We start from the raw sequence: 243,793 nt of genomic DNA on the forward strand, positions 1-243,793 counted from the left end.
CCTATATAATAAAACGCTAGCCGGCGCATGCGCACTCCAACTTTCGTGATCTGTAATCCCTGTTCCATGTTCAGTAGGTCCGCGGCCAAGCAGGAGTGCGCATGCGCGAGTCCCCAGCTCCTACCTACATTCGCAACACTGGCCGCCATTGCTGGACTCCCTGCTCTTCGGTAACTCAGCAGTGGATAGAAGACACCGCCGATCTCCATTCCTCCGGGGGGGGGGGGGGTCTGGGAGGAGAGGGATCGCGGCCACTCAGCGCCCCCACTGAAGAGCCCAGCAACTTTCACGCCACAGCAGTAGGGAACAAGTCGACGAATCCCCCCTCCCGCACCAACCGCTGCCGCTCCTGTTTGAAGCAGCCTGATGAGGTTCACGGCCGGCTGTAGCGAACCTCGCAGGCCGCTCTCCACATGAAGCACGTTCCCTCTGACGCAATCGCGTCAGAAGGAACATGCTATCATATGGAGAGCGGCCTGCGAGGTTCAATACAGCCGCCCATGAACCTAAGCAGGCCGCTTTGAACGGGAACAGGAGCGGCGACAGGAACCACTTCACTGCTGAGCCACAGCTGATGCCAAAAACCCCATCACAGAAGAGGAGGCGAAAAAAAGTGATCTCCATCCCAAATGAGGATCAGGAGCCGACTGGGAAAAGGCCGTCGAGGAAAAGGAGGAGTAGCAACAATTGGACAGCTTCAGTCCGAAGACTTTCATTAAAACGTCAAAAGGAGAAGGCAGAAAACTCGATTATCGATGAGGAAACTCAGCCCAAACGAGTGACACCAAAGCCCGATGAAATGGAGGTGACTGAGGAGGGGAAGCCAAAAAAGAAGGGCTATGGAGCAGCCAGAAAAGGGAGCTGTTTTGGTGGGAGGGTTGTGCTGAGTGCACGAAGCAGGCAGGCAGCCATTGCACAACAGGGGGAGAGGCATAGGGGGCTGCTTTGGGGGGATGGTTGTGCTGGGGGCCGACAGCAATCATGGGGGGAACAGAAGAGGGCCACGGAGCAGGCAGGCATGGCACAACAGGGGGCCAGAGGGATAGCGAAAGGGGGCTGCTTTGGGGGGAGGGGTGTGCTGGGGGTAGACAGCAATCAGGGAGGGGGAGGAACAGAAGGGGGGCCACGAAGCAGGCAGGCATGGCACAACAGGGGGCCATAGGGATAGCGAAAGGGGGCTATCATGGGGGGGAACAGAAGGGGGCCAAGAAGCAGGCAGGCATTGCACAACAGGGGGAGAGGGAAAGGAGGCTGCTTTGGCAAGCAGGGGGGCCAGGGAGACAGACAGCACAGACAGGGGACCAGGGAGAGACACAGACACAAAGAATGACAGAGAGACAGCGTCCAGGGAGAGAGAGAGAGAGACAAATAAAAAACAGACATACAGACATCTACTCTAGCACCCGTTATTGTAACGGGCTTAAACACTAGTAATTTATAAATTTTAATTGTGTATTTCCCATGCCAGCTACCTGGGTTTATAAATAATCTCTGTTCAAGTACAGAAGAAGTACAGAAGAATTGTACAATAGCTCAAAGCACTGTGAAATTTCAGTATCATAAAGTTCTGGACAGCAACATGTTAAAGGCCATTTTTATTGTACATTATTACAGCGGTAGATAGATACTGAGGATATCAGTACTATAACGGCTTGTGCAGCAATATCAGTGCAAGTCTGGATCTCTAATTAGGCCAGGGGTGTCCAACCTGCGGCCCGAGGGCCTCATGCGGCCCCATGAAGTATTTTGTGTGGCCCGGTCGAGGGCAATGCAGTATTTTCCTCTGCTGCCCCCGGGTGTTTACAGTCTTGCCAGCCCCCTCCTCTGTCTTGCTGCAGCATTTGCTTGACCCCCAAAAACATTTTTTTTGGCCAATGCGGCCCAGGGAAGTCAAAAGGTTGGACACCCCTGAATTGGGCAATATAGACAATGACCTAAGGCAACAGAAGTGAGAGGTCCTTCCCAATTTAACCTTACATCTCTTTCCTACAAATTGCTAAACCTTTTAAACTTGTGAGAGTTTGTAGCTCAGGGACATTTATAGGGGCCGTTTTGCCAAGTGCTTAAAATCTGCGGCCATGGGGTGTACATGTGTTTGGGGGCAGAGAGTAGGTGTGCCCTCTGCTAGTCAGTTAGCATGTGGCCACTGATACACACTAAGGCCCGGATTCTCTAAACGGCACAGTTGTCAGTGGCCACCTTAAAAGTGGCCGCTAATCATGTGGCAATCACATGATGGCGCCGTTTAGAGAATGACGCCTCCAGCAAAGATAGGCGCTATAAATGTAGGTCAGCATGATTCCAGCACTTTTTGCTTAGGTGCCAGTAGGCATTTTGTATGTTTACTTAAGGACTGTTTAAAATGGCATTTCCCTCTTATCTTAGGTGCCGGTAGGGCACCTACCGACAGTGGCGTACCAAGAGGGGGGGGGGCGGTCCGCCCTGGGTGCAAGCCCTGAAGGGGTGCTCCCGGCCTGAGGTCATTGGCATCCGGTCCCCCCCGACGTCCGGTTCTTCCCCTCTAGCCTCCCCGCACCATTTAGAATAGCGAAGCAGCCTGCAGCAAGATCGCGATGCCAGCGATCTTGCGCTGCTTCGTGCTGTTTCCTAAGCCGCGGTCTCGCCCCCTCCTCTGATGTCAGAGGAGGGGGCGGGTCCACGGCGGAGGAAACAGCACGAAGCAGCGCAAGATCGCTGGCATCGCGATCTTGCTGCAGGCTGCTTCGCTACTCTAAATGGTGCGGGGACGCCAGGGGGATGAGCGGTCCTTCGGGGTGGGTGGGTGAGGGGGGCAGCACTCCTTCGGGGTGGGGAGGGCAGGCAGGCCTTCAGGGGGAGATGCAGGCCTTAAAGGGGGGGGACAAGCCTTCATGGGGGGGAGACAAACCTTCATGGGGTGAGACAGGCTTTCGGGGGGGACAGGCAGGCAGGCCTTCAAGGGGGGATGCAGGCCTTCAAGGGGGGGTGCAGACCTTCAAGGGGGGGGACAGGCCTTTATGTAGGGGGACAGACCTTCAAGGGGGGGTGCAGGCCTTCAAGGGGGGGTGAAGGTCTTTAAGGGGGGCAGGCCTTCAAGGGGGGGACAGGCCTTCGGGGGGTGCATGCCTTCAAGGGTGGGGACAGGCCTTCAAGGGGGGGACAGGCCTACAAGGGGGTGGGACAGGCCTACAAGGGGGTGGGACAGGCCTACAAGGGGGTGGGACAGGCCTACAAGGGGGTGGGACAGGCCTTCAAGGGGGGACAGGCCTTCAAGGGGGGGACAGGCCTACAAGGGGGTGGGACAGGCCTACAAGGGGGTGGGACAGGCCTACAAGGGGGTGGGACAGGCCTTCAAGGGGGGGACAGGCCTACAAGGGGGTGTGACAGGCCTTCAAGGGGGTGCAGGCATTCAAGAGGGGGGGACAGGCCTTCAGGGGTGGGATGCAGACCTTTAAGGGGGGGACAGGGCTTTAGGGGGGGGGACCCTGGTGTAGAAGTACACGGAGGGAAGGGGGTGTTCAAAGAGATGTGCATATGCCAGACTTTGGGGGGGAAGAAATAATGGGTCTGAAAATAGAGGAGAGGGAGAGAGATGATGGACCATGGAATTTAGGGAGGGAAGGAACAGAAAGGGAGAGAAATTGGACACAAGGGATGGTGTGGAGGAGGGATAGAGTTACTGGATAGGAGGGTAATTGGGAAAATAAAGGGAGAGATGGTGGACCCTGGGGTGGTGGGGAAGGAGGGAGAGATGCTGGATGAAAGGGTAGTTAAGCAAAGGTGGATCTATGGAGGGAGATGAAAAAAAGGAAATATGCCAGACTTCCTGGGGAGGGAAGGGAAATGGAAGGGGAGGACAGAGATGGCAGATGGATGGTTAGCATGCAGAAAGAAGAAAGAAGGAGACCCTGGCAAGCAAGTTATCAGAAGAAAACCAGAGCCTTGGACCAACAAGATTTGAAAAATAATCAGACAACAAAAGGTAGAAAAATTAATTTTATTTTCTGTTTTGTGATTACAATATGTCAGATTTGAAATGTGTATCCTGCCAGAGCTGGTGTTAGACTGCAAACGTGAGCTAGGATTTAACAGAGAGAGGAAAAGTCCTTTTTGTTTCTTTATTTTATTTGCACCACAGCGCCAGTGTGGTTAGGAGAAGCCAAAGGGGGTGAAAAAGCTATAAAACCCACCAGGATTTTTGAAAAAATCACCCAACTGGGCAGGAAAATCGAATCGAAAAACCAATTCAATAGGCTGAATCGAAATTTTTTTTCCTGAATCGGGCAGTTTGCGCTACTGTCTCAGACTTTAGGACCTGGGATTGGGGAGAGATGGCATCCTCAGTACTTTATAATGCAAGTGAAATGAGGATTTGGTCAGACTTTTGAAGGGTCTGCAGAAGAAAAATATTGTATAGGCCGGGGACATGAGACAGCAGGAAATGGGAACTTTTCTTCCTTCTATTTTTGTGAATTGCAGGGCTGAGGATGTCAGAGAGTTCAGTTAAAATATATGCTTTATAAGAAAATATAATAATGTGTTTTGTAAAGTTTATAAGCATTGCTGGCCTACCCGGTGAGGTGTTCCTAGTGGTAATGATGGTGGTGGTGGTGGCAGTGTGTCAATGTATTGAGAGGAAGAGGTGATCTGGGAAATTCTCCTGAGCAAACTCCGGGGCCATTTCTACCCCCCAGTTAGTCCACTGCACTCAACTGCTTCACACACTGAGTGGGTCTTTGGGTATTGTGCCTAGGTAGTTGTTGGGATCTCTTCCAGTGGTTTGTCAGTATCTCCTTGTGGTCCAAGGAAGGAAACTTTGTTAACCTTAGCATTGACCTTTTGTAACAGTGCTGCTTGTGTGGCATTAGGCTATGTAGTGATCGAAAGAAAAAAACAGACCTTTGCACATTTTTGCACTATAGGTGGGTGTATGAGGAGATTCACATTTCCTGCACAGCTAAGTCCATGTGAAGTTCCCTTGTGCTGTATTTGACATCTAGCAAGGTCTCTGTTTGGAAAGAAAGATCTAAGCTTAAAAATGAAGTGGCCAGAAGTTATGGTAAAAGCAGATAGCTTAGCTGGTTTTAAGAAAGATTTGGACAAATTCCTGGAGGAAAAGTCCATAGTCTGTTATTAAGACATGGGGGAAGTGTCTGCTTGTCCTGGATCGGTAGCATGGAATGTTGCTACTCTTTGGGTTTTGACCAGGTATTAGTGTCCTGGATTGGCTACAATGAGAATGGGCTACTGGGCATGATGGACCATTGGTCTGATCCAGTTAGGCTATTCTTATGTTATGTTCTCATCTGTAGGGGCCTTTGTTTTCACTTCTTATTTTAATGTATTTTTTTTCGGGGAACTTATTAGTGTTTTTTTTATAATGGGAACAAAAATGGAAGAGAATTAATGTGTGTGGAATGGGGGGTAACTAATTTCTTCAGCTAAATAATTCAATCCACCTCAACCAGACATAGGAGAACTCACGCACCATTCACACACCCTCCAACCAAAAACGTCAAAAGAAAAAAACTGTTCGACAACCTCCTAGCCATTCGAGCTGCAACACTCGACCCCCCAACTCTACAACCTATTGACCTCGACCACAGACTACAAAACCTTCAAAAAAGAAATAAAAACCCTTCTATTCAAAAAACACATAAACCCGAACTAACACAATCAGAACTGTCCCAAGCATCACCTGCAACTACTCCAAATGTACTTCTGATGTCATGACAATTCAGACATAATTTATGTTATGTTATGTTTGGAATAATGGTTACATTTATGAGGTTCAATAAAAGAAAATTTTCACTCCCTGTTTCTATTCTGACCATTTATATCGTTTCATGGTTATTACAAAAAATATTTTTACATGGGGGTAGGGGGGTCTGTGTGTCAAAAAATGATGGGCCTGGGTGCCACATACCCTAGATACGCCACTGCCTACCGATGCCATTTATAGAATTTTCCCTGATTGATTAGTACAGGATTAATATGGTAAGCCTTTACTGCCTACAAAATAAGTAGTGGTATGGACTCACGCACAATGACCATATGCTAATTTCAAAATTAGCACATGGTCTTTAACAGGAAAAAAGAAATTATGGCCATTTTAGATCCATGCTATAAAGTGGCCTCAGCACACAGGCAATCCATGCACTGAAAATAGCGCAATCCACTTTTTATTGTGGCACACACGGAGGCCCTGCCAAGTGTACACCTGGCGTAATTTGTAGTCATACAACCACACTTTCGATCTGGTTTACAGCACAATATAACTAATCATGAAAAACCAATGGAATCTATGAAGAGAAGTCCTCGTGTTATTACAAACACAGGGTTCCAGAACAAAGGCCCACAACCAGTACTCCAACAACGCTTCTACTATGAAAATTATCAAGAGGAGGAAAAAGCCTCAGATCTCCCCCTCCACCAAACTGATGAACTCAAGTTATAAACAGGTGGAGATTTACCGGGGTAAAGTGAAATCACTGGCGTAAAAAACCTCCTTGGTAATTTTTCAATAAAGACAAAAGCCTTGTGCAATGCAAGTGGACTAAAATCCGCTTTGTATTGGAACCACTGTGTCTAGAAATAACTTTAGGAGCGAAATCCCACTGGAGAGACTGAGAGACACACCGCACATCGACGATGGCCAGCGTTTCGCTAATCATAAGCTACCTCAGGATGTAGAGCGGCGGTCAATCCTACAAAGCAAAAAAATACATATATCAAATACTTAACATCTGTAGGACAGCTGCTCAATCCCCTCTTCTCACAGTGAACAAACCGCTCAGACATATTCTCACATCGACTCCAAGATAAGACATGGCGGCTCCCCGAACACAGAGAGTGAAACATGCCCTGCTTTTTAAATCTCTGGGTTGCGGTCACGTGAACCTTTTAGCTATAGTCACATGACATCCACAACAATTCATCGGATGCCCCAGTTACCAGAATGAATCATGTTTGTATCATAGTACATGGTGCCATTCAGTTTTGAAGTTTAACCCTTTAGGTTCCTCAGTTTCCAAAACACAAATTCAGAATAATTCCCTTTGTAAAAGCATACGCTGACGGTTGCAATGACTTGTAGGAATATAGTCTACTGCACAACACCGCAGATCTTCAAACTTATGATTAAACTCTTGACAGTGAGCAACAATCGGAGCCTGTAGCTTACCAGTGTGGAGACAACTCTTATGTTCCGTCATGCGTGTTTTGAAGGGGCGTGACGTTTGGCCCACATAAATCTTCTTACACGGACATATTATTAAATATATTACGTGGTCAGTGAGACAAGTAGTGTGGAAGCGAATGGAATGCATTTTACCTGATGCTGGGTGTTTAAAGCAGCCTACTAGATCTAATGTTATGGCACAAACTTGGCACCTTTGACATCTCGAATGACTGCCTACAGAGTGACGATATTGTTGTTTCAAAGAACAACTGTCCGAAGGGCTTAGTAGTTCTTTAAGATTCTTTTGTCTAGAATAAGCCATACGGAGATGGCAATCGGAAAATGCAGGATCTTGTCCTAAAATGTCCCAATGATGACGCAAAGATCTAACCACACGTTTTATTGATGGCGAAAACTCCAATACACAAGTGATTGTTTGCACGTCCGGAGAACGTACTTTAGGTAGTAACAGTAAGCTCCGATCCACATATCTAGCCCGTTTACACGCTTTCTTCAAAATTTGAGGAGAATAGCCACGATTTAATAGACGCTGAGAAAGATCTTTACTTTGACGGCAAAACTCTCCAGAATCTGAGCAAATACATTTAAAGCGTAGAAACTGGGACGTGGGTAAGCTTTGTTTGAGTGGCAACGGATGGTTACTAGTAAAATCTAGAAATGTGTTTCTGTCGGTACTTTTACGGAAAACCGTAGTTTCCAACTTGGAACCCTGTTTACTGAGGAGAATGTACAAAAAGGAGATTTTAATAGGGTGAACATTAATGTCAAACTGTATATTGTTATGGCGGGCGTTGAGCCAATTGTAAAACTCAAAAAGAATCTCATAGGAACCGGTCCATGCCATAAAAATATCGTCTATGAACTGGAGCCATAATTTGATGTACATGCTGAATGGATTTGAAAAAAATCAATTGATTTTCAAAGTGTTGCATGAACAAATTGGCTACAGAGGGGGGTCATAGTGGCCCCCATCGCAACGCCCGAGACTTGCTGAAAAAACTTTTCACCATATCGAAAATAATTTCTTTGCATTGCCAAGGCTAATATTTGTTCAATAAAAGTAGTAGGTATCTTTCTTTCAAAGGCAGTGGCATTTAAATAATTGTTGATAATGGTGATGGCTTCAACCTGTGGAATCACAGTGTATAAAGATCTTACATCCAGTGTGACCAAAAATGTAACTGTGTGCCAATCGGTTATTTCTTCAAATCTGGACTGGAAATGTGCAGAATCTCTTAAATAGGAAAAACCCCTAGAGACTAACGGTTGGAGAAAATGATCAACAAAACATGATAAAGGCTCAAGAATAATTTTTAGTCACCCATATCCTTCTTTGCCTCTCATAAGAAGATGTGCATCTAGTTTGCTTTTGAATCCTAGGACGGTCAATTCCGCAATAAGCTCCTCTGGGAAGAGCATTCCAGGTGTCAACCACTCTCTGCGTGAAGCAGAACTTCCTGATATTTGCCCTGAACTTGTCCCCCCTTAGCTTCATTCCATGTTCTCTTGTCCGTGTCAAATTGGACAATGTAAATAATTTTTTCTGCTCTATTTTGTTCATTCCTTTCATTTTCCATTCATATTTTGAACCCTCCCTAGTCCTACCCAAAACATTCCCAGACTGCAGTGCCCATATCCTGTCTTTGTTATTGGGATTTGGATGCCCATGTAATATGGAAATCAAAATACCATAAGAACATAAGAAGTTGCCTCCACTGGGTCAGACCAGAGGTCTATCGCGCCCAGCGGTCCGCTCTTGCGGCGGCCCATCAGGCCTGTGAAATGGTCCCTGACTATTCCTATAACCTACCTCTACTTCTATCTGTACCCCTCAATCCCCTTATCCTTTAGAAACCTATCTAAACCTTCCTTGAACCCCTGTAGCGTGCTTTGGCCTATCACAACCTCTGGAAGCGCGTTCCATGTGTCCACCACCCTCTGGTTAAAAAAGAACTTCCTAGCGTTTGTTCTAAACCTGTCCAAAACAAGACTAGAGCTTCTAGGGGCCTTCTGTCTCCCCATTTTCATGTCACATCTCGGGCCCCCATCCCGCACCTCAAATTCTATTACCTTCCGTAGGTTTAGATTAGATTTAGATTCTACAATAACCACCATATTGTTCCTGAATGTAACTCACCTTGAGCTATTACTGAAAAAAAAGTATGAACTAAGTCCAAGTCAATAACTGTTTCTCATTCATAACATCTGTGGATTCTCTACAAACCTGGTTTGCTGTGAATTAATAGGACTGGTTTGGGGATCATTGGTGTAGTCCAAATGAGCACCCCAAACATAACCATTATGATTTCTAGTACAAAGGCCACACTTGCTCTTTAAACCTAGAAACAGGGGATAGAACCTTAAGGCTCATCTGTTCATGTACAGTTTTTCTTTTTTGCAATGCCAATTTTCACAGTTGATCTAAACTTTTTTTTTTTGTTGTTTTACTCTTTTGAGAGTTTGGCACAATTTATCCTTTTCTACCTTAATGCAATCTTCTTTCTCTAGGCTGGCAGGAGGAGAACAGTGCTTTCTATCTACATCTGTCCCCTTTTCTGTTGGATAGAACTGGAAGTCTGAAGAGTCATTCAGGCTTCATATTAATACTGGCAAAGAAAGGTGTAGATACATGTATGAAGAGCTTCTCCTCCTCCTGGTGGCTGAACAAAGGGACTAAAGCATTGTTGCTTTTTTTGGGGGGGTGGGGGTTGAAAATACTTTATAGAGAGGTGAGAAGATCATTCCAGGTAGGAGAGACAATGTAGGGTTTAGGGTGGAGGGGAGGGAAGACATGAGGGTTTATATAGGGAAGATGAGAGAAATGCATGATGGGAAATGAAAGGGGGGCCCAGCCTTGTACTGAGTGGTGATCATTACTAGACTGTCTATAATGTCTCATCTTCCTGCATGCTCCAGGTAGCTTTTTCTTAGACCTTTTACATTTTTCAGTCAAATATCTCCAAAATATCTTCCCATACATCAGCTTTTATTTTAACTGTTCTTTAACTTTTTGGTTAAAGTCACCTTTTATAGGCCAGAATGACTTAGAGTGAACCAAGCCCAGTGAGAATAAAGTTTGCATTTCAATATACTGGAGAATGCCTGAGGGAGTGGCCTAGTAAATTCTCCAGTGAATGAAACAAAAAGAATAGTATGTGTGAGAGAATGAGTAAGATGGGTGAGTCAATGAACTGTGTGTACATGTAGGTGGAAAGATTTCACTTAAAAGGGCATATTTGTGTCAAAGTTAAACGCGTGGTATCATGAAATGATGATAATGCCTAAAATCAATTACACTCTTCAGATGCTACCTTTTTATTTTAATGTTAGGGTTTATAGTAGGCTAGAAAAGATTCTCACGACTTTTCTTCGGAATAATAAACCACCATATATCGCCATCAAAAAACTAAAAGCCAATAAGTCAGCTGGAGGAGTCAATTTCCCTAGTTTTCTGGAATATCACACTGTGTATATTCTAAAACAATCTTATAGACATCATTTGTTCTTTTGGTTAGGTTAGGTGCCATTGACTTCTGTTCTGAGTCCTAGCGACTTGATAATTATATCAAGTTTTCATGGCAAAATACAGAAGTAGACTGCCGGGTCTTTCTTCTGCACAGTATAAATTCAATGTTGTCACTGTTGTTGCATCAAATCTGATCCTCCACCTATGACACTACCCATTTGCTGCTGCCCAGATGGGTGGTACATCATTCGTCTGACATCTCTGTTGAAACCTGTCCCTGCTGGGAGGTCTTGCTGGTAGTGAAACTACTGACAGCATATCTTTCAGCTTCACATATGCGCACAAGCCTCAGTGGCATGACAAGCCCATGTACCATGACTGGAGCATTTGTTCTTTATCCCTATGAAAAAGAATACCTAAATATTTTAAATGAGTAGACCATCTGAAATTAACAGTTCCTAGATCTGAATGAACAGCAGCATTACCAAAACACATAGGGGCAGATTCTGTAAAAGACGTCTAACTTTGGGCGTCCACAATGTGGACGTCCATCGACTTAGGTGTCCAAATAAAGTGGATAATAATCCCAATTAATAACTTTAACAAGCAATAATTGAAAGTTGGATGTCCAAAGGCTAGACACTATTCACAAAATAAGTGTCTACAATTTCATGGACACGTATTGGAAAAAGCTGCACCTAATGGGATAGGTGTGGGCATGGCATGGCATGGCTTCGATATAGACATTCATTTACAGAATTGCATCCTGCTCAGCATCCTAACGCAGCTACCTAATGCCTAACATGTAGGCGTTGCAAAAGCAGATCTACTTTTGAGTATGAGTTGGGCACCAGGTAGGCATGAGTTAGGTGGACCCAACTTAGGCGTCACTAAGGCGTGCTGCAGGCATACACATATAGGTGAACGGGGCTTCTATTTTTGGTGTTTAATGGCTGAGTGTGTTGCGCAGTGGTTAGAGCCAGGGCAGGATTAATTCTTTGAGGGCCCTTAGGCACACAAGTATACTGGACCCCCTGGCCCTGTCCCACTCCCTGCCCCACCCATACCCCATTCCTATTTATCTGTTTTCTTATTTACTTCTTTATTTCCACTTGTATTTCTTTCTTTCTTTTTAGATTCAAAACAAAGATTAGCATACCAGTGCACAGTTTTACTTCTATGCAACCCCCAAACATCTCTGAACAAATCCCCCTTCCTTCCCTTCCCACCTACTTATCCAGGACTTTAACTCTGAACCCTTTCCATATGTATATAAAAGTGTTCAAATATATTGTAAAGCAGTAATACTATCCAAAATATGTCTATATTTATAATCAAGTTTGCAACGACTCTCAACTGCCTCACTCTATGTCGCCCAACTGTAACCCATATGTATGTATAAACAACCAAATCTGTAACTCCTCTAGTACATTCCACTCCATGTATGTTGGGTTTTTTAAAATAAATCTTTATTAATTTTCAATATGAAAACAGTGCATTGAATTATACATACAATTGACTTCAAGACAGCACTTACAATCATAAGAACATAAGAAATGCCTCCACCGAATCAGACCATTGGTCCATCCAGTTCGGTGACCCGCACACGCTGAGGCCAATCCAGGTGTTCCCTGTTTACGTCCTAGGTGTTCCCTGATGAAGACCCTGTTTTCCCGTATCCCTCAATGTGATTTGCAAGCAGGTGTGCGTCCAACTTGCACTTGAATCCCATAATGGAGATTTCCGTCACCACCTCCTCCGGGAGTTCAAATAAATACTACAAAACATTCCCCCCCACCCAATTCAAGAACTAAACTCTTTCATTTGGTCAATTAATACAATAAAATATAATACCCCCTCCCTGGATGTACAAATCAAATAGGATAATCCAGCTACTCGGTGTTAACAAAATTTGTCAATGGATCCCACGTTAATTTAAATATCTTATTATTACAAGAAATTTCTGCATTCATTTTTTTCATATTTATAACATAAACATAAAGAATTCCACCAAAAGGAGAAATCAAGTCTATCCTAATTTTTAGTAACCATTTGCATGGCTATTTCAGTCATTATGGCAAATAGTCTGCTTTTATATCTATCTACCGTAATGGAGGTTTAGGTGACAACAATGTATCACAGATAACTAAGATAACGGAATCAAATACTCCAAAATCAAAATTAATTTGTCCCCATATTGATTTCCAAAAGATGAGTATCAAAGGACAATAAAACAACAAATGATCCAGTGTCCCTATTTCAAGATGACAGTGCCACCATCTATTAGATTTTGAACTGTCTAACTTCTGCAAACGAACTGAGGTCGAAAAAATTCTATGTAACAGAAAAAAAACCAAGTTTGTCTCATAGATGCTGACGCAGTACATCTCAGCCTCCAAGACAAAATCTGTGGCCATTGAGTGGCAGAAATCTGCTGCTTTATCTCAGTGTTCCAAATATCTTTTAGACTAGTTTTAGACTTCATGTTCAAATATTCAGATATTAATTTATACCACTTGGAAGCCTGATGCCCTAGCAAATCTGTCTGGAAGCATAGGCCCGGCAAGCTATACTTAAATTTTGCCAATCAGGGAACCCTTCTGAATGGCCTGCTTCAACTGCAACCACTTATATGCTTGAGACTTTGTAATATCGAATGATTCTTGCAGCTGTGAAAAATCAAGCATTTTTCCATTTGATAACACATCATCTAAAGCAGCGCTCTTCAACCACCGGTCCATGGACCAGTGCCGGTCCACAGAAATTTCCTGCCGGTCCATAGGTGCATCAGGCCCAAAATAGTGTTCTTCAACCGCCGGTTCGCGGTGCGATTGATGCAGCGTTATCTTCTGGCCGGCTCCCTCTTCCTGACTGACTCAGTGCACAAAGCCACGGGCAGCGGCTCCTACGCACGTCCTGCGCCTGAACTGGAAGCCTTCTCTCTGATGTCGCAACATCAGAGGGAAGGCTTCCAGATGGCCCACGACTTAGCTCAGTGTTCATCAACCGCCGGTCTGCAGACTGATGCCGGTCCACAAAAAGGTGTAAAAAGGTTGAAGAACACTGATCTAAAGTACGTATACCTGCCTGCAGCCAATGTTTCCAGAGGATCTTAGACTTGCCAATTTGAATCTTGGAGTTCAACCATAAGGAATGACACGTGGATTGTTGTACTGGTATAGATGTTAAATTGTTAATGAATTTTAATGTTTTACATGTGGCACAAAGAATACTATTGTCCTTATAAATCCTTGGCAGCTTGATACTCAAAATATGTCACAATCATAATGGGGACATGAGTTGATATTCTAATATCAGCCAGTCTGGAAGATGCTCCATGACTTCAGGAAGGATCCAATACATACCCTGCCGCATAATGAAAGCTTGATGATATCTATAGAAATTTGGAAAATTTATCCCCCCCTGCCGATTGTGGTTTTTGCAAAGATACTAAGGTTATTCTAGCAGATTTACCCAGCCAAATAAACTTTGTAAGTCAAATAAACTTTGTAAGCTCCTGATTGGTGAGGCCTGACTTTAGTACAGGGAGAGGTGGTCGGAGCATACAGCGAGTGATTTCCTTCACTCTCTGGCGCTCCGGCTGCCCTCTCCTGCCCGGTCATTCGTGGTCGGAAAATACCACGAATGACCGGGACCGCGAACCACTGACCGTGAATTAGCGGGGGAGCACTGTAATCTCGACCTGCATATGGGAATCTCTGTATCTCCTTTGCCTGCTGAATGGCCAGATTTCTTTTTTGAAAATCGGCCACTTAGACATCTTGGCTGCCAGGCCATCCTACTTTAAGACATTCAACTTTATTTGCCATTTTTGACCCTAAAACCATCCAAGTTCAAAATATTCTAATCCAGACCATTTGGACATGGGAGGGGCCAGCCTTGTATGGGACTGGCCACTTAGACATACCAATAGATCAGTGGGGCACCTTAGAGGGCATTGCTGTGAATTTCACTCCATGTATGTTAACTTGTAACAAAACAACAAGGCAAGCAGTCCATCAAAGAATCCAACGTGGAACAAAAGAAGATTGGCAGACAATAAGAAGATTCAAATCAAATTTATTCAAGGTGCTCCCAAGAACCATGTCCAATGCATTTCGCCAAAGAAGACTAGTCATCGCTAACAGAAAACCATGTCTTTCATATACACAGAACCACACTTACCCAATATGGAATAAGTAATCACAAACTAAAAATAGAAATATGTAGATAAAGGTTAAACTGACCAGCCAAGAAGCCAAACTGCATACAGTGAAACACCACAGAAACAATGACACATAACCCCCTAATACTCTGAAAAATATAAATATATCAGATATAAATTTGAAAAAACTGACAATCACCACTTTACAAATTAACAAATAGAAATAAAACAAAAATTGAAAATAAGAATATACCATTTTATTGGACTAATCCATTTTTCAATTAACTTTCAGAGGCCATAGCCTCCTTCTTCAGGTCAGTATAATATACTGCTTTTACATTATACTGTCCTAACATAAGAAAGGGGGTTTTGGTCTCTGAAAGTTAGTAAAAAAATGTATTAAAATTAGTCCAATAAAAAGATTATCTTATTTTCTGTTTATAAAAGTTTGATCAATACAACTACAATACTATTTTATTCTAAAACAAAAAAAAAATATTTTTTCTACCTTTTGTTTGTGCTTTAATTATCTCTTCTTCACTCTCTTCTTTCCAGCCATCATCTGTCCTCTCTTTCTTTCTTCCATGCAGCATCTGGCCTTTTCATCTAGGCTCTGCCCTCTCTCTCTGCCCCTTCCATCCACTGTCCACCCTCTCCCCGTTCCATATGGCATCTTCCCTTTTTCTATGCTCCTTTCATAAACTTTCTATCCTGTGCCCCTTCTCTCCTTTGACATGATTCATTTCAGCTCTGCCACATCTCCATTTTTCTCTGTCACCACCCCTCCCCTATGCTCTGGCATCTCTCTTTCCTTCTTTCCCACCCCACTGTCTGGCATCTCTGTCTCCTTCCCTGATTCCCTGGCATCTCTCTCCTTTCCTTTTCTTCCATCTCTCCCACCCCCTCCATGCTCTGACATCTCCTCTCCTTCCTTTCCCCTTTCCTTTTCCCTTGGTCTGGCATACCTGTCTCCTTCCCTTCATGCCCTGGCATCTCTCCCTCCCTCTCTTCCCTCCATGCCCTGGCATCTCCTTTCATTCCTTCCATTCTTTCTCTCCCTCCCTTCTTCTTCCTTCTCCCTCCAGTTGGGTGCAGCAATTCTCTCCACCTCTACTCCTTTTCCTCCTTCTGTCACCCCGTCCCCGGTCAGCAGTGGAGCCCCTAAGTGGTGCTCCAAGGCCTGGCATCACAAATGTTTTCAGGCAGCAGCATTCACAATTAATTGCTGTTGCCGGCTTCGGGACTTCTTTTCTGTCAGTCCTGCTTATTGCAAAACAGGAAGTAGGCAGGACCCAGCAGAGAGGAAGGCCTGAAGCCAGTAACAGCAGCAAATTGTAAACACTGCTACTGCCCGAAGAAGTTCATGATGCCAGGCCTTGGAGCACCTGGGGCAGACTGCTTCTCTCCCCCCCCCTCCCTTGGTATGCCAAAATGTTCCCAAATGCACTGACATGGCAGCCATTCTCATAAGCTGCCGGTGACTGTCTTGAAGTTTTCCCTCTACTGCAACTTCACGTTTCCGACAGGGCAGATTGCCGCAGAGAGAAAGCTTTGGGGTAGCTGCTGGCAGTTTGAGAGAATGGCTGCCATGTCGGGGCCCCTCTGAAAAGGAACATTTAGCTGTTTAATGAAGATCGGGAAGGTGAGGGGAAGTGAGGGAGTTAAAGAGAAGTTTGGGCTGCGGAACCCCCTGGATCTGTGGGGCCCAGTACAGCTGCCCTGTTTGCTCCCCCCTAATGCCAGCCCTGGGGCCCCCCTGACAATTTCAGGCTCTAGGCACATGCCTACTGGGCCTACCCTTTAATCCGGCCCTGGTTAGAGCTACAGCCTTAGCACCCTGAGGTTGTTGGTTCAAATCCCCCACTTCTCCTTGGGACCCTAGGCAACTGGAACAGAAGAGAAATATGATAAAAGGAGCCAAATGTAAATACCACATAGGTTATAAGTGGTATATAAATAATTAAAAGATAACTAAATAAAATATAATAGTGATGCTAGCATTTTACTGCATACAATTTTAATGTTAAAAAAAAAAACAAACTCCAGCATAAAATCGCTGTTCTAATGATATCATAACACTAACACACGATAATGTTATAGATGTTATTAGGATGTCTATGCAATGCCTAAAAGGCGATTTTGCAAAGGACGTCTAATAATATAGACGCGCTTAGGTTTGCTCAGCACTGCTGAGTGCGATTCTCTATAATGCGTGTATGCATTATAGAATTGTGCTCAGCACTGTGCTCTTGGATGTCTAAAGATGCCTTTTAGACATCCTTTACAGAATCTGCCCCATAGTCTCTGATTTATTCCAGTTTATTTGATATCCAGCAAAAGAAGAACATAAGAAGTTGCCTCCACTGGGTCAGACCAGAGGTCCATCGTGCCCAGCGGTCCGCTCCCGCGGCGGCCCATCAGGTCCATGACCTGGGAAGTGGTCCCTGACTATTCCTATAACCTACCTATACTTCTATCTGTAACCCTCAATCCCCTTTTCTTTTAGGAACCTATCTAGACCCTCCTTGAACCCCTGTATCATGCTCTGGCCTATCACAACCTCCGGGAGCGCGTTCCATGTGTCTACCACCCTCTGAGTGAAAACTACATGAAGTAAAACAGGAATAGAGAAATAAGGAATAATAATAATCTTATATTATTATATTACTATGTAAATGTGGATGTTAACCGAGCAATGGCAGTTATGAATGACAACTATCATTTCTAGGGTTAATAATCTCCAAAAGGACACACACAGAGGAGACATACGGCACTGAACAGTGACCCTGACCCCAAACACTGCCATGTACTTAGCCAAGCCCTTCCGTCTCAACTTGCAGAAGATTTTCTGAAACTTCAGGTAAGATTTTGGCAGCTTTAGTTTGATTCGGTTTAAACAAACATTTTCTTTGGAAAATTTCCGTCTAGACATTCTTGTCCTAAAAAAATAAAAGCAGGAGTGTCTCTACATGGCACTCCTGTTTTTAATTTTGGTGGAAATCCTGCATAACCCTTTGATGTTTTGGCTGCCCTAACACACCTTATCCCTTTCCATGCCAGCTATACGTGTTGATTTATAACAGCAAATTCAGCCAGAGGCCAGGAAAGAGAGATGTACATCTATACCAAGTACAGTCTGAATGGAAAAGCGTCCAAGTGGGGTTTTTTTTTCTTTGAAAAGTCAGTGATATCCTTTAAATGGTATTAGAAATATGTAGGCAGGCATACCTCAGATTGACATGATAGTGCTTGTCTCAATGAAATTACAAAGTGATGAACTGCCTTTAAATCATTTTTCACTGACGTATTCAAAGTTGTTGACAAAACAGTTTTAAAATGACAGGATTTCTTCCGCAAAGGTGAATTGTTCTAGAGAAAGGAAAGATGATGGGGGGAAAAATCAAAACCCCCTCCTTTACAAAACCGTGTTTGCATTTCTAGCGCCAGCCACGGCTATAACAGCTCGGATGCTCATAGGAATTCTAAGAGCGTCAGAGCTGTTACCATGGCGGCTTTTGTAAAGGAGGGGGGTAAATAAGCTGCACTTTTTCCTTTTGTTTCTCTACGTACAACATGTTCTACAGGTGAACATGAATGAATATGTCTGACTGTGCACGTGCATGTGCACATGCACACAAACACAGGGAGATTTATTTATTTATTTATTTATTTAAACATTGATTGAGTGCCTCCCCAGTGAGGTAAACTGTTTAAAACAGGTCAGGATTTCAGGATGTCCACTATGGATATGCACAAAAGCTATCTGCATACGATGGAGGCTGTGTATGCAAATAGATCTCATGAATATTCATTGGGGAAATCCTGAAAACCTGATTAGACTGAGGCTTTCAAGGACCGAGGTTAAACACTCCTGTGCTAAACATAAGTGCAATACATACCATTAACCTAGGTTAATATACTCACTGTTTGTGCTGAACTGTGCCACGTCTTGTTCTTTTTCTCGAGAGTCATCTTTAATATTTGCCATTTCTCCTTTTGATTTCTGTGTTGATGTGAAGAAGCAGAAATTCTGTATCACCACACAGCGTACCAAGAAGGGAGGGGGGGGGGTGCAGGACCGGATTTTCCTATAGGCTAACTAGGCTTCAGCCTAGAGCCTCAAGATCAAGAGGGGCCTACATTCAAATTGTTAGCAAAATTAAAATTACACTATTCTAAAAACAGTGAACACTAAAACACTGAATCGAAAATAAGGAGAAATTCTACACTTCGGGATCGGAACCGGCTCTGGCCGCAACGGGGCGCCGACTCAGCTTCTCCCTTTCTTTTTCTCGCGCTGGGAGGAGGATCGGGGAGGGAAAGACGTTAGTCCGGAAACAGCTGGGCAAAGCCCAGCCCCGCGGGGAGAGAGGCAAAACGTGAATCCGTCAGGACAGTGCGGCCCAGACTAGCATCGGAGGAGGGGTGGGGGGGGTTAATGGAAGGGGGATGGGAGGCAGGCGGGCATCAGAGGCGGGGTGAGGTGAGGAAGGACGCACTGGGGGCACTATGGACATAGGAAGGGGCAATGTTGTGTGTTATGTTTGATTAGTTATTGTTACAAGTACTATATATGGTGCTGAGAATAAATGTCCAAATAAGTGTTCTCGACTTTTTTTTATTTATTATCCGTGTCACATTTTTTTATAAAGGTTAGTACCAATAACAACATGTTTCATTTAACATATTGATATATATCACAGTAATGATGTATTTTATTATCTCTCATGTAATTTACAAACTTAAAAATGGGAGGTGAAAGGGCCTCATAAGTGGAATAGCCTAGGGCCTCTTTTCATCTAAATCCGGCCCTGGGGGGGGGGGGGCGGTCCGCCCCGGGTGCATGCTTCAAGGGGGTGCACAGCCGGCCACCCTCTCTATTCTACCGCTGCTGCTTTCCTTAACTAACAGCAGCAGCAGTAAACTTCAAATCAGGGGTGTCCGCGGCCCAGCTTGTGCTCCCTCCAGCGGGTGTTCAGTTTCTGGCCGGCTCCCCTGCAGCAGTTTTTCTGCTCAAAGACGCAGCCGTTGGCTTCTCGCGCGATCTACGGCTGCATCAGAAGCGTTCCTTCTGACGTCACGACACCAGAGAGAAGGCTTCCAATGCAGTCGCGGATCATGCGAGGTGTCAACGCCCGCGGCTTTGAATGGAAAACCAGCTGCAGCAAGGAACCGGCCAGAAATGCTGTTGCTGCACAGGGCAGAGAAGAGAAATGTTGCTGCTGCACAGGGAAGGGAAGGGGGAGAGGAATGATGCTGCTATACAGGGAAGTGGTGGGGAGAAATGCTGCTGCTGCACAGGGAAGGGAAGGGGGAGAAAGAAATGATGCTGCTATAGCACCCAATTGGGGAGACAGAGGAAAGGAGGGAGAAGGAAGACAAGGAAGAGGTACCAGAGATGCCAAGTCCATGGGAAGGAGGGAAAGGAAAGGAGATACCAGACCAAGGAGGGGGAGGGAGAGATGCCAGGGCTTGGGTGGAGGGGAGGGAAGGAGATGGATGCCAGACCAATGAGGGTGAAGGGAGAGATGGAAGGGGGAGGCATAAAGTTTCTGAAAGGGGAATAGAAGTATAGAAGATGCCCTATAGAAGGGGCAGAGAGAGGGTAGATGGTGGATGAAAGAAGGTGAGTGACAAGAAGATGAGGAAAACAGAAACCAGAGAAGATAAGGTAGAAAAAAAATTCTATTTATTTATTTTTTTTGCTTTAGGGGAGATGCATCGCTGTATCTGTGGTGTTGCATTGTATGCAGAGTCCAGCTTCTTGGTGGTTCAGTTTAACCTTTGTCTACATATTTATATTTTATCCCCCATTTTACAAAACTGTAGAGCATATTTTAGTGCCGGCCGTGGTGGTAACAGCTCTGATGCTCAGAATTTTTTGAGAGTCTGAGCTGTTAACACCATGGCTAAAAACCACACTACAGTTTTGTAAAAAATAGGGGGGGGGGGATTAGTTTGTGATTATATATTCCATACTAGGGGAAGGTATTTTCTTTGTTCTGTGTGTTCGAAAGACATGGTTTTCTGTTAGGATTGACTGTGCAGGACTGATCTGTACTAGTCTGGCTTGTTTAGTTTTACAATGGGTGAATTGATGTTGTACTGCTCACTGCAGTATGTAAAATGCTGTGTTTTCCTAGGTACTCATGTGTGACATGTGGATTGTTACTAAAAATCATGTTTTTCATATAGATAGGTGCGGTGTCAAAAAAAATGATGGGCCCTGGGTGTCACATATGCTAAGTACTATAAACAACACAGATATGTTGGAAATCAATGTATGTATGAACAACACTTCCAATCGAAGACAAATGTGGTCATAAGATGTTGTAGTAATGTAAATATACTGCAGAAGCTCTATGAAACCAGTGTCAATTCTTTATCACTCTAAAAGAAGGAAAAACGCCTCAGACAAGGCCCTCCCACCTCCACAAAAGTGGATCTTAAAGGTGGTAAAGCGGTAACCTCATAGGCAAAAACCTTCTTACAAAAGTGAGCAGTGGAATCAAAAACTGTGCTTCACAAATAACAAATGAAAGATAGAAGCAAAAAAGCCACTTATCTTAGAGCTGATCGGCACACCGACGGAGGCCAGCGTTTCACCGACAGGCTACATCAGGGTGTGACCCGACCGATCAGTCTGCAAAGAAAAGAAGAAAACATAGGAACTTAGCAGTTTCTCAGTAAGTTAACTTCTTACTATAACAGAGCAAAAACGTACCTAAACAAGAGCGAATATCAACGCTTCAAAAAGTCCAAAAAATGGCTCCCATGGGGCGGCTCTAGACTGTCGATTTTTAAATCTTCCCGGTGGGACACGTCACCAACCGGAAGTAAATGAAGGGATAACATAACAGCTGAGAAAAATCTGTCAAAAACAATCTTCTCACCTCCAGCTGAGCTGAAAGTGAAGATAAACAAAAGTTGTATGTATGAATTTTGTTTATTTAATTAATTATTCATTATTTTTCCTTTCGTTTTTCTTTTCTTTTGTTTTTCTTATGTTTTGGATTCGGATGTTATATTAAAGTCCTCGAATTCTAATGTAGCGCACTCCAATCCAGTCTCTGATTTAGCCCGACAGGCTCTTCACTGTTGAGCAAGTGAATCCAAAATTGCTCTGCTCGCAATAAACGAATGGGGCGATTGTTAACACCTTCTTCAATGTGATCTATGACAAAACAACGTAGATCTTCGAAAGTGTGATTTTGTTCCAAACAGTGTACTACCAGAGGAGCTTGCAACTTGTTGTTGTGTAGGCAACTCTTGTGCTCTGTAATACGCCTTCTAAAAGCCCGTGTAGTTTGTCCTACGTAGATCTTTAAACAAGGGCAAAAAATGATGTATACTACGAACGTTGTGGAACAAGACGTAAGATGTTTGAGCCTATAAATTTTTCTTGTGCCTGGATGTACAAAGTGATCAGCAAACTCTACAGTGATAGCACATGTTAAACACTTGCCACATTTAAAATGTCCTGTAGATTCAGTACTTGATCCTCTGATTTGAGATGAAACAAAACTAATATCAGCAGGACTTAGTAATTCCTTCAAATTTTTCTGTCTAGTGAATGCTATACGAAGATGAGTTTCAGTGTGTGTGGGATGTACTGCCAAAAAATCCCAATGTTTCCTCAAAATCTTAGTAATACCATTCACACTCGGGGAGTATTGTAAGACGCATGTGGCTATGTCATCTTCTGTTGTTTTGTCTCTAGGAAGGAACAAAAGGTCCCTATTTAAATATTTAGCTCGTTTGTAAGCTTTTCTGAGAGAAAGCTCACTTTTGTAAGAAGGTTTTTGCCTATGAGGTTACCGCTTTACCACCTTTAAGATCCACTTTTGTGGAGGTGGGAGGGCCTTGTCTGAGGCGTTTTTCCTTCTTTTAGAGTGATAAAGAATTGACACTGGTTTCATAGAGCTTCTGCAGTATATTTACATTACTACAACATCTTATGACCACATTTGTCTTCGATTGGAAGTGTTGTTCATACATATGCTAAGTACACCACTGTCACCACATCCTTTCCAAAATCCTTCAAAGTTATATACAGGCTGGCATTATATGGTTAGAACTGCAGATCTCCAAAAATACTTTGAGCAATAAAGACTGTGATAAGAATATAAGAATAGCCTTACTGGGTCAGACCAATGGTCCATGAAGCCCAGTAGCCCGTTCTCAAGGTGGCCAACCTGGCCAAAACCCAAAGAGTAGCAATATTCCATGCTACCGATCCAGGGCAAGCAGAAGCTTCCCCCATGTCTTAATAACAGACTATGGACTTTTCGACATGGAATTTGTCAAAACCTTTCTAGCTATGCTATTTGCTTTTATCACAACCTCTGGTAACGCGTTCCAGGCTTAACTATTCTTTGAGTGAAAAAATATTTTCTCCTATTGGTTTTAAAAGTATTTCCTTGTAACTTCATCGAGTGTCCCCTAGTCTTTGTAATTTTTGGCGGAGTGAAAAATCAATCCATTTGTACCCGTTTTACTCCACTCAGGATTTTGTAGTCTTCAAGCATATCTCCCCTCAGCCGTCTCTTTTCCAAGCAGAAGAGCCCTAACCTTTTTAGTCTTTTCTCATACGAGAGGAGTTCTATATCCTTTATCATCTTGGTCGCTCTTCTTTGAACCTTTTCTAGCACTGCTATATCTTTCTTGAGATAAGGAGACCAGAATTGAACGCAGTACTCCAGTTGAGGTCGTACCATGGAGCGATACAAAGGCATTCTTAGTCTTGTTAACCATCCTTTTCAAAATAATTCCTAGCATGTTATTTGTATTTTTGGCCAGCGCTGTACATTGGGCAGAAGGTTTAATTGTATTGTCTACAATGACACTCAGTAAGTTGTTGTGTACCCATAAAGAAGATGCAAAAGCATAGAACAGCAGACATGGCTTGCAACAAAAATATTTTTAAAAAACTTTGTCTACTGTCACTCCTATGTGAGTATGACATGAGGAAGGAATGGGTAACAAGACAAAGTCATTGTCGCTTTGTGCTAAACCAATGGCATAGCTTCCTGAAACATCCATGAAAATGTCCTTAACAATGGCAGAACTTCAAGAATGGCGCCATGAGATTAAAAGAGATATGAATGCAGTCTGGTTGAAACTCTCAATGCTGAGCACTAATTTAAAGGCCAATATTAGCAGAACTGAGCCACCAAATTGAAGAAATTGAAATGAAGGTTGATGAACAAGCTTAGGCATTGTCAGGGTTGGAAAACATATGAAATAATGAAATGACAGATAACAGAGCACATAAAGAAGGTGTAATCACCCTAATCCTATAATTCTCAGAGACTTTAATATATATTTCAATCTGCCTAATCACCCCAACACATCAGAGCTCCTAATTTTAATTTCAGATCTCCCTAACTCTACTACTCTAATTTCCTACTCATTCTGCCGGACATACCATTGACATGATACTTAGCCCAATAGCAATCAGCCATATCTTTCAAAAATTCCAAACTTACTCCCTCCCTTGGTCAGATCACGTTCTTATCAACCTTCAACTAAATTCTTTTACTCAACCATCTACCATTCCACAGAGCACTTATACTTCCAGAGATATCAACAAGATTACAGCCCCCGCCATCCAAAATTCTTTTAACTTGAACCTACAAGACTTCACTAATCTCACTATAGAAGAACAAGCTTCTCTCTGGAAAACTACAACACAATCTCTCATGGACTTTCTAACTCCCCCCCTGGAAGAAACATCCAGATTACAACCCAAAAAGAAACCATGGTACAATGAAAATCTCATCCTCCTCCGCCAACAACTCCGCTCCACCGAACATAAATGGCGACAACAATGGTCTAACAACTCCCTCCTTCAATACAAAGAAATGGCTACTCAATACAAAAACCGCTATACAATAAGCTAAAAATGAGTACTATTCAAAATACATAACTACAGCCCACAACTCCTCCGCACTCTTTAGTATAGTTAGATCCCTATCCCCTTATTCAAATAAGAAACCTCCTCCTCTACTTAAACAACCATCAGCATCAGAACTTGCAAATTTTTTTGACAAGAAAATTAAGAATATCAGATCGAACCTAGGACAATCCACACCTATACAATTCCCAGATCCTTCTGACCAGACTAATCTTTTATCTTTCAGCTCATTGTCTAACTTTAAACTTCCATCTTTAGCTGACATTCTTAAAGTTTTCCAATTGATAAATGCCCCTAATAACCCAACAGAAAGCATCCCTCCCTCAATTCTTAAAAAAATTATTTTCTATTTTCGGCCCGTTTATACTGGAAATGGTAACTAAAAGCGTGGAGGGGCATAATCAAAAAAAGCGTCTAAGTCCCCTTGTGGCCTAAGTCCTTAAACGTTCAACGCAGAAGCAGGGAAAGTGTCCATAACCAAAACAAACGTCCTTGTTTTGATTATGGCCTTCCTCTGCATAAACACCCAATCTCCACTACATCTATAAGTACACTTACACGACGTCTACACTTTTTAGTCATAATGAAACAAAAAAATGCCTAAGCCCCAAACGTCCAACAGAAGGGCTTTTAGGTGAAGGAGGAGCCAGTCCTTCGCCTAAAAGCTGGATTCTGTAACCGGTGTCTGTCAAAAACAACACCGGTTACAGAATTCACCCCCCCCCACAACCATCCAGGCAGAAGGGTGCCCAAGCCCTCCTGCCATGTCAAACCACGACCCCCCCCCTCCCGACAACATTGGGGCAAGAGGGAGCTCAAGCCCTCTTGCCCCGGCCAACCGCGGCACCCCCGACAATATCGGGCCAGGAGGGAGCCCAAGCCCTCCTGGCCCCGGCAACCCCCCCCCCCCCCCGTGACTGGCTTAGGCCAGGAGGGAGCCCAAACCCTCCTGGCCCCGGTGACCATCCCCCCGCGACTCATTCGGGCCCGGAGGGAGCCCAAGCCCTCTTGACCCCGGCGACCACCCCCCGTGACTCGCTCGGGCCAGGAGGGAGCCCAAGCCCTCCTGGCCCAGGTGACCCCCTACCCCCACCCAGCACTACATTACGGGCAGGAGGGATCCCAGGCCCTCCTGCCCTCGATGCAACCCCCCTCCCCCCAATGACCACCCCCCCAGAACCCCCAATCGCTCCCCCAGCTGACCCGTGACCCCCCGGCCGACCCCATGACCCCCCAACCCCACCCCCTTCCCCGTACCTATTTCCAGTTGGCCGGTTAGACGGGTGCCAAACCCGCCTGTCCGGCAGGCAGCCAACAGCAGAATGGGGCCGGATTGGCCAAGCCGTCCCAAAGCCCCACCCACAGGTGGGGCCTTAGGCGCCTGGGCCAATCAGAATAGGCCCGGGAGCCTTAGGTTCCACCGAAAATCTGTTCTTCTTGTCTCTCTTGACTTGTCCGCTGCTTTCGACACTGTCGATCATTATCTTCTTATTGATCGTCTTAGGAACTGCGGTATCACAGGTTCAGCCCTCTTATGGTTTATCTCTTACTTTAATGAATGAAACTTTAAAGTTCACTCAAAAGAGAAAACCTCACCTCCTATTTTTGAAACTTACGGCGTCCCCCCAAGGTTTTATCCTCTCTCCTTTACTATTTTTATTTCTCCTCTTCTCACCCTAGCTCAGTCCATCGTTTTTACTAATTTTGCATATGCAGACGACATTCAACTACTCCATCCTGTTGATTCTTCAAAAATAAACTAAATACAAGAAATTAATAATAAACTTGACAAAATCAGTGATTGGCTCCTCATAAATAAACTCTCCCTTAACATCAATAAATCCTATGGTATACTCTTCCCGATCAGGAACAACTAAACAATAACAGGAAAAATCTTCATTAAATCTTGCCCAGTAAAAATTGAACCAAAAATAAAACTGCTTGGAGTAACTATAGACAAAGATTTAATCTTTCACGACCAGATAAGCTCCGTTGTAAAAACCTACTTTTACAAACTTCGGCTTATCCGTTCGTTCACTTCAATTCTCAAAACTAATGCTATTATAACCCTCGTCCACTTACTGGTCATCTCTCATCTAGACTACTGTAAATCCCTATATAATGGACTTCCTCAAAAAGAACTACGTCGTTTGCAGTACATCCAAAATACAGCAATCAAACTTATCCATAAAGTAGGGAAATATGATCACGTTACTCCTCTTCTGAAAGAAGCCCACTGGTTACCCATCACGCACCGTATCACTTATAAAACCTTTATGCTGGTCTTTAAAATCAAACTCTCGCGTCTTCCATCTTTTTTCGACAAACTCATCATCCCTCTCTGCCCTTCTCGGACCCTTAGATCAGCAGATCAGAATTTACTGACCGTCCCTTCCATCAAAAACTTCTACTACACTGGGAAAACTAACTGCTCCATAGTTGCTCCAACTTTATGGAACGCCATGCCGCCTCAACAAATTCAAGACTAAACTAAAAACATTCTTATTTCAAAATGCATACAACTTTTAAATACCTCCTCTCCTAAAGCTAGCAAAATCATCTCAACCACTTTTACAAAGCGATCCCCATTCCTGATGTTATATCCCCCCTCCTCCCTTTTCTTTTAAATTTTGTTTTTAATAATGTAATTATTGACCCTCCCTTCCCCTTATTACCCTCAAGTTTATGTTAGTATTTGTTAATTATCTTTTTAATATTCACTCTTCCCCCTTATATAATTATTTTACCTTTTTTTAAAAAAAATTTTTAGCATTGTAAACCGGCCAGATACATGCTGATGGTCAGTATATTAAAGATAATAAAACTTGAATTTGAAACTTGAAACTTGACCCAGATTGTACTGTGTATTGTGTGTTTGAGACAGAAAATATGCAATGTCTGGAAAAAACATACTCCCTCCCCTTTTATGAATCTGCTTTAAAGTTTTATATCACCAGCTGCAGCGGTAAAAGCTCCAATGCTCGTGAAACGAAGTGAGAGATTAGAGAAACTGGGCCTCTTCTCCCTTAAAAAGAGGAGGCTGAGAGGGGACATGATCGAAACATTCAAGATAATGAAGGGAATAGACTTAGGGCTCCTTTTATCAAGCCATGCTAGCGGGGTTAACGTGCACGATGTTTCATCACGCGCTAACCCCCGCGCTGGCCAAAAACTACCACCTGCTCAAGAGGTGGTAGCGGCTAGTGCGACCGGTGGTTTAACACGCACTATTACACGCGTAAAACCACTAGCGCGGCTTGATAAAAGGAGCCCTTAGTAGATAGAGACAGATTGTTCACCCTCTCCAAGGTAGAGAGAACGAGAGGGCATTCTCTAAAGTTAAAAGGGGATAGATTCCGTACAAATGTAAGGAAGTTCTTCTTCACCCAGAGAGTGGTAGAAAACTGGAACTCTCTTCCGGAGTCTGTCATAAGGGAAAACACCCTCCAGGGATTCAAGACAAAGTTAGACAAGTTCCTACTGAACTGGAACATACGCAGGTAGGGCTGGTCTCAGCTAGGGCACTAGTCTTTGACCTAGGGGCCACCTCGAGAGCGGACTGCAGGCACGATGGACCACTGGTCTGACCCGGCAGCAGCAATTCTTATGTTCTTAAGAGCATCAGAACTTATACCACCGCAGCTGGTGATAAAAAATGCTAACATGACTTCATAAAAAGGAGGGGGGGATAGTTTCAAAATAAGTTGCAATTGTTTTGGAAAATACTTTAGTCCAATTTTTATACTCCCTTAGCAAGAACTTTGCACCATATACATTATTTTGTCCCAAAAATTTAATCACAACCTCATCTTCTTCTTGAATGCCAGTTTGCTAAAACAAGTCTTTATGCCAGGGATCATCCAATTTTTACAGCATCATGGTATATTTATTCTTACGTTATTTGAAAAATGTTGGGGGTCACGTTTTTTCTAGATATCATGTAGTAAATACTCTCATGGCTGGAGCATGGTTGAGCACTCTGCTGTAAAAATTGAGAGAGCCCATACATTGTTAATAGAAACATAGAAAATGACTGAATATAAAGATCATATACTGTATACAGTTTGCCCATCCATACCAACCACTATTGCTTTCTCCTTCTTAGAGATCCTACATGCTTGTCCCTTGCTTTCTTGAATTCCAATAGACTTTGGGATCCTTTTACTAAGGTGCGCTAGCGTTTTTAGTCCACGCCAAAATTACCGTGCGCTAAACCGTGTGGTATGCTTCTAGAATAACACCAGCTCAATGTCTAGCGCTCGTGGCAATTTAGTGTGCGCTATTCCGCACGTTAAGGCCCTAACGCAACGTAGTAAAAGGAGCCCTTTGTCACTACCACCTCCATTGGGAGGACATGCCCTGCTTCCACCATTCTTTCTGTAAAGAAATATTTCTTAGATTTCTTCTGAGTCTGTTGCCCTTCACCTTCATCCTATTCTCTCTCATTCAAGAACTTCCTTTCAATTGAGAAAACTCTTCTGTGCATTTATGCCACAGAGATATTTAAAATTTCCCTCTCCTGCCTTTCTTCCAAAGTATACATACTGAGATCTTTAAGTCTTACTCCATACACTTAGGACTAAATTCAATAGATGGGGCCCAAATTTGGGTGCCCAAGAAAATTTGCACAGAGTGCTATTCTATAAACAGTGCTCCGAGTTGCATGCCATTTATAGAATAGCGCTTAGAGTTGATTTCTGTGCCAAACTATGGACATAAGGATATACAGTACACCAAATGAAACTATATAAATCCTGTCATGTAAGTTAGGTACAGATCCGTCTAGCATTCAGTAATACTGTGTGCATCTTTAGTGAGCACCTCTGTCCAATGCTTTTTTTTTTTGTAGGAAAAAAGGTACTGGTACTCATACAATAATAATAATAACTTTATTCTTTTATACCGCCATAATCAAAAGTTCTAGGCAGTTTACATTAAAATGAGCTGGACAATCAGCGAAATACAATAATACACAAATATTTGTAAAATAGAATTTCTAATCTAATTTAATTTCCATCTTATATACCAGATCATTCCAGCAAGGACTCGAGCCGGTTAACAAAAATTTAAAAGAATATAATAGAAAACAATAATGAAGGTAATAGAAAAATTTTCAATAAATTAGATCAGTCCTCAGTTAAGAATCTCTGAAAGAGATAAGTTTTCAGATTTTTTCTAAAAAGTGATAGAGATAATGACGTTCTGATACTCGAGGAAAGATAGTTCCAAACTTTTACTATGGAATAGGATAAGGAATATGAGAATTTACCTAGGGTTTTAATCCCTTTAACAGAAGAGAAGAGCAATTTAAATGCAAGTGTATTCCTGGTAGTGTGAAACCGAAGAGAGTTAAATGATAGAGGTAATAAAGGCGAAAAAATTCCATGTAAAATTTTAACAATTATATTGGCACACTTAAATTGAATTTGCCAGTAAACAGGAAGCCAATGAAGTAACCTCAACAATGGAGAGGCATGATCATATTTATGTCTTCCAAAAATTAATTTGGCCGCAGTGTTCTGAATAAATTGTAGCCTCTTCAGATTAAATTTGGTTAATCTGATATACAGGGAATTTGCATAATCCAGATGTGCCAAAATACTCGCTTGACTCCTATCTCAAAGATTTTCTATCATCCTTTGGGAAAGAAAATATTGATTTACGATCAAGCTGAACCAGGGAGCGAAGCTCTAAATTTAAACTTAACTGATATTTTGGAAAAATCTGATTCTGAATTAGTTCAATCAGCTACTTTGTACAATTAGCTTGTTTGTTACAATGACTTTGTACAATTAGAGTGGTTGTTAAAGATGTTTTTTTAAAGCCAGAGAAAATTTTTTTATGACCTATAGAATTCAAATGTATCCAGATGTGTCCAGAGTAACACAAAAAAGGAAGCAATATCTATTACTGTTGAAGTCTTACAACTAGGAGCAACATTTGTTGTAAGGTTTCCCTGTAAGTGTTTGGTTAACTTCCAAGGAGATAGATATATCTTTTTTGAATCTTCGCAGTTATCTAGATTTCTTGTAACTAAAAGGCAGATTTTGACTAATACACCAGTCAATATTCAGAAATAAAGCTCCAATAGATAGATCAGGCTAACCCTCAGGATTCCTCATTTTCCTTTGTTTCTATAATTTAATTTGATTAATCCATATATATTAAGGTTTTCCTCTTCTATTGTTTGAGGACTAATTATGGCCTAGCCATATTATGATGTTATTTTTAATTTTTTTTAGGGAATTTCCTTTAATTTGTCTTGCTGACTATGTTAATTTCAGTTTATGATGTATTATTGGATCATGTTAAATTTGAAATTCAATAAATAAATAAAAAATGAAAAAATAATAATCGCTTGAACCAAAACCGCAAAATGATTTTGATGAAAAAAACCTTGAACTTTCCTCAACATCCATAAACTAAAATAGCACTTTTTAGATAAATTGTTAATTTGATTATTTAAAGATAAAGAAGAATCTAAAATAAAACCAAGGATTCTAGATGAAAATTCATTTGTTAAGGTGTCTCCTGATTTCAATGCTATAACCTTAGGTACATTGTGTAGTAAGGGACCAAACCATAGCAGTCTGGTTTTAGAAGCACTCAATTTCATACGGACTAAGGAAGCACATTCTTGAAGTCTAGAGACACTAGATTTAATATCTCCAGTCAAATTTGAAAGCAACTTCTAGTAATATAAAAATATCATCAGCGTATGTAAAGATAGATTCTAAAGGAGACAGAGTCAAATATTTTAGAGTTGTCATATATAAATTAAATAATTTCAATAATAAAACTCACTAAGTAATAAATTTATCGAACAAAGTGGTCTTAATTAATTTCTGAAAACTACAATAGGATAACATAGCTTGCTGAATACATTTACCTAACCAAGATTGTTGCCTATCAGCTTGAAATGCTAGGGTCCTATCTAAGAAGGTCTTCTATCTACACCCATTAATTTTTGGATAAGCAAATAAGTAGAAGCTTCTAGTTTCTCTTGATGGTCTATGCAACACAAAATGAGGAAAAAGGTAAGCTGGAGACAATCCCGATATCAGCTTAAAGCAGATACAGGAAAATGTGAATAATACTCTTGCCTCCAAAGGCAGCCAATGAAGTAAACGATAATATTGACTAATATGGTCGTTCTTTTTTAAACCAAAAACACTGCACAACAATTTTTTGGTTAAGTCTTGATTCCTGAAAAGTTTTTGGTGATTATGACAGGTACCAACTTGGTATGCTCAAATATGGTTTTGGTTTTACTGCATCACGTAAGAACTATGAGAAATAGACATTTTTATGTTTACTGACAATAAAATATATAGTCAAGTTTACGTTTCGCACAAGCGACTAAATGAAACAGAATTAAAAGTGTTTTGCTACCGAGTTTCTTTTATATTCAGTGTCTGGTGCATCACGTTGTAGCATCCAACAATAGTCGGCAAGCATTGACGGATTCCAATTGCCCTGGTATCGTTTCTCCATCGTAGCTATGTCTTGATGAAACCTTTCACCGTGCTCGTCACTCACAGCACCGAGATTTGCGGGGAAGAAGTCCAAGTGTGAATGGAGGAAATGAATCTTGAGTGACATATTGCACTTCATTCTCTTGTATGCTTTGAGAAGTTTGTCTACCAGCTGAATGTAGTTTGGGGCTCTGTAATTGCCCAGAAAATTGTCAACAACATCTTTCAAGGCTTTCCAGCCAATTTTTTCCGGCCCAACTAACAGATCTTCAAATCGCTTGTCACTCATAACATGTCTGATCTGGGGGCCAACAAAAATACCCTCTTTGATCTTGGCATCAGTTATTCTTGGGAACATCTGTCTTAAATAACGAAAACCTTCCCCTTCCTTGTTCATTGCTTTCACAAAATTCTTCATGAGTCCCAGTTTAATGTGAAGAGGAGGCAAAAATATCTTTGTCGGGTCAACAAGCGATTCATGTGCTACATTTTTCTGTCCTGGAACTAACTTTTTACGGAGTGGCCAGTTCTTTCTAGAATAGTGCGACTCTCTGTCTCGGCTGTCCCATTCGCAGATGAAACAGCAGTACTTTGTATAGCCAAGCTGCAGTCCTAGTAACAGAGCAACGACTTTGAGGTCTCCACAGATATTCCAGTTATACCTGGTATACTGGACATACTTTAGTAACATTTCCATATTCTCATATGTTTCTTTCATATGTGCTGCATAGCCAACAGGTACTGAAGGATAAACGTTGCCATTGTGCAACAGAACAGCTTTCAGGCTTAACATTGACGAATCAATGAAAAGACGCCACTCTTCCGGGTTGTGATCACAACCAAAGACCGAGAACAATCCTTCAATGTCACAACAGAAACAGAGACTGTCGACTTGTGCAAAAAATTTGGTTATATCATGATGCCGGTCTCGAAACACAGAAATTTTCGTACCTGGTGATAGCAAACACCATTCCTGCAGTCTCGAACCTAGCAGCTCAGCTTTTGCTTTTGACAGACCCAAATCTCTGACCAAATCGTTCAATTCGGACTGTGTTATCAGATGTGGATCGCCTGATGAGGATGGTTCAAAATCCGGGTCAATGTCACTGTTAGAACCCTGCACTGCAGTTTCTTCATCTGGTTCGTCTAAGGTCCAATCCTCTGGTGGTTTCGGAACTGGAAGACTGTCATCATGTGGCATGGGTCTCATTGCTGAAGGCAGATTAGGATATTCAATTGACTTCTTGTTTTTGGCAGAGAAACCAGACACATTAGTCAAACAGAAATAACAGTCCGTCACATGGTCTTTCTGTTCTCGCCATATCATCGGAACAGCAAATGGCATCGTCTTTCGAGTACCTCTGAGCCAGGCTCTCAGACTAACAGCACATGTCGCACAGCAAATGTGAGGCGCCCATTGCTTGTCTTGATCACCTATTTTGCAGCCAAAATACAGATGATAGGCTTTCTTTACAAGGGCAGTCATCGAACGTCTCTGAGGCGTAAGTGTATATTCCCCACAGATATAGCAGAATGTGTCGCGGCTGTTACGACACCGACGAGACATATTGCCCGACACCAAAACGTCTATAGCATCAAGCTTACTTACTGTTATATTGCTACAGCTACTATACTACTATACTTTACTATACTGATACTATATACACACACGGACTATCTATATTAACCAAATGAGCAGGATCGGTGTATGGAAGCCACCATTATAGCATGGTGAGACAGCGCAAGCTCGTTCAGACCTGCCCAGACATGCCCAGGATGTCATCTTCCATAAAACAGCTTCCAACCTGGCTAGATTTTATGCATGGACATACCCAGGCGGCACAAACCGTTGTTGATAAGACACTTATGGGAGAAAAAATTGTTTGCATCCAAATATAAGAAAAAATCACGACAAAATTGAAGATTTCTCTGAAATGGTACGTGATGGGTAATTTTTGATGTAATATTCATGATCAGCACCCAAAATTCTATAAGAAACACCCAGCAGTGTTCAGGAAGCAAAAACTTTGTTGTGCAGTGAAATCAATCGAACAGCTGTATTCTGAATTACAAGATCAACCTTAAGGGTGCAGCTACTATCTATGGCTCCACCCCCATAATAGCCATACTCTTACAGTAGCCACACCCAGTTTACCAGCCACGGAGCCTATAAAAAGTCATGACAAAAAATAGCACACCAGTCACTAGGTCCAACAAAACCAAAATAAATACATTTGGCTTGAACCGGGAAGCACTAACTCTGTTACAGTGGAAGAACATAGAGAGATGATCCATTCATGTAGCTGCTAAATTTAAGCATCTAGGATTGTCATCTTTTTGAAGGATGAAAACCCAACACTTGTCACCACCCTGTTCCAACAATATTTGCCCCTTGTTGATGTAGAGGCCATTTTCCCATAAAACATGTCATACATTTCACCTTAGGAACAGCATACATTCCTTCCATTGCTAGACATTTGTTTAAAGCAGATGGGTTTTTGTTTGCATCATGACTCTACATACACGATGTGAAGACCACTGGTGCTGAGCATCTTTTCCTGGTCTAATTTACCGACACCTAACACAAGACGCCTACTTTGCTGGTAGGTGTGGGTAGGTACCTCATTGTAGGCATTGGTAGGTGCCATGCAGAGTTCCACACGGAATTCATAATTAACAAATTTTAATTTTTTTTTTTTAGTTAGCTTTTAATGGCAAGATTAATTATGATGCCAATTAAGCAAATTAAACAATTTTGAGTTCTGCAAAGAACTCAGTAGGTGTCCCTGATCTAGACACCACTTATAAAATCAGGCCCAAAATGTCCACCCTCAGTTTTAAACACAGACCTTCAGTCCCTTTGAGAAGGTCTTAAGAGCCTTGTCAATCAATCCCTGTGAAGGACTGCCCCAGATCATCTGCAGCACTTCCTTGAGTTTGATGATTGTTTGCAGCTTTGCGTGGAGTTTGAGACAGGTCTCCAACATTGCTCCCCAGACAAAAGTGTACTTCACTGTGACATCATTTAACAGCAAGCTGGCACCCTGTTTGTTTAGTGGTTTTTTTCATAATAGTAGTTTTACATTTTGCATGTGTGAAAATCACTGTGGGGCATGCAAAAAAGTCTGCAATATCACCATATTTAAAGATAATCTCATTCCATTTGGCATATAAATGTAGATTGTAACAATAATAAGGCTGTAATATTTCACACTGAAATTCCACGTGGTTGTTGAGAAAACAGCAAAAAAAAAACAAAAAACCCAACAAAACACCCTTTAGGGAGTTACTTTCATTTGCCCCACCCTGTAGATTTCATACTTCAATTGTTCTTAATAAATGGAGGAAAAAAATCTAAATGTTTTGTCAATCCAGCCAAATAAGGTCAACTAATTGTTGGTCTCACTATGTGAATGCTATTAAACTAAAGTGGGCTTTTATAGATCTGCAAATTATATTATAAACAGTTAATAAATGACAATGGCAATGTTTTTTTTTTTTACTATGTACAAGAAGCACTACACGAATGCTTGCTGTGAGGGACATAAGCCAAACATGTGACTGGTAGCATTTTTGCATTGTAAAAGGCACTGCCAGTAATACATATTATAACATTAAATCACTGTTAATGATAAAAAAAAGAGAAATTAGAGCAAAGGGAATTTCTGCAAAGAAGTTTATTCACCCCTATAAATTATTAACAAATGGCTTTGTCCAAAGAGTCCTGTACACAGTGATTACCGTACTATTATATACTTGAGTAAGATGTTAGGGAGGGTTGGGAGGCCAGTGCTGTGATTGGATAAAATCCGCACAGTGCTTTAGAAATATTCTTTTAAAAAAAAATCTTGCCTGCTTCCTTTATTCTTAAAATTTGCATGGCCCATTCAAGCATTACTGTATATTCTAAAGTTTCAGCCATCTGGGAAATGTGATCTTCCTCTTTTTTTTTTTAAATTTGGAAACTAATCTTTATCTTGACAGGATTTCTTGAAAATGTAGAAAACCTCTTAAGTTGTAAGCATGATTCATGTTATGACATTTACAAAAGGTGTTTTGCTGAGCTGGTTATGAGTAAAAAGAGGATTAATTTGTCTTGAAAAGTGATTCATCCCTTAATTTACCTACTGCTTGCTCTTTGTCTGTTTCATATCTTGTGCAAGTTCTTCTAGAGCTCTTTGTTAGGAAAAACCCAAACATTAGATCATAAGTGCTAGTTTATATAAGCTTAAACGTATCCTTCAGGCAGAAACCTAGAGATTGCCAAACACACTGATGCTTGCCACTATCTGAATCTAATTTAAAATGTTCTGCACATTGTTTCTTTTAACTTAAATTACCTTGTATTTTTGAAATTCTTAACAACCTGCTTTAGCTGCCAAATTGAATTATGAACATTGCAATCACTAAGCAAATGATGTAAGCTTAAATATGTTTAATCTCTACAAAACGTCAGACCTTTTATTGCTTTCATTAAGCAATAGCAAAACTTGATTAAAACACAATTTTATTAAGAAATAACATAATACCTAAAATCAACTGAGAAAGGAAGCAACTCTTCATCCTTTTAAGACTTCATGACTATCTTTTTATTGTGTCGACATACATGATAATCATAGTATTGTATAAAAGAAAACTAGCCTATAGGTGGATACTGCTAGGTACATGCTGAGGTTTGAATATTTTTGGAGAGGGGCTTATGTGTATTTAAATGTTCAAACAGCCCAATACATGCAAAGGGCCTCATTCTATATAGGATGCCCAGTCTTAGCAGCCGCCTAGGCGGCTTTTGAGAATAGCACACGGGCGTCCTATATATGATTGCATTTGTCGAACCCCCCATGAAGACATGCCCCCTACCCGACACCCCAAAACCCATCCTGACCCTCTCCGTTACCTATTTCTTGCAGGCCAGCTGGAGGGATTCTTACTTCACAGAATGGCAAGCCTTCCCCTTCTCGGTGTATCCTGGGATGCACCAGGGAGGGATCTAAGCCTCCCTCCCAGTGTATTCTGGGAAGCACTGGGAATGGCCTGACTATGATTGGCCAGATTCCTTAGGCCACCCTCCATGAGAGTGGCCTAAGATATCTGGCCAATCGGAGTCAGGCCACTCCCAGTACATCCCAGAATGCACTGGGAGGGAGGCCTGGTTGGCCAGGTGCCTAAGGCCCCTCCTATGGGAAGGGCCTTAGGCACCTGGGACAATCAAGGCCTTAGGCCCCTCCCCAGTGCATCCCAGGATGTACCGGGAAGGGGAAGGCCTGCCATTCTGTGGAAGTGGGCCTGCCAGCCAGAGCGAGTAAGCAACCCTCAAGCCGACCTGCGAGAAATAAGTACAGGGGGGTCCAGATGGGCATGGGGGTGTTGAGGTGGGGGCATGTCTTCATAGGGGGTTCCAGCAGGAGGAAATATGTAGGTACTCTTCCTGCCGCAGACTGTGTTGGGAGGGTTCCAATTGTGGCAGGAGGAATTGGGCACTCCTCCTGCCACAGACATTTGGGGGGGGGGCTTTGGGGGTTCTGGCAGGAGGGAGTGGGCATCTCTGACTTTGCAGGGGAGATTGGTTCCCTGCTGCAGTCGCTAAACTGATTGCGGCAGGGAAATCCCCTTGCTGTGATCGGCTCAGTGGCCGCGTCTATTTGAAATGTACACCAGCATTTCGCTGGCCTACATTTCAGCTGCCTATCGCAGCCCTAGGGTGATGCCTAGGGCTGCCTAAGCTTGCCTAAGGCCACTTCTGGGAGAAACCACGCCTATGCCTAGCCTTGGGTGAGCTTAAGCAGCCCTATGCATCTCCCTAGGCTTGCGAAAATGCCTACCTCGGGCTGTTTAAAAAAAAAAAAGTCCCAATTGGCTGGTTAGACAGTGGTAGGATGCCTATCGCTGCCTACATTTATAGAATTTGGCTCAAAATATCTACATTTCAGGCTTTTGTGCATTCTGACATAACTGGAGCCTGTTTGCAAAAATATTTATAAATTCTGGGTCGTCTGTGTACTAGGTTTTCACATTTAGATATCCTTTTACTAAGCCACAGTAAGCACTAACACAGGATTACTGCAGGTTAAAAAGCACCACTGCATATCTTGTGGTAATTCTGGATTAAGCATGTAGTACCCATATGCTAAAAAATTAGCTAAACCAATTAGCCGATGAGCTCTTAAGGCCAGATTCTCTAAATGATATCCAAGTTAGGCACCATCAAACCCCTAGATCAGCAGTACTTAGTAACACCGAACTGAAATTTGCATGGAACTTTAGGAAGGCCATGAAAACCTTCCTCTTCACAAATCGAGCTCCATGAAAAGACCAAGCCTAAATGATCTCAGATAAACTCTTCAACTAGGCCATAGCGCTAAGTTCCTCACAAAACATGTTTACTTAGAGTTTCTCAGATGTTTATATCTGCTATAGCATGTATAAATTACCTAGTGTATCTCAGATATTCTCTATTTACCATAAATCGATCATTATACTACTAGCTCCCAAATATGTCTTTGTCCATATTTGTCTTGACTATACTGGGCTCTTTTGGGAGGATGGGCTAAATAAATAAATAAATGTATTTTAATTGAGCTTAATTGGCATTTTAATTGAAAATACCATTATAACTCAATTAAAAAATGGTTACAGAAACATTAAAGTTCCACATGAATTTCAGATAGGCATCACAAGACACTTGGCAATGCCTAAACCCAGGTTCCTAGCTGCACCTAATGATGCCTAACTGAAAAGTAGTATGGTCAGAAAAATCAGGAGAGACATCCCCACAACTCAAACATGACAAGAACAACAGTGGAGATGTTCTATGGTTCAAGTAGGCCAATTTTATTATTTCAAAAGTTCTGCCTAGTTAGTGCGATGGCTCTACACACACGTGTTTTGGCCTAACCAGCGTTCCTCAGGAGCCTTGGTCTTAATCTCTTTCTATTTTGAGGTTCTTACCATGCCCCCTTCAAAAAAATAATGTTTTGGGTTTTTTTTTTTTTAGCAAGCAGTTAGTTTTTAAGTACCTTCTTACTTCTCATTTATAATCTTAATGTATATTTTCTTCAAACCGCTTAGAACCTAACGGATGTAGCGGTATATAAGAAATAAATTACATTACATTACATTACATTACATTAGTGTGCACACATTTCAAAGTCATTGCATATTGCAGGATGCCTGAATACATCTTGCAGTACTCCAGTTTTAGCTGTGTACAGCACACATTAGCATCTAACACAGCTTTAGAAAAAACCCTCTCGGATATCAAGAGAGAAAAGGATGGTAACCATGAATGTATATCAAAGCAGTTCTTTTTTAAATTCTTTATTGATTTTCCAAACGTCAATAGTGCAAGACACTATATAACATATAATAAGTCAATAAAAGCATATTCATCTTACAAAAATACATGATCAACCATTTTATCCCACCCACCCACCCAATGATTAATCAATTAAACACAGAAACATAGATGTTTCCAATAACCTTTCCCTATTCAGAGTAATAAAATCCTCCCACCCCAGGTGTAAATACTCAAAAGTCAAAGCAGTTCTAACTGAAAAAGAGGCCAGAGCATTTTGAGACCTATATAGGGGGAAAAATAGTTACACAATTTTACCATACCGGAAACAAATATCAATTAGTTTGCATACCTGCTTACTTGTTCTGTCTAGGGTTGTGAAATGTTTTTTTCTCTCTTTCATTTTTTTTTTATTGTGAAATCCTTCTCTCAAAGAACATCAACATAGCCCATGAGTTTTATGGTAACACAGAACAGTTTGTTCAATCAGTGATGTAAACTGACAGTGATTGTAATGTAACCACACCACTGGTAAAACTAATAAGCAATGTCTTTTGTTTTGCAATGACAATGACTGGGAAGAAATGGCCCGTGATGAGAAAATTTTTTAGGATGACTTCTTTATATATATTTCAAAACTGCATTAACTCTGAGTTTAAGATATTGCTCAGTCTCTGGGTTTTTTTTTTTTTCTATTTTTTATGCATTAAAAGCTCAGAGACTATAGAAGTAACACGTCAATACATTCCAGCAATATTAACAGGCAAAAACTGAGTGCAGCTTGAGGAAAAGTGAGCGTGGAGGGGCATAATCAAAAGAAATGTCTAAGTCCCCTTTTGGCCTATGTCCCTAGACACAGAAAGTAGGAATCAGGGAAATGTCCATTCTCAAAAAAAAGTCCAAAATTAGTTGTTGTTTTTTTAGAATGGCCTACCTCTACGTTCAGCAGTTTAATCGTCCAGACCACCACTGCGTCTATCCTTAAAACACATTCCCAACCAAAAAATTGACCAAGTCCCAAACATCCAAACCAAGACCTTTTAAGTGAAGGAGGGGCCAGTCCTTCGCCTAAAAGCAGGATTCTCTAACCAGCGTCTTGTCATAAACAACGCCAGTTACAGAATCCTGGAACTGTACCATCCCCCCCACGATCGCGGCAGGAGAGATGCCCAATCTCTCCAGCTGACCAGAAAGCCCCCCCTGTGATTACCAGCAGGAGGGAGCCCAAGCCCTCCTGCCGACCCGAACCCCCCCACACCGCTCACCAGCAGGAGGAAGCCTAAGCCCTCTTCCCAACACAAACCCCGAATGGCCCCCCCGCAACGCTCACTGGCAGGAGGGAGCCCAAGCCCTCCTGCCGGACAACCTCCCCCCACTGAACCCCCTTCCCTACGACCAAACCCCCGAACCCCTCTGGCCCCCCCACTAACCTTAATCGATGGCCGGCCAAATGGGTCCTCCCTCCATCCGTCCAGCAGGCCCGCCTTTCTCCGAATGGTGATACAAAGATGATTCCACCACTCATAAAAGTTAAGTTTAGAATTATCCTTCCAATTACAGATAATATGATGAATAGCTAAAGCAATCATAATGTCAAACATTTTCACAAATGATGATGGTATTGAGATATCTGGGTTTGAAGAGCGCAGTATGATGGATTTATATGACAAAGGTAACTTACTATTCATGTGAATTATAGAGAGAATTCTGGACCAAATGCCCGACCAATATAATTGTAGGTTAGGACATACAAAGAGGAGATACAAGAGAGTCCCAGGTTGCTGATGGCAAGACCAACAAAGCTCTGAAGAAGATGAATGTAACAATTTAGCAATTTTAGTAGGAGTCCAATAGGTCCTATGTAAGGCAAAATATATAGATTGACAAATCGATGCCGACATAATGGGGCTTGCTGAAAATAACCAAAAGGAATTCCAGTTAATTTCTCCAGGATTTACTGACCAAATATCATCAAAGGAGATTCCTTTCTCTCCATCAATTTCTCTTAAAATTTTATAAAGTTTTGACGCTCTTTTATTACCTAACATTAGAGATAATGTAAACTTAGAAAAATTGGAGCAACCAGATGCCTCTCTATATAGAGACATGAGGAATTAAGATATTCATTTGCCATTAATGAATATCTAAGCCAGGATAATCCAAAGTATGCTTCAGTTCATTCACCGAAAATAATTTACCATGGTTAATTGAGAAAGAGCCCAAATACTCTTTGATTGGCAAACTACCTTAATATCAGACAAAATGTGAGAATCAAAGATGCTGCTGAATCACAAAGGAACATGCTCCCTCTCAACGAGAACCCTATTAAAAGCTTTGTAAAATGAAGAAATGTTTAGATCAGAGGATTTGAGTGATCTTAAAGTTACATTAAATGGATATTTATCCATAAATGGTAGAAATGTATAGATTTTGGAAAAATTAGCATTTTTCAAATACTAACCATCTAGCAGCATTCCAGTTATCAAAATCCTTAAACCTCAATAATCCCCGGGCAACCCTGAATGATAAGTGATACCTTTTAAAATCTGTCAGATTTAATCCACCCCTTGATTTAGGCAGTTTTAGTTTGTGAATCACAATCCTAGAAAGCTGTGTCTTCCAAAGAAATGTATTAATTAGGCTATCCACTCTCTTTTGTAGATAAATTGGAAATGGAAATGGTATCATGCTGAAAATGTAATTGAGTTTAGGAGCTAGCACCATTTTAATAGTCTCAGCTCTACCCCATCAGGAAAGAAAAAGGGGAGACCAGGATTCTAAAATAGAGGTCGTTAGTTCTATAATAACTCTAGAATTTAGAGACATTGTTTTATCAACCGTGGAACTATACTAAACCATGTCGAGCTCCATTCTCATGGAGATGATGCGGTATATAAACTTAAGGTTTAGATTAGATTAGATTAGATATGCCCAGATACTTGATCTTATCAGATTCCCATTTAAAGGGGAAATGAGAAATATGATGTTTTAATACATAAGAGGTTAAGGGCAAGAGTGCTGATTTACTCCAGTTAATATTATAACTAGAGAAAATTGAAAATTCACTAATACAAGTTAAAAAGTGAGATATTGAGTCTACAGAGGTATATACAATTATAACATCTGCGTAGACTGAAAGTTCAAAAGAGGAATCATTAATGGATATACCTCTAATAGCATGATTTTCCCTATTAGCAATTGCTAAGGGTTCTAGAGATAAATTAAACAAAAGAGGAGAGAACATAAGAAAATAAGAACATAAGAATTGCCGCTGCTGGGTCAGACCAGTGGTCCATCCTGCCCAGCAGTACGCTCACGCGGCGGCCCCAAGGTCAAGACCAGTGCTCCAAATGAGTCCAGTCTCACCAGTTTAGCATGAACTTGTCCAACTTTGTCTTGAAACCCTGGAGGGTGTTTCCCCCTATAACAGCCTCCGGAAGAGCGTTCCAGTTTTCCATCTCTTGGTGGAGAAGAACTTCCTTACATTTGTACGGAATCTATCCCTTTTTAACTTTAGAGAGTGCCCTTTTGTTCTCTCTACCCTTGGAGAGGGTGAACAGTTTGTCTTTCTCTACTAAGTCTATTCCCTTCAGTATTTTGAATGTTTCGATCATGTCCCCTCGCAGTCTCCTCTTTTCAAGGGAGAAGAGGCCCAGTTTCTCCAATCTCTCACTGTACGCAACTCCTCCAGCCCCTTAACCATTTTAGTCGCCCTTCTCTGGACCCTTTCGAGTAGTACAATATCCTTCTTCATGTACGCGACCAGTGATGGACGCAGTACTCCAGGTGAATTCTAATTGACATCAATTATAGCCTATCATTGCTCATTCATACCAATTATCTGTTCATCATTAAATTAAGTTATACACACATCTGATCTTATTTTATAACTTGAGTGTGCAGCTTTCTAGAATTAGGGGGTTTGGCCCAGATTCTATAAACAGTGCCTTAAGTTAGGTACCAGCAGGTGCCCTACTGGTGCCTATTTTAAAATTGAAAATGCTGTTAAAAAATGAAAAAAAAAAAAAGCTTTTAAAAGAAAAAAATATAGGCACCTAAAAAATCTTGCCTACAGAGGTGTTTTATTGTTAATCGAAAGCTTCAGAGCGATTGACATGAGCTTCTGTAATGGTGTTACAATACTTGAGGTGCAATTCAAGTGAAAGGCCTTGGAAACCCTGGCATGCATTTCCAGCACCTACTGTTCCCAAAGGTGCAATTCTATAAACCGCACCATCACATGATTGACACTTAATCAGCGGCCAGTTTTAAGGCAGCCACCACCAATGGCGCCATATATAGAATCCAGGCCTTTGTGACTTTGGGAGGTCACTTTATCTCCAAATCTCAAGTACCCACTTACATTGTAAGATCTTTTGGTGAGGAACACCTGTCGCTTCTATCTCTTCAATATCACCAAAATTTGCCCCTTCATCTTTGAGAACACTACCCGGACCCTTGTCCATGCTCTCGTAATCTCACACACAGATTACTGCAATCTATTTCTAACTGGTCTCCCGCAGTGTCGCCTCTCCCCCTTGCAATCTGTGCAAAACTCTACTGCATGACTCATCTTCTGCCAACCTCACTACGCTCATGTCACCCCTGCTTAAGTTACTTCACTGGCTCTCTATCTGCCATCACATACAGTTCAAGATCTTATTGCTGACCTACAAGTATGTTCATTCTGCTGCCCCTCAATATCTCTCTTCGCTTCTCTCTTCTTATACACCACCCAGAGAACTCCGTTCTTCAGTTAAGTCACTCTTAGTGTTACCCTTCTCCTCCACTGCCAATTCCAGACTTTGTTCATTTCATCTAGCTGCCCCCTATGTCTGGAATAAATTACCCGAGTTTGTCCGTCAAGCCCCTTCCCTTGTTTAAAAGCAAACTGAAAACCCACCTTTTTGATATAGCCTTCAATCCTTAACCCTACTCCTCTGCCCTCCAACCCAACCAGCTGAAACCATTCCCCTTAACTGTATCCATGACATCCTGTTTGTCTATCTATGATTGTAAGCTCTTTTGAGCAGGGACTTCTTTCTTCTTCTTTGTGACTCTATGTAGCACTGCATGCGTCTGGTAGTGCTATAGAAATAATTAATAGTAGTACCTGAAACTTATCACCACTGTTTTCATCCGGTAGCAGTACAAAAATGGTATTATTAGAAGACATGTCTAAGTTCAATAATGTCAAGTGTAATTCAGTTCATGCAGCAGTTTACAAAGCTTAAAACCGTGGAGGTTCTTGTAGGGATAAATTGGCATCCATTTGAAAAAACATGTCATCGTGAAATAATTGAACGTTCAGAAAAAAAAAAATGTTGGAGCTGGTTAGAATTAGAAAAAAGGATTTGGTATTTAGGTCATGTTATGGCAGATGGCATTTTTATGAGTTCTTTGGAAGTAGGAACAAAATGTGGTCTTTTATATCTGCAAAATTATAAATGACTTCATTTTTTGACATTGTGTATTAGCAAGCAATAATCAATTACTGTATCTTGGCTGCAGGCTGAGATGGAATGTTTACACTTCTGTTTAAAGATCATGTGAACCTCTCATGTAGTTTGAATTTATTATTGACTTATAGACCAAGAGTGCTTGGGGACAAAGTAAGGGAGAGCGACTACTATTTCGTGTTAAATCCCCAATTATGGTCACGATTCTGCCATGATTACTGTTGCATCAGCAATGCAAACTTTGTATTTTTAGCGCATTGTGCAGTTTGGATGCCAAGTACTATTGCTAGTTATGAAGCCTAATTTTGCAAGGTAAAAAAAAAAAAAAAGAATGTCTATGTCAGTGTCTGTACATTAATAAAGGGGGTCTTTTACTAAGGCGCGCAAGATGAATTAGCACGTGCTAAATATTAGCGCACGCTAAATGCTAATGCGTCCATAGAATATATAGCATTTAGCGTGCGCTATATCAGCTAGTGCGCCTTAGTATAAGACCTCCAAATAGCAGAGTATTTTACAAAAAATTTTATAAGACCATAAGAAATGCATAAATAGTTAGTTGTTCATAGAGTAGGAATAACCATTTCACAAAGAAAAAGCAGCATCGCTTGGTGCTTTGAGCTTGTAAATAGCAGCTCTTAAATACATATATGGTTTATTTTGGAACCTACAGTTGCAACTGCTATCACCTACATGAGTAAGTGCCTGATTTCACCAAATTGAGCCTCGGTGGAGAACCAATTAAGCAGATGATCTCTAGAGAACGACATGGGGAAAAATTTTTCCCTGTCCCCGTGGGAGCTCATTATCCCGACCCATCCCGTGAGTTCTTTTTCTGTCCCTGCCCCATTCCTGCAAGCTCCATCCTCATCTGTACAAGCCTCAAACATTTAAAAATCATAAGTATCCGAGGCTTGTGTGGTTAAGGCGGAGCTTACAGGAATGGGGAAGGGACAGCAACAGTGACAAAACTCACGGGGACGGGGAAATTGAGTTCCTGCGGGGACAGGAACAAATTTGTTCCCATGTCATTCTCTTGACGGACACGATCTGATGAGGACCAGTCAATATGGCTTCAGCAGAGGAAGATCTTGCTTGACGAACTTGCTACACTTCTTCGAGGGAGTAAACAGGCACAGAGACAAGGGTGACCCGGTCGACATTGTATATCTGGATTTGGCTGGCGGATAGGAAAAAGAGAGTGGGAATAAATGGATAATACTTGGAATGGAAAAGCGTCACGAGTGGAGTACCACAGGGTTCAGTGCTTGGACCCGTGCTCTTCAACATATTTTTAAACGATCTGGAAATTGGTACGATGAGTGAGGTGATTAAATTTGCAGACGATATGAAGTTATTCAGAGTAGTGAAGACACGGGAGGATTGCAAACATCTGTAACGTGACATAAACACGCTTGAGAAATGAGCCGCGACATGGCAGATTAGGTTCAACGCGGATAAGTGTTAGGTGATGCATGTCGGTAACAAAAATCTTATACACAAATACAGGATGTCCGGGACGGTACTTGGAGAGACCCCCCAGGAAAGAGACTTATGAGTACTGGTCGACAAATTGATAAAGCCGTCCGTGCAGTGTGCGGCAGCGGCGAAAAGGGCAAACAGAATGCTTTCATAATTAAGAAGGGGATCACGAACAGATCGGAGAAGGTTATCATGCCGCTAAACTGGGCCATGGTGCTCCCTCACTTTGAATACTGCATCCAGCACTGGTCATCGTACATGAAGAAAGACACGGTACTACTCAAAAGGGTCCAGAGAAGAGCGACTAAAATGGTAAAGGGGCTGGAGGAGTTGCCATAAAGCGAGAGATTAGAGAAACTGGTCCTCTACTCCCTTGAAAAGAGGAGACTGAGGGGCGACATGAACGAAACATTCAAGATACTGAAGGGAATAGACTTAGTAGATAAAGACAGGTTGTTCACCCTCTCCAAGGTAGGGAGAACGAGAAGGCACTCATTAAAGTTAAAAAGGGATAGATTCCGTACAAACGTAAGGAAGTTCTTCTTCACCCAGAGAGTGGTGGAAAACTGGAATGCTCTTCTGGAGGCTGTTATAGGGGAAAACACCCTCCAGGGATTCAAGCCAAAGTTAGATAAGTTCCTGCTGAACTGAAACGTATGCAGGTAGGGCTGGTCTCAGGGCACTGGTCTTTGGCCTGGGGGCTGCCGTGGGAGCGGACTGCTGGGCATGATGGACCACTGGTCTGACCCAGCAGCGACAACTTCTTATGTTCTTAATGGACTTTTCATTTTTGGATTTTTGAGGTGGCTTTAAACAAGAAAGATGGGACTTGATATACCAGCTTTCTGTGGATACAATCAAAGCAATTTATATATGATATACAGGCACTTATTTTGTATCTGGGGCAATATAGGGTTAAGTAACTTGCCCAGACTCACAAGTTGCTGCAGTGGGAATCAGAATCTTAGCCTAGTATACCAAACATTAGGCTACTCCTCCACTGGGCACTTTGTAAATGAAGCCATTCCATGGGTGTGACATGCACTGTGGTTATATGACCTAACAACCTCAACATCTCCCAAGCTGCGACCTTCTGGCTGCTACAAACCTGATGAGTGATGTACACTGTACACTAATTCAGAATGCTGCAGCACGACTGATAGAAGGCTGCAAGAGGCGCGACCACATCACACCCTTCCTGCACTGGTAACCAATACCTTACAGGGCTAAATTTAAAGCTCTCTGTTTGATTTTCAAGCTTCTCAGACAAAATGGGCCAGAATACTTAAAGAATAAGCTAGCCCTTTATACACTGTGTGCTACTCACACGAAGAAAAAAGGGACAGCAAGGCCAGGAAAAAAAATCACCTAAAAACATACAATAGAGATAAGAAAGACACATCAGAAGAGCTCTGTGGAGAAAACAAAACTGAGCTAGGTGGGCAAGGTGGGCAAGAAGGCACATGCGCATTAGTGGCTGGGCCTGCTAAAGGTTTCCAGAAGCCAAAGGAACTCTGGACAGCATCTAACCAGGGGCTCCACTGGTGACATTGCATTACCTTTCAATCTTATAGCCCACAAAAGCCATCATAAGAACATAAGAATTGCCACTGCTGGGTCAGACCAGTGGTCCATCATGCCAAGCAGTCCGCTCACGCGGCGGCCCTTAGATCAAAGACCAGTGCCCTAATTGAGACCAGCCCTACCTGCGTACGTTCCGGTTTAGCAGGAACTTGTCTAACTTTGTCTTGAATCCCTGGAGGGTGTTTTCCCCTATAACAGCCTCTGGAAGAGCGTTCCAGTTTTCCACCATTCTCTGGGTGAAGAAGAACTTCCTTACGTTTGTACGGAATCTAAACCCTTTTAACTTCAGAGAGTGCCCTCTCGTTCTCCCTACCTTGGAGAGGATGAACAATCTGTCTTTATCTACTAAGTCTATTCCCTTCAGTATCTTGAATGTTTCGATCATGTCCCCTCTTAGTTTCCTCTTTTCAAGGGAGAAGAGGCCAGTTTCTCTAATCTCTTGCTGTACGGCAAGCTCAGTGCAAGTAACAGATAAGCAAACCAGAGCATTCTCTAGCGATTTGCAATAGTTAATATAGCCTGAAACAAACCAACATAGTTCAATGAGAAAATCATTGATTTAAGTTTGCAAAAAACTTTTTAAACAAAAATTTCTTCAACAGCTTTCTAAACTGGCAGTAATGAATTGCTTGCCTAATATATCCCCCTTTTAACAAAGCTGCACTAGCGGCTGCTGCTGCTGTAACTGTCCCGAAGCCCATAGAGATTTAAAGGGCTTTGGGGCTTTAGCTGTGCGGCAGCCACTAGCGTGACTTTGTAACAGGAGGGAATCTGCTATAATAAAACCCTTAGCGTGCATGTGCACTTCAAACTCTGTGCCTCCTGTGACATTTCCGCTCCCCGAGACGGTCATGTCCGAGTGAAACCCCAGCCTAAACCCTGTGCCCGAGACCAGGGAGTGACCGAGAATGATCAGGCAGGGGATACCGAAAGCAGAGCTGCCTATCCTGAGCCATCTGAACCTGATCAGGACCCAGAATACAAGTTAGCTCCACGGCCCAGTAAAAACCCCAGCTACACTAAGAGGTTTAATCAGGCTCCCAGTGGTATTCTGCCCAGCAACCTGGGGGGGAGCCCAAGAGCACGGAAGCTAGGCACACACACACCTAGTACAGGGTGTGGCCCAAAGTCTCTTAAGCAGCTCTCCAAGGCAGTAAGACAGGCTGCACACGAGGACCTGGCAGAGAAGGTTCTCCGGGCCAGGCAAAGGCCAGACCTCGCTCAGGAACCCATGGAGTGTGAGGATTCCATTGCTCAGGAGCCAACCGAGCAACTGGGTATTCCAGAAAATATGGACACGGATGAATGGACAATGCCTGAAGCTGACATCGAGGAAGCCATGGAGGTGAGCTTGGCAGCTTCTCACTAAGTACTGCAGGTACGGAGCTGTATAAGAATATAGTGGTGAAGATTGATAGAAAACTATTTTTGTTTGGTGTGTAAAGCCAAGCTCAGAGCAGTGCTGCACCAGCTTGATTACGTTGCTGCACTCCAGCTGTTCCAAAGCCCAGAGAAACTGAAGAAAGTTTTCTGGCTTGTGAAGCAGTTTCCCTGTTAGCTATCTAAGTTCCAAGGACTCACAGAATTGGGGTAGGAGCCCCGAAGATCTGAGGGTTGGGATTCAGTGGGAGCTTGTTAAAAGCTAAGTAATAAAAGGGGAACCAGCAATTCTGTGACCCAACAGTGGGAAAGACTGAAAACTGATTATTGCTGGAATAACAAGAGCCTGCAGTAAGGCTTTATTTTTTTTTCTTTTCACGATTAAAGTTTGCTTTACAATGTGAAATGTAAATGCCTGGTGAAGAATCCGGATTTTTGGATTGAAAGTCCAGGACTCAAGAGGATTTTTGAGAACTTCATATGAGACTAGTTTTGTGTGCTCTTACAGAGACTGTGGCAGTGGCGTACCTAGGATATGTGGCACCCGGGGCCCATCATTTTTTGACACCCCCCCCCCATGTAAAAAAATATTTTTTGTAATGACCATGAAACGGAATAAATGGTCAGAATAGAAACAGGCAGTGAAAATTTTCTTATATTCCAAACATAACATAACATAAATTATGTCTGAATTGTCATGACATCAGAAGTACATATGGAGTAGTTGCAGGTGATGCTTGGGACAGTTCTGATTGTGTTAGTTGGTTTTATGTGTTTTTTGAATAGAAGGGTTTTTATTTCTTTTTGAAGGTTTTGCAGTATGTGGTCGATGTCAATTGATTGTAGGGTTGGGGGTCGAGTGTTGCAGCTCGAATGGCTAGGAGGTTGTCGAACAGTTTTTTTCCTTTTGACGTTTTTGGTTGGAGGGTGTGTGAATGGTGCGTGAGTTCTCCTATGTCTGTTTGAAGTGGATTGAATTATTTAGCTGAAGAAATTAGTTACCCCCTCATCCCACACACATTAATTCTCTTCCATTTTTGTTCCCATTATAAAAAACACTGATAAGTTCCCAGAAAAAAAATACATTAAAATAAGAAGTGAAAACAAAGGCCCCTACAGATGAGAACATAACATAAGAATAGCCTAACTGGGTCAGACCAATGGTCCATCATGCCCAGTAGCCCATTCTCATGGTAGCCAATCCAGGACACTAATACCTGGTCAAAACCCAAAGAGTAGCAACATTCCATGCTACCGATCCAGGGCAAGCAGACACTTCCCCCATGTCTTAATAACAGATTATGGACTTTTCCTCCAGGAATTTGTCCAAATCTTTCTTAAAACCAGCTACACTATCTGCTTTTACCATAACTTCTGGCCACTTCATTTTTAAGTTTAGATCTTTCCTTTCAAACAGAGGCCTTGCTAGATGTCAAATACAGCACAAGGTAACTTCACATGGACTTAGCTGTGCAGGAAATGTGAATCTCCTCATACACCCACCATATAGTGCAAAAATGTGCAAAGGTCTGTTTTTTTCTTTCGATAACTACATAGCCTAATGCCACACAAGCAGCACTGTTACAAACATATTCTGTAGGTCAATGCTAAGGATAACAAAGTTTCCTTCCTTGGACCAGAAGGAGATACTGATAAACCACTGGAAGAGATCCCAACACAACACCCAAAGACCCACTCAGTGTGTGAACCAGTTGAGTGGAGTGGACTAACTGGGGGGTGGAAATGGGCCCGGAGTTTGCTCAGCAGAATTTCCCAGACCACCTCTTCCTCTCAACACATTGACACGCAGCCACCACCAGCACTAGAAACACCTCACTGGGTAGGCCAGCGATGCTATAAACTTTATAAAACATATTATTATATTTTCTTATAAAGCACATATTTTAACTGAACTCTCTGACATCCTCAGCCTTTCCATTCACAAAAATAGAAGGAAGAAAAGTTCCCATTTCCTGCTGTTTCATGTCCCCGGCCTATACAATATTTTTTTTCTGCAGACCCTTCAAAAGTCTGACCAAATCCTCGTTTCACTTGCATTATAAAGTACTGAGGATGCCATCTCTCCTCAATCCCAGGTCCTAAAGTCTAAGACAGTAGCGCAAACTAATGCTGCCAGATTCAGGAAAAAAAATTTCGATTCGATTCAGCCTATTGAATTGGTTTTTCAATTCGATTTTCCTGCCCAGTTGGGTGATTTTTTTCAAAACTCCTGGTGGGTTTTATAGCTTTTTCACCCCCTTTGGCTTCTCCTAACCACACTGGCGCTGTGGTGTAAATAAAATAAAGAAACAAAAAGGACTTTTCCTCTCTCTGTTAAATCCTAGCTCACGTTTGCAGTCCAACACCAGCTCTGTCAGGGTACACATTTCAAATCTGACATATTATAATCACAAAACAGAAAATAAAATTAATTTTTCTAACTTTTGTTGTCTGGTTATATTTCAAATCTTGTTGGTCCAAGGCTCTGGTTTTCTTCTGATAACTTGCTTGCCAGGGTCTCTTTCTTTCTTCTTTCTGCGTGCTAACCATCCATCTCTGTCCTCCCTTTCCATTTCCCTTCCCTCTCCAGGAAGTCTGGTATCTTTCCTTTTTTTCATCTCCCTCCACAGATCCACCTTTTCTTAACTACCCTTTCATCCGGCATCTCTCCCTCCTTCCCCACCACCCCAGAGTCCACCATCTCTCCCTTTCTTTTCCCAATTACCCTCCTATCCAGTATCTCTATCCCTCCTCCACACCATCCCTTGTGTCCAATTTCTCTCCCTTTCAGTTCCTTCCCTCACTAAATCCCATGGTCCATCATTTCTCTCCCTCTCCTCTATTTTCAGACCCATTATTTCTTCATCCCCCCCCAAAGTTTGGCATATGCACGTCTCTTTGAACACCCCCTTCCCTCCGTGTACTTCTAAACCAGGGTCCCCCCCAAAGGCCTGTCCCCCCTTGAAGGCCTGTCCCTCCCCCTTGTAGGCCTGTCCCCCCCCCTTGAAGACCTGCCTGCCTGTCCCCCCCTTGAAGGCCTGTCCCCCCCCTTGAAGGTCTGCACCCCCCCGAAGGCCTGCACCCCCCTTAAGGCCTGTCCCACCCCCTTGTAGGCCTGTCCCCCCCCTTGTAGGCCTGTCCCCCCCTTGAAGGCCTGCCTGCCTGTCCCCCCTTGAAGGCCTGTCCCCCCCTTGAAGGCCTGTCCCCCCCCTTGAAGGCCTGTCACCCCCCCCCGAAGTCCTGCACCCCCCTGAAGGCCTGTCCACCCCCTTGTAGGCCTGCCCACCCCCTTGTAGGCCTGTCCCCCCTTGTAGACCTGTCCCCCCTTGAAGGCCTGCCTGCCCTCCCCTTGAAGGCCTGTCCCTCCCCCTTGAAGGTCTGCACCCCCCCGAAGGCCTGTCCCCCCCTTGAAGGCCTGCCTGCCTGTCACCCCCCTCCCCCTTGAATGCCTGCCTGCCTGCCCACCAGCCCCACCCCGAAGGACCGCTCGCCCCCCTGGCCTCCCCGCACCACCTATGAAGCAGCACTACCTATGCTCCCAGCCTTGCCGTTCAGTCCCCACCACCACCACCACCCCCGAAGGACCGCTCGCCCCCCTGACCTTCCTGCACCACCTATGAAGCAGCCGCAGCAGGATCGCGACGTCAGCTATCCCTGCGCTGCGTTCCCGCCCCTCCTCTGACGTCAGAGGAGGGGCGGGAATGCGGCGCAGGAAGCAGCACCCAAGCAGCTCAGGGATAGCTGACCTTGCGATCCTGCTGCTTGCTGCTTCACAGGTGGTGCAGGAAGGTCAGTGGGGCGAGCGGTCCTTCGGGGGTGTGGGGGGACTGAACGGCAAGGCCGGGAGCACCCCTTCAGGGCTGGCACCCGGGGCGGACCGCCCCTCCCGCCCCCCCCTTGGTACGCCACTGGACTGTGGTTCAGTGCAGGGTGAAGCACTAGAACCTGGATTGTGAACTTACCTAACATAAACCCTTTTGTTCTTTCACTGAACTGTTTGGAAGATAAAAATCTGTTTTGTTTTGTTTTCCCTCTTTGGGGAAAAGGAAGCTTGTATGCTAGTGCTTCTTTATTTGATTTTTGGTTTTTCTAATCATTGTGTTTTGGATACAAATTAAACTTTGGACATTGTTTTGGATTTGACTTGGCTCGCTGTACTTTATTGTAGCACCAGTGAGGTCTTCCACTTTGGGAGCCACGCCAGGGTCATGCTGCCGCCTGTCGGGGGTCATTCCCTTGCTTTTAGAGACCCCGGCAGGTGACACTCCGTGCCGCCACATGTGCAGTACAGTAGAACCGCCCAGCATGGAAATGGGGCCGCAGTGGAGAGAAGACGCAGAAAGTAACCGCAGAGCAGAGAAGCATCCGCTGAGGTGGCCCTAGGGTGTGAAAGTAACAGCATTATATGCCAGGAAAGAGAGAAGCTGAGAGGGCCAGAAGCAAAATCTCGCTCCCTCAATGGAGGGGACAGAAAAGGGAAAGATGGTAAAAGGAGGAGGACGAGGAGGAGCTGGATTCAGGGGGAGAGAGTGGGAGAAGGGAGAGATGTTGGAGTCAAGTGAGGAAAGGAGGGAGAGAGAGAGAGACTCAGGGATGAGGGAGGTGTCAGGATTTGGGAGATGGATGAGAAGGACAAAGGGGCTACAAGGGGGACAGGGAGAGATGGTAGGGGATAGGGAGAGATAGACTTCAGGGAGAATGGAGGGGGCAAGAGAGAGAGAGATGGCCTTTGGGAAAGACGGAGGGGTCAGGAAAGGGAAAGATGGCAAAAGTGGTGAAACAGGGTCAGAGAGAGATGGTAGGGGGGGAAGGGGGAAAGGGAGAAATGGAAATGGTAGGACCGCTACTGCTTTGGGACACTGAGGGAGGAGGGGTTGGTACGTCAGGACCACTGCTGCCACCTCAGGTAAGTAATGGGGGTCCAGTAGGCCAGATGGAGGGACATGGATGGGGTCAGGGTCAGGGTAGTCTAGCACCCGTTACAAATGTAACGGACTAAAACACTAGTAGAATATAAGAACATAAGAATTGCCATTCTGGGACAGACTGAAGGTCAATCAAGCCCAGTATCCTGTTTCCAACAGTGGCCAACCCAGGTCCCAAGTACCTAGCTAGATCCCAAGTAGTAAAACAGATTTTATGTTGCTTATCCTAGGAATAAGCAGTGGATTTCCCCAAGCCATCTCAATAACGGCCTATGGATTTCTCTTGTAGGAAAGTATCTAAACCTTTTTTAAACCTTGCTAAGGTAACAGATTCCAACATGATGCTGCCTGATATGGCACAGAAGCCTTAAACGGTCACCCACATGTGGGAACTATAATCCTGCTTTGTCTTCAGAACATATATATTCCTGATGTTAGCTTGCAAAGCAAACTAACCCCCTCTTTTACAAAGGTGTGCTATGCATTTTATCGCGCGGTAAATATTGTGTTCTAAACACGTGCTAAACACTAACACATGCATGTTATCCTATGGATGCATTAGCTGTTAGCACATGCATTGATTCAGCGTGCACTAAATCCGTGCTAAAACAGTTAGTGCACCTTAGTAAAAGAGGCCCTAAGTTGCATTTTCTTCTACATGCATTGAAAGAGCAGTAAATAAATCTAAGGAAATGTTTAGAATTACTTTGGCTTTATTTGGGGAAAGCCCCAGTGAAATAGAAAGTGGTGACAGAGGTTTGGAATGTTGAGCTGATGTTTTTCATGGAAAGACTGAAGATATGAGAACAGGATTAGAACAACACGAGAGGGGGTGAAGGAGGAGATGCAGATGCATGTGGGGAGTGGAAGTGATAGATTAGGAGAGAGAATAAGGAAAATGAAAATAATGAACTCTTTTGTGAGTAGATTAAATAGCTTCCAATTGTTCTTTCTAGGAAATGGAATGATTGCATAGCATGAACTGGATCCATTTCCTGATAAGACTACAAAAATGTGATGAGGTAGTGTTGTGTTAATTTGTGCAAGTCATTATGGACAATACATCTTTATGTAATATAGTCAATATATCCTGTATTATTTAAAAGAAATCAGTTGCTATTCCGCCCATAAGGAAGGAAATCTGAATCTCTTATATGTATTGTCTATCTCCTCATCTCCAATATTCCTTCCCTGGCATACAAAAAGATTGGAAAAAAGTAACTTGCTGGGTAGCAGGGAATATTTTGCAGGGCTGGACAATCACGGTCCTCGAGCGCCACAACCCAGTCGGGATTTCAAGATTTCCATGATGAATATACACGAGATTAATTTGCATGGATTGCTTCCATTGCATGCAAATCAGTCTCATGCATATTCATTGTGGAAATCTTGAAAACCCGACTGGGTTGTGGCCCTCGAGGGCCATGATTGCCCACCCCTGATTTCGAGGATGCCATTAAATTAGACTCTAGTCAGATAGGCTTCTAGTCAGTCAGTATTTAGTGATGGATGATTATGAGTTAAAAGTAAAGGGGAGAAATATATAGATGCTGATAAAGACAAGGTTGAATTGCTCAACAAATATTTATGTTCTGTGTTCACAGCTTAAGCACCAGGAGCGGGACCACAGAAGACAAATGTAAATAGGGCTGGAGATGTGATAGACCCTGATCATAAAAGATATCATCACCGATTGTTATCATATCAAGCAGTCATTCAGGATTTGGATTTTCGTCAGCTTTTTTTTTTTCTACCTCCATATCCTACATGAATTTTAGGAAATTATTTTTTTTAGTTCAAAGATTTTATTGATTTTAATATATAGCAAGAACAGGAATAAGCTATACAAAGCAAGAAATTATTAAAAACTTACTCATATAAAAAAAATTTTGTAATATCTTTCATATGTGAAGTTTTATATAGATTAACTTTTGTAGCTCGCCATTAATGTTCAGCTCTTTTTAAATTTGTTAACCGTAACATAATCAGTTTGAAAGATGCTAGTTTGGAGCTATATATTTAATTGATCAATGAATTAAAATGCATTGAGTTAATTACATAAAAGGCAATCCCATAACTGTGTGCATGCAGTTATTTGCCTTGAACAAATAAGTGCATTATATGCTGTTCTATAAGGTAGCCCATAAGTACTGTAGTGTATAACTGCATGAGGGCGTATATGGGTGGGGCATAAGCGTGTCTCCAACATATATGTGAAACTTACAGAATAATATTTTACATGTTTTTCATGGTGTACTTGGGTGCACCCGTTAAAAAATTGGTATTCAGTGTACTGCATCTGTGTCTAACTGGAGGTGCCAAATTATGGAATTGCCCTGTTAATAAATGGGCCCCACTGCGATAATAAGTCTTGCTATACTTGATTAAATCACATTAATGTACTTCAACAGGTGGTAGTTGTTAAGGGAATAATGCATGATATTTGCATCTTAATATGTAAATATCATGCATTACTGTGGGAAACATTAACTTTATTTATTTAAAAAAATTCTTCACTGCTTTAAAGCCGTGCGGTTTACAACATAAGAACATAAGAATAGCCTTACTGGGTCAGACCAATTGTCCATCAAGCCCAGTAGCCTGTTCTCATGGTGGCCAATCAAGGTCACTAATACCTGGCCAAAACCCAAGGAGTAGCAATATTCCATGCTACTGATACAGGGCAAACAGAGGCTTCCCCATGTCTGTCTCAATAACGGACTATGGTCTTTTCCTCCAGGAAATTATCCAAACCTTTCGTAAAACCAGTTACGCCAGGGGTGCCCACACTTTTTTGGCTTGTGAGCTGCTTTTAAAATGACCAAATCAAAATGATCTACCAACAATAAAATTTTTAAAAACACAAAGCACACTGTATGCAGAAAAAAATGTTAATTATTATTTGTATTCGGGGAGTTTTTCAGAGGTCAAGGCAGATGACTTTAAAATATGCAATGTCACCTCAGTAACAACTATACAAAAATAGACAAATATACCCCCCTCCCCTTTTACTAAACCGCAATAATGGTTTTTAGTGCAGGAAGCTGCGCTGAATGCCCTGCGCTGCTCTTGATGCTCATAGGCTCCCTGCGCTAAAAATCACTAATGCTGTTTAGTAAAAGGGGGCCATAGTGCAAAATATAGTCAGCAGATATAAATTCTCAAAATGGACACATTTTGATCACTAGATTAAAAAAATCATTTTTCCTAACTTTTTGTCTGGTGATTTCATGAGTCTCTGGTTGCACTTCCTTCTTCTGTAGAGCCAATAGTACTTTCTTTCTCTCTCCCCCTGCCCCCCCCCCTCTTTATTTCTGCTTTTCTTTCTCTCTCCCCCTGGCCCCCCCTTTATTTCTGGCTTTCTTTCTCTCTCCCCCTGCCCCCCAAGCCATCGTGCCAGTTTCTCCACCCCTGATTCTTTCCCTACCCCACCCCCAAGCCACCAACTTGATTTCTCCCTGCTGCTTCCCCAAGCCAGGCCTGGCGCGTACAAGCGCTGGGCCCACAAGACTTCACCGCCGACGTCAATTCTAATGTCAGGGGAGGAAGTTCCAGGCCAGCCAGGCAATTGGCTGGCCCAGAACTTCCTCTCCGATGTCAGAATTGACGTCGGGGGTGAAGTTTTGTAAGTCTGGCGCTTGTACGCGCCAGGCCTGGCTTGGGGAAGCAGCAGGGAAAAAAAGATCGCAAAGGCAATGCGATTGACTCGAGTTGCCTTTGTGATCTACTGGTCGATCTCGATCGACCATTTGGGCACCCCTGAGCTACGCTATTCGCAAAATGTTCCAAAGCTTAACTATTCTCTGAGTGAAAAAATATTTCCTCCTATTGGTTTTAAAAGTATTTCCCTATAACTTCATCGAGTGTCCCCTAGTCTTTGTAATTTTTGACGGAGTGAAAAATTGATCCACTTGTACACAATCATGTACACACACATAATCAGTAAAACATTTTTTACTTAATCCTCCCAACTCTTCTAACTATTCCTAAAACTAGCACATAGCTAATAAAACTTAGATAAAATAGATGATCAAAATCTAAAACATCACAACCTAGTAAAAAGCTTTCACAAACAAATATGTTTCTAGTTGCTTCCTGGAGGACATCTCATCTTTGCATAGTCTCAAATATACCAGTAAAGAGCTCCATTTCAGAGGATCCGCCACAGAAATGGCAGTTGTTTGCGTCTTATTGAGAGGCAAAACATGTAAATGCCTGCAAAACACCTCACTGTTATGCACATTGAATAACACAGTTTGAATTGAACTTTATAAACTGTATTTTTCCCAGAAAAATAATGCTAGCTCAAAGCTTGTATTATTTTTCCTCCCCAGAACATAAGATTGAACATATGGCTTGATGCTCCAGAAAGTTTTTTCAAAGGGCCTGGTGGTAAATACTAGACTTGTGTACCATCCCAACCCCCAAAAGATATGAGAGAACCCCCCCCCCCATTACCACCTAATTCCCTACCTTCCAAAGTCATTATAGACCCCACTGCCATTGCATCTCCAATCCCACCTCCCTGAAGGCATTGGAGACCCCCATCATTACATTACCACACCCTGATGGCATTATTTACCCCCCTCCCCCTGGAGGATTTGCTGGCATCCAAGATAACCAAGTCAAGCTCCTTTTAGGTGATGACCCGGTATAGAAATTCAAGTTTTAGATTAGATTAGAATTCATCATAATTTGTGTTCTTCATATACTACAGTAATCACTAATCTGTGGTACTGAAATATTGCACCTTTTACAAAGGTGCGCTAAGCTTTTTAGCGCGCGCTAAATATTAACGTGCGCTAAACACGCGCTAAATGCTAATGTACGCATGTTATCCTATGGATGCGTTAGCAGTTAGCACACGTGTTGATTTAGCGCACGCTAAATCCACGCTAAAACGCTTAGCGTGCCTTTGTAAAAGAGGGCCTTAGTGTCACTTGGGGTAAAGAAATCTGCGGTGAAATGTCAGCTTTTACCACAGCTTAATAACATCCCTTCTAATACGTTAGCACATATAAGTACATGAAGCCAAAATTATAGTTACTCAGCATTAAGCTGTTCTGCAATAGATATCCTAAACTCTATTGTACTGCATATACCCCTTTTTTCACTAAGGCGCCCTAGCTATTTTAGCGCACGTTAATTATTAGCGCGCTAAACACTAACACGTCCGTAGAATATGATGGACGTGTTAGTGTTTAGGATGCGCTAAATCAGCTAGAGCGCCTTAGTAAAAGGACCCCACTGTTTGAAGGGAAATAAAGAGAAATAAAAAGTTTCAATCTGAAGCATATCAAATATTTGTTGTTTTTCATTCTCACTTGCTTTCCCTTCCTCCCCCCCTCCCTCTAAAGCTGGCTCACAAAATAATGGCTGCCTCTTGAACTACAGTCCTATGACTTATTGAAGATGAAAGAGTCAAAGAACAGATAAAAAGCAGACAAATGTGGACGAGAAGAAACTCCATTTTGAATTTGTTGGCGTTCTCCTCTGTCTACTAGATATAAAAATAATACACTGACCCTAGACATTGAATTCATGACTCTTTATGGTAACATGTAATACCTTCTGCTCATATTTCTGATGATGTGTTACTATAATACCTTCTCCTGTTCACTATGAGTTTGACTTTGGCCAAATTCATTTCAAGCTCTGAAGGGGAAATAGTGAAATAAAAAACCATAACAGTGGTGGATAGGAAAAGAAATATGCGTGAGGAATTTGGCACAAAACATTTGTCAGTCATTGAGGAATAGAAAAAGATTCTCTACTAGCACCCTCAACTAAATAATAACCATAATAATAATAGTAAATAATCTGTTCCCTATGAAACAAAAAATTGACTTCATTTAGCATTAACTAATATTAATAATATAAAAATTTAAATTAACTCTGCTCACAGATATGCCCAAGTACCCAATATACCCAAAAGCAGGGTGAGGCAAAAAAAAAAAAAAAGTAACCCCTAGAGGGTTTTGTTTTTTTGCTGTTTTCATAGCAATTGCTTGGAATTTTAATGTGAAATTTTATAGCTTTATTTGATTTTACCATCTACTGCACATTGTGCTTAGTGGAACAAGATTAGTACAGTGAGAGATTAGAGAAACTGGGCCTCTTCTCCCTTGAAAAGAGGAAACTGAGAGGGGACATGATCGAAACATTCAAGATAATGAAGGGAATAGACTTGGTAGATAAAGACAGGTTGTTCACCCTCTCCAAGGTAGAGAGAACGAGAGGGCACTCTCTAAAGCTAAAAAGGGATAGATTCCGTACAAACATAAGGAAGGCTGTTATAGGGGAAAACACTCTCCAGGGATTCAAGACAAAGTTAGATAAGTTCCTGCTGAACCAGAACATACGCAGGTAAGGCTATTCTCAGTTATGGCACTAGTTTTTGACCTAAGGGCCGCCGCGTGAGCGGACTCCTGGGCACGATGGACCACTAGTCTGACCCAGCAGCAGCAATTCTTATGTTCTTATCTTTAAAACATGGTAAAGTTACAGACCTTTTATCCTGATCACCTAGCAATTTTTGCACGTTCAAAAATGTTTGCACTGTAAAATTATCATAAGTTGAATAAAGGGGTACTACTTTATTTATTTATTTTTGTATTTTATATAGCCTAAGGGGCTCATAATCGAAAGAGAAAAATGTCCAAAAACCGGCCTAACTTGGATGAACATTTGGATGAACACTTGGATGAACATTTCTCAAAAACGTCCAAGCGCCGATAATCAAACCGGGTTTTGGACGTATTTCTAAACGACTTAGGCCCTCATAGTGCCGCTCAACTTCCAAAGCTAAACGGGGCATTTTGGGAGGCGTGTCGAGGGCGGGAGTTGGGCGAGACGTGGGCTGGCTTAGACTTAGTCGTACAGCATGTATAACCAAAAATGATTCAGCCCACAATCAACAGAACTTGGACGTTGTGACTTAGACCATTTGAAACATGGTCTAAGTCACAAAAACCCACCCAAACTCACCAGATATGCACTGAAAACACATAAAACACATAAAACAGACCACTACACACTACCCCAGTGGTCACCGACCCCCCCCCCCCATAAAAATTTTAATCACAACTTTAAAATTCAGCCTCCAGACCATCATCACCTGGCCACCTGGCATAGGAAAGCCTAGTCGTCTAGCACAGAGGCAGCTTAAGTCATCTTGGGAGTGGGTTAGGGACCCATAGAGAGGAGGACCCATGCCCATAAGCCCCTGTAATCACTGCATTGATACTTAAACATGTACACTGCCCTATACACCCACAAAACCCTTTTGTAATGGCATATAAGTGGCTCCTGCAGTCATAAGGGCTATTGGGATGGTAGAGAAGTGGGTCTAGGGGATTCTGGAGGTGGTTTGGGGGGCTCATCGTCGCCTGTAAGGGAGCTATAGGGAGGAGAAGCTATGGCACACTGTTTGTGAGGTTCACAGTAGTGCCCTGTAGGGTACCCCACTATTTAGGTGCCGTCTGGGTGTTCTGTCCATCACTTTGCAGGCCCCTTCCACATCCAATAGGGCTTGTTCTAGACGTTTTGGACTTGGACGGACAGTTGGACGAAAATGTGCTTTAAAGATCAACGTTTTAGCGGCTTGGATGATCAGATCTTCAGGACGTATAATTGGACGATTTTCGAAAGTTAAAAGACATTGGACGTCTCTTTCAAAAATGGGACTTAGGCTCTTTTTGACTTTGGACGACTTGAGAAATGGACGTAAATGGACTTAGACGCCCCTCTAAGTGGTTCACATTCAGGTACTCAGGCATTTCTCCCTATCTGTCCTAATGGGCTCACACTCTATCTAATGCATTTGGGGCAATGGGGGATTAAGTATCTTGCCAAGGGTCACAAGAAGCAGCGTGGGTTTGAACTCACAACTTCAGGGTGCTAAGGCTGTAGCTCTAACCACTGTGTCATAGTGACATATGCCTAGATTCACTAAGGGCATGGATCGGATCGGATCGGATCCGCATCTGGGGGGGCTGATTCACGAATCGCCCTCATGCAAATGAGGTTGATCAGAATCACACTCTCAACCGCCTGCCTGGATCGCTCTATAGCGATCCCAATGCATGTTCAGACCATCTGTAGATGGTCTGTGCATGCACTGGCCCTCCGTGCCCGGCAGAGCTAAATTTTATTTTTTTAAAGTTTTTTAAACTTTTTTTGCGAGCCCTTGGTTTTAAACCACTTTAAACCTGTGGGTTAAAACCACGGGCTTGCACAATGGGGAAGGAAAGGAGAGTCGGGGAGAATTGGGCAGGAGATTCAGGGCAGAGCAAGGCGGCAGGAGAATTGCGGCTTCAGGGCAGAGAGCAGGAGATTTTGGGCAGAGCAGGGTACAGGAGAATCACGGCTTTGGGTCAGAGAGCAGGAGATTCAGGGCAGAGCAGGACATGCAGTCGGAAACCACTGAACAACTGGTCCCAGCAGTCGCTTGTTTGCCTGTTGGCCAACACAGTCGGTGTTGCCTTTTTTTTTTTTTTTTTGGGAATCGCTGCCTGCCTACATTTGAATGCCGTTCCCCCTCATTTGCAAGCCAGATCAGAGGATGATCGGGGCAGAGGTTAGTGAATCGGGTTGGAGGGAAATCGGGTCGTAAAGGGGTCACTAAGTGGTCAGACTTGATCATAGAAACATAGAAACATAGAAATAGACGGCAGATAAGGGCCACGGCCCATCCAGTCTGCCCACCGCAATGACCCTTAACCACCTAACTCGGTGAATAGATCCCACGTGTCTATCCCATTTGGCCTTAAAATCAGGCACGCTGCTGGCCTCAGTGACCTGAAGTGGAAGATTGTTCCAGCGGTCAACCACTCTTTCAGTGAAAAAGAATTTCCTGGTGTCACTGTGCAGTTTCCCTCCCCTGATTTTCCACGGGTGCCCTCTGGTTGCCGTGGGACCCTTGAGAAGGAAGATATCTTCTTCCACTTCAATGCGACCCGTGAGATACTTGAACGTCTCGATCATGTCTCCCCTCTCTCTGCGCTCCTCGAGTGAGTAGAGCTGTAACTTATCCAGCCTTTCCTCGTACGGGAGATCCTTGAGACCCACGATCATCCGGGTGGCCATTCTCTGGACCGATTCTAGTCTCAGCACATCTTTTCGGTAATGCGGCCTCCAAAATTGCACACAGTACTCCAGGTGTGGTCTCACCATGAATCTATACAATGGCATAATGACTTCAGGCTTACGGCTGACGAAACTCCTGCGTATGCAACCTATGATTTGCCTTGCTTTGGAGGAAGCTTGCTCCACTTGATTGGCAGCCTTCATGTCCTCACTGACGATCACCCCTAAGTCACGTTCTGCTTCAGTTCTTGTTAGGATCTCGCCATTTAGGGTGTAAGTCTTGCATGGATTTTGGCTGCCCAGGTGCATGACTTTGCATTTTTTGGCATTGAAGCTGAGTTGCCAGGACCTAGACCAGCGCTCCAGTAGTAGTAGGTCGTGCATTATGTTGTCGGGCATTGAATTTTTGTCTGTTGTACTCTTGGCCACTACATTGCTTAGTTTGGCGTCATCAGCGAATAATGTTATTTTACCTCGGAGCCCTTCTGCCAAGTCTCTTATGTAGATGTTGAACAGGATCGGGCCCAGGACGGAGCCCTGTGGCACTCCACTGATCACCTCCGTCGTTTTGGAGGGGGTGCCATTCACCACTACCCTCTGAAGCCTACCCTCAAGCCAGTTCCCAATCCATTTCGTCAACGTGTCGCCCAATCCTATAGAACTCATCTTGCTCAGCAACCTGCGAGATGAGTTCTATAGGATTGGGCGACACGTTGACGAAATGGATTGGGAACTGGCTTGAGGGTAGGCTTCAGAGGGTAGTGGTGAATGGCGATCGGTGGGCTTAGTAAATCTAGCCCATAGACTTTTATCTGAGGAGCAATATTGGAGACCTGTCACAAGCTTCACCCAAAGCTACACACAATTGCCAGACTCATGGAAGCACTACATAAGGATTGATAGACAAGGCTTTTAAGAACTTTCCAAAGTGACTAAAAGCCTCTATTAAAGCTGGGGGTGAACACTAGTGCTGCCCAATTCAGGAAAAAAAATTTTGATTCGATTCAACCTATTGAATCAATTTTTTGATTCGATTTGATTTTCCTGCCCAATTGGGTGTTTTTTTCCAAACATCCTAGTGGGTTTATTTTATAGCCTCTTCACCCCCTTTGCCCTCTTCTACCCACACTGGTCCTGTGGTGTAAACAAAATAAACAAACAAAAAATACTTTTCCTCTTTCTGTTAAATCCTAGCTTACGTTCGCGGTCTAACACCAACTCTGGAAGGATACACATTTCAAATCTGACATATTGTAATCACAAAACAGAAAATAAAATTATTTTTCCTACCTTTTGTTGTCTGGTCATTTTTCAAATCATGTTGGTCCCATGTTGGTCTGGTTGTCTTCTGATCAGGCTCTCCTTCTTTCTTCTTTCTCCGTGCTAATCATCCATCTTCCATCTCTGTCCTCCCCTTCTGTTTCCCTTTCCTTCCCCGGAAGTCTGGCATCTTTCCTTTTGTTCATCTCCATCCCCTTGCAGCTGCAGCAATGGACTGTACCATCCACAGATCCACCATCTCTCCTTTTCTCAACTGTCCTTTCATCCAGCATCTCTCTTATGTGTCCCTGTCCCTATTCTCCTCTCCAGTACTGTCCACTTTGTGTCCCTCTTCCTGTGCTCCCTCCATCTTATCTCTCCCCATATCCAGCTTCTTCTTTCTCTCTTCCTTAACTCCTGTATCCCCTTCCACAGGTACAGGCTTTCTCCTATTAGCTTTCCTGCCATCCTGCACCCTGCCCACCTACTTTGGAGTAGTATTTGTCCCTCTTGTACCCTTCTCCTTGTGGTCTTGCATTTCTCTCTTCCTCTTTCCATTAGTCCAGCACCTCTCCTCTGCTTTCCTCCCCTTCATTTTGGTTTGGTCTCTCTCTTCCCTTCACCCCAGGTCTGGCATCTCCCCTCTCCTCTCTTACTCCTTTCTCCTCCTCCCTCTGCACAGGCCTGCCTCCCCACCACGAAGGCCTGCTCCCCTTGTGTAGACCTGCCCTCCCTCCGCCAAGGCCTGCCCCCCCCACTGTGAAGGCCTGCTCCCCCCCAGCTTCCCCGTGTTTACCATAAGCTAATACGGCAGCATGCAGGATCGCTGATGCTATAGCAATCCATGCAGCTGCCGTCATCCTCAGCGGCACGTTTCCTCTGCCGTGATCTTGGCCCTTATGTCAGATGAGGGGCAGGACCGTAGCAGAAAGAACGTCCCGCTGAGGACGACGGGCAGCTTCAAGGATCGCTATAGCACCAGCGATCCTGCAGACTGCTGTATTAGCTTAAGCCGGTAAGAGCGAGGAAGCTGGGGAAACATTCAGGCCTTTCCGACTGACCCTCCCCTTCAAGCAGGAGCGGCAGCGGACGGCCAGCAAGAGGCAGCGCTACTGCTCCTGCTTTAGGAAGGTACGGGGGGAAAGGGTCTGCCATCGAATCAGGAGGCTGATTTTTCTTAAAATTGAATCGATTCAAATCGTGAATCGGGCAGCACTAGTGAACACTCTTAGCATTCATAGTGACTGAAATTCTGATACATAGTTAATTGAATTGTTTAAATGACTTTGTTTTACTGTATTTTAGATCAAACATTTTCAAGCACAAAAATTGCTAGGTAGTAATGCTTTAATGTTAGTAACATGAACATAACTTAAGATAATTAGATGATTTCTAGTAGTATGAGAAAGGATTCCTTTTATCAAGCAACAGCAGAGCCTTTTAATACAAGCCAGTGAGGTAAATGATCCGATGCTCATAAGAATTGAATGAGCGTTGCAGAATTTACCTCACCAGCCTGTGGTAAAACGCTCTACTGCTGCTTTATAAAAGAATCGCTAAGTATGAAAAATTTCTAGTTGAAATTCAGAGCAGTTGCTGAGAAAATGGCAAAAAATTAAGAACATAAGCAATGTCTCCACTGGGTCAGATCCCAAGGTCCATTGTGCCCAGCAGTACGCTCACGCGGCGGCCCAACAGGTCCAGGACCTGTGCAGTAGCACTCTATCTATACCCCTCTATCCCTTTTTCCAGCAGGAAATTGTCCAATCCTTTCTTGAACTCCAGTACCGTACTCTGTCCTATTACGTCCTCTGGAAGCGCATTCCAGGTGTCCACCACACGCTGGGTAAAGAAAAACTTCCTAGCATTCGTTCTGAATCTGTCTCCTTCCAACTTTTCTGAATGCCCTCTTGTTCTTTTATGTTTTGAAAGTTTGAAGAATCTGTCCCTCTCTACTCTCTCTATGCCTTTCATGATCTTGTAGGTCTCTATCATGTCTCCTCTGAGTCTCCGCTTTTCCAGGAAGAAGAGCCCCAATCTCCCCAATCTTTCAGTGTATGAAAGGTTTTCCATGCCTTTAATCATTCGTGTCGCTCTCCTCTGGACTCTCTCAAGTATAGCCATATCCTTCTTAAGGTACGGTGACCAATACTGAACACAGTACTCCACGTGCGGGCGCACCATTGCCCGATACAACGGCAGGATGACTTCTCTCGTTCTGGTCGTAATACCCTTCTTAATAATACCCAACATTCTGTTTGCTTTCTTCGCGGCTGCTGCGCATTGTGCTGTTGACTTCATTGTTGTGTCCACCAGTACACCCAAATCTCTTTCAAGGTTACTTCCCTCTAATACTAATCCCCCCATTTGGTAGCTGAACATCGGGTTCTTTCTCCCTATATGCATGACCTTGCATTTCCCTACATTGAAGTCCATCTGCCATTTATTCGCCCACTCCTCCAGTTTGTTTAGGTCCCTTTGTAGGTCCTCACACTCTTCCGCATGTCTAACCCTTCTACAGAGTTTAGTGTCATCCGCAAATTTGATAACTTCACACTTCGTCCCTGTTTCTAGGTCATTGATAAATACATTGAACAGCAGCGGTCCGAGTGCAGACCCCTGCGGAACTCCGCTCGTGACCTTCCTCCAGCCCGAGTAGTGACCCTTCACTCCAACCCTCTGCCTTCTGCCTGCCAACCAGTGTTTGACCCATCTGTGCACGTCCCCTTCCACCCCGTGGTTCCACAGCTTCCTAATTAGCCACTCATGGGGTACCTTGTCAAAGGCCTTTTTGAACATAAGAATTGCCATACTAGAACAGACCGAAGACCCATCAAGCCCAGTATCCTGTTTCCAACAGTGGCCAACCCAGATCCTAAGTACCTATCTAGATCCCAAGTAGATGTTATGCTGCTTATCCTAGGAATAAGCAGTGGATTTCCCCAAGCCATTTCAATAATGGCCTATGGACTTTACTAATTCTGTACTTTACTTTTTTTTTTTTTTTTTTTTTTGGGGGGGGGTGGTAATTTTAAATTTAGGTTTGTTTTATTTCAGGCCCTCTTTTACTAAGGTGTGCTAAATGATTAGCGCACGCTAATCGATTTAGCGCATGCTAAATGCTAACGCTTGCATGTTAGTCTTTGGACGCGTTAGCATTTAGCGTGTGCTGATTTGATTAGCGCATGCTAATTGATTAGCGCACCTTAGTAAAAGAGGGGGTAAGTTTAATGTTAACTTCATGCTGTGTTTCAGTAAGAACAATTATAGATTCTGTATCTGTGGCTCTAGTCAGATATCCAGTAATACAAATTAGCTTCAAGTTACGCATACTGAACAAAAGATAGGATGAGCGAGCGAAAGAGGGAGGTGGTGGAAGAGACCCCCCCCCCCCCACACACACACACACACTCATGCAGGCTTTTCAAACATCACTTTCAATGCTAATTTGCTATGAGGAGGGGAAGAAAAAAGTAGGCAAGAATGAAGTGCCATGGATTGCTGAACTGTTACCAGCACACACATTTTCAGCAACATTTTCAAATAACATGGAAACAAATATTCCAATGTAAGCTGCACCTTCAAAACTATATAATCCCATTCATTTTAAACAGTAAAATGTGAACACCGACACCACATACATTCTACATACTTTACATATTCTAAGCAGGTACTTTTGCTTTCCTTACTGGGCTCATAATCTTGTTTTTTCGTTGTTGTTCCTGGTATAATGGAGTGTTAAGTGACCTGTGCAGAGTTGCACAGTGCTGTAATGATAACTAAATCTAGTTCCCCAAGTCCTTAGCCCTGACCATTAGGCTATGCCTACATTTTAACAACTGGCCTGACACTGGTTGTAAGGTAACTCTTTGATTGTTTTGCCTTCAGCAGAGTGAAACCAAGTGATTGAATTCTGTTGCTTAACCTGCAATTTGCTTGGTTATGAACTTTGTGCTAGATTGTATAAATGATGTCTAACTCTGTAGGCGCCAAGAAAAGCAGCACCTACTGCACGTCAATCAAGGTTAGGCATCATTTGTAGAATCGGAGCTAGCGTCGCCTAAATTGACTTAGGTGCAGGCATTAGGTCAGGGTTTTCTTGGCCTAAAATACCGACGCCTAAGCCAATATAGGTGCCTACATGTAAAACCATACCCAAGATCTACCGGCAATCCACCCTTTTGGGGTAGGCGCCTTGGTGTAGGCATCTACCTGAAAGTTGTAGGCACCTACTGAGTTAGACTCCTACAAATTATTTAAGGTTTTTAATGGCATTTTCAATTATCAGCACCAATTAAGCCAAATTAAAATATTAAGTTAGGTGCTTAGATTGGCTAGGTGCATCAATCAAGGTGCCTAAGTGTAGTGTCTTTCATAGAACCAAGGCCTTTCTGTTCTAGTTCCTTTCTGACTGCTTTGTTTACCAGTTTCTATGTGGAACAATGTAAAAAAGCACTACTGAAGTCCAGACAGGCCATATCTACTGCTCCGTCCAATCTACTTCTTTTGTTATCTGACCAACAAATTCAATGAGATATGTTTGACAACATATCCTATTTGTGAACTCATATTGTCTCCATAGTTCTGTACTTGCTTCAAGTTGCTGCACTGTTCTTTTTTTTTTTTATATATAATGTTGTCAGCTTCTGTGAATTAGATCGACAGGTCTATAGTTATTGTGTCTTCCTCATTCCAGATTTGTGAAGTAAGATTATATCTACTCTTCTCTAGTACTTTGAAATGTCTCCAGTCTCTAAAGACAAATTGAACTCTTGTAGCTGTGAAAGGTGCAAGAAGCACTATTATTTCTTAAGCTCTGATGGTATTTTGGAGTGTATTGCATTAATCCCATGTGACACAAAATTATTCACAGCCAAAAGCAGCAGAGAATTTTCAGAGGGTTTTGTGTGAGACTAGGAGACTGGCTAATAAAATTTAGGGGTGTAATTCTCAATGTGGGCTGCAATTTAGGGACATAGTTATCAAGCTGGGCTAACTGTTAAGGTCTGTTATTTTACCACTAATTCATACACAGATACCACAGGGGCTGTGGCCTCCCCCAAAATTGGCATTGCCCCAGCCCCCTTCCCTCCCCCCTCCCTCCCTCAGCTGAGCCTCACAGACTGTGGACCAGGATTGAGGCTGTCTTCTTCAGCTTCCCCCTCAGCGTCCTCTGGATTCCCCCCTTTAAAGCTAATTAGGTTGCCTGCAAAGTGAACCTAGCAGGCTGCCATCAGTCTCCACAGCACATTCCTTCTGCCGTGGTTCCGCCCCTGATGTCAGAGGAGGGGGCGGGACCGCGGCCGAGGGAACGTGCTGCGGAGACTGATGGCAGCCTGCTAGGTTCGTTCTACAGGTTGCCATAATTAGCTTTAAATGTTGGCAGTGGCAGTGGCGGTCACAGCATGGGAAGCAGCAGAGGTAAGGCCCCGCACATCGCGAGGGCTTCGGTGGGATGGGGATTGCCAGAGACGCTGGATCTGGACACCAGGGGCGGGGACAGAAAAGGACTTTGAAGAGAGATGGGAAAGCAGACTTGAACGGAAGACAGGGCAGATGCTGGACTAGAGGGGTTAGAGAGAGGAAACACCCTGAACCGAGGAGAGAGCTGCTAGGCCCTGGTGAGGGGGAAGACAAAGAGAGTGAGAGAGACAGAAAGACCAGGATCAAAAGTGGGAGGACTCAAAATGTTAGCAGAAGGAAGACAGAGAGAGGGAAAAACCTGAAACAAAGGGGAGGCAGAAGAGAGGGGGCAGATGTTGGACTTGGGGGTGTATAGAGGGAAGAGAGAGAAAGAGACTGCAGAGAGGTGGAAAGATTCTAGACAAGGGAGGGAGGAAGGAAGGAGAGAGAGAGAAGCAGAGAAAGACCTTTGTAAAAGGAGCCCTTAGTTTGTGTTCCCGTATTTGCATAGGGGTTATCTGTGTTCTGATAGGAATGAATGTTGAGAAGCATATGTACAGTGTGCTTTGTGTAGTTTAATTTTGTGGTTAACCATTTTGTATTGTTAATAATATTATGTGTATATATTGTATTGTTAATAATATTATGTGTATATATATGAAAAATGAATGGAAAAATGGTTATGGGGCGAAGCTTGTGGGGCCCCCAAACAAAAAAAGCGTTCCGCTGCCTATGGTCCCTGGTGTAATCAAACTATGAACATTGTGCATTGCTCTGGTTGCTCCATTTAAAAAATTATATACAGAGCCCAACGGCCAAAATGAACAGCCATTTTCTAAAACAAACTGTCCAAAATATGAACACCAAAACAAAAGGCACAAAAAACATCTGTCTGGCAAAATTTGTACAAAAAATGACCACACAAATGTCTCTGTAGAGCACAGGAGCAGCCTAGTGGTCAGTGCAACTGGCACCTTTTTTACTCTTTAGGATCTTGCCGGGTACTTGTGACCTGTGTTGGCCTCTTTTGGAAACAGGATACTGGGCCTGTTAGACCTTTGGTCTGTCCCAGTATGACAACTCTTATGTTCTTATGACCCAGGTACAAATACCACCTTATTTCCTTTATATGTTACTGTGAGTCCTCCAGGATCGGATAAAAACCTTCTATACCTTAAGCTACACCACTACAATGATCATCACACTTGCCATTGCCTTATAAATTCAGGTACAATAAGTATTTCTTTGTTTCAGGAGGGCTCACATATTTGTACAGAATAGAGTGAAACGGTAATTGCTACCACGGTAATATCATGGTTAGCACAGTGAGGGAGTCAGTAACCACTGGGAGATGAAGGAAGGGTCATGCCTTCATCCCTTTAGTGGTCAGCTGTTCAGTCAAGGCTCCTTTTTGTACCCTAGACATGATTGAAACAGATCTAGATAAAAAGTTCCTCTTTGTTGCCTTGGAGTTTCTTCCCATTCTATTATTGCTAAAAGATGTCCTAATTTGAGCTCACACTAGTCCTTCAACCTGCCCCCTTGGAGAACTGCAGGTTAAATGTCCAAATTCTGCCTTTCAAAACGCATTTGGATGTTTTCAGCCAATGAATGCTTTTTGGCCATGTAGAGACTTTCATCTGCTTTGAAAATGATCATCATAATCTGCAGTTGCTGGTGCATCTCGTGAAAATGTAGGATTTGCTCATGAAGCCACATAGGAATTCTGGTCTGTGAATACAGGCAACACTTTAGAAATAAGTCCTATAAACGGAAACAATAAAGTAATCTACAAGTAATCTTTTTCCTTACTCTCTATGGATAAAAGTCCACATGCATTCACTACAAACATTACTTACACTTCTTCCAACTTCTTCCTCTAAAAAAGAGCAAAGACAAATAGGGAAAGGGAAATGATACTTGGAGATTACATCATTATTTATTTATTTAAGCATTTATATACCACTTATAGTCTAAGAGGTTTACTAAGGCGCACTTACTGATTTAGAAACATAGAAACATAGAAACATAGAAAAAAGCGGCAGAAAAGGGCTATAGCCTACCAAGTCTGCCCATTCCAAGTATCCCTCCCCCCTGAGTTTACTCCCTTAACGATCCCACATGAGTATCCCATTTTCTCTTAAAATCCGTCACGCTGCTGGCCTCTATCACCTGGAGTGGGAGTCTGTTCCAATGATCCACCACTCTTTCGGTGAATAAGTACTTCCTGGAGTCGCCATGAAACTTCCCTCCCCTGACTTTCAGTGGATGCCCTCTGGTGTTCGAGGGTCCCATGAGCCAGAAGATATCCTCTTCTGTCTCGATGCGTCCCGTGATGTACTTATACGTTTCAATCATATCTCCCCGTTCTCTTCTTTCCTCAAGTGAGTACAGCCGCAATTTCTTTAGTCTTTCTTCATACGTGAGATCCCTGAGCCCCAAGACCATCCTGGTGACCGTTCGCTGCATGCTAAATGCTAAGGCGCCCATAGAATATAATGGGTGCCTTAGCATTTAGTGTGCACTAAATCTTTAGCGTGCACTAAATCGGTTAGCGGGCCTTAATAAAAGGACCCCTATATTTGAGTACAATTTGCAGTGAATTCTTCATGCCTTATTCAATGCAGGCATAAACTTTGTATTTCACACTCTCGTATTATGCACACCAGCCACATTTATTTTTTTTTTTTGTAACTGATTATTTAAGAGTAAGAAACATCATGCAGTTCACAAGCTGTGAAGCGTAGTTGTTTCTTCAAGCCCTCTCTCAACAATACTGATCGCTTACATAGTAGATGTTATAACATTAGACCCCAGTCCCCTCCCTCAATCATCACCCATATCCAGATAAACCCCACCCCTCCCCCGTCCCTCCAACCTGAGCATTCACAGTTAAGATAGCTTCACAACATAAACTCTTTGCAAAAAAACAAGAAGCAGCATGCTCCATATTCTCCGCTATCGGAGAAAGAAGCTACATTCAACCAAGTTGTAACAGATCCAGATATGGACATTCCAACTCAATATAACGTTTCCACACCTCCTGATACTTATGCCACACTTCGGTGTGTACTGCCGTAAGGCGATAGCGAATGCATATCCAGTCCAAATGGCATTGTACATGTCTTATATCTGGCAGTTCCTGCCTTCTCCAGTGTTGGGCTGTCACCATGCAAGCAGCTGTAAAAGCCAGTCTCATTAATATGTCTTTTGAGTCTTCAAGTTCTTTCAATCTGGCCCCCAATAGAGCCATTTCTATAGTAATATTCATGGATCCATTCCAATCAGTTAGTTGTTGTACATAGTTAAAAACTGGTTTCCAGAAATTCTGCACATACAGTATGTTTAAAAGGTGCTAACTACCCAGTAGCCTCTCCAGTATTGTGCATTCCCCTATACAGTATGTCCCATTATCACAGAAGTCTTATACCAATGTACTAACATCTTAATTGCATTTTCTAAAATCTGAGGAGCTATGAAAAGTTTGTGGGCAAATATCCCCCCATTTATCCTCAGGGAGGGAATAATCAATATCAATACCAGGTGGACTTTATAGTCTATCACCCTGAAATATCAAAGAAGAGACAAGTTAATTTAATCATGTATTTGTAATGGGTATAACTAATAGGCAGACTGGATGGAATGTTCAGATCTTTATCTGCCATCATTTACTGTGTTACTATGTTTTTTTTCAGGGAGAGAGGAGATATGATAGAGATGTTTAAATACCTACATAATATAAATGCGCATGAGTTGAGTCTCTTTCATTTGAAAGGAAACTCTGGAATGAGAGGGCATAGGATGAAGTTAAGATATGATAGGCTCAGGAGTAATTTAGGGAAATACTTTTTTACAGAAAGGTAGATGCGTGGAACAGTCTCCCGGTAGAGGCAGTGGAGACAGAGACTGTGTCTGATTGCAAGAAAGCCTACGATAGTCACATGGGATTTCATAGAGAGAGGAAGAGATAATGGTTACTGTGGATGGGCAGACTGGATGGGCCATTTGACTTTTATCTGCCATCATGTTTCTATGTTTCTAAGCTCTGTAGATTCATGTAAAACCCTATACACTATAGAAAGGAAACCTCTGCTAATATTTTAACCTAATAATTGTTCAAATTTGTTTTTTTTTTCCAAATATTTAAAGAAGCCCCCTTGTTGTAGATCAAAGCTAGAAAAGAGTGACCAAGATGATAAAGGGGATGGAACTCCTCTCATATAAGGAAAGACTAAAAAAGGTTAGGGCTCTTCAGCTTAGAAAAGAGTCAGCTGAGGGGAGATATAATTGAAGTCTACAAAATCCTGAGTGGAAAAGAAAAAGTTCAAGTGGATTGATTTTTCACTCCATCAAAAGTTACAAAGACTAGGGGACACTCGATGAAGTTACAGGGAAATACTTTTAAAACCAATAGGAGGAATTTTTTTTTTCACTCAGAGAATAGTTAAGCTCTGAAATGCATTGCCAGAGGTTGTGGTAAGAGCAGTTAACGTAGCTGGTTTTAAGAAAGGTTTGGACAATTTTCTGGAGGAAAAGTCCATAGTCTGTTATTGAGAAAGACATGGGGGAAGCCACTGCTTGTCTTGGATCGGTAGAATGGAATGTTGCTACTCCTTGGGTTTTGGCCAGGTATTAGGGACCTGGATTGGCCACCGGGCTTGATAGACTGTTGGTCTGACCCAGTAAGGCTATTACTATGTTATGTTCTTATTCTGGCAGTCAGGGAATGCAAGAATACCACCTCCCTCTATTTCCTGCCCAAAGTACCTTAAATTTAAGGCCTCCCACTATTTAGATCCCTCAATCAAAAGTACTGTATATCCCAGTGGTGAAAAGTGAATGTCTCTCATCCACTTTAATATTTAGATTTCACTCCCTTCCAAATCTTTAATGTAGCCTGTATAAATGAATTCTCCAAGCCAGGGTATGAATCTCTCCCAAGGTCAAATCCATACACGGTAGATATCCTAGCCTCTGCATTCCCATAGGTAGTGGCCCTTCTCCTTGCTCCACCACTACCCATTGCTTAGGTATCTCCAAATGCCACTCAGCCATCACTTGTGTTATGCTGCTTGAACCTAAACACTTTCTCCCATGCTACACATAGAATCTCCCTCTCCAAATAAAATTAAAAAGCTTTCTATGCTATTTTACAGATTTTGCTGCTGTAATTTCGATGGGTAATGCCTGAAAAAGATATAAAAGCAAAGAAGAACCATCATTAGAACGGCTTCCATCCTACCACACCAGGAGATATATAATTTATCTTACCTCTCTAAATCTTTTACCACTGAAATCATTACAGGTTCAAAGTTGTGCTTAAATTAACTGCCAAACCACACCTATTTGTACCCCTAGGTAATGTATAAGTCATAAGAATATAATAATAACCTTACTGGGTCAGACCAATGGTCCACCAAGCCCAGTAGCCCGTTCTCATGGTGGCCAATACAGGTTACTAGTACCTGGCCAAAACCCAAGGAGTAGCAATATTCCATGCTACCGTTCTAGGGCAAGCAGTGACTTCCCCTATGTCGTTCTCAATAACAGACTATGGACTTTTCCTCCAGGAACTTGTCCAAACCTTTCTTAAAACCAGCTACGCTATCCGCTCTTAGCACAACCTCTGGCAATGCGTTCCAGAGCTTAATTATTCTCTGAGTGAAAAATATTTCCTCCTATTGGTTTTAAAAGTATTTCTCTGTAAGTTTATCAAGTCCCCCAAGTATTTCTCTGTAAGTTTATCAAGTCCTCCAAGTCCCCCTAGTCTTTGTAATTTTTGACGGAGTGAAAAATCGATCCACTTGTAACTGTTCTACTCCAGTCAGGATTTTGTAGACTTCAATCATATCTCCCCTCAGCTGTCTCTTTTCCAAGCTGAAGAGCCCTAACTGGTTTTAGTCTTTCCTCATACGAGAGGAGTTCCATCCCCTTTATCATCTTGGTCGCTCTTCTTTGAACCTTTTCTAGTGCCACTATATCTTTCTTGAGATAAGGAGACCAGAATTGAACAAAATACTGCAAGTGAGGTCGCACCATGGAGCGATACAGAGGCATTATAACATTCATAGTCTTGTTAATCATCCCTTTTTTAATAATTCCTAACATCCTGTTTGCTTTCTTGGCTGCCGCTGCACATTGGGCAGAAGGTTTCATCGTATTCTCTATGATGAGACCCAGATCCTTTTCTTGGGCGCTAATCCCCAAGGTGGACCCTAGCATCTGGTAACTATGATTCAGGTTATGCTTCCTAATGTGCATCACTTTGTATTTGTCCACATTAAATTTCATCTGCCATTTGGACACCCAGTCTTCCAATTTCCTAATGTCCGCGTGCAATTTTTCACAGTCTGCATGCATTTTAACAACTTTGAACAGTTTAGTGTCATCTGCAAATTTAATCACCTCACTTGTCGTTTCAATCTCCAGATAATTTATAAATAAGTTAAATAGCTCCAGTCCCAGTACAGACCCCTGCGGCACCCACTGTTTATTCTCCTCCATTGAGAAAAATGACCATTTAACCCTACCCTTTGTTTTCTATCCAATAACCAATTCCTAATCCACAACTGAACTTTGCCACCTATCCCATGACACTTCAATTTTCTCAGGAGCCTCTCGTGAGGAACTCTCTCAAAAGCTTTCTGCACAGTATTTTAGCTCTTGTACTGTATCTGCTGTATTTCTGTCTTGGACATACTGTATTTGCTTTAAACCCCTGATAGGGAACCATACTGAATAATCTGATCCTGCAGGACCCCTAATGCCTTTTCTGTCCCCTATATGATGATCAAAATATCATCAGCAAACAAGGAAAGTTTATATTCTGTACTTAAAATGTTCAAGATGGTATTTCCATATTCTGCCAAATCCCTTGAGCCAACTGTTCAATAACTAATGCAAACAGCAAAGGTGAAATGGGCTACCCCTGTCGTGTTCCCCTCCACGGCTCAAAAGAAGATAAATACACTCCATTTACTTTCACACAGGCCAATGGTAAATTGGACAGGGAGATCCAATAAATCTCGGACCTATACCAGCTATTTGCAACACATGTTCCATAAATCTCCAGTGCACACGGTCAAATGCATTTTCAGCGTCAACCACTACCACTACCCAAGAAGACCAACTAGTTTTAGCTACCCACATTATCATATTTAAGACCCGCTGAATTCCATCTGATGCCTGTCTACCTCCTATAAAATCAACTTGGAACTGATAGAGTAACAAAGGCATTATGCTAGTTAATATATGAGCCAATATCCTAGTTATAATCCACATGTCTAGGCCAGTGATAGGCAATTCCGGTCCTCGAGAGCCGGAGCCAGGTCAGGTTTTCATGATATCCACAATAAATATGCATGAGATAGATTTGCATCTCAAGGATGCAGTGCATGCAAATCCATCTCATACATATTCAGTGTGGATATCTTGAAAACCTGACCTGGCTCCGGCTCTCGAGGACCAGAATTGCCTATTCCTGGTCTAGGCCTAACAGCGGAATGGAGTGTTACCCATCGCACTGAGTGGTAGCCTTCCCTAGCTTTGGAAATATGGTAATGCCTGCCAGTCTCATGAAAAAGGGGAGATGTTCCCCTGTCTTTAAGCAGTTATACAGTCGAACCATCAAAGGAATAAGCAAAAAACAGAATTTTTTATATTAACAAAAAAGAACAATGTACCCATCCAGTACCTGAGACTTACCAAATTTCATTACTGTGATGGCTATGTTCCCCTTATCTGCTGTAATATCACTATAATTGTTCTATAGCCTCTTTTGCTATCTTGGGCAACTTAAGTTTGTCTAAAAAATGATGAGTCTTAGTAGATGATGACTGATGCTCTAGGGCACAGGTGTCACAGTCGATCCTCGAGGGCCGCAATCCAGTCGGGTTTTCAGGATTTCCCCAATGAATATGCATGAGATCTATTAGCATACAATGAAAGCAGTGCATGCAAATAGATTTCATGCATATTCATTGGGGAAATCCTGAAAACCCGACTGGATTGCGGCCCTTGAGGACCGACTTTGACACCCCTGCTCTAGAGTGTAAAGTTCTGCACAGAACTCACAAAATCATTTTTGGATATCCCCATCCTCTGTAAGTACTTTCTCCACGTTGACTTTGATGGATACTATATTAGATATAATAATTTGAATTTTCAGTCTGTGAACTAGCAATTTATCTGCCCTAAATTACCAGTCTCAAAAAATGTTTTTTCAGACAATCGAATTTAAATATAATCTCTTCATCCCAAATAGAGCCCAGAGCTGATTGGATTTCCTGGATCCTCCTCTGTAAATCGGCTCCTTCTTGCCCCATTTTATGTTGATCCATCTTTTCCTAAAGTTCCTATCTTAAATCTTTCTCTTTCTTTATCCTCTGTTGTTTCTAGTCTGTTGCTGTGACTATAACCTCAATACAGCTTTCAGACTCTCCCATACAGTTGAAGCTGAATATTCCTCAGGGTTATTGTGGGACATAAATTCCTGTATAATCCCCTCTATTTTCTTAAGTATTGGTTTCCAATAAAATATGGTGTCAGGCAAGGATGCATCTTGTCACGTTAACTGTTCAACCTTTACGGTGAAGCCATTTTCAGAAAAGCAAATTTGGAAGAAGAACTTGGTTTCAAAGTTGATGGCCAAAATATAAATAGCCAGCACTATGCAGATGATGCAATGCTCATCACCAGGAGCAAAGAAGACATGCTGTATCTATTGAGAAAAGTCAAAGTCAAAAGTCCTAACATGGAACTAGAACTGAATATAAACAAGACAGATCATGAATACGGAAAAATGATGAAGATTTTGAGTTTGAAGGTGAGAGAATAAAAGTTTTGGAGGATTTTAATTTCCTAGGCTCTTTCATAAACAAATAAACAACTAGCCAAATAGCACTTGGTCACTCTTCAATGAAGGCACTTGACAAAGTATTCAAAGTGAAGGAAATAGCATTCCAAATGAAGATCAGACTTGGCCATGCACTCACTTTTCAGTGGTCAATTACAGATGTGAAAGCTAGACACTACAGAAAGAAGACAAAAAGAAGATTGACTCATATGAGCTTTGGTGCTGGAAAATGATTTTATGTGTGCCTAGGTCACCAGAAGAACTAACAAATAGATTCTGGAAGAGATCAAACTGGCTATATCACTCAAAGCACAAAAGATGAAGTTACGACTGTCTTATTTTGGTCACACCATCAGCAGAGAAAGATCATTGGAGAAGGACATCTGTTTGGGAAGATAGAAGGAACCAGGTGAAGAGGGCGACCTGCAGTCAGATGGCTGGACACATTGAAAACAATCATTGGGATGATGCTAGAGGACCTTACTGGACTAGCATAAAACCAATATCTTTTAAAATCTGTAATTCATCAAGTTGCTAGGAATCTAAAACAAATCGATGGTACCTAACATATCTAGGTTCTTGAGCAAACTATCATTAAGCCTCAATATCAATTGCCTAATCTCTGTGTTTCCCCCCCCCAACATAAATCTACCCAGATTGGTGTGTGATCGGACTAGGTAATAGGTTCAATTTCCACTCTTTGAATCTTCCCTCCCCAATCATGATCTAAGCAAAAAAAAAAAAAAAAATCTGTCCGATTCATGCACTAGAGAGTAATAAGTTTAATCTTTTTCTTCCAAACTGTTGAGGTCTCCAACTATCCATTAGATTAAGGACATCCATAAATTTGTGTAGTTTTCTTCTATCCACCTTGAAATGCTTTGCTCTGCCTCCTGAAGAATCCCAGCGAGGTTCAAAGGTTAGGCTAAAATCCCTTGCTACTAAGGGCTCCTTTTACTAAGCTGTGTTAGGGCATTAACACGTGGAATTGTACACGCTACAATGCCGCGCACGCTAGGCGCTAACGCCAGCATCGAGCTGGCATTAGTTCTAGCCACGTAGCACGGGGTTAGCATGCGCTAATCTGCTGCATGCGCTAAAAACGCTAGCGCACCTTAGTAAAAGGAGCCCTAAGAGTAAATCCTCTTTCACTGCTAAAATCTTCTCCATAAGTCCCTCTAAAATGTCACCTTGTCAGTTGTTAAGTGCATAAACATTTACCAGAGTCACTTGTGACCTATTCACATATACTGCCCCCTTCATCTCTTCATTCCCCATCAGTACAAATTTTGAGATCTTTTTCAAACAAAATTCCTACCCCTGCTTTCTTCTTAATCTTATTAGAAGCCCAGAATCCATAGAGATAATCCCTATGTCTGAATAACTTCTCTGAGGGTTTCTTGTATGAAGCAAATAACTCCCTGTAAATGTTTAAGTTCCTGCAACAACAGTTGCCTCTTTCTAGGCATACCTTTCACATTAATACAACAATGTATACAGTTCACAGAGTAGTGACTTTTTTGTTCAGTTATTATATACCTTAAAAGTAAAAATTTGACAAAAATTCCTTTACAATTGATAAAGGAATTTTTGAATAAGAAGCTTCCACGTTTTCCTAATTGACCTCAATGCACTCGACTTCTCAGCAGCAATCCACTCATATTTGGCAGTGATATATACTAAATTCCACCAGGTATATACTCCACTGCAGAACTATCTTTCCAGTGCTGAAGAATGACTTTAATTGCTGCATTAATAGTATGTGGAGTAATTTCATCTGATCTTCTGCCAAGTTTAAATGAAGACCATGATGACCAAATCTAATAATTTGTAGGGTTAGAGGTTCATTGAGGCGAAGAAGAGAGCAAATAGTGCCCCAAACATGACTCCAAAACACTTGTACCTAACACTCCGAACACTCCGAACCAGACATCAAACATGAAGCTCTCCCTGCATACACACAAACTAGCCACCCTCCTGATAATCCTCCTCATCTCTAGCTGGAAAACAACAGCATACAACTTACCCACCACAACCTCAACCGCCAGTACAACCAACTTCCAAATTCCCAACAGAAGAATACTCACATCAAGAAACCCGAACCACCACACCAGCACTCAACAACCCATCAATGTTATCTGGAGAAGAAGATCAACACCTCCGAAAACAAAATCTCACCCAACTCCCACAACACTCATATACCCGGAAACAACTTACATTCCCCAGACCAACACGACCTCCCTTACTTGTGCCTATGTTAACATCAGATCTCTAGGACCCAAAACAGAAAACATAAAAAATTGGCTAAAAACAGAAAAACTTGACTGCCTATTCCTCACTGAAACCTGGTTAACCTCAGACACAGACCCTAGAATAAAAGAAGTATGCCCGCCAGGATACAAAATAACAGTAACCTGCAGAGAGAAAAAAAGAGGAGGAGGACTAGCAATAATATTCAAGAACTCCCTAACTCTAAACATTCTTGAGAAAACATCCACTCCACAAATGGATTTCCTAGCGTGTCAACTCACAAACCCAACACTAAAAAACTCTCTAAACTGCTTGCTATGCTACATAACACCAGGAAACTGGACCACAGTGAGACCTGAATTCGAAAACTTCATCTACCTAAACTCACTAACAGCTGAATATAACCTCATCCTAGGAGACCTAAACCTACACCTAGAAGACACAACCTCCACACCAACAAATAACTGTCTATCCTTCCTCAATGCCTTATCCTTCCAGATCCTAAACCCACAAACCACCCATGAAAAAGGTCATCAACTGGACATTGCTGCATTCATGTCTCACCAACCATCCAATCCAGCAATCCAAACTCCTAACGGAACATGGTCCCCATCCCTATGGTCAGACCACTACATTTATAACTTCAACATCAATTGGACCAAGACCAAACACACACCTCAATCAAAAAAAACCACTTATACCTCACGCAAACATATCGACCCAACCATTTTCTGGTCAAATGTAGACGAAACTATCCAAGACTGCGACCCAAAAAACTTCATCTCCCACTGGAAAAATGTATCCACCAACATCCTTGATGATCTGGCACCCCTACAAACCAAAACCAGAACCAGCAGGAAATCAGACCAATGGTTTGATAATGAATTACTCCAACTCAAAAGACAGTGTAGAAGATTAGAAAGAAAATGGAGAAAAAAGAACCAAGATCAAACAAAAACCGACTGGAAAAAAATCAACAAACAATACAAAAAGCTACTAAAAGATAAGAGGAAAAGCTACTATACTAATCTCATAGGCACGGAAACCCAAGATTCCAAAAAAATATTCCAAATCCTGAAAGAATTAACAGACACCAAACCATACACTACCACCACGAACACACCTCCACCATCACCCACCCTCTTAGCAGAACACTTCAAGAACAAAATCACCAACACCAGAGCCACACTCATCCTTAACCCATCCCATCAAAATCCAACCACAATCCACCCTACAGGAAAAGAGGCAATCGCAGCAGACAGAATTTGGACTCAATTCCCTAACATACAATGGTCAGAATTCAACAAATTCTACAAAAAATACAGCCATGCCTCCTGTGACCTCAACCATTGCCCCTCATATCTCCTTACCACCTCTAGTGTAAAATTCCGCACCATAACTCTACAATGGATCCAAATCACGCTCACAGAAGGCACATTCCCTGCTGACCTCAGCGAAATTGTCATCACCCCAATCCAAAAAGACCCAAAAGCACCACAAAACCTCCCATCTAACTTTAGACCTATAGCCTCAATTCCGCTATATGTCAAAATTATAGAAGGCCTAGTAGCCAAACTCCTCACCAATTACATAGAGGACCATAACCTACTCCACCCCATGCAATCAGGCTTCAGAACAAACTTCAGCACAGAGACACTACTAGGCTCCCTTATGGATACCGTCAGACAACAACTTAGTACAGGGAAAAAAATGCTACTCATTCAACTGGACCTATCGGCGGCATTCGACCTAGTAGACCACAACATCCTCCTACAGATCCTAGATGCAATAGGCATCTCAGACAAAGTATACTCCTGGTTTGAAGGATTCCTAAAACTCAGAACCTACAGTGTAAAATCAAACAAAGAAAAGTCAGAATCCTGGTCAAACCCCTGCGGCGTACCACAAGGATCTCCACTATCCCCTACCCTCTTCAATCTCTACACTGCTTCTCTAGGAACGCATCTGGATAATCTAGGCATAACCTCCTATAGTTATGCGGATGACATCACCATCCTCGTCCCATACGATCATTCTAAACCTACCATGACAGACAAACTTCACCAAACACTTGAAGCAGTCACAACCTGGATGGAAAATCACAAACTAAAACTCAACCAAGACAAAACCAAATTCATACTCCTAGAAACTGGCAAGATCCAAACCACAACCAGCCTAGACATAAACACAACCAAATACCCCATCCAAACCACCATAAAACTACTAGGCATGACCATAGACAGATGCTGCACAATGCAAACGCAAATAAATAAAACAATTCAAAAATCATTCGCAATCATGAGAAACCTGAGACAAGTCCGAAAATTCTTTGAAAGAACACAATTCCAACTTATAGTACAATCCCTAATACTAGGTATATTGGACTACTGTAACATACTCTTCCTTCCATGTCCTGCAACCACGATAAGACAACTCCAAACAATCCAAAATACAGCTTTGAGACTCATCTACTCATTGAAAAAACATGACCACATCACTGAAGCCTTCGTCAACTCACACTGGCTCCCAATCCAAGAAAGAATCCAATTCAAATTCTACTGCATATTATTTAAAACCCTACACGGAGACAGCCCATCATACCTGAACAATCGCCTCATTCAAGCACCCAGTACCAGACACAGAAAAACGCACTCCCCATTCATACCCCCCCCAATCAAAGAAGTAAAAAGAACAAAACTACACGACGGCCTCCTGGCCACCCAAGCCGCAAGACTGGACAACCAGATCTCCAACCTTCTGATGACCACCCCAGACTATAGGACGTTCAGAAAAGAAATAAAAACCACACTATTCAAGAAATTCCTGAAACAGCAATAACAACACGACCTCTAAATGCTCCTAAGATCTACAACTTACCTCTCTAGCAAATCAATGTAACTCTGTCTTTTTTAAATTAACCTTTTGTAATCCGCCTTGAACCGCAAGGTAATGGCGGAATAGAAATCCCTAATGTAATGTAATGTAATGTAATGTACCTGTACACAGTAGTAAAGTAAGTGGGAAAGAGTGCCTGTTTCTCGATGGCAGGATCAGTAATTATGTGAATTAAAATTAGCATCCTTAAGCTTAGATAATTTATATGGATTCCATATAGGTTTATGTAGAATAAAAACATTGACTGTATTAAAGCCACTGATTTAACTTATTTGTGTATTAAGGATCAAATTTGTCCCCAATCTTCCACCTGAAATTCTTTCTTAAATTCAAATTATCATGTCAGTTCCATACCACTAGGATGTGTAAACAAAGTATTTTTCAGAACTTTGTAGCAACGAGATACAGCTCCTTTTTCCAAATTAATCATTCTAACAAAGGACAACAGATCTGGATCCGATGTGCTGAGTGAAATAGTTTTAACATAGGCTGACAAACAATGTTGGAGTTGAACCCATCTATAGCACTAAGTGGGGGGTAAGTGATACTTGAACTGTAATTCCTGAAAATTATACCATTTGTTATCATTCTTGTCAAGGAGTGAGATCTCGGTCTCAGGTCTCATTCTCTCCCCAGAATTCTGGTCATCTGAAGTTAACAGATTCTGGTAAAGATTTTGCACCATCTCAACAAGATCTTTATGGACCTCAATATCTGGGATACCTCTTATCCAAACATTTTGTCTCTGGAATCTATTTTCTAAGTCCTCTACGCTGGTCATCAGGTCAATTGATCTTGCTGCATACTGTTCAGGGAAGAATGCATTGTGGAAACCAGTTCCTCTTGATATTCCAATCCTTTTTTCTGCTTCTTCAATTCATTACACCAGTTCTGCCACCTCTCTCTTAATTTCATGCACTGCCTCCTTAATTTTTCCCTTCACTGCTTGAAACTCACTTTTAAAATCCATAGCCCATTTCTTGAGATCAGCCTTTGTCAGAGGGCCTGCATCATCGATATTCTGTGGGCGGGGAATCCTGCAGGGATAAGACTCCTCCTCGAACGCTGTATCATCCAGGTCCAAAACTACTGCCATGGAGCTTTCTCGCACACAGTGTGGACCTTTCCCAGTGCGCGCATCGACCCGCGATGTTCCTCAAGCCACTTCTTCAATGGCATATTTCAATCTGGATAATTCTCTGAAAGTATTTTAGCAGTAATGGCATAATTTGATGGAACAAAGCTCGAGATCTGAAGAGATTATCTGCCAATCGGGCTAGAGCCCTCTCCTTACTGCTCCATGTTGCTTGATAATGTCACCAGAAGTCCCAGTCAAATTTATAAAGGACACTGCAGGAAGATCCTCCATGAAAATGAAAATTATTTCCAAGTTTATTTAAAATTTGATAAAATCACTTTTTCAGAATATCAGAGCGATGTACAATAAAATATGGGAGACAAACAATTTGTTAAGAAAACACTGGCTCACTTCAGACAAGAGGAAATTAATGGGAGGAACTACAATCAATATAGGAAAGAGAGCGAAGAAGGAATATAACACAGGGGTATTACATCGATAGTGCCTTGCCTGTGTTGAGTGTCGATGTCAAGCTAAACTTGGGATGGTAATTATTCAAAGGCATCTCTGAATAGATGGCTTTTTCATTTCCCTTTGAACTTGTCAAGGGTTTTTTCCTCCCTTTCCTGGGCTGGTAATAAATTCCAAATTTGAGGGACTGTAACTGAGAAAAGGATGTTATGCCTAATGTTAGCATCCTCTACAAACACAAATGAAGAAGGAAGTTTGGGAATGGATGCATGCATGTAGCAAAATTAGTCCTTGCTTACTTTGAGAATGCAATTAAAAGCATTTTTGGAGCACGTTTTTGAAGATACTGTTGTATGTTTATGCAGCCTGATTGATTGATACTGTTTTGTCAATAATGATATTATTTATTTATGTCTTTGTATTGTATTTTGTCAGTGTTATATGCACTACTAGACCAAATTCCTTGAATGTAACTATCCTTGCTGAATTTTTGGTTCATACTGTCTGTGGGATGTGTTGGTGGTGCTGCTTGCTGGTGAGCACTGTTGTATTGTGTTTTGGCGCCCTCTTCTGGCTGATTCCTTTCTAAGGCATTGGGACTCACTGGAAAGCAGACATAAAACCCTTGGAAAACTCTCCCGATGCTTTCCATCTCTGGCTGGTACTAATTCTAAGCAGATTTAGTGATAAAAATAAATCTTGCTAGTTTTGCATTAGGTGCTACTACAGTGTATAGCCAGAGACATGTTTTCTAATAGATTCACAACAAAGACCAAACATTTGCTGTTATGAAGAGAAAGCAGGATGGTTAATGTTAACAGTGTGAAGTGCTTACAGGAAGTGCTTTTGATATGTTGAGACATTTGTATACAGTAAGAAAACCTCCTACAGTTAAAAAGAGCTGACTCATAGGCAAATTATAAACAGACTGGATTATGACAAAAACACAGCAGCAATCATGAAAGTAAGTAGGAAATTAGAACAGGTGCAGGCCTGTTCCCACTTTCCAAATTAAATATAGGGGTGGACTGTTTGCATGGAACATAGGGACAGCTAGTCTTTAACCCTGTAATATTCTGAACAAATAACGGTTCATATTTGAGAAGGTGTCTGGCTAACTTTGGAGGTTAGTTCATCAGCACTAAAGTTTGGCTAAGTTATGACTATTTTTTTTTGGTAAAAGGGATTCTATGTGTTAAAACATGGAAAAATGCTGACAAATGCAAAAAAGGCTACAATGTTAGCATTGTATAAATTTATGTAGGAAGCAGAATTTGTGAAAAAATTCACATAAATATTTGGATTATGTAGAAAAAAAATTCAACCTTGGTAATTACATACAAGTGTAGAAAAATGAAAGCATATAAAGACCATATGACCTCTCCAATCTGCCCATGAATGTCATCTACTATCCCTTCCTCTCCCTTAGAGATCTTAAGGCAGATATTCAGCACTATTTAGCTGGCTGGGAACAGCTCCAGGCCAGCTAAATAGCACATAGCCAGCTATCCACGATATTTAGCGGGGAATAGATGATCAGGTATGCTCCCCCAGTGGAGGTGAACCAGCGCAGTCTGTATCCAAATTTCAAATTAAAGAGATCCCCACATGCTGCCTGCCAATGACCCGGAAGCCTCTGTGTGACTTCCTGTTTCTCTGACTGGGCAGAAGATGGTAGAGGGGAGGCTTTCGGATCAGTGACAGGCAGCATGTGGGAATCACTGCCGCTGCTGGGGACCTATACAACTTGAAAAGAACACAGGACCTCCAGCACAGTAGCCAGAACTTTCAAGGTAGAACCATAGAACCATAGAAACATGATGGCAGATAAAGGCCAAATGACCCATCTCGTCTGCCCATCCGCAGTAACCATTATCTCTTTCTCTCTCCAAGAGATCCAACATGCCTATCCCAGGCCCTCTTGAATTCAGACACAGTCTCTGGCTATACCACCTCTTCTGGGAGACTGTTCCATGCATCTACCACCCTTTCAGTGAAAAAGTATTTCCATAGATTACTCTGGTGCTTATCGCCTCTTAACTTCATCCTATGCAGAGTTTCCTTTCAAATGAAAGAAACTCGACTCAAGCGCATTTACATTACATAGGTATTTAAATGTCTCTATCATAGCTCCCCCCTCCCACCTTTCCTCCAAAGTATACAGATTGAGATCTTTAAGTCTGTCCCCATACACCTTATGATGAAGACCATGTATCATTTTAGTAGCCTTCCTCTGGTTTGACTCCATCCTTTTTATTTTTATTTTTTGAAGGTGCAGCCTCCAGAATTGTACACAATATTCTAAATGAGGTCTCACCAAAGTCTTATACAGGGGCATCAATACCTCCTTTTTCCTACTGACCATACCTCTCCCTTTGCAAGTTAGCATCCTTCTAGCTTTCACCATCGCCTTCTCAACCTGTTTGGCCACCTTAAAATCATCACATACAATCACACCCAAGTCCCGCTCTTCTGTCGTGCACATAAGTTCTTCACTCTCTAAACTACCGTTCCCTCAGGTTTTTGCAGCCTAAATGCATGACCTTGCATTTCTTAGCATTAAATTTTAGCTGCCAAATTTCAGACCATTCTTCAAGCTTTGCCAGGTATTTCTTCATGTTATTCACACCACCCTGGGTGTCTACTCTATTGCAAATTTTGGTATCATCCGCAAAGAGGCAAATCGTACCTGGCAGCCCTCAGCAATGTCATTTATAAAAATGTTCTAAACAACAGGCCAAAGAACAGAACCTTGAGGCACACCACTGGTAAAATCCCTTTCCTCAGAGCAATCTCTATTGATCATTACCCTCTATTGCCTTCCATTCATCCAGTTCTTGACCCAGCCCGTCACTTTGGGACCCATCCCGAGGACACTCAGTTTATTTATTAGACATCTGTGTGGAACACTGTCAAAGGCTTTGCTAAAATCTAAATATACCACATCTAGCACACTCCCTCTATCCAATTCTCTGGTAACCCAGTCAAAGAAATTGATCAGCTTTGTATGACAAGACCTACCTCTAGTGAATCCGTGTTGCCTCCAGTTCTGTAATCCACCGGATTCCAGAAACTTCACTATTCTCTGTTTTAAAAATGTTTCCATTACCACAGAAGTCAGATTTACCAGCCTGTAATTCCCTACTTCTTCCTTACTTCCACTTTTGTGGAGAAGTACCGCATCCACCCTTCTCCAGTCCTTCGGTACCACTTGTCTGCTAAATGGAGTTCTCTGGGAGATTATAGGGTGTAATAAGAGAAGAGCGATACTGAGGAGCTGCAGAGCGAATACACTTGAACTTCAGTAAGAGGAATTTGAATTGTATGCAGAGACAGACAGGGAACCAGTGACGTGACCTGAAGAGAGGAGTAATGTGCTTATAAGGACCTTAGCGGAATACAAGGCACACAGCAGCATTTTGAACAGATTGTAGGATATTCAATGTCAGCCCACTGTCATTTGAATTTTGGGTGGAAGGGATATAGGCCTAGATTCACTAAACTCACCGATTTGGATCGTTGTTGGGTGATTCTTGGCCAAAGCTCTCCGAGTGACCGATTCACTGCAGATTCTTCATGCAAATGATCTGATCAGACGCACGCCCACAAGCAATCCCATGGATGGCTGTAGAGCGATCGAGATGCATGCGCGTATTATCCTTGTTGGTTGTAGATGTGATTTGCACATGTGCTTGCTCTTCGCACAAGTGAGGTCAAAATTAAGGGAGAGGGGTGGCTGTAGTTTACTTGCTGGCCCTATGAGTGGACATTTTAAAAGGAATCATTTCAATAAGTGCTGCCAGATTATGGAACAGAACACACTTTGTGCAGCCAGATTATGGAACAGAACATGCTTTAAACCCGCGGGTTAAAACCACGGGCTGCACTGCGCTTTTTGCAGAATAAAAAAGGAGTTTGTATGCATATGTACAGTTTTATTTTTATTTTATTTTGATGGTTGTTTTGTAACCTCGATACTGGGATTTCAGTGCGACAGAGAGCAGGAGAGTCGGCAAGGACAGTAAGTGACTGGTCCTCAGCAGTTGCTTCATTTTGGATCGCAAGCCCAATTGGTGTTTTTTCTTCTGCAGAAGGTTAATGAATCGGGTCGGGGTCGGGAAATGATTGCAAACTGGTCGGGACACGATCGGTGAGTTTTGTAAATCCAGCCCAAAATCCTTTCAGCACCCTGGAAAGTTCAGTTGTATAAGGGATTAGACTCCAGTACATCCAAAGTACTGCACTCAGTGGAGTTGTGGAGAATGTTTGATGGAGTTTTGTCTTTGGGAGGTGATGCACTTTTCTCTGTCTTGCACCTTCCATGAGGGTGCTATTTTTAAGAGGGAATTTAGATTTTTGTAGACCAGGGTATTACATGATTTTGTGCTTTACACCGTACTAAAGATATTTTGAAAAAGTATATCTGGCTAAAGTGAAGAAAAGAGGAGTGGCTGCCCAAAGGCGATAAACAATGATATGATACCAGGATCAAGGACATATCCAGTGACACAGAAAGGATACACAACATTACAGGAGACTAAATCAACTAAATCACCATATGAATATCAATTAATTAATTAAGATTGTAAACAGAGATGTAGATATATTTTAAAGCACTATACTAAGATTCTTTCCAGGGGATCCCCTGATAAAGAGGATAGTGAAACGAGTCCTCATTGAGATTGTGGAAGACACAAGTTTAGTGCCATTTAAATGCTCCTGCCATTTAGAGTTTATTCAATGTATTTTTTTCAGGTTGTTTTTTTTTTAAACTTATGATTAACTTGACCCTGTTTAAGTGGTGCAAGGACAGCAGGCATCTATGATTAAGGGGTGTCTGAGGTCTTTATTCTCTGTATTTAAATTGTGTTTGCAATATTAATTAATTAATTCAACGAAGTGTATCTATGGATGTTTGATCTGTTGGATAAAGTTTTTCCTGTTTTTGAAGTATCACAGAAAGGAAGGAAACAGCAGAAAATGTATTTGTGTTTATTGAAAGTGGAGCTGTGTCTAGTCAATATTCAGCCCAAGGCATTTAACATTTTTTTTTTGTTATAAAGCTCTGATTGCCATGGACAGAATTAGACCCATATCCAGGCACTGGCATTGAATATTCAGGGTCAACTGAGACAACAGTGGACTTCAGAGTTGATGTGGATCCTGGCTGATATTCCATACCTACGATCCCCCTTCTAACCTCCCCCCCAACATGGTAATAACCCCATACCAACCCTCCAGGTGAGCTCCTAACCCTCTTCCCTTGATGTGGCAAGACCCTCCCTCCAGTAGTTTCACAAGACTGCTGCGAGTGGTCATCATGGCAGCCATTTCTAGAGCCAACCATTAGGGGGTGTACTCCTGCCTTCATCACCCCCACTGGATCACCAGGGACTTTAGGTATGCCTGAGAGGTCTATCATGAGTGGGGAGAAGTGAGTATGGATCTGGAGGAGGGGACTGGGAAGGGTGTCTGGGAAGGGGTAGGGGGCTGAATGTTTCTCGGGTGGAGGGAGGGATGGGGTTCAAAAAGGGGGCTGTGTGCTTCCAGAAATGTGGGACAGAGGGAGCGGGTAACAAATTTAGGGGTCAAAAGGTGCAAGTTGCTTGTCAAGAAAGTACAAAATCTTTATTTACCACAGATCTCACAAGAAAGACAGCAGTACTTCGTAGTTGCCTATAGATGGTAGCATTCACTTAGAATAAGCAGCTTTTTCTAAGTGGATGCTGCAGCTGCTTGTTCTAAGACTAAGTGAATGCTGCCATCTGTATGTGACTGCAAAGTACTGCTTGAATTCTTCAGAGATTTTTATGCGCTTAGTTTTATCTCGTTTGCCCCTGATGCAGCCCTTTGGATGAAATGCGGCCCATGTTGGGCTTTTTATTGTGAGATCTCCAGTGGTGAATAAATATCTTGTGCCTTCATGACATGTGAGAGTGTGGCACAGTGCTTAGAGCTACAGCCTTAGCACCCTGAGGTTGTGGGTTCAAACCCTGCACTGATCCTTGTGACCCTGCGCAAGTCACTTAATCCTCCACTCCACTGCCCTTGTGACCACTGGGACAGACAGGGAAAATGCTTGAAGTACCTCTATGTAAACCGCTTTGAGTGTGGTTGTAAAATTACAAAAAGATGGTATACAAGTCCCAATCCCTTTCCTTTCAACCCCTTTTGCAGTCTGGTACCACTGGTACCTCTGTTTCCTACTCCTAGTGGGGCCTCACCAATGACCTGTACAGGGGCATCAGAACCTGCTTTCTTCTGCTGGTTATGCCTCTCTCTCTGTACAGCTCAGCATCCTTGTCACACTATTTCATCATCTTCAGATCCTCAGACACTATCACCCCAAGGTCCCTCGCCCCATCTGTGCATATCGGCCTCTCACCTTGTAGCACATTTGGCTCCATCAGATTTCTACTCCTCTAATGCATCACTCTGCATTTCTTTGTATTAAATTTTAGTTGCCAAACATTAAACCATCCTTCTAACTTTTGCAGATCCTTTTTCATGTTTTCCTTTCCACTCCCTCTGGGGTGTTCACTCTGTTACAAATCTTGGTATCATCCAGAAAAAGGCAAACCTTACCTTCTGATCCTTTGACAATTTTGTTCACAAACATATTGAACATAATTGGCTCCAGCACCAATCCATTAACCATCAACCTCTAGCATCTGTCTGTCAACCAGTTTCTTATCTAACTTCAGCTTATCAAGTTTATTCAAGAGCCTCCTATGAGGAATATCAAAGGCTTTGCCGAAATCTAAGTAAATTACATCTAGCGCACATCATCGATCCAATTCTCTGGTCACCCAAAGAATTCAATCAGATTTCTTTGGCACAATTTTCCTTTAGTAAAACCATCTTGTAACCCACTATCCTTTCCTTCAGCAATGTTGAAGTGAGGCTTACTGGCCTGAGGTTTTCTGCTTCATCTCTGTGGCCCCTTTTGTGAAAAGGACCCACATCTGCTCTTCTGCACTCCCACAGAAACATGTGTCGAGTCATCATCCACAATTGTTTAATAGAGTGTCTCCTCTGCTGTGTTTTGTTGGCTTTTGTTTTATGGAAACTTTTGGCTTCTGTTTTTGATTGATTTATAAAATAGGCACCAAGAATCAGCCTCAATTGTATATAAATTCTCACATACAAATTTACACCTGCTCTAAGATGAAAATGAGGTTGTTTTCTCAAACTTTATAAAATACACGTGTATGTCACTACTTTGTATCTGAACTGCACAAAAGACACCCCTAAAACAACTTACACATAAAGCAGGCATAAGTACACGAGATCTTTTTCAAGCATACACATTTATACATGTGTCCAGAGCCATTCAATTTATATACACAAAAAAGGAGAAAACAATGACCCTACATGCAAAAGAAAACACAATAGAAACAAGCAGGGCCAAGAGGATGACTCTTCGTCCTGGGTGCAGTGTCCAAAACTGAGGTTTATTATATCATATAGAACCCAACACAGTACCATGTTTCAGCAAAAAAAAAAAAAAAATCTTTCCTCATAGATACAAGGTCAGACACAATGACCTGATTCTATAAATCTTGCTCTCTTAACTTTTTGTGGGGACCCTTGAAAAAGCATGATGGTGCAAAACATGTCGGGTCAACCTCTCCCGGGTCATATCAGCTGTTAAGATAGGTGGCTATGAAAGGAGTCTTTAAAAATATAAATATTTATTTATGAAATAAAAGGTATAAAAAGGTATAAAAAGAAAAATAATTATTAAAAATGATGAAGGTCCACATAATTCTTCATGCTATAAGATTATAACAGCGGTGGGGCTGAGGCCAAAATATAGTTATAAAGAAAAATATATTTGGAGTGTTTTGAAGATTGGCTGATTCTATAAATCAGTAGGCACCATTAAAAATATCACCTACCACATGTCAATCAAATTAAGGTTTTGTGGACTCCTGCGAAGCTATCAAGGATAGCTGTATTAAAAGGGAAGTTATGCTGGACATGCATGGGAGATTTGGGAACTTTGGAATACATGTTATTTAAGTGTCCTTTTGTAACTACATTCTGGAGTAAAGTATGGTCAGCGTTTTCATCTATACTCTCCTTATCAGAACCTTTAACTTATCAAATAATCATATTGGGAGAATTTGGTCTAACATCTAGAGCTCTTTTTACTAAGCTGCGTTAAGGCATTAACATGCGAAATAGCGTGCGCTATAATGCTGCACGCGCTAGACGCTAACACCAGCATTGAGCTGGCGTTAGTTCTAACTGCGCGCTAAAATCCTGTGTGCGCTAAAAACGCTAGCATACCTTAGTAAAAGGAGCCCCTAGTATTGATAGTTATAAAGCACAACTACTGAAGAATTTATTGATGATATCTGTTAAAACAATTTTATATAACTGGAAAGGCTTTTCTACATAAAACTATAATATCTGGTGGAATTTGCTGTGCTTATATAGTAAATATGAGAAAATTTATGCTATAAAGAGTGGCAATTTGAGGAAATTTAAGAAAATATGGGAATGCTTATTAAACTTTAGTGAGTAAAAGTGGATATTATGTTTGATGCTATCTTTAGTATTGTGTGACATCTTAGGACTATTATGTAAGGTAATGGGTTTTTTTGTTACATTATTATATTGTGTTTATTGTGTTTAAGTATTTTAAAGAGTCAATAAAAATATATATGAAAAAAAAAAAAAAAATTACGGCACCATTTATAGAATCACGTCCAGTGGCTCCTAAATGAATATATCTACCTGAGACCACTTGTTTTTGATATTTATAAAAGACTGATTTGACCCTATATATTTTCTGATTTTTTTACTTTGCTGTGCTAGATTTTGAAGTTTTTTGCTCCTTTTTTTTTTTGCTATTTGTAACCTGGATATGACAAGTACCGGATCAAAATATAGCCATCCATCTTTTTAGATTTGGACATCCCTTCTCCTTCTCTAGTCCCCCCAAACCACACGCAGACCAAATCCCCTTGTCATATGGACACACTACAGTGCTAGATGTCCATATCCTGTCTTTGTAAAATTGGGATTTGGACACACATGTAATGCGGGCATCTAAATGCCAGTTTTTGGATTTCCAAAACAACAATAGAGCTTCTAAAATAATCGCCATGATATCATAATAGAAAAATTTAAACCATGTTAAGGTTTCAGGAGCAATATCATTGTTTTAGATCTTAAACTAAAATCTGCATTTCCTTTTTAGATCATGCCATCACAGACTTTCCCAGTACTGAAGTGGGGTTAGAACTTTAAAGGGAAATTCTATAATCTAGGTGTACAAACATATAGAATACTAGCACTTATATGCAGAAGTGTACACTCACCTTCAAAAGTGCCAGCAGGATGCCTAAGCGCTGTTCTGTAATGGCTTACATAAGTGAGACAGCACATAGCTACAAGGGGACATATGCATGGCCAAGGCAAGGCAAAGTCTCCTAGTTACACGTATAACTTACAGAATACTGTAAGTTATGTGCATCCTTGCCACATTCATGTGCCCACATTTATGCAGCGGCATTCTGGACCATCATTTATATGCCAGTCAAGGACCTAGCTTATCTAATTTGTGGCATTGGAAAGTCTGACTATATTTCACCTTGGCTAAAAAAACTTCATTGGCTGCCTGTGAAGTTTTGTATAATCTTTAAGGTCATCCATCAGGGCATCCTTTCGTACCTGAAACAGACAATGGCACTTTACCAACCACTCAGAAATTTGTGGACAATAAACAATAATTACATTCAGAGAAACAGATACATAAAGCAAACGGTTGCATGTCATCAATAACATCCTCATTAAGTCTCACTGGGCAATCAATAAAATGCTTCTACAAACAAGGTAGTCTTTAGTGTCTTCTTGAATTTTTGAAAATCAAAGAGAGCTTTCAATGGTCCAGTTAAGTTATTCTATAGTGTCACCCCTGCCAAAGAAAGAGCATTTTTTCTTATGCTTTCATAATGCAGCTTTGAAAAATCTGTTAATCTTAAGTTTTGTTGCCTGTTTGTATAGAATTACTGTACATGTCCGTATTTTATGAATGTATTTTGTAAACCACCTAGGAATAGGTGGTTAAGAATTTTTTTAAAATAAATACTAGGTTTTGCTAGTATTCTAGAACAGGACCTGGGGACCAGGTTCTACTATAGAACAGGCTTTTACCATTTGTCTTCAGGATGCCTAAATGGAGGTACCCAGTTGTAGAACTGTTCCTTTAATGGGCTAAATGGAGAAAGCAAAATCAACAAAGAGAGGCACTGGAGATGTCACCTCCAACCTGTGGACACTGAGCCTTTATTTGCAGTTTGTATCAAAGTTTCATAACAAGTCTTAAAACATGTAAGGTTCCAAAAAACAAACAACGAAGTCCCGACTAGGATCCGAGTTTCGGCGATCCCATCGCCTTCCTCAGGGGACAATTTCGTACTTGCAAAGCTCTGTAAACTGTGCGTGCAAGTACGAAAATGTCCCCTGAGGAAGACGATGGTATCGCCAAAACTCGGATCCTAGTTGGGACTTCATTGTTTGTTTTTTGGAACCTTACTTGTTTTAAGACTTGTTATAAAACTTTAATACAAACTGCAAATAAAGGCTGTATCCACAGATTGGACGTGACATCTCCAGTGCCTCTCTTTGTTAATTTTACTTTGCCTCAAGGCCTGGTACCTTCTTTTCCTTTCCCCCTAAATGGAGAAAGAAAATGATAACGTAATTCAACTGTAATCAGGTCATGAATAGAAATGCTGTTATGTTATCATTGAAATATTCTTAATATATTCTGTTTTGTTAAAAAAAAGCATATACTGTGGTACCTCGGTTTACAAGTGCACCAGTTTGCGAGTGTTTTGCAAGATGAGCAAAACATTCGCAAACTTGGTGCCTCGTAAACAGAGCTTGCCTCGCTGTACGAGCACCCCCCCTCCCCCGCGATCCGGCATCCCCCCCAGTGATCTGGCATCCCCCCTCCACCGCAATCCTACTTGCCCCCCCCGAGCAGTCAATGACACCCTTTGCCCGACTTGGCACCAGTGCCGGTGCACGAAGATCCTCCCTGTTCTGGCGCGGCCTGGGCTGGGCAGTGCATCGGAGATCCTCCTTCTTCTGGTCTGGGCTGGGCTGGACTGGCTTTGAGCATTTGCGCATGCTCAAAGCCTTCTGGTCTTGCTCTCTCAGAGATTGAGAGCGAGACCAGAAGGCTTTGAGCATGCGCAAATGCTCAAAGCCAGTCCAGCCCAGCCCAGACCAGAAGAAGGAGGATCTCCGACGCACCACCCAGCCCAGGCCGCGCCTGCGGAAACTTGCTTTGATATACGAGCAATTTGGTTTACGAGCATGCTTCTGGAACGAATTATGCTCGTAAACCAAGGTTCCACTGTACTAACTTTTATATGATTCAGAGTGGGTGGAAGTGTGTGGTGCAGTGGTTAGAGCTACAGCCTTGGCACCCTGAGGTTGTGGGTTCAAATCCCACACTGCTCCTTGTGACCCTGGGCAAATCATTTAATCCCCATTGTCCCAGTACATTAGTTAGAGTGGGAGCCCACCAAGACCATTAGGGAAAAATGCTTGAATACCTGAATAATTTTTAATCCACATAGAATTGTAGGATATGCAGAATATAAATTATTATTATTATTTTAATTTATAAGGCATACAGCTGATGAATTTGAAGATATGGAGTGAAGGTATCGCATCACAAGTTTCAGAATGTCAGACAGACTCTCTCTTTCTCTCTCTCCTCCCCCCCCCCCCTCAGGATATGTTCCTTGCCATTAGCAGCAAAATTAAATCGAAGCTACACGAAAGATCAGTCTTTGCCACCAAGATTTAAACAACAGACTACCTACATTTTATGTGCTTGTATTTTTGACCCAAATCTGATGCATTTCATGAATTTTGATGACTGAAAGAGTGTTCACAGGAACCGTGCCATAGAATGGCCAATGCCTTGGAGGGTAACTCAGTTTCCATATCTCTACGGTTTGACAACACGCTGCTTTCCAGTTCTGAAAACTTCTCTGGAGAAAGAACATGTGATCTCAGTGTGTGGACCTCCATAACAGAAGATGCTTGTTGCCTTTACTGAGGTTGCAGCTTGCTAGAATTTATCACAGGGGACTGTTCTCATGTAGTGTGCACAGATTATTATTTCTAGACTTTTTGAACAAATAAACTAGGACTGCATTTGAATTAATATTTGTAATCATGATCAATCACCCATTGAAGGTATTTATTTATTTATTTTTCACTGAACAAGCTACTTTACCCTTCATTGCCCCATGTACAAAATAAGTACCTGTATATAATATGTAAATTGCTTGATTGTAACCATAGAAAGGCAGTATATCAAATCCCATCACCTTTACCCTCCTTCCAAAGTTTTCCCTCTGGCCTGTCCTACCTTCTCTGACATCACTTCCTGTTTCTGCATGGGTGAGTCAGGTCAAAGGGAAAGCTTCAAACCAGGTTGCAAGCAGAGAACCAACAGAAGACCATCTTTAAGACAGACTAGCAAGTGAGGGTGAAGTTGAATTACGGATGGAGACAAAGATGCTGGATTATGCTAAAAACAGAGAATGGGAGTGTAAGAGAGCAGAAGAGATGTTTGGAGACAGGAGACAGTGCAATGAACTCACAGCCCAAAAATAAACATAAAATTGTTTAAGCTGTGTGAGCATATCCAGGAAATATCGGCACAACTGAAAATTGTTTCTTCTTTGTCTAATTTAAATAGACTCTTACTTGTATGTTCAAGCTCAAAGACATGTCCTTGTCTTATATCACTGTTATGTTTTTTATGGAACATATTAAGTAAAAATGTCTGGAAGGTAAACAGGATATATTGTTACAATATGAAAAGAAGTATTGCAAAATCCTTTCTACACATTTTAATGGTTCTCTCTTGAATAAAGGATGAATGAACTTGCCCTATTCTGTTCTATTATGAGGAACTGTGTGTGTTTCTGTTAAGCCTCTGGAAGTAGAAGGCAGGGTTTCCTAATTTTCATCCACAAGTTCTATAATTATTATTAAGAGTGTGTTCTCCAGACCTGCTAGCAGCAACTCTTGCTTCATGAAGGCATCCAAATATACACAATGAACCACTGCAAATAAAAAAGCACTGACCAGCAGTTTTTCTTCTGAAGACAATAGAAATTATAAACATTTTCCCCCATAAAAAATATAAAAGTTTCAAGAAAAGTTCAAAAGTAATATCAGCTGTCTAAGCACTCGGTGAGGTGTCAACTTAACAGGTTCCAGATGCAGGTCAATTTAGCACTGTATTCTCTCCATTTTCTTCCTCATTCTTCATCAATTTTTCATATTTCCTCTTAAAAAATCCAAACTACAAAGAGCAAAGTAATTGGTTAACAGACATTGAATAGGCTGTGTTACTTTTACTTTCTGCAAATGATTGTGTTTCTTGGGATATAGAGTTAGATCTGAAGTTTGCTCAGTCCTACATATCATAGATAATCGTATGTGTATTTAATTTGGTATTACCACTTGCAAACAACAGTTTCAACTGATTCCAAGTCTTAAACTAACATACGAGGGGGTGCTGAAAAGTTCTCAGGCCAGCCAAGACGAGAATGACATGGATATGGCTCAATCAATGATGTGAAACAATGTCAAAACATAGAATTTCATTTCTACAAATTAGCACTTTTCACCTACAGTGGCACAATAGCGCTCAAAATTTAGGAAGTTGGTTGGTTGGGCTGAGAACATTTCAGCACACCCTCATATATATAAATTATCCATTACAGATCAAACTTTCCATATGGACCACCCTATTTACTAAGGTGGTTTAGATATTAATGTAGCAATTAATATGGTTATTTACACATTAACATCTAATGAATTTCTAATTGCAGGATAATTAGCCCTGCCTATTTGGTTCCCTGCACTGGTAAGTTCTGTATTGTGTTTATTGAAGTAATTTATGATCATGGGCTTTACGGATCACTCCCTCATCATGTTAGATCAGGAGCTTAAACCCAGTCCTTGGGACATCCAGCCAGTCAGGTCTTAAAAAAATCTACAACGAATAGGCATGAGATCAATTTTCATGCACTTGCCTCAACTGTATGCAGATCTATCTCTTGCATATTCATTTTATGGGAGACATACATGGTGCTGGTTTTCATTTGATTTAAGTAGACTCTGCCGTGTTCGCAGTGAATAAACACACAGGTTTGTTAGTGTGCCTGAGGACTGAAAATTTCTATGGAAGTGTACAGGTACCCTCTCACAAGTTTTGTAATAGTGCTTATGAAGGATGGAAAAAAACTAAAAAAATTTTAAAAGCAATTTAAAGTGCTTTCTTTTTAAAGATGCTTTTAATTGATCAATTATATTTTAGTAATTAACCTAATCTTGTTTTTTACATTTATTTCCCCAATCCCCTTTTGTGTTTACCTTAAATGTTTCTCACATTTTCTATATCGATTGTATTTCTCCCCCTCTTCCTATTCGTGTTTAGGGGACTTTCGGTCCGTTTTTACCTAGTATGTAATTGTTGTCAGTCTTGTAGTTTTTATTATAGAAATGTATGTTTTACTTGTTAAATTTTTGTTTAAATGTTAATTTTAAATCTTGTTCAACGCTTTGTAGTTTCAAAAAAGCGTTTAATCAAAAATCTGAATAAACAATAAACAATTTTTGTATTTTGACTCATAGGGACCAAGTTTCTCTATATGAACTCTGCGTTTAGGTTTCCCTTGGACAGAGACGAAACATGGCCCATGTTAGAACCCCACAAAACTTGAGAATTTAAGGTAAGTTTTTTGAATTTTGTGATTTTTCACAGCAAATATGCAATGATTGGTTGGGGAGACTTCAATTTGAGATATTCATCTCATAGAGTCTCCGGGTCTCTGAGCTTAAGCTAACACATTGATATGTTGATTTATTATGAAGTTTTTGTTTCATGACTTGTTCATTGTGAGTATACAGAAAACCTGACTGGCTAGGTGGGTTAAGAACCATTAGGCTTCTTTTACTAAGGTGCGCTAGTGTTTTTAGCACGCGCTGAAGATTAGAGTGTGCTAACCCCCGCGCTATGCGGGAAATACTAACGCCAGCTCTATGTAGGCGTTAGCATGTTGCGTGACCGGCAATGTAGCGTGCACTAAGCACGTGCTAAAACCGCTAGCGCAGCTTAGTAAAAGGAGCCCATTGTGTTAGATCAAGTAATTTTAGGCCGCCTTCCTATTTATGGCGTTCCTCTTCTACTTTTGTTGCATTGTGATGCTGTTACATAACAAATTGGAAAATGACAGACACAAACTGGAAAATGATAAACACAAATTGAAAAACAGGCTTGGTCAAGGTCTCTTAGACTTATTATCATCTTAAATATGGATATCATTACTGATAATGCATTTGACATCTTTTGTGCAACCAAATCTTAAACTGATATGTGTTATTGTGCAGAAAGAACATGGAGACAGTCAGGTTCTAATGTAGACAATGATGTTTTACATTGGAAGATTATAAATATGAAATGGAAAATATTAGGAATAAATATCTGTACTGATATAGTATTATTTTTCATTGGGGATAGGAAATTTTTGTTTGTCCTTGTTTGTATTAAATGTTTAGCGACTAAAGGTCTCAGAATAATATGCATGTGCTCTATCCCTATTATAACAGGGATGATTAACGATGTTGTCTTGATATGTCTATGTTATACGTGATAATCGGAGGGAAACAAGATTCTATGTATGTCATATGGAAACAAAATGAAAATACAAGAGGAACTGGAGAACAATAATCAAAAAATATGTATCTAAATTCTCCAGTATAAGCGCTGGAAAAAACTCATAGCTTACACCCTTATTTATGTGCTGTGTATTCAGTACTGATAAACATATATATATTTATTGGGGAAATGCCTCAGAAGCTGCGGGCAATCAATGCTCCGGAGCTATGGAAGAGAGCCTAAATAGATTTCAGATAATGACAGTCTTTCATTGCTTGCATCCTGTCATGTTGAGATCCGAAAGCTAAAGCTAAGTGATGCTTGCATTTTTTGAATGATAATTATTTATTTATCCTATTTAAATTACTCTAACGAGGTTTTTGCCTATGATAGAATTTTATTGAGGGGAGCTAATGAGCTATTTACGCTCCCTTCCATAGCTTCCATTGATTGACCGCAGCTTCTGAGGCATTTCCCCAATAAATATATATATATGTTTATCAGTACTGAATACACAGTACATAAATAAGGGTGTAAGCTATGAGTTTTTTCCAGCGCTTATACTGGAGAATTTAGATACATATTTTGTCATATGGAAACCGCATAGTTTTATGTGGTATATAAATTGCTATATAAATAAATAAATATTTCCAATCAGAGATTAGCATGGCATTGAACTGTCCATGAGAATAGTTCTCTACCACAGGCTAGTGAGTCCCACAACTTGGTGTCACTATTATCTAACAACCTTGTACAACAGGGGTGTCCAACCTTTTGGCTTCACTGGGCCGCACTGGCTGAAAAAAATGTTTCTGCGGCCGTACAAATGTGCAAACGCTGCAGCAAGACACAGGAGGGAGCCGGCAAGACGGTAAACACCCGGGGGCAGCAGAGGAAAACACTGCATAACCCTCGACCAGGGCAGCACAAAATACTTCATGGGGCTGCATGCGGCCCTAGGGCCGCAGGTTGGACACCCCTGTTATTCAAGAAAGTCTGGAACTGTTGCGTCAACAACATTCCCATCCCTGGTTTGCCTGAGAAGCAGAAGCCAGGCTCAGGAATCCAAACCAGTTCCCTCTGCGTGCCAGCATGCATCACTGTCACTGTGCTATTAGCTTGGCGATATGTTTTTGAACACATGCAAACAGTTATGCACTTACCTTCCACAAGAGAGCAATCAGTGCAGCCAGCAAAAGCAGCCCAGCTATGACACTTCCAATCAGAATACCTATAGGCACCTCTGATTTTCCATCAGGTTTTAATATTGCAAGTGGAATCTGCAAAAGCACAAACCTTCCATTAAGCCTGCATAGGAAATATGCACCATGGAATACATTTGCTCAAGCAGCCAATCAGTATGGACCTGTACATGGGTTATTTGGTAAGAAACAATTACATTTAGGCCTCTATGCTATAAATGGCACTTTAAGTTAGGCACCGGTAATTTAAGTAGCAAAGCCATTTGAAAGTGATTTTTAAAATTATTTAAAAACAAAAATGTAGGCACCTAGAGATACCTACAAAACTGGATTCTAGATTGAGTTTACAGGAGCGTCTTAGAATGCCTAAGGTCAAAATAGGTGTAGCAAACACTGGAAATGACCTTAGGCGCCTCCATAGATACGATTCACGTCAAACATATGTGCCAGAAATATAGGCCTCAAAAACACTGGCCTACGTTTGAGGTAACTGCGATTCTACATATGGCTCCATTCTGTGATCGACATGCGATCAACAGCCATTTTTATAAGTGGCCGCCAATACGGGCACTATTTGTAGAATCTGACCCTCGATGACCAAGAAACAAATGTAATAAGCTATCATGTGCAGTGTTCTAATGGAAACATTTACTCCCAACATAGTAAATGAATGGCATGCAAATTACTGAACTGTTAAAAAGTGTGTACCAACAAAAAAACAACCACACAGCTGTAGTAACATATTCATTATTTAGGTCATCAGATAAAAGGTGCCTACCTTCCTGTCAATCATGAGTACTGAGCGACTAATGCTAATAGGAACAAAGACAAAAGCCCATTAAAAAAATCTTAGGTGGCCTAGTGGAGCCACGGACTACCAGAACCCCAACTCTAAACCCACAAGCATTCCTTGGTTTTTCGGTTGGCTTGGAACTCCCCCCACCACCACCACCAACACCAACAACAACAACCTCCTCTCTGGACTTGAGATGCAAGAGAAGTGCTCACTCACTGTTGATTTCAGTGCTGCCATTTTGTAAAATGGCAGCATATGACCCCTAGTGGTGCATTGATGCAAAACTAGGGGTCTTATTACTAATAGAGAGAGAGAGAGAGAGAGAGAGAAATAGACTCTCTGCCAAGGGTAATCTGGTCCAGGGTACCTTTGGCTCAGATACTACAGATTGGGGCACATCTAACTTAGGCATGACTAGGCATCTTGCACAGGGGCATCCTCAAATAAAAAGCCTCCTTTGTTACAGTACTCTCTCCTTCCCTTGTCCACCCTAGAAAGACCAATAATATTTATCTGGTCCTAGAAACATGTTCAGTAATATCCTCTTCATATTATTGCTATCATTCAAAATTGCAGCATTAGACTCCTAACTATACATTGAAACACACAACTAGGGGTCTAGCTGCAAAATAAGGGAAGCATCTCCTTATTTGTGCTTTCTGCCATTTTGGAAGATGGCAATGAGATAAGAATGATGCTAATGGCTGCCTCCCTAAGGCCTGGTAAATATTAATGGTCCATAGGGGGAAGATTTCCTCAATATTGGAGCATCTCTGGTCAGTACTGGAGGTTCTATGGAGTGGTTGCTTGGGGTGTCCAAATCTAGATAGCCCAGAGGAGTCATTTTCTTTCCCTTCAGCCACAGGGAATGCTGCAAGGACTTGTGTTCCAGATTGAACTGGGTCATCTGCATTTCCTCTGAGCTGCTTTCCCAGTCTAATCCAAAATTAGCGGAGGAGGGACGAAACAGGTCCTTGATAGAAGAAGAGCGAAATCAGTCTAGGATAAGGACACTGACTAGACCTTTCCTGACTACTGCAGATCTCACTCCCACTCAACTAGAGGATCACTGGAGGAAGGAATCCTGGGAGCATAAACAGTCATCTCTTTCTTACCAGAAGTTCTGAAGGAAACCTATGTGACCAAGAGAAACAATCCTCAAACTAATGTCCTGGAAGAGTGTGTAACACTTTACTAAGAGAAGCAGCACATAGACTGTTGCCCTGGGAGTGAAAAGAAGAATCCTACTCTATCAAAAGAGAAGAACAAATGATCAAAGCCCTGGGAATGAGAGGCTGAATCCTCTTTTATAGAGGAAGCATCCAACAGACTCCTGCCCTAGGAAGGAAAAGCTGAATCATATTCTACTAGGAGAAGGTCCAAAGTCTAGAGCAGGGGTAGGGAACTCCGGTCCTCGAGAGCCATATTCCAGTCAGGTTTTTAGGATTTCCCCCATGAATAAGCATTGAAAGCAGTGCCTGCACATAGATCTCATGCATATTCATTGGGGAAATCCTGAAAACCCAACTAGAATATTGCTCTCGAGGACCAGAGTTCCCTACCCCTGGCCTAAAGCATTGGGAACCTAACTGATCTGTTCTTCCAGTCTAGGATGCATACCGTTTTATCACATTAGAACAGAGGATCTCATCCCAGTCCTAGGAACACACCTAACCAGACAGGTTTTTAGGATACCCACAATAAATATGCATGAGATAAATTTGAGTGCATTATCTATATTGAATGCAAATCTCTCCAATGCATATTCATTGTGGGTATCCTGAAAACCTGACTGTCTAAGTATGTCCTGAGGACTGGGTTAAGAACCCCTGCCTTACAATTATAAGGTTCTACTTTTTTAAGGTTCTGTCTGCACCATAAGAATGGCTTTACTGAGTCAGAGCAGTAGTCCATCAAGCCCAGTAGCCCGTTCTCAGGGTGGCCAATCCAGGTCTCCCAAAGTGTAGCAATATTCCACTGGGGCTTGTACACCATGCTCAAGCTATACCATTCCTGTGGCTTTGTCCATCCTGTTATTTCTGGAGTTGCATAAGAAGAGGTATGGCTAGTAGGAAAAAGGAGGTATTGATGCCCCTATATAAGACTTTGGTGAGATCTCATTTAGAATATTGTATACAATTCTGGAGGCCCCACCTTCAAAAAGATATAAAAAGGATGGAGTCAGTCCAGAGGAAGGCTACTAAAATGGTATGTGGTCTTCATCATAAGGCGTATGGGGACAAACTTAAAGATCTTAATCTATATACTTTGGAGAAAAGGCGGGAGAGGGGAGATATGATAGAGATGTTTAAATACCTATATAATGTAAATGTGCATAAGTCGAGTCTCTTTAATTTGAAAGGAAACTCTGCAATGAGAAGGCATAGGATGAAGTTAAGGGGTGATAGGCTCCGGAGTAATCTAAGGAAATACATTTTTTACAGAAAGGGTGGTAGATGCAAGGAACAGTCTCCCAGAAGAGGTGGTGGAGACAGAGACTGTGTCTGAATTCAAAAGGGCTTGGGATAGGCATGTGGGATCTCTCGGAGAGAGAAAGAGATAATGATTAATGCGGATGGGCAGACTAGATGGGCCATTTGGCCTTTATCTGCCATCATGTTTCTATGTTTCTTTGTTTCAGTGTAGTCTGTAAGAATTTTAATCAGCACCGCTCAAATAGTGCCTCTGAAAATGCATAGATATGACACTTATATAATAATGGCCACCATTGAACAAATAAAGCTATTGAATATCCAGCCCTAGATCTATATTGTAATCTATGAACAATCTATACCAGTGTATCACAAACTGTGTGCCTCCTGAAATTTCAGGTGTGCTGCAACACACTGGGGAGGAGGAGAGGCACTGGCACCAGCTGACTGCCTACAGGACATGCCTCTTGTGGTGAGAGGCACATCCAGTAGGCAATCAGCCACGCCAGCGCCTCTCCTTCTCTCTGGCCCTCTTCCCTGTTGGCACCCCCACTGGCGGCTCAGGGCCCATCTGGAGGGCCTTCACGCATGTGCAGACATCGACGTGATGATGTCACACATACACGTGATGTTATCACGGTGACATCCACGCATTTCCAGGTGTCTCGAGCAGCGGCCACTATGTTTAATGTGCTGCGGCTCAACAAAGTTTGCGGGTCTATACAGAAAATCTGTGTCGGAAATTAATTTATATATGATTATGTCACTTTTTTTGTTTTCATGTTCTTTTTCTATGTTGCTAGATGCTGTTGGCTTGTATTCGAGTCCTAGCGACTTGATGAACATCATCAAGTTTTCATGGCAGAATACGGAAGTAGATTATCAGGACTTTCTTCTGCACAGTATAAATTTGATGCTGTTGCCGTTGTCGCATCAAACACGATCCTCCGCCTCCAACACTACCCATCTACTGCTGCCCAGATGGGTGGTGCATCTTTAGTCTGACATCTCCACTGAAACCTGTCCACCTTGGGAGGCCTTGCTGGTAGATGTGCACAAGCCCCAGTGGCACGATAAGCCCATGTACCATGACTGGACTCTTTTTCTGTAGGTAGATACAATTCACTCTAGGTTTTTTTTCCCTATAGAAATCAAATGTCAGAAGTCCTTAAGTAGGTCTGAGCTATATTATAAATATGATTTTGGCTTTAATAAACAATATTCAGCATCAAGAAATATATTTGTATAAGTCTGTTTATACCATCTATGATAAGGTAGTGTGCTATACTGAATGCACTGAAAAAACAGTCAGCATTCACAGTACGAAACACCTTTTTAATAGGACTAATTTGTTCCTGATCTCTATTTCTAATATATATACTATAAGGATATCACAAAGATGTACTTCTTTGATAAGACCTCCAAATGATTTCATTGTTATGTCTACTGAGCCTAGCAGGGGGAGCTAGTAGGTTTTTAAATCTAAATAGTTATATAAAGACACTACAGGAAAAGTTAGTTCAGCCATCCCAAGTGCTGGCATGATTTTTACCATCTGTTCAGCAGTTGGCTAGATCTGTAAAAATAACATGTATTAAAAATTTCCCATCAGTGCATGCAGGGCAAGCTATACAAGCAATGGGGGGTAATTATCTAAGGAGTTGCATAGATTTGGGCATAAATCTCAATACAAGTGGGCATAAACGACAATAATCCAGATACATGCCATTCTTTAAGTGTGTGCTATCTTGGATGGCATGTACTTTGCCGGTAGGGGTTAAAAATAGGCAGTTTTGGTGGAGCAGGGGTGGGAAACATACTTATGCACACTCGTAAATGATAGAATATTATAAGTTACACGCATGTCTCCTCATGTTGAGTGCCAGCATTTACACCAGTTCTGTGGCTACTGTAAGTAACTATACTTAAAACATACATGCATATATTACCCAGTTATGCCAGTATTCTGTAAGTATGAGGAGACATTTACTCTTCTATATAGAACTGGCTGCAAATAGGTGCATTTATAGAACTGACAGGGAAAAACATACTGTACATTAAGTTGGTAGACATACAATTATTTGGAACCAATTTCTCTTAAGAATTAAAAAGAGATTTGAATAAATAAACCAAACAAAGGGAACTAGAATAGCTTGTATCACAAATGTTCACATAAAGCCTCTACATGCACAGAAAACCCCATCTAGAAAAAAATTACTCCCTAATCCTATAATCATAGCACCAAAATGTGCATTGTTTGCACAATAATATAATGTAGAATACCTGCACTTATATGCGTGAATGTAACAGTCACATAAATATGTGCCAGTTGGGCATTAACACCAAATTCTGTATATGGTGCCTTACATTGTGCACACAAATTGGTACACAGTCGATCTGCATGCACAACTTAATTGTGTAACGAGCCTAATTGGCACTGATAATTTGTATTAACATCTTATGATTAATACTAATTGGCAGGAATTAAAAGTTATGCACGCAACATGGTCGATGCATTCTATAAAGTGCTGCATGCCAGTCCTGGTACATGAATCTGAAAAGGAGGCATGACCAGGGGAGGAACATGGGTGAATGGTTGGCATTCCTAAAATGTATGTGCACTGCTATAGAATATGCCCACAAGTTATGTGCAGGTATATAGATCTGGTTTTCCTTGAACTAAATGGGTGTGCCTAAAAGTTATGCAATGTACTAATGATTAGTGAGATATAAAGTGTGCAGATTTGGGGGGGCATCACATAAAGAATATGATCCTAAGTGGTCTTCTAAAAGGTTAGCATATAACCTGTATAGGGATATATTCTATATATGGTGCTGAAAAATCGATGCAGGTTGGGCGGGAGAGCATGGGCAACTCTCCTGCTGCCGAGGGGAATTGGGCTGGGGGGAGGGGGTGTTGGTTGGCGGTGACACGGCAGGAGAGAGAGCATCTGCAGAATTTCAATTTGGGATTTTTTTTTTCCCAAAACACATGCCAGAGATCTGTTATTCACAGTGCTGTCACTGTACCGGCACCCCCGGACCAGTCGCTGATTTTTGTCACCAAAAGCCAACGCCGCTCTTGGAGATTGGCTCAGCTATGTTTAAGAATCCACCGGAGTGCTCATTTGAATACTGATGAGCCTATTTGCATGGCAGTGTCAGAGACTGCTAGAAAACTCCCAAAAGACCGCCATAAGCCGTTTTGACAATTCACCGCTAAAATGCATGCAGGCAGGCTAAACCGTCAGAAACCAGTTTAGCGACTGCGTTAAATGCCGATTTTATTTTTGAGAATCTGGACCAAGGTGAGAATAACCAGGATAAATATTAGCAAGACTCTCTAGTTTCTTTCATATTATGTAAGTCTTTGCTGTACTAATTAGAGATCTTTGGAAATTGACAGAGAAGTTTCACTGTGAAATTGAAATATTCACATCTAGCCAAAATCTGTTCAATTTTGGTAAGTTTGTCTTCCAGCATTTTAAAACACTGTGATAGTAAAAAAGAATAAGGAATGAAAGGTCTCATTAACACACGTTTCCAATACCTCATGTCTTTTGTCACTGAAGATTACTTGCGGTACTCACATTTAGTTTATTATTATCAATCACAAAGATTTCTGGGTTCAATGTATCTATTTCTGCACTGGCCACCAACTGCAACGCCTGGAAAGTCGACTGCAATAAAAATGAACAGGGAGATTAGACTGCCATCCACAGGTACTCAACAAATTGTTTGTTCCCAGGACATTTTGCCATTTTCTTAACCAAATGAACCCCATATTTAAAGACACTACAACTAAAATCACAGGCTTCATTTCCTGTGAATAGGTCAGCTACAACAATTTTGTTAAACCCTTAAAACTTTGTTGTTCACACAATATCTTAATGGTTTACCTACTGAATTGCAGGAACCAGAGTGGAATTGTCCAGATAGGAATGATGGGCAACAAAAGTGTCCTCCAATCCGTCTGGTAATATGACGATCTTTATTGTCATTGAGTTGGTGAATGTATCGTTTTGATGTTTGAACAATAAAGATCGTCATATTACCAGACGGACTGGAGGACACTTTTGTTGCCCATCATTCCTATCTGGACAATTCCACTCTGGTTCCTGCATATTTGTATTTGTGGTATTGTTTTCCCCTGTTTTTTCGTCATTACCTACTGAAGTGACAAATTGATAGCATTTTCACATTCACTTTCTCAGCTTTGTATTCTTTTATATATTCTGGTCTTAATTATTTGTGAACCGAGTCGAGCTTTGTTAGGAGATGACCCGGTATATAAACCGAAGACTAGACTAGACTACTTGTTAGGCTCTTCAATATACAGAGGCGTAAATGTGTGCATGTGCCGGGAAAAGCAATGTCATAAGCAGTGTGCCAATCCTGTGCCAATCCTCTTTAGAAATTTTTGCATTAGTCGCAGAGATTAGTTCCGAGGCAGTGAAACAAAGTTTTTTAACAAAAAAAGAGTTTAGTTTTCTTACCCCTCAACATTTCAAGGTACCTATTTTTTACCTTCTGCCGAAGGTTCATAAGAATGCCCAGCGACCTCCTGGTCGCCCCATTGTATCGGCCCGTGATTCATTGTTAGAAAGAACAAGTAAATATATTGACAAAAAACTTCAAGGTTTTTTGAAAAATATCAAATCTTATAAACAGGACTCTACCCATTTTTTAAAGATGCTAGATGATCTGAGACTGGAAACTCCCATGAACTGTATATTGGCTACATTTGATGTCTGTTCGTTATATACAAACATCCCGCAGGAGGAAGCTCTTGCTGTACTTGAGACTTTGTGGAATTCTCAACCTGATAGTGATAGCAACTACACGCATTTTCTAAAAGAACTAAGCGCTATTGCTCTGAAAAATAACTACTTTATCTTTAATGGAGAATTTTATAAACAACTTTCGGGGATAGCAATGGGTGCATCATTTGCACCCACTATAGCCAATCTTTACATGTCATGGTTTGAGGAATCATTTATCTACACACTATCTGAGTTTCAATACATAATTAAATGGTGGCGTTTTATTGACGACATTTTTGTGATATGGTCGGGCACCTTGCAACAACTTCTGGAATTTGAGACATTAATAAATCAGTAAACACACTAAACTCAAATCCCTACGTGGGAATAATACTAACAATAATAGAGATCACTAATTTCCCACAAGATATGAAGAAGTGCAACGGATATCCATGACTAACTGGAAGGGCCTCAGTCAACGAGCCTACGCAAGTCATAGACTCTGACCTTACAAGTCTGCGTACATTCCTGGCTCTTTAGCTCTAATCATCGGCAGCCTTCCAGTCCCTAACCTCAACTTAACGAATTTTAATTTTATTCCAAATTGTTTTCTAAAAAAATTTTTTCTCTTATAATTTATTCTAAAAATCTCAACTCTCTGAAAATCTCAGTTCTCTACATCGGTGCACTTTTTCTTAATAGGAGACTTAATTAAACATTCAACGTCCAGTGTCTATTAAAGTAACTTAGCTTTCAAGTAGTAACACTCCAGCAAACTGCTTCAGACCATGCCAACGTGGCCAGCGTTTCGTGGTAATTTATTTAAACCCACTGCTTCAGGGCCAGTTAGTCTAGCATGCTAGACTAGATCCGTGTCATTATAATCTAGGAGCATGCTAGACTAACTGGCCCTGAAGCAGTGGGTTTAAATAAATTACCACGAAACGCTGGCCACGTTGGCATGGTCTGAAGCAGTTTGCTGGAGTGTTACTACTTGAAAGCTAAGTTACTTTAATAGACACTGGACGTTGGATGTTTAATTAAGTCTCCTATTAAGAAAAAGTGCACCGATGTAGAGAACTGAGATTTTCAGAGAGTTGAGATTTTTAGAATAAATTATAAGAGAAAAATTTTTTTTAGAAAACAATTTGGAATAAAATTAAAATTCGTTAAGTTGAGGTTAGGGACTGGAAGGCTGCCGATGATTAGAGCTAAAGAGCCAGGAATGTACGCAGACTTGTAAGGTCAGAGTCTATGACTTGCGTAGGCTCGTTGACTGAGGCCCTTCCAGTTAGTCACGGATATCCGTTGCACTTCTTCATATCTTGTGGGAAATTAGTGATCTCTATTATTGTTATTAATAAATCAGTGTCATCGATCTATTAAATTTACAATGTCACATAGCATAGATGAGATCAGTCTTCTAGATGTTTTAGTTCAGAAGAAAGATTGCGGTTTTGAAACTTCTATCTATCGTAAAGACACTGATAGAAACACCCTGTTGAAATTTGATAGTATGCACCCTGTTCATTTAAAAACGAGCATCCCTTTTGCTCAGTTCCTAAGATACCGACGAATATGTAATACCAAAGATAAATTTATTCAAGAATCTAAAATTTTATAACAAAGGTTATTATCCAGGGATTATCCATATGCAGTGGTTAAAAAAGCAAAAAAACGAGCCTTACACAATCCGAGAGAAACTTTATTGGACTATAGAAGACCTCAAGTAGAAGAAGAGTTGATTCCATGTGTTATAAAACAAACTCGAATGTCTCAGCAAATTATTAAAAGATATAAAAGACATCTTCCAGTACTCAAAACACTTCCTTGCTTTGAAAATAAGAAATTTATTTTTTCCCAATCAAGGAATAGGAATTTAAGTGACTGGTTATGTCACACATCTAAAGAACGTTTTGATCAAGAAAGTATGGATATTGCACTGGGACATAGCCCATGTGGCCATTGCTCTAATTGTAACATAATGGTTACTGCCTCTAGCTTTAATAACCCGAGTGACGGGTAAGAATTACAGTTTACGTCATACCTCTACTTGTCAATCAACGAACATTGTGTATATACTTCAGTGTCCATGTGACCTGCTTTACGTAGGCCAAACCTCACGCACTTTAACAGTGAGACTGACGGAGCACAAAAGCTGTTTAAACACCCGGAAGTTGACGGCTCCTATAGTGACCCACTGTATCCAACAGGAACATAGGTTTGAGAATTTGAAATGTTGGGTGATTGAGAAGTTGGTTGTATCTCTAAGGAGAGGAGATATTAGGAGAGTGCTATGGCAGAAAGAGCAACAATGGATCAATCGTTTACAAACTGTAGAGCCTCGTGGTCTTAACACTGTATATGAATGGCAACCTTTCTTTTGATTTTTGCAACATTATATGAAACTTAAGATCGCTAATCTTGAACTTTGTAATGTCCTATGAAACACAAGATTTGCAATCTAATTTGGTTTGTTAGTAGCTGAGGTTTAGCCTATCACGCATCACGTTTTTGTGATGACGTCAAGTCGCCCGGTTCGTTCGTCTTTTTGTTCGAGCCGTGCGCGTCTCGCAGTCCCAGAACCATTTTGAGAGGAACCAGCTTTATAATTGTGGCGTTGGAAGAAGCGGGAGATATTTGGACATTGGATTTTTTCCCCTGAAGTAGCCTTCTAGGCGAAACAGAAAGACTTTTCTGTCGGGATAAAGAATTGAGAATCTTTTGAGTCACTTCGCATCTTCAGATGAGTGGATGTTTTTTTCTCTTACTTTTGTTCCAAACTCCATGCCTCAACAATTGCTTATACCCGTAAAGTTGAGCTGTAGCCCTCGTCTATTTTGTAGTTAGTTTGGGATCCTGTTCATGCTATGAATATGCTCTAATATATTGGACTCTGCTTACATTGCTCACACTAAAAAATCTCTGAAAATAATCATTGAAAAATACTAACTGTGCATGAATGAAAACTATCTATGTATATGTACACGGAGTTTTTTCATAAATCAGTGATGATGTGAGTTGGCTCGGGTACTTGTGTAGTCCTGGCCTCTCGCAATTGAGGTTTATTTTTCTCCGTTGTTTTATACTTTATTATATTGATGGTGTGACGTCAAGAGTCTCTGTTAATGTGGTATGAATGATTCCCTGCTGCTAAAACATTATTTTCAATACGTCTTATATACATTCCAATCCTAGGCATGCCAGAGCTATATGATGAAGGGAGGGGAGGTGCATTGTTAGCTTTCAACAAGTGTGCATAAGACATGCCTTTCCCCCCAAAAAAAACTACTATAATTCATGTAAATCTTATAGTCTGTTTTTAATGTCAAATTTTATCATGAACCACAGCCAGAAACACATAAGACATGGCTATAATAGACACACCCAAGAAGCATTCTTTTGTCCACCCCAGCCCTCCAAAAAAAGAGTATAATTTATGTGAATCGTGTAAATTTTTTTTTTTCATGAGCCACAGTTAAAACACATGTCAGAGATGTGCTTTTTACAGTACTGGCACCCCTGGACCAGTCGCTGATTTTTGCTCGCCAAAAGCCATTGCCGCACTTGCAAAATCACTCAGCAATGATGAAGAATCGACCGGAGTATTCATTTAAATATTGAGCCCTTTTGCATGGAAGAATCGGAGACTGCTAGGAAGCTCGGAAAAGACCACGGTAAGCTGTTTTGATAATCCGTCGCTAAAATACATGCACGCTAAACCAGCTGGAACCGGTTTAGTGACCGTGTTAAAGGCAACCTTACGTTTTGAGAATCTGGCCCCTAATACTTTATTGCCCCAGGTACAAAATAAGGTACTGCTTTGATTACAACCACATGGAAAAAGAGGTATATCAAGTCCCATAGCCCTTATAGAATAGGCTCTCAGTGCATGACATTGCGGCACCTAAAAAGAGGTGCCCTCTTATAGAATACTCCCTGTGTTACTGTATGCTAATCAATAATACAGGTTATTAACTATGACCTTCCCAAATCAATACCTTTGAAATGGAGAAGCCACAGTTTGCCCACTGGTGACATGATACTTACAACTGCAAAAGTGCCATTCCAGATTCTGGTTGATACGTTCACGAAATACTCCCCCTTCAAGTTTAAGTCCTTCAGCCAACACTTAAATGTATTACAGGTTGCAGTTTCACAGCTCTTTCACAGGAATGCAAAAGAAAAGCTCATTAGTAAGTTTTAACAGATTTTTTTAAAAAAATATTATTAATATCCATAAGTTCAAACAGTGCAATTCTTTCCTTCCCCCTTTTTGTTTATTTTTACTGGTTTTGTGTTTGGATGATTTACCTTGTTTATTTTTATTGATTTTTGAATTGTCACCCTTGCTTTTATTATTGTAAATCTCTTTGGCTTAACTACTTGTATTAATAATTGTGGTATATTAAATAAAGTAACTTTAACTGTATTAATATGGCTAACATTTAGGCATGATTGCCACAGAGTTGATGCAAGTGAAAGCGTCTATAGTACATGACACAAGAATGTGGATAACTTAAAGAATACTGTAAGCTACATGTGTAGGTGTGATCCCTGCCTGTATTCCACCTATGCCTTGCCCTTGTGTAATGCTCCCTATGCAAGTTGATAGAGAATAGCATTTTATTTATTAATTAAATTTTCTTACCATTCTCCCAAGGAAGCTCAGAACAGTTTACATGAATTTATTCAGGTACTCAAGCATTTTCCATCTGTCCAGGTGGGTTCTCAATCTATCTAATGTACTTGGGGCAATGGGGGGATTAAGTGACTTTCTTAGGGTTTGAACTCACAACCTCAGTGTGCTGAGGTTGTAGCTTTAACCACTGCACCACACTCTCCCCTTTATCCCAGTATGTATGCATATGTAATTGGTAGCACCTAATTTACCCCTCCTTTATAAAGCTGCGCTAGCATTTTTAGTGCCGGCCATAGCAGTAACAGCTTAGATGCTCCTAGGAATTCTTTGTAAAGGAGGAGGTTCGAGTATTACCTTGAAAGTATTTAAAGATTATTATAAATGTATATTTCATGCATGGGAATATGTGCTTTTTGTATGTGGGTATGCAGGGTATACGATAGATAGATAGATAGATAGATAAAGGTTGATTCATAAGCCATGACAAATATTTTTTCTCTCAAAAATGAACCAACACAGGAAATCTAATATATACATTTGAAAGTGTGTGACATGCATTTCTTAAATGTTGCCACCAGATGGCAGATGAGTGCAGCAGTCTCTGGTAGGGGAGAAGCAAAAAACATGACATTTGAAATCAACGTTTTATTATGGCATACAATGTACAATATGAACAAGTACAAACTGTTTAACTGTTATTATCTTTAAAAGTAGTCTCCCAGATCATCTTATGTGTCATCCAGTTTGTAAGGGACACACTGTGAATGTACAGTATTATAAGTCATTTCTGCGGTACCATCTGTGTCGTGCAGTATGGGAGAAACATCTAGAACTGTTTCACAATGCCATAATCCTACACAACAGCTAACAGTTATTACTTGTTTGTTAATAAACAATGATTTCAAATGTCATGTTTTTTTTGCTTCTCCCCTACCAGAAACCACTGCACTCATCTCTCATCTGGTGGCAACATTAAGAAGTACATGTTACATACTTTCAAACACACATATTAGATATCCAGAGTTGGCATATTTTCAAGAGAAAATAAAATAATTGCCATTTCATATTTCAAAAATTACAAAGACTAGGGGACACTTAATGATGTTACATGGACATACCTTTAAAATAATTAAGCTCTGGAACTCATTGCCAGTGGCTGTGGTAACAGCGGTTAGTGTAGTTGGGTTTAAAAAAGGTTTGGACAAGTTCCTGGAGGAAAAGTTTATAGTTTGCTTTTGAGACAGACTTTGAGAGAAGCCACTGCTTGCCCTGGGATTGACAGAATAGAATGTTGCTACTATTTCATTTTCTGCCAGATATTTATGACCTGGATTGGCTACTGTGGTAGTTTCAGAGAACCAATCTTTCTAATATTTGGACCCCTCTGAGATATTCACATGTGATTCCAGCATGCCAAATTTGATAAATCACCATTCTATTTAGGAAAGTTATTATTCTCAAAGAAAAAATGGATAGATCAATTTTGATCCCTTTTAACTCTATAATTGTTGCCAACATCCTGTGTATTGGAAAGCTTAAAAATGCTATAGATATCCTTACCAGCTCTTTTGTAGATCTAAAATTTTCCTCCTTGAAAGATACAAAATATGGTTCTTTTCCAATTTTCAGTGGGTTTATTATTGCATCACAAGTGACACCATTTGCCTAAAATATATTTAAGCAATATAGAAATTATAAAAGAAATACAACACTCCAGTCCAAAATAAGACATTATTATGAATCCCACAGTTCATAAAGAAACATAAGGCATATCACATGAAAATGACCAAGGTTTGTGAACAGCTATTTTAGACAGCCACTATTTACATGTGAGGATCCACAACACATAAAGAGCCCGATATTCACCCCTCGAAAGGCAGCCCAGCTACCTCCCACAAGGCGATCCCAGAAATTCCAAGTCAGGGTTTTATCCAACCACTGACACTGAATTTCTGGTTTAGGTGTTCAACACTGGAGACTTAGCTGACCAAGTCAATATTCAGTGGCCTGCTTTTTAGGTGGGTCTATCTGGCCACATGCCTTAGCATGCCAGCCACTGAATATTAGTGGTGATTGGCTATGTTACATGACATAGCCATCACTGGGTTAGCTGGTGATCTGGAAATCCAGCGGGAGATAACCAGCTATCTCCTGCTGAATATTGGCGGATAGCAGGCTAAGTTGAACTTAGAAGGCCATAAGCCATTCCTGGTCAGCTAAATATCACTGACTATTGTGGGAACGATTTTCAAGGGAGTGTGTTTTGATTAATTTTTGGAATGTCTAAAATGTACGGGAAAATTTTATAAGATAGCATGAGCAATCTCCCTGATTCTATATATGGTGACTAAAAAATAAATTACATTACATTACATTACATTACATATTTGGCCATGTGGCCAAATTTAACACACAACTTAATTGTTTAATGAGTCAATTGGTGCCAATAATTGGCCACAGCCACCATGATTACCTTGGTGATGGTGCATGGCACTATTTCCAGCCCAAATGGAAGAGCAGAGAACTAGAAGTGTCTCCCCAGCACATTAAATCTCAAGAATCTTCTATGGGCTGGATAAATCGTAATATGGAGGAAGGCCTAAGTTAAACCCAAGGAGGCCAGAAATTCCTCCTGTGAGACTGGCACAATGATTAACTGAACGGTTTCCATGCAGAAATGATGCACTTTCAAGGCCATATTGACTGACTTCAGATCCAGGATTGGTCTCCATTCTTCTGAGTCTTTATGGGGCACTATGAAGTATATGGAATATCTGCCCACGCCTGATTCCGAAGGGCAGAACTGTCTCTATGGTTCGAATGACTAACAATCTGCCCACCATTGCTTGGACTTGACCACTTTTTCTGGCTGACCAGTCAAAGAATCTACAAACTGATCCACTAAAGGGTAGCTGAATTAAAGTCGGTATCCTTCCCAGATTATGTTGAGTTGATACTTGGCCACACTTTCCAGAACTCCATTAGCCTTCCTTCTATCTGTGGGAGTTTGGCAATATTGAGACTTCCAGATCATCCAGACCCTTTCCAAAATGCATCTGTCCCTTGAAGGGGAGTCTACTTAAAGGGGTTTTAGAAGCTGAATCTCCTGCCCACTTTCTGATCCATAGCATTCTTTGGGTGGAGATGAAATAAGCTAAGACCTTGCTCAGGACTCTGATAATGTCATACAGGGTATCTGCCACATAATCCCTGCCATGACTAGCTATGGGCACACCTCATCATCCATGCTTGCAATGCGACGGACTCTGGCCTCAATGGCCATATAAGAGGCCATCAAGGCTGCCTAAAATCTCAAGGCTAAGGTTTCAAACTGACATTTGAGGACTACATCCAGAATGTGGTCCTGCACATCCTTCAAGACTATACCCCCCTCACAAGGGAGGGAAGTCCGCTTGGTAACCAGAGCTACCAGCAAGTCTACCTTATGCTGTACAAATAACTGCTGAAATTCAGGAGCCATGGGATACAGCTTTATCATTGTCTTAGCTCCCATTTAGGAGCCCTCCGAGACCTCACAAAGCTCCTGAGAAGCACTCATAATCGAGCACTGTGCCACCACAGTCTGTGGCAACTCCAGGTTTAGCTCCCAGGGCGAATCTGGGATAAGCTTCAATGATGCTGTTTGAGAACCCACAAATACCCCAGAAGGGATGATTCACTTTAGGACAGGAAAGGCATAGAATCTGATTTTCAGTCTCCCCAGTCTTTATCAGACTGATCCTCTGGTGACTGCTCAGGATTTTCTGCTGTAGCAAGTGCCTCTGGGGAGCACACTTCCGGTGTGCAGATACCATTGCCCCTTGGCCAACAAGGAAGACCCCCCAACAGTTTAAGTAGGCTTTCCATAACAGACTTATAAAATCTGGGGTAAATCCCTGACTAGGGAACTCTGGGGTACCTTTATGGCTTTCACGTAGTCATTTCCTGGGCTACGCAGTGTCCATGCACCTGCGTTTCGTCCGAGCTTCATCCCTAGCCTCTGGAGATGTTCTTTTCTCTGGACAACTCTGTGACCCTACACCTTAATGGGCTAAGCCTGACGATCCCGTCCCTCCCTCACATGCCCTGCAGCACATGGAACATGGCCCTGAACCACCGAACATCCATAGCAAATATGGCATGATACAAGGGTATTTCCATTGAATGGAGCATTTGCGGCACGGCACTTAGCTGTGCAGCTTTGTGAAGGGGGGGGGGGCTATATTTTAAAAAGGGCTCTATGTCTGCCGATTCTTTTTTAAAAAATATGAGGTACTTGTGGAAACTGATGGAATCAGGCTCAATTCGTCCTTGCCTTACTGTTTCTACAATTGCCTCCAATATGTATCTAGGAGTGAGAAAGTGAGATGATAGCAAAAACAGCTAAAACAGTACCAAGATACATGGAAAAATACATTTTACCTGATAGCTTTATTTTTCTATGTGTTATCCCTATATACCTCCAGAAAGATTTGTAATAGAGAATGACACAGGGACAAATTTTTCCCGTCCCCATGGCAACTCATTTTCTCATCCCGTCCTGACGAGTTCTTTTCCTGTCCCTATCCTTTCCTGCAAGCTCTGTCCTCATCTGCATAAGCCTCAAGCGCTTTAAAATCATAAGTGTTCAAAATTTGTGTGGTTAAGGCAGAGCTTACAGGAATGGAGCAGGGATAAGGACAGTGACAAAACTCAAGGGGATGGGACAAAAAAATTGAGTTCCTCCGGGGACGGGGAAAAATATGTCCCCGTGTCATTCTCTAATCTGTAACTCAGCCAGCTTTTCCAAGAAAAAGTTGAAAAATAATTTTCCCAAATGTGGGAACTGAAAATTTGCAAATTAGATTTAACAAATCTAAGGACCCTATTTTTATTGTTTTGTAGAAAATAAATCTTATTATAGTTTCTTGGGCTATATAGATGATGTATATTTTGCCTTAGGAGAGAAAATGGCTTAAGGTTTTCATTAATGACCAACAAATTATAGTGAAGAATTTGCTCCAGGTATGGATCAAATTGTCTTCAACCCAAAGGATTTTTCAATATAATCCTGTCCATTCCTAGTTTATATTTTCTGTTCTTTACCTGGTCTGTGTCCACTCCAGTCAAGTACATCAGCTGATTGTGTCCTTTGGTGTACTCTGGAAACTGGATGGTCACAAATGCCATGTTTATTGGAATACTTCCTGTTGTAATCTATAGAACAAATATTTGATTAATACACATAATCTGTCTGTTTGTGGTTATTCACAGATTTTTAAAGGCCTGGAATAAAGCAGTGAATGCTATTGTAAATGTAAAGACACTGAATCAGAAGCCAAGGACAGGCCTCAACGACGAGACGACAGCACACAACGAGGAGTCGTGAGGACAAGATGTCAGAAGTTCAGCCAAGGTTATATAGTTCAAGAAATCACTTTATTGAAGAATATGTCACTCATGTAAATGTAAAACCTGTTAAACTCATGAGCCTGCATGTAAAATTCCTATAATGTTTTTAGTTCACATGCTATGGAGACTATTTACCAAGTTGTGTTTGGCATTAGTTCATGCCAAAAGTCAGAATTAAAAAAACATAGCCAGATTCACCTAATGATAGTAACTTACAGATTTATTTTAGCATAATTTACTTATTATTGTTTGGTTGGACAGCTTCGATATGTAACATTTTTCCATTTATCACACGTTTCTCCTATTTCACAACACAGATTTACTTGTATTCATCTTAATTTACTCAGATTTTTTTTTCATCTTAATTAGATCCATTTTAACATCCAAATCACACATATAGGCACTTAAGATTTGATTTGGTATGTTCTCAATAATTCATTTTCAATTATCTTGCCTTGTCTATTATTCTGGTTAGTCCCTGGGTTTTTTTGTTCTTATACATGATCTCGTCAATATTTCCTCACCATCATACCTTTGGCATCACCAACATTGTTCATCTCTTTTTTATATTACTCATTGTTATGTACATTTTTATAGGACCCCTGATGAAGGCTTTTTTATTGGCCAAAACTCTGACTGTGTAGGGTCTTTTGCTATTGTTGATTGCTATTGTCCACTACATTGACATTGACCTTTGCTGCATTATTTGCCAGCTAAACTGATGCCTATTGTCCATAACAGTCCAGCAGGACTGTTTTATTTGTTGACATAGACTTTTGCCCTTTTCTTCTTATCAACACAGACCACTATTGTATGTTTTGACAGCTGGATTGTTTTTATCATCTGGTCCATTTGTCTGAATAAACTTTGTTGGTCCAGACCATCGGCTCCACTCTTTTTGGTTTTGGTATAGTGGTTTGACCTACAGCCTCAGCACCCTGAGGTTGTGGGTTCAAATCCTGCACTGCTCTTTGTGATTCTGGGTAAGTCAAGTAATCCTCCAATGCCCCAGGAATATTAGATAGACTATGAGCCTGCCGGGACAGATAAGAAAAACTGCTTGAGTACCTTGTCCAAGCAGTATATCAAAATCCCTACCAATCCCTATTTACTAGGTGATACAGCTATGCTAAACAATTACTACAATCAGTGACGTACCAAGGGGGAGGCAGGGGGGGCAGTCCGCCCCGGGTGCACGGCTTGGTGGGTGCACAGCTGGCCAGGTCCGGGTCCTCCTGCCCTTCCTTTCCCCCGGCCACGCCGCTACAAATCCTACCTCCCCCCGCCGACAAGAAGTCTTTCCGACGTCAATTCTGACATCGGAGAGGACGTTCTGGGCCAGCCAAGCAGTGATTGGCTGGCCCAGAACGTCCTCTCCAACGTCATAATTGAGGTTGGAAAGACTTCTTGTTGGTGGGGGGAGGTAAGATTGCAGGCGCGGACTGGGGGAAAGGAAGGGGAGATGCACTTTTTTTTCTTTTTTCCACGGCAGGGAGGGCAGGATGTAGGCAGGCAAGCTGGCTGGCTTTAGCGCAGCAGGGAGGGAGGGAGATAGGTAGACAGGCAGGCTGGCTTTGGGGGTGGCCAAAATCTGGAAGGTAGTGGGGGGGACATAAGAAGGAGGCACTGGGGGCACTAAGGACACGGGGAGGAGGCACTGGGGGCACTATGGACATGGGAAGGAGGCACTGGGGGCACCATGGACACAGGATGGAGGCACTGGGGGCACCATGGACACAGGACGGAGGCACTGGGGGCACCATAGACATGGAACGGAGGCACTGGGGGCACTATGGACACAGGACGGAGGCACTGGGGGCACTATGGATATGGAAAGGAGGCACTGGGGGCACCATGGACATGGGACGGAGGCACTGGGGGCACCATGGACACGGGACGGAGGCACTGGGGGCACCATGGACACGGGACGGAGGCACTGGGAGCACTATGGACATGGAAAGGAGGCACTGGTGGCACTATGGACACTGGATGGAGGCACTGGGGGCACTAAGGACACAGGATGGGCACTGGGGGCACTATGGACACAGGACGGGGCACTGGGGGCACTAAGGACACAAGACGGTGGCACTGGGGGCACTATGGACACAAGACGGAGGCACTAAGGACATGAGAAGGAGGCACTGGGTGCACTAAGGACACGGGAAGGGGGCACTGGGGGCATTATGGACACAGGAAGGAGGCACTGGGGGCACTAAGGACACAGGACGGAGGCACTGGGGGTACTATGGACAAGAAGGAGGCTCTAGGGGCACTATGGACATGGGACGGAGGCACTGGGGGTACTATGGACACAGGACGGAGGCACTGGGGGCACTAAGGACACAGGACGGGGGCACTGGGGGCACTATGGACACAGGACGGAGGCACTGGGGGTACTAAGGACATGGGAAGGAAGGAGGGAGGGAATAGAAAGGGACAATTGTTGGGCCTGAGTGCAGAAAGAAATGAAAGAAAGAATACACAGTCAATTAATAGAAGTCCCCTTTTGATGAAAAAAATAAATGGTCATGTTACCTCTGACTTACTTTCTCTGCAGCAGAGTTGGCAGCTGTGCTGAGGTACAGGAAGGTCCCACGCTGACTCATCTGCCGGCTCTGCTCTGGAAGAAGTAAGTTATGTCGGAGGGGGTGGACCTGGCAGACGCAGTCATTGCGGGACTTTGCCACAACTCCCTGCGTCTGCCGGGTCCACCCCCTCCGACGTAACTTACTTCTTCTGGAGCAGAGTCAGCAGATGAGTCATTGTGGGACCTTCCAGCATACAGCTGCTGAGTCCGCTCCAGAGCAAGTACGTTGGAGTGGGGTGGACTGGCAGCCGGCAGCTACAATCATCGTGGGACCTTGCTGCATGAATGGAGAGAAAGGAGCAGGATTGCTGGAATGGAAGAGTGGTGGAGGGAAAGAAAGGGGGAAGGGTGGTACTGATAGAATTGATGTACAGAGAAAGGGGAGAGACATAAGGGGGAAGGATATTGGAGGGAGAGAAAGGGGGCAGATGCTGATTGAAGAGGGGTGGATGGCGAGAGAAAGGGCAGACATTGGATGGTAGTGGGGAGCCTATGCTGGATGGAAGTGCAGATGGGAGAGATAAGGGAGCAAATGCAGGAAGGAAATGGGAGGAGAGAAAGAGGGGAGCAGACGCTGGATGGAAGTGGACAGAGAGAGGAGAAGGTACTAGATGGAAGGGTTGGAGAAAGAGGGTACATGATGGAAGAAGGGGATAAATAAAAGGAGGGTACATGATGGGGAGAAAAGGATTGAGTTAGGGAAACACTGGAGAGGTGAGGGAAAGAGGTGGCAAGCTTTAGATAGACAGTAAAAAGGACATTGATGAGAGGGTAGTAAGAACGTAATCTAGACAGATGCAGAAATAAATTGAAAGGGAAAATGAGGGAAAAAGGGAAAGGGATTGCAGAGGAGAGGTGTGGGAGATGGAAGGAGAGGAGAGAGATGACAGACAGTGGATGGAAGGAAGAGAGTTACAAGAACATGAGGAAAACAGAAACCACAGAAGACAAAGGTAGAAAAAAATTTCTATTTATTTATTGCTTTAGGAGACATGTGTCACTGTTTCTGTGGTGCACTGTATGCAGAGTCCAGCTTCTTACTGGTTCAATTTAACCTTTGTCTATGTATTTCCATTTTATCCCCCTTTTTACAAAAATGTGGAGTGTTTTTTAGTGCCATCCGTGGTGGTAGCAGCTCTGATGCTCAGAATTCTATGAGCGTCAGAGCTGTTACCACCATGGCTAAAATCCACACTACAGTTTTGTAAAAGGGGGAGGGGTTAGTTTGTGATGACATATTCCATACTAGGCGAAGGTGTGTTCTGTGTGTTCGAAAGACATGTTTTTTTTGTTAGGATTGATTGAAGGATTGATCTGTACTAGTCTGGCTTGTTTAGTTTTACAATGGGTGTATTGATGTTGTACTGCTCACTGCATATGTAAGATGCTGCCTTTTCCTAGGTACTCATGTGTGACGTGTGGCTTGTTACTAAAAATCATGTTTTTCGTACAGATGGGGGGGTGTCAAAAAATAATGGGCCCCGGGTGTCACATATGCTAGGTACGCCACTGACTACTATTACTATTAATAATTTCTATAGCACTATCAGAGGTATGCAGCCCTGTACAGAGTCACAAAGAAGACAGTCCCTGCTTAAAGGAGCTTACAATTATAGGACGGGCACATATACTCTCTGCTCCTAAACACCCCAACACAAAAATTATTTTCTATTTTATAGTAGATGGGTAAGGTGCAATGAAAGCAAAATTACCAAGGGACACTTGAACCCACTCAAAGGTAATGGACAGTAACTGAGGTAAGCATGCATTAATGCTTACTACAGCTTAGTAAAAGGCAATGGATGGTGAAGTCACTTGCGCAAGATCACAATAAGCATCAGTGGGATTTAAACCTGTCTTCCTTTGTTCTCAGAGTATTAGGCTACTCCTCCACCATTTTCCCAGTCTTTAATTTGTGTTTATTATTGGCAGTCACTTGGAGATTGAAAAGAATATGTTGCAAATTCAAAAATGAAATACAGTAAAACCTTGGATTGCAAGTAACTTGGTTTTCAAGTGTTTTGCAAGACAAGCAAAACATTTTATTAAATTTTAACTGGATATACAAGCAATGTCTTGCAATACAAGTACATACAGTATACACACATCACAACTGAGCCGATGGTTCTCTCTCTCTGACACTGCAAGAATGTAGTGATTGTTCTAAACAAGCAAAGTCTTGCAATACGAGTACATAGAGTATACAAGCGTCACATCATCACAACTGCGCCGATGGTTCTTCTCTCTGATGCTGCAGGAGTGTAGTGATTGTTTTAAATGATTGAAGTCTTGCAATACAAGTGTGTATAGTATTTTGTATTAAAGTTTTTGGTGGTGGAACGAATCGTCTGAGTTTCCATTATTTCCTATGGGGAAATTTGCTTTGATATACGAGTGCTTTGGATTACAAGCATGCTTCTGGAACGAATTATGCTCGCAAACCAAGGTTTTACTGTATATTAATAAGTTTAAGTTCCCAATGGCTGACCTCAATACAGATAAACTAGAAGCATGTTTATACTGACCTTCACTGTAAAGTTGAATTCAGGGCCGATATCATTTAAATTATGGACAGGAGAAGGAATATGACCAGTAGAATACACTTCATAAAAATTGATGTTGGTTATCCTGGTAGAAATCAAATATGAGAAAAAGCTTTCAAAACCACAGTTAATACCTGCCTTCTATGATTTTAAATGTACTGGAGAATCAACCTATAGCATTAAAACTCTGCAACAAGCATGCTCTCTGATCCCTATAAAATAACTTTCTATGTTGTGCCTCAGCAGTTTATAATTCTGCTCTTTAGGGAGACTCTCCATTATAACCTGCCCCCAACACACTGAACTCAATAATTTCAGTGACAGTCCTTGGCCAGAAGTCAGGTACTAGTTCTCACTTGATATCTCTCTAATCATGGACCCTAAATATGACTGCTAGGTGTTATCATTGCTCCCCAACCCCCTGACCCCAAGGAACTGTGAGTATTATATCCATAGTAATTCTAGTTCCAGGGAACAATATACCTGACAGGGAATTAAACGCATGCCTTTTTCATGGCAGTATACAAAACTGCTTTGAGCCATTCAGATGGCCCTAACTACCCCCCCCCCCCCCCTCTACTAAGCTCTGGTAGAGGTTTCTAGCATGGTCCAGAGTGCTAAATGCTCAGACGATGCTCTGACGCGCATAGAATTCCTATGAGCATCGGAGCATTTAGCGCTCCGGGCCATAGTAGAAACCTCTACCATGGCTTAGTAAAAGAGGGCCTCAATTTTTTAAATAGAGTGTTATTTTTTTAATATATTTTTTGAAGTTGACCAGTAACTTTCTACCTGAATTAATTTAATGTAGTACAAAAAATTTTGAATATACAACTTTTAAACTAAAAGTTGTACAATGTGAGGTACAACAGAAAAATTTAAATTATAACTCACACAGAAAATCCCCTACACCCCTCCCCCAACCTCCAAAACCTGATCAACTCCTACCTCCCAATCTCTCTCACCTACTAAATGCTAACCTGAAAATCAGTTTAAAAATTGGGTTTTAAGGCGATACCTAAAACAAACATAACCCATATTTCTCATGGTAGCAAAAAAAGTATTTCTAAGTTACAAATTTAGGGCTCTTTTTACTAAACCACAGCAGAGCTTTTTACCGTGGTCTGGCAAGGTAAATCCTTTAATGCTCATTCTTTTTTTGTGTGTGTGTGTGATGATCTTTTTTTTAAAAATAAATCTTTATTAATTTTTCATTCAAAAACAATGCATTGAAATATACATATAATTAACTTCAAAATTGCATTTACATCAATCAAAGAAATACTTCAAAAACATTTCCCCCCACCCACCCCAATATAAGATTAAAAACAAAATGCAGTATTCCAGACATATAGTGAAAATCATATTGAACTTATTGATCATTGTTGACATCAAAATATAATACCCCCCCCGCCCACCTACCCTCACTGGATGTGTAAATCAAATGAGAAATCAGGAGAATAATCCAGTTAATCAACTTGAACAAAATTTGTCAATGGACTCCATGTTAATTTAAATAACTTATTATTACCCCAAATTTCTGAATTCATTTTCTCATAATTTGTAGCATAAACATAACGAATCCCACCAAAAGGAGAAATTAAGCTGATCCGAATTTTTCCAGTTTTTGGTAACCATTTGCATGGCAATTCCAGTCATGGCAAATAGTCTACTTTTATATTTGTTCAAAGGAGGTTTAGATGACAACAATGTACCACAAATAACCACCTCATAACACAGTGGAATTGAAGATTCCAATAGCAAATTGATTTGTCCCCATATTGATTTCCAAAAGTTGAGTATCAAAGGACAATAGAACAACAGATGATCCAGTGTCCCTATTTCAAGATAACAGTGTCAGCATCTATCAGAGTTTGAACTGTCTAACCTCTGCAACCGAACTAGGGTCCAAAAAACTCTATACAACAGAAAAAAACAAGTTTGTCTCATTCAATTCCTATGAGCATTTACCTTGTCAGCCTGTGGTAAGAAACTCTACCACGGTTTAATAAAAGCCAACATTAGAGTGAATTAAAGCCATTAAAGCCTTTGCGCTTAGGTGCAGTTTATAGAATCTCGCTTAACGCCTGTGCGCATGACTAACATTTAGGTGCACTCATTTGGCCAATGAAAACCAGGCCTAAATATCTGCACCCACAGTAAGTTGTGTGCAGATCAGGCGTATTCTATACCAATGCACCCAATGTTTAGGAATGCTCACAACTCATTGGCCACGCCTTCTTTTGAGATTCATGCACTAGAAGTTATGTACACCATTTTATAAAATACGCTTGGAAAGTACTGCATATAACTTCTAATTAGTGCCACATATTACTTGTTAATTGCCAATTATCATCACTGATTCTTCTTCTTAAGCAATTAAGTTGTATGTGCATATTGGTAACATGCACAGAGTTGCATGCACAAATTTGGTTGCACTATATAGAATCAGGCCCAAAATGCACACTAAGGGGTCCTTTTATCAAGCTGCGGTTGGGGTTTAACGTGTGTTAAACCACCTGCCACGCTAGCTGCTAACGCCTGCATTGACCAGGTGTTAGTTGTTTAGCCGGACGCGGGTGTTAGCGCGTGATGAAATGTCCGACGCGCTAACCCCGCTAGCGCGGCTTGATAAAAGGATCCCTAAGAGGGGCATAATCGAAAGGGACGTCTAAGTCCATTTTCATTTAAGTCACAAGTCGCCCAAAGTAAAAAAACAGCCTAGGCCACATTTTCAAAAAATACATCAAAAATATTTTTTGTTTCGAAAATTGTCTAACTATACGTCCTGTCGATCTGATCGTCCATGTCGCTAAATCGTCCATCTTTATACCACATTTTCGTCCAAGTCAAAAATGCCTAGAACAAGCCCTGTTGGACATGGGAGGGGTCTGCAAAGTGATGGACTGAACTCCCCGACATGGCACCTAAATAGTGGGGTACCTTACAGGGCACTGCTGTGAACTTCACAAAAAGGGTGCCATGTCATCATCTCACTACAGCTCCCTTATAAGTCATGGTGAGCCCCTCAAACCACCTCCAGAATCCCCTAGACCCACTTATCTACCACCCCAATAGCCCTTATGCCCTACAGGAGCCACTTATATGGCAGTACAAAAGGGTTTTGGGGGTGTATAAGGGAGTGCACATATTTAAGTATCAATGCAGTGATTACAGGGGCTTATGGGCATGGGTCCTCCTCTCCATGGGTATCTAACCCACTCCCAAGACTGTCTCTGTGCTGGACGACTGGGCTTTCCTATGCCAGGCTGCCAGGTGATGATGGTCTGGAGGCTGAATTTTAAAGGTGTGATTACGATTTTTATGAGGTTGGGGGGGTTGGTGATCACTGGGGTAGTGTGTGGGGTTCTGTATTATGTGTTTGCAGTGTTTATCTGGTGACTTTAGGTGGGTTTTTGTGACTTAGACCATGTTTTAAATGGTCTAAGTCACAACGTCCAAGTTTTGTCTATGCTGAGCTGTATAACTTTTGGTTATATATGCTGTACGATTAAGTCTAAGCCGGCCCACGTCCTGCCCAACTCCCGCCCTCAACACTCCTCCTGAAACGCCCCGTTTAGCTTTGGTCATTCAGCAGCACTATGGAATATGTCCAAAACCCGTTTTCATTATCGGCACTTGGACGTATTTTAACAATGCTCGTCCAAATGCCGACTTAGGCCGTTTTTTGGATGTTTTTCTCTTTCGATTATGAGCCCCTAAGCTAGTATTCTGGAAAGGTTATTCTGCTCAGAGCACCCTTTACAGAATACTAGCGTAGCACACTGTCAGGTTTGTTAGTGGCCCCCCCAATGTATGGTGGTAGGGGTTAAGTGAAAGGCGCCCTGACAAACGCCTGGTCCCAGGTTCAGTTCCCTCACTGAAGTTTCACCAGGAAGTAGAATCAAATAATAGGCACAGCCAGAGGTGGTTGCATAAAGAATATATTATAGAAATAGTCTTACAGAAAAGTAATATTCTGAAGCATTACAATTATTAAGCATTACAATTAATTAGAGAGCAAAGCAGTTTCCCTGCCTTACAGAGTTCAGAGGCAAAGAGAGACAGTCTGAAGTTCCAGAGATAGGCCAGAGAGAGAGAGAGAAAAAGATAGAGGGAAGGATAGACAGAGAGATAGATAGCTCAAGAGATAGACAGAGAAAGAGAGAGCTCCAGAGAGCCATGAACCAAGAGCTAGATAGATAGATTGATAGCTAGATTGATAGAGCAGAGAGGAGGCTTTTATACCTTGGAATCTTATTCTGAATATAGAAACTATTGTATGTCCCAGTATCTTTCTGTTTAGAATTTGTAAACTGTTTGAAACAATGGTTAATTTAATTGATAAAGGAGGGTGTGATACTTGCAAGCATGGAAGATGGGATTAGTCTCTGGCTTCTTTGTCCCATTCAAGCAGCCTATCTGCTTGATCTGTGCACCTGGACCCATTGTCCTAAGCACCCTCTTAATCAGACATTAACACCTTTTAGCTAGTCATGATTCAATCAGGGCTACTTAAAACATATCAGGGATACTTAAAACAGTTTCCCTGCCCTCAGGGTCTCTCTGAATTCCCATGCCAGAGTCAGATTGATATAATTTTCCATAGGCCTTCGCTGACATAAGTAATGCCAACTACAAATGCTGAATGGTAGCAATAGCTAGGCTGACACACACATCATTTTCACACCTATCTTTGAGCGCCATTTACAGAATCTAGCCCACTTTGTAAGATAGTTTTACCAAATAATGCTTAAGCAGCTTTTCAGCACATATATACCAGTACTCTAATCATTTACATATATAACTGGTGTATACATATTAGCACCTTCTTTATAGAATTTTGGACTTCACTTTAAGGGCTCCTTTTACAAAGCTGCGATAGCGATTTTAGCGTGCGTGGCAATTTAGCGCGTGCTAAACCAGCTAGAACTAACGCCAGCTCAATACTGGTGTTAGCATCTAGCGCGCGCGTTAAAAACGCTATTGCAGCTTTGTAAAAGGAGCCCTAAGCATGTGTTTTAGAAAAGCAAAATGATTGATTGATAGGAATACCTCTGAGCCTGAGAATCACTCCTTGATAATCTACTAAAGACACCAACAGCACAGAGCTAAGAGTTTCCATATTGGGACAGGCCAAAGGTCCATCAGGCCTAGTATCTTGTTTCCAACATGGCCAATCCAGGTCATAAGTACCTGGCAAGATCCCAAAAGAGTAAAGCAGATTTTATGCTGCTTATTCTAGAAATAAGCAGTGGATTTTCCCAAGTCCATCTTATGCTTATGGACTTTCCTTTTAGGAAATTATCAAAGCCTTTTATTAAACCCTTTTAAAGCTAACTGCTTTTACCACATTCTCTGGCAAATTTCATTCAACACTATACCTTGTGAAATGAATTTCAGCTTCATATCGGACAGGAACTGATATGTTGACCATGTTGTCCAGTTCTTGCTCTTCATTACTTTCACTGTCAAAAGAAATTACTGTTTTGCATTAAACCTCAAAGGCCGAATAACAAATGCAAAAAGAAAAACCAAATTGTGACGGGGGGAAAAGTGATATACCTCAATGCTTGGAAATGTATAAACACTGTATTCTGGAGGTGCTTGAGATTAAAATCAAAGCTAATATCAAAAGACACCTGTTCAAAAAAAAAAGAAGTTTAGAAAGCAAACAAGCAAGATGAGAAAGCACCAAGTCTACTAATGCACAAAACTTCAGTAAGCTATGAGATGAGGTACAAGAATTTAGTGCAGGGGTGACCAACCTTTTGGCTTCCCTGGGCCACATTGGCTGAAAAAATGTTTCTGGGGCCGCACAAACGTGCAAACGCTGCAGCAAGACAGAGGAGGGAGCCGGCAAGGCGGTAAACACCCAGGGGCAGAAGAGGAAAACATTGCATCGCTCTCAACTGGGGCCGCACAAAATACTTCACTGGGCCGCATGCAGCCCTCGGGCCGCAGGTTGGACACCCCTGGTTTAGTGAATAAATCTGGCTCTTAAAAGCAGTCTGCCATAAATCTAACTGCACAAATCTTGTCTTGATAGATTCAACTGGATGTTCATCATTAGTTCCAGCAGGATAACCTGTTAAAAATTATTTGGTTAACTTTGCCACTTAGGTCCGGATTCTATAAATTGCACCGGTATCGATAGCCACCTAAAAATGGCATTAGCACTGTTTATTGAATTGTGGCTGTTTTTTTTAAAAAGGTTCCTTAAATTTAGGCCAGAATTTTACAGGCCCCCCTGTGTGATATATGGTAAGAATATCTAACACTACTCACAATCTAACAATACTCACATGTAATTAAGTTGTATTAAATCATCTTTACAAACTAGGGGAGGAAAAGATTTTAGCAACTGCTACCTAAGCGGGTTCTGTCATTCAACTTAACATGGGTCTTTCTGGCATCACCATCATATATCAGAAAAACCTCCCAAAAACATTTTAAATATCTTTATATATTTTTTTATCTTTCTCAATTAAGAGCTCCTTTTACAAAGCTGCGATAGAATTTTAGCGTGCGCTAAACCCACGCTACATAGCTAGAACTAACGCAAGCTCAATGCTGGCGTTGGCGTCTAGCACGCGTGGCAATTTAGCGTGTGCTAAAACTGCTCTCGCAGCTTAGTAAAAGGAGCCCTAAGTTCTTCTAGTGTACCAAAATAAAATTTCAACTCATCTTCAATATTGTACAAAAATATCTAACAAAAATAAAAATTATATATAAGCATAAAATTGTACCTGTTGTCCTTTTCTAAAAACAGGATAACCAACTTGACAGCTCACCAATTCCTGGTACTTGCCAGTTTGACACAACACTTCAGTGCCATCAGTCTGCAAGAAGAAAAGATACCTTATTCTTTGCCTCCCTTTTTAGTCCTATACACATCCATTACATTTATAAACCATAAATCTATAAAATTTAGTATTCCAATTCTGCCCCCATTTCAGCCACCAATTTAATTCAATGGCATTTTTCTTTTTTTTGAAAATCATTTTTATTAAGGAGTTAACAAGGAAACAAGCGAAATACATGGGAAAAGGGGGAGTGATTGAATGGGGGGGTGCTTGGTGTATGTTTGTGGGAGCGGCTGGAGTGACTAGTACGGTGTGAGTGCAGTCCTTTGTGTAGGGGATTCTTGGGGGGGGGTATGTTTTATTGAAAATTTCTGGAGCTGATAAGGGAGCCGGCTTGTGCTTGCTCTTGGCTATCCCTGTGTGTTATTATTGTGCTTTGTGTTTTTGTTAAGGCATTTTTCTAACATATAAATTGTATAGAGTGTAATTATTTTTTTCTTGAGAAACCAATAAGCCTTCCCTATAAATAGGTGCAGAGAAAGAAGTGAGATATTTCACTTTATGTTGACAAATTGGAGATACAGTGCTCCCCCTCTCATTCGCGGTTCTGCTCATTCACGGTATTTTACGACCGCGAAGGGGAATCAAGAGAGGGCAGCTGGAGCGCCGGTGAGAGAAGGAAATCACTTGCTGTATGATCCAACCGCCTCTTCCTATACTAAAGTCAGACTTCACCAATCAGGAGCTGCATGTCAAAGCAGCTCCTGATTGGTAAGGCTTGACTTTAGTACAGGAAGAGACGGTTGGAGTATACAGCGAGTGATTTCCTTCACTCGCCAGCGCTCCGGCTGCCCTCTCCTGTCTCCCCTGCCTAAAAAATGTATTTGCGGTTTTTTGACATTCACGGGGGTTCCTGGAACGGAACCCCTGCAAATGTAAGGGGAGTACTGTATACCAAATTAGTTCATGTTACATTTTGGTGGAATCATTTAAGGCAGTGGTTCTTAAACCTGGCCTAGGGGTTCCCCAGCCAGTTGGGTTTTCATCATATCCCTAATGAATATGCTCTAGTCCAGGTTTTCTGGCCCAATGGGATAGTCCACAGAGAATGTGGTTTGGTAATATGTTATTTAAATCAGTGTGATAGAAATATATTTATTATGTGGTAATAAAAAACAAAACATGATAAGGCTTCTTAAAGTTAGTAGGTATTTATTAATGAATATGCATGAGGCACATTTGCTTAGAGGTGACATGCATGCAAAACTGCCTCATGCAAATTTATGCCTCCTTTGTCTCCCTTCCTTTCCATAGCAATCTGTCCCTTTCAACTGCTTCCCAAACCCTCCAGATCCTTAACACTATCTTTCCTCTCTATCTATTTGCACTCAGTTTCATAGCCCTACTCATAGCCCTCATACAATCATTTAATTCTTGTTGTCCTAATTCCTACTAAATTTTGTCAGCTCTATTATCCAGTTACCTAATTCCTGCATCCCCATACTTCTACCCTACCCAAGTTCTTAATCACTACTTACATACATTCCAAATACCCAGTAAATATTAGAGCCTTCTTCTGGCATCCCACCTAATTTTGTCTCTACCTTTGTCCAAATCCCTGCTCTTGATATTCCCTTGTCCCCAATATCTGCTCTTATGCCTTTTTCTACCCTTCGTCAACACTTACTTATTTCAATATTCATTGACCCTGCATTTTTTTTCTCCTTTCCCCCCTTCCACTGCCCTTGGTTCTTCTTCCTCCCACAGAATCTGCTCTTCTCTCCATTCATACTCCCCAACATTTGCCAGCATCAGCCTCCTTGTCCCAGCCCCAGCATCAGCCTTGTTCTCCCAACCACAGTCCCAGTTCTCATCCCAGCCCTAATCCACTCACCACTCCACCTCCAGCATTGGCCCTATTCCAGTCCCTACCCTGGTCCAGTATCAGCCCTGTTTGAGTATCAGCACCCCTTTCTCCTCCACATATTCAGCTATGATTACTCCTTTATACAGCAGTAGGAACTTGTTCCTTTCCTCCTATTGCTTTGCTGTTCTGCTGCCAGCACTGTAGCAGGTTTTAAATACAAATACAGGTACTTCCTGTATTCTCATGAGAACAACTTGCTGCAGTGATGGCAGGAAGACTGGCAGAAAAAATGAGGCACAGGAGTGAAGGCAGTGGCGTAGTAAAAGTGAGAGGTGCCCCTCCCCCGCCATCTTCCCTGCCCCCCCTTCCCCATACCTTTTTAACTTTTCTAGTGTAAGCAGCATGCCCATGTCAGTGCTGGCTCGACTTTGATGTCACTTCCTAGGCGCGGGTCCCGGAAGTGACGTCAGAGAAAGTGCCGATGCCAATGCAGGCAGTAACCTTGCACCAGGAAAGGCAAGGGGTGTGCACACGCACAGCAAGGAGAGGAGCAGGGGTCGTGGGGGGGGGGGGGACACGGAGAGAGGAGGGGTGCCGTGCACCCAGGGTGGATGCCCCCCTTACTATGCCACTGAGTGAAAGAACAAGCTCCTACCCCTGTGAAGAGGTGAGAGAGTGAAACAGGCTTTGGGCTCATTTAAGTTTCAGGGCCCTAAGCTACTGCTTCATATATTTACCCCTTAAACCAGCTCTGCTGTTATGATGTCAAGACTGTTGCTGAAGGTCACAACAGCCATTTTGAGATTGAAATTGGTATAGTTGTGGAGGCAGGGAGGGAGGCTCAATCTGGTTGTGAGCATGGGAGGATCTGTTTAGTCATAGGGGGGAGGAAGAGGGCGTTGTTCAGGCACCAGTCTGGGCCATTATTGGTTTTCATAGAAAGTAAGTGGCAAAATTCAGCCACAGATTTAATTTCATCCAAAACAGAAAATCCTGCTTTTGGTCAGCCTCTACATCCAGGCATGATGTGTGAAAATTGGACCTAAGATGGTATATGGAAAAGAAAGAGAAGTTTCCTACCGGAAGTGAAGATGAAGCGAAAAACAAGTTTTCTGAAAAAATAACATCAATTCTAGTGTTGTATGCATTTTCTTTTTTGTTCAGCAAATTCACACGAAACGATAGCCTCCTGTTCTTGTTGTTGACAATATAGAGTTGTTTATTGCTGAAAACAAATTGAGATTTCAATCATGCATTAATTTATTACAATTAAACAATTTATTTCAATTTCAGAATCTAAATGAAATATTTAACAAATAAAGGGCCCCTGTTACAAAGCCACAGTTGTGATTCCTGGTGCAGCAAATGCAACGAAGCCCTAAAATTTCTATGGGCTTCGTCACATTTGCCACTACTGCATCACTACTGCAGTTTTATAAAAGGGGCACAAAATGCATTAAAATGTTACAAAAAGCATATACAGTATTTGTAAATGTAGAATTAAACCCTAGGGAGAAATTTCTAAAATATGCATACTTGAAGCCTATTCTATAAAGAAACGTAAGTGAAAATAAATAAATAAAGTTTGGGATGAACACAGAAGATCTCTAATTAGAAAACGAAGGTTGGTACTGGGCAATCCTGCATGATAGAAGCTCCAGTATCAGGATGGTTCGGATAGACTGGAGTGAGTTTTAACGGCAACTCCAACAGTGGGAACCTAAAGGCAGTACCGGGAGGATCACTATGGTCTGTTGCCCAGAAATATTAAAGACAATTTAACCATGAATGTGCAATGAGTGTGACTATTGGGCAGACTGGATGGACCATTCAGGTCTTTATCTGCTAAGTCATAGCAGCCAAAGATTGACCTGCTCTTTAGGTGGGTCTGTGGCCACTAAAGTTAGCTGCAATACAGCTGGTGAATGGGCTAATGAAAGATCGTGAATATTCAGCAGTTATCTCCCAGTGAATATTTGCAGTTAGTCAATTCAGTGCTGTTTACCCGACCAGGCTGTTCCCAGTCAGTTAAATAGCTATCAGGTGAAATCTGTTTTTCCTTAAACAAAAGGTTAATTCAGATAGACCAGAATTCACTAGGAAAAACCAGCTGAACAACCTAATGAGAGTCTTTTTATGATGTTAGGTAAAGGCCTAATATAAATATTAAACAGCATAGGGAAAAGATAGACCCTGAAGGAATGTTACAAGTGTCTATGGCTCAGATGTACAGTGACATAATAGCAATTAGTCCCCTGTTATGCTAGAAGAATTTAAACCACGACAATACTTTCCATTATCCATCCTGTAAACGCTAATGCAGAAATACATGACTAACTATGTCAAATATCATGGTTATATCTTTTTTAGTTCAAAGATTTTATTGATTTAAAATATATAAGTACAAAACAAAATGAATCCACTTTTATATAGACAGCTTCTAGCAATAATGTGAAAACTGTCTCCAAATCTCTCAGAGGTCGGAATTAGAGAATGACACGGGGAAAAAATCTGTCCCCGTCACTGCACCGTCCCCGGCCCACCATCCTCTGCACTGCCCCATCACCGTCACCGCCATCCCTTTTACCGCCCCGTCACCGCCACTGCCATCCCATTCACCGTCCCGTCACCGTCCCCGCAGCATCCATATAAGCCTTAGTACTGCAATATTTAGCTTATTCCTTTCTTATAAATCAAAGTTCTGGCTGCTGAACTAGAGAAAGAGATGTTCAGCTGGCAGGGCTTTGTTTATAAATTTTTATCAACACAACTAATATACTACTTTATCCTAAAGCAAAAAATAAATAAATAAATAGAATTTTTTTTATCCCAGGACAAGCAGGCAGCATATTCTTGACTGATGGGTGACGGCACCGACGGAGCCCCGGTACGGACAATTTTAGAGTGATTGCACTCTAAGAACTTATAAAGTTCTAGCTAGGCCGCACCGCGCGTGCGCGAGTGCCTTCCCGCCCGACGGAGGCGGGCGGTCCCCAGTTTCTTAGTTTCCACGGAGCTAAGAAGATGTGTGTTTTCCAACGGCCGTTGGAAAATCCTTTTTTCGCTTTCCCGCTCGCGTATTTTTTTTCGTGAAGCTCTTTACGTTCTTTTTCTTTTCTTCTTCTTATTAACTTTAAAAAAAAAAAAAAAAGTCCATTTGTTTCGACTTTTTTCGGTCGGCCCCGGCGGGGCCTGTTGGCAACATTGAAGCCTCGGACTTCGATTTTGCTACTGCCGTTTTTTCCTTCATGCCCCCTTCACCGGGCTTTAAAAAGTGTCAGCGGTGTGCATGCCCTATTTCGTTATCCGACCCGCACAGGTGGTGTCTTCAGTGCTTGGATCCGAACCATAGGGCTGCGACGTGCACCCGCTGTGCTTCTCTTCAAAAGAGAACTTTGAAGAATCGCCAGATTCAGCAGCAGCTTCTTTTCGGTACCGCTATGGAAGTTCCACCGGCATCAACCCAGGCATCGGCGACTCCCTCCAAATCGGCCCTGGTGCTTTCGACACCGCAAGATACATCTTCGGTGTCGCACCCCACAGGTAAGCTGGCTAAGAAGCCATCCCCCTACAGTTCTCGGCCCGCCAGTCGAACATGCAGTGAGCCAAGTCCTGCAGACTGCGCGCCGGCCTCGTAAGCGCTCTGCTCCTATAGAAGTTACTGCCTCTTCATCGGCATCCACTTCACCGGAGTGTCGAGCTGCACCGCAGGTACCGAGAAAGAAAAAAACGGTACCGGTGCCATCAGGACCATCCCTGGATGAACGTATAGCATCCATTCTCCAGGTCCAACTTAAGGAGCAGTTGCAACAACTTCTCCCAGCTCTTCTAATCCCAACCCTTCCAGTGTCGGTACCCACTGAGCCTCCGGTGCCGATCGTCGACCAGCCTATTTTGTCGGCATCGACGTTATCGGCACCACTCAAATCTGCCTCTTCCATGTCTATGCCTATTTTATCGGCAGAACCAAAGTCTCTGCGTCGAGAGGTTCAGTCAGTCTCGGAACCGGTACCGCTTTCTGACACCCGTACCGCTTTACATTCACCAGGTACGGTGTCGATGCGTTACGGCAAATCAGTACGCAAAACCAGACATACTGAATCCTCTACTCCTCTATCTCAGGGCCGCCTCCCATCGGTACGTGACCCTGATTTATGGGGTGATTCCGAGGACCCCCTCGGTACCGATGATGACTTCATTGGATGAGGCTGATCCATCTGTGCAGGATCCTGCTAGTAAGCCGGAGCACACTTCCTTCACGAAATTTCTTAAGGAGATGTCAAACAACCTTTCAATTCCATTAGAGTCTGATTCTAAAAAGTCCAAAGCATTCCTTGATGCTTTGGACTTTGACCAACCTCCCAAAGAATTTTTGAAATTACCCCTTCATGATATCTTAAGGGAAACTTTTTATAAAAATCTGGAGACTCCTCTCACCATCCCAGGAGTTCCAAGAAAACTGGAGTCACTTTATAAAGTTATTCCCATTCCAGGGTTTGACAAGCCTCAGCTGCCACATGAGTCCTTGCTGGTGGAGTCAACCCTGAAGAAATCTGCAGGCTCCAGTGTGTATGCTTCTGTCCCTCCTGGCAGAGAGGGCAAGGCCATGGATAAATTCGGTAAACGACTTTACCAGAATGCTATGTTGGCCAACCGTTTAGGTAACTATGCATTCCACTTCTCTTTTTACCTGAAACATCTTATTCAGCAAATGGCCACTTTTCAAAAATATCTTCCAGACCACAAGCTCTCTGCCTTCCAACAATGTACTGCCAGTCTATTCATAGAAACATAGAAAGATGACGGCAGAAAAGGGCTACAGCCCATCAAGTCTGCCCACTCCACTGACCCACCCCCTTAAGTCTCGGAATCAAGAGTGAAAATCATTCCAGGAATTGATGCCATACAATTCACAGTTTTGCCCCTCCGTAGCATCAAAAATGACTTTAAAAGTGGTAATTAACAAGTTGCAATTTTCACAGATTGCTAGAAAACTTGTACTCAATTCAAACTTACTCAAGTTCTGTTTTCTGCTGAATCTCAAGGGCCAGATCCGAGACACAAATTTCATCTTCACCACAGTCTTTTGAGAAAGGAACCTATGCAGAAACAGACAGGATTGTGCTCTTCTGTTGTAAATGTATGGAACTTTACATTTTTGCAAAGTTGAACTATGTTTGATACATACAAAGAATTCGGTGGATGCAGAGGAGTATGGATTGAGAACAGGGCTGGTACCAGGCTTCTGAGGGAAAACATCAATGCGCAGACTTAGGGCATTCATGGCATCAGAAGGTTCCTACAAATATACCCAACAGTTGCTATTTAGAAATCAGAAGAAGCATATTTGAGTGATTATCATTTCTAAATTTTGCTGTGTTTGTATATATATTTCTTTGGAGAAACGTGGTTTTCAGGACAGGGTTCAGGCACTGGCCGACTAGGCATAGTCCTAGGATCCATGGGTCTGATATTCAAAGGATTTAAGCCCAATATAAATAATGGGGTGACAACAGGGACAACTGGGAGTGGGGGGGGGATGCACAGGTTATAAGCTTAGAATTGATTTCCAGTTACATTCATAAATTTAAGCAAATTAAATTAAGATGAATGTTTACCCGAAAACTTATCCTCTTAAGTTTGGCTAAAAATAGGGCAAATATTTTTGATCCTAACATAGGAGCTTAAAGTCTGGAGCTTAACACTTTTAAATATTAGGCAATAACCCTCGAATGAGTTGCACTCTCAAATTTGGGCAAGGGTCTAATTTACGTATGCAATTTAATTGAATAATAAGCCAACAATGAGTCATGGTACATGGACTTGTCATGCTACTGGGGCTTGCACTCATCTGAGAAGCTGAAAGCTATGCCATCAGTGGTTTCACTACCAGTAGGGCCTCCTAAGGCAGACAGGTTTCAGCAGAGATGTCAGACTAGTGATGCACCCACCCATCCGGGCAGCTGCAGATAGGCAGTGTTGGAAGTGGAAGATGTGACAATTGTGACAACATCAAATTTATACTGCGCTGAAGAAAGGCCCAGCAATCTACTTTTGTATTCTGCCAATAAAACTAGGACTCAAACATGAGTTGATGACACTTATCACAGGGCTAATAATTGCTTGCTAACAAGAAACTATCTTGTGTTAATTTTGGATTTAAATGTATACAATAAATCTAGGCATGAGATCCATGCCAAAAAGAGGGCACAGAAATGGGCGGGTAATAGTGGGCTTGCGAACAGGAGAAACTGCCTTCTTACCAGTGAACAGCAAATAAAACAACAAAGGGGACCAATTGGTGCTCAATCCCTTTTATTGTGATAGACTCGACACAATCGTGTTTCGTCCCACAAGGGCCTGCCTCAGTAATTGCGGGCAGCCACATTCACTGGTTCTCTGAGCAGCAGTCTCGAGACTACGACGGGAGCTCATGGCAGCCATTTCCTATTGGCGATCTACATGGGGCAGGAGCGTAGGAAGATCGCTCCTGTCCCGAAAGCCTGCTAGACCACCAGGTAAGGTCGGGATGCCAGGAGGAAGGCTGGAGAGAGGCGGGAACGTGGTAAACTATGGGTTTTCCCCTCCCCCCCAAAAAATAATCACGAATATGTGAAAACGCGAGTATGGAAACCGCGAATGGGGAGGGGGAATTGTATGCATAACCTTAGTGGCACATCGTACTCACATGTGTTTATTTAACTCCACACTTTTGTAAGAGCCCTTTTCTGAGGGTGCAGCATGCTTTCTATGCCTTGTAAAATGACACCCCCCTATTATGCAAATGTATCCAGTTTATATGCTGTTCAATATTATTGAATCAGGCTCTAAGTACACACCAAAAAAGGAAGGAATTAAATAGGTTTAGCATGGATTTGGATTCTCTTGAAGCTGCAGGTTCATTGTGCTCTTTCTGTTCTCATCTAATCTAGTAGTACTGGCAGCAATTTACATTTATCAGGAAATTCTTCAGTCCAAGAGTCATCACTGGTTCATAATTAAACAATGGATCAAAAGGGAAATACAGTATAAGCAAAGTCAAAGATGGTTTGAATATTGAGACTGAGTCTATTGTCTTTCTTAGAGCAGGATCTGTGAGTCAAGAGCGTTCTTGGGATCAGGGGATTTTAAAGCTGCTGTCCTATGGACTCTGTATGACAGGGGTCCTCATATCCAGTTCTTTAGGTCTACAACCCAGCCTGGTTTTCAGGATTTCCACAACGAATATGTACAAGATCTATTTGCATTCACATACTGTATGGTCATGGATGACCCACTTTTCCTTTGACTCTAACTGGATCTTGTTTCCTTTTTACTCTCTGGCCACAAGCCTCCTTGTCAGTTGCTCTGTACATATCTTGTCTATGACATCAATTGCAAATCACACAGGAATTCATTATGGAAATCCAAATCTGATAGTGAGTGTTGCAGTGTTCTTACGTTGCTTGATTTATAAGAACATAAGAATAGCCTTACTGGGTCAGACCAATGGTCCATCAAGCCCAGTAGCCAATCTAGGTCACTAGAACCTGGCCAAAACCCAAAGAGTAGCAACATTCCATGCTACCGATCCAGGGCAAGCAGAGGCTTCCCCCATCCTCTATAATAAAATCCTAAGCGCGCATGCGCACTTAGGACGGCATGTTCCCTGACAGTATGATATGTCCCTCTGTGCCACATTCCATTTTCGAACACAGAGCCAGGGTACACACCAGTGACTTCCCCCTCCCGCCCTCACTCACCAACCTCTGTCGCCGCTGCTGCTCCTCTTCAAAGCAGCCTGCTGAAGTTCACCAGCCTCCACCTCAGTAGCATGTTCCCTCTGACGCGATCACGTCAGAGGGAGCATGCTACCAAGGTGGATAGTGGCCTGCAAGGTTCGCTTCAGCCGGCCGGCGAACCTCAGCAGGCTGATTTGAAGAGGAGGGCAGACGCAAGGAGAAAGAACTGCGAAAGCAGCAACAGACAGAAATACTGTTGAAAGAGAAGGAGACAGCAGAGGAAATTGCAGCTCGGGCTTTGCCCAGCAATACCTGGAAGAGCAGCAGCAGCGGTGGCAGCAGTTTGTGCCGGTGGGTCAGAAGAGACCAGGAAGCCGGATCTAGACAGGGGGAGCAGGTAAAGGGTGCTGCTGGACAGGGGGGGAGGTAACAGGAAGGGAGAAGGCCTACTGCTGAACAGGGGGTGCAGGGAAGAGGTGCTGCTGGATAGGGGGGATGTAACAGGAAGGGAGAAGGCCTACTGCTGGACAGGGGGATCAGGAAATAGGTGCTGCTGAACGGGGGGGGGGAGGTAACTGGAAGGGAGAAGGGCTGCTGCTGGACAGGGGAAGCAGTGAAGTGGTGCTGCTGGACAGGGGAGACGTAAAACAAAGGGAGAAGGGCTGCTGGACAGGGGTGGCAGGGAAGGGGTGTTGCTGGACATGGGGCAGGTAAAAGGAAGGGCGAAGAGCTACTGCTGGACAGGGTGAGCAGGGGGTGGTGGTAGACAGCTGAGGAAAGAGAGAGACAGAAAGAAGGAAAGAAAGACAGACAGACAGAAAGTGGCCAAGGAGAGAGAGAGAGAAAGAAAGATGACACACACATCTATTCTAGCACCCGTTAATGTAACGGGCTTAAAGACTAGTGTCTTAATAACAGACTATGGACTTTTCCTCCAGGAATTTGTCCAAATCTTTCTTAAAACCAGCTACGCTACCGCTCTTACCACAACCTCTGGCAACACATTCCAGAGCTTAACTATTCTCTGAATGAAAAAATATTTCCTCCTGTTGGTTTTAAAAATATTTCCCTGCAGTTTAATCGAGTGTCCCCTTGTCTTTGTAATTTTTGATGGAGTAAAAAATCAATCCACTGCCATGTACCCACTCTATTCCACTCAGGATTTTGTAGATTTCAGTCATATCACCCCCTAACATATTTTGAATTTACTCAAACGAGAGGAGTACCATACCTAAATGCAGTATATCTCAGTTTTTAAAAAACTTAAGTAGCTGCTTTATCTTTGTGATAAACTAGGCATTAACAATAGATATTTCAGTTGGAGACTGTTGCAATGAGAAAGTTTTATTTACCTGGACATTAAACACATGTTCAGAGCAGGTCTCTCCTGTACCCACTACAATATTCATCTGAACAAATCTCTCATTGTTTTCTTTAAATAACCCTCTGGAAGTCACTCTAGATGATACAAGGTCAGCATCTAGTGTTGCATTGTATTTGATATCTGCAAAAAAATGAGCTATTTATTAGATTTCAAAAATAATATCAGAGAAAATTTTAAAATGTGATTTTATGGGAGGAAAAGGGGATAGAAGGGTATAGATAGAGGATTACTATACAGGTCCTGGACCTGATGGGCCGCCACATGAGCGGACTGCTGGGCATGATGGACCTCTGGTCTGACCCAGCAGAGGCACTGCTTATGTTCTTATGTTCTTACAGCAGTACAGTAAAACCTTGGATTGCAAGTAACTTGGTTTGCAAGTGTTTTGCAAGACAAGCAAAACATTTTATTAAATTTTAACTTGAAATACAAGCAAGGTCTTGCGATACAAGTACATACATTATACACACATCACAACTGAGCCGATGGTTCTTCTCTCTCTGACGCTACAGGAGTGTAGTGACCGTTCTAAACGAGTGAGGTCTTGCAATACAAGAATTTATAGTACTTTGTATTAAAGTTTTTGGGTGGTGGAATGAATCGTCTGAGTTTCCATTATTTCCTATGGGGAAATTCACTTTGATATACGAGTGTTTTGGATTACAAGCATGTTTTCGGAACAAATTATGCTCGTAATCCAAGGTTTTACTGTATTTATAACATATATATGAGGTAAACAAAATAACTTCAGTAATTTTCCAAGTATAAAACATGGGGGGATAAAACTTAATGGTTCCATGGTGTTTATTACACTTGCATCTAAACCCAAACTTCCCAATAAAACCCCAAACAAGCTAGCTGTGCTTTATTTCACAGCTTTTACTGACTTGCACATTCCTAGTACAGTCCTTTGCCCAATTACAAACTCTTGCACATATAAAAGAGTTCTTCTTTGAATAATACTGCAAAGTCTCTTACCCATTTCATGTTTTGCCCTAAGAGGACGGAACTGAGCAATGAGGCATATTTTTACAGTCAATTCAGAGTTCTTATTTAAGAGAATGATCTTATCAGGTGTAAATATGGCCTTCACAGACACATCCGCTATGCTCTGAGACCTGAAACATAAGAACGTAAGGCAAACTTTTACGATTAAGGATTCAGCATCAAGTGTTCTTTTCTAGCAGGGTGCGCAAAGAGCTTGTGCTCAGGGATGGGGGTTCTTTTGACAGAGATGGGGGATCAGACAGGGGCAGGTATTGTGACTTGGGGAGAAATCAGGAGAGGTGAGAATTTGGGAGTAGGGGGTGCCATTGCAGCGGTACTTTTCCTTCAGTGGGTCAGCACCAGGTTTCATGCTGTATCAGATAGCACAGGTGCTCCCAAGCTGTCTGCCACTGAATGCAATGCAGCACCCATGTGATAAGTGTCTGCCCTGTGTGATAGAGGTAGGGCAGATGCTAGACACACCCCAGGCTTTGCACGTACTGTGCACTGATTTTTGCTCCTAATGCACAGTAACTCCCAAATTCTATATATGGCATTCTAAGATGATCACACTTATCAATGTGCATAGCCAATTTGTATGTACAACTCAATTGTTTAACAAGCCAATTGGTGCTAATTGGCAATTAACACAATAATCTACGATAATTGGCACTAATTAGAAAAACGAACAACCTTGTAGGCACATTCTATAGAGTGCTGCGCATCAGTTCTAGTGTACAAATCTCAAAAGAGGTCATGGCCAGGGGAGGAGCATGGGTGGATCATGGGTGTTCCTATAAGTTAGGTGCACTGTTATAGAATATGCCTGATCCACATATGACTTAGGTGGTATTTAGGCCTGGTTTTTCTTGGCCGAAATGGGTGCATCCAGGGCAGGATTAATTTGTCGAGGGCCCCTAGGCACACAAGTACACTGGGCCTCCTGCCCCGCCCCACTCCACCATGCGCCCAGGCGGAAACAGGAAACTGCGTCAGAGGGAAGCTTTGGGCAAGCAGCACCGCTTGCACAATTACAGTTCCCATTGCCTTTCTTACCCGCGTTGCTTGCTTGTCTTACTTTCCGTCGATGGGGGGGCCCATGTTGCCGATCGAGGGGGGTGCCCACATTGCCGATCGATGCTGGAGGGGCTCATCGCCGTTTGGAAAAAAAACAATGTTGATGCCCTCCTTCATCGGGCCCCCCTGACCATTTTGGGCCCTAGGCACGTGCCTACTTGGCCTATTGGTTAATCCTGCCCTGGGTGCATCTAAATGTTAGTGACATGCACGGCCACTAAGTGCAATTCTATCTATAGCGCGTGCCTTATATAGAACACGCTAAGCGCCATTCTGATCAGCGCTAATTTTTTAAGCTCCATATACAGAATTTGAGGGTAAGTTCAAAAACTTACTGCACTTTAGTAAACATACTCCTCAGTATCTTTTCCAACAAGCAAAAAGCTGCACACGATAGAAACCACAGGAACCTGAGGAAGGGACCTAGAGTCCCTGAAACCGGGCTGGTTGAACCTACTCCTGAATTTCATCTGACTTGGCAGTTTACAGTGTCTCCTTGCCTTTGTTTTTCATCTACGGACCATGCCTGCAAGCTAAGTTTTCCTTTTTGATTCTGGGAGTCAGCTAGGGGGACCTTCAAAGTATTTTTCTCTGTTTCAGCACTGTGAATATGTGAGTTATTATTAGCACTATTGAATTTCACCTTATTTCACCCTATTTTTGATTTGGTTTGGGATTCGATGATGGTGTGCAGGTGGAGGTTATTACACCTCCACCTTAGCATGTGAGTGTTGGAGATGTTTTTCTCCTTTCGCTGATCCTTCACACTGAGACTCCCTCCTTTTTTCAATTATATTATTTATATGGCATATGATTGGTAATCCAGTGCTCGAGACAGAAGTTAGTTACTTTGAAGGTCCATCAGACCTTTTTTTGCTGCTGTTTGTGGTTTCCTCAGTATCTTTTTGCAGCACAAGGGAAAAAAGTCAGTGTTTTCATGGAATGGAACCATAATGTGTCAGTATTATAATTTTGTAGACCAGATCTGTTATAAACAAAAGTTTGTTAACTGTCATAAAAAATCCTGGGGCCTTTTTAATAACTATATTAAACGCTATCATGCACATAACACAGGATAAAAGCCTTACTGCAAAACTTGTTAAAGCACGTTGAGCCTGATTCTATTCTCCACCCCTAACCACACCTACTTTTCAGGTAGGTGTCTTGACATAGGTGTCACTAGGTACCGCACAGTATTCTGTGCATAACCCTAATTAACTAACCACCTCCCCCCATTTACAAAACCTTAGTAAGGTTTTTAGCACCAATGTGGTGGTAACAGCTTCGACGCTCATAGGAATTCCATGAGCGTCAGAGCTGTTACCGCTGCGCCTGTTTTGTAAAAGGGGGGGGGGGGGGATTTATTTTAAATCAGATTTTAAGGGCAATGTCAATTACCACACCAATTAAAAAAAATAGTGTTCAAATTTTAGTTAGGCGTCGCTAAGTGTCCATGATTAGGGTGCCTATTGGCACCTAAAGTAGGCACCATTTATAGAATTAGGCCCTTTGTGTTAATTTACCAGTCAACGTTCACTAACCACAAACTTAGCTTTTAAAATATTTTTTTACGGGAGAGGCTATGTCATGGGCTGGCAATGGGCCAGATTCTATAAATGGTGCCCTAGCTAGGAGCCACTAGGTGCCATAAATGAGGCTGCCTAATGATGCCTAACTACAATCCACATCTAACCTAAATTACAAGAATCAATTAGTTTAAATGGCGTGGTAATTGACTGCACCACTGAAGTTTTATTTATTTATTTATAAATTTTTCAAATTATTTAACAAGCATATAATCTTGTACAGAAAAGTGCAATCAAGAAAACATATCATTAATTATTTCCAAACTTGAAAATAAACCAGAACTACATAGAAGGGAAACTTAAAGTCCAAGAAATCGATATTAAGAACTTGAGGGCTGAAATGGAGGATTCAAAAAATACCATTGTGAATATACAGCAAGAATGAAAAGTTTCTAAACAAATTAATAAAACATTAGTAAAAGACAATTCCAATTTACGAATAAAACTGGAGTCTCTAGAAAATTTTTCCCGTAATAATAATATTAGGTTGATCAACTTTCCTAGGATTGCGGCTGTAACTCCTAGGGATATGTTGAAACATTACATGATGGAGACTCTGGAAATTTTTGAGGATATGTTACCACCATTTACTCATTTTATTATTTGCCTATCAAAAGAAATGAACAGCAAATACAATTACAAGAGAATAGCCAACCACTTAATATATCAGCAACGCCCAGGACTTTTTATGACTCCAAGACCTCTTTCAGAAGACTCCATATCACAGTATTTTGAGAGGTTGCATAGTATTCAAAACGCTACTCCTTGTGACCCTGGGCAAGTCACTTAATCCCCCCATTGCCCCAGGTACTTTAGATAGATTGTGAGCCCACCAGGACAGAGAGGGAAAACTGCTTGAGTACCTGAATAAATGCATGTAAACCGTTCTGAGCTTCCCTGGGAGAACGGTATAGAAAATTGAATAAATAAATGATCTAGAAGACTTTCAAGACTCCTGAAGCAATCCTTTTTGGCAGAAACATGTACATGTCGAGTCATTGAGTTAGTGGATGACTAAAGTCATTGAACTATTGGATGAATAAAAGGACGTTTATGCAATAGATTGTGTTCACCAGTCTTATTAGGACAATTGCACCCCTTATTTTGTAGAAATGATCTTAGTGCATGGAAAAATCCTATATAAAAATGTGCAATGCCCATTTCTGAACACTTTTTGGTAAAAGGGTCCCTTATTTATGTGACAATATTTGATATTTTGCAAATCACAAAGTATTATTCAAACTAAAAGAAGAGAAGAGAAAAACACGGTGTATCTCTGACTATTTTCAGAATTAAACCATTCACTAACCAGAGCTGAACCACTTTTCCAAAGGCACCAATGGAAAGGTCAGTGATAGTGTCATCATTTAAGTCTTCATGTCCATCCACCGATCTTCCAAAGTACTGTAGTTGCTGACCGATTGTAGATCCCAGAATTTTCTGAAAGAGAAAGCTTGAATATTGACTACTGTTGCTAATACTGCACCTTTATATTTTTTAAATGAGTGAAAACAGTAACTTTGGAGCCCTTTTTCTAAAGCTCAGCGTATTCTAAGTGCCATATGGCCCATAGATGCAAAATAGGATGCACAGCATTTAGCACATGCTGAGCTTTAGTAAAAGAGGCTTTTTGAGTTAGGATCTTAAATTGGCCTCTCGGAAACTTTACTAAGGGCCAGATTCTATAAATGGCGCCTAACTTGGTAGGTGCCTAGAACAACAGCACCTACTGCATTTCAATTAAACTTAGGCGCTGTTTGTAGAATCCACACCTATCAGCACCTAAATTGTATACCTTAGGCACCGGTATATTAAGCCAGAATTTTATTGGCCTAAAATACCAGAGTCTAAGGTAGGTGCCTACCAATGCCTAACTCAATCTATGCCCAAACTCTGTCCCTAACGATGGTAAGTGCCTAATCGATGTGATAGGCGCCTACTGAGTTAGGTGCCTACTGGCAAATTAATTTTTTAAATCATTTTTCAATTGACTTTTAATTAAAGAAACATAGGGCCTGTTTTATGAAGTCGCGCTAGTGGCTGCGCTGCAGTAACGGCCCTGAAGCCCATAGAGATTTAAAGGGCTTCGGGGCTGTTGCCACACGGCAGCCACTAGCGTGGCTTCTTAAAACAGGGGGATAGGTTTTTTTTTTTAATGTGTTTCCCCCCTGTCTAGTGGAGGAGCCTATGATATACAACTTCTTGAGCCGTTTCTGGCTTTGTGAATTAACAGTGACTTTGTAGCCCTGCTTTCATCTCTCAGGCTCATTTATTCAATATTATATTTGTTCAGCTTCCTTGTGGCTACACTGTTAAAGCTTTTGATTTGCCAAGTGCTTGTGTACTTTACAGTATTTGTTTTTGGCAAGTTACCTTGTGATTGGATTTATGATGCACAATCTTGATATCATTGTGACATCATCAATATGCACCTAGATGGCAGAATGTCACTAAAAAATAATAGGAACTCCCATCTAAAAGGAAGCTCCTGTGGCTCAGTGGTTAAAGGCACTTCTTCCATCTTTCACAGGTCTTAGGCTCAGATCTACACAACCCCTCTCTCCCCCCACAATTCCCTTAACAGCTTCTTTTGGGTCTCATAAGAGAGTATGGGTTGTGGACTTTGCCATTTATATTTGCACTCTGCCCTTTCCAGGATCCAGAGGGAAACTTATTTTTACCCTGGGTTGGCTATGATCTCCTAAGATACTCTATCATCTCACATGGCAGGAACCCATGCTTAAAAAGGAAGCACATGTAACTCAGTAGTTAAAGGCACTGCTTCCATCTTCCATAGGTCATGGGTTCAAATCCCTAGTATGGTCAGGTATCACAGCACATATTCCTATTTTTTTAGTGACAATCTGCCATCTATGTACATACTGATGATGTCACAATGATGTCAAGATTGTGCTTTAAACATGTCTACTTGCTCTGAGCCACATCCATTGTGAGTAGGGTTTCTCTTCTTATTTTCTTAAACTTTGGGAATGAGGTTTAGTATGCAATACATTTTATCATGTGCTTTGCTTGAGTAATGCATTATTAAACTTCATTTCCATTATTATCAAAGAGGAGTCCTCTTTATACCAAAAATTAGAAGATTTAGTATGTAATATATCCTGTATATATTTCTTTTTTTTCCCATATGTTATGATTGAGGAACACAAAGACCAAAAGAGGAACTGGACAAGCGTTGAAGGTACATGTTTGATATTTATCCTAGAGAAATGACTTCTTATGAATCAAGAGGATATAAGCTTGGCTTTTGAATTGACATGTGGTTTACTATCTGAGTGTGTGTGGTGCAGTGGTTAGAGCTATAGCCTCAATATCCTGTGGTTATGGGTTCAAACCGTTCACTGCTCCTTGTGACCCTGGGCAGGTCACTTAATCCCCTTGAACCCACCAGGACAGAAGGGAAATATGGTAAAGTAGCTGGATGTAAAAACCACTTAGGATATAAGTGGAATATAAATAATTAGATAAATAAATAAAATATAATAGTGGTGCTTCTGTAAAATTGGGCTGCCTTGTGCATGCTATGTAAAAACAACAACATAAAATTGCTGTTCTAGTGACATCATAATGCTAAAACACAAAAATGTTCTAGATGTTGTGACGACATCTATGAGCTGCTTAAGAGGCGATTTTATAAAGCATGTTTAATTATATAGATGTGTTTAAATTCACTGAGCACAATTCTCTATTGTGTGTCTATGCTTAAGAGAATTGTTGTGCTGCTAGATGTATAAACAACACTTACCTTTTGGACGTCCTTTACAGAATTTGCCCCTAAAAGTGTACTTTAACAAATAGGAATTTTGCTGTTTTAGTGAGTGAAGGATTATGTATAAATTTTCCTGCAATTTAGTAGCTCACTGAAATGTGCACTAATTTTTAGCACACCTCTTTTGTATGCACAAGCATGCTGCAACTGAAACGGGAGGCACAGGAAAATAAACAGAAGTTGGAGGGGAGTTGCTTCAATTTGCATATCAAAGGCAACAATTTCAAATATGTATTTATTTTATTATTTATATATCACTTATATTCTAAGTGGTTTACATTCAGGTACTTTAGCATATTTCCCTATCTGTCCCAGTGGGCTCAAACTCTATCTGTATGAACTATGGCAATGCTCCTTGAAAGATCTACTGTTAAATTCTGAGTAAAGGATTTTGCAAAGGTTCCTACCTGGGAATATTTGTTGCGTATAGTTATTTTATTTCCATTGTAAATATAAATGGCTCCAGAGTTCTGATTCTCTAAAGGTGCGCCTACTACGACATCATTGAACCCATCCAAATCGATATCTGAGAGGGCTGCAATGGCTGCTCCAAATCGACTGTCACCCCCACTCTCAGGTCCTTCCAGAAGTTCTCGTTGACCTAGGATTCCCTTTTTAAATGTACAAGAAATGAGACATAAATACTTTACTTGAATTAGAAGAGGTACTGCTGTGTCTGGAACTTCATAGTGTTGTTTACTACTACTGCTACTACTACTACTACTACTACTACTGCTACTACTACTATTACTACTACTACTACTACTACTTATCACTTATATAGCACTGAAAGGCGTACACAGCGCTGTATATTGTGACATTTATAGACAGTCCCTGTTTGGAAGAGCTTACAATCTAACTTGAACAGACAGACATGACATATAGAGTCCAAAGTGAGAGGAGTTAGGAGTCGGAAGCACTTTTGAAGAGGTGGGCTTTTAACTGGGCCTTGAACACTGCCAGAGATGGAGCCCGCCTTAGGGATTTGGGCAACTTGTTCCAAGCATACGGTGCAACAAGGATGGAGTCTGGACTTGGCAGCTGAAGAGAAGGGCACAGATAGGAGGGTCTTACCAGCTGAGTGGAGCTCATGGGAGGAAACACAGGGGGAGATAAGTGAAGAGATAGTGAAGGACAGCTGAGGTATCCAGCCCTTCACCATGGCCAGTTAAACCATTAGGCAGACTAGATGGTAGGCTCAGGCTACAGCTTGTAAAGGTGGCAAAGAGCAACTACAGTCAAAGCAAATGATAGATCCTGATAGCCAAAACAATGTAAAAACCATCAGGGTCTGATTCTATAAACAGCCTACATTATAGACATTGCTTGGTATGGTTGTCATTTAACCCCTAGGTGCCCTTTTAAAGAATCATGCCTAGTGGTGCCTAAGCAGACTTAGGCGTCGCTAGGCATCCTAAAGGTAGGTGCTGCTCCATTAAGCCAGGTTTTTACAGATGCTTAACGATGCCTAACACAACAATGCCTATTCTCTGCCCATAACCACGCCTGCTTTTTCATATAGGTGTCAGTAGGCATCCTTAGGCATCCTTAGGCATGGGAGGGCGCCTGCACTTAGGCATCATTATAAAAAGTTCCTTGAGAGAACCCTCTCATTGCAAGCCGCTAAATTGAATGTATGGCTTGGAAAAATTATGTTAGAGGTCTCTTCCTATCTTGATTTTAGAAAATTGCTAAAGACTCAACTCTTTGATAGGGTGTCAGGTCAAAAGCATGCCGGGACAAAGGCGCGAGCAGACAACTGAGCGCAGCGTGGAGGTGCGCGCTGAAGAAAAAGACTGTTTTTAGGGGCTACGACGGGGTGTGTGGGGGGGGAACCCCCCCACTTTACTTTATACAGATCGTGCCGCGTTGTGGGGGCGTTGTGGGGGGTTTGGGAGGTTGTAACCCCCCCATTTTACTGAAAACTTAACTTTTTCCCTGTTTTTAGGGAAAAAGTTACGTTTTCACTAAAATGGGGGGGTTACAACCCCCCAAACCCCCCACAACACCGCCGCGATCTGTATTAAGTAAAGTGGGGGGGCTCCCCAACAAAACCCCCGTCGCAGCCCCTAAAAACAGTCTTTTTCTTCGGCGCGTGCCTCCGTCTTACACTCAGTTGTCGGTGCGCGCCTTTGTCTTCCGCGTTACTGTCTATGAACCCTTTGATAGGCTGGTATCTTAGTGCATTCTGCTTCATTTTTTCAATCAAGTTCCTTATATTCAACTTGATGTATTTTATCTGTTCTATGTATTACTTCTTTCCCTGTCAAGACGGTATTTTCTGGATTATATCGTAAATGCTTTCTGTCTTTATCTGTTTTTAAGTCCATTATTCTAATTTGTATTTTATCTGTATCCCATGTATTAGCTCACCTTGTTGTGAACCGCCTAGAACATTTTCAGTATGGCGGTATATAAGAATAAAATTATTATTATTATTATTATTACGCATCCTAAGAGTTTGGTGCCAAATTCTTAACTTAGATTTTTTTTTTTTTATTGACTGAAAACCAGTGTGGTCAATTATCACGCTTATTAAGCCAATTTAAAAAAAAGGTTCTGCACAGATCCTGAATTTAGGTGACACTAATTGTCCTATGTAATATCAGGCCCCCAGTGCTCACTTTTACATTTTTATGTGCTGTTACAGGAGTGAATGTATTGAGGTGATCACAATGGTTTATTTGGCAAATGTTAGGAGAAGGAGGAGCTTATAGTACTAGATGTTAAGGACTAGAAGTTTGGGTGCCCCAAAAATGCACACAGATCGCAGAATGTGGCAGGAACTACTGCCATTTTGCCTTCTACAGCGCAGGTCTATAACCAGGTTCTATCTGCTCCTAGTAGAAAAGAAGAAAGCCTTGAATCTTCCAAAGGAAGATGTCCTGGTTTCTGCTACAATCCCTCTCTAGATCAAGGGAACCCCAGAATCCAATAGATCAAGATTTTCTGAATCCTACTCCTGGTAGAAGGAGGCACTGCCTTGAAAGATTCACAAGATCAGAGAATAGGATTACTATTGAAGCAAGCCTTCGAGGTAATGGGATTAGGGTTACAAGCCATGTTCCACAGTGGTCATGTTGCTAGGACATGTTTTCACTGGGGAAAAGAGATGCCAGACGAATGTTTGGGGGAATGTCGTATCATTCAGATCTTCTAGTTTATCTCTTAGGAAGCTAAAGAGAGATGTGCCTCAACAGACTTCAATCATAAAAGAAGAGTCCTTCAGCTTGCACTCCTTGATGAGATCAAATTGTCAACTACCAGAAAGAGAATGTTTTTTTTAATATTGATCCATCTTTGTGAAATTCACTGCCTGATGAGATTTCTGTTGCTTCTTATTTGGGATTTTGCAAATTTGTGAAAATGTGGCTATTTCAAGCAGTATTTTCCCTCATTAAGACTTTTGTAAATATCCTTGAAAACTTGAGTTGTTAGTATAGACTTGCCTCTGCATTTTTTTCTTTTCTTCTCCATTGAATGTATTATTATTTTGATTGTAAACTGTTTTTGCACTCTGTAAAAGGTGGTGTACAAAATTATTAAATCAAGTTTGGGTCCTTCCCAGGTGCAGACCTTGGAGATGGGTACAGACTTTCTAGCTGATGCCTCACATGACCTTATTTAAGCATCTGCCAAGATGAAGGCCCTGTTAGTAGCAGTATGGCATTTCCTGTGGCCCCTGGGGCAGTGGCACCCAGCATCTTCTCTGCTACTTGAATGCCCTCCTGCCCCCACAAAACCTCTTTAAATGTTCGCCGAACCAAACAGAATGTTCCACCTGCTACTCGAGCCAGACTCAGCTTCTTTCTGACATCACGCCCTGGTTCTGCAACCAGGAAGTGACATCAAAAGGGAGCCGAGGCTAGCACAGACAGCAAGTGGACGATGCTGCTCACGCTGGTGAACATTTAAAGATGTGCGTGGAGGGCAGAGAGGAGAAAGGCACTGGCGCCAGGGCCCCCCCCCACCCCGCCCGTGAAGATGGCACTGGGCCACTGGGCTTACCTCCCACACGATAGTTGTAAGCACTAATTGCACTAAAGTGAACCTTTATAGAGTTGGTTTTCAAACTAGGCTCAAAAGGTGCAGGACGTATTCAAGCAGTTTTTGTGTAAGAGAAGGACAGAGGATCTAAGGCCTTGCCCTCACACCAGACAGCAAATCTCCACTTAAAAGTATAACACCTCTTAGTGGAATTATTGAATTTACTGCACTTTAGCTGCAAAAGATAATGTACAGTAAGTGCAAAGCTTGTGCAGTAAGGTCCTGGTTCTATAAATGGCACCTACCGGTGCCTACCTCTTAGGCATCGGTCCATGCAATTAGCAATCAACTGCTAGGCATCGCTTACAGAATTGGGCTTAGGTGCCAGTAGGCATCCTAGTGGTAGGCGCCATTATAATAGGCCAGGATTATCCTGGCCTAATTTACTGGTACCTAAGTCATACCATCCCTACTTTTGGCCTCTAACAACACCTACCTTTCAGGTAGGAGTTACTAAGTGTTGTTAGGTGCTGCATGCAACTTAGTGGAAAACATTTTTTATTGAACAAAGAAATAAATGAACATAGAATACAACATGAAATAAAGCTTTTGTTCAAAGACAAAATTTTTTTGTGACAACAGCAACGTCTACCCCACCGACCCAAGGGGGACAGAAAAGAATGATCAAGATTGAACCAGGACATGGTGAAAATAAACCAAGTAAGATATAGGAAACCAAATAGAGAAAGCAAAACAGTATTCTGTCTCCCCATCGCTCCCCTCGTACTAGAAAAGTAAAAAGCAGGTATAGCTATGATAAACAATCAATAGGGGAAAGGTGAAATCTGCATACAACTTAAATCTGCATACAACTTAAATTTTATTATGTAGGTTAATTGGCATAGTAATTGACCATGCCATTAAAACCTAATAAAAAAGCATTAATTTAAGTTACGTGCAGCCACACATGTATAATGTCACAGACTAACTGGTTTAAGTTAGTCTGTGACATTATACATGTGTGGCTGCACGTAACTTAAATTAATGCTTTTTTATTAGGTTTTAATGGCATGGTCAATTACTATGCCAATTAACCTACATAATAAAATTTAAGTTGTATGCAGATTTAGGTTAGGTGGCGCTAGGCGCTACTGATGTAGGTGCCTAGCGGCGTCTAACTTAGGGGCTACTTATAGAATCAGGAACTATATGAAGAAGGCATGCCCAGTGCAGGGAAATCAAAACATGTAATGTAAGGGACTTAGAGAGCAACACATTACTCTAACCTCCCCCCCCCCCATGTGCCAAACATACCTTTGCATGTAATATAAGGGAAATCAATGCATATAATGTAAGACCTACTCAACATTAAAAAAAGAAAGAACCACTGGTGTAGTGCAACTCTTCTCCTTCTTCTGACCTACATTCCTCCACTCCTTGATCAAAGTTACCCAATATGAACCCCTTCTTCACCCCCCTCCATTGCAATCCCTTTGCATAGACCGCTCCCCAATCCAATCCTGAAGACACAAGTCAACTTCCACAAAAAGGATGCAGCGTAATGAGGAGGGGGTCACGGCAGCACTGTATTCATTGGCTGGTGGGGCATCAGCATACCCACCAGCAAAGGTATGTTTAGCATAGGGGGTGGAGGAGGATGGCACAATGCATTGCTCCCTAAGTCCACCCTTGAGTGCCCCCAAAATTGGAGGGCTGGCTACACCTCTGGTGTGCACATAAGAACATAATAATTGCCAGTGCTGGGACAGACCAGTGGTCCATCATGCCTAGCAGTCCGCTCAAGCAGCGGCCCTTAGGTCAAAGACCAGTGCCTGCATACGTTCTGGTTCAGCAGGAACTTATCTAACATTTTCTTGAATCCCTGAAGGGTGCTTTCCCCTATAACAGCCTCTGAAAGAGTGTTCCAGATTTCTACCATGCTCTGGGTGAAGAAGAACTTCCTTACGTTTGTACGGAATCTATCCCCTTTTAACTTAAGAGAGTGCCCTCTCGTTCTCTCCACCTTGGAGAGGGTGAACAATCTCTCTTTCTATACTAAGTCTATTCCCTTCATTATCTTGAATGTTTCGATTATGTCCCCTCTCAGTCTCCTCTTTTCAAGGGAGAAGAGGCCCAGTTTCTCCAATCTCTCACTGTATGGAAACTCCTCCAGCCCCTTAACCATTTTAGTCGCTCTTCTCTGGACCCTTTCGAGTAGTACTGTGTCCTTCTTCATGTACGGCGACCAGTGCTGGACGCAGTACTCCAGGTGACGGCGCACCATGGCCCGGCATGATAACTTTCTCCGATCTATTCGTGATCCCCTTCTTAATCATTCCTAGCATTCTGTTCACCCTTTTCGCTGCCGCCGCCCTTACTGCTTTTAGCACTATTCTCTGGCAATGAGCTCAAGAGCTTAATTTTGCAATGAGTGAAAACATATTGTCTTCCATTGTTTTAAATGTTCTAATATTTAACTTCAAGGTGTGTCCCTTATTCTTTGTACTTTTTGACAAAGCAATTTGCATATAGCTATTCCATTACACTCGGGTCTTTATAGTTCTCTAGCTTATTTCTCCTCAGCCCTCTCTTCTCAAAGCTGAATAATTTTAATCTCTTTAGCCTTTCCTCATGTTCGTCATTCCATCCCTTAAATCAGTTTGGTCCCTCTTCTCTCTACCTTCCTAGAAAACTATACCTAAGCCCTGCTAAGCTATCAAATATCTCCTACCTTTTAATGCTCTAGGCTGTAAAAATTAATTTTAAAACTACAGTATAGGCAAAAGATTTCAAGTCTTTCTAATCCATCTAATGCCTGCCTTTTAATGTTCTAGGTTGTAACAGTTAATTTTAAATCTATTTCAAAAGATTTTAAGCCTTGCTGAACTAATACCTGTCTTTTAATTCTATAGACTTTAAGAGTTAATTTTAATGGCAAAAGTATTTCTATTTAAACAAGCTCATAAATGTTAGATTTTTTTTTTTTAGATAATTCAACTAGATTTTATCAATAAACCTACACATTTACTCATTGCAAAATATGATCATGTTACACTTCTCCTACAAGATGCACACTGGTTACCTATTATACACAGAATAATGTTTAAAATCATATTATTAACATTTAAAATCTAACAATCACATGAGCCGTTATTTCTGGACAGATTACTAATACCTTACTCTTCATTAAGGACGCTGAGATCGACGCAACAAAACTTATTAACCATTCCTTCTTTAAAAATAATTGGGACAAGAAGAGCAACCATATTCTCAGTACAAGCACCCCAACTGTGGAACAATTTACCAATTTATCTACGTAACGAAACATCATTAGTCAAATTCAAACGCGGTCTGAAAAGCATTCTTTATAAAGATGCATTCAATACATAGATAGATAACTCTAATAAACACAGTACTTATTCCCTAAAGAATCAAATGAGTATGACATTAATATGGAAATTATAAGTGCTTTTATAATCTTAATCCTCTTATTTTTTCTCTTCTATCAAAAGATCATTAATTTTAATCTGGATCTTTATACATTCCTCATGTTAAAAATCATTTATTTTTAAACTGATTAATTATTCTTAACATTATCTCTTTCCTTGAATCATTTTAAAATAATCAAAGCTTTTTCTATCAATTAATTTTCTTCATACTTTTTCTTAATTGACCCTATCCTTATGTACAAACCTTAAATGTTTGGTTTTTTTTTTTTATAAATTGTATGTCTACCCTTTACCCACTTGTTCCAGTTTGTATTAATAGAACATAATGATTAGTCTATATAATTTTGTCACATTTGTATTTGTCATCCCTGGCTTTTACTGTATATTACAACTAGCTGATGCCCCGGCGTTGCACGGGTATTTAATTATAGCAATAACACAGTAAATGGATTCAAATAAAGATACTTTATAGTGGTGAATGAAATTATATTTTTACAGCTTTATAAAAAGTACAACATTCAAATTATAATGTGAAATATTTGACAAAATGAATACAATACAACAAACACAAAACTTGATTATAAACAACATTTTTAGTTTCACCTCCAGGAGCACGAACATATAAATTCTTGGGTGAAGAGATCCCCAGAACATATCACCCCAGGTAGTTGGAATTACTGTGAGAATGGCAGCTTTTTACATTTTTTTCCATTGACATGAATGGGTGAAATCTGATTTTCTGTTTGTAGCTCCGCCCACGTGTGCAGGTGGGCCGCGATACCCCCAGAACATATCACCCCAGGTAGTGAGGGATCTGCATACCAAGTTTCGTTCAAATCGGTCAAGCCGTTTTTGAAGTACTGTGAGAATGGCAGCTTTTTACTTTTTTTCCATTGACATGAATGGGTGAAATCTGATGTTCTGTTTGTAGCTCCGCCCACGTGTGCAGGTGGGCCGAGAGACCCCCAGAACATATCACCCCAGGTAGTTGGAATTACTGTGAGAATGGCAGCTTTTTACATTATTTCCATTGACATGAATGGGTGAAATCAGATTTTATGTTTGTAGCTCCGCCCACGTGTGCAGGTGGGCCGCGAGACCCCCAGAACATATCACCCCAGGTAGTGAGGGATCAGCATACCAAGTCTCGTTCAAATCGGTCAAGCCGTTTTTGAATTACTGTGAGAATGGCAGCTTTTTACTTTTTTTCCATTGACATGAATGGGTGAAATCTGATTTTATGTTTGTAGCTCCGCCCATGTGTGCAGGTGGGCCGCGAGACCCCCAGAACATATCACCCCAGGTAGTGAGGGATCTGCATACCAAGTTTTGTTCAAATAGGTCAAGCCGTTTTTGAATTACTGTGAGAATGGCAGCTTTTTACATTTTTTCCATTGACATGAATGGGTGAAATCTGATTTTCTGTTTGTAGCTCCGCCCACGTGTGCAGGTGGGCCGCGATACCCCCAGAACATATCATCCCAGGTAGTGAGGGATCTGCATACCAAGTTTCGTTCAAATCGGTCAAGCCGTTTTTGTGTGATCGCGGCACATACATACATACACACATACATACCTCCGATTTTATATATATACATTATGTAATACGCATTGAAATATTGGATATTGCGTACAATCAAAATTTAATAAACTTGAAACTTCTATCCTATGCTCTAAAAGTCATCAGATTGATCCAAGTGATGTTCACTTACCCAGAGAGACTTCCTCTTTCATAACTTTCTAAGAAAAAGTCTAGTAAACTAAGGAAGTTTGAGGAGTTGTCACGGTCTTGGGATTAGAATTTGATACAGAATAGCATTGTGTTTTTGGGGCTAGGAAAACAGGAGAAACACCCAGGCAAGCCTGAAAAATATTTAAATTAGTAATGAGGTCACAGCCCCACGATGTCAACATTTTGCAATCTCAGCTTAATATCTTTTGTTTCATTTACCTTTGTGACAGTAAACTTATAGACCCGGCCTTCTTCTTTCTTTAGATCATTCATGAACATTGGAGCAGCCACCAATAAGACATCAGTAATTGAATCTTTGTTTACATCCACTGAACAAACCACACTGCCAAAGTAGGAACCAATCTGAAATAAGAAAGAACGCAATAACATAATTATCCTTCAGTCTTCTAGTTTCCCTCTGCACTAGAGGGAGGAGGGTGATTTTTAATTATTTTTTTAAATTGTGCTTTACTTCAAACTTGTTTGAGGAGGCCGATAATCAAATGTGGAAAATAAATATGTGAAAAACTGGCAAATTTTAAATAATCCACCTAAAGTTAAATGCCTACATTGGTGCACCTAACTTAATTAATAGGCTTAATCAGTACTGATAAATGACATTTAACACCTCATAATTGTGTTTAATTGGACTTACTTGAAAGTTAGATGCCTAACTCATAAAACATGATTCTATAAAAAGTAGGCACCTAATGCAAAGTGCCTACTTAAAAGTGGGCATTAGGGGTGGATCAGGGGCATTTTTTGAGTTAGGTGCCTCTTTGTGAATTAGGCGCAGTTAGGCACCTAATTTAGGCACAGGTATTTAGGCAAAGGAATCCCTGGCATAGATTGAGTGAACTTAAAGCTAGGATGCTTTAGCAATGCCTAAGCCCACTTAGGTGGCAATGTAATTCTATACCAGTCATGGGCAAACTACGGCCCGTGGGCCATATCTGGCCTGTTTAGTTTTTTATACCGTCCCGCCGACCATCCGAACCCTGCCAATCACGAGACCGCGAGCAGCATCGGGTTGGCAGCACTCTAAACAGGCTGCTTCGTGGCCTTCTCTCATCAGGTAATTCCCTCTGCTGCATCACTGATGATGTCATCAGTATCGTGGTACAAGGAAGGCCACGACGAGAGAAGGCTGCGTAGCAGCCTGTTTAGAGTGGTGCCGGCCAGACACTACTCTGGAGGGAGGTATGTAGGGCTTGCGGTCGGCGGGGTTCGGATGGGAGGGAAGGATGCAGGGTCAGTGGGGGTTTGGCTGCATGGTGGGGGCAGGTGCTCAAGGGTTCTGCTGCACGAGGGAGGAAGGGAAAGATGGAAGCTGGGCAAGGGTTCTGCTGCCTGAGGGATGGGAGGGAAGGAATTATAGAAGCTGGGCAAGATTTACGAACCCATTGTGGCCCACGAGTCAAAAAGTTTGCCCACCCCTGTTCTATACAGTGCACTTAATTTTGATAGAATCATGCTTAGTGCCATACTAGTCGACGCAAATATTTTCGGTGAACTATATAGAATGGGGCCCAGGTTGGTGGCTTTGACCATGGCTGGGGGCAGGAAGACTGGCATTTATCATACACTTTCTCAGTAGTAACTCAGGGTTAATTACATTAAATACAGTAAGTATTTTCCTCTACCCAGAGAGCTTACAATCTAAGGGGCTTTTTTACTAAGGTGCACTGAACCATAACGTGGGCTTAGCATGCTCCAAAAGGATTACCACAGCATACACTAAAGCACTTTGTGATAGGTTTTCTGTTTGCATGCACTAATTATGTGCTATTTATTTGTTTGTATTTAGTTTTTTTAGGAGGTGTGACTTAGATGGGAATGGGGTTGGAAGCATTACCCACTTAGTGCACTCACATTACTGTAGGCTGTTTTGTTATGGGGTGACTATGAGAGCACTTAGGCCTTGATTCTATAAAAGAAAGTCGCCTAAAACATAGTCACTAAGGAGCGCAGCAGTTATCACCTGTCAATCTTACGTTAGCCTTTAGAGAAACAGGAGATGACAACTTCTTAAAGAATGGAAAGATAGAACAAACAGCAAAGGAGACTCTGGTGTCCAATCACCTTTATTGTATCTCAACACGATTGTGTTTCAGTCCCAACTAGGCCTGCCTCAGAAGTCTGAAAGTTTTTTCAACGTATTGAAAAAACAATCTTTTCTCGGTTTCAAGAAAGGAGTTCACATCAGATTGTGGAGCTATATTTCAGAGGCAGGCCCAGTGTCAAGTCTTGAGATACAATAAAGGTGATTGAGCACCAGAGTCTCCGCTGTTCATTCAATCTTAAGTTAACCACCATTTATAGAATTGTGCCAAGCAGCACTTAAACTAAACTTCGATGCTGGTAGGTGCCCTAACCTTAGCCTCTTGCTATTTATGTTAGGGTTTTCTTGGCCTAAATCCTGGTGCATAAGTCCAGTTTAGGCACCTACATACAAAACACTTCCAAGATCCACCCACGATCTGCCCCTAACCATGCCCACTTTCTGGTAGGCACCTTGGATTAGATGACTACCTGAAAGCTGTAGGCACTTACCATTCAATTAATTTTTGCCAATTATGAGCTGCTAATTGCTCATTATCTGCACCAATTAAATTCTAAATAGTTAAGTTAGGTGATTTAATCTAGGCACCTAACTTTAGGCGTCTTTTATAGAATCTGTCTCCTAAATAGAAAGTGACATGTGCTCCAGCATTAATTATTTGCAGTTGTCATATGCTAATGACAACTTCAGTGCATGGCCCACAAAAAAAAAGAGAAGAAACGTCTGTTTTTGTTGCCATAATAAAAATAGGCTCAAGGCTTGGGAAAGTCTTGCATTAAGATGCACTAAGCCCAGATTTTGCCATGGCTTAGTAAAAGAACCTCTGAGTTTGTACCTAGAAAACGGAGTGAAATGACTTCCCAGGATCAGAAGGGGCATCAGTGAGATTTGATACTCTTCCAGACAGATGCTCTTCCCTACAGAACACATGCACTCTGCAAAAATATTCTGGAGAGGTGACGAGCCACACAGGACCACTGTTAAAAGTGGTCTAGACATGTACTGGCCCAACATTTTAAAATGCAGTGGCAGTAGTAAATTTCCACAAGCTGCATGGAAGGTTCCTTACATAGCTGGCCAGTCCTCTTCCAATGATGTAGGTGTTCCTAAGTCATGGAGAGAGGTGGGGGGGGGGGGGGGGGGGGGAGGAGAGAAGCCTTTCCTGGTATGTCACATTGTGCATCATTTGAGATGGCTGTCATTCTCTCACTTCCTTCCCCTGCCACATGTCCATTGGATTCCCAATGGGTTTAAGTTGGTAGTGTATGTTTCTACGGTTCTATACCTCCATTACAACAAAGGTCATACACTGACTTCTTACCAAAGCACTGGAATCAACTCCCTCCTAGCTTCAAATCCCTTGAGGGACTTTTGAGCTTTAGAAAAGCAATAAAAACTTACCTCTTCACCTGACTTCTCAGAACAAGCTAGCATTCAGACCGTTACTCCCAAACCACTGTACTCTTAATAGATGTTCAACTTACTCTCTCCCTGTGCATGCTTCAGGCTTCATGCGTCTCCCTATGCATGCTTCAGGCTCCAATTGAACTAGACGCATCTCACTGTACCCATATTGTATTGGCTTGTGTGCCTTGTTGTTAATTGTTATGTATGTTACCATGTAACCCATTCTGAGCTCCTTGGGGAGGACGGGATATCAATCAAAATAAATAACCTGCACATTTATAACAAGAACTGAAATTTATCATTGGGCCCAGAGAATATGATAATTAGGCAGACAACTAGAGGGGAAATGTTACATGCTATTCTGTAGTCAGTCTCACATGTTCTGATTTATACTCCACTTTTGCTCAATACAAGGAAGACATTCACTATTTGCAAATATATATATATATATATACACACATATATATATATGTATATATAAACATAGTTCTTAAAGATTTCAAAGGATGTCAGAATTAATTAGACCTAGACAATAAGATAAAATGTATCTTTGAGTTAGTTCAATATTTTAAATCCACAGTATATGTGAAAGGAAATGGCTTTTATTGATCTTTGTCCAAGAGCACTTACTTCTGAACCAGGTACTCCTAAAGCAGAATTATAGCACTTACCTGTTCCCCTTTCTGGTACTGGAGGATTGAAATGTTGCCTTTGCTGTTAACATTATACACTACTACTTGTCCAGTGTAATTAGTTCGAGGAGCACCAGCAACAAAATTTACTTCATTTTCAATGGTAAGTACAGTGACAGAATACCCTGTAATATAACAGTAACAGATTTACACTAGGGCTGCACAATGATTACATTTTTTTAATTGCACAATGAATCATGATTAAATTTTTTAAGCACATGATTAATCACAATTAAAATTTTTAATCTCACGATTAATCGCATAAAGTGACCCCCCTCACATTTCCACCTGTACAGTGCAAAATATAGACAGCAGATGCAAATTCTCAAAACTCACATATTTCAGTTACTAAACTGAAAACAAAATCATTTTTCTTACCTTTGTTGTCCAGTGATTTTATTTTTCTAATCATGTTGTTCATTGTCTCTGGTTCTGCTCCTCGGTCTGTTCTCTGTTTCAGGGCATCCTCTCAACTCTATTTCTTTTCTTCCCTCCTCTCTTCTTTACTTCTTGTCCTATATACATGTTTCACACTCAGCGTTCTTTCCTTTTTTTCTTCCTCTTCCTATCTTTCTTGTTTTCATCTCTTCCCTTCCTCTTCAGTCATGGGCACAATCTCCTCCAGTCTCCTCCCCTCTTCCCTCCCCTCTATGAGCACTCTCTCTTCTCTCCTCTCTTCCCTTATCCTCCCCTCTCCTCTATGAACACCATCTCCTCCCTTCTCTCTTCCCTTCCTTTCTCTTCCCCCTCTCCATAGACCCCATCCCCTCCATTTCTCTTCCCTTCCCTTCCTTTACTTCTCCTTCCTCTCCCCTCCCTCCCCCCTCCATGGGCACTATGCTTTAGTCTGCTTTCTCCCCTCCCACAACTGACATATGCTTAACCCCTCCCAGAATATTTTTCTCTCTTACTGCTGCCCCAGGCTCTCCTTCAGCTTCTTCCCCTGACCCCCTACTCCAGTAGCTCTTCCCCTCTTGCTGCCTTACTTTTTACGGTATCTTATTCCCCTTCCTCCTGGCAGCCCTCTGAATTTGCCTGTACACACGCTGCTCCTCTCTAGCAGGAGTCCTCCCTCTCTTTTGCCAGGAAGTTTCATCATCAGGAGGCTAGAGAGGGAGGACTCTGGCTAGAGAGGAGCAGTGTGTGTACAGGCAAGTTCAGAGGGCCACCAGGGGAAGGGGGAGGGGAATGAGATGCTGGAGAAATACGGGGCAGCAGGAAAGGAAAGGCTGCTGAAGTTGGAGTCAGGGGAAAAAGCTGAAGGAGAGCCCTGGGCAGCGGTAAGAAGAAAGCATATGCCATGGAGAGGAGGAAAGGGAAAGAGATCAGCTTGAGCCCTGGGTAGCGGTAAGAATAAGGTGACCATACGTCCCGTTTTCAATGGGACAGTCCCGTTTTCGGGCCGACCGTCCCGTTGTCCCAACCCGCCGCTTCGGGACACCAAAATGTCCCGTTTTCAGGGACAGCATCCCGAAGCTGTGCGCAGGGACACCAGGACGGCCAATCACTTTCCCTCCCTGCTGCACCGATTGAAATGCTGGGCCACCACCGCTGCTTCTTGGCTTCTTCCCGATATCAATTTTGACGTCGGAGAGGAAGTTCGGGGCCAGCCAATCTACTCCTTACAACTCTTGAAATGACAAATGATCCACTCTTTACAACTTTAGTAATGACAAATATTCTTCCACTGTAACCCCCTTTCATAAATCTTTTGTAATCCGCCTTGAACTGCAAGGTAATGGCGGAATAGAAATCTCTAATGTAATGTAATGTAATCATTGGTTATTATTCATCCGTGTATGGACTATGAGTTGTAGCATATAGTAGAGATAAAATTAAAAGAACTTTTATGAAAAAAGAAAGTTAACCAGGTAGATTACTTTAAATGTGGTGCTTTTGGTTTATGTAAATATACGTGAAGGTAAGGAATCCAGGTTCCAATACAATTTACCATTCGTGATTTAAGATTTTTCTTTATATGCATATGTTGTATACGAGGAGGCGCTGAAAAGTTCTCAACCCAACCAAGAAGGGAATGATGTGGAGCCATGAAAATGATTACCCTTTCAAACTCTTTTTAAGGTCTGGAAACAGAAAATAATCAGATGAAGCAAGATTCGATGAGTAGTGTGGATGATCTATGCACTGAAATCCCAATTGCATCAAAATATCCATCTGTTTGCCAGCCTTGTGAGCAGGTGCATTGCCTTGCAAGAGAACTCCTTTCTGCAGCTTTCCTCTCTTTTTCTCTTTCAATGCCTCCTTTAATAGGCACAACAAGTTATAGTAGTATTCTGCATTAACTGTTTGGCCCCTTGCAAAATAGCAATTACAAAAAACAAAAGGAATTGACCCCAAAATATCCACAAAGAAGAAAATCCAGAGAAAACAAAAAAAAAACTCTGTGGAGTGATGATGTTCCTAAATGGACTTTATTTGAGAGTGTCAAAGTTCCAAAGGAACACTGAAATCATCCACATAAAATAATTCCATCCACATAAAAATAAATCATCCACATAAGAGCCTTAAAGGACCTAATCCACTAGGGATACAGGATCCAACACGGTCCGCGTTTCAACAAAAAGTCTTCTTCAGGGGTCCCTGGGGGTCCTATAAAGGTGAATACGTGGGAAACAATTGTGTGGTGAGCCGGAAGTGAGACACTGCTTGCATTTGCAATGGAAAGGGCCCTTTGCTGTAATGTTGTAAATCAAGTGTTGCTCATGTTATATAAACTGGATTTTATGGCAAACAGGTCAAAGGTAGATCTTTCATGTTCAATCTATTAAAATTTATGGGTTAAATCAAACTGTAAACTGGAAGAGATGTTTGATTCTTAGCTAGACTGCTGATTGGTAGATGGTGAGTTATTGAGTTTCCACATCAGTCATTTGTTGGCAATGGGAAATAATATCAGTTTTGACAGTGAATGAGTATCAAGATAAATCCATTAACGGCATTTTGACGCAGTTAGCCATTCCTTTGAAGCAGCAGTTGCAAAATGGAGGAATAGTGTTTTCACAAGATAAGTGTACTCTATTTAACTGTGGCATATTGTTGGTTGAGGAATTTGTTTTTATCCAGTAATTATAACTCCTAGCCTTTGCTAAACCAACATTGTGGTGCAAAGCTACCGTATGCAAGTTTTTGGGTTTTATTCTCCTCAAAAATCATTCTTTGCTGTTAAGTTGGTAAATAGTTTAATTGAGTAGTTGTATGTCATAGAATTTACTGACACTTTGAGACATTTTACTGACACTTTGAGATGTTGATTAAAGAGGACATCTCAAACAACTACGGATGGGCCAAGAAAGAAGATAAAGGTATGGTCTTAACCAAGAGTGATAGTAGAAACCGTAGGCTGCAGTTTTATTGTTTTGTTTTCATTGACAGTAGTCATTGGAGATTATTGCATTGAACATATGACTTTTTCACAAAAAGATCCAGAAGGAATTGAAAAAAAAAAGAGCCTTGCAAAAAAACAAGACAATACTAGGAAAGGAGCCATACTATGCTACAAGTACGCATTTATGAACTCTGTATGTAGCAAATACCCCCTACAATGACACCCCCTATGCTCACAAAAAAGCTAAAATAGAGACGCAATGTTGGAAGCTAATTCAGCAAATGAATGCGTGGTGTACAGTTTCTAAAATACCATGTGGCACCTTACCTAGGTAGGAGCTGTGGTTTTTGTCTTGTAGAATTGTCTCAAATGCATCCCTAGAGTAAATAGAAACTTGGTTTGCTGTCTGCTGGACTACTGTGCCACTCCAGTCATAGGCTCCAACAGCACCCAACATCATAACGTCCTAGAGAAAACAAACAAGAAATACTACAGTATATAACTCCAGCAGCAAGCATAAATTTCAGGAGTACAATGCTATACTATAAACATACCTTTTGTTTTGAGTAATATGCACTGAAGCCAACCTGTGACATTTCCATTTGGAAGGTATTGCCTCCTTGCATTGTACCTGGTATGAAAAGAATATTTCAAAAAACAAATCACATTGCAAGAACAAAGCTAATATATGTACCATTTGCATTTATGTTCTGGTCTTGCAAGGTAACTAATAATGTTTGATCAAGAGTTGAAACAAGTAAAAAGAGTAGTAGGCCTGTCTATGAAAGATCCAGCCCCCTAACTCCCCTGCTGAATTCCTGAAGAGAGATGGGACCAGGTCAGGAAAATGAAGTATGTGTTCAGGAGTAGATAATTAAACAACTACAAGATGTTATCTCATAGTTATGCCATACTTCATTCTGTGTTATTTATTAATCTTACTGGTCCTCAGCGGGCCACCACACACTCAAACTCTCTCATTGTGCTGGGCTTTATGCTCCCACTCATCATTGGACCCAGTATAGTGTTTTAAATATTTTAAGAAATAATTTAACTTATTCAAATAATTGTGTACTAAAAGTACTTAGCTTGTGCAAAAGACGCTATTCAGGGGGAGTAGAATCACCAATCACCAACATGTTTCGCCCGTGTGGTTCTAAGGGCTTTATCAAGGTTCCCACACCCTCTTTACTCATTCACCCAACCATTACGTCAGAAATGAAAAAGGAGTAGATAATGACACGGAGACACATTTGACTTCGTTCCTGCAGGAACTCAAGTTCTCCGTTCCATCCCCGTGAATTTTGTCGCTGTCTCTGTTCCTGCCCCATTCCTTTAAGCTCTGCCTTAACCGCACAAGCTTTAAAACTTATGATTTTAAAGTGTTTGAGGCTTATGCAAATGAGGATGGAGCTTGCAGGAATGGGGCAGGGACAGGATGGGAAAATGAGTTCCCGCAGGGATGGGGAAAAATTTGTCCCCGTGCCATTCTCTATTCAGGAGTGATTTCCAGCACTGGGTCCCTAATTTCCAATAACCAATAACCTCAGTTATAGTTCCCCTGAAGTTAAGATTTGGAGACTTTTTCAGTCCTAAACTTGGGCGATTAAGGTCAGCTAAAAATAGATGCATATCATAACTATCTAAACTGAGGCTTGCAGCAATTTTTAAATATCAACCTAAAAGAACATAAGGGTCACTTTTACTAAGAAGTAGTAAAATGTAGTCTTAGTATGCCTTTATATGGATTTTTCTGTGCACCAAGACTATTTTTACAACAGCTGCTAAGAACATAAGAATATAAGGCGTATGGGGTCAGACTTAAAAATCTCAATCTGTATACTTTGGAGGAAAGGCGGAAGAGGGGAGATATGACAGAGACAGTTAAAACCTACGTGATGTAAATACACATGAGTCGAGTCTCTTTAATTTGACAGGAAACTCTGCAATGAGAGGGCATAGGATGAAGTTAAGAGGTGATAGGCTTCGGAGTAATCTGAGGAAATATTTTTTTACAGAAAGGGTGGTAGATGCATGGAACAGTCTCCCGGAAGAGGTGGTGGAGACAGAGACTTTGTCTGAATTCCAAAGGGCCTGGGATAGGCACTTGGGATCTCTCAGAGCGAGCAAGAGATAATGGTTACTGCAGATGGGCAGACTAGATAGGCCATTTGGCTTTTATCTGCCATCATGTTTCTATGTTTTTGTTTCTAAGAATAGCCTTACTTAGTCAGACCAATGGTCCATCAAGCTATGTACTAATGTTTCAATTAGTGTGCAACCATTAAAAAATTTACCACATGAGCACTTACCACCACCCATTCTGTAGGCAATATGGCCCTGATTCTATAAAAGATAGCTACAGTTAGGCACCTAGATCGGCGCATCTATGCAATCTAGAAGCTACTACCACTACTACTATTTATCATTTCTATAGTGCTGAAAGGCATACACAGCGCTGTGCATTTAACAGTCTAATTTGGACAGACAGACAGGACAAAAAGGAGTTGGGATACTACTTACAGAGAGAATGATAGGATGAACATAGGTATCTTATGGTGAGTGTGAATTAGGAGTTGAAAGTATCCTCAAAGTAGTGGGCTTTTAGTTTGGATTTGAATACTGCTAGAGATGGAGCAAGGCAGTCTGTTCCAGGCATACGTTGCAGCAAGATAGAAAGGGCAGAGTCTGGAATTGGCAGTGGAGGAGAAGGGTACAAACAGAAGGGACTTACCCAATGAGTGAAGTTCACGGAGAGGGGGAGCATAGGGGGAGATAAGTGAGGAGAAATATTGAGGGGCTGCAGAGTGAATGCACATGTAAATCTTTAAGAGGAGTTTGAGCTGTATTCAGAAAAGAATGGGGAGCCAATGAAGTGACTTGAGGAGCAGGGTAATGTGAGCATGGCGGCTTTCATGGAACATAAGTTGTGCAGTGGAATGTTGAATGGATTGAAGGGGAGAGATGGTTGAGTGGAAGACCTAAGAGAAGCAAGTTGCAGTAATCTAAGCGAGAGGCAATGGGAGTGTGGATAAGGGTTTTGGTAGTGTGCTCAGAAAAGAGATGTCAGATTTTGGTAATATTATAGAGGAGGAAATGATAGGCTTTAGTGGTTCATTGGATCTGAGTGGAGAAGAAAAGAGAGGAGCCAAAGATGATCCTGAGGTTGCAAGCTGACAAGACAGGGATAAGGAGAATGTTGTCCACAGAAAAAGAGAAGAGGGGGAGGGGGAGGAGGGTTTAGGCAGAAAGATAAAGACTAAAAAATGACAAAGAGAGAGGTTGCCTATCTACCTGTTTGCCTAGATCTATGCTACCTCAATGTTAACATCTTTCTTTTCTTTTGGGGACCTCCTTGTAAACATGGAGTAGATCTTATCAAGTATATTCCTCTGGGATATACTCATCTACTTGGAGTAATTCATCCGGTGTCCCTCAGGAATCTCCATTGTCACCTACCCTTTTTAATATTTATTCAATTTCCCTGGCTAATTTACTACAAGATCTATAAGTCAAGTTTATATCTACGCGGATGATATTACTATATTATTGCCTATGTCATCTTTTACAGACGATATAAAAGATCAGATTGCTGTAATTCTGGCAAAGATAAAACTTTGGATGTTCAGATTCAAACTTAAACTTAATTCTGAAAAAACAGAATTTTTTCTTGCTAGTCCAAACGATATTATTTCAGACAAATAAGTTATAATCAACGACCAAATTTTTTAAAATTGTCCCCTCTATTAGGATTCTGGGGATTATATTAGATTGCCACTTAGCATTTGAAGAGCATACGGATTTTATGATTAAGAAATGTTCTTGATCCTCTGGAAGCTTCGAACTATTAAAAGATATTATGACTTTGCCTCTTTTAGACTTTTGGTACACTCTTTAATTATGTCTGTTATTTACTTGGCATCCTACAAGAAAAACTTAAAATGTATTGGTTTAATACAGAATACGGCAGTGCGCCTGATTTTTGGCCAAAAGAAATATGACCACATCAGTCCTTTTTATCGGCAATTACATTGGTTACCTTTCGAGGCACGCATTCTTTTTAAATTAGGCTGTCTTTGCTTTAAAGCTCTTTTTGGTCTGGCTCCGGGATACCTATCCTCTCAATTCAATTTTTATAGATCATTAAAAAATACTCATAATAATTTTAAGTTTATGTACCCTTCTGTTCAGGCTTGTTGTTACAAGAGATAAATAAGACATTTGGCCTTTCAATTAGGAAAAATGAACTCTTGGTTAAGCCCCCTGATCTTTCAAATGTATTCTTATAATGTTTTTAGAAAGTTTTTTAAAACACACTTGTTTGATAAGTTTGTTACATAAGTTTGTTCTTAACTGTATATTTTGATCATGTTTTTTCCTGAACTTATGTATATTTCACTGATTGTACAGTTCTTCTTCTTTGTGAACCACCCAGAACTTTTATGGAGGGGAGGTATACAGGAATAAAGTTATTATTATTATTTGTCTTGTTTCCCCCCCCCTCCCATACACATACACATTAATACCAGCTCTGCCTTAAACTACTGAATAGGTGTGAGTTAAATCCAAATTCATAATCCATGTTACTTCTGTGAGCTCTTTGGCAGTGTGGAGCAGCGGTTAAAGCTACAGCCTCAGCACCCAGAGTTTGTGGGTTCAAACTTACACTGCTCCTTCTGACCCCAGGCAAGTCACTTAATCCCCCCATTGCCCCAAGTACATTAGATAGATTGTGAGCCCACCAGGACAGAGAAGGGAAAATGCTTGAGTACCTGAATAAATTCATGTAAAACCATTCTGAGCTCCCCTGGGAGAACAGTATAGAAAATTGAATGAATAAATACTTCAGCACGGTACTTAGATTTTCCCACTTGTCCACAGGTAATCTCATAATTGTGCCCACCTTGGCTACTTTTTGCAGGCAAAAAAATCTGAAAGAAAATTTAAGTTCCTAGAAGTGTGTATTACCTTCAATACTGAAAATGCGTTCCCCCAGCGTTCCTGCTTTCTCTAACAGTGCAGCCTCATCTGACACATTGAAGAAATAGTTTTCAGTAGGAGGACTGGCAATTGCTTTTATTTCATTAATTAAATTTTTTGCATCAATATTAAACCTGTTGTAGTATCCCAGGACCTTAAAACAGAAAAAAAATATATTTATTTTTGGTATTTTTTATCAGTCTACAACTGGGGTTCTCAATCTAGTCCTTGGGACACACCTAGGGACTCATTTTCAAAAAAGAAAAATGCCCATAAAGTGGCATAAAGGAGAAGATGGGCATTTTTCATGTCAAATCCTTCCAATCTGGTATTTTCAATACTTACAATATATTCTAGCTGGATAGCTATACTGTTGATCTGTAGTTTGTCCAAATCTCAAGGAGATGTGTTAGAGGAGTGGTGTTTATAGGACTAGGGTGGGCTTAACCAGAAATGAAGTAACTGTGAGAGGATAGCAAGGGAATAGCTCAGCCAGCGAGAGTGGGTTCTCTGAAGAAACCACTGGCGAAACATCTCAGAACCTGCCAGTATACGCTGCAGTGAGACTACTTCTGAGACTTCCGTTTTGGCTACATTCAAGTTAAGTTATAGCTTTGCACTTCACAAATTGAAAATATTTATTTTTGAGAAATTGAATAGTCTATATTTTTTGACACAGTAAAAACCTTTTCACTGGCAAGAAAAGAAGGCGCAATGATAGACCCTGGAAAGCGCATTTAGGGGCTTGTCCTCATTTGTGATTTTTCTTACCACCTGTGTTGGTTCTGAGCACCTCTGTCAGTTTAAGGGATTAAATATTTCAAGTGTCCTTTATTTTTTGTTTTGTTTAGGCAAACTCCCCCCTTGCAATCAGGGCATTAGGCCCCTCCCTGTACATCACATGATGCACCAGGGAGGGCAAGGCCCTCCTTTTTGGACTGGCAGACCTCAAAACTGGAGGGACTGAACCTCCCTCATGCTCTCAACTTTGGACAAAGGTATGGGAGTGGATATCACTCCTGTCTTTTTTGGGGGGGAAGGGGGGACGGTATGGGGATGGTTCAGGGGCGGCTGGCATGGGGGGGCATCCAGTGGCTGGCACAGGGGGGTTTTCATGGGGGCTGGACTGAGTGGGAATCCCTTCTGTCTCTCTGTCAAGGGGTTCGGGGATCCACAGTTATTGTTGGGGGACGGCAGCTCATCATCAGGGGGGGCAGCTTGGCTCGCGTTTTTGTTTTTATGGGGCAGATATTGTGTGTATGTTAAAAAAAAAATAGGTATGGCATATTATAAATACATTAATTTGTATCGTTAGGACCTGTCGCTTTTTTCAGATCGCTAAAAAGCGACGACTTTTTGGTGCATTGGGAAGCCATATTAGAGCATCAATTGCTCTGCTAGTTTACATGGCATTTCAATATCAGTGACCTTATTTACATGGCCGGATTGGAGAATTTGCGATCATGCACAAAACTGCGCGGTGAACCGTTTTGGGCATCGGGTCAGCAAATCCGATTGTTGCTAAACCAGTCAAAACTGGTTTAGCGACAATCATTAGACAATCACTGACTTTAGTGCATCTAGCTCAGAGAGAAAGAGGTATGACACTTTAGCTCTGAACATATCACACTTTGGGCTCCTTTTACAAAGCCTCGCTAGCGGTTTTATCTCCCACACCAGATTAGCGCACGCTAGCCGGAAATCTACCGCCAGCTCAAAAGGAGGCGGTAGTGGCTAGCTCGTGTGGCAATTTAGCATGTGCTATTCCACGCGTTAAGGTCCTAGCGCGGCTTTGTAAAAGGAGCCCTTTATAGAATAAAGATTCAATAAAGGTCAAACAGTTTAAGCTAATCCCCAAAAGCAGATGCAACCTAACTTCACTATGGATGTGCAAGAGAAAGGGTTTTGAGTTTTTGTTTGTTTGGTTCATTGAGTTTCATTCTGTATTAGTCCATTTGATAAGCACTAACATGAAATATTATTCAGCAAAATTAGAATTATACTCCTCAGAATGAAAATGCACATCCCTAAAATTCACTGCTTCATTTAACTAGGAATGGGGCTCATCTGCAAAAGAGAAAAATGTCCCAAAAATGGCATAAAGGGCTCCTTTTACTAAGCTGCGCTAGCGGTTTTAGCGCGTGCTTAGTGCACACTAGATGCTAATGCTACCATCGAGCTGGCGTTAGTTCTTGGCATGTAGCACAGGGTAAGCGCACACGGCAATGTGGCGCACGCTAAAAACGCTAGCACACCTTCGTAAAAGGAGCCCAAAGTGACATTTGGATGTTTTGTTGGGTTTTTTTTGCTAAAACATCCAAACTATTCTCAAAACTCATATTTTAGATACTGTTCTAGACTGGTTATTCCCTGTTCATCTAAATTCCACGGGACATGTTGAAGATGTGTTTTGTGCGGGCTTAGGACTTGGATGTTTTGCAGCAATAATTGAACATTTAACAAAACATCCAGGGCACCATTTAGACATTTGGGGCTAGACCTGTTTTAAAAATGAATAAGTGCTAAAAAGGTGACCAAACTGATCAGATGACTGCTGAAGGGATTAGGACATGATCCCACCTTTACTCCCCCAGTGGTCACCAACCCCCTCCCATCATCCAAAGATGTGAAAGATACATTACATCTGAGCAGAGGAAAACTCTAGGGCAGGGGTGTCAAAGTCCCTCCTCTAGGGCCGCAATCCAGTCGGGTTTTCAGGATTTCCCTAATGAATATGCATGAGATCTATTTGCATGCACTGCTTTTCATTGTATGCTAATAGATCTCATGCATATTCATTGGGGAAATCCTGAAAACCCGACTGGATTGCGGCCCTCGAGGAAGAACTTTGACACCCCTGCTCTAGGGGGGTACTGCAGTGAACGTCACATCAAAAAGTCTCAGGTACACACAGCTCATCATAACCTGCTTATTTAGTATGGTAAGCCAATACCCACCCAAAACTTACTGTACCTATATTAAGATGACACCTACAGGCATAAGGGCTATTGTTGTGGTGTAAAGGTGGGTACAGTAAATTTGGGTGGATTTTGAAGGACTCACCATACAATATAAGCAGGTTATGGTGAGCTGTTTACCAGGGACTTTTTAATGTGACATTCACTGCAGTACCCCCTAGAGTGCCCCTCTGTGATGCTAAGCTATTTGTGGCCAGTTTGGTAAGAATGTTGGCTGCTTGTACAGCCCAATGGCTTGTTTGTGTGCATTTTTTGTTTGAATATTTCTTTTTTTAAAATGGTCCTAAAAGATAGGCGCACTGAGCACAAAAACATCTAGAAATGATCATTTTCGAAAATAAAAGATAGACGTTTTGCTGTTTCAAAAATGGTCATTTTCTCTACAGAATTTTTGGACGTGTTTCCCAAAATGCTCAAACTCGGACTTAGACGTCCTATCGAAAATGCCTTTCCACGTGGCTTATACTACTCTTGTGCTCTTCATTCCATAGTCATAACATAGCAAGATCCAAAGCATTACTTACTGCTATGCCAAACCTTGTAATGTTGTCTTCATTGCATCTATCAATTACTTGTTTCAATAATGAATTGTCATGTGATTCACCATCTGTCACCACTACCATGACTTTTGTAGCTTGTGGCCGTCCACCATATTGAGGAGAAAATGCATATGCTCTGCAATAATTAAAACACTCTATTGAATAGACACAAATGCATACACTAAGACAGGCAGGTAAATTCAATACCATAATACGCCTCTGCCCTCCAACCCAGCCAGCTGATTAACCGTTCCCCTTAACTGTATCCATGACATCTTGTTTGCCTGTTTAGATTGTAAGCTCTTTAGAGCAGGGACTGTTTTTTCCCTCTTTGTGACTCTGTACAGCGCTGTGTGCGTCTGGTAGCGCTATAGAACTAATTAATAGTAGTAGTAGTAGTATAATGAACTTAGCCATGCCTCTTTTTAACGTTCGGCGCCAGTAAGTGTCTGCATAGATGCAATTCAGGTGTCTCTTTCTTTCTTAATTCATTTTTAATTGGTTTTTAATAGTGCAGTCAATTACCATACTATTAATGACCAATTAAAACACGTATCTTAGATGCCGTTCAGGCACCTACAGCGCCTACCAAACAGCATCGTTTTGAGAATCCAGGCCTTTGTGATTTTTTTTGCGTTCTGAAAGCATTTACCTTAGCAGGCTTTAAAAAAAAAGTTTGGATAATTTCCTAAAAGAAAAGTCCATAAGCCATTTAAGATGGATTTGGGAAAACATGCAGTGCATATTTTCTCTGGATCATTGTTGCCAGAGAATGTGGTGAAAATATTTACCTTTTTCTGAATTGCACAGCAGAAGTTATGGGGCCCATAATCAAAAGAGAAAAACGTCCAAAAATCGGCCTAAGTCGACACTTGGACGAACATTTCTCAAAAACATCCAACAGCCGATAATAAAACCGGATTTTGGACATATTTCTAAACGACCTAGGCCTTCATAGTGCTGCTCAACGACCAAAGCTAAACGGGGCGTTTTGGGAGGCGTGTCGAGTGCAGGAGTTGGGCGGGACGTGGGCTGGCTTAGACTTAGTCATACAGCATGTATAACCAAAGGTTTTACACCAGAGTCTAGATAGTACTTGGACGTTGTGACTTAGACCATGTAAAATATGGTCTAAGTCACAAAAACCCACCTAAACTCACCAGATAAGCACTTCAAACACATAACACAGACCCCCACACACTACCCCAGTGATCACCAACCCCCCCCCCCCACCCCCATAAAAATTTTATTCACAACTTTAAATTTCAGCCTCTAGACCATCATCACCTGGCCGCCTGGCATAGGAAAGCCTAGTCGTCTAACCCAGAGGTAGCTTAAGTCATCTTGGGGGTGGGTTAGGGACCCATAGAGAAGAGGACCCATGTCCATAAGCCCCTGTAATCACTGCATTGATACTTAAGCATGTGCACTCCCCTATACAATCCCAAAACCCTTTTGTAATGGCACAAAAGTGGCTCCTGCAGCCATAAGGAAAACACTGCATCACCCTCGACCGGGGCCACACAAAATACTTCATGGGGCCGCAGATTGGACACCCCTGCTATATACCAAACTGAGGGCTCTTTTATGAAGCTGTGCGGCAAAAGCCCTGAAGTCCTTTAAATCCCTATGAGCTCCGGGGCATTTACAGTGACAGCCTGTGCTATTGGGCTTGATAAAAGAGGCCCTGAAGTAGTACAGTTCCAGTAACCACCTTGTTCCTATATAAATCTATTTACAATTAAAACAATTTCTATACTGCCATAGTCAGACGACTTCTAGGTGGTTCACATCGAAAGAAGGCTGGACATTCAGCGAATTACAAATGCATGAGGGGAAGTTACAGAAGAAAAGGGTTGTAGTGGAGGGAAATGTAAGAGGGGTTGAAAGGGGGAGGGAAAGTGAGAGGGGTAGGAATTGCCTGAAGATTGCTTCGGGTTTGTAGGGGGAGAAAGCGTAGTGAGCGCGGAATGGTCTGTTTAGGTGATGAATTTGTCAAACAGAGTGGTTTTGATAGATTTTCGGAACGCGTTGTAGGTCTGTCTGGTTTTATTTATGTAATTTCCCAGCCAGGATTGTTGTCTATTAGCTTGGAACATGAAGGTTCTGTCAAGGTAGGATTTGTATTTGCAGCCAGTAATTTTGGGATAGGCGAAGATGTTTTTGTTTCTGGTTGTTCATGTGGGGTTGTGTAGAGTAAAGTGTGTTTGCAGGTAGGAAGGTGCTAGGCCCTAGATTTGTTTGAAGTAGATGCATGCAAATTTGAACTGTATTCGCGCTTCCATTGGTAGCCAGTGCAGCTTTTTGTAGTATGGGCTAATGTGGTCTTGTTTTCTCAGTCCGAAGATTAAGCGAACTGCAGTGTTTTGTACTAATCTCAGTTTTGTTATTTTTTTTGTGTGATACCCAGGTAGACAATGTTGCAGTAGTCAGCGATTGCACCAGTAATCTGAAGGATGTTGTGTCAAAGTATTTTTTAATAGTCCTTAGCTTCCATAGTGTAAAGAAGCATTTCTTCACTGTTAAGTTTATGTGGTCAGCCATGGTCAAGTGTGTGTCGGATATTCATGGCTGTTTATTTTTAATGATGCTCTCGTTATTTTGTCGTTGGGGCTTACCAAGAAGACTTTTGTTTTCTCTGTATTTAGTTTCAGTTTGAAGTTGGTGGTCCATTTTTCGATTTCTCTCATTATGTGTGAAAGGATGTCTATAATTTCAGTTGAGATGTCATTTAAGGGGATTAGGATGGATATATCTTCTGTGTATATGTAGTGTTTTAAGTTTAATTTTTGTAGTTGGTGACCTAAGGATGCTATGTAAATGTTGAATAATGTAGGCGATAGAGGGGAGCCTTGGGGTACCCCTGATGGGTTATTCCATGGGTTGGAGTGATTTCCATTGCTGGCTATTCGGTAGGATCTGTTTGTTAGGAATTCTTGGAATCATTTCTTTACCTTTCCCGAGATTCCCATTGCATCAAGGCACAGTAGCATGATTTCATGGTCAACTAGGTCAAATGCACTGCTGAGGTCTAATTGCTGGATCAGTGCGCTTTTGCCTTTGCTGAAGAGATCATAGAGGTGCTTTAGTATGGAGGCTATGACTGTTTCTGTGCTATATCCTTTCCTGAAACCTGATTGATGTTCGCTGAGGATGTTAAATTTGTCTAGGTAGTTTACCAGTTGGAGGTTGACCAATCCTTCCTGTAGTTTTGTGAAGAGGGGAATGCTTGCTATGGGTTTGTAGTTGGATGTTAATGCTGGAGAGGTTTTCTGATCTTTGGGGATTAGTGTAATCATTATGTGACCCATGTCTTTGTTTAGTGTTCCGTTTGTAAGGGCCATTGTTAGCCAAGTGAATAGGTCCATTTTGAATTCAAATATGAAGTGCTATTTGCTATTGCATTATTGAAAACCTTTAATCAGATAGGAAGTATCATCTGTTGTATCAACCTTGGCCTCAGTATCATTTTATAGAGTAATATATTTAATTTGTAAATTGGATTTTTAGGCTTGCGTTTCCAAATGATGCTAAAGGCAGCTTACAGCATTATTTAAATTCAGGTACTGTATTCTATTACCAGGACTGTGAGATGGTCATATTTAGCAAGTCCATTTTCATGGATATATTTAATTATTTAAAAAATTTATCAACCGCCTATTCCTAGGCAGCTTTACAAAAGTAACATTCACAGAATGAAACAAACAAGACATATACAAACATCTCAAATTACAGATCATTCCATGTAAACAGTGGGTTCACAGATCCTTCCAATACACTCATCCTAAAACCAACATTGATCAAAAACATCTTTTATTAGAATGTTCCTAAAAATAGTGTAGTTTTAAGCATCTTTTTAACCTTCTGAATATCAGAAAAAGCTCTTTGCGGTCCAGTTAGTTTGTTCCACTGCATTACTCCTATGATGGAAACAGCAGAAATATACTGTATACAGTATATGGTTGCATTATAATTTTCATAACACTGAAAATTACAATAATAGTTAACAACAAATGAGCTTTGCATGCAAAATGAAAAACGAGGAAAGAAAATTATAGTAGCAGAGTATTAATATAAGAGGGGTTTGGTTCAAAATACCAAAAGATAAAACAACTCATTCTGGCCATGCAAACTTTTAAACAGCTAGAAGGAGATGTTTTCTCTATTTGCATTTTGAATCAAAGCTAGAACTACCCTTGTAAATTCAGTCTTATACTCTTTAAATCCCAACAATACAAGAAGCCTTTTCAATTGGTAGATCTGGCACCTTCTTTCTGCTAATCCCGTGCATTCATGCTTTTCAATGTACAGTCAAACCTCGGTTTGCAAGTAACGCAGTTTGCAAGTGTTTTGCAAGACGAGCAAAATACTCAAGCAAATTTTAACTCGCAAAACTAGCATTGATTCGCAAAACAAGCAGTTAAATATGCTTCCTCCCGCTGGGAGTGCGCCCTTATTGCGAGGTGACAGGATCTGAGGAAGGTACTGGTGAGCGCGTGAGCCTTTCTCTGTAGATGGGATGTGCACGCATTCGCTTGAGGCAGGGCTATTTCTGTGCAGCTCACGCGCCTGGTTAGAGCTCCTGTACTATGTGTGTGTTAATTTGTGTGCGTGCATTTGGAGCTCTGGGAGGTGGGGTCGGCGCATGTGCGGCGGTCCCTGGGGAGGTGGGGTCAGCGTGTGCGTACAGATACAACCGGTGTTGGTGGTGTTTACATTCCTGCAGGTAATGGGGTGTGCACTGGGACACTGCGGAGCTGGGAGGCCCTCCTCTACCACCACCGTTGTAGACCTGGGAACACTGCCTGCGGGTTCGCCGCTTCTGCTCCACACAGCAATGTCACGCCAGCTTCTTGCGCCTCGAAGGCGATGGCAGTGAGCTGCAGCAGTACCGAGCCCAGCTCCGGAAGGAACGGTGGCTGCTAAGTTAGGAGCAGCAGTACTGGGAAGCTGCGGTTCTTCTCCTCTTCAGCCTCCTCTGGCGGCTTGGCGGCTTTCTCCTTTTTATTTTATACATTAGTTTTGGGGTTATTTTATTCATTAATTTTTGGTTTATTAGTTTTTGGGTTGTGGAACAAATCATCTGGGTTTCCATTATTTCCTATGGGGAAATAAGCTTTGATATACGAGTGCTTTGGATTACAAGCATGCTTCTGGAACGAATTATGCTCGTAAACCAAGGTACCACTGTAGTTTAGATGTGGAACGCTTTCCTGTCAGCTCCTCAAAGGCTCTCTGATATGCTTGTACAGGTTGCTCATTCTCTTCCAAAATCTCCCTTTTTTGCTAATTTTCTAGGGAGCATCTCACATTGTTAGCCAGAACCTAGATCCTCAATGAAGAAGTCGCAGAATTGCACAATCAACCTATTCCAGTTTTTCTCAACCCAGTCCTCAGGATTCATCTTGCCAGTTAGGTTTTCAAGATATCCACAATGAATTTGCATAAGATAGATTTGCATACAAGTCTATGCAGTGTATGCAGATGTATCTAATGTATTTCCATTGTAATTATCCTGAAAACCTGATTGGTTAAATGTTTCCCAAGGGCTGGGTTGAGAACTCTGAAAACTGGCAACATATTTTCAGTTCACATCATAAAAAGACATGCATTAGTGGCATATTTACCGTGTATAATCGATTGCTTTGAAAGTGTTAGTTTGATCTCCACCTCTTTGCTCGGTTTTAGATACTGCATTTTCCATCTCTTCTTTTGTCTGGTAAGTGTTCATTCGGAATACTATTCTTGGGTCATTTCCATACTGAATTAAGCTCACCTTAAAAAAACACAATATGTTAAACGTCCATGGAAGCATTTGTACAGAACAAATTCATCACTTATGTATGCTTCTTCCTTACTTAAAAAAAAAAATAATAAAAAAATCATTTCAGGGTATGCAAATGCAGCCTATGACAATGATTGGAGAGACAATTGTGGTTCTTTCCTTTAATGATCATCTCAACTCTCTGGTAAAAAAATGTTTTTTTAGTCTTCACATGCTGAGGAAAGTGAGATCCTGCTTCCACCAACAACATTTTGCTGTCCTTGTACAATCAATCATTCTTTTCAGACTGGACTATTGTAATTCCATCTATCTAAGTCTAACCAAGAAAAATCTTCAAAGACTTCAGCGGATCCAGAACACTGCGGCTAGGTTGATCTTCGCAAAAAGAAAAATTCAATTATGTTTCCCCGCTTCTGTCAAAACTTCACTGGCTTCCGGTGATTTCTAGGATTCACTTTAAATGTACCTGCCTAATTTTCAAGATCCTACATGGCATTCTTCCTCCCCTAATTCCGCTATCCTGGAATTCTTTGAGACCTGACACTACCAGATCCGCCCACATACTCAAACTATCTTTCCCCTCACTAAAAGGTGTCATGTATGCAGGTAAATTAGGGAAATCCCTTTTCTTCAAATTCACTGAGCTTTGGAATAACCTCCCTGCCCCGCTGCGGAATCTAGGCTCATTCCAATTATTCCGAAAGCATCTGAAAACCTGGCTTTTCTCCAAAACGTAAAGCTATCTATTTAAAATGTAACGCTAGCTATCCTCTTCTTAACCTCGAATTTCTTATTATGTCCTTCCCTCATTTATTGAATTATCTGTAAACCGTGTCGAGCTCTATTTTTATGGAGAGGATGCGGTTTACAAACTTAAGGTTTAGTTTAGTTTAGTTTAGTTTATATGCGATTATGAATATTTTTCTACATTCCACTGTAGATGGCAAGAAGGATTTTTACTGATTGCATCCAGGTCATGGTCACAATGGGGGAATGATCAGAATGTGGTGGCTGGAAACATGGGTGTCAGAACGGGAGGTCAAAGGGGCCATGGCCTCCTCAAGGATTGGTGGTCAGCAGTGGGTTCCTGCCCAGCCACCCTCCTTCCGGCACTGCCCGGCTTGCCCCGGAACCCTTCATTCTACTTCCAGGGGCAGGCCTGTTCATTGATGCTGTGCGGCGGCTGCCTGAAGATTTAAAAGTACAGCACTGGATGGGTGTGGGACAGTGGTGAAGCGAGGGTGAGAGGTGCCCCTCCCCTGCCCTCATTGCCACCACCTGCTACTCCACGATCCCCCCTGCCATACATGCCCCCTTTCCCTTCCCCATACCTCTAATTTTTCACCGCCACGAGTAACAACGGCTCTCCCGCTGATGTCACTTCCTATGCGCGTCCCCTAGAAGTGATGTCAGTGGGCGAGCTGATGCGGTCATGAGGATCACCTTGAAGTTCTTGCTCGCAGTGGCGAACCACTAGAGGTACGGGGGGGAAGGGAAGGGGGCGCGTGTGTGGTGAGGGGAGGAGTGGGAAGAGGCTGCGGAGGGGTGCTGGTGCCCACCAACATGGCACCTGGGGTGGACTCCCCCCTTGCTCCCCCTTACTACGGCCACTGTTGGGGGAATCGGGAGCTGTGCCACATGATTCTTCTGGTTAGGGCAGAGATTTGGGGCCCCCTCCCCAACAAAACAGTGTTCCACTGCCTGTGGCTGGAAAGCCACTAGTTTATGCTAAACACTACAAAAATTGGAAGTCATTTGGATCAGCCAGTGCAACTGATTATTGACAGTGCCCAATATTCGGTGCTATTTAGCCATCCAGAAACAGCACCTGGCTGGCTAAACGGAGCATAGCCTCCTAAGTGCTAATATTCAATGTGAGATGGCTGCTGAATATTTAGCAGTTAGCAACCAGCGGACAGCCAGCAATGTCGTTCAACTTAGGCAGCCATCTGCAAAATTCAGACTGCTGGCCAGCTACGTTGAACGGCCAAATGAATATGCATGAGATCTATTTGCATACAGTGAAGGCATTGCATGCAAATGGATCTCATGCATATTCATTATTGATAGAGAAAGATATTAACACATTTTAAGCTATAAATATCACAGCTTTATTATAAATTTCAATTTATCATTCAATATAATAATTCAAAACAATATCATAATACAAAACAATACCCCCACTCACTCACTCACTCTCATTCATACTACAAAACCCCTCTAGTGACCATAAAATCTTCAAACATGATGATATTACTGTCCATCTTGAACTCCAAAGGTTAATACATCAGTTATCAAAGTTCTTCTTTTAGCTTTCAAAGATGAAATTATCCAATAACAAACATAGTGGTGATTACAAATGTTCAGCCGGTAGATGGTTCACCACTGTTAGTCAAGCATACTGTATTCATTAGGGAAATCCTGAAACCCCCAACTGGATTGCGACCCTCATTCCCACCCCTGACACAGACAGTATTTATCTGCCCATGGGATCCACATCACATGCAGCTTAATTTCATATTCACAGTCATAGTCCCGATGAGGGTCCTCGTTTTGCCAGTTCTTCCAGCAGCTTCAGGGGTTTATAACATCATAAATCCATGCACCCGCACTCAAAAAAATGGCATTTGAAGCTATCCTTACTGCTACTGTGTTTGTGAGACTTGGATGTACAGTACATGAGAAGGAATCAAGAAAGCCTGAATTAAAATCCCTGGCACAACAGTGTCACCATCCATTTCTCCTTCTCTACAATTCTACAATATGACATTTATTGCAGAACTATTTCTGGTTGATTTAAAATTCACAGTATTCTGCAATAATCATTCCTTGCTTTTTTTTTTTTAATCTTTATTGATTTTAAAACTTTGATAGTGCAATACAATGGTAAATCAGAAATACTGTACAAAATGTACTATTACCTATACACTTATTACATTAAACATTCATTTTCTCCCATCCTCATCTTAATTCTTAATATAATAATACATATGATGTGATTACAATATTATAATTTAATAATTTAACTCCTTAAAGTACATTTCCCTCCCCCCACCCACCCACCCTCCCTGGATGTGTAAGGAAATCTTGCTTACCTGTGTTTCTGTGGGTCCTATATCTAGACCTTGCACAAATTTTTTTAAAAATTTTGTCACTTCAATCCATGGATAAATACTGTTAGACTCATCACACACAACAGCGATATCTATATATGAGGAGCACGCTACAAGAAAATTAGAACGAATAGAATGTTACGTGCCCATATTGTTTTAGGAAATATATTAGCAATAGCGTCGCTCTGCACTGTTATTTTGGTTTCTCGCTGTAGCTGCGATTATCACCTTTTGGATTTCTAGATAATTGGACTTATACTTTATAACCAAAAAATAAAAATATCATATACATCTAAGCAATAAAACCTGGCATAGGAAAACAGAAAAAAATGCAAGGTAATAATCATATAATTCAATCATAAAATACTCTTTTTTTTCCACTGAATATAATTCAATATCTTTGATTCTGCATTGTGGACTAAAGAAAGATGAGTATTTTAATAAAATTGGTCTTTGAGGACTTTTGGCAGATTTTCATCTGTGATTGTATATGGTGTTCTTCGTTTATCAGTTTGTATATGGGATCCCTGAGGCAGGGATATTTTTGCTGAAACACAGCTGTGGCAGGTCTTGTCATCATTACTGACCATTTAATCTGTGTCACTAGTATATTTCTCTGTGTTTGAAGACCTGGACTGCTCTGCTTCTTCTTTGGATCTATTTGTGTTTGCGCAGTGTTTCACAAACTTTGCAAGTAGCAGCACACTAAACTGGTGGCTGTGGCTCGAGGACACCCGGAAGTGCATGGACATTGATTCGATGACATCACATGCATGCATGACATCACATCGATGTCCATGCATGCTCCAGACAGGGCCCTGAGCTGCCAGTGGGGGCTGCTGGAAAAAAGAAGAGGTGCATAGAGGAAGAGATACGCCAGGGAGGAGGTGAGGCGCTGGCGATGGCTGACTGCCTACGGGATGTGCCTTTCGCCACAAGGGGCACGTCCTGTAGGCAGTCAGCTGACACTGGCACCTCTCCTCCTTCCTGGCATCTCGCAGCACACCTGAAATCTTGTGCAGCACATAGTTTGTAATACACTGATTTAGAGGACACATACAGTGATAATTTGACAATAAACAATCAGTAATGCTTACAGTGATAAATTTGTTCAAGCCTAACAAGGGGATACCGAGATCAGATGATATGAGGAGGTGCTGAAAAGTTCTCAGCCCAACCAACTTCCTAAATTCTGAGCCTTACTTTGCCACCGTAGCTGAAAAGAGTGTTTATTTTGCAAAATGCCAATTTCCAGAATCGTAATGCTATATTTTGACATTGTTTTGGATCATTGATTGAACTATGTCAACAAAAAGTGTGGAATTTTCAAGTGTGGAACCCTGAGCCATCGTGAACTTCCTATTGCTCTCTCACGTAGAAAAACTTTTGATATAATCTATCTTTTGGAGCTTGCTCACAACGTTATCACACACACATGATGTCATTATGTTCGGCCTTCCGTTTCACTTTACATTTTTAAATTGCCTGTCAGCTTGGTGGCAGCATTTTTGATGCCATAACATCTAATGCTTTCTATTGATCTTGTTGTGGAATTGCACAGTAAGTATTTTTGGGAATATTAATGTGGCTTTTGATTTTCTAGTTGTTTTATTAGAGTCACTGATTTGTCGGCAATACTTTAAATTGACTTACAATGTGGTTATGATGTTTATGGATACGCTGCACACTTGGCTTCTTGTTTTATGTTTTTTTAAACCACCTGCCAGTGTTGCAACAATGTTTCTTATCATATAGTGTTTGATTTTTTTTCTTCCTCTTTGATCACATAGTCAGCACTACTTTGCATATAAACCTGTGGTTTATAATTTACTACTGGCTCCATCATTGCACAATATTTTCAATTGATCTCCAACATGAAGTACTTATTTGCATATGTTATGGGAGGTTTTTACAGCTTTAGATTTGCAGAAAGCATTATGTTAAGATTTTGATCATGTTTTGTTTGCTGGATAGTGTATAATTTTTTTTGCCATGTTTTGTTTCTATTATTAAAACATGTTTGATATCCTGTGTAATTTACTTCTGAATAATCGCGTTGTTGTTTGGTGTTCCATCCCACAAATTTTGTGCAGACTTTTTTTGTTTATTTGCCACATTATTTCACTCTGGTTATTATGTACCCAGATATATTACCAACCTAGTAACATCAGGTTCAATCACAATGTGTTGTCTCGTGTCTCTTACTTTTGTATGTCAAATTTATCCATTTTTGACTGTTTTTTCCTTTAGTGTTTTAACATCTTATGTGAGTCGTTTCATTTATCAGGTATGGTTTTATCTTTTTAATATGTTGTATCTTTTCATTTCCTTTATGCATTTTAATGTTTAGTATTTTGATTATTTCATGTTTATACTTTGTTTTTATATATTTTATACTATAGACTCTAGGACTCCTGAAGCAGGCAGTTTAGCCGAAACACAGCCCGTGTTGAGTCACAACATTGTTTTATCTACATTACTGATATTAAATTCCCCTGTGTCTGAAGACCTGGTTTGCTCTGCTTCTTCTTTGGATCCTCTTGATCAAATATATCACTGCAAATATCACTGATTGTTCAATGTCTATTGTCATATTGTTACTGTGCATTTCCCTTGTAGTCTGCCTAGAACTTCAGGTAGTGTGGAATAGAAATAAAAAAATAAATAAATGCAGGTCCCAATACAAATCCCTGTGGAACTCCACTATTTACCCTTTTCCAGTGAGAAAAATGGCCATTTAACCCAACCCTCTGTTTTCTGTCCAATCCCAAGTCCATAACATAACATTGCCTCCTATCCCATGACTAAATTTCTCAAGAGTCTCTCATGGAATTTTTATGTATACTTCATTTCCTTAATTCCATGAATTATTGACACGTTATTTTATTGAATAGAAAGCAACTATATTCTGCAATTTGCTTGAATTTTGCACAAGGTACCTTACTTTGGAGAGCAGGAGAAAAGCTTCGTAGGATCTGGAAAGAAGGACTGACATCTGAGCAGACGCCTGTCGTGTAATATTGGTTTCCGCATTGCTGAGCCCACAAAGGACCACATGTCTTTAATAGAAAACAAAACAAATATGAAAAACATACTAAACTATCTTGTCAGCCTTTGGTCAGCATGCATACATTGTTATTTTTACCTCTCTTACAATTTGTCTCATTGTCATTTTTCTAATTAACATCCTACAAAGAAAATACAGAGGACAATATAATACCACTTTACCTGCTTTTACATCATCAAAGTCACAACGTATAAGTTTCATCCAGGAAGTCTCATGAATCATTCAATTATCTCTTCAGTACGGTTAGCGCACCTTAGTAAAAGAGGGGGTAAGTCTAGGATGGCCCCCATCCCGCTGTAACCACTCCTTCAGATACGCCCCTTTCAGCTCTGGGTGCACAGCGGCATTCAGAGGCCTTAAAAAAATCCCTGGATATGTCCAGAAATTCGGTTTGATTATCAGCACTTGGACGATCTATCTTTTAGGTCGTCCAAGTGCCGACTTGTGCGAGTTTTTAGGCATGTTTAAGTTTCAATTATGAGCCCCATAGTATATAATAGCTGTGGGGGTTTTTTTTAATATATAGGAAGTTCCTGGAAGAAAAGTCCATAAACCACTCTTAAGTTATACATGGAGAAATCCACTGCATAATTCTGGGGGTATGTAGCATGGATCCTTGCTAGGTTTTGGGATCCTGCCAAGCACTTGTGACCTGGATTGGCCAATTCTGGTCTGACCTAGTACGGCAATTTATGTGCTCTCATGGGTGTATCTAGTAAGTTAGATTTGTCAAGATAACACCTCCATTAGTAAGACAACTGCAATGTATGCAGCATTCACATTGAGAATATGGGCCGGATTCTGGAAACGGCGCCGACATTGGCTGGCACTTACATAAACGGTGCCGATCACATGCCAATCACATGTAGGCGCCGTTACCAGAATTGTGGCTACCATTAAACCTAGACGCCGCCGGTAATGTAGGCCAGGGTTTTGAAGGCCTACATTAACAGCACCTATGTTTGATGCGAATCGCATCTACAGAGGCGCCTAGCGGCACCTAAGGTAACTTCCGGCCAAAACCACTCCTACTTTGAGCTTAGGCGCCACTACGCACCTCTGTAGACGCAATTTCAGCACCTAAATTTTTTATTTAAGGAGGTTTTCATTGTTTTTAGTTCAATATTTTTATTGAAGGGTTTTCAATTGTACAACATAAAACATAAGTTCAAAAACAATAATACAACAGAGAACAAGCAACTAGAACTGTATCGCTTATTGACATGCAATACTCGCATTTGATACCCACAGTAATCTGCGCATATTAGCAAGAAGAACATGAGTCATTCAGCCATCAAAATAGAATATAACAAACGATTTATTAATTAAATCAGTATATAGATTGGGTTTCACGTCACAGTGCGGTTTATATTTAAGATAAGCATTTATGAGTGGAACATTATCAATACTCCGCTGTAATGTTCCGACGATATCAATGTCAAAGGATCAATAATTAAGGTACAAATACTTTACAGCTGTTCTAATGGTGATGTCAAGAAATCAGCAATCAAGGTATCAATCACAATAATTAACTATAGGTGACCAAATGTTAATTGTTTTTAAATGACCTAGTCAATTACTGTACCGATTAAAGCAAATTAAACCAATTAAGGATTCTCTTTTTATCAAGCTGCGCTGGAGGTTTTTAGCGCGAGTCGATGCGGTAAATGTTCCGACGCTCCTAGAATTCTTATGAGTGTCGGAGCACTTACCTCACTGGCCTGCACTAATAACCTCTAGCGCAGCTTAACAAAAGGGGAGTAAGTTAGGCAGTGGTAGGGTGCCTACTGCCTCCTAACGTATAGCGCAGTTTCCAGAATCAGCTCCTAAGTGCATAAGTCAATTAGTTGTAGAGCCTGGTAGCAGCTTGCAGGCTAACTCACTCACTTTGATTTTTTTTTTTTTTTCAGGAACAATGTCTACACTTACCAAAAACCCTCCCGTTTTTGCATTTCTTATCAAAGTCAAACCGAGATTCATGTTTCCTTTTATCTCTGTAGCATTTTTTATGCCTGTTACATCTAATTGAAAAGAGAGGCAAAGAAAAGAAAGAAAAATAAACAAAATGAAATAAAACCACTACTTCCAAAGTTCCCATTAATGCTGAAATACTGAGCCAAAATTATATAGCACTATTGTTCACAAGGCCAGCTTAGCTTTTAGACAGAGGAGCTATTTGCTTATGGATGTACCTTTTGGGAGATGCACACTAAAAATACAGCTGCACAGAAAGCAAAATACAGTAATAGGTACTGACATTCATACAAAGTCAACAAAACATCAGCATGCGCTTTTACCCGCATGAAGGGTGGACAACCCATTCATATACACCAGTTAAGCTCTGGAACGCGTTGCCAGAGTGTGTGGCAAGAGCAGTTAGCGTAGCAGGTTTTAAGAAAGGTTTGGACAAGTTCCTGGAGGAAAAGTCCTTAGTCTGTTATTGAGAAAGACATGGGGGAAGTCACTGCTTGCCCTGTATTGGTGGTATGGAATATTGCTACCCCTTGGGTTTTGGATAGGTACTAGTGACCTGGATTGGCCACCATGAGAACCATTGGTCTGGCCCAGCAAGGCTATTCTTATGTTCTCTTAAACCCAGTGCAATATTATAAAATACTCTTTAGCTGCCTATCATTAAACCAGACTGGAATGGGTGATCAGAGAAATGCTGTTTACCCATAACAGGTATTTTTTAAGACAGAACTGTTATAGCAGAGAAGTGGGTGATGTCATCCGATTACACCAACTCAGAGCTTTGTAAAGAACAGAAAACAAAAATTTTCCCTCTTTTTTTTTTTTTTAATAAAGAGGCAAGTTTTGCAAGAAAGAAGCATTTAAAAGAGGAGGACTCGATGGTTTGACTCAGAGGTTTCAGAAATAGGTTGCTGATCTTCTTAAAAGTATGATTAGTAGTGAAATAAAAACACTCCTCTGATTGCAACAAACCAAACAACAGTGATGTAGGAGAAGTTATAGCAGAGAAGGTAGATGAAGGGTTATATTTTTAAGATAGTGATTCCCAAACCAGTCCTAGAGGAGCCTCAGTCAGGTTATCAGGATATCCTTAATGTAATGTAATGTAATGTAATTTATTTCTTATATACCGCTACATCCGTTAGGTTCTAAGCGGTTTACAGAAAATGAGTATTCATGAGTCAGATTTTCATACACTGCCTCCCCAGCTATAAGTAAACTGATTGTCAGTCTGGCTGCAACCCAGGAATGTGCAAAAAAAAAAAAAAAAAAAAAAAAAAGCCAACAACCAACTGCCAGAATCCAAGAATGTACATCTTTCCAGAACTGGTGTTATTCATGGCTGGAGCTCAGGGCATAAATTTTAAAGGGGACTCCAAAGTGGTAGGGCAGCTACTGATATCTAACTTTCAACAATTTTTGTAGAATTTGGCCCTTAGGGCTCCTTTTACAAAGTTGCGTTAGGGCCTTAATGCGTGGAATAGCGCATGCTAAATTTCCACGTGTGCTAGACCTTAACGCCAGCATTGAGATGGCGTTAGTTCTAGAAGCGTAGCGCGGGTTTAGCATTGAGCTGGCGGGTTTAGCATTGAGCTGGCGTTAGTTCTAGAAGCGTAGTGCGGGTTTAGCATTGAGCTGGCGGGTTTAGCATTGAGCTGGCGTTAGTTCTAGAAGCGTAGTGCGGGTTTAGCATTGAGCTGGCGGGTTTAGCATTGAGCTGGCGTTAGTTCTAGAAGCGTAGTGTGGGTTTAGCATTGAGCTGGCGTTAGTTCTAGAAGTGTAGTGCGGGTTTAGCATTGAGCTGGCGGGTTTAGCATTGAGCTGGCGTTAGTTCTAGAAGCGTAGTGCGGGTTTAGCATTGAGCTGGCGGGTTTAGCATTGAGCTGGCGTTAGTTCTAAAAGCGTAGTGCGGGTTTAGCATTGAGCTGGCGGGTTTAGCATTGAGCTGGCGTTAGTTCTAGAAGCGTAGTGCGGGTTTAGCATTGAGCTGGTGTTAGTTCTAGAAGCGTAGTGCGGGTTTAGCGCACGCTAAAATGCTGCGTGCGCTAAAAACGCTAGCGCACCTTAGTGAAAGGAGCCCTTAGGGTTGTTGAATCTTGTCTGCTTGTGTGATCCTAACATTATTGCTCGGTCTCTTAAGGCCCAGTTTAATGGTTTTGTTAATTTTCATTTGATTTGCATGTCTCCAATTTACCTTCCCTGAATCAAAGGTATTATTTCGTAGAAGGCTGAGATGACCTCCCTCCCCTTCTAATTTTTATTCTTTTATAGACTTGGAAAACAACATGATTACCATCCTGGCTGACCAAGATCCTCAAAAACGCTATCACAGTATCTGGAGATGACTTTCTCAGTGGCTAATAATATCCTATAGCAGCTAAGGAAAATAACTAAATGGAATGAGTAGTACCCATAAACGAACAGACATGAAGTGGCTGAGAAAAGAATGAGAGAGGTTGTACAGTGCTGACAGGACAAGCCCAAGCTATATCCATGCATGTCCAAGTTATTTATATCTCTCCATCAGTTTCATGTACTATTATCTTTGCTTTTTAAACCAAATCTCTGTTTTGGCATGTAGTTAACAGAAATATAAATACCAAAGAGATTGGCAAAGTTTTATTCAGTGGGACTTCACACCATCTAGTTATGAATCTCTACATTGCCTCAGGTTGTATTAGATGTGTAATTCTCAATGTCCTTCAAGTAGGTGGCCTCACTGAAACATGTTGGGCATTTTCTACATGGTTTAACAATAACAATTGACTAGTAAGGGGAATTTTTCATATAATTTGGCATGAGCCAGGGCTCAAGCAGTTGCCTGTGATATTTAACTGAGGTCCGCGTAAGCTAAGCAGGCAAATTTAGGCCAGCTCAAAAGCTGCCATGAAAGGTCACAGCAGACATTTTACACAGGCACTAGCAAGGGGCAGGGCTGCTCTCCTGCCCCAAACGACCTCCCACTGGACCATTGGGTATTCAGGAAGGCCCGAGGGGGGGGGATGGGTAGGGTTGCCAGATTTTACATTTGTAATATCTGGAACCCCCCCTAGACCCGCCCCCCAGGTCACTGGTTAGTACGCATAAATTGCTAACTTGGCGGATAACGTGGATCACCTCTAGAGCTGTAGCTATCTGCATTTCGTATTTGCAGCTGTGCCATTAACTCATGATTGCCGCGTTGTCCTGGTTAAGGGCAAGGTTGCCTTCCCCAAGCATCAGAAATGCCCACAACAGTCAGGGGAGGTTCTGCAGCTACCGCAGGTTTGCTTTTGCAGTTGATGCATATTAACTAGGGATGGGCAGCAAGAAATTTTTCATTATCAGCAAATGATAATCACGTGAAATAACTGCCCATTAGATGCTCTGCTCTTGTCCAGTTGATTAATGTACTGTAAATAAGTGAATCAGTGAATATGATCAAAGTAAAGGTTTATAAACAGTAGATTACAGAGTAACATCAAGATAATAGCTACAACAAATCATATTCATGCTTCAATTTACCTTGTAAGTTCAATTTTTCACATGTGCTCTTGTTGGAGTCAACAGCACATTTATAGATATCCCCCGTTCTATTATTCGGATAACCACTCCATGGTGAGCCAACCAACAACCTAAACCAACAGAAAAGTATTTGTAAATCTGATAAGTACTCTGAAGAAATAAGTTCATGCTGTTTGAAGAAACATAGAAATATGATGGCAGAGAAACAGTTTTAATAGTTTAAAACAATTTTGTTCTTTAAAACAATTTCGTTCAGCTGATGAGATTAGTTCTCCTCTCAAAGTGGCCTTAAAAGTTTCCCAAAGGGTGATTATGATTCGTTTCTGAAGTCTGATTGATTTCAAAAAATGTTTTGATGAACGTACAGATCTGATCAGGAATATCATCTGCTGAAAGTAATTGTGTGTTCAGCCTCCATAATGGATTTTTCGATGGTTTTGGAGAATCTAATTTACACCTCCCTCCCCCACTTATTATGAAGCCATGTTAGGCTTTTTTTTAAATTACTGGCCATAGCGATAAACATGCCAACACTCATAGGAATTCTATGAGCGTTGGAATTTTTACCACCGCGGCCGGTGATTAAAAAAAGCTTAACACAGCTTTATAAAAGGGTGGGGGGCGGAGGTGGTTTAATTTGGATAGAAACTGAAGCATGATCTGAAAGGTCCTATTATTTTATGTCAGCATGTACTGTATAATAGATGGCAGGAGGTTATTAGAAATTAAAAAATAGTCTATTCTAGACATGATGTGTGTTAGAAAAAAAATGTATGCTCTCTACCACCAGGGTGGAATTGTTGCCATGCATCTATAAGCTGAAATTGTTTTATGTAACATTGAATATGATTTTGGGGTGTTATACCATGCACGAGATTGTCTGTCTAGCCAAATGTGAAGAGGCATATTAAAATCTCTTGCAATTAATAATGGTAAATGGTTACTTTACTTAGCTGATTAAATAAAGTAGAGAAAAATTCAGGAGTGTCTGTGGTGGGATCATATATATTTAGTAACAAAAAAAAGTGTTATTTTGAAATTTCAATTTGGAAAGAATCCACCTTCCTTCAGAATCATGAAGAGTATCTAGAACTGAATATGAAGGAGTAAAGGTCTGCAAAAAGTTTTTTTCCCCTTTGTTACTTCATTATATTGATTGATTGATTTAAATTTTAATAAAATATTTTGTAAAAAAAAATGAAGCGTATCTAGAGTCTGGAAATTGAGGTCTTTATGAAAAACTGTTGCAACTCCATTTTTTTTTAACCTAGGGCTCCTTTTACGAAGCCGCATTAGCGGTTTAATGTGCGTAATAGTGCGCGCTAATTTGCCGGCCGCACTGGCCGCTACCACCTCCTCTTGAACAGGCGGTAGTTTTTCGGCTAGCGCAGGGGTTAGCGCGCGCTAAAAATGTGCTTGCGATAAAGCCGCTAACGCGGCTTCGTAAAAGGAGCCCCTAAAGCTGGGAATTCAATCATATCCCAAAAAGGAGAGATGGAAAGCTTCTGCATATTGGGGGGTGGGGGGAGAGAAGAATTATTGGGCATGAGGTGGAGGAGATGAAAGGAGAGTTGCAACAAAGAGGTAGAAAGGGGTGGGAGGGAGAAATCCTGCATATGGTGGATGGGAGAGAGACATGTATGGAGAAGAGAGAGAGGAAAAAAATGTTTGACATAGGGTGCAGAGCAGGGAGAGATGGTGCATAGGGAAAGACAAATAAATTTTGCACATGATAATGTAGGGGAGGAAGGGAGAGATGCTGCATGGAGAGAAATAGAGAGGTTTGACCCAGGGCACAAGGCATGGAGACAGATAGATAGTAAACAGTGGGAAAGAAACAGAAATGTTGGATATGAGATTGGAAGGGAAAGTGCAGAGATGGAAGATGGATGGCGAGCATGGAGAAAGAAGAAAACATCAAATGGGCAGGAAACTCTGATGAGCGAGTTAATAAAAGACAGAAACCAGAGCCTGGGACCAGCATGATTTGAGTAATAAAACAAGACAACAAAAGGCAAAAAAAAATAATTTTATTTTCTATTTTGTGATTATGATATGTCAGATTGGAAATGGGTAACCTGCCAGCGAGTTTGAGTTAGGACATAACATAGAGCTGGCTTGGAAACATCAAATTCAACGAAGAGAGCATAATGTCTTATGCAGATGACATCCTTCTCCTTGACTGCTTTGAGAGGTCAAGCCGCGCTACATGCACTTCTCTATGTGAGACAGCAGTCCGTTCTGAATCTTTGTACCCATCGCATGTTTTTTCCAACTATTCCTGTGTGTTCCCTGAGGCAGGATCGAAACGTGCACGTCGGAACCCGCAAGCTGCAAGTTAAGTTTGCTCAGTTCTTTGACTAAAAATCCTAGTAAACATTGTGCTGAACGTCAGTGATTTTTTCATAAGACAAAAAGCATATATGAAATGATATAATGTTCTGTTTACATTCCATGCGATGATTGGGCTGTGAGGTGGTTTTTCTGGGGATAGCCCCAGTTTTCCCCTCCTTGATTCTGAGCAAGATTTTGTGAACTGTGTTATATCATCCATATTACTCTTTGAATAGGTCTATAGAGTGATTTTTCTTTTCAATATAGTCACACTAAGCTGGCAATCCTATAAATTGGTGCCCCAATGCCATAAATTTAGCACGTTCTATAATAGCATCTTGGCACCATGATTTCATTATGAAATACTAGCCTAAGGTTGGCATTGACTTTCCCATGAGTAGGCATACCCTTTCACTCTACATGTATGTCAATTACAGGCATAAATTGGTAAACCTACATGTAAGTGATTTGCATAATTTATAGTATTCTATTAACTTAATTGTGTAACTGGGAGACACACTCAAAGCCTGCTCACTCTCCGCTCCGCTCCCTTGCAGTTAGATGCTATGCACTTAGGCACTACCATACAAGATAGTCCTAGTACACATAGACGTCTTCAGGGAGGAATGCAGCTGGCAACCGATAAAGTACTCAGGACCACTACTACTACTTATCACTTATATAGCACTGAAAGGTGTATGCAGCGCTGTACATTTTGACATTTATAGACAGTCCTTGCTCGGAAGAGCTTACAATCTAACTTGGACAGACAGACATGACATATAGGGTTAGAGATGCAGAACCTACTCAAGCTCCGGTAATGACTAGGAGCAAGTTTACCTACCAGGGGAATGGTCCTTGAGCCACAAAAGTGTTAGTGCAGGTGGGCTAGGTAGGTGCCCTGAAACAGGGTTGCCCTCCCAGCTACAGACCTCTGATGGTGAGAGTCCATGTCTTCACCCAGGCAGAGCTGTCGCAGGGAAAGTGGGGACCTCTATAGCACTGATAAGCCTCTGAAACAAGACCAAAATGCCTGAAAACAACAAACTGAGCAGAGCAGAAAGACACCTTCAACTCGCGTGTAGGAGAAACTGAGGAACAGAACACAGTGTAGAGACAGGGGAGGTGGAGCTGAAAAAATATGGATGACGCCTTCAACACAAATTTGAGAGTAGAGGTGAATAACCCACTGGTTCAAGATTCATATGCCTTTTGCACTAAAAATAATGATCATGCAATCTAAAAGAAAATAAGTAATTTTGATCATCTCAGATACATTCTAAACATTGTTTTGTATATAAAAGGTGGTTCACAGATTGCTAGTCAGACATTTCAAGGCCATAATTTAGAGCTACATAACAAAAATTAAACTCCCTATGAGCTGTATCTTTTATTCAAGGTGTTTAGGAAATGTAAATGGACAAGGACATGCAGTATTGTGAGTAATTTCAAACTTTCTTGATACATATCTTTTACTTAGAATGTTCTTATGTTCATTAGCAAAACCATTTTAAGGTTAATATTCAACCATGTCATTACATTACATTAGTGTTTTCTATCTCGTCAATACCTTTCAGTTCTAGGTGGTTTACAAAAAGAGTTGTCCTTGGATAGCTATCTGAGCAGGTTGGGACAGCTACAGTGTTTCCCTGAAAATAAGACAGTGTCTTATATTAATTTTGGGCCCAAAAAACACACTAGGTCTTATTTTGGGGGTAGGTCTTATTTTTTCATGTACAATGATCATCTCTCCCTTCCTCTCCTTCATCCCAATTCTTCTTCTTTTCTTTCTCTCCCCCACATTTGCAGCATCTTTCCTCCCCTTTCACCCATCCCCTTGTGCCTTCCCTCTTCAGCATCTTTCTATCCCTCCTTTCCTCCCATCCCCCTGTGCAACAGAACCCTTGCACTGTGCACAGCATCGTTCTATCCCTCCCTCCCATCCCTCGTGCAGCAGAACCCTTGCCCAGCTTCTATCCCTTCCTTCCGTGCAGCAGAACCCTTGAGCAGCTTACTCACTCCCGCCATGCATCCGAACCCCCACTGCCCCTCCCATCCTTCCATCTCTCCCTCCCATCCAAACCCCGCCGACCGTGAGACCTACATACTTCCCTGCAAAGAGCAGCGTCGGCAGCACTCTAAACAGGCTGCTTCATGGCCTTCTCCTGCTGGGGCTTTCTGTGTGCCACGTTGCTGATGACATCATCAGTGATACGGCAGAGGAAATGCCCCTGCGGGAGAAGGCCGCAAAGCAGCCTATTTATAGTGCTGCCAACGCTGTTCTTTGTAGGTCTCGTGGTCGGAGGGTTAGCCAGGTTCGGACGGGAGGGAGAGATGAAAAGATGGGAGGGTCAGCGGAGGTTCAGCTGCGTGGCGGAGGTGGGGGCAGAGGCAGGGGAGGGGGACAGGGGGAAGCGCTGCTGCTGGCGAGTCCAGGGACTAGGGCTTATTTTCGGGGTAGGTCTTATTTTCAGGAAAACACGACATTTATGTGGTCCTACATCTTTGAATAGTATCTGGGCACTAGCATTGAATACTGGCTGAAATCAGATAACGTTTAGCTCCACTTTTGCTCCGCCCCTAGACTGCTGGTTAAGAGCCGCTGAATATCAGCACTTGGGCCACTCCAGGTGATATAACTGGGTAGGAGCTCTCCTACTCAGTTGCTGAGTAGGAGATCTCTTATCTCACTGAGTATTGGCCCAATTGCCTCTTATTATGATGAATTAACTTTCCTTTCAGAAAAAAATTAAAACCTTAGGGTAAATATTCAGCAGTGCTGGCAAATATTCAAATGTAAATGCTAGCACCACTGTCTTTAAATTAATAAACTAAATATATAGAGTGGCATAATCAAAAGTGTGCAAGATGTCCACAAATCCAACAGGAAAAATGCCTATTTTCATAGCTGCCAAATGTCTATCTTTTATTTTTGAAAATGAGCTAGGTATAAGTTTTGGTCCTTAGGATGTCTACCTTTTTTGTCCATTTTCAAAAATAAAAACATCCACGTGAAAAACGTAAAAAAGCAAGTTTTGTAAACATACCCACCTTTTCTGATCGCGGCAGAAGGAATTCCTATCATCTGAGCCGGATTTGGGGATTCCTGGCAGCTCAGCTAATAAGGATTCTCCTTGCTAAGACGAGCTGATCTGCAGAGCCCTACACCCTTGACATCCCCTGATATCTACACCTCCCCCCCACATCCCCCAATATGCATGTGCACCTAAGCTCCATACACAAGTAACTTGTAGTACCTTCAGTCTGTCCAGTGTTCACCTATATGCACATCCAATTGTAAAATATACACTGTGTAAGATATGTGTAAATTTACAGAAAAGTGCTTAGATGCATATCCAGCATGTACATGTGTATGTGCACAAAGGACTAGATTCAGTAAATGGTGCTCAAAAATTAGTCACTCACAAAATAAAAAACAGCTGGTTTACAAACACTAAAGTAATAAAATATTAGTGATTAGGATGGGGGGGGGGGGAAATCATTTATCACAATTATAAATGACTCAACGACTCAACGATTACAAATTGACTCAAAGACTCAATGAGCACAAAACCCAATCAAACCATTAAGATCAAGTCCCCCCTCCAAAAACAAACAAACAACAAAAAACAAAAACAGTAATATATGAAAACAAATTTTTCTGGTCTCAAATAGTCCAAAATAAATCAAACACACTGCAGGAAAAAACAATTACTTAGCTGATAGCTATCACTCTCCCAGAAGGGATCTCTGAGCTAAGTCTGTGAGGCAGCAGAGCACAATTCTTCCACTGCAGCCAATACTCCAGATAAAGAAAGGCCAAAATCACTCCAACCAAATTCTCCTTCAGGCCACATTCAGCAGTGCATCATCCAAAAAACTTGACAAAGACAGTCTTGTTCTGCGAGACACCAGCTCACTGCGTCAGTCCGGTCAACCACTTCATTTAGATTTGAGGCTGACCTTTAATTCTCAATTAGGAACGTACCCTCACACTGTATTAAATATATAGTAACAATCTATTTTACTCAGTTACAAAATAAAAGAACATAAGAATAGCCTTACTGGGTCAGACCAATGGTTCATCAAGCCCAGTAGCCCGTTTTCACGGTGGCCAATCCAGATCACTAGTACCTGGCCAAAACCCAAGGAATAGCAATATTCCATACTACCGATCCAGGGCAAGCAATGGCTTCCCCCATGTCTTTCTCAGTAACAGACTATGGACTTTTCTTCCAGGAACTTGTCCAAACCTTTCTTAAAACCAGCTATGCTTTCCGCTCTTACCACATCCTCTGGCAACACATTCCAGAGCTTAACTATTCTCTGAGTGAAAAAAAAAAAATCCTCCTATTAGTTTTAAAAGTATTTCCCTGTATCCTATATCCGTACTTGTCCAGGGCAATTTTACAATCGTAATCCATACCTGAATTACTGTAACTTTCTGCATCAATCTGCCAAAACAAACAAAGAAAATTAATTCTTAAAACTAAGGGGTCCTTTTACTAAGACGCAGTAACCGATTTAGCGTGCGCTAAATGCTAGCACGTCCATTATATTCTAGGGTCGCGTTAGCATTTAGAGCGCGCTAATTTTTAGTGCGTGCTAAATCGGCTACCGCACCTTAGTAAAAGATGGAATAAAATTATGTACTGGCAATGGCTGCAGCATTTTACTGGGTCTTTGATCAAATGACCCTGCTTGGCTGCACTTCATCAATTATACTTGTTACCTATTGCTGCCAGTCAGTCATCTCTTTGATCTGATAAAGTCCTCTCTTTGAAATGTAAGGCTTTTAAATCGTGATTAACTTAAATGGTATGTTTTAAAAGAGCACTTTGCTTATCACAGGAAACCTTTTTTGTTTGGTCCATGCCCATCTGAAATTAAATAGGTGGAATCCAGAAGAAAGGCTTTTTCCTAATTTGGCTCTATTCTCTGAAAATGAATCCCCATGGAATTAAGGCTCTATTGAGATGATCTTGCTTTTAGTAAATGCTCTACAACTTAGCTTTCTAGTTAATATTTCAGTAACTCAGACACAGGATAACTCTGTTCCCTTCATTGGTTTTTTTTTAATAATCATCAGTTACTTATATTCGTCAATCCCTCGTCTGTTTTGTTGTTATATTGAGCTCTCTCTGGCTCCAATAGGGCTCCAATATACAGTATATATATTTTTACATTTTTTTTTTTTAATTTTGCTGTCATTCATTGTTACTTTCCCCCTCTTCTAAGAAACTGCGATAGCAGTTTCTAGTGCGAGGAGCCGCGCTGAATGGCCCGCGCTGCTCCCGACGCTCATAGGAACTCAGTGAGCATCGGGAGCAGCACGGGCCATTCAAAATGGCTCTCTGCACTAGAAACTGCTATCACAGTTTTGTAGAAGAGGGGGGATGTTATTGTGAAAGATTTTTTTTTAAGTCCTTAAAAGTCCTTGAAAGCCTCAGTGAAGCTGCATAGATATTTCTGAAGTAAACTTAAAACACACTGGAATAGAGTGGGACCAATCCTCCTTCCTACTAGTTAGGAAGTAGGACCCATGCAGGACCGACTTCTATGGTCTGAGTAACAGCCATGCCGGTTAACCTCCTGTGGCTGTGAGCAGCTTCCAAAATGATTCCCACTGCAACTGAATATTGCCCCAAATGTAAATATGTTTTTTGAATTTCATATTCTGCAGTCTTTTAAAGCCTGTCCTAAAGAATTCCAAATTACTATCATATTGCAAGTTTATGCTAACTTTTACAAAGCTGCGGAAGAGGTTTCTACCGCAGGCCATTGAGGTAAATGCTCTGATGCTCATAGAATTCCTATGAGTGTCGGAGCATTTACCTCGCCATCCTGCAGTAGAAACCTCTGTCACAGCTTAGTAAAAGAAGCCCTAAGTTAATTATAATTGGATTAAAAAACAAACATCCATTAGATTTCTTGGAAATTCCATTCTTGATACAGCTGCTCACTTGCCCTGAATTGACTTTGTTCTGAGTAATCTCCTAAACCAGGGGGTTGTGTTGTTTTATGCCATCTCATAATGAGGGGGTTATGTTTTCTAAGGTAGATGTTCTTATTACTCAGTGGTTAGAACAGACAGTGAGTAAACAATAGCACATTACATGTACAGTGAGTAAGCAATGGCACAATTATATGACCATTAATGAAGTGTTTCACAACCAGTACTTGCTAGCGCCTGAGATGATTAACCAAACCATTGGCTTATTGCACACACAATATACAATGAAAAACTGTGCTTACAGATGAACTTAGGATCCTGAGCTGTGGGATATGCATTAGAAAATAAAGCCCAGAACTCTAGGAATTTGCTGTAAAAAAAAAAAATAGATGGGTTTAAAAAAGATTTGGGCAAGTTCCTGAAGAAAAAATTCCATAGTTTTCTATTGAGACAGACCTAGGGGAAGCCACTGCTTACCCTGGGATTCCATAACATGGGATTTTGATATTATTTTGGTTTCTGTCAGGTACTTGTGACCTGAATTGGCCACTGTGGAAACAGAATATTAGGCTAGATAGACCACTGGTCTGATCCATTATGGCTATTCTTATGTTCTTATGTTACAGTACATCAGACTTATCAACAAAGGACTTCCTTAGACTCCTCCCTAAGGAAGTCCCTGATTGGCTGAGGCACCACAGACCAGGGCCTTAGGCCCCTCCCCATGCATCACATGATGCATGCCTAAGGCCGCAGTTTGTGTCAGAGGAGGTCTGGAGCAGGAGGGACTGAGCAACCCTCCTGCTCCCAATGATTTTAAAGTTAGGGGAGGGAAATGGGCCAGGCTGGGTTTGAGATGACAGTTGTGAGTTGGCATCCCTCCTGCCTTTTGTTCTTCGGCGGAGCCGTGTTTGGGGGGGGGTTTGGGGAGGGAGGAAGCACTTCAGGGGGGGCTTATTTATTTTTTAATCGAGCAGTTATTTTGTATGTGTAATACACATAAAATATCTGTCCGATTTAAAAAAAAAATTATAATAAGTCGGCAGAAGCCCTGACAGCAGTGACAGGAGGCTGTTTCTCCTCTCACTACTGTCAGGGTCTGCCCCAACTCAATCACTTTTGAGTCGGAGTTTGCATGCAAATGATTTGCACTTTCTGTGCAAATCATTTGCATGCAAACTTGATAGTCAATCAATCACTGTTTTGAAATCGGCCAGAAATTGGCCAACAGCGATTGATTCACTATCCTTTAGTGAATCTAGCCCTTAGGCCCTGATTCTATGAATAACGCCTACTGTTAGGCACCTAGACCGTCATGCTTTAATTGGTGCTGATAATTAACAATTAGCACCTTGTAACTGATGTAAATTGCACTTTATTGGATGGTAGGTGCCTAACTTGGCAGATGCCTACCAGGAAGTAGATGTGGGGGAGGGGGGGATTTTTTTTTGTGTTTTTTCATGTAGGTGCCTGTATTAGGCCAAGAAATCATTGGCCTAAATGGGAGTGCACCTAAGGTTTCAAAGCCTACTGGGACCTAAAATTGCTATAATCCGCTTAGATATTGGTGGAACAGAAAACACTAATGTAATGTAAGCATGATTCTATAAATGGCACCTAGCAGATGATTGGCAACTGCGCTAAATGGTGTCTGCAAGTTAGGCGCCATTTATAAAATCAGAGCCCAAATGTCTATTCCTAAAATGTCGGGAGTTACACCCACTACCAGGCACATTTAGGATTTGGTAAACAGCTGCTATTGAGCAATACTCCACTAGAGAAATGAAAGGGGTTATCCCCTTAATCCCCCCCCCATGGTTTTTGTTCTCCCAGATGTCAAACTGACAAGGGAAACCAGTCACTGTTATGTTTCTAAGGTTGCAAAGGTAACCCAGTTATGTTCTGGCTTGGAACCCTTCCGTATTATATACTGTATATTAATTTCTCTAAAATAGATGTTTATGATACATGCAACCTGCACATAAATGTCTGTTTGTCCTGTACACTTCTCCCTCTGTATTCGCTGTGACAGGGGATTAACAGAACCGCAAATACAGAAAAACCGTGAATAACTTTTTCATGTGTTATTCGCTGTTTTCTATTCAAAACCATCATGAATATGGTGAAACCGCGAATAACATGGTGGGAGACCTAGCCTGTTCCTGAAGAAGAGGCAAAATACGGTGAAGAAAGTGCCGGGAATCAGCGATTTTCTCTGTAAACGCTTGGAATCAGCGATTTCTCTAAGCAAGCTGATGTAATTTGGGGGGAGGAGCCAGCAAGCTAAAAATCGTGAATTATCGAAACCGCGATTGCTGAAACCGCGAATACGGAGGGAGAAGTGTATTTCAGAGCAGGCCGTATGTCAGCAGATTCTGTTCTAAAATATTGGTGAAACTTGAAATTCGCTGACCTGCACACCTAGTAAAATCTGGATCCCTAGACCCACCCCTAGGCCCGCCCAGTTCTTCCCATCCCCGTCCCAATCCCCCCCCCCCAATACCGCCCTAGCCTTATCCCAGCGCCAACGCGATTTAGTGGAGGCTTTTCAAAACCCGGACAAAGTGCCAGGTTTTGAAAAGCCATCTGAACCCCCGGACATGTCCTTGAAAAGGAGAACATATCTGGGGAAATCCAGACATCTCGTAACCCTATGCAAATTGGAATCCCTACTTCTATAAGTCTAAAATAGGGCTGTTAGAAACAGAAACATAGAAACATGACGGCAGATAAAGGCCAAATGATCCATCTAGTCTGCTCATCCACAGTAACCATTATCTCTTTCTCTCTCTGAGAGATCCCACGTGCCTATCCCATGGCCTGTGGGTAATGAAATGGTTGTCTGTACATAAAGCTTTGAAATCTTCAGCTACTACTCAATCGATATATTTCATTTTATATAAAGCAGTATGGACATCCTACAAATTGAGCAAAATAAGATCCAATGAATCAAATAAGTGTTGGTCTTGTAATAAGGAGACAGGAACTTAGGAAGTTTAGTTTTCCAATGTGATTTATTACAACTCTATTGGCAAAAAGTTTGGGATTCTATGGGGCTCATAATTAAAAAAAAAAAAAAAAAGTCTAAAAAGTGGCCTAAATGGCTACTTGGACAATCAAAAAGCCTGATCGTTCAAGTACCCATAATCAAAGCTGGTTTTAGGCGTATCTAAAACCAGCTTAGGCCTTTCCTATGCCTCTAAACGCACAGAGAGAAAAGAGGCGTTTTTAGAGGAGGGGAAAGGGTGGGCGGTGGGCGGGAGGTGGGCCGATCTATACCTAAGCGTGCAGCAGGTATAACCAAAACTTTAGGCAGGTTACCTAGTCGGCACTTATATGTTTTGACTTAGACCAAGTCAAAACAGGTATAAGTGCCGAAAAGGGGCTGCTGAGCTGATCGTGGCTGCTGTGATCAGCTCAGCGGCCCCAGCAACCTGCCTACCCCCTACAGCAATGATCGTGGCAGGAGAGTTGGCTCATCTCCCCTGCCGCGATCCACCCTTCCCCCCCCCCATAACAATCAGGGCAAGAGGAGCCCAAGCCCTCCTGCCCCGTGGTACTCCCGAACTCCCCGACACTATCAGGGCAAGAGGGGGCCTAAGCCCTCCTGCCCTGCAGCACCCCTGAACCCCTGATGAAGATCAGGGCAAGAGGGAGCCCAAGACCTCTTGCCCCGTGACACCCCCGAACCCCCCGACACGATCGGGCATGAGGGAGCCCAAGCCCTCCTGCCCTTGACGCAAGGGCCCCCGAACCCCCGATAGCCTCCCTGATGAGCCGGGACCCCCCCCCCCCCCCGCCAACCCCACAACCCCCCCCACATCCATCCCCCTCCCCGTACCTTCAAAAACGTTGGTCGTATGGACGGGTGCCAAGCCCGTCCATCCGACAGGCCAGCCATCCATTGAATGGCTGGCCTTAGGACCTGATTGGCGCAGGCGGCTCAAATCCTGCCCACAGGTGGGGCCTGAGACGCCTGGGCCAACCGGAATAGGCCCAGTAGGCTTGGGCCCCTCCTGTGGGGGATTTGAGCCGCCTGGGCCAATCAGGTCCTAAGGCAAGCCATTCAACCTGAATATGTAAAGTCTAGAGGAGAGGAGTGACAGGGGAGATATGATACAGCAGACATTTAAATACTTGAAAGGTATTAATTTAGAAACAAATCTTTTCCAGAGAAAGGAAAATGGTAAAATTAGAGGGCATGAATTGAGGTTGTGAGGTGGCAGACTTAGGAATAATGTTTGGAAATTATTTTTAATGGAGAGGGTGGTAGATACTTGGAATGCCCTCCTGAGGGAAGTGGTGGAGATGAAAAAAGTGACGGAATTCAAAAAAGTGTGGGATGAACACAGAGGATCTGCAATTAGAAAATAAAACTAACTAAGGCTGGTACAGGTTAGTCTTGCAAGGTCTGTGTCCTGTATACGGTGTTTTGGTTTAGGATAGACTTGGGAGAGCTTTGATGTAATGTAATGTAACACAAATTCCATTGCACCCTATTCAAAGCCCTAAATGGAAATGGACCAAGCTATCTGAACAACCGCCTAATCAGGAAAAACACATCCAGACCAAGGATAACTCAAGTACACTTTACCTACCCCCCAATCAAAGGCATGCAAAGCAAAAAATATATGACGGTCTACTAGCCACCAGAGGAGCAAAAATAGACCACCACCTCTCAAATCTGCTGACCACGACGCCCAACTATAAAACTTTCAGGAAAGAACTGAAAACCATGCTATTCAAGAAATTTGTCAAATGATCTAACCAAACCGTATTGACCATTCCCAGATCCCGACGCATACTATAGCCATCAACCTTGCAATCTCCCTGGGAATGCCCAAACTAATTTCTTGTTGTAAACCACCTAGAACTGAAAGGTATTGGCAGGATAGAAGATATCAATGCAATGTAAAATCCTTTCCTTTCCACCTTCATTTTATTAAAAAAAATTTTTAAATGTAAGCGACAATGTAATGCATTCTAATCAACATAACACATTTATTTGTAGGTTAATGTGTATTCAATTGAATTGGGGGAGAGAGGATATTACTTTAAGACTAGTAGCTCTTGAACTTGCTCCCTGGCAGTATTGTATCACATATTGGTGGGCTGGTGTTTTTGGGAGAAAGTTACCAACACCTACTGGAGGTTTTGATAAATCACAGTGAATAACAAAGTTTGCCTCAAGCTGTGTTATTCACTTTGTTTAAGGTTTTATATGCATTTGCATGCTCTGTAGATTATTATTTAACCCCCAGCCCCACCGCCTTTTACGAAGCTGTGTTAGGCTTTTTTATCACCAGCCACAGCAGTATTAGCTCCAATGCTCATAGAATTTTTTTAGATAGCTGAGTTTGCCATGAATTATAATTATAATCTATATCACTTGTATTTGTAATTTGCTAAAATGTTTTACTATGCTGACTTTTTAAAATCACCATTCTTACCATTTCCCATTTTGATTTACAAACTGCTGAACTGCATATCCAAATTGCTCACTTGGGGGACCAGAAAAGATCTTTGGTTTGGAGATTCCAATGTTATATGCTTCATAACAATTAAGGAAGATTCCTGGCAACAGAAAGACAAATATTAATTAGCAATTAAGGAAAGAACCTTGGTCAAGCAGAAGCTATTCTCCCTCCTCCGGATGAACATATCCATCTGACTCTTCATATCACAGAATAAATCAAAATGGAAAAAATATTTGTTTATAAATAGCTTTTCACAAATGCTTTGATGTTAAATATGAATGCCTGTCAGAATTTAAACAGATTGATTTCCTATTTGTTAATTCCCCCTTTAAACCATGTGAATGCTGAAACTAAGATGAATTGATGAAAGTATATTCTTAATATAGTATATTCTTAATATACTTTCCTATAACTTCCTTTACCTTACTTACATACAAAGATTTTGTAAAATTATTCATATGAGAAATTTTGTTAAGGTTAACTTTTGTAGCTCACAGTTGATATTCAGCTTCTCTTAAATACCCTTAATGGGTCAGCCCAATGGTCCATCAAGCCCAGTAGCCCATTCTCATTGTGGCAATCTAGGTCACTAATATTTGGCCAAAATCCAAGGAGTAACAATATTCCATGCTACCGATCCAGGGCAAGGAGAGGCTTCCCCCATGTCTTAACAGACTATGGACTTTTCCTCCAGAAATTTGTCCAAACCTTTCTTAAAACCAGCTATGCTATCTGTTTTTACCAAAACCTCTGGCAACGTGTTCCAGAGCTTAACTATTCTCTGAATGAAAATATTTCCTTCTATTGGTTTTAAAAGTATTTCCCTGTAACTTCATCGAGTGTCCCCTAGTCTTTGTCATTTTTGACGGAGTGAAAAATCAATCTACTTGTAGCTGTTCTACTCCACTCAGGATTTTGTAGACTTCAATCATATCTCCCCTCATCTATCTCTTTTCCAAGCTGAAGAGCCCTAACCTTTTTAGTCTTTCCTCATATGAGAGGAGTTCCATCTCCTTTATCATCTTAGTCGCTCTTCTTTGAACCTTTTCTAGTGCCATTATATATTTCTTGAGATAAGGAGACCAGAATTGAACGCAAGAGATCTGCAAGGAATTGTGGTATACAAATGTCACAATGATCTTCTGATGGGGAGGAGAAATGATGGTGTTCTCCCTTCCTGGCTTGCTGGAGTGTTAGTCTTGAATTCGTCCTATTGAAGAGCCTCGCTGCACTCAGTCACTGCACAAAGGAGTGCGCTAAGAATCATGCCTTTGGCTTGCGCCATAAGTGTCACACCGAGCAGCAGTGCGCCGACAGGCAAGTCACCTTAAATGGCATCACTCTGCACTGCAAGGGATGTTGGGGGCAGAGCCTATCTCCCACACTGGCACAACTTCCTCCCTTGACAGCCAATGGTGGTGTCTTCATTGGGGCAGCTCCCAGTGGCAGTGGAGCTGCCCTGATGAGAAGAAGGTTCTTTTAAATTTGCCACCACACCATAATGGACATCAGAGGCGGAGCCCATCTCCCATACCGGCCCAACTTCCTCCCTTGCCAGCTGATGGTGGTGTCTTCATTGGGGCAGCGGATTATTGACAACTGCAGTCAACAGCACCTATGAGTTAGGTGCCATTTATAGAATCAGGTCCTCTTTGCTCAGTGAATACTGGGCTCCTCCTAATGGTCTGACTGCCTATTTAGTAGCCTTCAGTTTATGCCTGCTTGGCAAGTTTCTTCTCATGTATTTATTTATTTTGTCTTGTTTGTGCTTTCCTTCTAACTTTTCAGTGCCTATGATTTTTAAAAAATATTATTTTTCTCATAAGATATTGTTTTTCTTGTTTTAACGGATGACTTTTAAACTTTGATAAGCTCCTTCATAGCCACAATCTATCAGTCATTCTATCTTTGTTTGGCCTTTTCTTAACTTGTAGAAAACACATTTATCTAAGATGTTTTTTTTTTTGTTTTTTTTAAACAATCTCTTTGCCTCATACATTTTAACACTTGCAACTGTTCCATTTAGCTTCCCTTCGCTCCCTTTTTAAACATTAATTACTGGAGGAAGGATAAAATACAGTAGCACTTATGGCAGATTTAATCATATTAGGGTTATTCTTGCCATGTAGGGCCCAGCACCACTACCCCTTGCACTGGATATTAGATCCACAACCTGCTGCTCCATAAAGCTGTCATGTACGGCATGAAGAAAATGTACCGTAATTCCCTCACAAGTCCTCATGAGACATTACTCAGTCAGTATTGGAGAAGTCAGTATCCGATAATTATTGCATTTTTTGTTGTTGTAGTCTGTTTCATCATTCTGGTCTGATAAGACTTTCAACTGATGTGTTTGTTCACACAACATGAGGAATTTGTATCCAGTGTGCCCTGATATCCTTAACACACCATGGCACATTACCAAATATTTTGAGACAGAGTCAAATCCTAAAATCTGTTCTTTGAAAAGACTTTTTATTTATTCAATTCTCTATACCATTCTCCCAGGGAAGCTTAGAACAGATTTATATTAATTTTTCACTGTCTATCCTGGTGGGCTCACAATCTATCTAATGTACTCTTAATATATATCATTTCAGCCTCAAATGCTTTCTGGGCTTAATTTATCTCAGTGTGGCTTTATTATATTACATACAGACTATTTTAACAACTTTTGTACAATGAAGAAATTTTAAATTAAAAGGGAATCGGGTTTTCTAATGAAATTTGTTTTTAAGCCTCATAGATTCTTAAATTACTGAGGTTATTTTATTTTATTTAGGGGGGGGGTTGAGGGTGATCCTATAGCCTTATTCCAACTCCCAACATAATCTAGACTGTTCAGTGCTATAAATAAAATAAGTCACCTATGATTTCAAATGAGCATCTGGAGCACATTTAGGAGTCCAGTGTTGAAATACACCAGCCAGCTTTACAGTGACCTGGGTGGTTCATGGGCATAAATTAAGATCAGCATACTTTTTCTGAATTCTTTCTGATATGGTCAATGCCAAAAGATCAGCTGGTGACGAGCTTATTATTTTATAACAAGGTTAGCTTAACAGGGTTTAAAAAAGGTTTAAAAAAGGATATTCCTTGATTAAGCAGCATAAAATCTGTTTTACTCTTTGAGACCTTGCCAGTAGAGGAGTGGCCTAGTGGTTAGGGCTGCAGCCTCAGCCTCCCATGGTTGCATGTTCAAGCCCAGCACTGGTCCTTGTGACCCTGGGCAAGTCACTTAACACTCCATTGCCCCTGGTAAGTCAGATTCTGATCCCACAAGGACAGATAGGGAGAAATACTTGAATGTAAATCACTTAGGCTATAAGCAGTGTATAAATATTAAAAGAAATGATATCATGTTGCTCACTAATTATTCCCATCTCTAGATCACTGATAAATGTGTTAAATAACTGCAGTCCCAGACCTCACACTATTTACCCTTCTCCAATGAGAATATTGACGATTTACCCTACTCTCTGTTTTCTATGTTTAAACCAGTTCTTAATCCATAATAGGACATTATCTCCTATCCCATGACATTCTAATTTCCTCAGAAGTCTTTCTTGAGGTACTTTGTCAAATGCCTTTTGAAAATTCAGATACACAATACCAACTGGCAAACCTTTAGCCACATTTTTATTCACCCCTTCAAAGAAAGGTCAGAGATAAGTGAGGCAAGATTTCCTATGTTGGCTTTGCCTCATTAATTCATACTTATGCATATGCTCTGTTATTTTGTTCTTTATAATAGTCTCTACCATTTTGTCTTGCCCTAATGTCAGACTCACTGGTCTATAATTTCCTAGATCACCTCTGGAACCCTATTTAAAAATCAGGGCCAGGTTTGCTACTCTCCAGTCTTCTGGTAACATGCTGGATTTGAAAGATAAATTGTAAATTATTAATAGTTCTGCAAGTTTGTTTTTCAATTCTATCAGTACTCTGGAATGTATACCATCCAGTCCAGGTGATTTGCTGCTGTTGAATTTGCCAAACTGCCTGTTTACATCTTCCAGAGTTACAGAGATTTGTTTCAGTTTCTCTGATTCATCAGCACTGAATACCATTTCTGGCTCCAGTATATCCTCCATATCTTCTTCGGTGAAGACCAAAGCAAAGAATTCATTTAATCTATCCACTATGGTTTTGTCTTTCCTGAGTGTCCCTTTTATCCCTTGGTCATCTAGTGGTCCAACTGATTCTTTTCCAAGCTTATTGCTTTTAATATACTTTAAACATTTTTTTACCATATGTTTTTGCTCCCAACACATCCTTCTTTTGACTTGCCATTTTATATGCTGTTTCCTATTATTTTCTCAAGGATTTTCTTTTAGCTCTAATAGCTTCCTTCATCTCATTTGTCAACCATGCCAGTTGCCATTTGATCATCCTTCCAGGATGGTAGTTTTGAATAACATCCATGCCTGATGCAAATTTTTGGCTTTTTGCAGTTGCTCCTCTTAAGTTTATTTTATTTTTTTTAACCATTCTTCTCATGTTATTGTCTCTCTTTTTAAAGTTAAACACTATTGTATTGGATTTCCTGTGTGTACTTACTCCGGAGATTATATCAAATTGAATCATGTTATGATTACTGTTATGAAGTGGCCCCAGCACCATTACCTCCTGTACCAATTCATGTGCTCCACTAAGAACAAGGGCTAGAATTGTTTTGTCTCTTGTTGGTTCCTGAATCAGCTGCTCCATACAGCAGTCCTTGATTTCATCAAGAAATTTTACCTACCTAGCATGCCCTGATGTTACATGGACCCTGTCAATAGCAGGGTAATTGAATTCACCCATTACTGTGTTACCCAGTTTTTAGCCTCCTAATTTCTAATAACATTTTGACATCTTTCTGTTCATGCTGGTCAGGCAGATGGTAGAACACTCCTCTCACGATCATTTTCCCCAGCGGCCCTTTCTGGTTCACATTCACACAACCAAACTTGAGTTTTTGATTTTGGTTTTGGCTTTGGCCGAAACCAGGCTTTGGCTGCAGTTTCAGTGAAAAGCTTTCAAACAATTATGGTGGTAGCAGTGGCTTAGCTAGGGAAGAATGGGCCCTGGGTGGAAAAACTGAGATGGGCCCCCCAAAATACCATCTTTCCCAAGGGAAGGAGAAGATAGCCTTTCATAGTTCTGGTAAATAAAGTCTTCACAGAGCATACCTAATACAGTACTGCAAATTGAAATGCAATTTTCCAAAGCTAACATATTACAATTAATAAATTCAGAAACCAAAACTATTTTTTTCTACATTTTCTGTCTGAGCATTAGTTTGGCCCAGTGGCTCCTGCTTATCTCTGTTTTTTCTTAATTCTTTCCAGAGCATTCTGTCCTTTTGACATTTCTTTTCTATATATATCCATTATCCAGCTTTCCTCTGCATCCCTATTCATCTCCCCTCTGTGTAGCTGTCACTATCCTTCCCCCATGTTCTGTATTCCTATTCTTACTCTGTCTAGCATCCCTCTCTGTGTCTCTGTTCCTTCCCTTGTATCCAGTATCACCCCTTTGTGTTTATGCTCCTTCCACCATGCCCTACATCTCTTTTCTGTGTCCCTCTCCCTCCTTATATCCACTTTCTCTTCTCTCTCTTCCCTTCCTCCTGCAACCTCCTGCCCTGACCTCCTCCCTCCATGGTCTGGTGTCTCTTCTTTCTCTCCTTTTCTCCTTGATCCAGGGTGTATTTCTCTCTCTCTCTCCCCTTGATCCAGGGTCTCTCTCTCTTTACCTCCTTCATTGGTCCAGGGTCTCTCTCTCTCTCTCTCTCTCAGAACCTCTCCTTAGTCCAGAGGGTTCCCTCTGCTTCTTCTTCCCTCCAGAGCCTCCCTCTGTTTCTCCTCCTCCTTCCCTCCCCCTCCCCTGTGCCTGGATTTGACACCTCTCACCCATCTGCTAGTCCTCCAAAGGTCACAAAAGAGAATGCTGAAAGCTGCCTCTCTCTGAATGGTGGAGCCTTTCCTCTGTCAGGTCTTGCCTCACTGATACAACTTCCTGTGGGCAGGACCAGGCATAGGAAAGGCCGTGCCACCAGAGAGGGGCAGCTGTAAGCATTCTTTGCAGCAGTCTTTGGTGGACTGGGAGGCAGATGGGAGGTTCCAGACCTGGGCATGGGGGAGGGGAGGGGGCAAGGAGAGGGTTCAGTTATAGGTGAGAGGGTTCAGTTATAGGTGCACTGGTTGCCAATTGAGGCACAAATCCTATTCAAATTCTCTTGCTTTTGCTACTAACTGGTTTGGGGAATGGCCCCCAACTATCTCACTTCGAATTTTACTCCCCCACAAGGACAACCAGAAATCACAGCCTTTTTGCCTACCCGAAAATCGCAGGTTGCAGATACCGAACTTTTCTGGATAGAACATTCAAGTTTCAAGCTGGTAGGCAGCAAACTTGGCTAGGCTACTTCATTGATGGCGCCAGGTTGACATACAGCACCTTTCGGAAAGAAATAAGGACCACCCTATTTAATAAATTCATTTCCTAGGCAGACTCCCCCCCCCCCCTTTTTCAAAGCTTCTGTTGACCATACTGAATCCACTTTTCCTCATCAACGGCATCCTGTACTCACTGACCGTTCAATGTCTTCTTCACAATTTGTATCCAGCTATTCGCTGGCTTTTCAACCATTTCAATGTAACATGTCAAAATTATACTGTAACCTATGTATATCTTTCCTCTTGCCAAATTGCACCATGTAACCACTGACCGCCCTATGACCTCTTCTTCATCTGTACGCTGTAACTCGCTGTCTGTGTAGCTAATCTTTACTGTGAATCGCCTAGAAGTCGCAAGATTATGGCGGTATAGAAAAAATAAAGTTATTATTATTATTATTATGCAGCCTGGGCATTCTTCCGGGTTCACTCAATGGTAGCTATGCACCTGGGTGTCAGTTTCAGTTTTGACTGAAACAAGCAATTTTTGTTAGCCTCTACAGTAGCTACTTCCCTGTCCCTGGAGGGTTTGCAATCTAAGTTTGTAACTGAGGCAATGAAGAGTTATGCAACATGCCCATGATCACAAGGAGCAGTAACAGGATTTAAACCAGATTTCCCTTGTTGTCAGGCTAGTACTCTTAACCAGTAGGTGACTCCTCCGCTCCTCCTTTGAAAACTTGCTCTACAGTGTATATGGATGATTATTAATTGCTGAAACTCATGGTCTGCAGAGGTATTCACTCTCACTGGTTATGGAGGTTCTACGTGGGGCTGCTGAAAAGTTCTCATCCCCAGTAGCGCAGTAAGGGGGGTAGAGGCAGACCGATCCAGGCGCAGTCTTCACGAGGGGTACCGATGCCGGCACCTCTCCTCCTCTCTGTCTCCCTGCGTAACTCTTGAAATGTTCGCCAGCACAAGCAGCATCTTCAACTTGCTGCTCACAATGGCCTCAGCCTTGGCTTGCTTCTGACATCATATCCTGGTCAAGGGACCAGGATGTGTCAACAGAAGAGAGCTGAGGCCAGTGTGAGCAGCAGGTGGAAGATGCTGCTTGCGCTGGTGAACATTCCAAGAGTTACATGGGGCGGGTGGGAGGGGGCAAGGAGTGCCCAAGCACCAGGAAAGAGTGGCGGGGGTACATGGTGCAATGATGCCAGGCACCACCACCCCAGGTGCCAACCTCCCTTGCTACACCACTCAATCATCCCAATCAAAAAGAGAATGGTGTGGAACCATGAAACTTACAAGTTATTCCACACTTTTCTTGACACTTCATTTCAATCAGGCAAATGCATCTAGTAAATGGGCACAAGTATAGGGAAACCAAGCCATTGTGACATCACTGATGAGGCTGGCTTAGGCATTGGTGGAATGAGGCATTATGGCATCACAATACGAGAGGCCGCTGAAAAGTTCTCAGCCCAATCAAGAAGAGCCATGAAACTTACAAGTTATCTCACACTTTTCTTGAAACTTCTCGTTTAAGAGATGTGAAACAAAATGAAAAGTTTCAAGAAAGGTGTGAAATAACTTGTAAGCTTCATGGCTTCACATTGTTCTCATCTTGTTTGGCCTGAGAACTTATCAGAGGCCCCTTGTATATTCTTAGCACTTCATAAGGGTTTATGTTTGATTACTTGCTTGATATGCCTCCTTTCAAATTGAAAATCAAAGCCGTTTACAAATAATAATAAAAACATGGGAGTATAGGGGAAAGGTCTACAAAGTGTCAACAGGAGGCCTACAAAGTGTCAACAGATGAGCTGAAGAAAAGAAAAAGGAAAAGATTGGCGGAAGAAACCAATATCTACCCTGCTCCACAAAAAAGTTCTCCAAAGCGATGCTATCAGCTCTAACACAGACTCTGCCTCTACAGGCCCGACATCTCTTTAGCCCTACTGAATCATCCAGAAACACCATCTTCTGAACCCCTGTAGCTGAAAAAAAACAACCCCTAATTCTAAAAATCTCTTCTAATCCTACATTCATGATTAAATCCCCGCTTACTCAAATCCTACCTGTACTATGCATCATCAGCCTCATAGAAGTTCAGATCACATTTCCCACTGGCAGTTCCATCTCCTCATGGCACTTCACCTAAGAAGGACCCAGACCTCATAATCCTCCTGCTACATCCGAGAAATGCTATGGCTCTCACCAAAGCCCCATCACCATTAGAACAGAACAGGTCATTTCTATACTACATAACCGATAAATTCGATACGGTTTATAAAACTTAACAAATACTACAATCTAAAGAAAATTGATTAATTTGCGAACAAATGTGTCTTCAGTTGCTTTCAAAAATGATTGTAAGACATGGAACTCAATAATAGAGGTTTCAGTTTCTTGTCCCAGAAAGCCGCATGATAAGAAAGCAAAGATTGGTGATATTTTGTGTAACAACAGCCTTTGACAGATGGAAAAGTAAAAAGGCTGTGTGAACTGCGTGAATGCTTGGATTGAGTAAAGGAAAATAATTCAGATAAGTAAGTGGATGCCATGCCAAAGAGGACTTTGTAATAAAGGCAACCAAATTTAAATTTAATTCGAGCCTCCAAAGGACCACAGGACCAAATGCAATACCAACAACAGACAGCGCAAACAGCCCCCCTTTAGAGATTAAACTAATCTAAAACCTATTGCTCACATAAAAAACTCTAAAAATGACAAAATCCTTACCCCAGTCCTCTGCATGTATGACAATGCAAGATCAGTGGTAAACAAAACTATTCCTCCTAAATGAGCTAATCTCAACAAATGATCTTGAGATGGCAATTATCACAAAAACATGGCTAAAAGAACCAAATAGCTCAGAATTACCTTACCTTTGCCCGCCAGGATACAACATATTCCAGATTCCTAGGAAACACAGGAGAGGAGGTGGCCTAGTCATTATTTAGAAAAACATACACCATTACAGAGACAGATTCAACCACCCATCCGGATCTTGAATACATGGAGAGGCATAATCAAAAGAAATGTCTAAGTTCGATTGGACTAGTTGCCCAAAGTTGGCAGTGCTAAAACGTCCGTTTTCAAAAAGTACGTCCAAATATTTTTTTTGCCGAAAATCATCTATCGTCCAGGTGTTTGATCATTCAGACTGCCAATACATCTATCTTTATACCATATTCTTGTCCAAATATTCATCCAAGTCCCAAACGCTCAGAACAAGACTTTTTGGACGTAGGAGTGATCAGTATTGTGATGGACTGGCCATCCAGACATAGTAAGAGAGCAGAAGGCATCTTACAGGGCACTGCTGTGAACTTCACAAAAAGGGTGCCACATAAACATCTCACCACAACTCCCTTATAGGGCATGGTGAGCCCCCTATAAAACACCCCCAAAACCCACTATACCCACTGGTCTACAACCCCAATAGCCCTTATGGCTGCAGGTGACACCTATATGGTAGGGGGCAGGCAGGTAGTACAGTAGGGTTTGGGGGTAGTTTTGGTGGACTCACATTTTTCACCATGAATGCAGTGGTTAGAGTGGCTTATGGGCCTGGGAGGGGTCAGTGATCACTGGAGGAGTATGTGGGGGTCTGTACTTTGTGCCCGCAGTGGTTATCTGGTCACTTTGGATACCTTCTGGGCACTTAGACCTGTTTTTAGATCGCCTAAATCACAAATGGTTCCGTCTAGTCAGTCTCGTCAAACTAAGTATGACTAAGTCTAGGTTGGCCCATATCCTGCCCTAACCACTCCTTCAAAAATTCCCCTTTCAGCTCTGGGCACACAGCGGGATTCAGAGGACTAAAAAGTCTATGGATTATTGGCACTTGGACAACCTGTATTTTAGGTCATCCAAGTGCTGACTTGGGTGGGATTTTAGATGTATTTTTCTTTCAATTATGAGCCCCATAGCATGTAAGCTAGAGGACAAGCCAAATTCTATGATGAACAACATCAAAATCCTACTGGTATTCAGACCTCAAACTCACAATCAAATACAATTACCAAATTGATGGAAATAATATCGAGCCTTGCTATGCCAACACACCAAAATACTTATTCTCAGAGATGTCAAAATACCTCTTGAATCTACCACCAACAAAGATGTCAATAACTTCAAAAAATTGTTAGAAGACAGCCAAATCACTATCATGTCTTCAGGTCTCACACAAGAAAAAGGTCACACCTGTGACCTACTCACATCCACTCCTTCTTATCTCACCTCTGACATCAAATGGACACCAGTCCCCTGGTCAGACTACTATCTCCTCAACTTCAATCTGAACTTTACAACAGGAAGCATGAACAACAAAACCCCCAGACAAGAAAAGTTGGTACGAGGAAAACAAACCCAGCCCTCTTCTGGAACAGAGTAACCAAATCCTTGTCTTTCCCATCAGATTGCATTAATGCTATGCTAACAAGCTGGAACAACTCCATTACCAACACTCTAGACACTCTTGCCCCCTACACCATCACAAAATAAAATAAAATAAAACCTCTCCTTGGTTTACTGAGACTGAGAACCAAAAAACAACAGTTCTGACAAATAGAAAGATTATGGCAAAAGAACAAATCACCAAATCACAAAACAGAATGGAGAACAGCAATAAACAAATATAAGTACATCTCAGAGGCCAAGAAAAACTACTATGTCAATGAAACAGAAAACAATACTCTGGACAACCAAAAATTATTTCATCTGGTACAGAGTTTAACGACACCACTGAAACAGGACACCACTACAAACCTACTGCCCAGAACCTTGCTGACTTCTTCCTCAATGAGATCAAAACGGTTCGAACAGAAGTAGCCAAAATGACCACCATCCAAGAGCAACCTCTCCACACACCTGAGTATCCTATGGAACCCAGTAATGCAGACCAAATGTGGAACTCTTTTACCCCTCTATCAACCTTTGAGACAAAAAGTTTCAAGTTTATTATGGATTTGATTAATCGCTTATTCAAAATTCTAAGCAATGTACACAACAGTAAAATTACAAGTTTCTAGGGAAAACAAAATAAATACGACTGACCTGACAAAACATATAATACGAAAGGGAAAAAAGGGGAAAGAAATACAAGTTATTGATAGTAAATAAGACGAGTAAGGGAAAAAACACTGAGAGAGGGGAGAGCAGTGGACTTCAAAGAAATTAGGAACTAATAACCAAACTTTCCACCCGTTGCAGCCCCTTGGATAATTGAGGTGGCAATTTGGCGTGAAATACACTCAACGCGGTCAGTGCCGGGCGATTTTACTCACACATTTTTGGGTGCCTCAGAACACAATTAAATATTGTGGTATTCTTCAATCGGACCCCAGAAGAAGGTTATTACAACCGAAATATGGACCGTGTGTGCTATATGAATTGACTTTATTTTGACTGCATTGCTTTAAATTTGTGAACAATTACTAGTATAAAAACTTTTATATCAAGAACAACGATATTCTTGATATAAAAGTTTTTATATTAGTAATTCTTTGCAAATTTCTACTTTTGGTTTTGGCTTGCCCAATTCAAAGCACCATTTATAGAATAGCGCTCCATGCTCTTTTTTGGAGTGCTATTTACTCGATCTAGTCTGAAGTATACAAGAGCATTTTTTTTGTGTGTGTGCAAGTCATGACTCAGCCCATGCTCTGTCCAAAACTTGCCCTCAAACTTGTCTAAACCCAAAGTACATATAAAGGAGAAGACATTCCTTACAGGTATGAACCGATAACCAAGCCAAGTGAGGTACTAAAAACATCCAAGGAGACACGTCCTTTCAATTCAGCTAATTTATTAAAAATATCTGCAACAGAAGGATGGCTATATGTGGGCAGTCTGTCAGCAATACTGCCTGCATCAGTAGTCTACTCCACTAAACCACTTGATCTTCTAATGCAGAGATAAAAATCACCATAGAAAAAACTGTTCACATATGGTACAGAAAACCGCTGCTCGTGCTTCAATGAATACCCCAAATACTGATTATCATATGTACTTTTATGCATATGTACATTCTAATAAACACATGCAAACACCCTGATAAAATTCCTCCCCCCCCCCTCATACATGCATTCCAGCAGTGAACTGGTAATATTTTCAATGAAATAAAACCATATTATGTTTTTCCAGACACACATTTACACATTTTTAGCTGCCTTTTAATTTTCAACAGGTTTATTACTGGAGCTTACTCACTGAGCTAGCTTAGTTTATTTACATAAAGGCAGTATAGCCTCAAAAACTAGTGATCAGCAGAGAAGCATTAAATCTACGAAAAGATGTCAACTGTAAATTTTCCTGACTGCTAAAGAGAAAAAAAGTTTTATAGATGAAGCCATTTTTGAAACAACATGGAAGAAGGAGTACATTTGAAATGTGCTTGTGCCTGTTTGTATTTCTCCACATCCCTCATGTCTTCCATTTTCTGATGTCATCAATGTACATAATGCATAACGTGACCATTTATTTTTTTCCTCAAAATGGGACTAAATGCTTTCTGTTTCCGGTTGCAACTTCCTGCTTTGGTTTTTAGCGAATGGAGCTGCACTGAATGCCCCGCGCTGCTCCCGACACTCAAAGGAACTTTATGAGCATCGGAAGCTGCACGGGGCATTCAGCGTAGCTCCATGCGCAACTGCGGTTTTGTAAAAGGGGGCCATAGTGCAAAATATAGACAGCAGATATAAATTCTCAAAAAGTGCACATTTTGATCATTAAATTGAAAATAAAATCATTTTTCCTACCTTTGCTGTCTGGTGATTTCATGAGTCTCTGGTTGCACTTTCTTTTTCTGACTGTAAATCCAATATTTCTTTCTTTCTTTCTGACTTCTGCATGCTTCCTCTCCTCCAGACCTCATTCCATTCCCCAACCAACATCTCTCTCTTTCCCTCCATAAGTCCAATTTTTTCTTCCTCTCTCCCTGCCTGCCCCCCACACTCCATTTCCTCCCCCAGCTTTTTCTTTCTTTCTTTCTCTCTTCCTGCCTTGACTTTCTTGACAACTACATCAATTTGATAAACTCTCTCTTGGCTCCAATCCTTGCCGTCTTTTGCCACATTGAACTCCTCAAATTGCTTCCAGCTCCAACTTCCCCGTTCACTTTATCTCTCCCTGCCTGCCCCCCCAAGCCACTGCCGCCAGTTTCTCCCTGCTTCACCACCGCCGACACAGCAACAGGGCCAGGCCAGGTGTGTGTAGCAACTGCATAACAGCCAGCCCACAAGCCTTCCCCCAACATCAATTCTGATGTCAGAGAGGAAGTTCCAGGCCAACCAATTGCTGCCTGGCTGGCCCGGAACTTTCTCTCCAATGTCAGAATTGACGTTGGGTGGAAGGCTTGTGGGCCGTGGTGTGCAATCGCTGCACGCGTCTGGCCCTTCCTTGCGGCGGCTTCAACGGGCAGCAGGGAGAAAACCGAGGCTCTGAGATCAATTTGTGTAGCCTCTGCACCAAAATGTCCCATTTTCAGAAAGAAAGCAACTAGACTCCAGTTGCTCTCTTTCTGAAAACGGGACATTTCAGCACCCCAAAGCTGTGCTTGGGGACAACGGGACAGGCTACCTAAAAACGGGATGGTCCTGTTCAAAATAGGACATATGGTCATGTTAATAATGCACCTCAGTGCAAGAGTGGGCATGTGACAAGAAATAGCACATGTTAATATATTAATGAACAGACAGAAATGTAGGAGAGCAATACTTGGCTAAACTAGTCAAATTCTGCACACTACTCCAAATTGTTAAATTGAATTAAATTGACGTTTTAATTGAAAACGCCATTAAAAGTCAATTTTAAAAAACCATTAATTGAAGTTGCCTGCAGAATTCAGCATGGGATCTACCAATGCCTAAATTAAAGAACCTACCAGCTCCTAACAATGCCTACCTGAAAAATGGGTGTGCTTAGAGGCAGAGAATAGGCTTGGCATGACTTAAGTGCTGGTAAATTAGGCCAGGAAAACCTTTTGACCTAATATACTGACCTTGAACTAATCTACTGGCACTAACACTATGATGCTTATTGATGTCGTAAGTTGAGTTAAGCAGTGATAGGTGTGATTCTGTAAACAGTGCCCCCTCCTGCCACGCACGCGTGCGCCCCTTCCCTTCCCCCGCACCTCTTTAACATTCCTTACTAACTTTAAGAAGCCTTCTATTGCATGTATCATTTTTTATTACCACATAATAAATATATTTATATCACACTGATTTAAATAACATATTACCAAACCACACTCTCTGTGAACAAATCACACTACACAAATGTTTTCTTTATAAAATAGCTCAACGGAAATACCCCATTGGGCCAGAAAACCTGGACTGGAACAAAGCCTTTTCTGTTTCAGTTCCTTTCAAAACCAGATTATCCCCTTTTTAAAATTATCACACGTTCTCTTGCTGTATTGCAAATTGTTACCACAGTCTCATGTTGCTCAACCACAGTGATTATAGTTTATGCTTTCTGATATCACCATTGGACTCTACAATCATGTTGTTCAGTCGGCCCAACACAGGGCTGTGTTTCATTGGATCTTCAGGAGCAACCCCCAACCTGATGCTCGCGCCAGCATTGGCTCTTTCTCTGATTCGCGCCTAAAAAGTGACATCAGAGTTGGAGCCGACGCTGGCGCAAGCAGCAGGTTGGGGTTGCTTCTCACGCCGGAAATGTTAAAGCGGTACGGAGGAAAGGAATGGGCGCGTGCGTGGCAGGAGAGGGCAAGGAAGGTGCAGATGTGGGTGGGGGCACCTCTCGCCCTCGCTGCACCACTGCCCAAGACCACAAGGAACAGCAGTGTATTTAAGCTCTGACATCCCTGGCTCTTAGCCCGCTGCTGTAACTATTAGGCTACCCCTGCACATGCCCTCCTCCTGTTGCAATATTAATAACTCATTCTTTTAGTTTGGAGCATTATTTGTATTCTAAAATTTGTCTGAGAGTAGAATGAATCACTCTGGGGAATTTATCCGTTTGTATTTCATTCTTTATTGCTGCATTCTGTTTCCTGTGCTTTGCATCCCATTCTACCCTATGACACTTTTTCACTATATTTCTAAAGCCCCCAGCTTCCTGTGACTGTTTAGAGTTAGCTTCTGCGACGGGGGAAGATAAATGCTTTCAAGGCCACTTTAAGCATGAATACAAGGATCTGTTTTTGGCCATAGTGACTTCTGTTGCCAGTACAAAGAATCCAAAACACAACTAAATTATCAGGAAGTGTCTAAGGAACACAGTGAATTCATTCAACACTATCTAGCTCAACTTAGATTCCATACTGGCATGTGCTAAACACTGGCTTTCAGTCACTCACTATTCTGAAAATCAGTAGGAGCAGGCTAAAAATTTTCCCTGACCAGGAATTATCGGTAGTAAATGCTTTGCCAAAGTATTTACTACATATCAATCAGAGCAAATTGCACATTGTTTTCTAAATGTTTGAGAACTCTGGCATATACACACATGCTATCAGAGTTCTTCCACTTACCCCTGCAATATGTCATTGTGAAACAGATAACACAAATAACTCACAGATAACTCATGTCCATCTTACTACATCTGCTGCCTCTGCTAATATCTTTCATCTGAGGCCAAGGAACTGCCTATTTTGGTCCCAGAGCAAATGAAAAGGAGTAAAATCAGTTCCTAATGGTAACTTAGAAGACCTTTCTGCAGCTTCCTTGAGAAATGAATTCCTTTGTAATGCACAACGTGGGCTCCAGAAAGCCTGGCAAGCCTATACCACGTTGTGATAGTGTGGGGGGGGGGGGGAGGGAGGAGCTTTTCTTTGGGCTCTTTTATATTTAGGATGTTGGCTTGCTTCCCATCTCCAGTTTCAGGAAGAATAACTACTGCCGATGCTTTTCTGATAATTCTGCTGAATTCTGCACCAACAAAGCTCTCTTACAAACTAAACCCATGATATAGAATGAATACAGTAATATACTGCAAACAAGAACCATAGTAACTTATGATGCTTTGTATGTCTAACTAGGAGATGCACTAAACTTAACGATCGTCTAACAATCGTCGCTAAACCGGTTTTGGGATCGATCAAATTTCCTGACCTGATGCACAAAACTGCTGGCCGAGTGTTTCTCCAAGTGATCACTCATTCTCCAATCCAAGCATGCAAATGAGGGGATTAGTATTGAAATGCCATGCAAACTAGGTGAGCAATCAATGCACCAAATGGCTTCTGCCAGCAGAAGAAATAGCGATCGGATTTACTGATCCAAAAAAAGAGCGATTGATGAAGACCAGTCGCTCACAATCCTTGCCGACTCTTCAGCCCTGAAAGTAATAGAATCTGTATCGAAGTTATACTATAAAAACAAATATACTCGTAGATATGCAGTGGAACTTATGTGTATGTTATATGCTTGTATCGTATGCGCATTGTGAGCGCATGTGTTTAAAGTGTGTGTTAAAGCCATGTTTTATGTAAGTCCGTTATCGGCGTAGACAATAAAAAAAATGTAAGGAATGGTGGCGGAATAAGGGGTGTCAATAATTATTTTCTTTCCAAAAGATATCAACGAGTAGGGCTTTAAAAATGAGCCCCTAAGTATATATGTGTGTGTTTGCATTAGTTCCCTATCTATTCTCTCATTATGACTTACCGGTATTTAAAATTAAATGTATAGATCTATAGCAATCCACTTTCATATTTATGCAAATTATATAGTCCATAGCCCCGATATTCAAAGTGATTTAACCAGGTAGGATAGTCTCCTGCCAAGTTAAATCAGTTATGCCTGCCTATCCACTGATATTCAGCAGCTTATAACTGGATAGTACTACTGAATATCAGCACTAACCACCCTTGCAGGGTCTGGTTAGTGTTGGGGTGATCTGTGGGTGGAGCCAGTGTTTAGAAGGTTAGTGACTGTATTCAGACCACTAACCAGTTAAGTAAGTGGCTAATGTTAGGACAGCATAAATGCCATCCTAACTTTAGCAGCCAAACTAAAGAAGCACCAGTCTGAATATCAGCCAGTGCCCAATTGACTTTGGGTAATAGCCTTCTCCCTTCCCTCCCAATACTTATTGCCCTCCCCTTTCAAAGACAAGAAGCTCCCAACCAGTTCCCCACTCCCTACAAGCCTCCCCAACTGTTCACCTTTGCTAACCCTAGTGGCCTAGAGGATCCAGCTCTTGCTTCAAAATGGCCTCCCCAACCTCTAGAGGCAGTCTTACGATACTCGCTAGCAGAAGAACACAGACATGCTGCCATCTAGTTTTTAAAGTACTGTATGTGTATATTGCCACTACAAAATTGAAAATATATGCCCACTTTTCACTTCTGCCCAAACCACTCCCATAACCCATCCCTTCAATACTGCGCTTGTGGCGGATCTATACATGTGAATAGTGGCATTCTATAATTGCTATTTACTTGAGTAAAAATAGCATAGGTTTTCTATAATGAACTCCTTAGCATAAAAGTCCAGTTCTGCAGAGGAGCTTAAAGGACTTTGGACAAAAGGATGAGTAGGGATCAGATTTGCTGAGCTGTTTTTATATGTCCAACCAAAGATCCATTAAGCCCAGAATCCTGTTTCCAACAGTGGTTTGGTTCACAAATACCTGGCAGGATCCCAAAAAGTAGGCAAGTTCCATGCTGCATACTCCAGGGACAAGGAGGGACTTTCTCTAAATCTACCATGTCAATAATGATTTATGCAAACTATATAGTTGAAAAAGTCTATAAGGGAAAATAGAAATCAACACATAATATACAAGGGCTGGTCACTGCTAAGACCCCCTGGTAATTTTCCCAGCGTTAAATTGAATGCAATTGACCCTCAGAAATGCCACCAGCCACTCAAATATGTTTCATAGTGGTTGGATTTATACATTACATCCTCACAGGGTCATTTTTGTTTTGTTTTTAAATTTGTGAATATCTTAGTTTTTCATAAAGTGCAACAGTGCCAAAGTAAAACTTATTGTAAATGAAGAGCTAATACTTAGCTTAGCTATAATGGTCCATTCTAAGGGATACTATCACCAACATGTTTCACCCAACACGGGTTTCATCAGGGCTAAGATCCCTCAATTAGAATGTGTTTCCCGCAACGCGACCACTCCATAGGTGAGGATGTAATGTATAAATCCAACCACTATGAAACATATTTGAGTAGCTGGTGGCATTTCTGAGGGTCAATTGCATTCAATATAACGCTGGGAAAATTACCAGGGGGTCTTCGCAGTGACCAGCCCTTGTATTATGTGTTGAATAATGATTTATGAACATTTTTCTCTGGAACTTGTCCAGTCCTTTTTTAACATTAAATCTCAATCTTGGCAGTCAAACAAGGGATAAACATCTGAATTCAACAGGTGTGCAAACCTTCTATTCCATATTGAATACAGCATCAATGAGTCAATTTTCTAATAGTTGTACCCTTCCCCCCCCCCATTCCCCAAGGACAGTACTTGCTCTTATGAACCCCTAAGCACTATAGGAAAAGGTATCATCAAGAATGTGAGCCAGATTCTACTGTACAATAGCTTAATTGGAATGGATTATGGTTGTGGACATGCTTGTCTCGTGGTTCAGTTTCAAAATGGGAAAAGATTTCATATTACTTGGGAAGTTGAAGACGTTATATACCAAAACTCACTAATAACAACCTACAACCTACTCCTAGGAGACCTAAACCTATACCTAGAAGACCAATCATCCAAACAAGTAGACAACTTTCTCTCATTTCTCAAAGCCTTATCCTTCCAAATTCACAAACAACTCATGAAAAAGGCCACCAACTTGACATTGCAGCCTTCATGAACCACCAACCATCCCTAACAGAAATTCATAAATCTAACAGAACATGGTCCAGATCCATCTGGTCAGACCACTATACTTACACCTTTAACATCAACTGGACCAAAAACAAAACAAAAAAACATAACAAAACCCAATAAAGTAACATATACCTCATGCAAACACATCGAACCCACCAAATTCTGGACTAAAATAGATGAAACAATCCAAGAAAACAACCCCGAGGACTTCATCTCACAATGGGAAAGATTATGCACCAACACCCTGGATGAACTAGCCCCATTGCAAACCAAAACCAGAATCAGCAAATCAGATCAATGGTTCAACACCGAACTGCTACAACTCAAAAGACAATGTAGACGACTAGAAAGAAAATGGAGAAAATCGAACTCAGATCATACAAAATCTGCCTGGAAAAAAACAACAAACAATACAAATCATAATTAAAGGACAAGAGAAAAGCACACTACACCAACTTAATAGGCACTGAAGCCCAAGACACCAAAAAACTATTCCAAATTCTAAAAAACCTAACTGACACCAAGCCCTACCTGACCACTAACAATACCCTTCCCCCCTCAGCCACTCTATTTCCAAAAGAAAATTACAAATGCAAGCGCTAACCCTCAATGACACCCCTACCCCTCTTATTGAATTCTCAATTCTCCCCACAGACAAAGATTCAACTGCAGCAGACAGAATATAGTCTCAATTCCCCAACATTCAATGGCCTGAATTCAACAAATACTACAAAAAAATACAGCCATGCATCCTGTGACCTCAACAACTATCCACCATATCTCCTAAAAACATCCAGTACAAAATTCTGTGCTCTTCTTCTAAAATGGATACAAATCACACTCATAAGCAGCCACTACCCAACCAACCTCAGTGAAATCATCAACACCCCAATCCTCAAAGACCCTAAAGGACCAATAGACCAAGCATCCAACTACAGACCCATTGCCTCTATTCTACTCTATTCAAAATAATAGAAGGACTAGTTGCTAAATTCCTCACCAATTACCTAGAAAACCAAAACATACTCCATCCCACACAGTCTGGCTTCAGAACCAACTTCAGCACGGAAACACTACTAAGATCCCTCTTGGACACAGCCAGACAACATCTCAGCACAGGAAAAAATATGATGCTCATACAACTAGACCTGACCGCTGCATTCGACCTGGTGGATCATAACATCCTACTACAAATCCTAGATACAATAGGTATCACAGATAAAGTATACTTGTGGTTTGAAGGATTCCTAAAATCAAGAACCTACAGAGTAAAATCAGACACAGAAAAATCTGAACCTTGGTCAAACCCCTGCGGCGTTCCCCAAGGATCCCTTCTATCTCCCACATTCTTCAACCTATATATGGCCTCCCTCAGCACCCACCTGGACAAACAAGGCATAACCTCCTACAGCTATGCAGATGACATCACCATTCTTGTACCTTTCGATCAACCAAAACTCTCCATGACAGACACAATACACCAAACACTAAAATCAGTAGCGACTTGGATGAAAGATCACAAACTGAAATTGAACCCAGACAAAACTAAATTCATCCTCCTCGAAAACAACAAAATACCAACCATAACTAACATTGAAATCAACGCAATCAACTACCCCATACAGCCCACTCTAAAACTGCTAGGAATAACAACCGACAGATGCACCATGCAGCCACAAATCAATAAAACAATAAAAAAATCATTCTCAGTCATGAGAAACTTAAGACAAGTTAGGAAATTCTTCAAGAAAACACAATTCCAGCTCATAGTACAGTCCCTAATCCTAGGCCTACTAGACTACTGCAATATCCTTTATCTAACCTGCCCTGCAACAATAACAAAATAACTACAAACAATTCAAAACACAGCACTGAGACTCATCTACTCATTGAAGAAACATGATCACGTTACAGAAGCATATTTCAAATCGCATTGGCTTCCAATCCCAGCAAGAATACAATTCTACTGTCTACTATTTAAGACTTTATACGGAGATAGCCCAAACTACCTGAACAACCGTCTCATCCACAACACCTCAACCAGACATAGGAAAACTCACACCCCATTCTCATACCCCCCCCAAATTAAGGAGGTCAAATGGAAAAAAATTATATGATGGCCTCCTAGCCACTCAAGCAGCCAAACTAGACAACCAAATTGCCAATCTACTGACGGCATCCCTAGACTACAAAACTTTTAGAAAAGAAATAAAGACCATACTCTTCAAGAAATCCCTGAAAAAGAAATAACTCCGCAAGTTTCAAATTCCGCCTCTCACTAAAGCCACCTACCCAAAACAACTAGCCATACTCATTTCTTACTCTCTTTGAAAATGACCAGATATCTTTTTGATAAGATCTTTTTGTAATACATCCTTGATAATTCTTTTGTAATCCATCTTGAACAGCAAGGTAATGGCGGAAATGAAATCCCTAATGTAATGTAATGTAATGAATGCTCACTGTTTTGGCATCTGGGTGGTGGGTGGGGAGTGTTAGGGAAAGCTTTGTACACAGGGACACAGGCAGTGCTTTAGATCAATAGCACTGCCTAAGAAGTCATTTTCTCTACAATGGGGGCTGCTGGAATTTATCAAGGTGTGGTAAAAGCAGAGCCACTCCTTGAGACACCACAGGAGTCACCGACTTGTAGTATCTCAGTACCACGGGTTTCTGAATTGAATGGTAAAGTACAATGCTGGCTGTGAGTCACCTCACACTCAGCATTAGTCCATCAGCTGAGGAGCATTGAACTGCCAAGGTGTGGCCTGATGCTCCCGATCCATCTCCAATGCCCCCTACCCCATAAAGTGTCAATCCTGCCCAAAGACAACAACCCCTCCAGTAGTCAACTTCAACCCAGAACTCATCTGTCCATCCCTTTGACATGACACACCCTCATCAAGGCCCCTGTAATGTAATGTACCTTAGACAAAGATCCTTGATGTTTAACATTCAGGCAGGAGATGCCAGTGATATTTTACTAATAATACTGCAACTTGCAGTGCGCATCATGCCATGGGACCAAATTTACATAGTAATGAACTGCTTACTTGCAATTACATGTTTACATGTTTTGCATCTAATTAAATGCAACATGTTTATGTTTATCCACATTTATGGGGTGACTTATTTCATGCTCTGTTAGAGCACTGCACCCAGTATTAGAGCTCTTGAATGCACATTAAGGAGCAAGTAATGCAGGTTAGTGCCAAAGGCATAGCAGGGGTAGAAGGTGCCTGGGATGGTGGCACCCCCACACCCTCCCCTTTACCACCTCCACTTCTTCTGCCCCCTCCTTCCCTACCCCCCCATGCCATACTCACCATACCTCTTTAAATCTTCACCAGTGAAAGCAGCTTCTCCAGCCTGCTGCTCGCACTGGCATTTGCTTTCCCTATGACATCATTTCCTGGCCCTGTGACCCAGAAGTGATTTCAATGGTGAGCCAGGCTAGCAAGAACAGCAAGCCAGAGAAGTTCCTCGCACTGGCGAAAATTTAAAGAGGTATGGGAGGGAAAGGAGGGTATGAGTGTGTGGTTGGGAGGGCATAGAGGTGCTGGCACCCCCACCAAGATGGCACCCAGGGTGGTCCGTCCACCCCCCCTGCTATGCCAAAGGTTCATGCCCTAACACAGCCTGAAATCTTCCCCCTTGAATCTCTTGTTGTTAGCATCTAAGCAAACCCTAGTCATCTCACCTCAAAAAGATATAGTGGAATCCAAAAAATTAAAGAGAAGAATAACCAAAATGATTAAAGGGATGGAGTAACTCGCATATGAGGAAAGGCTAAAGAGGCTAGCCTCTTGGAGAATAGGATGTTAGGAATTAAGAAAGAAATAGAAAACAAAACTAGGAATATTATAATGCACTTGTTCTTAAACCTGTCCTGGGTGGACCCCAGCCAGTTGGGTTTTCAAGATATCCCTTTGGGTTTTCAAGATATCCCTAATGAAAATGTCTGTCACTTCTATTATATGCAAATCTGCCTCATGCATATTCATTAGAGATATCTTGAAAACCCAAATGGCTGGGGGGGGGGTTCACCCAGGACAGGCTTAAGAACCACTGTAAATGCTTTTGCAATGTTCCATAGTGAAAGTATACCTCAAATATTGTGTGTAAGTATTTGCTCAAGACATCAACCTAACAATCATCTTTTTATGCCACATTCTCTCTGACAAATCATAACTACTGGTAATACTGAGTTAAAAGAAATGACATTTTCGGGCACTACCTGAGCTCCAAAGCCACTGATAGACATCCATATTGTTAACTAGAGTGAATTAATATTTCAAGCTGCTTTAACGTTTTACTTTTTCTCCAATAAATTACAATCTGTAAACATGCTGGAAGTATGAGTTGTCAGTCTGTAACAGCCATCTCTTTGGTCTGACTTTGTAATTGCATTCCAAGTGTAGTACTCTAATGAAAGCCAGCATGTGTCCTGCCTTCATTTCTAAAGGTAACCATGGAAATGAGAGAGGGCCTACACAAAAGCCCCCAAAAAGAAACTTTTAGTTGAGAAAATGAAAATGACAGCGCTTGACTATGAGCAGAGCCAATGCAAATTTACTAAGTGTTCTACACAAACCTCCAGCCTTGCGCCCCCTCCAATTAACTTTAGACCTCCCTCCCACTAACATCATCCCTCCAAGAACAATCTAGGTGAAATGGCTATTTGAAAGCTGCCAACCTACCTCCTATTATTTCTTTGAGCTTGTGCTTTCTTTGAGGGAGTTCTCTGCTTTGACCACTGCAGTTTGTTTTTTTTACCCTTTACCCCAGACAGTTGCCTGTCTTGGTTGAGACAATCCTCTGAGCAAACAGGATTCCTACTCACACTAGCAGGTTAGAGGAGAAGTTATCAGCTATGCTGCACATCAAAAAATAAATATTGTCAGATCAGAATTATTGTCTCTGGAAAGCAAAATATGCAACCTTGAATCTGATCTTTATGCTACCTACAATGAACAGTCTCTTTTTCATTTACAGCAATTTAAATGCAAGTTGTCTATCTTGCATCACTTAAGAAAACTTTGCAACGTATTTGATTACTTAGTACAAAAGATGGCAACGCATTTAATTTTTGGCCTAATGAAATACGATCATATTAGTCCATTCTATCGGCAATTACATTGGTTGCCCTTTGAGGCATGCATTCTTTTTAAATTTGGTTGTCTGTGTTTTAAATCTCCTTTTGGCTTGGCTCCAGGATATCTAGCCTCTCAATTAAATTTTTATATCTCATTAAAAAACACTCACAATAAGTTAATGTTTATGTATCCTTCAATCAAGAGCTGTCGTTACAAGAAATTTTTGAATAGGACATTTGCCTTTCAGTTAGGCAAATTGAACTCTTGGTTAAGCCCTCTTATTTGTCAAACATTCTTGTAATGCTTTTAGAAAATGTTTAAAAACACACTTGTTTTATAAATTTGTCAAATATTATGTAATTTTCTTTTATCTTTTTTTAATCTGATGTATTTTGCACTGATTGTACAGATCTTCTTAGTTGTTAACCACCTGGAACTTTGTGGTTGGGCGGTATAAAAGAATAAATTTATTATTATTATTATAGATGTCATTGACTCATGTTCGAGTCCTAGCGACTTGATGAGCATCAAGTTTTCGTGGCAGAATACAGAAATAGATTTCCAGGCCTTTCTTCTGCGCTGTATAAATTTCATGTTGTTGCCATTGTCACATCAAACATGATCCCCCACCTCCAACTCTGCCCATCTGTTGTTGCCCAGATGGGTGGTTCATTGTTAGTCTGACATCTCTGCTGAAACTTGTCTGCCTTGAGAGACCCTGCTGGTAGTAAAACTATCGATGGCATAGCTTTCAATCTGCTAATTCTATTCTTTTAAAATAAAGTTCAGTACCCTATCAGATTTATAATCAAAAAACATAGATATCCAAAAAGCATCCTAAATCAGTACTTGGACGTCCAAGTGCTGATAATCGAAACAGTCTTTATGTAAGTCTAACAAGGTGATCTAGCCTCTATATGTTCAGAGCATGAGATGGTGAGATGGGCGTGGTGGAAGCATGTTATGGGTGGGCTTTGGGTGGTCTCAAGGGCAGGTTAGACATGGATGGCTTGTAGCGATAATCAAACATTTTACAAGACATTTTTCGAAAATGGACATTTTCCCCCTGCCAGCTTTGGGTGTCTAGCGCTATACATCCGAATCGAACTTAGACATATCTTTTGATTATGCCCCTCCACATGTTTAGAATATGTCAGTAAAGTTGGGGTATATTGGGAGTGTTCAATATTTATACTAGATTTTTTAATAGCAGATTTCAACTGCTGCCATTGATAGAATTCGGAGTTCAATAAATTGAATTTGTTTTGTTATCTTTAGAACACACGTTACTAGATACATACATTCTGCAACATGCACCCGCCATTCCTCTGCCTTCAGCGGCCAAATGTAATCCGATATTACTTAGTACTTGGCAGGCGCTCAACCATGTTGATTCCATTTCGGTGAATAAGCTAGCTGATTCCATCTCAGCACCCATTTGGCATAATCCCAAACTAAAAATTGACAATTCAATAATAATTTGGAAATCCTGGCAACAGCAAGGTCTCTGGACTATTGCTCATCTCATCAATACGGATAAATGGATTACCTTTTCGGACATTATGGCTAAATTCCACATCCCTCCTACCCAATATTTCAATTGGCTATAGCTGCATCATTGTTTTACTGCGAGGTTCTCCTCTCCTGCATCTTTGCATATTACTCTAGACCTACACTCCAAGATACACATATTCTCTGCTTCCAAAGGCCAATCTTCCAATTGGTACAAATATATGCAGGCAAAATCCTATCCTTTCCTTGTCAAATCCATATCTAAATGGGATTCGCTGTTACAACCCCCAATCACTGAGCACCTTTGGTTGGCTTTATGGCCTAGATTATTTAAATCCCTTCATTCAGCCTCGCATAGACAAACGGCTCTTTTCTTATATCATAAAGCCTTCTGGACTCCTGTTAAAACTGCCAAAATAACGAAGTCCTCAGATAACATCTGCTGGACGTGCAAATCCTCTGAGGGATCCTTACGGCATATGATATATGAATGCCCCCAATTGCAGATTTTTTGGAATTCGGTCTGGCTTACGATTACCAAATTGTTCTCTATCACTGATCCCTTCTCGTTCGATATTTTGATTATGAGATCCACAGCGCTCACTGCCCATCTATCAGTGTATCATGATCGCCTTCTGACCCTCTTGCTATTTCTCGCCATTCAACTTATTTTACATAATTGGAAAGATTTTACAAAATTAGATTTTAATCAATGGTGGAATTCAGTGTGTCTCCACAGTATATTCGAACGGCATATGGCCGACCGCCATAACTCATTAACGACTTTTGACAAAACTTGGTCGATCTTGGCAAATCTCAATACTTAGACCCTTGACCATCATCATCCAGATCATATACTTATAGTTTTTGGTTTAATCTTTGAGTCTACTTTATCTTCTCGATTATATCAAACTTATATCAATGTCGGCTGACATTATAACGTACATACCTGTAATATTTTAGTATGGAATTTATTATATTATACCTTATCTCTCTTGACACTATTCTATATTGTTTATATTTCTTGATCTCTTACTATTACACGATTTGCATACATAGATGATTGTTATAATGTTACTGCTCAACTCTTCTTGATAATGCCACTTCTCATTCTGTAATTAGATATACTTGATGGGTGTCATCACCCGGTTTCTAACCTATGCTTCCTTGGAAGTTCTTGTATTTGTCTTGGTATGTTTCTGTTTTCTAAAACCGATAAAATTTTCTTGAACTAAAAAAAAATAAATAAAAATGAGCTATGTTCGATTACACTGGCCAACACTAATTTTGGTGCCTTAAATGTTAGACCTGTTTCTTGGTATACTTGTCATGCACGTTGCCTGTGGGATATACCCGGGTGAAAACCTTAAAATTAATAGGTTATTCCCCAGAAACTGATTAGTCACCTTATTAATTAATTTAAAATTGGTTTATCATAAGTACTGTGTGCAAATTTAAAAAAACTTGGGAGAAGGTCTTGTAAGAGACTGTATTCAATTTTGGGACCCCCTTTTTACATTTAGAAAGATTTCTTGAACAACCAGTTTTCTATCAGATCTAGTTTTTGAGATACAGAACATGTGCCATATAGCATTCTTCACTCTGCTCGTTATTCAGGTGGAATACATTTTCCAGATTTATTATTTTATCACAAAACATACAGTATGCTTAAACAAGGTGCAGCTTGGCTAACGTCTAATTTCATAGAGACAACCTCTGTTCAAAAATGGTTAATTATTGAACAAGCCTTAATGACCTCTATTCCCTTATCTAAATCTTCTGATATTACATTACATTACATTAGTGATTTTTATTCCGCTTGTACCTTGCGGTTCAAAGCGGATTACATAAGAAGAGAACTGGACATTTCCAGGATGGTACATGACAATAGAGAATACAGTTTGAGGATAGAGACTTAATAACAGAATGATAGTAAAGACTTAATAACATCGGAAGATGTTTTGGACGGCAGTGTTTTGGTTTCTTGGGGGATGGGGTGAGGGAGGTTAGGTAGATTGTATATGCTTTTTGAACAGCAGTGTTTTGATTTCTTTACGGAATGTCTTGAGGTCTGATGTTGTGGTTAACAATCTGGTGATGGAAGGTTCGAGTTTTGCAGCATGTGTTGCCAGGAGGCTATCATAAAGCTTTTTGCGGTGAGTACCCTTGAGTGGTGGGTATGTGAATGATGTCAGTGTTCTTCTTGTTCTGGTTGGAAGGTTACGGTTTAATATGAAGCTTCCACCTTCTCTTTTGCCTAACCCTATAATTAAACATACATATAAAATCTTCAAAGAATTGGATAAACTTCTAGAAACTCTTTGGTCTAGCTCTCTAGTACAATCTTTCCATACAGATAGATAAAAGGCAGATTTCATGGTTAAGATGGCAATCTGTGGATATCTGGGATCTTAAAAAACTATTTAATCCTTCTCTCTCTCTCTCTTTGAAAACCTTTGCTGAACTACAACAGTGTTTTGGAGTACCAGACTCTTTTTTTCACAATTGGCTGCAATTATCTTGTACAATTAATAAATCTGGTGTTGATGTAAAAACTCTGAAGATACCGCAACTTTTATTGTCTTGTTGTATGCAGTCTCCCATTTTTATAAATTATTCAAATCCTTTGTAAACCGAGTTGAGCTCCGACGAAAGATGACCCAGTATATAAACCGAAGACTAGATTAGATTAGATCCTTAAATCATTCCTCCCTTCCTGACCTAAAAAAATCCTGGGAAACTGATCTAAATTGTTCACTTCTTGTGACAGAATGGAATGATTTTTGGACTACGAGGGTGGTTTGAAAAGTCTGGAAGAAAATCAAGTTAAACAATGTAGTCTCCATCGAAGTCTATGCACTTAGGGCTCCTTTTACAAAGGTACACTAGCGTTTTTAGTACACAAACCGGATTAGCTACCCGAAAAACTACCGCCTGCTCAAGAGGTGTTAAGGCCATAACGCACCTTTGTAAAATGAGCCCTTAATCTAGCAAGTTTCCAGTTTTTTCGTATAATAGGAAAAAATAGCTTACAGAAAACTGGAAACTCGCTAGACTAAGGGCCTGATTCTGGAAAAGGCACCTGCCATGGTAGGTGGCTGCAAAACGGGCGTCTACTGCATGTCAATCACCGGTAGGTGCTACATCCAGAATTGTGTCTATTTTCTTCTACAGATGCCTTAAATATAGACCCAAGCTTCAGCCAAATACATCGATGAACAATTAATTCATTGATGCAATTGTTCATTGATGTATTTGGCTGAAGCTTGAGTGACATTTAGTGAAGTGACTTTTTAGTTTTGTGTAGACTATAAGGATTGTTAAATATAGGCCAGCATTTTAAGGCCTACATTTAAGACATCTGACTCATGCCTATGAGAAGCTCCTAATCACACTCATGGATTCCTAAGGTCATTTCCAGTGTAAACCATGCCTATATTGACCTTAGGCATCTATAGGTGTGCCTAGATGTCTCCGTACACATGTGAACAACGCCTACATTGTAGGCATCCATCGACCCATCAATTTTTTTTCTTTTTAAATGTGCATCATCATTAGACAGCAGTAGGACTCCTACAGCCGCCTACAATCGGGATGCCATTTTTAGAATTAAGCCCTAAGGGGCTCATAATCGAAAGAGAAATACATCCAAAAACCGGCCTAAGTCGGCAATTGGACGAACATTTCTCAAATACGTCCAAGTGCTGATACTAAAAACGGGTTTTGGACGTATTTCTAAACGAGCTAGGTCTTCATAGTGCCGCTGAATGACCAAAGCTAAACGGGGCATTTCGGGAGGAGTGTCGAGGGCGGGGGTTGGGCGGGACATGGGCCGGCTTAGACTTAGTTGTACAGCATATATAACCGAAAGTTATACAGCCCACGATCGACGGAACTTGGATGTTGTGACTTAGACCATGTAAAACATGGTCTAAGTCACAAAAACCCACCTAAACTCATCAGATAAGCACTGAAAACACATAATACAGACCCCACACACTACCCTAGTGATCACCGACCCCCCCCCCACCCCCCTAAAAATATTAATCACATCTTTAAAATTGAGCCTCCAGACCATCATCACCTGGCCGCCTGGCATAGGAAAGCCTAGTTGTCTAGCACAGAGCAGCTTAAGGCGTCTTGGGGGTGGATTAGGGACCCATGCCCATAAGCCCCTGTAATCACTGCATTGATACTTAAACATGTGCACTCCCCTATATACCCCCAAACCCTTTGTTACTGGCATATAAGTGGCTCCTGCAGCCATAAGGGCTATTGGGGTGATAGATAAGTGGGTCTAGGGGATTCTGAAGGTGGTTTGGGGGGCTCACTGTAACCTATAAGGGAGCTGTAGGGAGGAGAAGCCATGGCACCCTTTTTGTGAAGTTCACAGCAGTGCCCTGTAAGGTACCCCACTATTTAGGTGGCATGTCTGGGTGTGCAGTCCATCACTTTGCAGACCCCTCCCACTTCCAACAGGGTTTGTTCTAGGCGTTTTGGACTTGGACAGAAAGTTGGATGAAAATGTGGTATAAAGATGGACGATTTAGCGGCTTGGACGATCAGATCGGCAGGACGTATAATTAGATGATTTTTGAAATGAAAAAAATGGACGTATTTTTCAAAAATGTGTCTTAAGCTGTTTTTTTACTTTAGAAGACTTGCGAGATGGACGTAAATGGACTTGGACGTCCTTTTCGATTATGCCTCTCTATGTGTATAGCCCTCGATGGAGACTACGTTGTTTAACTTGCTTTTTCACCAAACCTTTCAAATCACCCTCGTATTACTTTTTCTTCCTCCAGATCTACTTCTATAACCCAGTCTATGTACTTTCTGACTCATAGATCGATATGGACTCCCATAAAATCACATCATAGATGAGGGGGTGCTGAAAAGTTCTCACCCCAACCAGCCAACTTCCTAAATGCTGAGCATTATTTTGCTACTGTAGCTGAAAGATCCTGGGAAATTTGCAGAAATGAAATTCTGTGTTTTAATATTGTTTCAGATCATTGATTGAACCATATCTACAGTATGTCATTCTCTCCTTGGTTGTGCTGAGAACTTTTCAGCACTCCCTCGTAACACATGATTTATCTAATCAATGTTAGTCTTGTTTAATGCAAATGGGTAGTCTGAAGCATATGGTTTTAAAAATGCAGCCCTTCTAACTTTAATTCATATTAAACAGTCATATTAGAGAAACAAAAGTCCTTGAATACCGTATTTTTCACTCCATAAGACGCACCTGCCCATAAGACACACCCTAAATTTAGAGGAGGAAAACAAGAAAAAAAACATTCTGACCCAAATTCTCCCTGCCAGATTCTGCACCCTGTCCCCCCCTCTGGTGGTCTAGTGGTAAGCCAAGACAGGGCACAAAGCAGGCAGGCCTAGTGGCATAGTGACCAGCAGGCAGGCAGGCAGGCCCCATACCCCTCACGTAAAAGTTGTGGCGGCAGCGGGCTTAATTTGTATCTTCGCTTCATAAGACACACTTACTTTTCCACCCCCTTTTGGGGGGTGGAAAAAGTGCATCTTATGGAGCGAAAAATATGGTAGTTTCTGGAGAATAGCTTTCTGTAAAATGATAGTCACAGTAGCTATTACCTTAATGTATGTGATATATTTTTAATTTTAATCGCAATAGCGAGAAAGCAAATGATTTTGATCTAGGAAATGCCGCCATCTGACTCCTGAAGAACCTCCACATACGAGACCCGATCATACCAGTGTTGCATGCTGTCCACTGGCTGCCAATTGATAAACAATGTGCATTCAAAGACATAGTAATGGACTACAAACTTTTCCATGACATGAAACCAGCCTATATGGCCTCCAAACTTCCGCTTTATGCCCAGAAATGACTTCACTCACAAGAAGAAAAGCAACTACGTGCCTCCGCCTTGAGAATGCCTAAAAAGATCTTACTCGGGCTACCTACCATGCCTCTGGAACAAACTACTTACCCACATAAGATCATTAAAAGGCATACTGAACTTTTGGAAAGTAATAAAAACTTACCTCTTCCCTGACCCTCTATGAGAAAGTGCACCAACCTAAACTCCCTGGACCTTCTGACAAAGAGCCCAGTTCTCCACTGTCTCGAATCTCAAAGGCTGATGTGCTTTGTCCTATGTCTGACCATGACATGTTTTATCATCCAATATTCTACCATACTCTGTCACACTGTTCGCCATCCTTGTCCTACTATACTATACACCATATTTACCATATTATGTCTCCCATACTATGCTGGCTCTGCTATGATCTCTCATACCATGTTTGCCGTTCCATGTCTTCCATGCTATGTTTCGTCATGCATGCTTGCCTATCCATTTTTACTGGTCATGTCATACTATGTTAGCTATGCTTTGTAATACTATGTTTACCGTGCTATGTTTTGCTGATCTATGCTCGCCATGCTATGTCTCACCATACCATGTTTTGTCATATTATATTTTTACCATGCTTTGTAAGCTTTGTTTTGCCATCTTTGTCAGACTTGCCCCAGGCACTTTAGATAGATTGCGATGAGCCCACCGGGACAGACAGGGAAAAATGTTTGAGTATCTGAATACATTCATGCAAACCATTTTGAGCTCCCCTGGGAGAATGGTATAGAAAATTGAATAAATACATAAATAGAACAAATATATAAACAAAGAATTGAAATATATCCTGCATATAGATTTTTATCCAGTTTAGAAGGGAAGTTACCAATATGGACTATGGCTAAAAAGTGATATTTTACTGTTAACCCCATTTCGTTGTTTTTTTGCTGTTCCTTTACCTATTTCTTACTAGCAGGGGTCCTCTTACAAAGCTGTGCTGCCAAGCAGCGAAAGCTAAATGCCAAGCTGCCTATTCTATTCCTATGGATGGCTTAGCATTTAGGGGCAAATTCTATAAACAGCATCCCAATTGTAGGCGCCCTACCACTGTCTAACCAGCCAATCGGGATGCACATTTTCTAAAAAAAAAAAACACACAAAAAAAAATCCCAAAATCCCAAACAACCTAAGTCAGGCTGCCTACACTATAGGCATCTGTTGCGGGTGCAGGGAGGTGCCTAGGGATGCTTAAGCTCACCCAAGGCTGGGCATGGGCATGGTTTCACCTGGAAGCAGTCTTGGGCAAGCTTAAGAGCTTAAGGCACCTGAAATGTAGGCTATTAAAATGTTGGCCTAAATTTCAAATATATGTGACTGCTAAGCTGAGCACGGCAAGGAAATCTCCCTGCCGCGATCAACTGGGCCGCCGCAGTAGGAAACCCCTGCCAGTCTGCCAGCAGGACAGATGCCCACTCCTTCCTGCAGCCTCCTTCTGGACTCCCCCCCCCCCCCCGACACTGTCCACAGCAGGAAGGATCTCCAATCCCTCCAGCCTCCACCCCCAAAACCCCACCCAACACCGCCACAGACAGCATTAGGGGTGGCGTGGGAGGGATTGGGCATCCCTCCTGCCAGCCAAGTTCATGGGGGGGGGGGTTTCTATGCCACTGCCACTAAGCTGATCATGGCAGGGGGATTCCCTTGCTGCGATCATCTGATGGGAAGGGATCAGGCGCAATTCTCTAACCGGTGCCTGTGACATGGGTACCGGTTAGAGAATCGGGCCAGTTGGGCATCTGTCCCTTAGGGCAGACGTGATTCCTGTATAGGACGCCAATGTGCGATTCTCATCCGCTTCTCAGGTGGCTGCAGAAACCTATACAGAATTTCTCCCTCAGCCCACCTAGCTCTCATTGTATAAAATAGGACCTGTGTTAAAATAGCACAAGTAAGTGGTTAATATAACATGTTTTAATACAGTAGTAACGAGGCAAGATACAGACATGTTGAACATATAAATGAAATGCATACAATAGTCTGTACCTTGCCTCGTTAACATTTCTCTTTCTGCACTTAATGTACATTGTATATTACAATGTACATTAAGTAAAATCAATAAAATATTTGAAGTAAAAAAAAAAAAAAATACAGTAGTAGCCCAATCAACACAGTAAAATGAAAAATAAACAATAATCACAAAATAACTCTTTTCACCAAAAACAGTGCACTGAGTGAGGACTTCACTACCGCTGGTAACCCATCAAAATCTAGCAAGCACGAGCTGATTTAAACACAAAAGGGAGGAAAAAGCCTCAGAAAATACAGCCCAAACCAGCCGCTTCAGTGGCTCAAGGCCAGACCGGACAAAACCTCATAGGCATAAAAGACCTCATTTTGTAAGTTTGAAAATAGCTCTGTGCAATGCAATTCAAAAGTGAACCAGAAAACAGTACAAAATGACTTATCTCTGCCGTGGGTGGGCACACCTAACACAGTAGTAGCTCACATTGATAACTTCACCCCTTAGTTTCTTGTGTATCATTGATCAGTGGACTTTTTGGACCCCTGGCAGTCATTGTGCAAAAGGATCAGACAGACCTCAGGTGGAGTGTGCGGAACTGACACACCTCCACAGGTACAATTTTTCTTACACCCTGCAGCAACAAATTCCATTCCTTTGTTTCCCATGGTTACCAAATGAAAGAACAAGCAGTAACATATCAGATAGAACAGTTTAACACTAGTTAAATGCAACAGGCCTAGCAATGCATGCCTTCTTTATTACTTTTAGTGACTGAAACCTAGCATTCATGGCCCTGTCCAGTAGGTTAACATAGAGCAATCCCTAAAAACACCACTTCTTAGCCCCAACACCTTTCCTGTCTTTGAATCCAGTTGTGTCTGCAGGTTGTTTTATTGATTTTGCCGGTGATGATTGTGTTTACGTTTGGATTATGTCTTATGTTACATTTGTAAGCCACTTAAGGATTATAGATTTGCAGCGCCAAATGCTTTAAAATTAAGTAAATACACTGGAATTACAGGCAATGACTTTCACACGGAGACGGAGGTCGCTTCCAATAAGCTCCCAGACCCAGGAAACTGCACACACAGTAGCAAGGTTCGGTAAGTGGCTGGGTAATTTCTTCTGTCGATGTGCATAAATGATGCAGCACACAAGATAAATTTAAAAACGGAACCGAGTTAATTATCCCATTCATTTCTTATTATGCGTAGGCAGGACAGCTTAAATTTTAGCTGGGGGATGTCTGCTCTGCTCAGGTAGGGAACGGGACTTGTTGAAAATTGACATCTTTTATGAATGTAACATAACTGGTTCCTTTAATTTGGTTTACTTCTATTCACATCCAGAGTTGGTGGGAGGAGGGAGGGAATACTTTATCATTATATAAGTTATTATATAAGATAAGGAGTTTGAACGTATAATTATGTATCTATTACTGATTTATTGATTATTTAATAGAAGGGTGGGTTGGATAAAAATACTGAATGTATATATTTATAAGATGGATGTGCATTTTGTGCTTTATTCTCTGATTGTTAATATGTATATTGCACTAAGTTTTTCGGAAAATCAATAATTTTTTTTTTTAAGAAAATTGCTTCAAAGTAAAAATAGTGGTGATAAATGGAAATATTAAACAGAATAAATTAACCACATGGTCTATACCACACAAAAAGAAAAAAATAAATAAATCCATTATTGTATGTCTAAGCTAAAGCCCTGAAATGTTAATTAGCATATGGAGCCATGAAACTTACAAGTTATTCCACACTTTTCGTTTCAATGATATGAAACGAAATGATAAGTGTCAAAAAAAAGTGTGGAATACTTTGTAGGTTTCATGGCTCCATATCATTCTCCTCTTGGTTAGGCTGAGAACTTTTCAGCGGCCCCTCGTGTTCTGCACGGTCCAGAGAGGCATTTAGAAGTTTTTTGTCTGGCTCCTGAACATACAAAAAAGTCTGTTCATTAGATGAGCTGAGATTAAAAGACTTATTTTAATTTCGATTCAGTGAAGCGCATCCATAATAACTGAAAGAAAGCCCAATAATGCAAGTGTAGGTGGATCTGTGGGCTGCCTTCTTTACCAGACACACACAGGTAACTGGAAATGCATTAGTGTGCTTTATAAAACTGCATTAACAGTGTCAAAACTTGTTGCAGAGACTCACTTCCTAACACTTCTAAGAACTGCTCATTACTCTACCAGCTTCGTCTTGCCTAAAAAGAACCAGGATTAAAACACAAATGACTTATATGTAGCTGTATCCTGCAAGCATTTGCAAAACGATTCCCAGTCCCTCAGCACTGGACAAGGAAATGCACCAATCGCTCCTCAAATCTGGAAAATTATTGCCATACCTTGCACAATCAAGAGAAGAAACCCGCTTCTTCTTCTTATCGTCTTCATAACAAAGAAAGGAAGCTGAATGCAAGCCAGCTTTCTTCACAAGAAGTAAATGTGAATTAGCTATAAGTTTTCTGCACGCTTCAGCCAAAGACTGGGATGGCTTCCAGCTTTCCTGTTGCTGCTGCTGCCTAAGGTTCAATCAGAAGCACTGGAGTGTGACACATGAGCAGCCTGCCTGCACCTCTCTCTCCTACTCCCTCCTTTCTTTCTCCTGCCAGTACCACCCACCTCCACTCCCTATCTTCGCCATGACAAGCTCTGACCCTGAATCGTCTGAGGCACACAGCCTCTCCACCTCCTCCTCAAGCAGGCAGGAAGCCCGGGACAGAGAGACGGGGATGATGACAAGCTAAGTCCAGCCTAGCTCATAAAGTTTCTGGTAGTATGAAGCAGAATTATGGTCTGACTA

The 243,793-nt window shown here is 41.5% G+C and overlaps 1 protein-coding gene and 1 long non-coding RNA gene across 4 annotated transcripts; one reads left to right on the forward strand and one right to left on the reverse strand.

Moving 5' to 3' along the window:
• Positions 1–49,211: 49,211 nt before the first annotated feature.
• LOC117354288 lies at positions 49,212–98,101 on the forward strand. The gene is made up of 3 exons (XR_004538169.1): positions 49,212–49,399; positions 90,688–90,865; positions 97,386–98,101. It is a non-coding gene; the product is annotated as an uncharacterized LOC117354288 (long non-coding RNA).
• Positions 98,102–98,244: 143 nt separating this feature from the next.
• Positions 98,245–243,516, reverse strand: ITGA2 (integrin subunit alpha 2). Of its 3 annotated transcripts, XM_033931512.1 has the most exons (31): positions 243,336–243,394; positions 213,615–213,733; positions 207,263–207,386; positions 193,526–193,635; positions 189,977–190,068; positions 187,925–188,039; positions 184,963–185,090; positions 181,710–181,858; positions 176,068–176,218; positions 172,554–172,719; positions 168,140–168,216; positions 167,913–168,051; positions 164,219–164,364; positions 160,298–160,441; positions 151,318–151,521; positions 148,430–148,560; positions 144,449–144,588; positions 143,439–143,590; positions 139,554–139,664; positions 139,382–139,464; positions 135,446–135,590; positions 132,442–132,534; positions 131,258–131,334; positions 131,077–131,160; positions 125,675–125,777; positions 120,257–120,367; positions 116,732–116,836; positions 114,580–114,693; positions 109,357–109,446; positions 102,500–102,616; positions 98,245–98,975 (listed from the first exon to the last, which is right to left on the reverse strand). In XM_033931512.1, the coding sequence occupies exons 2-31, from the start codon at positions 213,658–213,660 to the stop codon at positions 98,898–98,900; spliced, it is 3,525 nt and encodes a 1,174-aa protein (XP_033787403.1). In that variant the 5' UTR covers positions 213,661–213,733; positions 243,336–243,394; the 3' UTR covers positions 98,245–98,897. The 3 variants fall into 3 exon arrangements, with proteins under 3 accessions (XP_033787403.1, XP_033787393.1, XP_033787410.1); XM_033931502.1 differs by lacking the exon at positions 213,615–213,733 and having other exon boundaries at positions 243,336–243,516; XM_033931519.1 differs by lacking the exons at positions 189,977–190,068; positions 193,526–193,635; positions 207,263–207,386; positions 213,615–213,733; positions 243,336–243,394 and having other exon boundaries at positions 187,920–188,012.
• Between the last annotated feature and the right edge of the window lie 277 nt (positions 243,517–243,793).

The sequence above is a fragment of the Geotrypetes seraphini genome, chromosome 1 (genome assembly GCF_902459505.1).
Source record: "Geotrypetes seraphini chromosome 1, aGeoSer1.1, whole genome shotgun sequence".
Lineage (NCBI taxonomy): Eukaryota > Metazoa > Chordata > Amphibia > Gymnophiona > Dermophiidae > Geotrypetes > Geotrypetes seraphini.

What these genes read in the sequence shown, in the direction of transcription:
- ITGA2 (XM_033931502.1), bottom strand. Translation starts at nt 243,384, where the DNA reads ATGAAGACGATAAGAAGAAGAAGCGGGTTTCTTCTCTTGATTGTGCAA. An exon ending in GCTGAAATTCATTTCACAAG is followed by an intron (nt 125,778 to 131,076) that starts GTATAGTGTTGA and finishes GATTTCTACCAG; the next exon opens with GATAACCAACATCAATTTTT. An exon ending in CTGGAGTGGACACAGACCAG is followed by an intron (nt 116,837 to 120,256) that starts GTAAAGAACAGA and finishes AATATATTTTAG; the next exon opens with GCAAATGGTGTCACTTGTGA.